Here is a 288,358-nt window from a genome sequence, read left to right as displayed (position 1 = left end):
AACGCGAAATAGAATAAGTAACCCGAGCACTTGGAAAAGAATTGAAAGGGTTGAGGCAACGAGATATGTCTAAGGGTGCACAAATCGCGTTGAAAAGAGAGACCGCACGAGGATATTCGGCGATGCTGGCTATCTCCCTCGAGAGACGCCAGGGAGCGCTCGCATCGCATCTCGCCGCACTCGAAATCGAACAAAGCACGCACCGCTGCCGCCCCGCCACGAAATCGTGTTTTCTCGGTCGTCGAGAAGAAAGAAACGCGCACATCGCCCGGCGGAATGAATGCGCTGGAAGTCTTTCGAGAACGACTCCCCCCCAGAACGGTAGTATCGCGAACACTTTATCAGTGGGGAGCTCGCATTCGTACAGCGTGTACTTTCAAAGCATGCAGAAAGCACCACGACGCGTCTGAGAACTATGGTACGCGAACAGGGGCGAAAAACATTTCCTAGCGCTGAAGACTTGCAGCCGCCTATGCCACGTCGGTGCTCTCCTACGAAGCAAGCAATGGCGATGTTGTGAATCTTTAAAAACTTTTATTTTATCCTTTGAAATGAGATCTGGAGACGGGGAGTTCAGAATTGAAGCGGCGAATTGCAGGAAATTGAGATCGCACGATAGCGGAAACAAGAACCATTTTTATCGGACATTGCTGGTGCCTTATAGCACCAGCTAAGAGGAAGTGAAGAGGTATCAAACCGCCGAAGAACCGCGCGCTAATCAAATAAGTTACCCTGTACAGATAAGCAAGTTGTTTAGCGTGAACTTTTCTTACAGATCTTGGGTTCGGTGGCCAGCGGTGGAGGCCGTGGAGGCCGCATTCTGATGCGGGACAAGTATGAAATGCTCGAGTCCTTAGGTTTAGGTGCATGACACCAGAATTTAACAGAATCGTTCAAATTGGTCACATTTATAGCCCGTGTGCGTGCAGCATCGTAACGTGAAATCCTATAATTGAATTTCTGAACATTTTTTTTTTTGCATCAAAAGTAGCGGACTTCGAATGGAGCCCTCTTCTCAGGAATACGAAATGTGGTGAATATTGTGTACGCTATTTCATTTCTGCATATAAGACGATCGCCCGGCCAATAATTGCATTTGCATTGTTTGCCTGTTTTTCTTTTTTTTTCATTATTTTATTTTATTTTTTTTTTTATTTTTTTGCTTTGCAGAACACAGTATGTACTTGGCGACAGCTCAAACCCTTCCTTATCTTTGATTCTGTCCTGGCAGTAGTAGTACTGTGGCGCCTTCGGAGGTGTACCAAGTGAATCTCTGAGAGCTGTGAAGTGGAGTGATACTCCAACATTGTTTCTTTCGTAAGATAGAAACTTGAGTACCGAAGCGCATTTATGAGCCAGTTTCCGAGATGAACAATGCGCTGGGATGTGTCGACGACCGGAAGTGAAATTTTCAAAAAAAAATTTTGGAGAAATTAATTTCTCCGGTTTGATATTGAAGCCCGGCGGGTTATTTATTTCGCTGTTATAAGCTCAGTTTAACCATCGGTCACGTGAGCTGATGCACGTAACTGTCAGCGTTATCACGGGAATTTAGAACTTGCAGTTTTGTAGGGTGCTAGGTAAAGGATGTAGCAGGCCAGGGATATCAAAAAAAAAAAAAAAAAAACACGAACAAAAAAGAAAACAAAATGAGGGAAATATTGCATAAACTGACTTTAATTGCTACGGCGGAAGGTTTTCGCAATTGTCCGGGCAGTCATGAAGAGGTAGTTGTGCGAGACTTGAGCAAGAAATTGAACAGTGGTATTTATTCACTGAGAACAATTTTCGCTTGCACTGTAGCCATTAGTGCATGTACGAAGATTTTATGTGTGTTGAGAATACAAAGGATCAATTAGGGACCAAGAAACGTCGTATTAGTCTCAATCATTAGTGTGGAGCTTTGATGCCTATCCGAACGGGCCCTTGCGTGACAATTAGCTTATGATAGTGTGGAGCTTTGATGCCTATCCGAACGGGCCCTTGCGTGACAATTAGCTTAATGAATGAAGTGACATTTTTTTTTTCTTTTTTGCCCAACTGCCGCAACTTGGTGTTGTGGATGTGATTACGAAATGGCGTCCGATTATGTGTAACAAGCGGAGAGCAAATGTCGCGTTAATATAACCTGATCCAATGGTGTCAAGTGCCAGAGAAGTCAATGGTCTACTGTGAACGCATGGACAGCATGCTTGCTAAGGTGATATATGTAGGGTTGTGCGTGTTTCATATACCGTTAGAAGAGTTAGAAGCCGGCGTGACACTTGAAATTCTCACAGCACCACGCAACAACATCCATATATCGATTAAAGCTGGCATTGAGGAAGCCACAGTGTATTACGCGTATAATAGTTTTAAGTAGTTCTTGGGTAAAACTCGAAGGCTGGACGCTATTGCTAAGAAGACCCAGCTTAGAAATGCAACCTACGGTTCAGCTCAAGTTCGAGGCCAATTTGTCTACGTGCACGCTGCACGATATATTCTCCTTGAGCCAGACACTCAGAAAATTGTGCGTTTTCGTACGCTGTCAAAGTGTATGTTGATAGGTTACAGATATGCTATAACGTATCAACGCAGAGTTTTTGGCCTCAAACTTGAGCTAAATCATTCGCTGTCTTTTTAAGCTGCGCCTTCTTATACAATGCGAACGGGTTACTAGTTTGGAGAACAAGAACTGCGAGAAACTATTACAGGCTTGCATTACTATACAAAAAAAGTACTACTGTCTCTTTAGAACTACTATAGGCGCCCAAAGGAGCTGCTTACCCCTCCTCTGTTTTATAGCGGCCTGAACACGTTTACATATGCAAGCTTCTAATTTACATTTTACAGAAACAGGTTACATCAACCTGGAGGACACGCGACAAAACGCTATGCTTTACGTAATCTGCATAATCAGATACTAATGGCAAAAACGACCTATAAAATCAACCTCATACCAAGTGTAAACGGTGTTAAACCGAGTGGGCGAGCATGTTAGTTTTGTTTTACCCACCAGCAAATGTAAGTCACGCGCCAGAGCTCTTTTACTGGAGGCGTATGCATCGCCTCTAAAATGTTCTATATACATGGATGACATAGAGCCGGGGTGCCCGCGCTGTGGCCACCCCAAATGTACCTTACAACACATGCTTTGGCAATGCCCTACGTTGCGCGTGATCAGCGAGTCTCCCTCTACTGAGGCGGACTGGAACTATCTTCTCACTAGTCAAGACAAAAGAGACCAGCTTAGGGCCCTCCAGAGGGCCCGCGACATGGCCGTGGAGTTTAACCTCCCTGTCCCATCGTGGGAATGGCCCACCGGTGTCACCCCCTAACGGGGGTCGAGCGCCGCTTCCAGATAATAATAAAGTTCTTTGCCTACCTGCCTGCCTGCCTGCCTGCCTGGTACGTTATTATACCTAATAATATGCCTAACGTAACTTTTCGTCGCTTGCTAAATCTGTACTTTATTAAAAATGGTTGTCGCATTACAGAAGTTGTGGCTTAACATTTCAACATCAATATACTTGCATTTTACTTGCTTTTTTTTGTCATGTCAGTAGACAGATAAAACCTTTGTTTTGTTATATCTTCCGTCACGTTTTGACGCAACATTTTATTGCGATAGCAATTATATGGACACTCCTAGTGGATTCCTGCCATTGGCGTCGCCGTCATCGTCACCGTCGTCGCCGTAAGGTTCCATATAAAGTCCAAGGGCGATAAAGTCGTCGCCGCGCGCCGTATGCTTTAAGCTTTCACAGAGAGCGAACGCACGGTGGAGAATAAACGCGACGTCTTCCGTCGTGCGAAGGGCCATGGGGGGATGAGAGGGAGGGAGGGGAGGCGACGTTTAGCTGCGGCACCAAATGCGTATCTTGTGACCGGGCGCAAGGGGAACTGGCGACTGAATGTGCACGCGAAAGGAGGAAAGCGGGAAGGCAGCGCGGGAGGGAGGGGGTGCGGCTTCTACTGTGCCAGCAACTGCGTACTTGTACTTTGCGCGGCTGTGGGCTGTCGCGCGCACCATATCTTGAAAGCGATCTCCACACGACTCTTTGTATGCGCTGTGCTTTCGCCGCTCAGCTTCCGTTGCAGCAATAGACCGCACGAACCTTCGCTCGCAGCTGCTGCATCACTTGCTCACGCCAACGTTTTGACAGTGGTTGTCTGCGGTCATCGAGTGGGATGACCAAGTTTATGCAGCCGACAAAACTACTATCCCTACTCAGTATAGCTCTCTACTAATTTGCTATCGCAATTGATGCTTCGCCTTTCGGGCGAAACTGCGACATTTTTTTTTATTTCTCCATGACGAATTTGCGTCTTGTTGCAATACATCAGAATAATTGTTTAGAATTGCGAAGTTCTTATATTCTCGTTGTAACCCTTTGTCAGGTCTTTCACCTTGAGCTCTACCTTCATTTTCTGCCCATTACGGAAAGAAAGTGCCTCTTCTTCTGCTGCTGTTTGATAAGTGATGAAAGTTTATGTACCGACAACTAGTTAGATAGCAATTAGCGTGGGTCCGCAGATGAAACGTTGCCAATTGAGGCACTTGACATTAAATTGTGGAGAGTCACTCGAAAAGTCGAAGCCCACTCGAATAAAAGAGTGCCACTCACAGCGGGCAACTAAAGAAGGCCACTCACAATTCCAGAGGACCTCATCAAGGAAACGTGTCACTAAAGACAGCCGTATAGCCGACCCGAAGATACGATGCCCACAGTAAGGGTGGCACCAAAGACACCGATCATGACGATGACGATGCCAGCCGACAGTTGCATGACATGGACAAGACGATGACGCTTACTGTTGGCCACACCGTCAGAATGAAGTGGCAAACACACCGTTGCATATCTCTAAAAGAACTTGTGTAGATGCACCAGCCAATTATGCTCGCTATTTTCTATGACGTCACAACAGAGGCGAACATTTTTTTATATCTGTATTTCGCGGAAACTATGTCTTGACGCGTCGAAGCACATAGGGAAATCGCAGCGCTCTTTTGAGGGCGGAACTCGTACTAAATTCTTACGCTGTCCCAGAGTATAAATAACGGCCCGACGCGGTCCTGTTACCGATTACTAGGTACGGACCAAATTTTGTTCTCTGGCGACTTCTTCTGCAGAGGAGACACGATGGTGATAACCTACCACAGACGCTACCAAATTTGTTGAAGTATTGTTAACAGCCGTAGATAAAGCATCGGGACCAAGCAAGTGAGGGACTTGATCGAAAGCGCCGGACAGACGCTTACTGAACACGCTCGACCAGGCGCCGCATTTGACCGAAAAGAACAGCAATGTCTTGTGTTGTCTTAATTATGATTTATTTTTCCCAGGAAAACAGAGGGAGGAGAGGGCGAAAGAAAAACGCTACTGTTTAAGAACCGAATGCAGCTTTAGTCTGCGCACCGTACCTAATTCTTTGCCTCGACTTTTCTCCCTGGAGGGGTAACTGCTGCGATTTGGTAAAGGGCGGGCAGGTCACAAATCTCCCACGTCTTTCGCAGAGTTGCAGAAACCGAAGACGTACAATCGGCGTTCGACGATTGATCGATTTCGTTCCCCGTTAACTCGCAGGGCAGCGGCCGGCCTTCTATCAGTACACGACGGTTTCGGGGAGCGCGCTTGCGGCTTCTGACATCCGACGGCCATTTTTTAGGGAGCTGAAAGCAGGAGGCTGGAGGGAATGCTGGGGGAATTTCTGGGAAGCGATTCCTGAAAGGAAAGCCCGCCCAGTCATCTGTGCCGCCTGGACAGAGCATTGTGGTGAGCGCCCACGTGTGCGTCGACAAGAATGGCCTTCGATAAACGACCGCAAAATCTGATTAACTTTGTTCTTTGAAGCTCGGATGCAGCTATAACAAAACATTTTGAAACATTTCATAGCCTTTTAGACAGTGATATGGCTCTTCTTATGACGTAAGTTGTATCTCAGTCACAAATAGCTCCTGTAATCCTATAATCATATAATGCGACTCTACCGCTAGCGTGTTGCAGATTCATACTCTTGAGTCGTTTACTTTGATTGCTATTGTAAACAAATATTAAAGTATATGGCTTAACGTGCTGAAATCGTACACCAAATTGCATGCAACGCGTAGTTGAAGAATCCGGATTAATTTTGTCCACTTGGAGTTCTTTAACGCCCCCGTATAAAGTACGGTACACGAAGCGTTCGTGCATTTCAGCCCCGATCGTAATTCGGCTGCCGCCGCCAGGAATCGAACCAGCGACTTCGTGCTCTGCAGGACAGCGAGAGTGAGAGAGAGCAAGGAGAGGAAAGACAGGGCGGTCAACCAGACGAGCGTCCAGTTTGCTACCCTACACTGACGGTAAGGCAAACGGGGAATAGAACGAGGAAAATAGGGAGAGAAGGAGCACTGAGTGCACGTGAGATAATGCACAGGGACCCCTATAAGGGCTCTTAAACCGGTGCACTCCAAGTACTGTACTAGTGCACCAGACGATCTTTAGGCCATTGACGGGTGTAGCCAAGGTCGGAGTATCTTTGACTCAAAGAACGGTCTCGAGTCCAGTCGGTTTAAAGTTGTGCTGTGAGAGGGGCGTTGTATGTCGTAGCGAGGACAGGTACGCAATAGGTGCTCGATGGTTTACTCGCACCTACAGGAGTCGCGGATCGGGCTCTCGGCCTTTCCCATACAAAAAATTTGAGGACGCTTAAGCTTCGCCTTTAAGAGTGGAACACGATAGCGTTATCGGGCCCCGTTCGGAATGCATTTTTCTTTATTCAGCTTCGTTCCGCTTCACTGCAACACCGAACGTGAAAATATAGGTCGTTTTACATTAAAATGTTAAGGCCCAAGGACCACTTTTTATTATTTTATTAATTGATTCATATTGCCCCGAGACGCACGCGCGTCCGAAACGCACTATAGGCAGGCTAAGTCCCAATTTGACCTGCCGAGGATGCGAGCGCCATCTGGATATTATTATTGCGATAGCAATTATATGGACACTCAAAAGCAGATTTCTGCCGTCGGCGTCGCCGTCGCCGTCGCCGTGAGGTTCCGTATGACGTCATTTGGAGATAAAATCGTCGCCGCGCGCCGAACGCTGTATGTGCGAGTGAAAGGGCGCGAGGGGCGCGTCTTTCACGGGGAGTGAACGCACGGCTGAGAACAAACGCGCGTTCTGCGCCGTGCTCGCTTAAGGCCTGCTGAAGTAGGCGTCTCTTTTCTCCTTTACAATCACCATATATGTAGAGCAAACGCGCCTTCTTCAGACGCGCGAGAGGCCGTGGGGGAGGGGGAGGGAAGGGAGGCGACGTTTAGCTGCGGCACCAAGTGCCTATTTATATCAGAGGCTCCGGCAACAGTCACCAACGCCGCACGCATTTTGAGCTAACGCGGGCAAAACGCCGATGGCGTCGACAACAGTTCTGCGTGTTGTTGCTACCAAAGCCGCTCACCTTACTTCGTATGACATTGCTGTGTTGCTATCGCATTCATTGCTTCGCCCTTAGGGCGAAACTGTGACATTTTTTTCGCAAGTACCCTACCTGAACGCGCCGACGCGGGTATTGTATAATTTGCTGGAAAAGGGGTTTGTGTTTGAGTTTCCTCGTAACATAATTGTGTTTTCTCGTACATTCAAATTACAATCTGATGCCACCATGTCTGTAGGTTGTGGTTAAGTCGGACTTTACCATTTTTCTGACGGATTTCACTGTGAGAAATTTAATTTTTGTTCACTAACACCTTGCGCCACGTGGAAGGCCTGCGCGGTCGGGGTGATTGGGGATGATTTTCTCCACCACGGACGCCGACACCAGCCGACGCCGGATTTTCTGCGACACGAGACCCTTAACGCTGTCGCGTTAATAGGAGTAAGCGTTTGCGAGCGCCACTCCCAACTACAATGGCACAACAAGGTTGTTTCACTACAGGAAAGGCTAGATGGCAGTGGTAGCCGTAGCAATGGGTCCAGCAAATCAAGCCACTTGAGCTCCAGGAAGCTTGTGACTTTTTGCGTGCAAGCATACGAAGATCCCTGGCAGTGTCCGTCTTCGACAAATGCATTGGACGGGTCTGGGTGTATTCGTGGGCCAACCGGGCAGCCGTGTAAGCAAAGCCGTTGCCGACGATGCCACAATGGGCAGAAATCAACTGAAAGATTGTCATACCCCGTTTCCAGAGCATGCTGGTGTATCTGCTCGTAAGTTCGGTGATGTAAGGCAGACTTGATATTGCGAAACGCTGCCTTATAGTCACGAAATATGTCCCATTTCTGTGCCGGCTCTTCGGTGACGTAGGTCACAGCTGCATGGAAGGCTGCAAGTTGTGGCGACGTAGATGTAGTCATATGTGACAATTTGAATTTAACTGTAACCTGCTTGGCTGGAACGACGAATGCGGCAGTTGAGCTGGTAGGTGAGGTCGAACCGTTGGTATATATATATATATATATATATATATATATATATATATATATATATATATATATATGTATGCAGTCATATGTCTGGTGCCGTAATAGGAGTGTCAGTTGCTTCAGAGCCGGCGACGGAGGATTGGCATTCTTGGTAATTCTGGAAATAGTAAAATTCACTTGAGGCTGTCGCACCACAAGGGAGATGAAGGCCTCGCCGCCGGCGTATAAGATGATGGTATACACTCTTGATGTGCGCTAATCACTTTTGAAAAGGTCGCTTGAGGTCTCTCGGCTGGTAGGGAAGCTAAGTGATGGTCGAGGTTCTTTGACAGATGGCGAATGTGTGCTCTGAGAGAGTCGACAGCTACGTGCGTATGGATCATATGGTCTCTCACGATGGCAATTGTTGCTGTTGTTGAGGTGCACCGAGGCAGCCCTAATTACGTGCGTAGGGCTTGACTTTATATGCTCTGAAGAGCGCGAATGTTGATCTTGCAAGTATTTGGCAAAACTGGCAGACTGTAACGCAGGAGTCCCAGGAACAGTACCCTGCATAAGATGGACTGGTGTAAGCCAGTTTTTCCCGCAGAAAAATTTGAAGACCTCAGCAATAGCAATTCGCTTCTTCAGATAGATGCAGTGAGGGCTCCACGAATGTTGCGGTCAATTATGACACTCAGAATGCGATGCAATAGCTACTGAGCCACCGAGGCCGTTAAGCTAAAGAAATAAACATAATCTTGCTGATTTGTTTTGGGCACTTGCCATAAAGGAATAACAATCGTAACTTCGAGATAAGAGCTGAGCGGCATCAAAAATGCGAAGCCACATATAGGCGCAGAAACAGAGCGGGAAGAGCTTGCACGAAGCAACTTAAATCTCGGTAAATCTACCGACTAGTAAATCGCTTCGCATATAAATGACAGTAAGTGGAGCCCAGTAAGTTGAAATTTTAATTACAGTATGGGGGTTTTGATGGCGAGACCATGATATGATTATGAGGCACGCCGTAGTGAGAGACTCCGGATTGTGACCACCTGGGGTTCTTTAACGTGCACCCCATACACGGTACACGAGCGATTTCGCAGTTCGCCCACATAAAAATGTGGCTGCCGTGGCTGGGATTCAACGCTGCGCCCTCGGCATTAGCAGCGCAACGCCGAAGCCAGTACACCACCCCGGCGGGTGCACAGTAAGTTGCCGAGTGAGCTTGAACTGGCGCGTAGCCTTTTTTTTTTTTTTGTACGAAAGCGTCAAATAGCCTATTGAGCAAAAATAAAGAAGTCGGCGTCTGTCGTCTGTAGCAGCGAAACAGCACATAAATTCCGATTGGCTACGACTGCACGTCGCGAGCGCGCCTCGATGGAGCAAAGATGGTAAGAGGGTGTTGCGTGGGGGGGAGGGCATTGCCGCGACGCCACGTCACCCTCACTCTCCGAAGCCGGAGCGTGGTCCATGTCTCTCTCACCCCCACTAGGCTTAGCTGCTGCGCGCGCCTGCCGGCCTCGGTGGCCACTGCTGTTTCCTCGGTCTCTCGTCCTCCAGGACGTCGGTGGCATGCGGCGTTGGCACAGTTCAGGCTGCTGCTGCTTGGTGGCTCAGGCAGCACGTACTGCTATGGCACATTACTCGCAGCGCAATAGTCAGAGGACCGCTCAGGGGCGTTCAATTGGACATTATTGCTTTCGCATTCACAACTCATAAGAAGCGCTTAGGTGCCTTCAGATTTTTTATACTGATGTAAATCGACATGTGTGTGCTTATATATCACTTTGACAGAGCTCTCGAATTTCGCGTGAATTTATCCACGTCTACAATTCTTTATGCGAGCGAGTACAAAAGGAGCACCGATTGTATCATGTGTAGCATTACGTCCCCGTAGACAGGGTTTTTTTATGACAAACTCAGGGAACTGTACGCCGGAAAAGATGTAAGATATTGTGAATAACCATCGATAAGCCGGATATTTGAAAAGGCATTGTCGGTACAGTTCTTATACTGTTCCGAACTTCATTACTGACACCATATTGTAGAAGAACGCAATACAGTGAAGCTTGAGAGAGATAAATATTTAAACTAAATGTGGTGATATTAGTCAACCGAAATGCCTGACATGCTGCTTCAGACGATTAGAATTTGGCATGAAATAAATAAGACAAACATACAAGGAAGAAAAGAAAAGAACGGCTAGAACGGCTAGAACTCAATGTCACAACAATTCACGAGTTCGCGGCATCGCTTGATACGGGAAATCAAACTGATGCTATATTCTTGGATTTTAGTAAGGCGCTCGACCTCGTCACGCACAGCAAACTAATTTTGAAATTACAAGAATAGGCCTACCTGTTAATTTGATTAAACGGATTCGCTCCTACCTTTCTGATCGTAAGCAATATGTACAAGTGAGTGACTGCGCGTCTATCGTTCTGCCTGTAACATCAGGTGTCCCTCAAGGTAGCGTTTTGGGACCTGTTCTTTTTTTATATACATACATGACATTTTTACCTCCATAGATACGTCAAAAATAAGTACAAAGCTTTTTGCAGATGGTTGCATACTTTTTAAAACCGTTATCACCCCAAGTGATCAACAATGCCTACAAATTAACCTCTGTGCCGTTTCAAAGTGGTGTAAGGATTGGTCTATGAAGCTAAAGAGCGATAAATCAGTCTTCATGCGCATTACACAGAAAAATGCCCTCTAAATTACATGCGTATTCTCTCAAATAATTGTCCTTTGACTGAGGTTGATGAGTATAAATATTTAGGTATTACGATTACAAACCCCCTAACATGGTCAAGTCATATCACTAAAACATGCTCATCCGCTTCTAAAAAGCTCGGCTGCTTGAGGCACAAACTAAAAACAGCTCCATCAGAAATAAAATTACTGGCCTACAATGCTTATATAAGACCTAAATTAGATTACACTAGTGTCGTTTGGGATCCATATCTCAAGAAAGATATTAGGAAAGATATTAGATATTAGGATGGTGCAACGAAAAGCTGTCCGTTTTATATTTAATGCTTACCAGAGAAATCACTCGCCGTCAACGCTCATGGCTAGTAATAATATCCGTGTTTTACAACACCGAAGAGCAATTGCTAGGCTGAAATTTCTCCACTCACTGTTTTTTGTTAAATTTAACGTTAAACGTGAAACTTACTTAACACACCGAATTTCTAGGCGAACTAGACATACACATGCTCATACTCTAGAACCCTACTTTGCGCGCACAAATGTTTTCATGTATTCTTTGTTTTCTCGGACCATAAATGAATGGAATGCGTTACCGTTGGAAGCATTTTGTGATGGAGATAATCCTGATATTAAGAGCTGTGTACCTTTCTGTTTGTGACCACCCGGTATAAACTGTGCTGTTTTTCATATTGCGTATTTGTTTGGTTGTGCATTGCACTTTTTCTCTATCCTGTTAACTTTTGATTATAATTATGTATTATACTGTGTTCTACCATTTCACTACGTTTTTTGTTTCATATTTTGTGTTCTTTGAACTTCTTTTGTCCACTGCTTTTGTTATGCCCCCCTGCCTGGTCTTTCAACCGCAGTATGTTGTAAATAAAAAATAAAAATAAAATAAACGGTAACGTTTAGTAGATTGACTCCGGCGTTTCGGTTACATTGTTTCAGCGACACTTGAGCATGGTTATTCTTTCTTTCTTTCTTTCTTTCTTTCTTTCTTTCTTTCTTTCTTTCTTTCTTTCTTTCTTTCTTTCTTTCTTTCTTTCTCCTGACACTGCATATCCGCATTCCCTTTCCGCGTTATTGCTTTTTTAAAAGCCTCTGTACCTTCAATCGAAAAGCGTTCGCTCTTTCCTCTGATAAGAGCAATAATTTTAGACGGCCTTTTCATTTAACCTATTTTTACAATATAAGAGGTGTAACTGAGAAGGAAAGGAACAGAAAGGGTGGAGCAAGAAAAATAATAATAAACGTGCACATTATTCTTTTATCATCTGGCTTCAAGAACAAACTCAGTGTGAACTTTGCTAAGTATAGTACAACTCAAGTCATAATAGGAAGGCCAAAGCTGTCTGAGCTGTCCGCGAAACAAGCAAATAGTCTGCACTGCATGAATGCCCGCCCACGGCATGCTACAACAAAAGTAACTGGGCGAACGGCAGGAAAATGAAATATTACCGAGACCACAGCAGGCCGCAGGGTGCCGAAGGGATCGAATTCCTTTCGGCTTTCAGGAAGAGAAATTGGAGCCCCCTCCGCTTGCACGAGACGACGTTGACACGGTCATTGGTAAAGAGGACAAAGAGGGGTGACTTCTCATCCTGGCGTTTAACCGAAGCGTGTTCCTTGCGCGCAGGGTTGTAGCACAGCCGGGAGATGAAGGATGTTGAGCGCATTCAGATGACTACTGCGTCCATAGAACTTCAGCGGGTCTAACTTCATTTATCTTCCAGCGCGCTGGGAACCACGCGCGCTTTAGCGTGTGAAGGAAGCATTGGCCGGATGTAGCTCTCGAGCCAGGACTTTGGCCAAGAAGAAAAATGAGTTTGTTCAATTTTGCAGCAGTCCTTTCGTGCGGCTTAAATCAAAAGTGTCTTGGAAGTTGTTTCCAAATGTTGCTAATTGGAGCCGCCTGTTTTTAGTTGTTTGTTAGCGCCGGTCAGCTTGCGCTGCGTGACCGGGAAAATCAGGCAACGAAAGAAAGAGCCACTGCGCCTCATAGGAAGAGAGGACAAGCACGAGCGATCTTTCAGCGTCGCCGTCTACAACTGACTGTTTCGGTCAGTTATTCGACAAGGCGCTACTTTACTAACAGCTGCCGGCCTAACAGTTATCGCCCCGTCGTATCGTGCTGCATGAGAGCAGGTGCTGCGCAACTTTTACGCTGTTGCCATAACAGGTGATAACTTGGGAACGAGGGAATGCATAACACGAACATTTCTATAACCTAAACAAGATCCATAAGTCTTTCAGGCACCATAACAAGTGAGATCTAGCGTAGAAAAGAGTATTCCTTTAAGCGGCAGCATGGTTAACGTTTAGTAGAACTCCTTGCGCATGTGTTGTGTACATTCGGTTTCCAGGACGCAAGCAACAAGTCGATTCAGTTAGCTTGCCTAACTGGCCAGGATGTTAAACGGTGAAACCTACTTTCCCCGTCAGCGCGTTGTCGCGTCATTATAAAAATAAAGACAGACTGTTGTTACAAGTCCGCATTTAAAATAGCCAACATTATGGCCGTTGAAGACGAGCAGCGCAGATTGTTTCAATAAAAAAACGTCCATCGAAAGTTTCAAATTTTTATTTAATAACGAACTCTGAAAAAAAAAATGTGTCACTGACGCTACGCGCCTATTTCACTTCACGTGCAGCGTATAGAAAGCAAACATGAATTGAACTTGCTTTGGCGCAATTGTAATTTAAGAACAGAGACACATGTTTACCCACATCAAACTGCCAGGTAACGTAATCATGCTCGAGAAACGACGTATACCTATACCAAAATGGGAGAGAGTTTACGAGCCTTTGATGTATTGGTATAGTGAGACTACGCCAGCCGAGGAACTGAAACGAATTGCTGCCTTTCACCAGCTATTGCCCAGCTGCCGCTTTTCGTGAACGTCACTATATTGGGATTGGTAATGCGTCCGTTGTTAGGCAGAGCACGATGTTTACTGCGCTATGTGTGAACGGGTCCAGCGTCGCGTTGAATAAGTTGAAGCAAAGGACGATAAAATGTTGCGTGCAGTGTGCTTTACGCAATGAGCGTTCTGCAGTGAGCGTCGTGCATTGACTAACCTTTGCTTCCCGTTCAATCAACACCGCGACTTTTGGTGTCGGCAAAGACACCCTCTTGCAGAAGTAGCTTTTATGTGGACATTACCACCATTGACGATAGCCTTAGTTCTGTCTTAAACTTTAAGCTTGCAACAGCGGACTAAAGAGTGTAAAGACAGGACAGAAACGATTTGGACGCAGACCATGCAGTGGACGCGCGAAATCAGCTAAAGCTTAGAGATTGCCTATTTCTGTAATTGCTGCCTTAAGGCACCTCGGTTCAACAGCGCATGCTGTCTTCTGAATACCTGCAATCAATCTTGGCATGACGGCATAGTCCCCGACGATTAGAAGTGTTGTCGACTGATGCCTCTACTGTAGCCTGGTAAGTCTCCGCTGGACCTTAGATCGTACCAGCCGATTGCACTTGCGAGTTGCGCCGGTAAGGTCACTGACACGTATGGAATGGTACCTCGAATACTAAACATTTACCCTGATGCTATGGCTAGGTTTCGACTGGAATGTTAGTGGAATGTTTTCAATTGACAGCGTCATTGATCTTGTGACCTCCGTGTAGCAACAAAAAGATATGAAGCGTCTTTCTGTGGCACTCTTCTAAAACGTAAAAGGTGCCTACGACAACGTAACCCACGAAGCCATTCTTCAAGCTTTTGAGCCAGCGGAACTTGGAAGCCACGTCTTTAGTTAGATTAGGAGCTATCTCTCTTGTTCTTACAGAAGATGACCCAACAAATAGATATATATCCAGTCGCGGTGTCCCACAAGGCGGAGTGTCTAGCCCTACTCTTTTGAATCTCGTTCTAGTGGGGCTAGCCCGAACGCTAACACAGACGGATAATGCATCGCTCCACGCCGATGATATTTGCATCTGGGCATCCGGCGTGACACGGAAACAAGTCCGCGCCGGAACAAAGAAAGCAGCAACCCTGACCGCGGCATACCTTCGCCGACAATGTCTGACAATATCCACAGAAAAATGTCCACTAGTGCCATATACACGAAAACGGACGTCTTTCTACCCGGTGTGTATCGAGGGCCAGTGAATTGCCTACAATAAAACACAGAGGTTCTTAGGCGCTATTGTGGATTTAGGCGTTATTGTGGACCTCACCTGGAGTCCCAATGTCTCCTACATGAAGAAAAAACTAATTTGTATTGAGAATATGTTTAAATAAATCATTTGTATGGAGAATATATTATTGCGATAGCAATTATATGGACACTTCAACCGGATTTCTGCCGTCGCCGTCGTCGTCGCCGTCGCCGTCGCCGTGAGGTTCCCTATAGATAAAATCTTCGCCGCGTGCCGTATGCCCGAGCGGAAGCGTATGGGGACGCGCGTTAGTAATAGTCGGGCCACATTTTCCAACGCACGCTACACATGTCATGCTGCCCGGATCGGCAGTGCAGCGCTACAGGTGTGTCCCTTCGCACGCGCTGCCCACGGGAAGCGCTTCTCATCAACACCACCGTTTCACACGCGCCTTCTAGTGGTCATCGAGTCTCTCTTCATGTCGGTCTACTTACGCCGCAGCACACCTGCTGACTTAATCAGCTCATGTTTACTACAATTCATAGTGCTACCAAAGCCGCTCACCTTACTTCGTATGACATTGCTGTGTTGCTATCGCATTCATTGCTTCGCCCTTAGGGCGAAACTGTGACATTTTTTTAAAATTCGTAGCTGCAAAATCCTAGCGACCATACGTGCTCTCCATGTTACAGCTATACACGGCATTTTTTCTCGAATTTTTGCGATGCAGTCTTCCTGTCTTGTCCAATCTACGCAAGACTAATCTCATCGCACTACAGAGCGTACAAGTCCAAGCACTTCGGACATATCTTGGGCTCCCGAGATGTTCATCGACAGCTGCATTGATTGTAATTGCACAGGAGCACCCGATCGCCACTCATATCGTCGGTGAGACGTTAAGAGCGCACATTCGACACCTTTCATGGCTATCATCCCCCATTTAACTGATATGCCAGTTCGGAGACCACAGGCTACATTCTGTCGAATCGTGACGAGACACCATGACTCCATACCACCTGGCTTCAAACCTGCGAAACGCCCAAGATCGGCATTGTGGTGTCTCTACCAAATTCACGTATGCCTCTCAGTTCCCGGGACTGCTAAGACGGCAGACTTGTCAGCGCTAGCCCTGAAGCAGCTGTATTTGCTCCTCCTCAACTCATCTTACTTTGACCACATACACATTTACACGGATGGTTCCACCAATTCCAACAGCTCTACCGGAGCAGAAGTTGTTCCGTCGGACGCCGTAGCCTTGCAATTTAATTATTCGCACAATATCACTTCTACAGCAGCAGAATTTGTGGCTCATCAAGATACACTAAATTACGTGTTCCAGCAGCCACCAAATCATTGGGCCATGTTCCGCGATTCGAGAGCAGCCCCACAAACTCTGCAGTTTACCCTACCTCATGGGTTACACGAGCAGCTAGCGGATGAAATAAGGCACGCTCATCACCACGCGATCGAGAGAGGACACGGCATTGTATTTCAGTGGTTGCCGAGCCACTGCTGAATTGTCGGCAACGACAGCGCAGACGAAGCTGCGCGATCGGCTCATCAAAAACATCAGCGGGTGTCTAACAACCTTCAAGAAGGGATGCTGCGCGGCAAGTTCAGTCAGCTTGCTCGCCACATCACGATTCTACGATGGAATTTACCTGGGTTTCCCTAACTCGCGCTTGCACTCTCTCGTCCCTAGGAGGAGGAGAAAGAAGAAAGGAAAGGCAAGGAGGTGAACCAGATGCACGTCCGGTTTGCTACCCTACACGGGGGAACGGGTTTTAAGGGATGAAAAGAAAGGAGAGAGAGGGAAGAAAGTACTCTCAGTATGAACACGTGCGGTTGTAACTTGCGGCTTCGCCTGCCACCTGGACCCTCCCGTCGCGAAATACCTTTATTTTGTCGCATGTCGTAGGGGGTCGCATTTATAAATGCCAATTCATTCCTAATAGTAATGGCCAACAGTGCGGCGTGCAATTTGTGCGTGTTCGACGAGACTCTAGAGCACCTTCTCAGTCACTGCCCATCCTTTGACGCTCAACGACGAGCTCTAAAAGCTAGACTCAACCTGTTATAGATAGTAGAGCGCTCTCGGAGGAAAAGATCCTGGGACCATGGCCTATGTATTCACGCCTGCAAAAGGCCACAAAAGTCCTTCTGCACTTCTTGAAGGCTATACTGGACTGTACGAGCGCTTGTGACAGCGGACATTCCTCTGCGAATGTGTTTACGATGACTGACTCTTTATTATTTTTCTTCTCCTTTTGTCTTATCTATTATTCCCCCCTTTTCCCTTCCCCAAGTGTAGGGTAGCCAACCGGGCACGTCCTTGGTTAACCCCCCTACCTTTCCCTCTTCGTTTCTCTATGATTCCATACCATTGCTGTCGGATGGCTTTATCGGCGCGGCAGAGACGATACTATCGGGCTACTGTTTTTTTTTTTTTTTTTTGTCACCCAAGTCTTTTGCTGTAATTATGAATCAACAACTTGCCCCTAACCTACGTCTTCTTTGTTCCTTTTTAAGGAAAATGATATTGCCGTTCTTACGTATCCTCGCATTGTTCTTTACTTAAAATATCCCCATTATCGCATGCGAGCTACAATTGTGTTTTTATTTTATTTTGTAGTGCATTCATGCTATGAAGGCATGGTATCAATTGCTTAGCACGATTTAAAATCACAATATACCCTTTGAACCTTTCTTACCCCTTCCATTGTCATGGTGAAAGCAACCGTCAAAATAAACGCACCACTTTTGTTTTTAGCTACTGACCAGGCAAGTTAAAATGCGTCTTCTGCTCGTAAACCCCCATGACTTCCCCAATGATGTTATGATAGTCGTAATTTAACCAATGGTTTTCCTTGAGGCAAGTCCTTTGATGCAAAGCAGCGTCTCAAGCAGCGTAGTAATGTCATTGTTAATTATGCAGTTCCGATCACTTTCTATCGGGGCACGAAGCTTTTAATTTATTTCGGGGAGAAGTCAGGTCCACGGTTTCTTGGTGTTTACTGGCTGCCTTTTTTTACGCTTCACCATCTTCGGGATCGTCCCACGAAAACGCCGAGATACAGGTCAGAAACTGGGTTGATTCTGAGAAGAGTGTTACGCAAAAAAAGAGAAAAAAAAAGAAAAAATTCGCCCAATCTAGCGGGTCCCTTAACATCATCTTAACAACCCTTAAATTGTCGGCCATTCCCCCATTTCTTCTTGACATTACGCTCCGCAGATTGTCGTAACTAGTAACGTTTTGACTAGCGCGCGTTACTGGTTGAATATCACGACTATCGCATGCGTTGCGGCGTTCACCAGCTCACCTCGCTAGAACCTTTTCAATTACAAAACGGGAGGATGACCGCTAAAGCGCTCGCCCTCGTTTCTCAGTGTCCGTCGCCTTGTTTCGGGCTATACACCACACATTCTTGGTGGAACGACAGCGGTGATGTAGTACTACACAAAAGTATTTTCAAGCCCCTTTCAACTTGATACACCAGGATTTGAATATATGCCACGTGTTCGTTAATGTCAACAAAAAGGTCCAGCAGTCGATTATGGAAAAGCTTGATATATGCGAGTGATACCGAGCAAACCTACGGTTGAACCTATAAGGACCGGTGCAGGTGCTCAGTGCAAGTGCTTGCTTACCTTTTTCTTTTTCTTCTTCTTTTTTGTCTTTTTTTTTTTGCAGAAGCTTCAGGCGCACCGTCGTCTCATGGCAGCCGAGTCTATTTATGGTAATCAACGCGAAAGCTTGCCACAACAGATAACACAAGTGAATTGACGTCAAGGCTACGTTCTCGCAATGAGTCCAATTTATGAACCGCTGGAAGATGAAGTGCATGCATAATGCGCACACAGACATGCGTACGCACGACAATATTTATCCGGATGTGTCAATAAATGATTCTTCATGACGAATGTGTCTGCATTCTGAACAAAATTTATTGCGCCGTTGATAGGTGTAAACAAACGCAGTTCTGTGCATCCGCGCTGTCTGCTCTCTCTCGATCTGTTTGTGGTCACGTGTTTTGTATTGATTGCCACAGCTACCAGCCAACAAAGAACAACAAAAACAAGCAGGAGAGCTCTACAATATTGCAGATGGCTCACGCGAACTGCTACTCAAACTTAACATTTAAAAAAGGCGATAAAACTTATTATTGAATTATAAAGCAGCCAAATAATTCGTTTCCTTTTTCACTTCCTGCGTAAGAAAAAACACCGCATATCCACGGGGTGAATGATGATGAGTGGGCGAAGCTCCGGAGGGAATCATCGGTAAACCGTGAATCTTCCGTGTAATTCGCCCAGTCTCGCCGCACTAAATCGAACGATTGGCTTCCACCAGTGACACGCGCCATATGTGACGTCATTCCTATTTTATAACAGCGCCCTTCTTTATAATTACACCATCTCCCGCTTAAGGGGACGCTAGCACAAACGCGTTAGAAACGTGCAGTACTCTCTAGTAAGGGGGAGAGGCCACGCAGCGTCTTACGCAGCCGTTTACACATGCCGGAACGTGCACCGCGTTTGCCGACGCCATCACATGACTGCTGAGAGAGTATAACCCCCGTATTCACAAACGCTCCTCGACTTGAACTTGACTTGCCACCGCCTTCAACGCGTTTCGAACGCGCTGCCCAAGGCGGTGGCAAGTCAAGTTCAAGTCGAGGAGCGTTTATGAATACGGGGGTAAGGCGGAGAGGCCACAGCTTCTTACACGGGCCGTAACGCGCTAGCACAAACGCGTTTGAAACGCGCAGTCTTTCGTTAATGTTGGGTATTTATTGTCATCGTGGTGCGTGTGTCCATGTGCGCTTCGTGGCGTAGTGGTTAGCGCCGCGCGTTCAGAAGCGAGGGGTCCCTGGTTCGATTCCGCGCTACGGACACAACTTTCGGAATTTGTTTTTTTTCATAAAAGTAGACGTGGCTACCTACTACTACTACATACTACAGAGGAGGGACAGACCCACACCCTAAGGAGCTTCGTCCCTAAAACGATACACATCTGGCGCGAATACCACACACATCCCGCGAACACGCGCAAAATTGCCGCTCGACTGGCCGCTCGAGGCACTTTGCGTGTATTCGCGGGCTTCTTTCACACTCGGGAAAACACTTCTATGTAGCACGTATTGAGCAGGAGAAACCTGTATCGGGAGTTTTTCATGTTGCTCTACGATTTTCTGATTGGCACTTTTCATCTAATTATAATATTTAAGAAGTCGATTAATTAATTAAGACTAATTATGTAATTAAGCGGAATGCAAAAAATAATTTCAGCAGCGACGGAAAGCAACATTACCTCGCGTTCCAGTTACTTTCTTAACAAGACGTCGTTTTATGTATTGAAGCACAAAAGCAAATGGAACGCCAATGCATTTCTCCGCCAACTTCGGGAATTAATATCTCGAAACTGGCGTCATCCTGAGAATTCGTCTCAAGTGGATCAGCCTAGAGAACTCCACAGCTAGAATTTGTAAATTGCAATATGGGCTATAAGATAATTAGTAACAAACATCATTATTGATTTTTTGTTAATTAGACGATTATGCATTGCAATTTCTTGTGCAATTAATGTCCACCTCTTCGAGTAGACCAGCTCATGAACTAGAATTGTGCATCTGCCACAGGCAACCCTTAAAGTTGTTTTAATGTGTTCGCTGAAACAACCGGTATATATATATATAAAAGTTGTCGCAGTTTCACCTGAAAGGTGAAGCATCAATTGCGATAGCAAATTTGTAGAGAGCTATACGGAGTAATGATGTTAGCTTTATCAGTTGTATAAACTTGGACATGCAGCAGCACCGGCAACGCGCAGAACTGTTGTCGACGCCGTCGGCGTTTTGCCCGCGTTCGCTCAAAATGCGTGCGGCGTTGGTGACTGTTGCCGGAGCCTCTGATATAAATAGGCACTTGGTGCCGCAGCTAAACGTCGCCTCCCTTCCCTCCCCCTTCCCCCCCTCCCCCACGGCCTCTCGCGCATCGGAAGAAGGCGCGTTTGCTCTACATATATGGTAATTGTAAAGGAGGAAAGAGACGCCTACTTCTGCAGCCCTTAAGGAAGCACGGCGCAGAACGCGCGTTTGTTCTCCGCCGTGCGTTCACTCCCCGTGAAAGAGCGCGTCCCTCGCTCCTTTTCACTCGCACATACAGCGTTCGGCGGCGCGCGGCCACGATTTCATCTCCACTGACGTCATACTCACGGCGACGGCGACGGCGACGCCGACGGCAGAAATCTGCTTTTGAGTGTCCATATAATTGCTATCGCAATAAAATGTTACGCTGGGAATTGCCGCCGTGGCCAAGTGGATAAGGTGCTGCACTGCTGAGCTCGAAGTCGGGGGTTCTATCCCGACCGTGGCAGCCGCATTTTGATGGTGGCGAAATACGAAAACACTCGTACACTTGGATGTAAGGGCATTTTCAAAAACTCCCGATACAGCTTTCTGTTGCTCAATACGTGCTACATAAATGTACGAATTAATACACGCAAATACAAGCAATACATGCGAATACACGCAAAGTGCCTCGAGCGGCCAGTCGCGCGGCAATTCTGCGTGTATTCGCGAGCTTCTTTCACATCCGGAAAACACATTTATGAAGCACGTATTGAGCAACAGAAAGCTGTATCGGCAGTTTTTCATGTTGCTCTACAACTTTCTCGTTGGCACTTTGATAATTAGGACAGTACTTCTCGAGTTAGATAATTCATTACAATTACCTAATTAAACATCAGTAACGAAAAAAATTACTGGCGGCTACTCCACTGTACTGGAAACAATACGCACTGGGTTTGCTTCGCGTAACGCCGTTCCACTTTTTTTAAATCGTGCTGCGTGATAGCTCGGACAACTTGTATGTATAATATATATATATATATATATATATATATATGTGTGTGTGTGTGTGTGTGTGTGTGTGTGTGTGTGTGTGTGTGTGTGTGTGTGTGTGTGTGTGTGTGTGTGTGTGTGTGTGTGTGTGCGCGTGTGCGTGTGTGTGTGTGCGTGCGCGTGTAGTCTGTAAAGGAGTACGTTTATCTAGGTCAATTACTGACAGGGGACCCTGATCATGAGAAAGAAATTTACAGAAGAATAAAATTGGGTTGAGTGCCTACGGAAGGCATTGCCAAATCATGATTGATGGCTTACCACTGTCGTTGAAAAAAAAAAGTGTACAATCATTGCATTCTACCGGTACTAACACATGGGGCAGAAACTTGGATGTTAACAAAAAAGAAACTCGAGAACAAGTTAAGGACCGCACAAAGAGCAATGGAATCAAAAACCTTAGGCCTAACGTTAAGAGACAGGAAGAGACCGGTGTGGATCAGAGAACACACGGGGATAGCCGATATTCCAGTTTACATTAAGCGGAAGAAATGGAGCTGGGCAGACCATGTAATGCGTAGGTTATATAACCGGTGGACTATTAGAGTTACAGAATGGATACCAAGAGAAGAGAAGCGCAGTCGAGGACGGCAGAAAACTAGGTGGGGTGATGAGGTTAGGAAATTTACAGGCACTCGCTGGAATCAGCTAGCGCAAGACAGGGGTAATTGGAGATCACAGGGAGAGGCGTTCGTCCTGCAGTGGACATAAATATAGGCTGATGATATATATATATATATATATATATATATATATATATGCGTGTGTGTGTGTGTGTGTGTGTGTGTGTGTGTGTGTGTGTGTGTGTGTGTGTGTGTGTGTGTGTGTGTGTGTGTGTGTGTGTGTGTGTGTGTGTGTGTGTGTGTGTGTGTGTGTGCTTGCGTGCGTGCGTGCGTGCGTGCGTGCTTGTTGGCGTGCTTGTGTGCGTGTGTGCGTTGTCTATGCCATCCGAGATTAGCGCGAAACTAAATGCCCTCAAGAAAGGAAAGAAAAATAAAATTCAATCCCAAATCATCTGGCACGCGCTGGTATTGCACTGATCCAACCGTCAATTTATGATATCGTAGAGTAGCCATTGCTGTGCTGCAGATGGTAAGCTATTAATCGATAAGAAATAGCTATCTTAAGCAGGGCCTTCTAGGTGGCTTCGCTATCTATTGCTGCGAAAATGAATATTATAGAATACCTCATATTGGTCTCTGAGAATTTCCTAAAAGTTTCCCAAATATATTGTTTCCTCAAGGAAATACACTGAAAAGGTTGTGAAATGTGATTTCGCCATGGCGCGGTACACTTGATTTATTAGACCTATGCATATCGACGAACCTAATATCCAAACGATAATATTCCTTTAAAAATGTTTTCCATGACTTGCTTATATATAATTGAAGATTAAAACGAAAAAAAAAAGACTTCGACCACGGCCTAATATAGAGATCTCATACATTTTTCTTAAGCATCATAGAAAAGAGGCACCTCTCATAAAACAAACCTAGGCTCATCGATCGCTATACGCTCAAAATACTATACGAAACAAAGGGATTGTAACAAACTCGCCCCAACGTACGAGACCTTCTGACGCAAAGCTTTTTTCGATGTGCCCAGCTCCAAACTGCCCTCTCCGAAACTCGAACGTGAGCTCTAGGGCACTTACATCGGCTGGCATCGAAGTAACGATTCAAACAACGACAGACAATCGGCCCACTGCGAGCGTCTGTTCTGGTGGGGACACACTGTGTTTTCTCATGAGGGTAAACGTCGTGCACTGGTGCTTTGATATCCGGTCTTTCCAAACACGGAGCCGACATGTCCGATAATGCTCGAACCCCTGTAGACATAAGCAATACACAAAAAAGAAACGACGGTTTCCGGTGATTGGGTTAAGAGCAAGTAATGTGCCATCGTAAGATGACGAAGGAGTCATTTAAGAAAGAGAAAGAGGAAGTAAAAAAAAAGGCGGAAAGAAGTTTAGAGTGCGACTCAAGAGAGAGAGAAAGGAAGGAACAAGGAAAAGTAGGCAGGTTACGCAGAGAAGTTCTTCAGGCTAGTTTTTATGTCATATTGGAACCTTAAGAAACGCTAAGGACAGAACAGTACGTACCTGGTTTGTTACCCTACAATGGGAAGAAAGAGCAGCAGACAGAAAAAAAAGGGAGAAGGAAATGGATAAGGAGTGTTAGGCACGCACACACAACCACGATCATCGCACTAGGTAAAGGTGGTCGCAGACCCCAGTAGTTTAATCCTGCAGCAGGGCTGAATAAAAAATAAAATTTGGGGTTTTACGTGCCAAAACCATGATCTGATTATGTAGAGGGGTACTCCAGTGGCTTTCTGTGCGGACTTCATAGTCCCAATATATTCTATTTTTATCGCGATAACAAATTTATGGACACTCCAAGCGCATTCCTGCCGTCGCCTTGTCGTGAGGTTCCGTATCAAGTCCAACGCCGATAAACTCGTCGCAGCGTGCCGAAAGCGCGCGAGAGAGCGAACGCACGGCGGAGAGCGAAGACGACGTCTCCGGTCGTGCGAAAGGTCGCGGGGGGATGGGAGGGAGGGAGGGAAGCCGAGGTTTAGCTGAGGCACTAAATGCGTATCTTGCGACCGGGCGCAAGGGGAACTGGTGACTCAATCTCCCACGCGAAAGGAGGAAAGCGGGAAGGCAGGCGCGGGAGGGATGGTGCACGGCTTCTACTCTGCCAGAAACTGCGTACTTTGCGCGGCTGAGGGCTGTCGCGCGCACCGTATCTTGAAAGCGATCTCCACACGGCTCTGATCTCTGTATGCACTGTGCTTTCGCCGCTCAGTTTCCGTTGAAGCGATAGACCACATGAACCTTCGGTCACTGCTCCCTACCGCGCTTGCTCACGCCAGCGTTTTGACAATGCTTGTCTGCGGTCATCGAGTGCGATCTATTCATGTTTGCTTGAGCGCGCTGACACCATGCTTGTTAATTCAGTTAGTAAGCGAATGTGTCCAAGTTTATGCAGCCCATAAAACTACTATCCTTACTCCGTATACTCTACTAGTAAATTTGCTATCGCAATTGATGCTTCGCCTTTCGGGCGAAACTGCGACTTTTGTTTCTGTGAAGACCCTGTCGTCAAGTGAGCTTAAAGCAGCACACGGAGTATGTCCTTCATCGTCAAAAGAAGGTCTTGTCTTAATGACAATGACAAACGTGCTATTCAAACCCCCCGAAACAATAATAGCACTTACCGCTGGAACTTGCAGAGATGTACGAGATAAAGTTCATTGGGCCAAAAGTGCCCTTTCGGAAGTCATTTTTTACGGCAGACATATATATTCTGAAGAATCGAACAATAAACATTACTAGATAGCCAGCTCTCTGTCTTGTTTAGTGCCCACTCCGATCTCCTGTCCTGTCTTAGTGTGAGAAATAACACCATAGCAACTTAAGAGAGAGCTTGAAAAAAATGTCGCAGTTTCACCCGAAAGGCGAAGCATCAATTGCGATAGCAAATTAGTAGAGAGCTATACGGAGCGAGGATAGTAGTTTTATCAGCTGTATAAACTTGGACCCTTGCGCCCGGTCGCAAGATAAGCATTTGGTGCCACAGCTAAACGTCGTCTCCCCTGCCTCCTTCCCATCCCCTCACGGCCTTTCACGCCACGGAAGACGTGGCGTTTGCTCTCCGCCATGCGTTCGCTCTCCGTGAAAGCGTGCGTCCCTCGCGTGCTTTCATGCGCACGTACAGCAGACAGCGCGCGGCGACGATTTTATCGCCCTTGTACTTTATACGGAACCTCACGGCGACGGCAGAAATCCGCTTGGAGTGTACATATAATTGCTATCCCAATAAAACGAATAAATTCTTTCGATCAACGTCTTCTTATTATTACCTCTTTCTCACCGAATGAAAGACGCCCACAACTGCAGCTCGAGAGTCTAGCTATTGACAACAAGGTCAAGAAAAAAGGAAGAAGACTCAGCTTGCAAAGGAATAAACTCCTATAGGTTGCGAGAGCCACTGATTTGAACCGAGTCGCTGCGCACAAGGGGTGATGACTTCCTTTACGCGATGCCCCTGCCCCATTCTGCCACTGGGGTGGACGTGCAGGAGATCCATTTTTTTTCCTCTCCTCGGTAGCGAGCAAGGCAAGAAAATGCAAGGGTGGCACACCCTCCCTACTTGCGCATTCAAGTCACGCCGTGGGACACGCACGGCTCTCCTCTAATCCCACCCGTCCAGCCGCCGAATCGAGCACGTTCTCGCAGCAGGTGGCGCAGGGAGAAAATGACTCCGTTGCCTGGACCCCAGGATAAATAATCGCGGGCGACGTGATGACATCAGCAATTTTTGTGCACGCCGGCAAGGATAAAAAAAATGTAACGGTAATGACCATTCCCGCGTGAGTATTCAACGTATTCGAAGTTCTGAGCTTCATGCGATAGCATTTGTTTGAGTGGCCCCAACTGACTTTCTTGAAACTGACCAGCTGTCCGTACTCGAAGCTGTGTTAACGTGAAATAAGGCATAAAACAAAAGAACCTCACGGCTGTGATGCTTGTGCTCTACCATTACGTCGACTCCACAATCGCATTGCGTCGCTCGCATCCCCTGTTAGTCGTAAGGTAGTCTGCTCGTTCTCATATAGTGTGACCCACGTTTCCCTAAAACGCAGGTCACATTAAAAAAATTCTATAAAATTTGCGCTTACTGCTGATTTTATTTATCTCAAATACCGCAGAGAGTTCACATTTTATGGTCCTGACTGTTCGATAAAACATTTCGCATTGTTACTTGTCTAGAGTGTCAAGAAAAAGAGAGAACTTGCCTACCTCTAAGCCCCAAATGAAGACCATAACGCCACCCTCCAGCGTGTAATTGAAACAATCCTCAAAGCGTGTGCTTTGCTGCGCTGCTGACACCGAAAGCAAACATGCGACGACATAGGCACCATTTTTTGGACATAGTTAATGGCTAGTGGAGCAAGAAAGGAAACTTGCTTTTTCCTTTTTCTTTTGCTTGAGAAACGAGGCAAGTTGCAGCGCAAACACTGGTACATCAGGGCCATAAATTTGCAATATTGTTGTGAAATATAAGATAAAAAACAAAGTAGTGCTAAGCGTGAAGCCCTTTTTCAAGGTCTTAAGATAAGAACTCAAGTAACTGTATGAAAATCGCCATGTGTATAGTATGGTCTATGACCACCGGAGGCGGTCATGGGCCGAAAGAAGGATATCGAACCTTTTTATACCGGGTGATGCGTCGTCAATCTGAATCGTGGCATCGTTACTTTGTGCACCTCACCAATGCACCTCACTAACGCACCTCACTAATGCACGTACTTCACGTATCCGAATGCATGATGCAAGTGCAATATGAGACTTTTCAATTATGTTGCAAGTTATACCATCCCAACGTTTTTTTTTTTTCATTTACGTACGCTGAAGGTATATGAGTGAATCTTCTAGTTTGAAATCTTTCACGCTGCTAACGGAAACTAGCCACACCCAGATTGTCACCCTGTTGTCAGCATAAGGTGCGATTGCTTCATTTATAAAGGACGATTCTGTTACAGTTTATATTTACAGTTACAAAAATTAACAACGATTCAGTTATTTGTTTATTTGACGACATTGGAAATTAGTAACACCAGAATTGGCATTGGCCGCGGTCGCGTCTCCAAAGAGAAGGTATACGCATTTAACGTCACCGTGCTCACTGCAAATGCGAGCGGCAGACAAGGAGGACTATCCCATATAAAAATACGTGGGCGCACAAGGAGGTCCACTATTTTATGAGTGCCTATAGTATAGTTTACCGTTAAAAAAGACAAATCCACGTTTTTGTCGTTCAATATATACAACTAAACTCGCTAAATCCTGCTTGACTGTACGAGTTATTGTCAGCCGCCTCCTCGTGTATTCGAGAGTCACAATTACTTGCGACACCTTGCAGAGTTTAAGGCGGTCATTAATGTCAAGTTTCCGGTTCGGAGCTCGTGTCTTTGTACTACACCACTTCGCGTCGCAGCGCAAGCGATTAAGCCGCCAAAAACTTCGCCATCACCGCGCAACCGCTATGCGCGTTTAACGGTTTCTCAGCTCCTTTATGGTACGGTCACACTTGGCGCGTCCCCCGGAGAGTGGAAACGCTTTGCGTGGAAAATTAACGGCCATTCACGTCTCCGCTTACCCGCGCTCAATTTCTCAGGGTATCTTTCTCTTCGCGGAGAACGCACATGCGTAACTGCTAGGCGTAAATGTTGATCGGTCATGATGAAACTGAGGCTCCTAATAAATTTCGCAGCTTCTCTGTTAGCTCCGGTGTTATTCCCTATATGTTCTTGCGCGCCCACATTATGCTGGGCACTTCCTGTACAAGAATGTGCATATGTATGTATGTATATATAACAGCTATTTCAATTTCACTGAAGAAGGGTGTTAAGTGTAAATATACGTATTCCTTTATTTTAGCATTTCATCATGTCATCAAGGTAAATTATATGTTTTTAATGCTACTTATAACGCATACGCACTCCTACTCATAAAAACCTGTTGATTTGTAGTTTAAATCCTTCGCCGTGTTTTGGTTGGTGACCTTTTACACAAATCGTAAGTGCTTAGAGCACTACCAAGATCACATTTCGGCCAAAATATTTTATACTTGAAGTACGTTGTTACGGAGGAGTTGTGCGCAAAGACGATGACGAAGTTGCCGCGGTGTTTTGCAAATCAATGAAGACAATGTTTCGAAGACGATAGTTATGTCCTTCAGCCGTATTTTTTTATACCTAACGACTGTATATACGACCACATATTTTTTATGTATTTTTTAAGCTCTCACATGGTATCACAGAACACGCTGGTTGTCCTCGCATTGCATCGATGACTTCACAGAACCTCGCACACCGTCACCAAAAGTGATCGTTATTTAATGAACACTTCGTAACGACAATAAAAGAACTCTTCAGTGACCCATCGGCCCAAGGAAACAAAGATTGTAGTGAATTAGAAAGCAAGTAATGATGTTGTTTATTGTGTTGCTAAACACAACGTTGGCCTAACATTCAGTGCCAACAATTGCTCCGCTGTCCGTTATCGTCCATGCGCAAATCGTCCATTAGTACAGAGTAACGTAAACATATGTGAGAAGAAGGCACCGGAACTTCCCCCTTTCGCATTGTACGTGCAGTATCCGGCGAACATTTCATTTTGCAATCATGCGTGAGAAAGCCTTCTGCTTCGCAGAGAGAGAGAGAGAGAGAGAGCTCTTTAATTAAATGCAGAAACATCTGCCGGCGTATATAGAGTAGTTATGCAAGGCAATCGATAGAACTAACGATGTTTTAGTCATTACCGAACTATCGAAAGTACGCAAAATATCGATCGTAACGTCGACTGAGTACTGTTCATAGCACTACCTAGCGCGTTATTAATGGTACTGTCGATAGTGCACTATGCATAATGTAAAATCGGCCAACGTACCACACGTAAACACTGCAACATAAACTTTGCAAAGATTCCCTGTTCCTGTGTAGGGCCTGTAGTGACATTGAACAGACACTACTACGCTGCCCGTAAACAGCATACGTATACCTAAATATATGCGGAGCCCCACGGTGACGTAGAGGCGGCGACGGCGGCGAAATTTCGCTTGCAGTGTCCATATAATTGCTATCGCAATAGAACTAGGTCAGTTGTGATGCCTCGACTGCTGCGCGCACGTGGGTGCGTCATGGGCGACCTTCCAAACTCTGATTTACCAGAGTGACGTTTGCATGCCTCGTATCATTTTTTTTGCGACTTCGTGCCCACTTTGGAGCAATCGGATACACTCGACACACCTCGGCTTTCTGTTATATACCTCCAAAGTCGAATTAAGTCTACTTAAAATGCTATAAAAGAGGCGTAAACGATGGTGGGAATGAACCACTTCTTCCTGCACGGCAGCCGCATGCTCTAACCTTTAGGCCACGATTGCACCCATGCTTCTCTCGTGGCAAAGTCGCTCTTTCAAACGTCTCGTGCACGCGTCACGAGCCAGTTTCTCGCATTATTCCCGCGTGAGGCTCTTAGACGCTATGTTAGACTGCGCATCCTTCGGGATCGGCCCACAGAACGGCGTGGGCCAATCTGTGGGCATTCTGGCCGATATGTACACATTTTAAAGACTAAAATGTCTCCGAGGTTGGCCCACATCAGACGGACATTTCAGTGGTGCGAGGTCCACCTATAATGCTATTGCATTAAAAGTGAAGGAACTACAGGGAGGTTAACTAGAGGATGCGTCCGATTGTCTACTGTGTACTGGTGAACGCGAAAAGCTAATCCATTCACACTTAAAAGCTCCTACTGCGAACATGCGATCGTGTGCTCTGGGGGAAGAAAACATTCAGTGGCGATTTAGCAGTAAATGTGAGGAGAAATGCGGTAGCATTACGTCGCACGTCTTTGAGGACCCGGATCCATGATTTAGAACGCGTTCACCACATTGCAAAGTGTTGTTCAGGAGCTCACTCGACACACGTCCTGGCTCTTCGAGGAGCGAAGTGCAACTCACGGTGGTCCGGAGTGGGCCTCCGTTTTTGCGCAGGTTTTTTTTTTTTTTCTTTTTAGGCTAGTCACAAACAAGCGGGTCGCTGTCGCATCCATAACGAATGCACTAACGAAGGCCGCGTGTCCTTGTTAGCAAACTCATCCCTCTTTCACTGCTCTATTAGCGTTAGGAATGGTGCAGCGGGGGAAGAGGGGCGTTACACGATTGCGTCCCCTATAGGGACTAGGATGGGCTCCGTGAAACGAGAGCATGCGTATACAAACATCCGCTCGTGACGAGCGTTCCAAGAAGTCGGCGCATACGTCGGTCATATCGTCCTACGGGAATAAGTGGGACGCCATTCCTACACCCTCCACTACATTGCCGTCTGGATGGAGAATAGTGTGTCTGGCATCTGTATACCTTCTCCTCAACCCTTGGACAGACAAAGCTCGGTTCGCGGACCGCGGTTTCCATTCAATCAGATCTCATTGACGATCCGGCACTCGCATCCTCTGCTCTCCGGCGTCCCGAAGGAGAAGCCCACCTCTTGCGACGAAAGGACAGATGACAGCCTAGAGCGTGGTAGCGGTAGTAGAGCTCTCTCGTAGCCCTCATATTTTGCGGACGACTCCTCGGGGGATTTTTCCCCTCTTGGGCGGGACCTATATCTTAGCAGCCGCTGGGCTGCGTTCTGACGCACAATAGCACCAATGAGGGGTATGACATCTTGTGTCCCAAAATGGGGGCGGGGCTAGTTCGTCGGAGCAATGACGAATCAAGTAAATTGCTTTTACTGAAATCAAGCGTGCATGTATGGAGTTTACATTTTTGTTTCACAGTGTTTCCGAGCTATGGGTAATCTAGCCTTCATGAGTACCTCAGTATATTTGGTAGGCGCAATTCAAATGACTTCTTATTAAACAAGCTACGTTATCACAAGGGTCGGTCAACAGAAATCAGTGAACTTCTTGCCTATTCTCCATGTAATTTACGTAGTAAAACAACGATGTCATTGCCAGAAGTCAATATAAGTTGTGTGGAGAATGACACTCGGAAACAGGAGGCAGATTGAAAGAACCAGGCACAACAAAGCATACAACTAACACCCATTGCATGATTGCGTGGTCGTTGTGCCATGAGTATATAAGCAGCCTACAAGCAATTAACTCAATGAGAGCTTGCATTTCGTTTCGTTTCATTTCATTTTTTTTCGTGTTTTTCCTTGTGCTGTTATTCTGCAATCATACTGTTTTGCTCGCTGGGTTGCAGCGGTTGTTTCGCGAATGCCTCACCCTGACAAAACGAAACTTGAGCTTTGTCGAGCATACTTCTTTTTTTTTGCGTTGAAAATATTAGGTTCATGCATGCGAACGTTTGGTGAAAGACAGTGAAGTGATAGAATCCCCCTAATGCTATCTCGTTACATCTCTTTCCAGTGATAATTGTACGAGTCCGTGGCCTACACTGAGCGCAGAGCAACTGACGACCGTTGTTTTATTTTTTCGCTTTTCTTGTTCTCTCAGCGCCTCGTTCCTGCCGTTCTATGAAAACGCACACACTGCACAGTGCAAGCCTGTGAACAACCTCCAGACAAGCATTTCTATACCTACTGCTGAAGTAATCATCTTTCTGTCGTGCTGCGCGCGGATGTTGTCGCCTTCGTATCCTCGCATTCTGTTCGCGGGCCCTCCTCGAGCCGAGAGTTGTCTCGTAGCATCGCGCAAGTATGCCGCCTTTCGGAAACGTCTTTCTCAGCGTGCGTCGCATACTCGAGTCCGCGGAGCCTCGCGGGAAGGCCTGCAAGTGACGCCAGCCCCCGAGGGCAGCTAGAAGACGGCGACCAGCGGGCGTACTCTCTTCTTTCGTGAGCGCGCTTTTCTGCATTGCCTGGCGTGGCAATTGCGGTCTCGGCGGGTGGTAGCTTTCTCGCTCACCCCTTTGACGTGCGACTCGGCGCTAGCCTATCTTTCTTTTGTCCGTCTCTCGCTTGCTTGCGACACACCGCGGACAAAAGCTATTGAAAACGTTGGGACAGACGCCCAGGCCTACATGTGTGCGGATCTGCCGCTCTCGTGTGCTGCGGGGTACTACTCCCTGATGAAGCTGGTACTGTGCTTCCATATCACGGGACGATATCTCCTCGCATTGCCTCTTTCTGTGGCCATCGTACAGGTCTCGCGTGGGGGGCCAAGCGGCACCTGTGGGTCGATGCGGCAGAATGAAAGGGGGACAACTTTTATTGCCACATCCGAGCCATAGGACAAAGCCCTTGTTTGTAGTTTTCGCAAGTACAAAAAAAAATGCTACCTATTTGTATTAGGGAAATAGAAAGCGGAACACTGACCAAACTTGCGCGGTTAGAAAGATTTTAGAATGCGTTACGAGAGAAAGAAAAAAAGTTGTCGCAGTTTCACCTGAAAGGCGAAGCATCAATTGCGATAGCAAATTTGTAGAGAGCTATACGGAGTGATGATAGTAGCTTTATCAGGTGTATACCTTTGGACATGCAGCAGCACCAGGCAACACGCAGAACTGTTGTCGACGCCGTCGGCGTTTTGCCCGCTTTCGCACAAAATGCGTACGGCGTTGGTGACTGTTGCCGGAGCCTCTGATATAAATAGGCATTTGATGCCGCAGCTAAACGTCGCCTCCCTTCCCTCCCCTCCCCGCCACGGCCTTTCGCGCGTCGGAAGAAGGCGCGTTTGTTCTACATATATGGTGATTGTAAAGGACGAAAGAGACGCCTACTTCTGCAGCCCTTAAGGGAGCACGGCGCAGAACGCGCGTTTTTTCTTCGCCGTGCGTTCACTCCCCGTGAAAGCGCGCGTCCCTCGCGCCCTTTCACTCGCACATACACCCTTCGGCGCGCGGCGACGATTTCATCTCCACTGACGTCATACGGAACCTCACGGCAACGGCGACGGCGACGACGGTGACGCCGACGGCAGAAATCTGCTTTGGAGTGTCCATATAATTGCTATCGCAATAAAAGGAAAGGCAGGAATGGCAACCACGTTCCACTTGGTTTGCTACCTTACACTGCGGGAGGAGCAAGCAGGGTGGAATAAAAAGGGGGAGAGAAAGGCCAGAAGAACACGTGATGTGTGCGCACGCCCATAAGCGTTCACCACGCAATCAAAGCCGGTTGGAGAGATCTATCGTCTTAGAAAAGTCGCAGTTTCGCCCGAAAGGCGAAGCATCGATTGCGATAGCAAACTAATAGACAGCTATATAAAGTAAGGATAGTAGTTTTATCGGCCATATAAACTTGCAATCGTTCGCTAGATCAACAAGCATGGTGTAAGCGCGCACAGACAAACACGAACACATCGCACTCGATGAGCGCGGATACTCGCTGTCAAAACGCTGGCGTGAGGAAGCGCGGCTGCAGCAGCGAATGAAGTGAACTTCGTGGTGTATATCACTTCAACGCAAACTGAGCGGCGAGAACGCAGCATGCACAAAAGTCCGTCGAAGTGCCTAGACTCTGCCCTCAACGCAGATCGCTTTCAAGATACGGTACGCGCGGTCATGGAATACGCTGTTGCTGCGGAAGTGTGACGCCGCCCCTCTCCTCCCCTCCCCTCTCCTCCCCTCCCCTGCAACCTAGCGTGCGACGGAAGACGGCGCGCTTCCTTTTTGCAAGTAGCCTACTCGAGCGCGCCGCTGTTGGTATACATATATGGTAGAAATGCTGGAAAAAGGGTTTGTGTATGAGTTTCTTCGTAACAGAGTTATGTTTTCTTGTACATTCAAATTACAATCCTACGCTATCATGTCCGTAGGTTGATATTAAAACCGTCTGATTAATGGCAGGATTAGAGAGTTAAGTTATCGCTTGATATATACATAATACGTTATAGTAATACGTGACATGTTAGGACCTTTGCGCATGAACCTCGCAAACCGTGAATTCAGCAGCCGCTGAGCAGATGACGCGGTTAGGGTGAACACATCCCGACGGGCATTCGGCGTTCCTATTGGCTAAGGTGGCCTGCAACTTCCACCGTGCTACAAACGACTTTTCAGACGGGGTAGAGGGAAGGAGACCCTTTGACCATGACCCTGTGCGTCGCTAGGGCGGAAAGTGACAGCGGAAAGCGATGTTGCCGTTGCACAACTCGACAGATCTCTGGGACCATTTGCACATTTTATGTGCTCAGACGTATACGCTTAAGGTTGCCAAAGCGGATCATCCGTAAGGCAGCACAGAATTACTTTTGGAGTGCCCCACGTAGAAGTAGCAGGCTAAATGTTCCATTGAAAATTACGTCTCCGCAACAGGGAGCAGGTACAGTCCCAGAAACCCAGGCGTGATGACGTCAAATGTGATACAAACCCGATGCGGAGCGTATGCCGCGGCCGGTTCTTATCGCCGGAAATGCAGCACTGACTTGGAGATGAGTTGGCTGAGCGAGATGAACCGGAACGATGCTAATGAGCCACCGGCGTCGTATCTCTAGTTTACAGCAGACTCGAAGCTTTCAGCCGGGCACTCACAGGTGGCAGAGAAGTGTCGTAAAGTGTTGAGCGGTTAGACGCCCAATATTGTTTGGTCGATAAGTGGGTGTAGTTCGTGTATCGGGACTATTGGTGCCAAAGTACTCAGATTGTGGAATGAGATCGATATCGCACAAAAACATAACTTGCTTGAAATATTAAACTGGAAACATTACTACTTATTGTTTCTTTTAAAGAAATTTAGGAAATGTTGCTAAAGCTGCAAAAGAAAGCTACAATAAGTCATGCAGATCGAACGCACATGTTGACATCAATATGAAGCGATGCGTTTGTGAAGCTGTTAAATAAATGTTGCGTAATTCAATCCGATGCGCACAGCTAGTACAACAACTAGTGCAACAAGTAATTTTGTGCAATGTTGATGTTTAAGCACAGCAAGAATCCCTACTTTATTGACATGCATTGTTTATGCACTACAGGGTTCACAAGCTATGTCGCGATGTGAACAGATGTTCATGCGGATGCACAATATGAGACGCCAACGCACAAATGTCTCGTGGGATGAAGGCGATGCTTGAAGTTTGTAAAAAAAAAATTGGGGGAGAAACGTTTAGGCAGGGAGAAGCGCAATGCATATGCAAATACATTTAAAACTTCTGTGCCACTTGCGTCACAGTGATATATACCCAGTGGTTCAAGAACAGGGGAGGCCAAATATAAGAAATTTTAACAAATATCAAAGAAGCCGTTAAAAACCATACGCTATTCTTTTAAGAAGTCTGCGTGCTCTATCCCTATGAGGCGGCATCGCATGCACATGTTGAATTTCGTGATTATAAGGCATTGTTTGATTACACAGAACAGAGCAGGGTGTATACATGCAGTACACTGTCGGCCGACATGCAGTGCTTATATGTATAATGCCGTTGTTCATATATCTGTATCTACAAACGCACCGCGCGAGATACTGAGACCAATTGACGGGCGCGTGGTGGGTTATGAACAACGAAAGCTTCTCTTTAAAAAGTTCCAACCACATCATCTTGCGGACGTGGCGAAGGTCCGCCAAGGAGCAACATGCGGCGATATGGTTGAGCCGTTATGGCGTCCTGCCCGCTGCTCAGTAAGAGGTCGCTGGTTCGACTCCCGACGGAAAAGGTTCACATTCTGCGCGGGCGGAATGCAAAAGTGCTCGAATACTGTGCTTTGCGTGCACTCTAAACAAGCCCAGGATAGCCGAAATTATTCGCATTATGAACGTAACGCCCCCTCCCGCCGGACTTAACAGCATCTCTAGTAGCTCGGGAGTTGCTTGGGGACGTTAAACAAAATAATAAAATTTTAATATCCATCATGGACAGAAAACAGTATATTTTCTCACAAATTGAGGTGACATTTTTGTAAAAAAGGCTGAGGGGGAGGCATTTTTTTTTATTTAGCAATTAGAAAATATCAAGCAAACAGAAAACAAAAATTATTGGTCTACATGTTCACTGAGAAAGCGATGATTATGCGCAGCAAAGGAAGACTGGTTGCCTTCGAATGAATCAAACTCCTCCGACAAAACAAAATCCTAGTGACAAAATACCTTTTAAGGCCAGCTCTTATTGTCAACAGATCTGTTACGTACCTAAAAAACTGCTTCCTGGATCAGAAGGCCGGGGCCCAAACTCACATAAGCACCTCCATGTATATTGACGAAGAGTTAATTTCTCAAGTCTGTTTGGATAGAAGCACCTGTTTTCGTCTTTTATTTTTCTTTTTTTGCCTAAACACAGACATACATTTAACACATGGTGATTGCTTGTGTTCGCTTTTTATTCTAGATTGCATCAGGTGGCATTTGAAATGAGCTATTAAACGTTAATACACGATGGTACGTTACACTTAACGTATCAATGTTCTGGAAAACCGATGGCTGATTACACGCCCGACATGCATGCACCTGCATTTAGCTTTAAGTTACTTAAGAGTATAATGGCTAAACATTTCACGTTTAATTTTGGACAGGATGAAAGTCGTTGCCCACTGGGGTCAGAAAGCGCATCTGAGAAGGTTAACAGCGGACATTCGAAGCGGTATTAAAAAATTACTTATCCATGTAGCCTCGATAAGCCGTTGTTTTCCCCTATTGAGGTAGTTTGTTAGCGCAGAAAGTTAATTCGTGTAGTGTAGATGTCTAGTACGACTAAGGTGGGACATAGAAAACAAAATAAACATCGAGTACGTAAATATTTTGCTGCTGCACAAATAATCTATTTGTTTGTTTCTAACGTGACAGTGGACGTTACAATTTTGAGCGCAGGTTGTAATTTATGTCTGTGTATATACACGCGCAACAGACGCCCGCTGCACAAATATCGGTGGCTTGTCCATTACTCAACCTGTCATGCCTCGGCCACACGCGATGCAAAGCAGGTAAGTCAAGCTTTGTTTTGATATTCGCTTCGTAATTGATCCGACGACAGCGTTTCGAGCTCACACCGCTTATCATAATGCCGGTGGTCGATAGCGCAAACAAAATCAGTGCTGGCACCGCCCTGCGATGTGAGCTGCTTCTGTGATGTCTAGTCGATGCGAAAATAACGCTACCTTTTAAGCCTGAGAGAACTCTCATCATTCATTTTCCACGAGCGACAGCTCTTGGATGCAAAACAAAGATTATGGCAAAGCGGGAAGGAAGAACAACAAAGTACAGCCTATAGCTAAATTTAGAGCACATTTAGGAGTCGAGAGGTTGTCAGCTTAGCTCCACGGACAAATATTCGGATGAAAAACAAAGTCACATGACCGGGAAAAAAACATCGTCCAGCAAGAATAGACCGCTACGCCTTGTGTCGGTACTTGAACAAATCTGGCGTATTGCAAGGAATAATTTCTCCCACGCATAAAAAAAAATTGTAGACGTTTTGTCGGAGTACAACTAACAAGTTATGCCTTGTCGCCCTCTTACCCGATTACAGTTGCAGATCGGCTGCATGCTAAGCTTGATATTCGCCGGCTCACATTTTCTTTTCTAACGCTATAGAAGAAACATTGCTTTAGAGCAAGTAACTCTAAAATAACCGAACTCTTACAAGCTCTAACTAAAACAAAAACATGACAGGAAGCGCATACCCAGTTTAGCGCTAGATTTGAAATTACATTAATCACCGCAAGATATCTTACCGTGAAACTTGGTCACATCGTAATAAATAATTCGGCAAATTTCGGCCCTTCGTGTCACGGAAGAATTCTCGGAAAAACAATCACATTTCTTTTCCAGGAAGTGTAATAACAGATGAAAGGTAAATGACTGAAGTGTACTGAACACCTTCTTTCCAGATTGATTTTTTTTTTCAAAGTCAGATTCCTATCTCGAAATATGCAACCTAAATAACAATATTCACAACATCAGCATTTGTATTGAAGGTGTTACTGAACTTGTCTAACACCTAGGTGCTAAAAAATGTGCCTGGTTCACAAAATATTTCTAACGTGTTCGCAAAATGATACTTGAACTTGTGGTTCGGCTTTAACTTCTTAGTAATCATATTCCAGAAGTCTATCGATTCCGCTTCGCTAGCTGATCACTTGAGTGTCGCAAGAAAGAGCAGCCCCTGTTTTTGAGAAGGACCAACCATTCCAGGTAAAAACTATCGTGCGATATTTATTACCTCAAGTTCCTGTAACATTCTTGAGTAGCTATATGCCATATATATATATATACGACCTCTTAGCGCATGAAAATATATCTAGATAATACTTTTTTATACCTCACATCATTGTTTTCGACTCGACTGCAACTCAGGTAATAACTCCAAATAACAAATTCGCTAAGATGCATGATGAAGGCAGCCAGATTGAAGTTATACTATTATATTTTTCTAAAACATTTGACCGGGTACAGCGCTCGAACTTGATATCGAAAATGAAGCAAATTGGTTTAGCTTCGAACATTATAAAATGGGTTATACCTATCTGTCTACCCGCCAGCTATAAGTTGACATGAATGGATCCTGCTGCTGGATACCAGGGTTCTGTTCGCGTACCAGTGGTATAAAATATACGCTATATTAACGTTATCGTGTAGTTGCGAAATCACCTGTTTCTTTGAAATCATTCGCTGATGACTGAATTACGTGTTCTTCAATCAGCGCTGTCGCTGAAAAAAATTGCTTTGAGTAAGAAGGCAAATAATCAGTCACTATGGTGCAACGGGTGGGGTATGGCAATTAACTATTGAAAGAATGTACGTACTTGTATTGATAATAAAGTTAACAGACTCCGTTTTATATAGCACACAAAAATAAAATTATATAAGAAGTACTGGATTACCAGTATTTAGGAATCAAGTATATCTTCACGTATTGACTGAACGACCCATTTAGATAACTTGTTATACAGCCCGGAAAAAAATGAGCTCTCTTAAAACACAAATTAGGTGACTTTTGTTATTCGCTGAGACTTATGTGTTATAAAACAATTTTCAGACTTTCGCTTGAGCACCGTACTATACTTTATTTTTTTTAATTTGGTGGTTATGTTAAATGGTTGAAAAGACACAACACATAACTTCGTTGTTTACTTTTGTCTTGTTTTTTTTAATTCCATTCACTTGGTCACCATATTGATCATTGCCTTATGGCGCTAAGGTAAATTGCAATTAGTTGCACATCAACTCTAGACACACTCTTGCTAAATGTGAGATCAATGCACGATCTGTTGTGTGTTGTTATTGGCACGTCCACTTCATTGCAACTTTTTAAGCCGAAACGTTCCAACATGAGCGATGAGATCCACCTTCCGTCAGGTCTGCTGATGTCAACGTTAAAGTCCCCCACGACGACGATGGATGTGTTGTTGTCGGGAGACACCCAACCGAACACGTCAGTCAGAAAGACTTCGTTCTCTCTCTTTGAGGTTGGTGGAGGTATGTATACCGCAGCAACTACTGTGCCATGTTCTAGCCTAACAGCACAAACGTCCGCGCAGTCCGAGGCGGGGGCATCATTAATGACTGGCATATCGTACGGGGTGGCACGCATGCAGTCGGTCGTCGCATAGACGGCGATTCCACCCACTCGGTACTCGACGCTCTTGTTGCACGCCAATCACGTGTGTCCATTCATCGACAAGGGTAGTTCCAGAGCGCGTAACAGGTCCCCTGAGCGCACAGAGGTACGTGCCATTGAGTTTGGACCTTTTCTGCCCTATCGCCAGGATCGGCCCACATGATTATTTGTTTTTGTCAACATCTCGGACACATTGTTTTCCAGGTCCTAGTCATAGACAGCTTCACTGTAAAAAGTCAGAGGTTAGCCGCTTTGTATATATTTAAATGGTTCCTACAAGATTTAGTAACGGCCACGTTGCAAGGGGCTGAACTGAAACCACTTGCCGAAAGAAGAACAACAACAATTCGTTGTTTACACTGCACATTGACATACTTAGAATACGACCTCGGGATTAACGGGACAAATACACCGGTTCAGCATCGCACGACAAATATGGTCACCACGTGAAACCTGTATTTTCAAGAACTTATTCAAATGCTCATTATCCACGGATATAATCACTGAGTGGAATTCATTACGCCGAACTTTCCCGCTGTTTAGTGCCACTGTATGTGTTACTCTTTCTATTTATGACGTGCTCTCATGTACAACCTCTTCTGCTTGGACCCGTTGTGCGCAGTTTTGCACAAAATAAAAAAAGAATAAGTAAATAAATAAAAACTGCTTCTTTCAACTTTCAGTAAAAAGAGCTAGAAGCTCACGCTTGTTTTGACTGTGCGAAAAACACTTTTTAGGCAACCTGATGGCAGCTGTCAACAAGTAAGTTGCTGCTTACAGCTCGGGAGTGTCGAACGTGTGCTAATGCGCAGTTAAGGGACACCGGGTGATCGAAGCACATGGGTGTAATAAAACATATGGATCTATTGAAAGGCTATGACTGTTTTGGTATTTCTCTGACACGTGAACTGATACGTGAACCCACGCCTCAAATCGCATCCTCAACAACGTTATCATCTGAAAAAAGCAAGAAATATTCACAACAGCACGTGGGCATTTTACAGTAGCCTCCAATTTTTATCCTGATTCAAAGCAGAGAGGAAGAAGTTGTTTTATCTTCGCGAACTTCGTACACTTGTTTATCGTAATGCTAATTGAGATGTAGCGCTTCATTGGTCGCGCTGAAGCTTTAGAAAAGGATATATTTCCTGGTGTTTTGCCTACGGAAATAAAAATAAAATACAAGAAAGCTGAATTAAGTTCAGCGTCAATGCCATTCTCCACTTTCTCAACAGTGTTGCCACTTGAACAATATATTACAGACATCCGGACACATACGGGGAGAATGAGGCTTCAACGTTCTGGGAGTTCGTTCGTCGCCCCAAGAACACTAAAGAAAACAACGAGGAAAGGTCGTCGAACAAGCCATAAGAGGCAACATACAAAAACACTAAACAGAGGTGGACAGTAAGGAAGAAAAAGCCTCTTGGTGACAGATGTGCCGCGACTACCTTCACGCATGCTTCCAAAGTTTCTTCCTAGGCGCAGCCTTCACAGTTGTATGTACAAGAAAACTAAGATAAGGAAACTGGAGAACAAAATTAACCCCGTTAGCCACACCACCCGTCATAAGGAGAAACACGTCACTGTTTTTTTTTTCCTTTCGTTGGAACGAAGCGGCAAGCGGTCGAAGCCCATTTGCATATCCCATTAATCTCGACGGCGGCTGTCCCACGCAGCAGTGATCGACAGCTTAAGGGACGCCTCCCAGTAGCGCCGATAATTTACGCACGAAGCCTTCCGTGTTGTGTAAATCTGCAGCATCTCTCGGGCAACACTTCTGGCTTCCACGAAAGGCTATAGCTGCGGCCCATATTGCAAAGCGATCGGTTTAACTCTTTGGCGTAGGATACGCGAAACTCAAGAAGAAACTGCCAGGTCATTTTCGCGCAATTTCCCCGACGAAGAAGCAACTTATCTTGCATACTGTAACTATTCATCGTGCCGGCGGCGTTATTGTTTCTTTCCATGTTTTCAGCTGAAAGGCGCAGGTGTTGCGGATGCATTTGCGAGCCGGGACATTTTGCGAGAAAAAAAAAAACAATCTGGTTCTTTTTCTTACAGTATGTGATGATCACCCGTCTGAACTTTGAGTTATACGTAAGTACACGTATGCCTGCTTTGTTGATATATTTAGCAAAATATTGACGCAACCCGACAATTTTGCCATCTGCCTCAGATGTCAAGCTTTGGTGTCAGCGTATGGGAAGTAGAAATCCGTGGCAATGCTGCTCCAAATTAAACAAGATGGCTGTTCCTTAAATCAATATAGGAATCGCGAGCCAGCTTTTCTTCGTGCAACAGTTTCTTCGTTTTCGAGGTTTCCAACCTGCGTGCGTCACGTTCGTTTCCGATTCTACCGTGTAGGTACCTATACAAGAATTTCCTCTTTAACACGCTCACACGTAAGAAACCCAGCCATTGCAATTACACTGAATAAATACTGCGAGACAAAAATATCAAGTAAGAATGTAAGCAACAGAGCAAGGGGAAATAGATTCCAGAACTTCAATGTAAGCGCAATAAAATTGTAGAACGTGCCTGTGGCACTGTTTCTACAAATTTGTATGCTCGTGATTTTGTTTCTTTTCGTTTTTTCACCTTTCATGCAAGTTGTTATTAGGCTTAATAGTTTTCATATTATAAGAGCAATTATAAGAGCAATTATAAGAGCATATTATTTGTGGGAAATAGACAGAAACGTTTTACCGTTATTTTGAATAAATGTCTGCATTTATATGAACAAAGAAAAGTGAACATCGTCACATCGCATGCCTGCGTGCTTTGTTTTTATTTTGAAGTAACAACCTGTACATTATGCTTTTATGCTACGCAAAAGTGTTTTCCCGAGCGCGAAAGAAGCCCACGAATACACGCAAGATTGCTCGTTCGAGGCACTTTGCCTGTATTCGCGGGCTTCTTTCACGCTCAGAAAAACACTTTTATGTAGCACGTATTGAGCAACAGAAAGCTGTATCAGAAGTTTTTCATGCTGCTCTACAATTTTCTCCTTGACACTTTTCATCTAATTATTATTTGATAATTTCATTAAATAATGTAGACAAATTAGATAATTATACGAAATCCAAAAGAAATATCTGAGTATCTTCAAGCGACGGCAAACAATATTACCTTGGTTCTATCCTCCTACGTGGCATTTGCATATTTTTAGATTTTCAGTGCGTGATATTTGGGACACCCTGTATAACCCAACACGTATCTGGCGAGAAACTGACCGACCGAGACTAAACAACAGAGAGGGGAGGGGGGGGAGAGAAATTTTCGCTTTGAAACTTTCGGCTTACGTGTTGTTCAAGGTAAAAAGTCATCGTAATTTTTTTGTATTGACACCGACATTATTCACTCTTTCATCTATTTAGAATAAGCGGTGAGAAACTTGAGTTATTCTATTTGCAGAGACGTGCAGGTAAGAAGGTGTAGTGGCCACAGCTAGGTGGTGGCTGAAGCTGAAGAACAAAAAAAAAAAAAAAAATCACCGCCCAGGCACTCCGTATACATGGTTAACCAGCGAAGCTGAAACGTGCGGCCCCGGTGTTTATGACTGGGTTAATCCTGACGGTTCATTCAAGTATTTCTCAATTATTGGTTACGTCTTTGTGTTTCTCAATGAGGTTACACACACGTTTGGTTGCGACGGAGAGAACGGTGTCACTGACGGTGCGCCCGTTGTCCGCCGTTGTGACTTGCGTTAGATGTGTCGAGCTTGCTCAGCGACGTGGTTCGCAGCATTCTCCCGCCATTCCCGCTTGCGATTCCTCTAAATTAAATTGCTTCAAAATTAATTAAATCTGTCGGTCACGTAAGACAATTAATGGCTCTACCCCCTTAAGCATTGGCTCATACCCCCGTAAACGCGGCCTCCCCATTACGACGACAGAAGAGAAGTAAAATTCTACGCTGGAATGATGAACGGCAACGCAGCCAGCTGTGGAAGAAGAAGACGACGAACGGGGGAGCGGAGCAGTAGCACGAGCGCGTGCCGTGCACGAGCACGAGCGCAACCCGAGGGTAGGCAACGAGCCAGCTGCGGAAGAAGACGACGACGCTCGAGCCAATGCTGATGATAGTTTTCTGTGGATAGGCGATGGACAGACGCTTTTTCGTTTCGCGCAGCCATATAAAGCTTCGCTTTAAAAAAGTGCACTGGCGTTAAACAATTTTTTACTGAAGCTCTGGATGAGCTCGTGCGCGCATTCTGCGCCATTGTAATTATTTTTTTTTTCAATATGAATACCAATAGCAATAAAATTCCTCTCCTTTCTAAAATAAGACATGTACGAAAATAAAATGAGTTATGGCTTCAGTGCTAATTGAAGTAGCAATCTGCGAGTTTACGTAATGAATCGATGGAAATTCACAAAGACCGGCACTGGATTGCATAACTCCCAAAGCATTGAAATAGAGGACGTCGAGCTGCGAAAAAAAATTATAATAAATAAAATAGACTGCCAGAACAGTTATCTCCAAGCGCTCGTCGACTGAATTGCATTTCGACGTGTAGAAAAAATATAGACGAAGAAACAGAAGAATATGTCATTGTAAGACGAGAAGAACTGCAGGGTGCCGTGGAGTAATTGAAAAGAAATGTAATTGACTTGTCCAAGTATGGAACAACGTGCCTGAAAAACAAAACGCGCACTACATAAAGTATAACCACACAGAGAAACCTTGTGAGACGACGGCACTTATTCACCACTGCTAGACTTTTCCCCACGCCCGGAGGCAAATTTTTCGTCGGCAAAACTCGTTAGGCATTGTGAAAGTTCCCTCGCGCTGTCGTTGACATTTATTACAGTTGTCACGCATAATCATGCCGATTCTTTCCTCTCCGGCGCCACGAGACGACTAATTAAATTTGGCTTCATTTTGCAATTTTTTTCCCTTGATTCTTTTTTTCCCGCAAAGCCGTTGTGTCGAAACACGAAATTAATGGCACTGTTACATGTCACGGGGGAAAAATAGGAAAAAAACTACCGCGAAGGCGACGTCCGTTTATTGAAATCTACCGGTGGTTAGTGCACTATTACCTTACCTGCATGCACCTCTGGCTTAGTATGTTGCTTTCTCTATTCTCGTACTCAAAAAATTATAATAAACAAGTACAAGTGCTGCTCATGCGCACTAAACATACATCGAAGCGCACGCTAGGGAAGACGTGCATCTCCTGGGACCCATCCGTTTTCATTTCCATCTCAAATTGCACTCACAGCGGAGTATAATTTTCAATTTTCCATAAACATCGCTCGAGTTATTCCGCAAGAATTCGAGCTCTCGTTTTATATTTCATACTCGGCGCTACTCTTATGCAAGTACACGGAAAAAATTAGGCCTTATGTTGAGGCCGAAGATATTTGGTCTCTTCATCCCTAAGGATTTCAGTTCTATGTTCGCTGTTTGAACTGAAGGAATAAGCTGCAGTTTAACCGGATGAAAAATCACAAATTATAACAAGAAACGGTTGTACAACTATAGACAAACGTAACAAACATATACGAAACGCCATCGGTTTATTTAAAATATTCAATCCGTCCAATGCGCAGCAGAAAATATCCGCGACATCTACCTACAAAATTTCGCTTCGTCATTTGCCTCGGCGCCGTTTGCCGTTTTCATTTTCGTCACATATTACACTCACAGCGGAGTACAATTTTTGATTTTCCATAAACATTACTCGTGTCATTCCGCAAGAATTCGAGATATCGTTTTATATTTCTTGCTCAGCGCTACTCTTATGCAAAGACTCGGGGAAAAATTAGGCCGTATATTGATGCCGAGAATCTTTGACATCTTCTTCACTAATTACTTTCAATTTTATGTGTGCTGTTTGAACTGAAGTAATAAGCTGCGATTTAATTGCAAGAAATATCACAAATTATAACAAGAAACGGTTGTACAGCTATAGACAAACATAAATGAAACGCAGCAGCTTATTTAAAATAATCACCCCGTGCAATGCACAAGAGAAAAGATCCGCTACATCTCCTTACAAAACTTCTCTGTGCTATTTGCCTCGGCGCTCGCCATGCTATACCGCTGATGCCTATCATGACGGCCGGACGCCCGAACGTTCGCCGGTAACAAAACACGCAAGATACGTAAGATAAGTTATTCTTATTACTGGCTCAAATGCGCTGAACAATGAAAGTGAGAATATAGGCAACTACAGCAGTACTGTATATATGATTCGTAATTCATATATTTGAGCTCGAGTCATCCCCGAAAGAGCATTATTTGGTTTTATATTCTACGCAAATGACTGTACACGCCTGGTGTCTGTAATGGGACTGACGACGTATCGACAATCCAAAGTTTCTGCTGTATTATTCTTCGTGAGTTCCGTATATCGCTCGGTATTAATAGAATCATTGAGCTCAGAGTCCCATTAAATCTGTGGTGAAACGATGAATAAGTGCGTAGCCTGGCAGGACTGGCTTCGAGAGCACGCTACCAACTGCGACAACTTTTTCTTTCGTGTAAGTCTTACATAAAAAAAGTTGTCGCAGTTTCACCTGAAAGGCGAAGCATCAATTGCGATAGCAAATTTGTAGAGAGCTATACGGAGTAATGATATTAGCTTTATCAGCTGTATAAACTTGGACATGCAGCAGCACCGGCAACACGCAGAACTGTTGTCGACGCCGTCGGCGTTTTGCCCGCGTTCGCTCAAAATGCGTGCGGCGTTGGTGACAGTTGCCGGAGCCTCTGATATAAATAGGCACTTGGTGCCGCAGCTAAACGTCGCCTCCCTTCCCTCCCCCTCCCCCCCTCCCCTACGGCCTCTCGCGCGTCGGAAGAAGGCGCGTTTGCTCTACATATATGGTGATTGTAAAGGAGAAAAGAGACGCCTACTTCTGCAGCCCTTAAGGGAGCACGGCGCAGAACGCGCGTTAGTTCTCCGCCGTGCGTTCACTCCCCGTGAAAGCGCGCGCCCCTCGCGCCCTTTTACTCGCATATACAGCGTTCGGCGGGCGCGCGGCGACGATTTCATCTCCATTGACGTCATACGGAACCTCACGGCGACGGCGACGGCGACGACGACGGTGACGCCGACGGCAGAAATCTGCTTTTGAGTGTCCATATAATTGCTATCGCAATAAAAAGTTTAGAGGATGAAATGTCGATGTTGTCGGTTTGGCAAAGCTCTTCTCTATGTTGGCGTATACGCCTGTACAAATCAGACCGTAAATAAAGCCTCGAAACAATTCATATGTGATGATGGTAAATATTTATTGAAGAAGAGGATCGCTAAAGCATTATCAAGAGCTTCGCTTCACTCTTAGCAGCCTGCAAAACTGTACAAACATACTAATGTCAAAACAAACAAGAAAATTCATGTGCGAGTTATCAGCTGTAATAGGTGACGTTACTCTACGATCTGTAGGTCTTCTCGATAACAGTTCAAGGCGCTACGGCTCTACGCGCACGCATTCAGCGAGTTCTTTGCATCCTGCACTGGTTAAGTATATTAGTAAAAGGACTCGTTAAAGTACTTGACTGGTTTGAGGGCGTCAGGTAAAAGGTGAGACGTTATTGCAGAACTCGCTCATCACGACCCATGTTGGCCCTTAGCGCACGAACTTTAATACACAAATTCTCGTTTTTCTTTTCAATTGTTTTTTGTCTTCTGCACGCACTTAAGAAGTCTGGTGTACTCTTAAAATGTGGTTACCCTTCGTACGGTTAGCCATGCTTGAAAATATGACACATTTGGTTAGTCTGTACGATGTATGCGGCCTGTATGGTATATGCTGTAAAAGAACAGGCTTTATTGTGCATGTTACTCCAAATAACCCCTTCAGACCTCTCTCTCTCCATATATATGGTAAGTAAGTGAGCACCTAGCCAAGAGACGCATGAATGCTAGAAAGAAACTCGTTGTTTTCAAAATTATCACACCGCACATATAACGAAAATAATCATTTAACCTCTGCTCAAGTCACGTCGCCAAACCCTGTATCACATGTAACGGTTATGGTCGCGTTTGCAAATGGTGATGACATATAACGCATTTCCGACGCACTTCCGGGACGACATAAATTTTTCGATTTCATTCTCCACTCAAAGATGAAATGATTTCCAAATTATTTCGATTTAACTGACATCAACATGGAACGCATTGAAAAATCTGATCGCAACACGAATGCTGCGCCGGAAATGCGTCAGAAATGCACGTTTTATGCGACTGCCTCTTAAATCATAGCCGAAGACCCGCAGCGCAGACCCTTCCGGGCAAGAAAATATTATTGAGTGTAAGCGAAAGGTACGCCTATTCGTTTATTTTTTCTAACGAATACACGATTTTACTTTTCCAGGGAGCCTTCTTCTGGGAAAAGTAAAGTAAATCAAATTTCTACATCTTGCGACAAGTGTATGCTTACATTTATTGTGGAGTTATGTTTCAATCTTGGCATAGGGCATAATTGAGGAGGGGCAAAAAAGCGAGAGGAAGAGTTGGCATGAGTATTGGTGAACGGCGCTCAAGCGTGTTTTTCTTGAGTATTATTTATGCCAATGAAAAGAAGTTAACCCCGAGAAATCCCGGAATCGCAGTATAGCACGTTTAGACCCAGACGAATTATAGAACAAAAACTACTGTATACGAGTATACTGTAGCATCGATGTTCGCGTGCATTCGGATGATGCCTTGTTAGAATTGACGGCAGCAATAATGAAGGATACGATGCCACGAGCGTGCCTCGCTCGACTGCCGTGCGTGTTAAGGCAGACAACACACTGAAATCGAGAGAGGCGAAACATCGCAAATAAATTTTCATATGCATGTTGTTGTTTTTTCTTCCCTGTCAGTTGCTTTAGCGTGAGTGTTCGAAGTTACGCTATATTTCATTTTGCTAACTCTCCCAGCATTGAACAAGAATCCACGTTCATCAGTGGTGGTGTATTCGAATCGGCCGTGCGTTCAACAGAAACTTCCTTGCAGAGGTGCCTTTAATTTGAAATGTTGGCACTCTGGTCCCAAGCAAAACACTCAATGCCAAAGCGACTCGGGTTGAGAGAGTGGCCCGGACAGTCAGCGCCACTAAAATATGGCCACGACATCGCACGTTCACGGACGCAGGCTATGTTGGCATGCATATTTGATTTCCTACGGGGCACGCACCGTCAAGCACAACGACCCGAGTGAGGCCTCAACGAAGTTGGCTCATCGATTCGCGTTCCCCAGTGCGACAACCGTCGTGAGGCAAACACGCCGGGCAGGTGGTTTTTCTGAAAGGAAATAAAACAATAAGAGTAGCAGGGACGTGAAAAAATTCCGCTACATGTTTTTGAGACGGAGCTAAAGGAATACCACAAGGAAGCTTGCTACGGATGGTTTATTTGGAATGTTGTTGCTTTTGTCACGTATTGAGGAAACTTTTCCTGTTCCTATATGCGACATTTGAACTTCGCACTTGTTGTATACTTCTTAGTTGAATATAAACTGTCCGCTATATCCCTGCCTGCTTTAAATATTTAGTAATTCGTTAAAAGTGCGCATATTCGCTTGCGTGCACACCTATAGTGATCTTTCTCTTGTGTTTCCTTCCCCCAAAGCAGGATAGCAAACCACACGTGGGTATAGTTAGCTTTTCTCCTTTTTCTCTCTCATTAAAGTGCTCTATGACTGAATCTACGCTACCTTGAAATTATACAAAGGTTACCATTGTGTCCACAAGTTTCTGCCAATCATTTAAATTAGCGGCTTCGCATTGCCGCAGTAATTTGGTTTGGACCCCTTGGGAGACCATTTCAACCCCTTCATTCATTGCCAGCTGCTTGGCTTGACAAGCACGCGAGTGCATTTACTTGTGTTTTTGTGTATTTTGTTTTACTGCTCTCAATAGTAGCAATGCCATACCAGCAAGCCTATAATACCTGCTCACGCTAGAAATGGGCAACGTATCTGTAAAATAATTCGATCATCCATATAAATAGCTGCCGCAATGCAGTCTTCAGGGCAGCGCGTACCATGTGTGCAACATCGCGAACAGCGTGCTACATTTATCATCGACTTCGCTGCCTCGTAGAGTATGATTCATTCGCCAATGTTCATTCGCCCCACCATCGGCACTGTTATGACTTTGCTCTGCCTTATGCTGTTTTTTGAACTTTGTAACCAAAGTTGCTTCCGTTATGTCGTTGCATTTCAATGTAAAAAAAGTTCATACCGAGCCATAATGAATCGTGGGTAGTCTCCCAGCTGCGGTATTACGAGTTACGAGCTCCACTGAGAACTTGGGTATAGCTGCGAGTGCTCGGAAACGTTCTTCACTGGGCTTGCTGCGGTTTCTTTTCACTCCGGGAGACGAAACAGCGTTCGAGAATGTATACCTCTACGCTGCTGCAATTTCAACGAAATCGCAAAACAAATTCCGTGATATAGATATCACAGAACTCTCACAAAAACGGCGGGCCTCCGAAGAGACCGGGATCTCCAGCAAACTGGGGCTACCGAGATCGCACAACAAACGATCGCACCTCGCTCGAACATCAGGGCGCAATGTGGGACCAGGTTGCAGGCAATACCGCCGCATCGACTATAGCCATTCGAATGCCACTCGTCGGGGCGCATAGCGTGCGCCTTTTCCATAACGATGCGCGTTGCGAACGAGGCAGCGGAGGCGCGCCGTTCCAGAAACGCGACTCCTAATGGCGTCTGCAGGCGCGGTCGTCATCGTGGTGCAAGCACACAACGCACGAGTGCGTGAAAACACGCCACATCCGCGTAGAGCAAACAGGCGCACGTGCTCAACACAAAACTCTGGCAGTGCGCTCAGCGGGGCTTGCCGGTGGCTGCGTGAGAAGTGTGCATTGTTTAATTATGAACGGCACACACGCACGCGCCGCATGAACTGGGCCGAGCGATTTGCGTGAGACGTTTACCGAAAGCTAACTTTGGAAACTTTCGACCGGCTCGGCCACGCGGAGTCGTTATTATTCTGTCGGTTCGTTTTGCGCCTCATTTGAGTCCATCTCGTTTGAAGTTGCGATGCCGGAAATAGTTTTCGATAGGTGATGTGGCACTATGGGGGTATAGAGACGGCGCGTAGCGTCCGTATTAGGGTGCAGGATTCGCCCAAAGGATGGGTCGTATGCACCGTATCAGCTATGCTCATAAAATAATGTTCGCGGTTAATATTTTAGGTTCAAGCATGACCGGAGGAGAAGATTGTTTCGCGACCTAAACAGGGAGCTTTATCGAGGATCATATATTCATTCATTATTTTAAGGCGCTAAAGTATTCTACTGTGCACATTTTGTACTATAGGCCCAAGTGTAGGATTCTTAAGAATAACTGTATTCCATGAACAGTGTTTCTATCTATCACATCCATCACAGAACCGATAATTACAGACGAAAACCCACATTTACGCGTACTTCAAAAGTTGCAAGAAATGTAGGGCAGTATAGGGATCGAAACGAGGCCTTACAGCCCATGGAACGTGTCGTGTGCTAGCCCCACAGGTAGACGACCGTCCAGAATAGAAAGCAAGAAAGAACTGCTTTTTATTTTCCTCGGGGAGGCCGAGCATGGCGCAGGATCGTGGCCAAGTGGGGCTGCAACCGAGGAAGACGAAGGAGCCACTGTATGGCTTCTGCTGAAATGAAGCATATAGGAAGCGCAAGATAACTTTTTTAAACGAACGCCAGTTTGAATATCGCTCGTACAAAAATTGCAAGCTCTTCGAGTTTTGTATTCGATTTTACTTTATGTTCGTAACTGCTAATCTCCAAACTACAGAGACTTTGAAGAAGCAGTACGAAGTCCCCCGGCGAGTTCACCGAACTTCAACTCGCCGTCGGGTGCACCCTGCATCCGGTGTCGTTACACTTTCTCATGTGTCTGCCGCCAAATGACACTCACGCCCAGTGACGTTCGCTTAAAGCAACGCTTGCAAGTTAGCCTGTGTGGCATTGGTATACGTTAATTTGGTTAGTTGTAGTCTGTAACAAACTAAGAATGAAATGGCCGTTAAACCAGCGTCTAACTCAAAGGGAAGTTGCAAAGGTGCCAGAGGCGATTACGAATGGGTTAACTCTGTGACGCTACGGCGCGGGAAAACCTTTGACTATCACCGTCTCTCGGGAACTATGTTTTGCACAGGCACTCTTGCGCCAAACACTCAAATAACAGGTAGTGTACTGTGTGGAAAATGCAACAAGAAGAACGGATGGACAGATAGCACAGGAGGCAGTTTCCATACTCTCTTTGCGTTGTTCTTGCTGCATTTTGAACCGGTATACATTACTTGTTCAGTATGAACAAACAAGCCCACAAAAGAGCACCTGTACTCAAAGAAACTCGCCGCCAACTTCGTTGTGCCAAACCACGTGGCTTCCTGCTCTGCATAACAACGCCCATCATCCCTGTACACGGTGCGAATGAAACTGACGCTGCCAACGGCCACGTTGTTGTCACTTCCCTATACGCTGCCATCAAAATGTATAATAAGGCCACCTGCCGGCCGACGCTTCTTGATATTCAAATGAGGCATCCACCAAGCCCATTGTTTGGTGAACGTGAGCGAGGAGCAGCGGAGTTTTGAGGAGGCGTGGGAGGTCATTTCGCGAGTATGAGATTTCGCCTACAAGCACCTCGCGTGTTTCCCTCCTTTGTCGCACCTTTGTCTCCTTTACATAATATTACTGTGTATTGGCAGCATGTGCTGTGAAGCTGTCCCCTCGCGTCTCTCAAAGGCACAAGACCACTGATTCCACTGGCTCTTTTCCCTGGCCCCAGATAGATAGATAGATAGATAGATAGATAGATAGATAGATAGATAGATAGATAGATAGATAGATAGATAGATAGATAGATAGATAGATAGATAGATAGATAGATAGATAGATAGATAGATAGATAGATAGATAGATAGATAGATAGATAGATAGATAGATAGATAGATAGATAGATAGATAGATAGATAGATAGATAGATAGATAGATAGATAAATAGATAGATAGATAGATAGATAGATAGATAGATAGATAGATAGATAGATAGATAGATAGATAGATAGATAGATAGATAGATAGATAGATAGATAGATAGATAGATAGATAGATAGATAGATAGATAGATAGATAGATAGATAGATAGATAGATAGATAGATAGATAGATAGATAGATAGATAGATAGATAGATAGATAGATAGATAGATAGATAGATAGATAGATAGATAGATAGATAGATAGATAGATAGATAGATAGATAGATAGATAGATAGATAGATAGATAGATAGATAGATAGATAGATAGATAGATAGATAGATAGATAGATAGATAGATAGATAGATAGATAGATAGATAGATAGATAGATAGATAGATAGATAGATAGATAGATAGATAGATAGATGATAGATAGATAGATAGATAGATAGATAGATAGATAGATAGATAGATAGATAGATAGATAGATAGATAGATAGATAGATAGATAGCAAAGTAAAATGATATTTTGAGAAAGGAAGCAGCACAAGAAAGTAATGAGAAGATAAAGGAAGAATAAAAGAATTACTGCAGGTAAGAAAGAGCATAAATACAGAAAAGTTGAAACACGAACAAAACGCGATACGATTGTAGACAAAGAAACAAAAGAAGTAGCACCAAAGCCGACTAGGGTAATGAAAGAACGAACGAATGAATAAAACAGCAAAGAAAAAGTGAAAGCTAAAGTAGAAAGCAATGCAAGAGGAAAGCATGCGAAAAATGAATAAACACAGAAAGGAAAGTCGAGGAAGCAGAAAGAAAGAAAGCAAGAAAGAAAAAGAAAAGAGCGGTTGACCCGTGTAAAAGTGCGAAGAGGCGAGCCCCTCTTGCTGAACAAAGGAACTGACAGTTCACATGCAAAATGCGAGAGATAAAAGCAGAGACAGGCAGAGAACGACATGCGAAATCTGCCTGCCGGAAAACGCTGCGGGGAACAAAAGGAAAGGACGGGATCGTCAGAAAGCAGTGCTATTACAGGCCTCGGAAAGCGGGAAAGCTAAGCAAGCCTTGAAGGAATTACAAAAAAAAAAAAAAAAAGATGTGCGCGCGCCCAAAAAAGTAAAGAAGGACGCGGGAGTAAAAGGGAACAGCGACGACTCTGGAATGTCAACGTCCCTGAAAGACAGAACGAAAAGCAGTTGCGGGGCCGGGAAAGCAGCGCGGGCGGCGCCTGGAATGCCGATGAATAAAAAGGACGGAGATCGAGAAGGACGAAAGAAAACCTAAACCGACTGGCGCGGAATGCTAAACAACGGTGCGAAATAACGGCTGCTCCGTTTCGGCCATCGATTTGTCCCTTAAATGTATGCACATATAAATCACGATGTCGCTGTGTTTCGTCGGCTCGACGAATATCATAGTGATATCCAACCCCTCCCCCCAACCCCCACTTTCTCTCTCTCTCTCTCTCTCTCTCTCTTTTTTTTTTTTTTTTTGTAACCTCGAAAGTCAGCGATGACTGTGGACGACCAGTTATACGGGGCAAAACAGCGCAAATATAGAAGTGAAATAAATGTCGAAATACCGAAATCAAGGCCGAATGGTGCCTATACGTATATACATTGAGGAGCATTGCTCCGAATTAAATAAACAGCAATGGAGGGACGCCTGCTCGGCAGCGGGCGGGAAAATGCGCAAAGGAGGTAAATGGAGCCTCTTTAAGCATCTCCTAGATGATGGACAATCCAAAGGTAATCAGAGACTAGCCATAGACCGACTTATTAATAAGGAGCTAATGGTGGGCATTTCAGAAGCCTCCATATTTAGGCAACTAGCCAAGAAATACCTTCCACTTGACCAAAGCTCAAGCTCTTCCCACCCTCGATATGAGGACGCGCCTGCCCTAGAGCTGCACGCTCCTTTATCGGAAGCTGAGATCAGGGAAGTGCTACATAATCTAAACGGAAGGTCTGCCCCAGGCACCGATGGAGTCACAAACCGGCTCTTAAGAAATTTGCACGACAAAGCCATCCATTCCTTAGTGAATGAGATAAACAGGGTATGGGAGGAGGGTATCGTACCGGACAGCTGGAAAAAGGCCACAGTGGTCCTAATCCCCAAGCCATGTAAATCACCCAGCTTAGAGAACCTCCGTCCTATCTCCCTTACTTCTTGCATTAGCAAAGTAGTGGAACATGCAGTGCATAACAGGATATGGAGACATATCAAGCGGAATGAGCTATTCCCGTACAATATGGTGGGTTTCAGGCCCTCGCTTTCCACGCAGGATGTCATGCTCCTGCTTAAAACACAGATCATAGACTCTCAAAGCAAAGATGTAGGAGGGGTACTCGCACTAGATCTAAGGCCTTCGATACAATTACACATGACTATATCCTTAAGGAGATATCGGCCTTGAACTTAGGAGTTAAATCCTTCTCCTTCGCTGAATCCTTCCTTAAGAGCAGGACGGCGGTCATAAAGTTGAGGCAATCATTGTCGTAGTCTTTCACACTCGGAAGAAGGGGTACTCCCCAAGGGGCAGTTATCTCACCACTTCTGTTCAACATAGCAATGCGCAAATTGTCGGAAAGCCTTGCAACAATTCCTTATGTTGGTCATGCATTATATGCTGACGACATTACAATCTGGTGTCCAGGAGGATCGGAGGCGACGGTCGAACAAGCTCTACAAGAGGCTCTAGACGTTACAGAGTCTTTCCTGGACGGTACGGGACTGGCACTCTCGCCTGGAAAGTCGGAACTCCTGCTGTACAGACAGGCAAGACGAGGTGCTAGGGGACTCAGCCCACTCGATCAGGTGCCCATTAGCGTTCGTACCAGGGATGAGTATACCATCCCTAGAGTAGCGTCTATCAAAATCCTAGGGCTTTTATTAGACTCGAAGGGCTGCAACGCAGAGTCTATAGCTCATCTCATCCCGAAAACGGAGAACATTCTCAGATTAATTATGAGAGTGTCCAACAAGAAAGGCGGCATAGGCGAGGATATACTCCTTAGGGCTCACCATGCTTTCCTCATGAGCCATGTCATTTACATAGTCGCGGCCCTCAATTGGACCAAAACAGAGAAAGATAAATTAGACACGCTCATGCGCAAAAGTGTCAAAAAGGTGCTCGGCGTTCCAATCACGGCTAGCACAGAGAAACTCATGAAGTTGGGAGTACACAACACCACTTCGAAGTTAATTGAAGCACAAAGATCAGCACAAATTATTAGATCATCAAACTCCAAAGCAGGCAGAAGACTGTTGGATGCGGCAGGCCTCCGTCCTAGTTTTAATCAAGGAGAGACCCCGCAACTTGATAATCAAACAATGAATTCCTTTATTGTAGACCCTTTTCCAAGAAACGTCCACCCGCAACACTATAAAGGTCGAAGACTGGCGAGGGCTAGGGCTTTCCTAAAGAACTCATCCGGAACGAAGACCTTTGTTGACACGGTGCGACACACCAGCTCCAACAAGTTTTACGTAGCTATAGTCAATGACAGGGGAGATCTCCTCTCGGCAGCTTCGCTAAAGACTTCATTGGTCGACGTGGCGGAACAGGCTGCTATAGCTCTCGCATTACTTGACACAACACGCACTACAGTGTACACAGACTCCCGAGCGGCAATTAGAGCGTTCGCATCGGGATTGATAGCCAAACAGGGAGCAAGGATTATCAACGGCAGACCCCCCTCAGACACTATTCATCACATAGTCTGGTTCCCAGCACACATGGGACCAGACGTATTACCTGGTCACCTGAACCCCAATGAGATAGCCCACGACCATGCGCGAGGTTTCATATGCCGCGACGGGACGGTGTCTCCGGTGAGTTCAGGAGAGCTCGTCCACAGTGATCCTCTAGTTACTTTTCACGAAATCACATCACATTACAGAGGGGATAGGCAGAATTTTCCCTCCCCCCATCATAAGCTCAACAGATCACAATCTAGCACGCTCCGCATGCTCCAGACGGGGTCGTACCTCTCTAGGGGCTTTCTGAACAAGCTTCACCCCGACATTGATCCATTCTGCCCCTATTGTGGTACTGAATTTTGCTCATTAAATCACATGCTCTGGCATTGCCCTGTGTTGCAGGATTTTAACCAAGAAGAAGACTGGACGAAGGCCATCACAGATCCCAGACAAGACGTCCAACTCCTGGCGGTCCAGAGGGCCCGTGAACGAGCGGAGAGGGACGGCCTCTCTGTTCCGACATGGGACTAGCCAACGGCTAGCAGGACCCCGTGCCTAGCTTCTCTGGACCTAAATAAAGTGTTTACTACTACTACTACGTATATACTGTTCTGCGCGGCTTAAGGTGCCCGAGAGCTTTCGTAAGAGGAATGCTGCAGCGAAAGACAGCGAAAACTAGTTCAAGAAAGAGCAGTCCTTAAGGTGGCGGTCCCACTCCGGCGGCACGAGCGCCCCATTTTCAGTACTTTTGAAGAAATCGTGGCGGCTCTTCTACTTAGGATATAAAGTTGTCGTAAATACCATAGAAAGCTTAATTCTTGTAGATTCCAACTTTGTAAAATAAGAAGAAATTGATTATTGTGATTTATAAATAAATGTTCAAGAACAAGCATGAGATACATGAGTTTTGCGAACTGTGTCTGAGTTGTGACCATATTTAGAAGAAACTACTGCGCGTACTGCACTGCGGCTTGCTCTGTAGCTTTAGGAAATATTTATCTAATTCCTAGACGCAGCAAAATAATTTTGAGCTTTTACTTTTTGGATAATTTACTTTTGAAGATTGCCAAATATCGCAAATATCTATGTCGTAAACATCCCGGCAACTACACACTCAAGGAAGCTAAATTTTGGATAAGTTAGATTTCAAAGAATTTTCATCTAGGACGCAAAATTTCATTCATGTACCTTTATTAGTTTTTCTAATAATGCGGCCGAAATTAAGCTATATTTAGAATTCTGGTTTTATTTTTGCCCATTTTTGCGGGAAGGTTCTAAAGCTACGATGCTGCGGTTTAAGACTAGTAAAGCTACATGAATGAAATTTGCGTCCTAGATGGACATTCCTTGAACTCTAACTTATCCAAAATTTTGCTTCCTTGAGCGTGTATTATGCCGGACTGTTAACAACAGAAGTTTGCGATATTTGGCAATCTTCAAAAGCAAATCATCCAAAAATTAAAAACTCAAAATTATTTTGCTGCGTCTAGGAATTAGATAAATATGTCCTAAAGCTACTGAGCAAGCCGCAATGCAGTAAATGCTGTAGTTTATTCTAAATATGGTCACAACTGAGACCCAGTTCGCAAAGCCCATGTATCTCATGCTTGTTCTTCAACATTTATTTCTAAATCACAATAATCAATTTCTTTTTATTTTAGATAGTTGTAATATACAAGGATTAAGCTTTTTTATGGTATATGCCACCACTTTATATCTTAACTAGAAGAGCCACCACGGTTGCTCCAAAAGTACTGAAAACGGGGGGCGCGTGCCGCCGGAGTGGGACCGCCACCTTAAGGGCCCATTCACACTTGCGACTAGGCGAGGTCGCGCGACCAATTGCGACTGGCGACCAGAAAACTACTCAAGACGAACGATGTTCACACTTACAAATGCGACCGACGAGTCGCGAAACCGAAATGTATCACGATATGCCGTTCACGTCTGCTTGAAATGTCATCGCCGCGTAAAATAAGCGGCAGCGTCTACGGACGTCCTGTTCCTTCGCATCTGATTGGTTCAGCTGTTCTGCGACGGCGGTCGCGCGACTGAAAAATCGAGCAGTGAGCGACTGGCCCGAAACGGTCGCATTTCGAGAAAAGCGACCATTTGCGACTACTTGCGACTGGTCGCTTTGCGACTAACTTGGTCGCGCGACCTCGCCTAGTCGCAAGTGTGAATGGGCCCTTACGAGGAAATGGTTTCGGTACCCTCTGTCTTCGACTTCCAAAGGGAAAATGAAAATAATAATAATAATAATAATAAAACAAAAAAAACAATAAATATAAAGATAAATAGTGCAGATGCAACGCACATGCAGTAATCTATGTGAAGCGAAGTTTGAGTCGTTAGATTAATTAAATGCGATGTACAATTAAACGCGATGCCTACAGTTGTGCTTACTTTAATCCAATGTAACGCGTACTGTCGTGCAATGTTCACGTTTATGCACTACACCGTTCACAAGCTTTGCCGAAAGGCAAACCCCGAATCAGGAGAATGCAGAGCGTAAGACATCGAGGTAATTGACCACCAACGACCTCCGCTTATCTCCAACAAGGAAGCAGGCAAAAAGATTGGTTTATGAAAACGCCGCGTGATAGCGCAGTGTACACCTGCTTTCATTTGCTAACCCTCGTCATAGCGAAGATTATTCCTTTCTTTCTTTCTTTCTTTCTTTCTTTCTTTCTTTCTTTCTTTCTTTCTTTCTTTCTTTCTTTCTTTCTTTCTTTCTTTCTTTCTTTCTTCTTTCTTTCTTTCTTTCTTTCTTTCTTTCTTTCTTGCATATGATGTGTTGTCGATTTGGGCTTCGAACTCGTCGCTTTCTGACGTACAAACGACTTCTGAAATCTTTGCTTTGAACAGTACGTTGCTTGCTGTAAAAATACGAATAACTAAGCAAAAACGCCCTTGTAAACTTAGCGATTGACTATTCGTTCAAAACGTGCTAATACCGAAATTTGAGAGTACATTTTCACTATGTGCCCCCCACTAAGCTAAACGATTGACTATACCGGATGTTCAAAATTAAGCTTTATAGAATTTTTAAAATCGCGTGTGGCAGGTAGTATAATTCCTATCTTTGAGCTGGGTTATTCGAAGAGGCGGACATTAGTAGCACGAGAAATCGAAACACATACTCAACTAATTATAAAAAATTTCCTAATTAACTTCTTAGTTGACTACTTTACGACACATATTACAATTTACGAATTGTAGCCGGTGAGTTTGCAAGACCAAATGAATTTCCAAGATGCCACCAGGTTCGAGATATTATTCCCCAAAGTGTGCGACGAAATACATGGGCAGTTACTTTTGTGCTACAATGAATAAAACAGCATTTTGGTTAAAAGTAAGTGGAACAACAGTGGATTTTTACGGCGAGTTTGATGGCGCATATCTTCAAACTGGTGTCTTTCTGGAAATTCATTCCAAGTGGATACGCCTGACAAGCCCACCGGCTACAATTCGTAAATTGCAATAGGTGTCGTAAAGTAGTAATTAACAAACAAGTTAATCGGAAATTTTTGTTAATTAGTTGAATATTTGTTTCGATTTATCGTGCAACTAATGTCCGCCTCATCGAATAACCCAGCTCAATCCATACGAATTATGCTACCTGCCACAGGTGATTTCTAAAAATTCCGTAAGACTTAAAAATGGACACCCAGTATAAAGAACAAATTGGAAGGGAACCCGGAAATATAAACTTAATCGATGAGGCTGTAGGAACTTGGTGGGAACGAGAAGTGTTGTGCTACCAATCGTCTGATCTTATATGGCACTTTGTCAGTTTCATTTAGTAGCATTGATCAGTTTGCGGGATTGCTTAGTATCTGTTGCTGTTCCCGTTCAGTAGATGGTGCATCCATTGGCATACCCATTTCCGCGATGTAGTCCCCCTGATCAAGCGAAAATGAGCCATCACTCAATTTTTTCTAGACGACGCATGCACACAGAATAATAAATATTTTAACCAACAACCATTTACTCATAATAACAGTCAAACGCTATCACATCCTCGGAACAGTGTACGCACGTTCTGAGTAACGCTAATCTCCTTCAACGCCGACTCGGGTGGGAAGAACAGTTTCGCTTAAATAAATGCACCTGCTCTGTCGCAGTCGACAATGTGTATTCCTCATAAACGGCATGGCGAAACTAAGTATGTTGAATTGTTTACTTCCTTTGAGAAAAAAACTTTTCTAAGCGTCTCATTGAATATACGATTTCGAATCGAAGCTTTCTCTGCCTGCCCTCCCGAGTTTGGCTTGTCTGCTGCTCGGTCTGTTTGTATCTCGGCGAATATATTTGTGCATATATGTATGTACAAAGTTATATGTGCGCCAATCGCAACTACCAGCAAACTAGTTTATAAAGCACCTGTATGCTAACGGACAAAGTACAAGTGCCGGAATAAGCGCACCTCCGTTCTACGTAGTAATAAAAATAAATTCCTGCATAAATCCTGACCATATGTGGATGTGCGCGCGCACGCGTATTCGTTTAGTCGTATCTGTAAACCCCAGCGTTTCGGTTCATTGCAAACAATAAAGCCAACACTCACCTTTCTTACTGAACTGAGAGGTAACGATTAGCGCGAACACAACTTGATAAGCTCACCTTCCCTAGATCTTTCGTGGTATTCATAGCTGTTTAGAGAGACACAAATGACAGTTATTATACCCAAAGGAAGTAAGGCCCTAGTCCGGGCCTCCTGGTAGGCCCATGCCTCCTGGCCCAGCACTGTTCTTGACGTGCTGCACCAGAAGCGGCCGCTACAGTTTTTCCAACTTTCGTCGAGGAGTGGTCCACTCCTTCTCGCTGCAAGGACGCTGGTTGGGTGGTAGTTTCGAAACTATTGTCTTTATGAAGACGGAGCTGGCGGGGCACTCCCACAATGTTTGTTTATTTGATGGATAGGCCCCGCAGTGTTTGCAAGTGGGGTGAACTGACAGGACAAGCACGGTTACAACTTGGAGTTGAAGCTTACTCCTTCTGGCTGCGCTCCCGAAGCTTCAACTCCTCTCCGCCAAGGTAGACATGCCGTGCGACGTCCACGTGTATGTTGCACAGAAGCAGTTGACCGTGCAGCAGATATCATCATCGCCTTATGCATACCACCTTCATCTTCATATACCCTGTCCCCGTCATTCCACAATACCTCTTCCTCCACGTAGAGTGGCAGGCTAGAGCCACACCACTAAGTACGAGCTCTCCACCTTTCTCTCATTGAGGTTTCTCTCTCTTCAGTAGGGTAGGAAACTTCGGCCGGTTGGTGTAGCATAGTTCGAATTCTGGAAGGCCAGCGCTTAGACGAAATACGCAAAGAACAACACACACATTGCATCGAATAGCAATCATATGAGTTTATTTCTTCTTGCTTCAAACCTTTTGTTTCTTGCTTCTCTCTCTCTCTCTCTCCTTCAACTCGCCTATTTTCCTGTCCTTTTGTTTTGAGTGTTATTTAGCTGCGGGTTGGAATGCTGTTGCTGCTTTACATTGTTTGTACTTGGGGGAACAAACACGATTTATTAGTAAATATATGATTTGTTCTGCCATGTTTCGAGCAGAGATTAGGAGTTATATAACACTTTAAAGCTTCCATTGAGAGAGAGAGAGAGAGAGCGTGAGTGAGAGAAGGAGCAAGTGTTACGATATCCGGAAAGGTTAGGTCGCAACATACTTGGCATGCTTCCGTACTCACTCATTCAATGATTATATGACTCAGTCCGATGAAGCATGGCCTTCTTGAGACGACCAGAAACGGTCCGTCAGATTTCGCGCATCCTTGTTTGCAATAAGGGCTGTTATAATTCCTAAGGTATCAGGTGCGCCCGGACATCCGGAAATCAGCGCTGAAGGAGCAGGTATATAGCACGCGAAAACAAAAGCGGTACCCGCACTATAGGAACGCGTACGCGCATCACAGAATCACGTAAACTTCAGCACTAACACTGCCAACGAGGAGCTTATTAGGTAAAATTCTGGCAGTTTTGCCTGAAGGGTGAAGCATTGACAGCGATAGCAAGTATTAGCCTTGCGCTTGAACGCTTCGGACGGTGTTGTAACTATACGCAGGTACGACATGGCTCGAAGCAGCATACAAGGCAGCTTCTGCTGGGCGCATAAGGAACAGCGCCCATGGCAGCTACCAGGCGTCTCAGAATGCTAGCGTCATGCAGCGCCGCCAGTGGGGTAGCGGAGCGCCGCCAGTGACGAGATAAGACCGACGGGGAACCGCCGGCATTCGTAAGTGCCCAGCGAAGTATGAGATCCGTAATGAGCACAGGCACCAGTACCAAAGAAACTGCATCACTTTGAGGTTGTAAGCCCAAGTATAGTTTCGCATTTTTTAATGGTTTAGGACAAAAAGCGTACACTGCGAATGAAATTTTTTTTCTGACTGTTCTTCGCGCTCTGCAATTACCGAAATTCTGATGAACAAATCGGTCATGACCACAAAACCTGGTCAAATCAACTTGGGTGTTTCATTTATATAACATCTATCTAGCATACGAAACAATTCATATACACCATCACAACAACGCCAACAACAACGCCGACGACAGTGACGCAAAATGCGAATATTCGCCAGGAGGGTTAATTTAATTGCGCAATAAAATAATATTCTTGCATACTTTCCTTGAGGTAGTGAAAGCCAGAGGTTACGCACGGCGCCACTGTGGATGATGAAGATCTAATGTGCATATTTGTTCAAAGTGAAACTGTTTTTAGTGTGTATTGTACAACTGTGTACAACTCAAGAATGTACCCAGCAATGAGGAATTTTCGGCATACTCCTTTTTCTAATTAAAACCCGCATATTGTAAACAAACGCCAGATACACTGACGCACACGAAAACGAGGTAGACAGCAACAAGTCACCAAAAAAAAAAATCCGAGGATACCTAAGCACTTCCTATGCGTTGTGAATGCGAAAGCATTAATGTCCGATCGACCGCCGCTGAGCGGTCCTTCGAGTTTTGCGTGGCGAGTAATGTACGATAGCGGTACGCGCTGCCCGAGTCGGCAAGCAGCAGCAGCAGCAGCAGCCTGCAGTGCCAACACCACACGCCACCGACGTACTGCGCGACGAGAGACCGAGGAAGCAGCAGCGGCTAGAGCACTGCACGGGCTCGGGCTTACCCAAAAGCCCGGGCCGGGCCGGGTAGGGCAGTTTTTTTGCGGGCTCGGGCTGGGCTCGGGCACGGCATGTGCTTTTTGACCCGGCCCGCGGGCCGGGCTCGGGTTTTCTGACGCGGGCCCGGGCCGGGCTCGGACTTTCTGGTGGTGTGATGTAACGTGCAACGAGTTATCCTCGCGCGTCTTGACCCTGAAAAACATGTCTTTTTCGGTCTCGGGGCGGATGCGGGCCGGTCTCGAGCCGGGCTCGGGCCAGGCTCGGGCCTAAGGTAAAGGGGTGGCGGGCCGGGCGGGTAACGTATATTTCTTTCGCCCGGGCCCGGGTTTTGCTATAAGACTTTTGGTCGGGCTCGGGCGGGCAGCCTAACGTAAAAACGGGCCCGGGCCGGGCCCGGGCTGACAAAATCGGCCCGTGCAGTGCTCTAGCAGCGGCCACCAAGGCCGGCAGGCGATAGCGGTGCGTGCTGCCCGAGCCAACAAGCAGCAGCAGCCTGCGGTACTGGCTCGGGCAACGCGCGCCGGATTCCGAGAGCTAGAGCGAGGGTTACGTGGCGTCGCGGCGATGCCCTCTTCCCTCGCGCAACACCTGGCGCGCGAATCGCGCTGCAGATGTCCCTTTCGCCCACAATGCTCCGTTGAGCAACAATGCTCGTTACGTGGCGTCGCAGCCAATGGCACTTTAGGTACCGCTTCGCTGCTACAGACTACAGACGCCGGCATTTCCGCTCAATGCGCCATTTTACGCTTTCGCAACAAAAAGTCAGTGGAGGTTTAGGGGTAAATGCGAGAGAAATCCGTCAGCATTATGTCGCACGTCTTTCAAGTCCCGGATCCATGATTTTAACCGCGTTAAGCACATCGCAAATGCTGTTCAGGAGTTCACTCGATGCACGTCCTGTCTATCAAGGAGTGAAGTCCAACGGATGGTAGATCATATACATATATATACAGGGTGTCCCAGCAACCGTGCAGCAAGATCTTAAAATATGCAAATGCCACATAGCCGCACAGCGCCAAGGTAATGTTGTTTGCCGTCTGCTCGGTGATACTCAGATTATTTTTTTACATTCCGGATAATTACATAATTACTCTTAATAAATTATTCAACTTCTCAATTATTATAATTAGATGAAAAATTTCGATGTGAAAATTGTAGAGAAACATGAAAAAAAAAAAAAAAAATAAAAATACGTTAAGCTCGATGCCTGTAAAGCGTGCACCTTTGCAGTAGTACAATCACTGTGGTAAAGCCGACACAAAAATTGTAGTGATACCGTTTCAGAAAGATAGGGTAGAAAGAACGCTAGGTAAGTAACGGATGCTAACCAGTAGCACGCCTTTTTTTTCTGTCCTTCACAAGAGAAAGGGAATAAAGTGGCGAAAAGGAAGAAAGAAGAACGGAGAAAAAGTTGTCGCAGTTTCACCTGAAAGGCGAAGCATCAATTGCGATAGCAAATTTGTAGAGAGCTATACGGAGTAATGATATTAGCTTTATCACCTGTATAAACTTGGACATGCAGCAGCACTGGCAACACGCAGAACTGTTGCCGACGCCGTCGGCGTTTTGCCCGCGTTCGCTCAAAATGCGTGCGGCGTTGGTGACTGTTGCCGGAGCCTCTGATATCAATAGGCACTTGGTGCCACAGCTAAACGTCGCCTCCCTTCCCTCCCCCTCCCCCCCTCCCCCTCCCCCACGGTCTCTCGCGCGTCGGAAGAAGGCGCGTTTGCTCTACATATATGGTGATTGTAAAGGAGGAAAGAGACGCCTACTTCTGCAGCCCTTAAGGGAGCACGGCGCAGAACGCGCGTTTGTTCTCCGCCGTGCGTTCACTCCCCGTGAAAGCGCGCGTCCCTCGCGCCCTTTCACTCGCACATACAGCGTTCGGCGGCGCGCGGCGACGATTTAATCTCCATTGACGTCATACGAAACCTCACGGCGACGGCGACGGCGACGGCAGAAATCTGCTTTTGAGTGTCCATATAATTGCTATCGCGGAGGCACTTGCGCTCGCAGAGACTTGTCGACCTCAGAAACTCCAATAACGCTTTCGTTGGCTTCTGCGCCAACTACGCACACGGCCATTGTCTAAAGGCCTTCGCCTCTGAAAGTGGTCTTGAGTGCAGCCGGCTGTTTCAAGAGGGGCGGCACTGGAAGACGCAATGGGAACAAAGCCACGGGAAGTACTTAATATTTTCATTCGTCCCTCAAAAGTCGCGCATAAGTGCGTCACCCCTTTTCATTATTGCAGTAGAAGAAGAGCAAAATAAATAAATATATAGGGACATGCAGTATGGAAGACAAAATAAAAAAAACCTAGCTAACCCTTTTCCTACAGGAAAATGGGGGTAAGCGAAGCTTGTCCTGGGTGCACCTAAACTAATCATGATGCGACGGCTGCGACGGAGAGAACGACGTCACTGACGGTATGCCGGCAGTCCGCAGTTGTCGCTTGCGTTCGATACCTCGAGTTTGCTCGGCGACGTGGTTAGCAGCATTCACCCGCCATTGCCACTTGCGATTCTTCGTAATTAAATTGCTTCAAAATTAAATCTGTTGGTTACGTAAGACAATGAATGGCTCATACCCTCGTAAACGCGGCTTCCCCATTACGGCGACAGAAGAGAATTGAAATTCTACGCTGGAATAATTAGCGGCAACGCAGCCAGCTGTGGACGCAGACGTCGACGACGACGAACGCGGGAGCCGTGGCACTAGCGCGTGCCGAGCACGAGCCAACGAGTCAGCTGCAGAAGACGACGACTACTCTCGAGTCAATGCTGATGATGATTGTTTTTTTGCGTACACGGACGCCACCAAAATCTGTACCTGATAACAAGCTTCATTTTAAAACTCTCCGATACAGCTTTCTGTTGCTCAATACGTACTGCATAAAAGTGTTTTTTTCGAGCGTGAAAGAAGCCGCGAATACACGCAAAGTTGCCGCGTGACTGGCCGCGCGAGGCACGTGTTTGTGTGTGTTCGTCTGTGTGTGATTACCACTGCCGCCGGGCGCCCACTGGTTCAAATGGGCACAAGTGTACCCCGGCCTCGCGCTCGGCTTCTTTCAGGGGTTATGCGCTTGGAAAAGGAGCCTGCGCCCTAAATTCCCTCGTAAGCAGAAAACCCTCGTGAGCAGAAAAAAAAAATAAAAGGAGTGTTGAGATGCTCCCATGGTGACCATTTCCCACGTTGCGTCCCATATGCACCTATTGAGGTGAGAACGCCTTCGGATTGGAGACAATTAAACACCTCTTTCCAAGCGTCGAGGTCCCATAATGACGGAGCACCAGGCCGTGAGCGCGCTTGTACCTATTTTAAAAACCCGTAGGTTCCTGGCACCAGCACTTGCCAGCCACAGCTGCACCGGACGCCCTTCAACAAGTACGTCTGGGGTTGGACAAGAGGCGCCCAGAGACAACTCGTGAAATCTCAATTGGGCCCCTTTCCGAGATGGGAACCCACACGACAGCTGAGCACCAGGCCAGGGAACATCTCTATCCATTTGGAAAAAAAACTTAATAAAAACTGTGGGTTTCCGGCGGCACTGGGATTTGGACTATGTACATCCCTCCCGCATACGAGGCGGATGCTCTACCGTTAGGCCACCACTGCAGTTGCCCATTCCCTCCCTACTTCTACCACGTGACAGGCTTCCCACACTTAACACATACACTTTTTCTCACTTTGACACTCCTAATGCTAACACATTAATAGCTCGCTCCAATCCACGGGTCAGCGAATATAAGCGGAGTGGAGTAACAGGCGCGACAAAATCCAAAATAGATATAGAGAGAAAGCAAGGAGAGAAAAGTATGGAGAGAAACCAGACAGTTGTTCGGTTTGCTACCCTGCAAAGGAGGTAAGGAAAAGAAGGAATAGAAAGTGAAAAAGAGGGTTAGAGAGAGCACTACGTGCACGCAGGAGGATGCACAGGATAACTGTAAACGGTCACTGAGACTGGTGCACTGCAGCAGCGCACGAATAGTGAAGGTAGTGTTTGGCTGAAAACAATTCATTTCTTTAGCTGGCGCAGTAGATGCACCAAACAGATCAGTACGGCTACTGACATGACATTTTCATCTTTCAAGCCCAAATATGGACTTTAGGCAACACAGCTTAGAAGGGACAGTTAAAAAAAAAACTTAAATTGTGGGGTTTTACGTGCCCGAAACCACCATCTGAATATGAGGCACGCCGTAGTGAGGGACTCCGGATTAATTTGAACTACCTGGCATGGTTACCATGCACCTGCATTTCGCGCCCCATCGATATGCGGCCGCCATGGCCGGGATTTGATCCCGCGACCTCGTGCTTAGCACCCCAACACCCTAACTACTAAGCAACCACGGTGGGTTAAGGGACAGGTAATCAGCCCGAGTGTCACGGCGCCACTTATGCTACGAAACACACAAAAATTAGATCTCTTTGATCACTGGTACGATCATTTGTACCCTTTCACTTTTATAAATGATTGATCATGACTTGTTACACTGACGTAGACGAGTCGCCTCGTTGAAGCGCTGGCCCCAGCCTGTGCAACATCTCTTGTTCAACCCCTGTTGAGCACTCCAAGTTTCCATCTTCCTACGAGCCGCTGTCTTATTTGGAAGGATCGCTGAGCGATACAGTCGTCGCACCAGAAGTCGGTCAAGACGCTTTTTACGTTCGAGTAGACTGATTCGCCCAGGCGTTCCCCATCCCATTTACGTTTCTTTTTCGCGCGTCTTTCTCCACTATTCCCTCTGTCTTTGCCCCCTTACCGACTATCCCAGTGTAGGGTAGCAAACCATAAGCTTCTCTTGCCTTTCGCATCTCATCTCTCTCTCTCTCTCCTTCTAGCAAGAAGACAATGACAAAAGTTTACCGAAATGTATAATTCGCGCCCAGGCATTCATGATCCCGCTTGCCTGCAAACACTCTCTCGAGAGAGCCCTCCTGCACAGGCAGAAAAACTTCGTTCGCCGGATTGGCAGTCGGGGCTCGGGTCGATAGATGGAGCCACCGCGCGTTGCCGCCAGCGCCAAAAGCGGGGGGTTCCGGCCGACCGAGTACCGGACCCGAACCACGAGGTCGAGCAGAACGCGCCTCTCGTAGTGGGAGTGCTCCGCGCCGACACAGGTGCGAAGAGGACGCCGGGAACACGCGTCGCGCATTCCAGCGAGCCGGCTTTCAAACGTCGCGGCTACGACATCGCCTACTCCTCCTCATTGGCTAGACCCGTGAGTAGGTTTGCTCGAGTGCTCTATGTAGTTTTCACGTGTCAGCCAACGTCCGCATTGCACGTGCGTAAACGTAGCGGGCGATTCAAATTCGAAGAGTCCGTCATCTCGTTGTACGTTTCGCTCACCACGATTTGCCGCGCATCGCCTTAGAATTGCGCGACTGTAACGTCACTACATTGACGGCTATGACAAAACAACGTAGTATACGCTAGAGAAGCCTATGAAACTGAAAAGAATAGACCTACGACATAACATGCGGAAAGAAATTCCTGTGTCCGCATCTAGTACTGCGAAAAATTATTCCGACGCCCTCCAATATAGTGAATCTCGTAGAAATGCAAAAGCATTGTGACGTCAAGCACAGTCGATGGCGCCGCCATTCAATTAGTAAGTAAGCCGCTATTTCTTCAAAGCTTAGTTTTGGTTATCGGCGTTAGAGTTTGCTATCATTTTTACCCTCTATCGTGATTGGCAAGGGCCTGTCTTGACGAACCATTCTTGCTTGAGAGTGCATTTCATTTCGAAGGTCGCCTCGGCGTCGTGACGGGAGCGAGTGTGCTTGGAATAATCAAACGCCACTTGTTGCGCTTTTCTGGCTGGTGGGGCACCTAATGGCTCTGGCCGTCGGTTACTCGTAAGATACTTATACTCTTACTGCGTGCTAGTGGCTACTTGGTAATTATATCAAAGAAGCCGCGCAGGACATCAATAATTATTGCGATACAACAAACATACACATACACGAATATAAAATATTAAGCATCACATCCGAGAGTAGAACGACACAATATTATCCGGCGCTCTCAGGGGACAACAGCGGCTGTTCGTTTCTTAGCAGGGTCACGTGTTAAGTCTTCATTGTGGGGCAGCGAGAAAAAAAAAGAAACTTTAATCCTCTGTTGTATTTTCATACCCCTAGCGAAGCAGTAGAGCAATACGTGGTACCAGGATTTACAGACGACATTTATGCGAATATTTTTTTTTCTAGAAATTTATTGGGAAATAATACGGGGGTGCTGCCTATGTCGTCATGTGAGCCATTACGTCAGCTCTTTGCGTGTCAACCCATAAAAAAGACAAGACAGAAAAGCGTTACATATCGTCTCTCGTGGCCAAACATAGACGAGTACGCAGTTATTCGTGAATAAGCTTAAATGACGTATCTCACAGTAACCAAGCTGCAATTTTTCGCTAGTCATCTGTTCATTTTAGGTAGTATTTGAAAGAAGATTGCACGTCAGTATATGCAATTTTCACTATCGCTTGTAAGTGAAATCTTTTACAAAATTATTCTTTCATTTTACTTTCTGAATGAGCGAATATATTATTGCACACCGCCACACAGTCTCACGTAGAGGCTTTTTTTTTTATTACCTGAAATTTTCGTACTCCACTGGAGTAACATTATTTAAGAAATAAAACCGGCTGCAGCATTCGAAGCAGCCTCCTGCCTCACGTTTCCGGAGAAAATATATTTATGAATGGGCTTACCAGTGCTTATTCTAATCCTTTTTTTTCTAATCCAGTCAAATTTTGAATCATATTTTAGGGTGGATTACGGTGCGTAATTCCTTCGTTCGACTCATGCCGAGTACAGTGCGCATACGCACTGCAGAAACAAACCATTGTTTCCGTTGTTCATGTCGCAATTGAGCGTTCTTCGAGCAGCAACTTGTCTCATCTCTCGCAGGACGGTGAGTGCCTGTCGACAGTCGCGGCAGTTCGTGCAAGTTCGCATTGAGCTAACGAATGTGTGATGAAGGCCCTGGCATAAAGCATGACACATTCCTCGCACCTTCGTTGCGTTTATTTACTTAACCGGACACAACGTGTATGAATGGGCTAGCAGGCATTTTCGCTTCTTAGAAAGTTTGGCAGAAATGATTCGTTAAACATGCCCGGTAACTTAACAGGTAAAAAAAAAACTGCCCGGTTAAAAAAAACCTGTACTTATGAGTCCTTGCTAGAGTCTGTTGGTAACTTGGAGGCGCGTGCCATTATAATCAACTTAACTCTATAGTGCCCACGACATTTTCTTACACACGCAAGGCATCCTACATAACATGGGCTAGGCTCGATTTACATGAAACTGCTATGTGAAAGCGAGCAAAAGAAAAATATATTTATCTTGACGAGAACTCGGTATACAGTACAATGCCAAAGTATGCAAAGCATCCCTATTCATCGGTGTAGTTGGGCACAACCTATCGCGAGATAGCGGGCCATTATGTACTGCCTATGCTTTTTCAAGCAGGCACCTTTCGTATAGTGCCTGCAGGCACTGCAACACATCCATTATTCGTGGGTACTATCGCAAGTTCCAGGAAGCCGACGGGCTTCGTCCCTTTGCACTCTCAGTGTACACGCCAATGCAAGAACTAAAAGATGGCTTTGGAAGTTTGTGACACCGAGATGACTTTCATTCTACAAGGCCGAGTGTACAGGATAGCGAGACGAACATCAGAGAAGTTTGAAAAGAAGCGCTTTCGGGAAGCGAAAGTTATCTGATAGATCCCCATGCTACACCTGAGGCACTGTGAAGCGATAAAGCAATCAGGATTGGCTAATCCTGCCTCTGCTTATTTGTTCACGTTACAAACTATATGGAAACACTAGCGAGGACATATACCATGCATTCGTGTCAGATTCGGCTTACTCCCACCGGTGAGGGCCAATAACACCACCACCGTGATTGCCCTCTTACCGTCGACACCAACTATGGAAATCTCTGAATGCCCTCCGCAGTGTGATTGCGCTAAAAATAATCCTCTAACAGTCAAAGGATGTTCCAGAGATGACGGCTGAGAATGGTGCATGGGTTGACAAAAATGGAGATTATTGGGGAAGAGCTCAACTGAGTAGCGATGAAAGTTTTCGACATCATAATAGAGATTCAGAAGTAATGGTTTGGTCCTGCAGGGCCAGGTATAGAGAGAAATTGATAACGTTACAGACGAGGAAGTTTGGCCAATTGGATAAACGATGAAGCACAATCAGCCTATCAAAAGCCGACAAGACCGCACCAAGAATGGCCTGAAAACAAGGTCCACAAGAAACGAAAAGATGAACATTACCACAAATTGAGAGTAGTTAAGTTAAAGAAAAGCAGCGACACAATGCGAGAAGGAGATATAGTTGTCATAATTGGTGCCAGGGCAGTTATCATTAAAGAATTCTATCAGGTACCTTCTAATCACACATATAGAAGAAGCCCCATAGACGTTAGTGACGAGCAGGGATTTATGTGTGAAATCAGTTAACACGTACTGCACATAAAAACTGAGGCATTTTCGAGGTCCATTAATTGTGACATCTGATACTGCAGGTGCGGGTATGATGACACTTCGCGCCTTTTTATTCTTCGCTGATGCGGTTTAAATAATACGAATGAATGACCTAGACAGAAACTGAAATGAATGCCGACCGGGCCATGGAGAGACATGAAAAAAAAATGAGACTATTTGATTTCTAAACCAAACTAGGTTACTGCAGAAGCTGCGGCCGCTGAGTGGCTGTAGGGAGAGTTAAACTATATGGCATTGAAAATTGTACTACACATGAAAGAAGAGTACATTTCGGTGCTTCTCTACAAGGGACGCATAGCGGACTGCGGTGACAAAGGGGCTCCACCACCGTCAGCTCAGGCGGATTAGAAACGCGACACAGCGCCACCATCGACCACAGTATGTTAACCTCCGCAGCCCTCAAATCTCTCGAGCGACAGTAGTTTCGTCCTGAAAGAGCGTTCACTCAGCTGCGCGAGAGCAAGTGCTTTTAGTCCCAGTATGAAAACAGGAGCAAGAATCATGCATCGCATTTCGTCCCGGCTTTGAACATCGCCGCGTATTCGTCTCCCATTGTGCATTCGCCAGATTGATGCTTTTGCATTTCGCATAGCATTTGTTGTGAGTTATGCAGTGCGTAACAGAACAATAGCGTGACAATAAAGTTGCGGCCTTTGTTGTGGTTAAACAAACGTTGCATGAGATTACACGTTGCAGAGCGTGAAAGCTTAAAAAAAAACAATGTACGCATCTCCGCTACGTGTAAAGTATTAAATCAACCGCCTCAGAACAGCTTCGCTTCAGGTAGACTGTAACATGTGCGTTGGGTCTGCATGCTTTTTTGTTGTTGGTGGTGCAGTGGGGATATTTTGGTATATTTCGTTGTTTCTCATTGCTTACTGCCGTAGAGAGCAGAGCCGGTGACCACCGCTCCTGAGGCGGGTTGTAATACTCCTCCGTAATGCGTCAAGTACCCTAAGAATGCTAATCGCTTTTTAAACCACTTCTATGGTAAAACATTGTTGCAAAAATCACCGAAATAGATAGAAGAAAGAAAGAAAGGCAGACACTTTAACCAAAATGAAACATTATCTCCTACCCATGCACTGGGGCGACGGGGGAGGTAGAGTTGTTAAAGCAAGCGAATAACGCATGCGGACGACAGAAATCAAATGAACACACTATCAAAGAACGTCTAAAAATGTTTGAGTGAGTGAGTGAGTGAGTGAGTGAGTGAGTGAGTGAGTGAGTGAGTGAGTGAGTGAGTGAGTGAGTGAGTGAGTGAGTGAGTGAGTGAGTGAGTGAGTGAGTGAGTGAGTGAGTGAGTGAGTGAGTGAGTGAGTGAGTGAGTGAGTGAGTGAGTGAGTGAGTGAGTGAGTGAGTGAGTGAGTGAGTGAGTGAGTGAGTGAGTGAGTGAGTGAGTGAGTGAGTGAGTGAGTGAGTGAGTGAGTGAGGTAACGTAAGGTAAGGTGAGGTGGGGTGAGGTGAGGTGAGCGAGCGAGCGAGCCAGCGCATACGCTTTCTTAGAGCATAGAAAATGAAACGTTATAACTACTTCTGCCTTCACAACGTGTGACATGATTTACTTGTAACGCAGGCTGACGTGAAGATTTACAGCACTGAGAAAAAAGGCATGCTTATAACGTCAGGTACAAAGAGGGCGTTTAGAGCAGCTCTTTCTCGGAATAAGCTACTTGCGCGCACTGACTCAATGTTCTACAGCTAATACATATTCTATTGTTTGCTATGCGCGACACCAATAATAATATTTTCTAAATTAGCTAAATTATTTTACTGTCAAAAGTATCAATACCTGCTGGTGACTCTTAGGGTGCAACGTAGTTGCCCTTTTTAGCTTCTAGCCGTCATTTTGTGTACTCTTTGTCACCCGAGTTATTTTAGGCAAGCGGCTTTTATGCTCCCTTTGGGGGCGGTTCCGAGCGTGTCACGAACTTTTTTTATTTCTTTGTTTGCTTGCTTGCTTGCTTGCTTTTCTCTTTGTAGCCATCTATTAGCATAAACCTTATTATTCGTAAGAGCAGTTCATTGATTATCGCTTCCGCATTTCCCATCAGTTCGTAGGTTAGCACAGCTTATTGAAAAGGGTAACGAGATATAACAGACGAACTACAGAAAGCCAATTTGCGTAAAAGCAGGCATACGCCAACCATGGCGGTTCGTAATCCTCTTAATTGATATTAAGCAGCTATAGAGGATGCATTCAGTTGTGAACGGCAAAGCGATCTGTTTGGAGCTAAAACAATGCAAAACAAATACAAGAAACACGTTTATATATAGTTCGTGCTTACGTGGAGCTTCGCCTTCGCATTGCGTGTAGGCGAAAGGCAAAATGCAATCAGGGGAAGTTAACATCGTAGTACTTGCGCGAAGCGTGACCGAACCAAAGTCAACAATGGCCATGGCAAAGTTGTTCGCAGTCCCGAGATTAATGGCTCAACGCAGCGGCGTGTTAGTAGGCGTCCGTGAAGCATTAACACGTTTAATGCTGGACCACTGATGAGGCCTGAAACATTAACTAGCTCGTCTTATAAAAGACCGAGTTTGTCTCCCTCCAAGCGAAACGTTATGGAGGCTACAGGAACTTGTGATGCTTGATTTCTTATTTATGTATACATGCGGGGCCGTTTGGTTCGCTGCATCAACACCCCCATGCTGTGCTTCAGGAGAGAGTGTGTTTTAGCTATTTATAGCAAAGGCCACGTTTTCTTATTTATTTATTTATTTATTTATTTATTTATTTATTTATTTATTTATTTATTTATTTATTTATTTATTTATTTATTTATTTATTTATTTATTTATTTATTTATTTATTTATTTATTTATTTATTTATTTATTTATTTATTTATTTATTTATTTATTTATTTATATACATTATTCTATGCGAAATGAGATATTGAAATTTTCGTCTACTCCGGATACTTCTACACCCCAAAAAAAAAAGAAGTAGGAAGATCGCTACAGCTATATTAAAGTGTGTGGCATGCAGAAAAAAAGAACAAATGAACATACTCATTTACTGCAACAAACTGTCGTCGTTGCCTCAAACATATGAGACGAATGCCTAAACGATATTCCCCGGGGTGTTTTAGTCGCTCGCGTCTCCGCTAGCGGTCCGCTGAGGGGTAATGCCTTGTAATTGGAACATCTTCGTGACGAATATTCCGAGCTTTAAGTCCACTTATTAAAATGACTAGCGAAATGGCGACACTGATAGACTCTCGTAGAATCCGAAAGTACAAACAGATTAGAAGAGTTGTTTTCATCAAATGTGAAAACCCGCGTCGCTCTTACGAATGCCAGGGTGAGTCGTCTCTATTGGGAACAGCCTATGACATTTCCTAAAGTTAATTTTGTGCCTACATGAAAACCTGCAGTGCTCGACATATTCTAGCCACAGGTTAAAATTTGCTGATTTTGAACACGAACGGGCCTTTTTTTGTCTCTTGCACCTCTTTTCGTGGTCGGTGGTTGAAACTTTACCGCCGATACAAACACAACGATACACAGGACGCGCGCACGCGCTCGCAGACGAGTTGAAAGAAAACTTATTGACCCGTGTTCACGGGGTGCGTTCTTTGTCGAGCGCAGACTATTATAGTTCTATAGAGACGTCCCTCTTTAGGCATCCTATAGAGACGTCATCACTATAGAGCCGCTACAGATGTGCTGGTTAACGGCTCCGTTCTCTGCGGAATTATAGGGAATTAAACAACAAGCGCTACGAATATCCCCACTACAACAAATATATGCGTTCAAGCTCAACGTTCCTTTAAAAAACCTAATAGCTTTGTTAAAGCGTTCGGCAATTTGCTAGACAATCATCGTCGATGGTTTATGGAAAAAATTTATTTTTTGAGGTGTTATACGAAGCGCGTGGAGGATTTACCCGATGCCTAGGAAAAATTAAGAGGGACGATGACTATATTTGGTGGAAGGGTATGGAAGGTTATGTTTGACACGCATGCAAAGCTAAATGCGTGCACGTAGGTTAATTACGACGTTGTGTAAGCGCTATACGCCCGTTTTCCCGGTGTCGTGACAAAAATAAACTTGAGACCAAGTTTCAATTTCTACGAAAAGGGGTCCATGTCACGAGTCATATGAGGCCGACGTTTGAAATCGTTTCGTTTCATTGCAAGCAAGCACAATTTACACGTTTAATTAAACACAGATTTAATACAGCTGCTCGAAAGACTTACTTTGGCTGGAAATTGGGTTGTTATTCGGCAAGTTTACACAACTCGGCGGTGTGTGTGCTTTTTTCTTTCTTTCTTAACAACAGCGTAAGGACAGTCTTCCTTTTTTTTTCATCTCACGTAACATTGAGTGATTCTTTGATGGGCTAGCAGGCCGCATTAGGTCTCTATTGCTCGAGTTACGTATCGAGTGTGTTAATTTCGCAGATAGCGTTCACAGACGAGGACTTGCATTGAAACCTTCGTGGCCGGCTTGTGGAAACTACAGCGAAACGCTTGAGCACTTGCTCTTAGAATGCTCAACTTTCCACAGTTGTCACTGTGTGCTGCTGAGCAAGATCAAGCAACCGACTTTCGCTCAAACTGCGCCTAATGATATCTTGCTTCCGAAAGATCGCGCTTCAATACTATATGAGGCTCACTGCGCTATTGTCAACCACGGGGCTAGAATGTCGCCTGCACTGTACAGTGCATGTGACTGCGTGATCTGTTCCTCTTCTTTTTCCTTTCGTTGTCCCCTTTCTCTTTCTCTTTTTTCCCGTACTCTTCGAGTGGATGGGCGTGCCGTCGGTCTTAGGGGACAGTTGCTAGCCTCGTTCATTTTCTCTCTTTCACTCTTGATCATGTTTAAATATGTTTCTATGATTTATATTCATAATATTAGCAGGCTATGAGAGGTGTCATGACGGAAGAGCAGACCGTGCGGGTAGTTTTGACCACCTGGGGCTCTAGTGTTCTAGCATATTTCTTTCTTTTTCTAGAAAGAGAAAAAAAAATTAATTATATCGGGAGAAGTTAGTTCAGCGACCGGTTTGGTATAATATTCCTGGTGAGATGGTCAGGGCTGAATGAAAGGGAGGGAGACAAAAACAAAAACAAAGCATCTAGCAGGCCAAAACGTATAGGTGCGCAAAATGCGCTAATGCAAAAGTTATTTACAATGTTTCATTGAGGCCAGCAGCTCACAGGAATGCCATACGCACTTTAATGGGTCGCAGTTGAGATCTTGGACATTTTCACGGTTCAAGAACTTAGAAGGGTGACTGGTCTGGGCTATTACATGAGGCTGTGTGGTGCAGCGCGAAGTAGGATGGGGGACACAGAGGAACGAGGACAAGCGCTTACTGCCAATTGCAATTTTTTATTGACTGATGCAAGGTTTTATATAGGGCGGTGATGGCACCTTTCTTTCTGCTGTTTTTTTTTTTTCATATAGAACCTTACGTCAGTCAATAAAAAATTTCAGTTGGCAGTAAACATTTGCCCTCGTTTCTCTGTGTCCCTCGTGCTGCTTCGCGCTGCACCACACAGGTTCAAGAACGTTCCGGGGCTGAAGTCGCGTGTCGTGGTGAAGGCTTAAAGTGTTCTTGAAAACAAGCAGCGCATTCACAAAGCACATTGTATGCTGAAATGATTAGAAAAGAAAACCACAGGGCGATTATTATCGCTTACCTATTATTCGATAATTCCAGATAAGAGAGAATACGGGGTAGGATTTCTAATCCATACGGACCTCACGGGCAACATTGATGAATTCTACAGCATTAATGAAAGGGTAGCAGTCGTCGTAATAAAGCTGAACATCAGGTATAGAATAAAGGTAGTACAAGCCTACGCCCCAACCTCCAGTCACGATGATGAAGAAATAGAACAGCTTTATGAAGATGTTGAATTAGCAATGAGAAAGGTGCAAACGCAGTATACTGTAGTCATGGGCGACTTCAATGCAAAAGTGAGGGAAAAGCAGGCTAGTGAGCAAGCAATTGGCTACTAGGACATCGATTCTAGGAACACTAGAGGAGAGATGTTGGTAGAATTGGCTGAAAGGAATGGGCTCCGAATAATGAATACCTTCTTCAGGAAGCGTAGCAACCTGAAGTGGACCTGGAAAAGCCCTAATGGAGAAACAAGACACGAAAAAGATTTCATACTCTCGGCCGATCCTAGCATAGTGCAGGAAGTAGAAGCGTTAGGTAAGGTAAAGTGCAGTGACCATAGGTTAGTGAGGTCTAGGATTTCTCTCAATTTGAAGAGAGAAAGAATAAAGTTAGTCAAGATGAAACAGGCCAACCTAGAAGCAGTAAGGGTAAAAGCAGACCAATTCAGGCTGGTGCTCGCAAACAGATATGCAACTTTAGAACAGAAAGATGAAGACAACATAGAAGCAATGAATGAAACCGTAACTAGACTGATCTCAGAAGAAGAAATTGAAGTGGGAAGTAAGGCAGCAAGGCCACCAGTAGGTAAGCTGTCCCAAATAACGAAGGACCTAACAAAGAAACGAGAAAGCATGAAAGCGTCTAACTCAAGAGATCAGATTGAATTCGCTGAACTGTCAAAATTAATCAATAAGAAGAAAGTAAGGGATATTCGAATTATAACATGGAAAGGATTGAGGAAGCCGTAAAATATGGACGCATTATGAAATAAGCGAGAAGAAAACTTGGCATAGGACAAGGCAGATGTATGCACTGAAAGATAAGCATGGTAATATCATCAGCAATTTCGGTTTTATAGTAAAAGCAGCAGAAGAATTCTATACTGACCTGCACAGTACCCAGAGCAGCCCCACTACCTTCAGTCGAAGTAGGTTGAACAGGATACAGATGCTCCTTCCATAAAGAGCGATGAATTTAGAAGAGCCTTGAAAGACGTGACCCGGGAAAAAGCGACAGGAGAAGATAGAATAACAGTAGATTTAATCAAAGATGGAGGAGATATCATGCTAGAAAAGCTTGCGGCCCTTTATACACAATGCCTCACGACTTCAAGTCTGCCAGAGAGCTGGGAGAATGACAACATTATACTAATCCATAAGAAGGGAGACGTTAAAGAATTGAAGAATTATAGACACATTAGCTTGCTTTCAGTATTGTATAAAATATTCACCAAGGTAATTTCAAATAGAATCAGGGCAACACTTGACTTCAGTCAACCAAGAGAACAGGCTGACTTGAGGAAGGGATATTCTACGGTGGATCATATCCATGTCATCAATCAGGTAATCGAGAAATCTTCGGAGTACAACAAACCTCTCTAGATGGCTTTCATAGATTGTGAAAAGGCATTTGATTCAGTAGGGATACCAGCAGACATTAAGGCATTGCGTAATCAAGGAGTACAGGAGGCATACGTGAATATCTTGGGAAATATCTACAAAGATCGCACAGCTACATTGGTTCTCCACAAGAAAAGTTAAAAGTTAACTATCAAGAAAGGTGTCAGGCAAGGAGACACATTCTTTCCAATACTATTCACTGCATGCTTAGAAGATGTATTCAAGCTCTTAGACTGGGGAGGCTTAGGAGTGAGGATCAACGACGAATATCTCAGCAACTTTCGGTTCGCAGATGACATTGTCCTCTTCAGCAACACTGGGGAAGAATTACAACAATGATTGAGTACGTTAACCAAGAAAGTGTAAGAGTGGGGTTGAATATTAATATGCAGTAGAAAAAGATAATATTTAATAGCCTGACAAGGGAACAAGAAATCACGACCACCAGTCAACCTCAAGAGTCTGTACAGGAGTAGGTTTATCTAAGTCAATTACTCACAGGGGACCCTGAGCAAGAGAAGGAAATTTACAGAAGAATAAAAATGGGTTGGAGTGTGTACGGCCGGCATTACCAAATCCTGACTGGTAGCTTACCACTGTCGTTGAAATAAAAAGTGTACAATCATTACGTTTTGCCGGTCCTGACATTTGGGTAGAAATTTTGAGGTTAACAAAGAAGCTCGAAAACAAGTTAAAGACCACGCAAAAAGCGATGCAACAAGAAATGTTAGGCGTAACGTTAAGAGACAGGAAGAGAGCGGTGTGGATCAGAGAGCAGACAGGGATAACAATATTCTAGCTGACATTAGGAGAAAAAAATGGAGCTGGACAGGTCATGCAATGCGTAGGGTAGATAACCGGTGGATCATTAGAGTTACAGAATGGGCGCCGAGGGAAGAGAAGCGTAGTCGAGGGCGACAGGAAACTGGGTGGGGTGATGAAATTAGGAAATTTGCAGGTGGAAGTTGGAATCAGCTAGCGCGCAAGACGAAGGTAATTGGAGATCGCTGGGAGAGATATTCGTCATGCAGTGGACATAAAAATAGACTGATGATGATGATGATGATGATGATTATGATGATGACGATGATGATGATGAAATATTATTAGCAAAGGAGGTCTGATAACGACAAATGCACTTACGAAAGAAAAAAAAAGCTTTTGAGATTTCAGCCTCCGTTTGGCCACCTCGCGCAGAGCTATGCACGACGTTAAGTCGAATCTTGAAACAGAACGCGCAGACTCCCTTCGCATGTCGCATGCGCTACCATAACGGCACCATAAAGTAAAATATTAAGTCCAGCTATATTGCAATATTTAGGCTTCTGTAGTAACGAATTTGCCATTCGTACCGAAGATAGAGCAGAGCTTTCGCGAGCGAGCAAATTACGCAAATAGAAAATCAGAGTGGAGCCACCTGTTGTGCACTGTGGTAATTCTCCTATGTGACATCAGCTGCCCGATTCGCAAACAGCGGCTGCTTTGTCCTGGAAATGCGAGCCGCATCGCTTTCTGTGTTAGCAGTCAAAGGCCGCAACCGGGGACCCCACGCCCTCTAGCCACCGAGAGTTATGTGAGCGTATCCAGTATCCTGAACCGAAGCAGAGCCGCAGAACGACTCTCGCAAGCAAACACCTGCAACAGCCAAGCAGTCAATTTCATCATAGAGCTAAATAAAGATTTTGTATGAAATATAACAGCGGTAAAGAGGGGAACTCCTCAGTTCTGGCGCGGGTGGTTCAAACCGAGAAGTAGCAGCGAGATCTTCGGCGGCGATTTCCAACGCAAAAAAAAAAGTGATATAGTGGCCCACAGAAAGAGATGATAGACTTCTAGACGAACACTCAATCAACCTAGTCCTACATAAATTTTCTTTAGTGTTCCTTGGAGCTACACAAAAGTTTTAAAATTTTTCCTACTAGCAACGCTTTCTTGTGATGAGCGCTGGCAGTTTCAACCGGAAATCGTTTACAGAGGCGGCAAATCCTGTGTTTAAAAGGAGCGAAGCTCATTTGAAGCAGGCAAATATGAAAGCATACCGCTCCTCCTCAGAGGTCCACATCTATGTCTTTTATGCGCAGGGCGTCTATGTTGGGCACCAACGTTCGGCCAAAGCGGCCGGAACGCCCGTAACAACGGCGCCAGTGGCAGTTGGAATATTGGCAACACCGGTGACAGGCGCAGCAGCAGTGAGTGAGGCGGCGGATTGTGTGTGCCTATGGATGTGACTGACAAACCGGCGAGTGCCGCATTGGACAGAAGACGTACGCCATGCTCTCCGTACCATACCTGCTCTCTTTCGCCGGTGAGTATACCGTGTTTTGAATAACTTCGCCCCGGAGGCCTACTCAGTGGTTGCACGCTTTGGTTCAGAGCTTCAGGGCCCGTATTCACACAAAGCTCTCGCGCTAGACTCGTACGCACTACAAGAGAAAAATTTCAGCCAATCATGATGCTGGGCATGTTATTATCGAAGGAACCGGCCAATGGCAAAGCGCACTTTCGAACGAAGAACTTTGTGAATGCCCCAAAACGATATTTCATACAATCTGTCGTGATCTTTCATTCTAAAGGTTGTTGCTAATCTCCTTAAAATGCACGAAGGCCCGTCATGACAGCAGAACAGTCAGCGCTGAGGCAGGGAAGCAGTTCACATTTCCTGAAGATAGCGTACGAAAAGGATCAAAAGGTATGAGTTGCGTTAACAAAAGAGCTCTGGTTGTAAAGAGTTGTAAAGAGATGAAAAAAAAAAGACAGATAACTACTTCAAACAAAGAATACGCTTATATAGGCGCAGTAAGTATATCGGAGACAGAATGGCAGAATGTTGCGCTACTATAGCGTAAGTGAGAATGCATCCAGAAGTTTCGCCCCCACTTCCGGTGCCTGTTCACGTGAACAACAAAAGAAATCAATTCGTGGTCAAGTTTTGTCAATAAAGGTCATATTTCTCTCCGCGTTATATAAACACCCGCCTCTGAAGGAGAAGGAGAGGAAAACAAGCGATGAAAGGCAGAGCGGTTAACCAGGTTAAGTGTCCGGTTGGCTACTCTGCACAGGGGGATAGGGTAAGGGCAGAAAGAAATAAGAGAACAAGATTAGATTTAAAAAAAAAGAAAAAAAGAAACTCATCCGTTCGCACATTCTATAGTTTTTCAATTAGTCCTTTTTCTTTTAAAAACATCACATACTAGTGAACCACAGGTCATAGTCCATACTGCAGCATGCTGGGAAGTAAATCAATGGTTTCGTTGGTATTTCAGTGGTCTGTGCGATGACAAGAATTGCCGGCCCCGGATTAAACACGCATACAACCTCACATGTATCGCGGGATGCTCTAATACTACACGCACACATGGCACAATAGACACTGTACCAACAAACTACAATGAACACAAAATACAATCACGCGCAAAGATGACAGCACCCGCCACGGTGACTTAGCGGCTATGATGTTGCGCTGCTAAGCACGAGGTCGCGGGATCGAATCCCGGCCGCGCGGCCGCATTTCAATGGGGGCGAAATGCGAGAAACGCCCTTGTCCCGTGCATCGGGGACACGTTAAAGATTCCCTGGTGGTCAAAATTAATCCGGAGTCCCCCGCTACGAAGTGCCTCATAATCAAATCGTGATTCTGGCACGTAAAACCCCGAAATTGAATTCAAATATTAAAGTACAATGACGGTATGCACGCGCAAACACGCACGCACAATGCAAGCACACGCGATATGAACAGACTAATACACTCACGTGTGCACAAACACAAAGACCCTCAAACGAACATGCTAACACTCTCACGCAGACACAGCCTAGCAACAGCTCTATAGTCAGCCGCCGCCGTTGTGATAAGAAGCAACTTACAGTCGGCCACAAATCAAACCTATAGATGACAGCGCGCATGTTGCAACTCAGTAGAACATACATTACTGTGTAACTCCGCGGCAAGAAATCGACGCGTACGCAGTAAAATTGGATCATGTGCGCAGAGAGAGCTTGCGAAATAACTTGAACCATGCCACTCACTTCAGCTGTAGTCCAGAAATAACGCTTGTGACGGGGCTAGTTGCAAGTGGTTTCGACCGAGTTTATGCCCCACTGAGAGCGCATGTTGCTGGTCATTGAGAAATTCTAGATTGAATCTTCCGTATGGGTGTTTTCCCTACGTTGCTGCGCCTTCCATTGATTCTTGCCCTCTCAACTGAGGGCCCCTTGTCGCTCAATAAAGTTTCGTGACTAGAGAACTAATATATTTCTGGATGCCCCATCGCACTTTGTCTACGCAGCGCGCCAGAACGAAACTTCTGAAAAACGTACAGTTGACTCGTGTGTACTTTCTATATCATTTGTCTTGGAACAAAGGAATAATGTCAATGCCGTCAGGCTTTTTTCGTCTATTTTGTCGTTGCACCTGAAGCCCGAAATACTTCATGATGAAGTAGATGAGAACGCCACGCCAACTAGATATTTGTCTACGGTTTCTTTCTGCACGCGAGTATTTTCCCCTTGCGCAGCTTCAAGATGTAGCTAACGTAGATTACCGGAGAGATAATGGATATAGAACAAGACGGAAAAGTGACTTTTGAAAACGACATCGCCTGCCTGTTTTTAGCAACACCAGATACGTACTTCACTAATCGTGTGTTCCTGACGCTACGTCCTTGGTGCTGGCAAAAGACAGGCCTCAGTAAATATATAGAAATTGCTCTTCCATTGAATAACGAATCACGGTACGCTACCTTTCACGTAAAAGTTCAAGCAGGACAACAAAACTTGTAACAAATGAACGCAAATAAATAAATAAAGACATACAAACAGAAGTGACATTCTCTCTCACTTCTTTGTGTATGTGTGTACTCGTGTGTTTGTGTTTGTATGTGTGCATGTGCGTGCGTGGCGTGCTTGCATGCGTGCACATGTACAGTCTGTTTCACACTTAGACGAAATCTCGGAGCGCATTTCATCGCGATGCGGCGAGCGCTGGAGTCGGGTGCCGGAAGCAGCTCGCGCAGGCGCAGACGCTCGAGGCGCGTTATCTTGCGTCGAGCTATCGACGCGGTTCAAGATAACGCGCCTCGAGCGTCTGCGCCTGCGCGAGCTGCTTCCGGCGCCAGACTCCAGCGCTCGCCGCATCGCGATGCAATGCGCTCCGAGATTTCGTCCTAAGCGTGAAACAGACTGTACGTGCCCTTTGACTTCCGTGTTGTAAACCATAAGTCCTAAAACCATGATGAACCATGTGTTTCCATGGCAATAACGACGGGTACAAATATGAAGCTTTGTATCAGCAGCATCATGTTTACCGCATATATAGGTGTTACATCAACTACGTGAGGATGATAACTTCTGCTCTATAGCATAGACGAAAATTTATTTTAAGAGCCATAGAAGCCAGAACTATTAAACTTAGAGAGGTTGCTCGGCATATCAAGTGTAGTGTGTGCAGAAAGGAAGGACGGTGTGGAATAAATGCGTGTTTTGCAGACAATTAGTGCGCTTCCGTGAATTGCTCTAGAGAAATTATGTTGGGTACTCAATACCTTGTAAATTAAGAACTACCGGGAGTTTTTTGTTGGCACTTGTTGGTACTGGTTATGAAGATCAAACAAAATATATCCCTGATAAATTTCTGATTTCGAGGCGCTTTCACGGACTGAAGAACATTATCAAATTTCTGCTATTTGAGTTTTCTTGTAGATGCTTGCCGCTTACCGCACATGCATGGAAGAACATCTACATTTATATTGTCAACCGCTAGATGTACCTCGAAATGGTAATTCCAGAGCGTTAATTGTAAGCAGTAGCGCGCTTAACGCTTCTCGTGTCGGCTTACAAGCTGTGGCTAGGGAGACGATCAGACTAGGATTGGGCTCCACAGGAACCGCATACGACTTCCTGACAACAGCAACGAAATTTATATAAAAGATACAGAAGGAATAGTATTTCTTTGGGGGGTTGAGCTGCAACATCAGTTTGCTTGTATTCTGTCGTTATTTTCACAGTAAAGATAGCCACCGTCACACGAGGTCAGATTTATTGTTTCTTCCACCAGTGACTGAAATTTTGATTGCCATAAAACGTCGTGTTTTAAAATACTCAAATAAGTACTGTTGTAAAAACGAATTACAGACACTCAAGGTGTTCACGAAAAAAAAATTTGGAGGACGCTTAAGCTTCGCCTTTAAGAGTGGAACGCGATAGCGTTATCGGGCTCTGTTCGCATCACATTTTTCTTTATGAGTAGCCTTCACTGCAACACCTAACATGGGAAAGCCAGCTTACAAAGACCAAGCTTACACTGATCCCTAATGTGGGCTTCATTTTTAAACACAAATGCATTACTGGGAAGACATTTTTACAGACGAAATTTAAGCCGTCTTATATCAAAATGTGAAGGCCCTAGGACATTTTTTTATTATCTTATTAATCGTTTGCTGTGGCCGCGAGGCGCGCGCGTGTCTAAAATTTATAATGGCTCGGTTTTGAGAGAGAAGAGAATAAACATCTTTAATGTGTAAGTGCAGCTTTGGAGAGGCGTCCTCATTCCAGAATGCCTTGAGCTCGGGCCGCGTCCTGGTCCCTCGCAATCAGCCGTTGCTGATCTTCGAGGTCGGAGCTGGCCAAGGCTCTCTCCCAAAGCGCGTTCGTGTTGTAAGTGTTCGGAGGATTGAGCGGTGCCTCTCTGCAACCCCCTACTATTCTCTGCAACCCCCTACTATGAACATTCCCCTCAATGTTTAATAGAACCAAAGTACAGCGAAACACTATCATATTTGGAGAACGCCTTAATTTCGCCTTTAAGAGTGGAACGCGATAGCATTAAAAGATCCCTGGCTGCTTATCAGGCTTTTTTCTCGTATATTCAAATTACAATCCGACGCTATCATGTCTGTAGGTTGTGTTTGAGTAGTACTACAATTTTTTGACGAATTTTACTTTGAGAAATGAAATTTTTGTTCACTAACGCCTTGCGCCACGCGGAGGGCCTGTGTGGCCGGAGTGGTTCAGGATGATGTGGTTCGGCATGATTATTTCCGCCAGACGCCGATGCTTAACGCCGACGCCGTAATTTCTGCGACATGGGGCCCTTAACGCTGTCGCGTTAATATCGACTGCGCTATAGAAAATCTTAAATGAACCTAAACAGCCTAGGTAGATGTGAGGCATGGGGATAAACTGTGCACAAATACTTAATAAATGGTGGGCTTTTTAGCTTTCTTATATTTGTTTCAGTGTAACGAGGTAAATATAAATCTTAATACTTGAGCTCCAGCTTCGTGCACACAGGAGACGCGAGCGCAATAATGTACCGTTCGCACTACCTATTGTAGCGACAGCAATATGGTTGACATTGGGGACTGCATTTTGTCGAAAGTTCCTGTCGCACTACTTTCACCCATCCAGGGTTCTCTCTTTCCGTAAACAGCTCTTCAATCAGCGGGCCGGTAAGATAACGAAAAAGAATAACGAAAAAAAATTAAAATGGTTCTTCGCTATCGCAAGTATACGCGCACCTTGTTTCAATTTCCTCCCGGGCAGAAAAACGACAATCATGCGAGCTTTCATTACGCGCACGGGGACCCGGCAAGCACTGGACAAAAGGCGCGTCACGCGAGCGAGCGAAGTCTTCCTGGTTAGGGAACGATAGTCCCTTTCACATCTGCGTGCGCGGGAACACATATGCCCACACACCGATACCGCAAAATGTTGGAGAGGCTTGTGCAAACAAGGAGAAGCCGGCGCTTGGGAGTCGCTCGTGTAGGATAAGAAGAGGAACGCGAGGGAGTTAAAGCACACAAATCAGGAGGATGAAACGAAGGCGCCACTTCCTTTCCACGCACGCAGTGTTCCACCTTGCCCCGATGATCACCGGCCACAGAGGTGGAATACGCGACGTACTACAAGTATACGCGAGTGTATGCGGAACCCGCAAGCACGAAGCTGGAAACAGAAGAATAGCCGGGTTCCTTTGATGCGCGGCCATGCAAACAGAGCGAGCCCTTGGAATGATGGGGGCTTCCTCGTGAGATGGTGAACGCGAGGAGCAGTGCGAGAGATGGTTGGAGTTCATCGCTCGAGCTTGGAAAAACACGCACCCGCCTGAGATGCCCGCGAAATAGCCAGCGGCGGCACTGTGTTGCACCAAATCATCTCACCGCGCAATGGTTTTTTCTCCACTCTTTTTCCTCGGCCGCGCGCCTCTGAAAATCACGACGTCATTGCCCAGACCGAGAGGATTCTCGCTCACGTGTTTCTCCCCGTTCCCCCCTCCGCTGCCCCCATAACCACGGTGTAGTTGCCATGACAACGCCCTGACCGACAGTATATATTTTCGCTAGCCGCGGTTAGCCACCATACGGGCTGTGCAAAGCATGTTCACGAGGCTGCCTGCTTGGCAGCGACGTGGTGCTTTTGCTGCTTTCACCGCACAACACGCGGCCGTGCGGGGACGGTGATTGAAAGGAGGCGGAAATACAGCGCGGCAGACTCGAGTCAGGTGGAGCGCAGAATTTCATCTGTTATAAATGTGCATAAACCGAGAGTGTATGCACATGCTGTTTCCATAAGCGTGCATGTACACACACGAATTATTTGTGCTTGCGCGTGACGAACAGAATGTAAATAGTTGATCTGATCGATGCATTTAGGGCCACCGGGCTCACCGCACCACCATCAAATACCCGCATTCATCGTCATGCTACCCAAATATTGCCTGGATTGTAGATGTTTAACTGCGCTGTTTAACAACACAAGCTTGAAACAGGACACTGAGTACAGTACGAAATCGCAACTGTATCTTTATAAAAGGTCGATCATACATTTACATACATTTACATGCGCATGCAGATCACAGTCGAATCCTTCCACAGACATCACACATGCGTATCACTTTCACTTCTTTTCTCTTTTCTTTCCCTTGTTTTCCTTTTTTTCTTTTTCTTTTTTCTCTCTTCAGTCCGCTGCATTACCTATATTGCCTTCTGGGCTAGCGCGATAAACGGTACGATTACGGATCATAAAGAAACAGTTGTTTGTTCCCTCTCAAGTCAGTGTTCTGTTTCACGTTTTGTGCTCAAAACAGCGTGAGTAAACATCTACAATGTTCTACCAGTTAGCGCCATTATAGACCACAGACAGCGATTGACCACTCTTCATCTGATGAGACGTCGGAGAGAAACGGACATAATCGCGTGCAATAGCGGTAAAACGCGGCCTGAATAATAGCCTATAGGTAACGATGTGCGTACTTTAAACACTAAATACCAACCTGAAAATAGGGCTGTTTGTCTCCGGTCTACAACTGATGATATATGAATAAAGCCGACTTTTTCTCTCACAGCTTTTGCTTTTGGAGCAGTTAATCTCGCTTGAACGCTTTAGGCGAGCCGCGCGAGAAAAAGACAATACGAAGGCAAGGAAGATGGACATAACGTTGCCCGTGAATGGAGGCTGCTCTCAAGAATGGAATACAAAGTGGCCCAGCACACCATCCATTTGAACGCTTAGAAGAGAAAAGCTTAAGGCTCATTGTGATCCGTCTCTTCCATGGAACAGAGTGCTTTGAGGAAGTCACGTAGAATGCCTCAGTTGTTACAGTGATGAACAATCGATAGTGTGGAAGTTTGGACGCCGCGTATTTCGCGGCCTTCAATCGGCCCCTTGAAAGAAAACACGAATCATTCTTCTTTAATTAGGCACTGCGTTGTGGATAGTGTTGTTTTCGTGCAGTTCTCGCTATACGGGTTTCAATGTAAACGCTCAGCATGTGCATGATTGAATTGAGGAATTGATATATTCAGAGGCCATGCAACGTCCCAGTGCGCACATGTTGATTGCATCACCCACATCAAGTGTCTGGCATGATAAAGTGCCGTTGACGACATCTCAATTAAAAAAAAATAAAAAATAAGCGCAGGATATTTTCTGTTGCTTACTTCCGCATACTATGTTTTCTTCCTAGCTTGCTTTCTACGCAAGCATTTTGCCAAAGAAGCGCCAGGGCAAAGGAGCGCAATTTGAAGCTTAAAGCTTGCGAATTTACGTGTTGAGAGTGCTGCAAGTGTTAGTACGTCCTTTTTATTGTGCGTATGTGTAGAACGAGAGGGGGAGGGGGAGGGAGGGAAGGAAGGAATAAAAGAGACAAGAAGGTTAAATAGACTTAGTCCTGTTTGCTAGCGTATACACCTGAGCAGGAATCTGAAGGAGCGAAATAGAAAATAACGCTACGGCTGCCTGGTATCTCGCATTCCAAATAAATCGCTGTCGGCGATTTTTTTTCCCTCTCTTACTTGAAAAAATTCGCGCCGTCAAAGTATTTACTCGCAGCTCCATGCTTCGGGACGAAGCGTAAATACTGAGAAAACATAATTTACCATCAACTCTCTTACGGTAACATCGCATATCTATACATGCCTATCCACGTAGCTGTTATGTACAAGAAACGATGGTCAACAGAATATGACTTCGCGCAAGTGTCATCCCTCTCAAAACAGCGGATACTATACTAGCCCGCAAAAGCGCAACACCCGCGCGTGTAAATCACTTACCGTAGGAGGAGGAACCGGCGATTTATGAAGACAACGGCGCGAAGGGCGCCTATATAAACGTTGCGCAGACAAATGACTGCCAGCAGCCGCCGTCGTGTGGCGGCTGCGCCTCGCGACGGTTCGGCATCAATCACAATTTCCCGCTGAGCCTGTAGTTCTGACAGGGTCCTTGACAGGGCGAAAACGTGTTCCGAAGCCTTGTCTGCCGTCATTCACGTGTGCGCGGCATAGGAAAAAGCGTTCGCACCAGCTGTATCCGCGTGTCATGTTCTCATAGGGAAGTGCACGTGGAATATGAAATAGGTACGGTGAGGGTAGCAGATGCCGTAATATTACGTAGAATGCTACGTCACCTGCTTTGCAGTGCGACTAAACTTCGGACACGAATTTGTATGCTGTACTCGCGTTCTATACACTACCTGTATTTGTTGTCCTTCATTGTAATCCTCATTTTATCCTATTCGCATTGCCTTATGAGTTGGATTAAGAGGCTACAGCAATTCCCCATCAGGCGGGATCCTCTGTCTTTCTTCAAACAAATGACCTGCTTATATACATGGAGTCCCAGTTAACATTAGAAAAGCTTAAAAATAATAGAGTGCACTATAAAGGAGGGCGCTAACATTCTTTATGAGACTTTTAGCCTAAAAACTATCAAGTTAGCCTAAACACATCAATAGTAACTTGGGTGAAAAAATAAAACCAAAACATTTATGTGTCTTGATAATTTCATAGGCTGCAAACTATATATGGCTCCGAATTCCATATAGTATATATGGCCATCTGCGGCAGCAGAGAGCCATATATAGTATAGTAAGTCTCGGCGCAGAGCCGACGACGACCTGCGGGCCGAGTTCCGGCGGCTAGATAACCACCATCTTCCCACCGTCACCAAAGCGTGTGCGCCTAGACTTGCCGAACCGCAATACACCTTCTCGCTGCTGACTCTCAACGTCAGGTCACTGCGTCTACACGCGTGAGACGTGGTCCAGGACGCCCTAAACTCAGACGGTATCCCTCTTGTGTCCCTCCGAGACGTGGTTCGATTCCTTCGTTCAAGTCGACGGCTGCACCGGCGTCGCGTGCCACTGTTGAGTCAAGTCTCGAGCGGGTGGAGTTGCCATACACGTGAGGAACGACGTAGTCGCCGCCGTCGCGCCGTACGACGTTCCGTGCACCACCAAAGAACCAGAAAGCGCGGTGTGTTGTGTGTGCGCCGTAAAAACTGCCGACGGGATGGTGGTTGCCACCGTGTACGTTCGACGTGCCTCTTCCACGCGCGACGTAGAGGACTTCATGAACGACCACTTTGGATGGCTGCTCGATCCGGCCGACGACTATCAAACTCTAGTCCTGGTCGTTGGCGACTTCAATGTGGACGTGCCGCGGCCAGATGGAAATTGGCTACCCTCGTTTACGCTCGAACGGTTAGGGCTACAGTGCTACACCGATCCCAAGGTGCCAACGACCACGAAGCGCTCGTGTTTGGACTTAACTTCGCCAAGAACCTGTCCATCGTCGTCACCGAACCCTTGGCCGTCTACCATAGCGACCACAAAGCAATAGTAACTTGCTTGAAAAAATAAGCAACACCAAAACATTTATGTATCTATGTGTAGTACATTTAGATATACCATATATACATGGTTAAAACACGTTGGTGGGCTAGTTGCTTAGAATCTATGATAGAATGTGCAAGCGTGACTGAACGAGGACGTAGAAAGATAGACACACAGAGACAGCGCTTAAGCGCTGTGTCTGTGTGTCTGTTTCTTTCTATGTCCTCGTTCAGTGGCGCTTACACATTCTACCATATATACAGCTTCGCTGGTCTTCTACCTTCACAGAGTGCAATGGCTCGTGAATATTTTTTCTCTTTAATCTCCTTCGGTGGGCTAGTTGCTTAGAATCTATGATAGAATGTGCAAGCGTGACTGAACGAGGACGTAGAAAGATAGACACACAGAGACAGCGCTTAAGCGCTTTGTCTGTGTGTCTGTTTCTTTCTATGTCCTCGTTCAGTGGCGCTTACACATTCTACCATATATACAGCTTCGCTGGTCTTCTACCTTCACAGAGTGCAATGGCTCGTGAATATTTTTTCTCTTTAATCTCCTTCGGTGTAGTGCGATGAGAAAAACCGGCAACGGTGTTACACGGGTCCAAACTCGATGGCGCATGCGATGAGATGAACGGAAAACTGCCGGCGTTTGTTAGCGTCAAACGAAAGGATTAGATAGATTTAGCTTGACAGTTACTGTCCGTTCCGCTTATACCAGTGTATGCACCACGGTGTGTGGCATGCACACAGCTGCTTAGCAGCAGGAACGCATATTATCGTGTTCCTACCGCTCTTCTGTGTGCGCTGTGTTTTCCGCTTATGAGGGCCGCCCTGTGTGCGTCAATAACACTCGTGCGCTAGTGAACAAGCAAAAAAAAATGTTTTGTTGTGTGTATGTGAGCTTTGCAACTGTTGTCATTATATTCTTTTCTATATTCTTTGTCTTACACTTTATTTTTGAGCTCAGCTATAAATTACGAAGAGTATATAGCCGGTGCCGTCTAACAGGCACCAATATCTCCTTGCGTACAGTTAATAATAATAATAATAATAATAATAATAATAATAATAATAATAATAATAATAATAATAATAATAATAATAATAATAATAATAATTTTCAGGAAAAGCTAATATTTGCACCGACAACAGTCAGTCCAGCAAGTGGACCGCTGCCCGGGATGCGTTGAAAGGCCACTTGACCGGAGTGCGCGTTTATTAATAGCCTATCAAAATAAAATAAAGGAAAATAAAATAAAACGGTAACACAGTTCTGCATACTTCTCCTATTAAGACGTCAAAAGCGGGCAAAATTGACATTATGTGGAGCACCGTGTTATATATCATTGTCGGAGCAGGACCTTTCCAAAGCTCTCGTAAACAATGAGCAATTTTGCTTAAGCAGCAAACTTATATCACAAGTGTCGAATTCAAATTCTCTAAAAAGCTCAATTTGTCGAGCTGCGATATCTATTATTGCGATAGCAATCATGTGGTCACTCCAGGCGAGCTTCTGCCATCGGCGTTAGCGTTGACGTCGGCGTCGCCGTGAGGTTCTGGATAGACTCCAAGTGCGGCAACATCGCGGCCGCGCGCCATAAGCTGTAGGTGCGAGGGGAAGCTTGCGAGGGTGAGCCTTGAAGAATGGTGGCTTGATGCGGCGGCGTCTTCGCGCGCGCGCATTGGAGGAAGGCGGCGAGGTGGCGCAGCCTTTTCGGGTGCGCAAAGTTGGGGAGGTGGGGGGGGAGACGTTAGAGTGGGGAGATGTGTGTGCGCTAGGAGGGAGGGGGTGGTAAGTTAGAGGCGGCAGGTTAGTGCACGCATCTCTTTCACTCCTGCTGAGGCGGCAGAGCGGTGCCACCCGCGCCCTATCTCGGAGGCCATATTCGATGGGTTCGAAGGCTAGGAGACGCGAGAGGGCTGACGGCTTTGTGTGCGCTGTGTTATCGCGCGCATAGTTCGCATTGAAGTGAGTGGCAGCACGAAAGCCGCTACTGCCGCTTTTCGTCACGCCAGCGTTCTGACAGCGTGTGTCCGCGGTCATCGAGTGAAATGTGTTCGCGTTTGCCTGTGCGTGCATGACAGCGTGCTTGTTAATTTAGTTAGTAAGCGATTGTTTCCAGCAGTTTATGCACCTGAAAAAAAAACTATTTACCTTGCTTTGCATAGCTATCTAATAATTCGCTATTGCAGTGAATGCTAGCTTCGCCTTTCGGGAGAATTAAACTGCGACTTTCTTTTTTTTTTTGATACTGAGTTATGGATTTGTAAACTTTGTGCTACCACTTCATAATTTTTTCTTGTCACCATTTTATAGCATTTTTCTTGTAAAGTATAAGGCACTAAGCCAAAATCTTGCTTCATACAGTCTGTATTATTCAAAATGTTTTTCTTAAGTGCAACCAACTATATTTGTCTAATGAACGAATTTATACACTTCAAAGGATTAGAACGGGATATCCGAGTAAATCCGGAAATGTGAAAGCTTCCTCTTAAGACAGAAAAAGAAAAAGAAAATGGAGGCTCGGTAGACGGACAAATGCTGCAGCGCAAGTCCACCGAGAGGAAGAAATTACGATGCTCTTTTGTGCGTGTAGACTGACTTCGATTCAACCAAATCAGTGAGTTTGACTAAGAAACATTGCAGTGTCAAAAAAATACAAAAAAACGATACAGAATGAAAGAACTGAGATTTGAAACAAGTATTACTATTCAAACACCGAACCGGAAGCGGCGTCTCTTAATGCAAGAAACCAGGGCGCACAGGCTTCGTTCGAACACGCAAACATTTATGTTCCCATGTTCGCCTATTCGCCTTAATCAAAGGGCAGACTATTTCACTCTGAACTCTAGGTTCCCATAAGGCAGGGCGGAGAGAGTGAATTAACGACTGTCGTCTCTGGTGTCCCCGACGATATCATACCAGGTCGTGTATGAGGGTTCAATTGAGCGCGCTTTATTTTTAATTAGCTCGTGGCAGTGCGTTGGCTTCAGCAAAAAAAAAAAAAAAATCTCACTGCAAAATACCTGCCACACTTATGTCTTTCTCGATCAATGGAGTCCGACGGAAACGAACGAGTTTACGAATGGAAAGTATTTCCGCTCATTATCTGCATCGCTAATGATGTTCAGCATAGCGGAATAGGTTGGATTTATCCCCATTTGTTTAGTCTTACAAGTGATAAGGTTCAGTGCAGTTTACGCAAACGTATTTGAGAGGAAATAGACGAAGCAATAGTTCATCTGGCATGGGAATTATTGGATGTACGGATTTCAGCTTTGCATACGTCGACTAACGCAGTGCACTACGCTTACAATTTTCGGCCTCGGTGGATTTTAGCTCCATCTGCTGAATTCACTTCCGCCATATATTAACTGCTCAATAAATAATTTTAGTCTCTCTCTCTCTCTCTCTCTATTTACAGATCGCTTTTTTTTTTCATTGCTAAATAGCCGCGTACTGTTTCAACGAAGCTGTCATGCAGGGGTTTTGTCGCTACCATCAGTAGCGACCCCTACTGTGCGAGCCGACGATATAATTTTACGAGTTAAACTTCACAACCTAGTAATTTCGCTTTGCTTTACGACGCTTGCTATGCTCTTGGTGGCAGAGAGCCGCGCTACACGTTTCAATGCTTCCTGGTTGCCCTCTCGCCCTTCTTTCTTTCACAATACCGCGGGGCGCGCATGTTATGGGGCGCTGTAATGCGCTCGACGTTACTAAGCTCACCGCAGGCTTCTTAACTCTTGTTTGTTCGGCTTTGAAGTGCACATGGTGTACATACGGTGAGCGTCTAGTAATTACGGGAGGAATGACTCACGCGGTTCCACTGCCTTTCACTCCCCCTGGAAGCTTTCAGCGAAAATTCTGGAGCCTTCTCGCCCAGCCCATAATAAGGACCCTTGATCAAGAATTAAATATAGAATCCTAGACACCACCAATCTAGACTCGGGACATGAAGCAAAATATATGTTTACCTTTCTCTCTACATGGTGAGCTTATGTACGACTTCAGTGTACCGTTGGCTAAAGAGTAAGCTCTCTGCTTCAGTGGCAATGCCGGCATGTGGTACAAAGGCCTAATGCTTGAAATATTGACACTGATGTCAGCGCACCGTGCAAACGTTAGCGGCAAAAGTGCGCTTTAGAGGAGAGTATTGCTTGATTGATTTGTGTACAGTTTGACTTTTTCTTTCGAGCACTTACTTTTCTTGCGGCTCTGTGCCTTTGATAACCTTCAGCCAAAGAGGTTTGATAGCGGGGTGTCCGTGCGATATGCCAGGTTTGTAGACGGGTGCGAAGCCAGAGTAAAGCTTCCTTAATCGCTCCCTGTGTGATTATGCAGGCACCTTGCTTCTGCAGAAAAGTAGCAAGAACTACACACATTCTGGAACTCATCATCTAAATCTAAGTGATCGGGGCAAATTAAGAACGACCCGCAAGTGACTGAAGTGTTGCGGGGTTTTTTTTTTTGTCTTTGTTTTCTGTGTTCCTTTTTTTCTTTCAGACGTTTCTTCATCGCTAGAGTTCTCTCTCTTTTTTTCTCTCTTTTTATTTGACGACCAGGATAGCCACTATTTCAGATTTTCACTGGCTCATATACTTCACGGTATCTCATTTCTTTCATAAAGAAAACTTATAATCTTCTGGCGACAGCACCTGCTTCGAACATATCACTGGTTTTCTCAATCAGTGGACGTCCTGTGGACTGCTAATCAATAATTCAGTCAGTCAGTCAGTCAACTGGGCAACCAATGAGTGAATCAATCAGTAGAAAGGAAATTATGTAACAAAACTGGGGCCTCAGCGTGCGCTTCCACTATCGTCACTGTCGTCACCGTGTGAACAGAACATCGCTCGGACGGTGCTTTACCCGAAGTCGACAGAATTGACACTTAAGGTGTTCTATTTTCTCGTCGTGAATTGCACTGCCTCTGGTCTCCGAGGATGATCAAGTATCAGTCTGCACCAAATCAGTTCAGGCACTTTAAGCTTTAGCGTAGAGAAACAGTGAATCACGAATGACTTGATAGGCCGAATAGAAAACACACAAAGCAGCTCCACATTGAGAAGGAAGGCGAGATTTTGAACACGTCTGCAATTATCAAAGCAACGGGCTTGCGAAGACGGAGAAGAGATAAATTCAGAGCTTTCCTCAATTGCTCGAGAAAGCCTCCGAAACTGATGAAGCTGTCCTACAAAGATTTTTTTTAATGCAATCCTATCTCAAAACTTGTTGCGACATCTTCAGGCTTTATTATCATTGTTTATGACTAATTCTACGTGATGGTATTCGTTCTGTTAGGACTTCACCTGCGGGCGGGCGTGACCCCCCCCCTTTCCACCTTTCCAGTGACGATCATAGTGCCTTCTCCCGCTCGAAAAGTATAAAGACAGACTGAATGTGCTGATTACGCTTAATTCCGCTTGTGTCATAAGCACAAGCTACTCGCTCCCTTTGTCACATGTGGGAATCATGAAACGTTTTATGAGGGCGTCTCAAAAGGTAAAATTGAAAATTCGCAGCCTACTCCCTTTAACAGGTCAATGTCAAAATTATAGTTCAAAGGTGCATTGCAACAAAGAAAATGATGGTGGGCACAAAAATGTTGCGCTTCACAACTGAGCGCTGATAAAGAAAACCTTCGAGAAAGAAAGCGCTGGGCTGTTACAGGGAAGTAGAACAGTAAAGCGCTCATAGAAATAACGCGCAAGTGCTAACTCAACGTGAACCTTCGTAGCTAAATGAAGTGAAAACTGGCGCCAGAACTGAAGACCAGAACTGCAGTCTGGCCAGTAAGTTTCGAGAGTATGAAAAGGCTCAAGCTGTAACTACTTTGCTTCACGTATACCTATACATCGGATGAATATTAATGTTCAGACGTCTTACATATACGCAGCGCTGTGCATTCGTGTGATTATGTAAAGCTAAAGATGATTTGCGCATGCTCCGTGAAAACTTCACTGCACTACAAGGGTTAAAAGTTTTCCGTTCTGCATTGCCACAGGGACGTAATCTCGTACGAGTTCCAGCATCCTACTCGGTTTTAACCCAGGATCGATAATCGAGATTTCGCTGTAATTAGCCAGTACATCATCACCGAGCCTCTCTTTCCAAGAACAGCAAGTGAAGAAAGACGAAGCAGCAAGAACCGACATCGGCTACTCTCAGCGGGACCATTAGCGGAGTGCGTAACTGCTGCGATAGCACGGACAACCGACAGGGCACTAAGGAGAGGCGCTGGACAACGAAACAACGACACAAGCCGAAACGAACCGCAAGCAGCCCGACACAGGCTTCTTCTAAAGGCCGCCGTCACCACGCTACTTTTCCTTGAGCGTCGCACAGTTGTTTGACTAGAGAAATGAGCGGTAAGAAAAGGAAAGAGATACAGAGCGGTAAGTGTGGCAGAAGGCAACACAAGGCGTCGCTGCTGCGTTAATGACCACGAGAGTTGGCTCTGAGTAGACCGTTCTGGCAAGTCGCCGCAGCTGGTCCAGCCAACGGTGTGCTCGGAACTGACCGTGCGAGATTTATACTCTTGATTACACTGCGCCTACGCCGATACACTGACTCCCCACTCCGGTTTTTTCTACGACGCCTCCTCATGCATCGTCGTGATAATTACACTGCGCAGTACTAGGAGCCCGGTGGTCAACAACATCTGGAACGATACCGCTTCTGTCATTGGGATACTTTAGCTAGCGTTCCTACCACAACGCTCCGTTTACTAGTTACGCAGTCTTGCGCGCATACTCCGTGAGAAGCCGCGAAGCTTTACCGTTTTACTTAACGGTTAGCCTCAGCAGCACATGCTTACACGAGAGAAAGAGAAATGAGAGGATGCAGAATGCGGCTAGTGAGACTGCGACATTGTAGAGACCAGAGGTAACATTGCAGTAGGATATTTATTGAGCGAGAATGAGATAAACGGAACTTAACCAGAACTGAAGCCAGTTGGTTATTCTACCCTGGGGGGAGAGAAATGTAAAAAAGAAAGAAACAACCTAAAGCGTAACAAGTAGGACAGAGGTTAGGCATACTGGAGACTTGGACGAACCAAGGATGTTAAGCACCGCTTCATAGACAGTCGACTCAGGTTGGTTGGCTTCAGAAGCCACAACCGCAGCCACGCTTTTGAGACTTTCTGCTGCTGGGTTGCGCGATACCATGGTCCCAAGATCTTCCTCGCAGAAAAAGGTATTCTATCTATCTGGCTAAAGTTGCGCGTATGCGTCAAGACGTTGGTCTTCAAAGGAAGCGTAGTGAACGTAGGTGTAGTATGATTTCTTCACAATCATAGGTATAGTGATCAGCGCTGTCAGCCATTCAAATAAATTATGAGTAAACGTTCGTGAACGCAGCTTCCAGGCGTATGCGGCAGATTAGGGTTGATTCACATTGGGGAATGCCAGGAGCAGTTCCATAGGAAGGCAGGTTGAATTAGCACAAGCGATTATGGGTTAAATGCGGCGAACGCCATTGCTGCAAATTCATATAATGAAAAAGCTTGGTAAAGTGCCTTGCTGCGTTCTTTGTGGAAAGCGTAATGGAAACAATATTGGTTCCTTCATGTGCTTGTGCGAGCAGGTCTGTCGGTAAATTCATTGCAGGAAGTAGTGCAATTAGCACGGTATACTGAAATCTGACGTTGTACCTGTGTTGATAGCTTGATGGTGCGTTTCTTGTATCTCCGACAAATGTTCTTCATAGGACCTCCGACAAATATCTCACCAAAAATAACTCCTAGGCTGCCTATGAGTCCCAAAAGATGGCGTACAAATTATCTGCTTTTTGATTAACATGATCAGTTTTCACGCAGTTTAACAAGTTCAGAACCAGTTGATGTCAAGGCATGACAAAGTTTGTTTAAGGACACTTTGATAATGAATGCACTAATATCAATCATTGCACACTGCTTTGTTGTCCCGAAGAACGGTTGAAATACATCGACTTTCTCGTTTATATATATATATATATATATATATATATATATATATATATATTGCATAAGTTTATTCGTTGTTATAACACTTCACTGATTCAATGCACTGCAGTTCGATGCAAGAGTTCTGATCAGAACGCCTGTCATGTGTCTTCCATATACGTTTGACAGATTCTTGGTGCACTACAATAAAAAAATTAACAAGAACAACAAAAGTGTTCTTAAAAATACAAGTATGCATTGTATCTTTTACGTTTATTTTTTTTATGACAACAGCCATGAGTGCTTTCGTAAGGGCAACACAAAACTATTCGAAGTAGTATAATATAACCCACACACTAATCTCAATAATAGCAGGCAGCAGTCATTTGTATCTTAAGTTCCATGCATGCATACTGGCAGTTAGATTACAACTCCGCACTGTAGCTATCACAGCAACAGTTCTTAAAGCAAGCTCCATATACTCCAGAGGGCAATTTGTATTTCTCGAACTACCGGGAAAGAGCAAACAATTTCCTTTATTAGCGAGGAACGTTGCGCCAGGTTCTTCTTTTACGAGGCACTTAAAACACAATTTAACCTCTTTTTTTTTTTCGTTTTACTACCGGACATTAACGCCCCCCTTTCCCCCTCCTTCCATCTTTTTATGTTTTCCTGTGGGCATTGTGCTGTTTCGGTGTGTTAAACGTTCGGAACGTTTATTTCGAATTGTTGCCCCGGCAAGACTATGAGTGCGGGCTTTCACAATCGAGATGGCCTCGAAAAGTGTCATGTAAAAGCAGGAAAGCGATGGCAAGAATGATGACAATTACATGCGCTGAAAGTTAACTTTATGTTCAAACATAGTAGAACTAGTTGGTCTCCACTTCAGAATATAATAGATGCCAGTAACTGAGAAGTCAGCGCCATGCCATCGCTCTCGAAGAAAATGCTGACGACAAGACTCATCCAGAAACCTACACACCAACCACATATTTATGAGACCCCTAATATAGTGGGGCTTCACAGAGCGCTCGGTGCTACATGGAATGACACAGATGTCTCGTAACTCTGCTGACTAACTATCTGAGCCCATCTTTATGAAGAATAAATACTGTCAAATGTGTGCTTGGCAATTGAACCTTTCTGAGACGTCACTTTCACAGTGCTTGGATTGGCTAAACCATTGCAAGGCGCGCATCACCAAAGGCGTTTGTGAGTGGACACACTTTCCTTGTTTCCGCGTTGCCATACCAAAGGGCAAACCGCTCAGACGCGTCAATACTATGCATGAAGGCAAATTTGCAACAACGTTCATGCGATTAAGCTTTCTCTCTGGTAACGCCTGGATGGAGAAGGTTCAACTCATATTGGTTGTGGCTTGGCCTATAACGAAGTCACTACTGCGCTTATTTTAATAACTTCTTGATCCCAGTGTTTATTTGGGGACGTTAAACTCAATCAATCAATCAATCATTCAATCCATCAGTTTAAAGTAGGGGCGTGCGAATATTCGAAACTGTCAAATAGCGAATCGAATATTGCCTCATGCCTCTCGGCATTCCAATTGAACAGTCACTATTCGTAAATTTGAATAGTTCAAATCACCCAACTTTTCCATAAATTCCATCGTAGTTTGTTTTCTACTAATGCTCCATTGTAGCTTTTAATGACGTGAAGTTTCTTGACGTGCTTCTTGATACGCTTCTTGACATGCAGTTTTTTCACAGAAACTTGCTAACGTTGTCAATGAACTAGGATGCCCCATCGATGGTGACACTGAATATCATCACTCAAAATATATTCGGAAAGTATTCAATATTCGATTCGATTCGGTTTAGAAAATTACTATTCGCCCACCCATGTTTCATATAATTAGGCCTGCGGAAGTCTTGCATCTCCCGAAAGAAACCTTGCATTATAAAGAGTAAACGAAGAAAACAAAAAAGTGTGTATACCACCGACACTGGTGCAAACTGAGCAGAAACCTCCTCGTTATTTCTCTAAATTTAGCGACCTCAAATGGGTACCGTAACAAATGCCATAAATACGTACTCTAGAGCATATATCTTTTAATAATAATTTGCTTCTACTAATAAAGCAAAGATAGCATCCCTCAAGTTGTTTTAGTATAGACGAAGCTATCGTGACACATTCAACAACAGATGGTGAGACGCGTCGTCAAGATGTCCTGGATCTCCGAGAAAGATGTCAATCCTACGAGCATAGCTTCACTGCTTGCAGCTGTTAGCTGTCGGCGTCAGGAAGAGAAAGGCGACTTATTATGCTGGTCGAGGGAACAACGTTGATGAGAGGTGTGTGTGCACATAGAATTGCGAGACACGCTTATCTACATACATTTGTGGTTCATACCCCTTGCGTTAGCATGGCATATCTATTCTGGAGGGTTGGCCAACAATGGATACATAACCACCGGCACATATCCAGTTGCACATAGGTCTGAAGTTGTCGGCTCGGGAATGTACACAGCACGTGACAAATGCCCAGTGCCCCAAGTTGTCTACTAGGCTAGGCAGTAGCCAGTAGCAGGTTTTCTATCCCGGTACAGACCAAGTAACCCAACTTGTCAACTCGGCAAAACAACAGCCTGCACTTACCCAGCGGCCCAACTTGTCTATATATTACCACAAATATATCCAGCGAGAAATGAACGCCAAACCCCAGGGAATAGGAAAAGAAAGCTTCCCTTGAAAACATCACTGCGGGTCGCAACGTTCAAGGTTTTTATTTAAAAATACAAAGTAAATGAACACAACAGCGCCACAGCACCTTTTTCCCCTAAGATAACTGCATGGAGGAAACTACGCGCGAAAAGCAGCAGACACGTCCTAACGTGCCAACGCATGCTGGTCACAACAGCCAGCTATCGGGAGTTCGAAACAGTGCTTGAAAGTTGTAGTTCCGGAACTAATCGATCAAGTATGCGGCCGTTGCATGAAATCCTTTTTAAGTCCATCGCATGAAAGCGCTTTCACGAACGATGCACCTGCCATAGATATACGAGGTGCCGTTTTTCTTGCGTGGCGGAGATAATTTATGTTTGACTATCGAATTTAAAGCATTAAGGCTTATCTGACAACGTGCGGCGTCAGAAAACGTGGCATGTGTTAGGCGTATCATATTACCCCTTCATATCTTTCTCTCTTTAGTATTTACTTTTTCGCCCGCCTGTCCTCCACGGTAAGGATTGGTTGGAAAGTTGGTGGCGCAAAAGAAGGAAAAACAAGCATTGAAGCGATGTTGCACTTTTAAATAAGGTAGCTTACTCCATAAACGCATTTATATATTAGCTACACAAGGAAGGATAAAAAATGAACTTGGTGGTATGTTCCGGGACCCAGTTTCAAATGGGACGCTCATATCATCATCAATATAATCATCGTGTTGGTCATCATCATGACAAAATATTATTTATGCTGTCCCTTGCTGCAAACAGCTTATAACTGAGCTGCCCTAAAGAGAGCAAGTTGTCGCCTACGTCAGTGCTATAGCAAATTCAGCACATCGAGAACCGGCACAAATTCCAGTCGATCATGGAAGACTTATGCCAAGGTACGACCCTCACCCAAGCAACACACCCCTGAAAAGCCGTCCTGGCCGAGGAGATGCGGGTACCCTTCTTATAAGCCGGTGGGTGTCCGACGGTGGGTTTCAAACTACAAACCTCCCGCAGCCGAGCCGGCCATCCTACCGACTGGGCTACAACTGCGGTGCTCTTCGAAATTGGCGGTATTCGACATAGAATTAGAGCTACTTCGTGCAATCCGGCGACGTGCCGAACGTACAGACCGACGCCCGAAGTCAATGGACTATCTATAGACTGCTAGACGGATACAAAAGAAGATCCAGCGCCGGTTAGATAAGTTGGATTCGCAACGCTCGACTGCTTTCTGTGAATCGCTAGACCCTCGCAAGCCCTTGTCGCAATTATGGAGGACGGTACGAGGTCTCAATACATCCCCCGTACAGCGGTGTCCAGATATTGATGCCACGGAGGATTTCTGCGCCAGATTATCCCGACAACTAACAGCTCACAACAGTTATCACATTCCATCAGCTTCCCGCCACTACGTACCCCCGCATGGATCTATTAATTTTCCTCCATTAACTCAAGGTCGCGCTAAATTTGTGCACACGTACGGCATCTCCAGGACCTGACATGATTTCTTACTGAGCCCTGAGTCATCTGGGTGAGCGGGCAAGGAGTGTTCTGCTAGATATGTATAATGAATCCCGGCGAGATGGCATACTTCCCACAGGCTGGAGGACTAGTCGCGTAGTTCCGTTACTGAATCCTGGCAAGTCGCCGTTGAAGCTTTCATTGTATGGTCCAATCACATTGGCGAGCTTTGTGGGCAAAGTGATGGAGCGGATGACCCTCGGACGCCTGGAGTGGTACCTGGAATACCACAATGTGTACCCATATGCCATGGCAGGATTCCAACGTGCACGCTCGTCGATTGAGAATGTCGTCGACCTGGTTACCTACATTCAGCACCAGGAACGATGTAAACGCCTCTGCGCTTCTTTGTTCCTGACGTCAAAAGGCCGTGCGACAACGTTACATATGAAGCCATCCTCACTGTTCTCGAAGAGGTAAGCCTCGGCGGTCGGATGTTTCAATGGATATGAATGCGATCTTTTTTCGTAAGCACCGAGGACAGGTACACTTCTTTGCATTAAACCTACCGTGGCGTCCCGCAGGGCGGCGTACTGAACCCTACGTTGTTCAACCTCACGCTAATTGGGCTCCTTGATTACCTTCCAAGTACAGTTATATTATCAATGTACGCGGATGACATTTGCATTTAGACGTCTGGAGTGACACGCCTACGGATGAGCGCAAGACTTCAAAAGCTGTAATTCAGAACTTACTTTAGTTCCACAATCAAGGCGTGGAAATTTCATTGCGCCTGGTCGCTAGATGCGCAATTCGTGCCACAGCACAACGTCTGCCCCCTCCCTCCCATCCCGCCACGGCCATTCACGCGAGGGAAGATGTCACGTTTGCTCTCCGTGAAAGCGCGCGTCCCTCGCCCACTTTCACTCGCACATACAGCATACGGCGCGCGGCGACGATTTTACAGCCCTTGGACTTTACACGGAACCTCACGGCGACGGCGACGACAGCAGAAATCCACTTGGAGTGTCCATATAATTGCTATCGCAATAAAACGCTGGAAAGACCTGACGAATGTCCACAAGCGCTATCCTGCAACTATGAAGATTACATTTTATTGGCTTTTTGTGATATCACATGCCCGCATTAACCAACGCAAATAAATTAAGCCCACGCACTATACAAAGTGTTGAGGCCCAGACGCTCCGTCTTTGTCTAGGTGTTCCTCGAAATGCGTCAACGATGGCAACTATTGCAATTGCTAGAGACCACCTCATCAAGACCCACATCGCAGTTGAAGCGCTAACGGTGCACGTAAGGCACCTTGCCCGGACTCCTCGACACCATATAGCCTCTCTACCCACGGAGAGACCAGGTGCCCCGTTCTGCCGAACAGCCTCCGAACATCGTGAAACTATACCACCTTGCTTCACACTTGCCACGAGACCTTCGACTCATCCTTGGAGCTTTATTCATCCAAAGCTCAACCTGACCATGCCTGACGTCCGAAAAAAAAAAAGCAGATATGTTATCGCCGGCTCTTAGACAGCTTACCTTACTCCTATTACCTGAGAAGTACCGGAGTTACATACACATATAAACCACATCCGTCCTGCCAAACAGCTCTACAACAGTTGTCGTGGTTCCAGCAGAAGCCACCCTTATCAAGTTCAAAACGTCTCACTTGACAACGCGACGGTAGCCGAACTCGCAGCGCTTCGAGTCGCACTACACTTTATTAATGACGAACCAACACACAAAGTGATCATTTTCTGCAATTCGAAGACAGACAGCAGTGCAGTGTTTACTGTCAGCCTTACTGGGTGGTCTGCATGGAAAGTTGGTGCTCGAAATTGGAGAGGCCATGCACCGCCTGACTAAGAAAGTCACTGTGGCACTATCGGCAATGAACGTGCCCATGATTAAGCTGCTCGTTTAGCTCATGTAGAAGAGCGCAACCTATAAATGCCGCTGTCTAGGACACACGCGGCAAGGATACTTCGCATACTTGCAGACGAATGCACCACGTTGGAGTGGAATTATTCCCATTTAATGCATGCCCGATTATACACCTTTGATCCAACCTTAAGTCTTCGACTTAAACCAAGACTACCCAGAAGAGACGCGACCCTTTTGTGTAGTCTATGGTTGAGCGTCGGATTTACCAATGCCAATACGCGCTCCAAGTATGGAACGTGGTATGGATACCAAGAGAAGGGAAGCGCAGTCGAGGATGGCAGAAAACTAGGTGGGTTGATGAAGTTACGAAATTTGCAGGCGCAAGTTGGAATCAGCTACGGCAAGACAGGGGTAATTGGAGATCACAGGGAGAGGCCTTCCTCCTGCCGTGGACATAAATATAGGCTGATGATGATGATGCTGATACGCGTTCCGCATAGGAATGGCCGACACCGCATCCTGTGGCTATAGTGGCGAGTAAGGAAACAACCCTTCATGTTCTGTGCCAGTACCCACAGTGCAGTGTGCAGAGACAATCGCTTTCCGTCTTGCTCAACCGGTTGAACGACCGGCCGCTGTCCGAAGAAATAATTTTACAACATCGACGGGACTTAACATCGCACCAGAAGGCCGTGCAAGTGCTATTGCGCTTCCTGACATCCTCCGGCCTGTGTGAAAGCCTCTAATAGAAACGCCCTTCCTGTTACCTGTTTCTGTTCTCTTTTTTTAAGCGAATTGCTTTGTAGGCTCACAAGTGTCGGCGGTGGTGGTGGTGTTGGTGGTGGCGGCGGCGGTGTGACGCTGGAAACTGGGCCGATCCTGGCGATAGTGAAGAAAGGGTGCAAGCTCAATGGCACATACCAGGGACAAAAAAGAAGGAGAGAAAGAGAGGAAGAAAGAGAAAGAGATGAAAAGAAAGAAAGAGTAAGACAGAGACAGATAGATAGAAATAGAGAGAGAAGGAGGAGGAGAGAGAGGAAGAAAGAGAGAGAAGCAAAGAAACAGAAAAAGAGAGAGAGAACAAGAGAAGGAAAGAGAGAGAAAGATATATATATATATATATATATATATAGAAAGAGAGAGAGAGAGAGAGAGAGAAACAAAGAAAGAAAACGATCACGGAGGTCAGATACACACACGGCAAGCTTCGCTTACCCCCATTTTCTCGACAGGGGAAGGGCTGCGATTTTTTCTCTTTCTCTCTTTGCCCTTTTTCCAACCCCTATTTCCTCCACCTCACTGCAGGGTAGCAAACCGGAAGCTCGCATCTAGCTAACCTCCCTGCATTTCCTCTCTTTCTCTCTCTTTCTCAGAGCATTGAGTTCACCTTTCATGGGTTGCATAAAAAATCTGAACGAATTAATAATTAATTATTTTGACTCATGCAAATACGTACGGCCCTAACCATCGGGTTGGTATAGGGAAACGTTATTTTAAACCTCTTGGCCTTAGCCTCACATGAGCAACAAGGCAGCGACGCTGACGGAGCGTGAGTCAAAATAAATGATGGCCGGATTGACTATGAAATGTGGCCTTCCTAACCAAAGTTGAAATGCGCCGATGCGGAGCGCGGCCTTCTATGGCGAATGGGACTTGCGAAAGTAAGCGAAACGGAAAAGTGGGAACGCTACACGACTGCACGCGCGGTGCGATTTTGAATCGATTCGGCCGCGCTGTGTAATGGGGTCGATTAGCCGATCGATTCCGGAAGAAAGTGCAGGGGAAGAGGGAAGTACTCGGCCGTTCTTGGCTGTGGGCGGAAAGCCGACCGGAAGTGCTCGGTAAGAAGTTAGGAAGCGGTGTTCTTCGACGAGATTGCGGTGCCTGTTTCCTGCCCTGCCCACACACGATAAGAGCTGCGCGGGCTGAAACTCCGTCATTGATCCCCATCGCCGTTCATAGCATCTCCTTTTCTGTCCACTGCCTCCTGTCCTTCGGAAGTTTTTCTGGATTATTATATTTCCAAACGCACTGATACCACGTTGAACTGGCCATTCAATTCCACTGCCTCCTGTCCTTCGGAAGTTTTTCTGGATTATTATATTTCCAAACGCACTGATACCACGTTGAACTGGCCATTCAATTAATGTCGTTACGTAAAATAGCGAATGTGTTAGAAATAGAGCTGACAGATAACTTGCGGTGTCATTTTAGCGGCTTGCATTCGTCGAGAAGTTCTAAAAAGAGCACTTGTGAAGTCACTATAGTATAAGCAGCGCTTCTTTTGGGAACTTTCTCAGTTCACCTAAAGCGCTGCTTCCCACTTCTTTGGCAATAGGCCACTGGCGAAATTTTGAGCATCACGTTTTTATCATGTAGCACATTTAAATGTTCGGCCACTACTTTATTCCGTCGCTGCCGTTCACCCAATTTGTGAGCTGAAAGGAAGCTCTCGTTGAAATAAGCAGTTGGTGCAGCTGAACTGCGCACGCAAAATGAAATTGGGCACAAGGCATCGGAAACTGTTACGAATCAAGAGAATTCAAAATGGTTGTCGAAAAAGCTTACCTGCGGAATACAGAAGAAACCAGTGCGCTGCAGCAGCGCTGACTTCAATGGAATTGAGAAGTTCCCGTCAGAACTGCGGCACCGTTAACGTACCGCTGATAACACGGCTATAAAACACGAAAGTTGTGCGCAGCACTGCGGCATTGTTCCTGTGCGCTAAGGCACAACAAGGAGACCGAGCAGGGAATTTTACACGCAGAAGGTATCTGGTGGCATTTACAAGGAAACGTTCCCGCAGGATATAAAAACTCCTTCGTGTTTCTTTAGAAAACGTCGCTCGAAGAAGCACCAGGTGCGCTTGCTAAGTTCTCGCGTCAGGGATTTCTACCGAAATCCCTGCGCTATCCAAGCAGAGAAGAAATGTTTGCATCTATTTGAAGAAAGCGACCCGCCACTCAGAGCGGGGTGTGCAGAAAAAATAGCGTACGTGCAAATCACCTTGCCGCCATAAAAGCCACTAATGCCGAATAAACCTCGGCCGGGACCGTGACCCGAAGGAGCAGACTTTATAGCCTGCCGACCCCCCGGCTCGCAAACCACGCAGCAAGAGGGCTGATGGTCCCTGCTCATAGACAAGGAGCTAGAAGGGAAATCAAACCGATAAAGGAGGGCAATACGTACCGTAAGCTCGCGCGCACGGTACGCAGAATCATCGCAACGAGTGCTTGAAGGGAAAAACATAACCTGAACGGCCACGCAGCAAAGAAAACCAAAAGAAAACAACGAGAAAAAACGGACAAGCACAGTGGGGAGAACAGCTCACAGAGGGAGGGGGCACAGCCAAATATAGGTAGCGTGTGCAGCGGAGGAGAAAAGCGAGAAACCGCCGCGTACATAAAGGGAGTTGGGGGGGAAGAAGCGACGATGGAAGTGGTAATTGCGAGACGCCACGCCGGTTTGCTCCGGTGTTCGGCCACCGGGCTGGCCCGAGCGCGCCGAGCGGACGAGAATCTCGCGAAGCAATGAAGCGAGCGCAGGAGGGGCTATATCCCCCCCGTAATCCGCAAAACTGGGGCTTCTGGGAGAGCAGAGGGCATCGGGAAGAGGTGGGAGGCTGCGTGCGCCCGAGAGGAGACACAGAAAAAAAAAAAGATGTAGGGAGAAGAGCCAGACACGGAGAGGCCAGAGGAGAGCAAATGCTTCGCCGCACGGCTCGGCACGTCGTCGTATCGCCGGAGCCGGCAGGTTGCGCCCGAGCGTGAAAGGCGCGCCGAGACGTGCTCACGAGCGGCCGTCGGTTTTCTGTGGCAGCATTGCGTGGCGCGGGTGAATGAGTTCACCTGCTCCTTTTCTGCATCGCTTGCAGGGGGAGGCCCGGATGGCCGTGGTGGCTCTTCCCCGACCGTATCCCTGTACAGTTTGCTGCAGATGATGATGGGAGGCGTCGGGGAAGATGATCGTTGCTTGTGGTTTATGAAATGCCAGTGCAATGAAGAGCGTTGCCGGGTTCCAAACTCCAAATTCCCAAGAGTAGCTTAAAAAAAAATACCAGCAAGCATAGGTGAAAGGGAGAAAAGTAAACGCACTCTGGCTCAGTTGTCACCAAAGAAACACGCACATCGCGCTAGCCAATGCGGATGTCAGACATGTCCTCGAATTATTACTCGACATAGCATCATATCCTCACAGGTGACAAAGACATGAAGTGCAGCTTAGCGCATGACGTGTCCATAGGAAACAAATACGATGCAAAGTCAAATAATTACCTTCATTTTTTAACCGTATAGTAGTCTATCTGTTACGTATTCGTTCAAGGGAAGTCAAGCAGTGCAGGAGATAAAACTTTTGTCTTTAACAATTCCCGTAAGTCGCCATTCTGGCGCAGAGCATCCAAACTTGGCAACCACGCAATGACTACCGATCTTCCAATATAGCAATGTTTGTGAAATGGGCTGGTATTCAAGACCTAATCTCATCGGGACCAGCGTCTTGAGGGTGAATTAACGGGTACGGTAAATGAGGTAAATGAGGCAAATCGAGAGAGAAGAATATTTAATGAGAGGGAAAGCGGAGAGGCTGGCCGCGGGCGCGTGTCTCTGGCCTGCTACTCCAGACGGGGCCGTTAATATAGATAATAGAGAAAACGTGAATGAATCTGCGGTGGAGAATAGTAAAAGACGCTTGCATCCCTTGTGACGCAACGAATGAAAACACGTTAATAAAGGTAGGTTACACACGGAACAAAAAGGCATTTTTTGTTTTTTTGTCTGAAGGTACGTGAACACGAACCACGGATCTTAAAGTCCAATAATAAATGCAGAAAAATGGTGAAATATAAAGAGCTTCGCATAACATCAGCGTCTCCAAAGAGAGACTCATAAGATCCATCTATCCATCAATCTATCTCATTCCATCTTATTCTAACCCCCCCCCCCCCCCCTGTCTTCCCGTTGCGTCCATCCATCAGTCCATCTATCCATCCATCCATGCATTGATCTATCCAGCTAAAGCAAGCCGCCTGCCGGATGTAAGAGCCGAATATATACAACAAAGAATAAGTACGCAGGCATTTAAAATACAATGGCAAAATAAATAAAGGAGGTTAATGAAATCCAGAGCGGTTTCATCAAAGTGGCGTGTTTTGATTACGCTCGCGGAGGAAACCGCTGTAAAGAAACCCGCACGACTATCACACTGTCTCCATTCCCATTTGAAACTTTGGGAAACAATTTTCTGCCACGCGGCTATATGCACCCTCGCGTACCTTATCTTTTGCGTGGCAGTTGCCTCCGTTCGCGCGGCTCTAGCGATAGGACGAAGCAAGACTTGTTTTTCACTTATCAGCCAAACGCGACAGCGTGCTGTGTTGAGAGAAAAAAAAAACGCCCGCTCTGTCGGTGCCTGGTCGTGACAGCTGCTGCACGGCAAACAGCGCATTCCAATTAAGCAGCGGGCTCGGTCCATGTGGGAAAAAAAAAGAACCAAACGACGTCTCAGAGAAGGCAAAATTATGCACGGCGTCTTCCTGCGCACCCAGCTGTCACCGAGTCCGGCTAGGATAATGCTATTTCACCGCTGCCTCTGTGTTGCGTTCTTCGTGGGGCAACAAATTTCTCCTTGCATTTTACCAAACATTATTGGACGCCGAAGCGACACGAACCATGTCGCCTCCCTTGTAAACAAATAAAACGTTGAACAGCTATGCAATGGAAGCAGAAACACTGGTTAATTATGCAAACAGTGAGAGAAATGTAATGTTATTGCTAAATTTTGTCTCATTCTTTTTTCTTTCTTTCCCGGTGTATACGGATAGTTTCGTGTGTCAGGCAAGATATGTTTCTTTTTCTTTTCTTTCTTTTTTGTGCAAGAGGTAGGGAAGTTTGCACGCGAGCATTATTTTTAGAAATAAGAAATTTAATCGTCGCTGTCAAGAAACAGCAACGAACGCAGCACAGGCAAAACGTATCACGGATCATTCCAAGACACGGCGACCACCAACAACAGAAGGTTCCCAAGAATGCGGCTGGCGTTTGCGGGCGAATCGCAGAAATACTTTGCCAATTCTGCAACCACCCTTACTGAAATGTCCAACCCTCGAGCAAACAGGTGATAGATTGCACTCACACACCGAGGCGCGGTAGCAAACCCGTTTGAGGACGTGTCGAGAAGAGACGTCAACTTGAGTCCGTAGGTGTCCTTCAACCCACGTGATATAGGGTCACCACTAAAGGGAACACCTCACTAATGTTCAAGCCAGTGTAACTTCATAATTTATCTTGCGTTATGCGGGAAATGTGCTCCATTCGATGCCGCAGGCCGTTTATTTCCATGCGTACGTTGGTCATTTTTTTTTTTGCCAGTATTTTTTTGTGCCAGTATTTTGTACCGTATTATCACTGTTACCAAGCTATCATTCGGCGCATGACGTGCCTACTGTCCCAAATTTGCTTAATGCTGTCGCCGATTCTATGGCGAACGAATCTTATCCAATCAGATTCATTTTTATTTAGAACATATACTGCAGCCCATAGACCATGCAGGGGTTGCATAATACAAAGAAAACTAACAAATCACTTGAAACAATGTACAAAAAATCAGTAGCCCCTCGCCTGTCGAAGAAATGGGGGTGAGCGAAGCTTGTTGTATGTTTCTTCAGTGTTCCTCCGAAGGAATTGCACTGTCGAGTACAACGTTGTGCTCGAACTACAACTGGTCACACGCACTGCAGCTGGCTCCGAAGTTCCGGTTGAGAAACTCGCGTTGAAACCTGGCCGTCGCACCGGGAAAGTTGGCGCTAGCGTTGCCGAGGCTTGCACCACCGTTGTCGAGTTCCTGGAAGGCTAAATGACGCTGACGTTTGGCAACAACATAGCGCTCCCTCAACTCGATGTCCGCGGCTCTTCGCTGATGTTTCGCCTGGGCTTCGGAAGCCCTCGCGCTATAATCGGCACGTCGACGACGAGCCCTTTCCCGAGCGCGTTCATTCTGGTTGGATTTCCGCGAAATTTCTTCAAGATTAAATCTGTACATTACGTAAGACAACGAATAGCTCATACCCCCTTAAGCAATGGCTCATCACCCCGCAAACGTGGCCTGCCCATTACGACGACAGAAGAGAAGTGAAATTCTACGCTGGAATGATTAGCGGCAACGCAGCCAGCTGTAGGAGCATACGACGACGACGAACGTGGGAGCAGTGGCACGAGCGCGAAGCACGAGCCACCTGTGCAGCATCTGAGAGCCGTTGGTTCTTTAGCGTTACATCGCCGGCGCAGGCCAGCGTATACAAGCTTCGCTTGAAAATAGAAGTAGTGAAAACATGGTTCAATAGTAGAGCACACCATAATAACTATATACATTGAAACGTCATACAACACAGCAAAGCACTATAGTTACAGATGGCGCGCGCGACGCGTGTAGTGTTGTACGCTTACCAATGTGCGTGAGGAACAGCAATTACTCTGGCATGTACGATGATACATGTATAAATACCCGACGCATCTCGGCCCGGAGATCAGACTTCGACTACCAACGACTGCGCTGTGATTTGAATGTCGCTTGGTTTCCTGCGCGTAAGTTAGCTAAATAAATAGTTAGATTATTAACTCACAGTTGTGGCAGTGTTTGATATTCACCGTCACCACAACGTGACCTCTATTGATGAAAGATTAATCTGCAGGATGTCGTCCTTAACTGAAGCTGCTATGAGCTCTTTAGTATACTGATGAGTTGTTTCCCCCATAACACCGGCCGACCTGTACAACAACGACAGTGGCTGGTTTTCAGCGGATTCAGTAGATCGACGACTAAGGCCACACACCTATGCAATAGGTGTCTGGGCCTAAAGATATGAGATCTGGTCAGAAGCCAATCATCTTAAGATATCAAATGCTAGACTTTAATAACCTGAAGTCATACTTATTAATTCTACCAGGTGGTCAACATTGCACTTTATTAACATCACGATCACTTCTAGATACGGGTATAGCATTTAGAAAGGCGAGGAGCAAATGTGTTAAGGTATGAACTGCAAGTTTTCAAGGACATGAGGCAATCCTCGTTGGTGTAAATAATAGCCAGAGAGGTAGTAATTAAAGACGTGATAAACACAAAGCTCGTGCAGAAGCAAGCAGATAGTTGACTAGCGACCTCGTTTGAGCCTTTCGTAAGCGCGAGGGTAATGGCGATGTCGTGAAGAAGCACTGAGAAAAAAGTTGTCGCAGTTTCACCCGAAAGGCGAAGCCTCAATTGCGATAGCAAATTTGTAGAGAGCTATACGGAGTAATTATAGTAGCTTTATCAGCTGTATAAACTTGGACATGCAGCAGCACCGGCAACACGCAGAACTGTTGTCGACGCCGTCGGCGTTTTGCCCGCGTTCGCACAAAACGCGTGCGGCGTTGGTGACTGTTGCCGGAGCCTCTGGGGGGCGGCTCGGTTTTCGACGACATCAGAACGGGACACTCGTCGAGCTGCGTCGGAAGTCTTTACCACCTTCTCGCCTCACAACATTTTATATAAAGACGCACGTGGTGCCGCAGCTAAACGTCGCCTCCCCCCCCCCCCCCCCCCTTACGGCTTTTCGCGCGTCGGAAGACGGCGCGCTTGTTCTACATATATGGTGATTGTAAAGGAGGAAAGAGACGCCTACTTCTGCAGCCCTTAAGGGAGCACGGCGCAGAACGCGCATTTGTTCTCCGCCGTGGGTTCATGATGATGATGATAAGTGGTGGGTTCATTCCCCGTGAAAGCGCGTGTCCCTCGCGTCCTTTCACTCGCACATACAGCGTTCGGTGCGCGGCGACGATTTCATCTCCATTGACGTCATATGGAACCTCACGGCGACGACAACGGCAGAAATCTGCTTTGGAGTGTCCTAATAATTGCTATCGCAATAAAATGGAGCAAGGAAAACATCTTCACTCTATTTCGCTATCTGTCCGGCATTCCTTTAATGCTTTTACTTATGATGGTTAACATGGCTCCGTAGCGATGATGTGATCTCATTACAACTGAGTACTCATGGACGAGCATTGTAAAGAATAGCATACAAGAAACAACATATGCTACAGCCTCCTTCCTCACGTCTTCAAAGGCCTCTCGCTCGTCGGAAGAAGGCGCGTTTGCTCTACATACATGGTGATTGTGAAGGAGAACAGAGACGCCTACAGCCCTTAAGCGAGCAAGAACGCGCGTTTGTTCTCCGCCGTGCGTTCATGAAAGACGCGCCCCTCGCGCCCTTTCACTCGCACATACAGCGTTCGGCGCGCGGCGATGGTGGTAAGTGGTTCTTGAGGAAAGGGAAAGGTTGGCGCTGCAGCCCTTGAGGGAGCACGGCTCAGCGACGACTTCTTCTCCCTCATACGGAACCTCACGGCGACGGCGACGGCGACGGCGACGCCGACGGCATCTGCTTTTGAGTGTGCTATCGCAAAAAGTGAATTTTTTGACCTCACTCGCCATCAACATTTAAGTTATGAGTTGACCATCCTCCAATACGTACTGCAAGTTTACTTACCACCGTAAGATGACGCGTCCTAATATGTAAGTAAGTGCGTTAAGTTGCACGTGTCTCTCTCTGCTTTTTTCTTCGGATGAGTGCTGCTTTCATGGCTCCTGAATTGATTCTGCCAGCAATAAAATCTAAATGAACCTGTCTTCGTATTTACGAAACATTTTTAGCTGACGATAACAGCGACCATTATGTAAACAGAAATCACGCGACGCAAGTAACGCGCGGTAAAAATAGGCCTGTGAAACGAGAAACAGGTAGCTAGGTCATGTACCCAGGCGCGCGGTTTAACACACACGGCAAAGGGCAAAGAGTGAGGCCTTTGAGGAAAACGTATATCCTATAGCCCATGGAGATTGACGATGAAGTAGATAATGTAACGCTATTTTTGGTGACTGAAAAATATCCCTATGGCAAAAAAAGAAAAAAAAAGTTTCTAAACTTCCGCAGACGTATTTCCACGAACAGACGTATCCTCCAAGACTTCTGCCCGCAAAAAAAAAAAAAAAAAAACAACGAGAAAAATATATTGTAGTTCCTCTGAGATCACCGCCAATTGTAGCACTAAGGGAACGATAACAAAACAACGCCGCGAATGAAAGAAAAAAAATGGAGGAGTAGAAAACAAGAATCAGAATTATGAGGTGGAGACGAGAGGAGGGCTCAGAAACAAGGAGCTACACTGTTGCGGCAAAAAGATTTGCGACAAAGCGCGCGGGAGACATCCCGAGAGAGAGGACCGCATATAAGAACTCGTGGAAAAGAGAAGAGAATTGAGTGCGCAAATAGAAAGCTCCGTGCAAGAGGCCAATCTATACGTCGTCCGAACAAACCGGCCGGCAAACGGGTCGAAAAAAGAAAGCATCGTCAAGACGCGGCCGATTGCACGAGCCAACCAAACAAGCAAAGTGCAGGAAACGAAAGGCTATACGTTCCATCTAACTCACCAATTCGGTGCAGTAGAACGAAGGCTACAGCGCTTGCGTCAGCCAATCTGTAAAGACCGCCAGCTGCGTGTTCCAGCAAAATGGCAAGGGCTCGCCCGTTGTGCACTATACTAATACGTCCGTGATAAGCCTCCATTCGGTTGGCGTCACGCACCAAGGACGACGAGAGGTGGACAATGGAGGAGTGCTTCTTCTGACTGGCTGACTTGGCCCTTAGCATTCGCCGCATTTCAACGATTTGCTGAGACTTAGTAATACAGAGGGGACGTCCCAAACACGAAAGCATGGGAGTTAGATCATCCCAGCGTATACAGAAAAGGGCAACAAACGACCCTACGCACCAGAGGCCAATAATAACTACTATTGGACTCCCTCCTTCCCCTTGTTTTGACCCCCTAACCGCGGTTTAGAGAAACTCGCAGCTTTATTGTTTGCCTCCATTCGCGGCGTCCACTGAACAGTAAGAGCGGCACAAACAATAGGGATCCGGCGCCGTTTTTAAGAGGAACGGCACACAAGCGACGGCATGCGTGGAGGGTTGCAGCGCTTAGGTTGTAACTAACAAGTTCTGAGCCGAAACGAAAAGAAAAAAAAGAAGACGTGAAAGGAGGATGTATAAGACGCTTAACGAATGGGTCAGAAATGAAATATCACCCCGCGACCGGTCTCGTGTGTGCCTTAAGGGCAGCCGTCGGGAAGGCAAACCAAATCCTCTCTTCCGGCTTCGGAAGAGAAATTCGAGGCACGGACCGCACACACACACACACACTGGGCTTCACGTTATCCCGGCAGCGGCGTTTGGAAGAAGAAATAAAGCAGAATGAAGCCGCGTATACTGGGCGTGATGTGCCGTGTCCCCGGGCATCATTCGCACGAAGCCGATCAAAGCCGTCGGCGCACACGGTGGAGGAAGAGGTCGGAAACGGGGTTGGGTGAGACATGGTGAACACATTTGGAGGCGGCCGCCGAGGGAGGCTTAGCCCTGGCCGCTTCATTTATCTTCTGCGAAGGAAGGCAGACACCCAAAACTGCGGGGATATCGCGCGTGTTCTTGCTTCGAGAAACCGAGTGTGAGCCAGCGCTATACGCGAGGCCGTCGCCACAGGGCCTTCTTATACAACTGCAAGCCCGTTCCGTCGTCCAAGCTGCTCGATCCTCTGCGTATCAGAAGTAACGGTGGACGTTTGTCAGCTTTTTGATGCCTTAACTCACCGCTGCGTGACATGATTCTAAGACTTGCTTCCTAGCAGACAAGAAGCATTCAGTACTAATATATATCTTCGTTTTATTGAAGCTTTTTTTTTTACCGCGGCAGTGGTTTTCTTTAGACGTCTCCTGCAGACTTTCTCACGGAAACTACGTCATCGCCCAACAGGTAGTCACAAACGGAGGCGCGTGTATCCGCCTTGGTATTAAATGGGGACGACGCATGGAACATAGGAGAAACATTATCGGATTATTTAGGTAACACAAACAGCCGCTATATATAGGACTCCAGAAAAGGTACGTAAAGTTTACTGGTAATCTGAGTAAGAATTCGCTGTAATTAACGGCTTCCTCGCCGAGTTAGCAACACTTCTGCAGAGTTAATGCTGCGAAAGTGTTCGTCTCTGTTGGAAAAGCAGCAGCAGGCCTGGATTATTTGTCGAAGTCCATCGTAAACACTAACGTGCTTCTTCCTGCCTTTCAAAAAAAAGGTGCTAATATATCTAAATTTATTCGCAAATTTCACGTTACCTTTAGTCGGGCTTCATGCGAAGAAATCACAGCCTCATAGTACGTCTACGTATACACAAGGGGCCCAAAAGTGTCCCAGGCAATACGGGCTACGTCATGCACTTTCAAACACCAACAGGGACTTATTTCGTGGCGTTTTCCTTCGAATGACGCTCAGAAATCACGACTCGGAATTTATGCTGAAACAGTAATATTCTTTTTCACTTTCAGCGTTTTCTCTCAGTGTCCTTTATCATCCGAATTACCACCGCTAAGCTTGTATTGTCTCACTCATGTCGGCATCGGTGTTGATGCTGGCGTACGAGAAAACTCAAGCCACTAAAAACCACGAAAAAACCCAAGCAAATAAGAAATCCTCGTCGGGCTGTGGATTAGAACCACCGACCTCCGGGTTGCGAGACCACCACGCTAACCGATTCAGCCACAGTCGGTTCGTCATACGCGCCCTGGGGTTTTATATGCATGAAGAAGTAGACCCTCGAGCGTCGTCGTCTTCTTCCGCAGCTGGCTCGTTGGCGCCCCTCGGGTTGCGCTCGTGCTCGTGCTCGGCACGCACTTGTGCCACTGCTCCCGCGTTCGTCGTCGTCGTCGTCTGCTTCCACTGCTGGCTGCGTTTCCGCTAATCATTCCAGCGTAGAATTTCAATTCTCTTCTGTCGTCGTAACGGGGAGGCCAGGTTTACGGGGGTATGAGCATCTCCTATTGCTTAAGGGGGTATGAGCCATTCGTTGTCATATGTAACGGACATATTTAACTTTGAAGGTGCGACGGCCAGGTTTCAACGCAAGTTTCTCTAACCAAAACTTCGGAGCCAGCAGCAATGCGTGTGACCGGTTATGGTTGGAGCACAATGGGGTACTCGTTAGTGCAATTCGTTGGGAGTAACATTGAATAAACACACGACAAGCTTCGCTTACCCCCATTTCCTCGACAGGAGAGAGGTACAGATTTTTTTTTGTCTTCCATACTGCGTGTCCCTATATATTTATTTATTTTGCTCTTCTCTCTACTGTAATATTGGGGCGGGGTGACGCACTTATGCGCGACTCTTGCGGGACGAATGGAAATATTAAGTACTTCCCGTGGCTTTGTTCCCGTTGCGTCTTCCAGCGCCGCCCTCTAGAAACAGCCGGCTGCACTCAAGGCCACTTTCAGAGACGAACGCCCTTGGACAATGGCTGTGTGCGTAGTTGGCGCAGAAGCCAACGAAAGCGTTAATGGAGTTTCTGAGGTCGACAAGACTCTGCAACCGCTGATATACTCGACTTGCACCTTCACCGGTGCCCACCGCTAGTGCTTTTTCTCATTTCTTCTTTCTTTCTTTCCACCACTTTATTTCCCTTCCCTAGTGAAGGACAGAAAAAAGGACGTGCTCCAAATTAGCGTCCATAGCTTTCCTTGCATTCTTTCTCCCTATATGTCTAAGAGGGTGTCACTACAATTTTGTGTCGGCTTCACCACAGTATACGTATTACTGCAAAGGTGCACGCTTTACAGGCTTTTTTTTTTTTTTTTTTAATAATGAGAAATTTTTTATGGCTCACGAGGCGGAAAATCCGGCGTATGGCGTGACCACACGATGGTCCAAAAAGGCTACGAACCCTCGAGCTGTGGTGGGAGACGAAACCACGACCATTATTGGAAGTCGTAGCAACAACATTTTGTGTTAATTAAGGCGAACTTAATTAATATGGAGTTAAGGCACTCGAGTCCACGACATTTGGTGGGAGTCGAACCACGACCTTTGGTGTAAATGAAGACGAAGTTAATAAAAGCACTCGAACCAACAACCTTTGATGGGAGTCGAACACTGAACCTTTGGTGGGAGTACTACCCAATCAATCGGTTGACCAAGGGTATGATTGACTGATTGATTGATTGATTGAGATTAGAAACGCTGACAACACATGTGTCCTTGGCCTATACACAATGACGAAATTCTGAGAGAATAATGCGCGTTATTGCATTGCGTATCCCATCATTTGGGCCTGCAAAACGATTGTGTTTCTTCTCTCCCTCTATTTTTCTAGCTGCCGCACTCTGCGTGCTGGCGAGCCAACCCGACACCGCACACGGAGCCTCCGGGCCTCGCTGGCTGAACGAGCTTCCCGCGCGGCTCCTGTTCTCAAACTGGACGGGCGCCACGGTGCGCTGCTCGGCCGACGGGGACCCGCGCCCTCACGTGTGGTGGGTGAGCGCGGCGGATGGGCTCAACGCCAGCGCCCTGCCGGTGGCCTCCCGAGCGCAGTTGATCACACTCCACGAGGGCACGCTCACCTTCCTGCCCTTCCGCGAGCACCAGTTCCGGGCGGAGTTACACCGCGGATCCTTCCGCTGCCGCGCGCACAACTCCAGAGGCACCGTGCTCAGCACCGTAGTGCACGTCAATGCGGGTGAGCGACACTCATGTACATGTGCCTTGACTCCTTGCGTTCTCAATAGACTTACAGAATGTGTGCCAAGAGAAGGGAAGCGCAGTCGAGGACGGCAGAAAAGTAGGTGGTGTGATGAAATTAGGAAATGTGCAGGTGGAAATTGGAATCTGCTAGCGCAAGACAGGGGTAATTGGAGATCGCAGGGAGAGAGAGGCCTTAGTCCCGCAGTGTACATAAACATAGGCTGATTATGATGATGAAAACTTGGAGAAAGAGCGAGGAAAAGGTCACCAGACTAGCAGCGAATACTCCACTCCGTCTGTGAATTCATTCAGAGCGGCAGGCTCTCACAGCTTTCACAGGAGCCGACGAGATGTATTAGCGATATCGGAGAACTCACGTTACCTCTGATAAATGTGTTCATACAAGCACTTCGCGTAGCGTTTATGTCATTTACAATGTGTTTGCAACATGTTACGACGTGTGCGGATACCTCATACATTGACATTCCCTCTAACGAGTGTTCCTGGTTTATTGTCATCGCAGGAGCTATGTAAGTGCACACAATGAAATCTGCCTTTTTCACTGTTGCGGACGTTATTTCAATGCTTGCTATGACGGCCTCTTCGTCTTGTCTTGGCAAAAGAGGGCGTCTAATTGCCTCGCCACGTGTCCGTCGATAATATACTCGCAATACAGCGAAACGCCTTTAAACGGAAGTGCTTGGGAGATCCACAATTCTTCGCTATACAAGTAACTTCAATGTAAAGATGCGCACCGTACCGCTCACAATAGAGTGGGCTAAGCAGGTTCAACAAAATAAAACTTTTATTCATCCTGAATTCAAGAGAACTATTGAAATAAGCCGCCAATTTTTCGTTCACTCTTCGTCTGACGGAGTGTCCGAGTGCACCGACCTTATTGCTCCAAGTTTCACGGCATGCTTTGTGGCGAAACTCAGGTAAAGGTGTAGATTGTCGAAGACGACAGTCACCTCTGTTGCCGTCAAAATTCTTAGTTAAGTTACAGGCTCTCCCTCAATGTTGCCGTCGTTGAGATTCTCGTCCTTTCGTCCATAGATGGCTTTGAACAAGACGTCGGTTCGTCAGTTACTGTTACATGCTCACGTCGTCATTAACTGCAATGTATTCGTCAGCCATCGCACCCGCTTGTCGGTGTATACAACAAGCAGCGTGTGACTTGAGTGATTCCTGGAGTAGTGCAGCAGGACTGTAACGCTCGCTGGCATCGGGCAAGCTCGTCAAGTGCGTTGCTAGCGCTGCCGTTACCGTAGCGCAGAGCGCAGGTCAGTGGCATCTGCTGACATGCAGTGACGGCCCCACTGCGTGGCGTTCGTTGTAAAGCAACAAATCAGCCGTCGGGGACCACCAAATTCCTGCGTTGCACAGGTAAATTTGTTGTAGTGGTCTTTGTTGTAGAGGCGTTCACAATACATATATAAGATAGGAATTTGGCCGGGACATAATCAATCCTTCGTTATACCGGCCACTATGTGAGTTCGACTGTATTACGTTACGTCAACATAACTGCCCTGATGTTGTGGTTGGGGCACTTTGCTCGCAAGCAAAAATAGATGAGTTGGAACAGTGGTGTAGCCAGAAATTTTTTGCCGGGGTCGGGGTGGGTGAGGAGGGGGAGGGCGAGGAGGCCCCGGGGTCCATTCTTATGTGGCTGGGCAGGCCACATAACAGCACAAATATTTCAAGTAGGGTGGTGCAGGTTCGTCCCCCTCTTCCTGGCTACACCATTGAGTTGGAACCTATATCGGAAACAAATATTTGTTTTCTGCTCAGTGGTGTGTATCCGACACATACAAACAGAAACAAAGCAGGCTAGCAGTTGTCTTCTGAAAGAAACACCACGCCTATCCACTTGAAAAAGGCAGAAAAAGGGGAAAGAAAATGGAGAGAGAAGAGGAAGGCATACCACAACACGTTACATCATACACAGAGTAATAGCACTACAGGCTAAAGTCGAGACCTGTGGTCGAACAAAGCAGCCGCAGCGCTCATTAGCACACTTTAAGCTCATATTTGCAATCTCATGTTAAAATCAGGCATCTTTCCGGACCTCATAATGGTAGCACGCGTCATTATTATTCATAAAGAAGAGGCACAGAATGATCCAAATAATTATCATCCAATCTTTTTACTATTACCCTTTTTTTAAGCAACTGAATACGTTATAAATAGGAGAACATCAGGTTTTTTGTTGAAGCATAACGTTATCAATGATAACCAGTTTGGTTTTCAGAAATTTAGATCGACAGAAGATGCCCTTTTGAATGCGAGAGAAACTTTTGCAACATAGACAAACTGCTTGTAACAGCCGGGACATTTCTAGACTTTAAAAAGGCTTATGATTCGATCAAACATAATATAATAATGAGAAAATTGGAAAAATATGCGACAAGATGTATAGCGTTACAGTTTATCAAAAATTACTTGCGTGATCGCAAGCACGATCCCGCAAGATCACGCAACTGAAGTACAAAAAATCGTTCAGATCTGGGTACTTATTGTGAGATATGGTGTGCCCCGGGGTTCATCCTGGTACAGCTCTTATTTTTACGATTTCACTAACATCCCTCTTGCACATAATGCAGTGTTATATGCAGACGACACTAACGTGTTTTGTCAAGTCGAAACAGTTATAATCTAAAAACAAAATGCAATGTTTGGTTAGAGCACCTACCTCAGTGGGTTCAATTTTAACTAAATGTTCGGAACACAAAGTGTATCATATTTACTGCACGTAATAAGCACATTCCTGAGTGATACAGTCTTAGGTACGAAAACAGTGAAATAGAACGAATAAAATATTTGATGAACACCTTCGCTGGGATGCACAGATGTCGTCTCTAACGTCTTCTTTATTTAATTCAATAGGAATTATACGTAACACAAACACAAAATATTTATTGCCTCCGTGTCTTAAAATACTACTATACCGCCGTCTTGTAGAATCCCTACTCCAGTACTGTCTTCTTGCGTGGTTATCATGTTCACAACGTAGTCCTGACGCCTTAAACATATTACAAAAGCAGGCTTATTCACGCAATATATTGTTCCCCACCTTTCATTTCCCCTCATCCCGCTCCCATGTGTAGGGTAGTAAACCGGTTGTACTGAACTGGTTAACCTACATGCCTTTCCTTCTCCACTCTTTCCTTCCTTACCTAGACGAACACACTCTACCACATTTTATTGAAGCGAGGTTACTTCGTTTAGAAGAACTAACTCAGCTAAAAATATATGTTTTTGTACATAAACAATTTCGCTCTGACCTAGGCTCTATTGCAGCCCACTAAAAAGCATAGTCCGAATTACTTCAGCAATTTATAGCTCCTCGAACTAGAACAAGCTATGGCACGCAAACGTGCCTCTATGTGACAGCAAGCTATCTTAATCGTTTTCCTTTTGTGTATAACTTAATCAGTAGATACAAAAGCAAGTGCCGAATTTAAGAACAGGTTCAAATTATACTTATCAGCACGCATGTAATAATTTATGTAAACTTTTTGTTATGTTCCTTTCCATGTGTTTTACTATGACGATAGAATTGTTGTTCTTTTAACCAATGCCATGCCAGAAATATTGTAAGACCCTTTTCTTTTCTGTAAATCATGTAAACTGTTCTCCCTTGTTTGGCGCCATGCTGAGTGCGTCACAGGGGCCCAGGACCTGGTCAGAAATTTGGGCTGCCTTAAGTCCCGGAGCTCCTGGACGTTTGTTACGTCCAAATAAAACCTGAAGTTGAAAAAAAAATTCTAGCATAGTTTTGTGACTCTTGTACCGAGCCTCGCTCGAGTTTTCACAAATAAGGTAGGACAAGCGAACAGACCGACAGACACGCTCAGCGAGAAGAGCGTTGTTGGTCTGATCAAGTGCGCTCATAAAATTATAGAGAAAATAGAATTCCCGAAAGGTTTCTGGTGGGCTGGCTAAAATAAATTGTTTTGCTCCTCAGTAGGCATCGCAGCAAGCTACCGTAGATAACCTTTTTATAGTCAGGGGTCACTCGACGAAGATTCGACTCAAGCTGAAAGACAAATCGCATTCAATAAAGCGCTCCTAACCTCATGGCTCCGGAACCATCGTGTAGTCCAGGGAAAGGTAAAATAATTTTCTTCTCCCTAAAGCCAACCTCATATTGATGAGCTTCGTATTGTTTATTTCGTCGGGTCGATTTCTGTACGTTGCTAGAATTGCAGTGAATTCTATTCTGCATGCTTTTTAGTTCCCTAAGCCGCCTTCTCGATATTTATTCTGGCTAACTTATAACCCAATAATCAATCACCAACCGTTTAAGGTCGAACATAAGGTCAGGCATTGAAGCATAGCTTAGGAAGCTAAAAAGCATGCAGAATAGAATTTACAGGAATTCTAACGGTGAACCGGAATCGGTCTAACAGTATAAACAATACGAAGCTCATCAATATGAGGTTGGCTTTGGAGAGAAGAACCCTCTTTCACGTTTCCGTAGACTATACGTGGGCTGGTTCCAGTGCCACGAGTACCGTAGCCTTTTATTGAATGCGATTTGTCTTTCAGCGCAAGTGGAATCTTCGTCGCGATGCAGCGCCATTTCTCAGAATCGTCCTGCCAAAGATTGCTGATCCCATTTATAGGCGCAATTGTCAAAAGCGGCGCCACTATACGTCTGGCTATCGGGTTCCTTGATTTATGCGAGCGGCGTCGAAAACGGCAATTGCGGATTTCCGAGGGTGAAATAGGCACTCGCAGCACCGACGAGCTCACTTATCGGTCGGTACCTTTCTTTATTTCTCTTTCTCCTTTTTAGGTGCGCTCAACAGTGATATGTGTACTTTTTTTTTAATCCAGCAGCTCTACCGTACCGCTCGACGTACGAATGCCTTCGACGATGTAAGGCAATTTAACAGAAGACCCGCGTAATCTACATTCGAGGGAAGAATTTTCGCTCGTTCGTACCTGCACATTCGTTTCGCCGGTTTTATAGTTGAGCTACCCTAGATTTAGTTGCCTTGAACCGCGAATGAAAAGAAGAAAAAAATGAAAGAAAGGGCGAATTTAATGCACGTACAAATGGGCAATGACATATACTGGAGAACTTTTCCGTGAATCTAAATGGACGGGCACGTTTTTAAGCCCCTAAAAGCCTCAAATGGGGAAGTATTATCCCGCAAAGTTGAGGTGTTTAACGATTGAACGAAAGTGAAAACGACGCTAGTATTCACCGAAAAAAAAAAACTTGATACGCAAAGATATTTTCGTTTATGCGAAAAAAAGTCTGAAACTTCAACGCCGCTTGTTTGCACCCGTCAGCGTGAGCAGAATTAAGCGATTTCTAAATTGCAGTGTCTATTATTTTCATCTCCTTGTTGTTCCGCACCTACCTTCACTTTATCATTATCCGTACCAACTGGGCCAGTTGTCACCCTTATTATAGTATATTTCTAAATTATGTTTCAAAGTATAGCGCGCTTGATAGCACTGTCTCATTGTGTGAGTAAGGTTAAGGATGTTAGAATGATTAAAAACAGAGAAAAGCCACAAAAATGTCGTCAGGTGTAGCTCGCAACCGTATTCAAAGACACAAAGTAATGGTAGAGCAGCGGCAGCGGTAGGATCTTCGTTTAAATTCATCTGCAGTCTGCATCGTTCCGTAACCAATATCCCCACTTTCGGTGGCCCTGCTTGCTGGAATGGGAAGAGTCGAGCGATATTAGATTATTGATTCTTTTAATACGTGGATTCTCGCTTCAAGTGAGCTAACTCCCTGCGTCGAGAAACGCTACGGCGAACTTTTGTCGTGCATCCTCCTCCGCTATAAGCGCGGACGAAGAACGCGATGCCAATCTATCGATGAAGAGGCCACCTGGCTCCTCAGCATCCCAGAAGTACACACCTAATTTTGTCGCACGTATACGTTCCACTAAGTAAGTGGAACATTTTGCAAACCTGTTCTTTATTGCAAAGTGGTATCTACCTGGAACAAGTGTCCGTTAGCGTCGGTTTTTCCTTTGGTCCAGCTTGCGATTGTTACTGTATGTCACTCTTAATATCGTTCCACTTAAGTTTCACTAAAGTATGAGTGAAGTATCTTTATCCTGTTTACCATAGGTTCCAGCAGTTAAGCCGAACATATTAGCAAAATGTGCCTCTTATAGTAGAACTTATCGAAAACGTTAAAAAGAGTGTGGGGCTGCAAAGCGTTCGAGATCCCAAGGGCCTACAGATCATTGATGTTCTGTGGCGGAGCGACCTTCTCTTCAAGAACAGATCTAGCACTGCTCTTCCGAGCCCAGGTGGCTGCGTTCCGCACGCTTGGTAAGAGTGGGCAAACCACAACAGGGGATGTATTGTACCCAGCTCTGATGGGTACCGGGGACTCCCGTGGCATGGAGTACTAGGAGTCGAACTTGCAAAGGTTTTCGCTCGTAAGCTCCTTGCAATGAGCCGCCTTCGCTAATAAGTCAGGCATCACGATTGGTTGGCATACTCTCTTACGAACAATTCTAGCGTGAGAGCTGCTTTTCTTGCGAATATGGGCCCAGGTCCTTGTGGTGGCAGAGTCACCGCCATGCCAAAATTGAGAAGGGCAGCCCAAGCCCGCGAGCCGAAGTGCAGCCTTGTGCCTTGGGAAGTTCGCCTGGGGACGCGTGTACTTCAAGTGGACTTTCATTAGAGTGCTGAGGTACGATGTGGTCAATTATCCCTCTTTTTTTAATAATTTAGCATCAACTACACGGTGAAGCATAGCAGCCGACTATACGGAGGGTGGCTCCGGGGCCCTAGCCCCCTCCGAATTTTTCCGGTGCGCCCCCCCCCCCCCCCCCTATCGTGTCATTACCAGAGTTCTGTTATCCACATTATTTCAGATTTCTTTTGAGTTGCCTCTACCTTCGCTCTTAAAATTTATTGTGGCTAAAAGCTTACTGGATTATTGTTGGCGCGGACGTGCACGGTGTTTAATTCATACTTTCGCTTTACTTCTGCAAATCCTGACAATAGAAGGACAAGCGCATTAGAAGCACCAGCGGCGGCTACCTCATCCATATTTTTTCCCTTGAACATTTTTTTTTAATTTCCGCTGTGAACACCATGCACCGACACAATATGTTTAAATATGTACAGAGGGCAAAGTGTATCATTATTTTTTTTTAAAAAAGGAGGTACCCAGCTAATAATTATTTCTAGTAGTATGGATAGTCTATGCCTAGAAGACGAATGTGTTGCTGTACGTTCACCGAGCTTCAAATTACTTTGTGTGCTGTTGGGCACTGAAATAAATACCTGCAGACTACAGTGACCCCTTCGGCAGAGTATTTTATCAACGGCGTGTGAAATGCACGTGAATTTGTGTAGTATTGCTAGTCTTGCCAGTAGGTAATGCTAACGACTCATGAAAAAAAATATCTTATAATTTACAACATCTATTAGAGATGGAAACATCGCCATTTGCATGCGGAGGTCATAGATATATATAATTCCTCCCCACCCCCCGGAAATATGAATACTTTCAGCCTAAGTGATGAAGGAGTTGCCGATGGTCGCGTTGTGTTCCGTCGCGTACTTGCCACCAGCATATGATTGAAGCGCTTTAAAAGGGGCTTGTTTTTATAGCCTTAGCTTTGAGTTCCGTTACCGCCGCAGGTAATGAGTTGCTTTCGTTTCTGTCATTGCCACAATCCACGGCTCGGACGCCAAATGCGCCACGTACTACAAGCTTAGTTCTATGTAGTTATCCAATACCAGGCTATCTTGTCGCTGAAAGGGTTTGGTCTTTCTGCTGACGGTTTTACATACTTATGCGGCCACTTATTCGGGAAGCTCTTCTTACATATAGGTGGTGGTTGTGGTGTAGCATCTTCTTCTTCTTTCTGAGGTTTTACGTGCCAGAACCAGTTCTGATTATGGGGCACGCCATAGTGCAGGGCTCCGGATTAATTTTGACCACCTGGGGTTCTTTAACGTGCACTACAACGCAAGCACACGGGCGTTTTTATATTTCGCCTCCGTCGAAATGCGACCGCAGCGGCCGGGATTCGATCCGGCAATGTCGTGTAGCAGCCGACGGGTTTAGCCTGGCGTGCTTAGATGGCAAATGTTCCGCCAGAGCATCGTATGCATTTTTTTAGTTAGGGTGTGCCACCAGACTTTGCCCAACTCCGTTTCTCGAAGAAAGGGAAGCAACGCCTTCTTCCTAATCACTGTGGGCCCTTCAGGGAACACTAAATCTTTACAGCTCGCATGTGTAAGACCTTTCTTTGCAGACTGTGAAGCAACGCGTTTCTTTCCTCGTCGGCCCTTCACCACGTAGACTGTCTCATCACGACACCGATCGCTTAGAGAGTGGCGGGTGCCGGAACACCAGTTGCCAATGAGAAAGCGCCATTGCATAACAGAAGTGTTGCGTATGCGGGCCCTGAAGGCAGGAAAGGTATTTGTCAAGAACGTCGAAGCGCTGTGCGGAGTGAAAAATATAGAGAAGCAGAAGTGCACAAAACACGGTACAGGAACGAAATGGCACCAAAGAACAGAAGAATATTCATGAACGTCGAGACTCAGAGGGAGAAAAAGATGCCGGGTTTGATTTTAGATTAAACATATTAGCTTTTCTGATTGCCCGGCAATCTTCTACAGGTGCTGAATGATAATTATGGTATACACAGTGATCAGATAAACACACAAGACACTCCCACTCACACTCACAGACATGCACATACACAATAGATTTCAAAGTTGATCAAGCTATTGCTGTCACTACTTCGCTATTTCAGCGACGCTCTGCTTTATTTTTTCCTCAGATTTACATTTCTTCTCATATTTATGGATTCTGTGTTTTGGGTTCTTAAATATAAGCAGAGGAGCCCACAAGAACGTGTCTTGTGTGTGTATATAGAACTCAAGGAAAGCATCAATACCCGTTTTTTTTTTTTTTTTTTGCCATTCATTGGTTTAGAGTGATGCTACTTGGGGGCAAAATATTCACGCAGTGCACCGGGCCACATGGAGCTGAAATTCGATACCTGCAGCCACCATAAAATTGTTAAGGTATTTTTCTTACTGCTTCTTAAAGCACGTCGTGTGACGTGGTTCCTTACGCCGGGCCCAATTTCACATTACTTTAAAACGCGCAAATTTTCAGCCACACAGCTATAGCTGTAAGGTTTTCCTTTGGAAAAAAGGGGCACGCACGAAAGAGTTAGAAACATCTGCGCAACTTCCGCAGGAACGCAGCAACGCACTCGCCGATCGGCTCGGTCGCTCAATACCGACATCGTCCCGGCGCCGTAAATCCCACTTTTCGTCCCACCCGTTGAATAAAACCTGAGCGATAGAATCCACAGCTTCTCAAGTTCTTGTTGCTCAAACTGAGTGGCTTTCCGTTTTCTCTGTTTTCTTCTTTCTTTTTTATTCTCCCGCTCCGTCTTTCTACTGTCAACCGCCTCTCGAGGCTGAGTCGTTAAGCCATTAAAAGCAGCCTTACGCAAAGAAAAATAAACAGCGGCCGTCGGCTTCGCGTTTCCCGTCTTTTCAACTTGCCTTCACTCCGTGTTGCTTTCGTAGCTAGGCTTATACACCAAATCCCCGAGCGCAGCAGTGAACGTAAGAAAAATAGGAAGACTCGGAGAACAGCAAAGGGATAGGGGCATATAAAACAGCGAGCAAGGTGAATCCTCTCACTCAGCTCACGTCCCATGTATATACCACGGTGCTGAAGCTGAGCAAATTCATATTTTTCGCGCGTCGGAGTATAGAAGAGCCTACAGACGACAACAGGACGTCTTCGAGCATCCCTGACACGTCTGCGGAAACAGCGGTCACAGTCAAACACAGCAATACAAATCCGCAAGAATAGCAAACACACACACACGCGCGCCGATGCTCCAATCCCAGCGCAAACATGCTTACTGCTGCCTTCCGCGTGTTTTCGGCAACGAAGGCTTTTCCTGCCTGTTGGTGATGTGGTCTGCTGCACGGACGACCCGGTGCAAACTTTGCTGCGAGTAATACATTTCTGCTTGCGCTGCATGGTGGCTCAGTGGCTATGGAGTTCCGGTGCTGAACATGAGATTGTGATTTTGATTACCGACCACGGCATCCCAGCGGCAATTATATAAAAGCAAAAGCGTCCTTGTGCTGAGGTTAATGTGCACGTTAAAGAACGAAACCAATTTGGTCCAGACTGTTGTCGATCCATTCACTACATCGTCTCCAGCAGCCGTGTATATTTGGAACGTTAACATCAATCAAAAACATAAGGTTACAGTGGCAAGTATATATGTAGAACATGTAGGTGTTATTGTGATGCAAAGAACAAATTGGCACAGCATCACTGCGTTCGGGTAAAGCCGCACAGTTAGAAGTGAATGTACTTAAGTATCACATGGCACAGGAAACTAGTCAACTGAACTTAACTGTTCTGTCTTTAGATTCATAAAGAAATCGTAATGGAAAAATATGCTTACCACCAGAAAAATTTTTGGAAAACTGCTCACGCGTCGTTGTGCAGCGTGAACTATGAATTGTAATAATCCGGCTGTGTGCTATACTTGCACTAGCGGTGATTACGCATTCCGTAGCGATTATTACGCACGGAACTATCACCTTTCGGTGGCATGACCATCGTGGCTGTCTAGAGTGTATAGGAGCTCCATGCAGTAAGAACCGAGTGAGGCCCACTCCCGATTTCGACACGAATTCAGGTAACTGTATAGCTTGCGAGGAAAGCATTGACTACACGTAACTATGCTAGATGCAGAACAGCTGCTTCGCTTCTTGTACGAGATTTTTGGTACTAAGGCTTGAGTTTGCGTGGTTAGAACGAAGCAGACTTTTTAGCCGCTTGGCTTCGAGGACTACACTGACTTTCGTTTACAATGACTAACGGCTGCTCGCCACCTGTAGAACGACTCATCTTCAGCGTCACACGTTCTCCTCCCTGCGCGCACCGCCCCTCTCTTGCACGAGACAATTCCAATTTCGTTGTTGTAAGGAACATACATTCTGCGTTCAACACAACTTTGCAATTTTCCTTTCGCGAAGTTATATTTCGCGCGATTGTGCTTTCTGAGCACCAACTCGGAGCAACGCGCAGACATGCACCATTTTTCAGCCCGAAGACAGTCCCTAAAGCTTTGCCCCCCCTCGGCACCCTGGCGTATTTCGCACTGGGACAGCGATAAAGTCATTCTGGTTGCGAGGACTTCTGCCGTACGCGCGCTACTCTAGCTGTCAGACAGGCTAGGAGTAAACCCAGCAACGCAACTAATGGTTCCTCTTGCGCCATTCTGGCGCGTATACATGCATGCGTGTGTTGTGTTTCGCAGCGTCTGCAAAGCACTTAACTCGAGTTTTGAGCTAATTTGCCCCTGGCAACAACTTCAGCGAGGAACCAGTGAATGCTTGGATGGCGTCCGGTTTGGTTCTTAATTTCGCTAATGAGCAGCCATGTTGCTCACCCATCGAAGTGAGAGAGAAAAACAGCCACACGCAAGTCGCCTTGTCCCGGAAGCAGAAACGACTCATTCCTAGTGTACTGGAAGTTGACTTAAACAAAAGCTGGGGGGCAAACGTTCGTGTCTAACGACTTAACTCGAGCGCAATTAGCAGTCAGAAGGACGAGAGGAAAGCCGTGTTCTACTTTGGCACGCCTTGTTGCTCTGCCCGCTCCTTCTCGGAATTAAACGCGCCACACCTAATGGCCTCTACAAAGGAGGCATTTGTGCGTTCGGGTGTAACGCAATCTTAGAAATAATGGCTCTTCAGTTGTGCAGCAGTCACGTGTGCCAGCACAATACGGTCATTTGCGGCGGCAATCTCAAGCACATCAGGGTGTGTGTCACAGGGTTTGCGAGCGCTCATATTTCAGCAATTGTCTAGGAATCGGCAAGCACTGATATGAAGTTTTGAAGCCCGGCAAGGCGACTACATTTTCAGTGATTCACAATCATCGATTGATCGGTTGATTGATTGATTGATTGATTGATTGATTGATTGATTTATTGATTGATTGATTGATTTTATAATGTGAGAACTGTCCCAGCTTTCACTAGAGTGCTAACCAATTCAGGTTTCTTACAACAAGCCCGTTCAGTATATATATGAAGTAAATGTGTTTCGACAACTTCAGCCTCTCCGCGATCTCCCCAGCAATGTCTGGCATAGTATATATATTTGAACAATTACTGTTGTACACGTGGTCACATTTTCTGCTGAAAAAAATCTGAATTCGCGGGCAATGGAAGAGTGCACTCGAGTGAGACACATGTGACCTCGTAAATTTTGCAAATGGTTTTATGGCACTTGGTCGATGAACGCTAGACTTAGCGAAGAGTCGATCGAGCGAAAAACTGTCCCTATGACGGCAGGTGCTATACTACCTGTTGTTTTTGTTAATCACCAGCGGCAGCAGCTCTTGAAACTCGCTACAGTAAATCTCTCAACGTGATGTCCCTTCTCTCTATGCGCAAGGCCAAATATTCGATTCGTGATCGCCGGGCGCAAACTTGAATTTCAGTGGAATGCAATGATATCGGTGTATTGATATTTCGGCACGCGTCGGAGTGGCCGTAAGCGAAGAAATCTTTATTTGGAGGTGTGTGTAACAGTGTGGTGTCTCTTATTACTTATGCTTTAGCCAATCGTGAGGAGGCTAAAATAAACCTAATTACTTTCGTGGCTATGCACATCTAGCCAAATATCACTCACCCAAGATTGTATCCAAATGCCGGTCAGGGTTGTTAAGAAGCTATTCTGTTGTGCTGTTGAACCTGAGGTCGTGGGTTCGCTTTCCAACTCCGGCGGCCGCATTCTGTTGGGAGCAGAATGCAAAGCACGGTAGTGTTACCTAATATTTGGGTGCCACTTAAAGAAAGCCACGTGGTCAAAACTTCATCTGAACCCTCTCACAATCGTGAGTCTCACAGGCACGATGTTTCTGTGGGACATAAGACCCCATAAAAATTTGGAGGACGTTTAAGCTTCGCCTTAAAGAGGGGAACGCGATAGCATTCAAAGATCCCTGAATGCTTGTCAGGCTTCCCCCGGCAACTGCAGCTTTCTTTCTTCTCCACCTTCGCTAACTGCGCGCCGCTGCCGTTTTACGCTGCCGAAGAGGCGAGCGCCATCTGGATGGGGTTTTCGCAAGTAACCTACCTTAGTGCGCCTCTGTCGTTATGGTAGAAATGCTGTAAAATGGGGTTGTGTCTGATTTTCCTCGTAACGGAATTATGTTTTTTCGTACATTCAAATTACAATCCGATGCTATCCATGTCTGTAGGTTGTAGTTAAGTCATACTTTACGATTTTTCTGACGGAATTTGCTTTGAGAAATTCAATTTTTGTTCACTAACTCCTTGCGCTACGTAGAGGGCCTGTGTGGTCGGGGTGGTTCGCGATAAATTCCTCCGCCACGGATGCCACGGCGGCCGATCGTTACGCCGAAGCCAGATTTTTTGTGACACGGGGCCCTTAATCGCGGTGAAATGACTCTTTAACAGCGGAGCTGTTTAAGGTCGCGGTTGATCCCTAGGAAGCGATGGTGTTCGCAATTTCTAGTGAAGTGAAGAGAGTGTGAAATGAGGAGAGGAGGTGCAGAGAGAGAGAGAAAGAAAGAGAGCGAGAGAAATAAAGAAAATAAAATAAACTTTCTTGGCGAAGCGGAATTCGAGCCCGGGTACCCACTAGCCGAAGGTGAGCGTCATAACCATTACGCTATACACCACGCTTGCAGAACATGCATTTATGGGAACCATATGATTGCATTGGACCGCCGATCGTAACACAACTTGCTATGGGCGAAAGAAAGAGAAATGAGAGAGAGAGAGAGAAAACGAAAGAGAGAAAGAAAGAGAAACACAGATAGGGAGAAAGAGAGAGAAAGAAAGAAAGACAGAGAGGCGGGATTTGAACCCGGGTACTCACGGTCCGAAGGCGAGCGTCATAACCAACACGCTATAGACCTCTACATGCTTGCAAAGCTCCGTTGTTTCATCAGATTGCACAAGCGTGGAGCTCGCTTAATTTTTTTTAATTTTTTGCCGATTCATGTCACCACATAATCGATACCGCGTAAGTGCTGCGACGTGGTAGGTGCACAAAGACGCAGTGCGCCCTTCACTCCTTCCGTTACAAAACAGAAAATATGCCCAGACAGATACCGTGGAAGAGCACAAGACCACCGCCAGTGGTAATATGAAGACGATGTGCGTTGCTTCCGTCATAGCCACCAAAACGAAGAAAAAAATATATATGTACTGTACAGTATATAATAGTAAGGCTTTTTTCTCTTCAACGTAGCCTGAAGAGTTCCTTCTCCAAGACGAGCGCCATTTGCGGCGCTGAGCATTGAAAGCGGCCCCGCAGCCGTGGATGCTTCCCGATTCATCACAATTAGGGAGACAGCCCGCGCGAGAATCCCTGCATCCGAGCACAGACTGGGGTGAAACGAAAAGACGAGCTTTGAGGACATTTGCGGCACTTATCCCTGCTTGCCCCGCAAAAGAAATTCGATACCGAGGCAGGCAGAGAACCGCGCGAGCACGGAAGAGGAGAACAGATGGAAATGGAACAATGGAACTTTCTTCTTAAGAGAGGGGAGGCCGGGGATGAAGTGGATCCCCGGCGGGAAGCGTGAGCAAAAACAACGAGCGGTGTGTAGTCAAAACGAAAAGCCGCAACGACACTTTTTATTTTCCTCCCCCCCCCCCCCCTATCTCGTCTTTTACGTTATCTTTCTACCACATTCCGTACGGCGAGAGCCGGAAGAATAATTCGCCGCCAGGAAACAAAATCCTCAAATTTCTGCTACATCTCCGCGCGAGTCGTTCCCGATTTTTCCGGGCAAGAAAGTGGGAAAGCGTGCAGGATCCGCAGGAAACAGTCTCTCGCCACTCTCACATACAGAACCTTTCTCTCCCCCTTTTGACGGTCCTGACTTGGTCACACCCCCCCCCCCCCCCACCACCACCACCCACCCCTCCCTCTTTCCCATTCTGAACCACTTCCTATGCTCGCATTGCTCGGAGTGCCAGGAACGACTGAGTGTGGAGACGGAGATACGCACCACCACCAAGTATTATCGTGCACTGCCCAAAAAAAGAGAGTTTCGTCTGTATAGGTCGTGTGCGCCTTATCCAGACAGCGGTCCGGCCGGAGATGTGTCCTCCACCGCCCCCCCCCCTCCTCCCCTGCCTCCCTAATTGCAGCTTTTAAGGAATCAATGCCCCTCCTGTCCCAACCTCTCGCGCCTCTTCAACGCCGTATCTGCGACGTCGAGCGGCGAGAATTTCTACCCGTCTTCCGGTCCTGCAGGGCTGATCCGCTGCAGAGCAGCTCATTAGCGAATGACCGATGGTTTCTCCCTCAATGCCCCGTGCGGGCCAACCGGCTAAGTACGCTCAAAAGCGCGCCCGTTTCTCAGTGAAATCGTACTGCTGTTTTTTTTTTTTTTTTTTTTTTTTTTTTTTTTTTTTTTTTTGCTGTCGTTGCGCCGATCACTGCGAACAAGCGCCCAGCATTCCTTTTGTCTATTTTTTTCTTCACGCTACGTGCAGAAGCACAAGGAATGGGCTCGCTTAATCTCCGTCGACAGTCAGACCTGCCCTGCTGGACGCCTTCTATAATGTGCGGATGCCTGCCATTGCTTAAATGGCGTCGATAAGTGGTCGTTTACGAGAAACCGATTCGAACGCTAATTGCTTCGTGCTTGTTTCGTTTCTATCATGATGCCACCTGGCCCATGTGATGTCGTGAGCCTTTCATTTTGTTCGTTCCTTTATTGTGTTTTGTTTTCGTTCTTAAGCATCAACATTGAGACTTTTGCTGGAGTATTACGTTACAAAACTAGCATTACCCATCTTTTCTAAACGTGAGCCTCTTTTTTTGCTTCTGTGTGTGCTTGTCTGCAGAAAATTATTTACGAATGGCCAGTTCGTGCTCTTATGACGTCGTAAATAATAATTACCGACGTATACAAACAATGTGAGGACCTGGGGATAACTGCGTGTGTGTCATGGCCTATACGAACCGCCTAAGAGAACAATTTATTTTGAGAAAAAGCATCGATCGGGAGCTCACGCCGTATGATTTACTGAAAACATAAAAAACATAATAGCATATACCTCAGCCTGCCATAATTACCCGCCATGCATGCAGTGTTCCCAGAAGTTCAGCTTCCCCGTGCACATTAGGCAATACTGCGCGAGGTGGTAATCTTGCAAAACCTGATTGGGTGCGTAAATTTTTCTGCCTCTGGAGTTTGTCTGCGGGGCACTTACAAGTTTGTACTACCTAATGTTTACCTCGAGAGTCCAACTACCACATAAAGCCAGCAAACAACAAAATCAAGGAAAATATTGCGGGAAATTAACGACAATATATATATATATATATATATATATATATATATATATATATATATATATATTGGCAACAGCGGCTAAATAATTTTTCGCCGTCGCGATCATCCGCGATAATCTTCTGCCGTTGTCGTAGCCGATTTGGTAAAACAACGAAGGCATGTGTTCTGTGTTCAACATCGACTGGAGGCACTGTTGTTTTTTCTTGCAGTTTAAATTATATTTGCCGTTAATTAAACATGTGAAGACTATTTGAAACCTAACCCCAGCCTGAATTTCAAAAATACAGTCCTAAACGATATGTTCCGTCATGTATATAATCATCCAAGATGTCTTTTGGCTTCATAGCGTTGTTACTAGACCAAATGTCGAACCCGTCTCTTTCCCACTTTATTCTCGCACAACGCAGTACTTTATACAGAGATCAAGTAAAGGCAATAACTGCTTTACATGTTTGACACCGCAAGAATCTTCGAATTCGATTTTGGTATTGACCTTCCCCAAATACTTGCTATTTCGTCGGTACCACATCCCAAAGCTTTATGAGCTCATTATTTTTTTTTCATTTTCTAATGATAGTGACGTGACTTAATACCGGTTAAGTGAGAGTCGATGCACAGTCTGCGAGCCTGTGGCCTTTCGATTGAGTAGTTTTTGTTAATAAAATGCGAGTTGCTAGTCAGCGCTTGGTTTAATCGTCTTTGTATACTTATTTTCACTTGCTCCTTTGCACTGTACCACTTAACACCTTTACCTCCCTTTTGTGTTGTAAATGTATATAAAAAAAAACCAGCCCTTCCCCGGTCTTGAAAAGGGGGGCAAGCGAAACTTGTTGTGTGTGTATCTGATCTTCGTGGTGATTTTCTTTCTTTCTCTCTCTCTTTCTCTTTCTATCTTTTCTTTCCCTGGTATGTGCCATTGAGCTTGGACACTTTCTGCACTATCACGAGGATCGGCCCCCTTTTCAGTGGGACACCACCACCATCACCACCACCGCCGAAACTTGTGAGCCTATAAAGCTTCGCTTAAAAATAAGACTATTTGATTGTTGAACCAAGCTAGATTACTGTTGAGGCGGCAGTGCCATGAGAACAAGGCCTTAGGACGACCAGATGCCTCCATGTCAAGCCACGACACAATTTGCGCAACATCCGCGGCAACGGAAGTTTGCGTGAGACCTCGACAAAAACCGCTTCTATGGTAAAAACAAAAACACAAGAAATACGCAGAACAAGTCCCTACATAGGTAGCGGTAAACTAGGTCAACGGGAACGCAAGGTATTAGGTGAGGTAGCGGTTTTATTCTTGCAATGGCGGCTCCAGGCATTTTATGCTTCCACGAACCGCAATGGACGGCTAGCACACCACCGTCGAATATTGGTGGAAGAGCCAATTACTAGAGATGAAAAGCATAAAAAACAAAATAACGTCGCTTAAAGGTTTCGTGAGGGCGCAAACCGAAACTCGACTGTCGTCCCGCATCTGCATAATTCAGCGACACAACTACTGTCATGAGCGCCTACATGCAGTGTCATTACGTTCCTATAGTACGATCGATGGCCCATTTGGCTTCGAGGTTGTATTGACCTATACAACAACGGATTTCAACAAGCTACACCTGAAGCTTGCCACGTGTCTATCCGGCCAGGTCAGGGTCGCTTTTGGCAGTTGGGCAAATGATGGAGCAGTATGCATTAAAAGACAGCGCGGGGGAAAGCTCATAATCCCGATTCTGCTTAAATGCTGGCTAATGTGTGTTGGACCCAGATCATCGAGCTCTTATCTCATTCAGAGTGCAATGGTCCATTATAAACATCTGCGTGTGACCCATTTTCCGGGCATTTATTATGTAAACTCGTCGTTGGCAACGAGCGTACCCAGAAACATACCCTTCCGTCAAATCGAGCGGTGCCTTATAAATAAAGCTTGACTGCACTGTCTGCCAAGTAATCAGGCATTAGGAACACCAACAACCACGCCTAGTTTCTATAGAAAAGCGCTGTTCTTGGTGAATAACATGCACAAATAGTAAATGCACAGACTAATATTTAAAAAAAGTAACAGACGGCAGGTCCCACGCGCTGTGGGAATCGATGTAAGCGAAGCTTTGATAAGACGACAAGGCAAAACAACCCACCGCGATAGAAAATCCGCATTGGTTTTAGGCGATGGACGGCTCCGTAACTCGGCCGCAGTCAGGCAAGTTGTATTCGGGGGCAATAACTTCATCTTCGAGAGATTTCGCGTGTCTTTACACCGCACCTGTTGAAATGGACGGATGGAAGCGTTTGTGGCGCATAGCCAGACACGTTGTCAGCTAGAACCACACGTTGGGTTTGTCGCGAGCGAGAGCGGCAAGCGCACGAGTGGAAGCGAGAATGCATGTGTTGCTTGTAAGCGGACCCCTCGCGCGCAAGGCGCGCCTCGGCGGCTGGCCTTGCAGTCCACACTGCTTTATTGTCAGGCCCCTCGTCGGGAGCGAAGAGTGAGTGGGGAGAAGAGCGGGGAAACGTCGACGCCCGAAGCGTTACGCAACCCGTGATGCGTAGTGATGCGTAGGGTCCCCAGATAAAACATCTAGCGGCCTTAGTGAAGCGCAGAGGGCAACACCATCTAGTGGTGTGGCAGGCAACCTTGCTTCGCGTGACTTGACTCTCTTCCACTGGTGGTAGCGCGCGTGCGCTTCCACCACTAGCTTCTATTCGCTGAGACAATGACAACGACGACATGTCAAATCGCGCAGAAGCTCACAAAAAGAAAGAGAGAAAGAAAGAAAGAAAAACTAAAAACGTCGCTTTGGATTTTCCGGAAGGAATAGACTCTACAAGCTTAGCTCAACCCTACGTATGAGCGGCATTCTTTTTCGCAACTGAAAAGCCGTTCGAACTTACTTTAGATGTTTGGCGTACGGGACTTTATGGAGACCGTCGATATTTGGAGGATTCATCGGCCCAAAGCAACTCTGGAATTATGAGAGACGCCGTATGGAGCGCTACAGCATAATTTTGAACACCGGGGGCTCTTCAACATACGGGCTAAAATCTATGGAAACAAGCGTTTTTTCTGGATTCCGCCCCCATCGAAATGCGCCCGCCACAACCTCACGCTTCTGCAGCCGAGTGAAGGCGCATTTCCTCAGCGAAAATCAATTAGCAATGAAACTACAGTGTCAATTGGAATATTGCAGGCTTCCTTTTTTACAAACTGTAGATTCTCTCTGCAGCTTTTCAGCTCGTCGTAACAGCCAAGTTTAAAAACCACCCAAAAGTTGTTACAAAATGTCTATTTTGATAAGAGTCACGAAATTAAGCGCAGAACGATCGATAGAGGTCTGCATGGCTGGCAAGCCATGGTAGGGCCGTGGCAGAGACAGGTAGGGCCGTGGCAGAGAACATTCAGCGAACGAATTTGTTGACAACATGAACACGTGCTCACTGGTTCGATTCCGGCGCGTGTTTTCTTCGCCTTGAAAAAGTGGCTCGGTGCAGGCCATTGTTTGGACCGCAGAGTTTCCTACAATAACTACTACAGGGAACTCTGGGCGCTGTGATCTTTGAGCTACCATGGGAATGACGATTAGTAGTACACGGATTTGTCTGATCTTCGCACTTGTGGCTTCATACGTTCTCTTGTGGCTTCGTTTATTGGCTTTATCTGCTTTCACCTAAATCGCAAAGCAATATACACTTTTAAATGCGAAGCATTTCTTGCCGGCGGCTCTGTCTGTTGTGCTGTACGTCCTTGCTTGCCTCATCGCGAGAATTTCGGGCATTAAAGTTCATAGGATGCTGTGTAGTGGTGCAGCAGCCAAGGTCTGTCTTACTAACCATAATTTCTAGTTACGATGGTATTGTCAATTTAACCAACACAGGCCGACGAATCAGATTCGTTACACCCAGCTGCACTTAGTGCAAAATATACATGCCTCTAGAATTATTCCAACGCTGTTTAAGAAAGTATAACCTGTCTAAACGGCCGTGAAATTATCCCTTAAACAATATTTAGCCGTTAACTTCTGTAGCCAATAATCATTTTCATAAAAGAGGCAACGCTACGAAGGTTATACAGACACTTCTCTCTCTGGTCGCATTCGTGACCAGAAAATAGTGCGTCACATAATATAAAGATATAGGCATGCTTCACGTAGTAACATTAAGTGTCATACTTTAATGTCGTAAAACCTGACGTATTTGTTACATCGAAGGCGTCACAGCTGTGGACCAATTTACCACCTAAGGAGTGGCGTGACACGTTTCTGCGATCAGCAGCAACAGCGCGCACCACCCACTCTCACGATAAAGAAGAAGAAAAAAAGAAGAAAAAAAGCATGTCGAATGCACTGGAAGCACAAAGCTGTACAAATAATACAAAAGTTTACGTATACAAAACGGAGTACAGCAATATTGCCATTGTCCAATGTGTTATTCGATTGCAGTTCGCCTGCAATACACCACCCTGTTCACTCACGTACACAGTAATTTGTGTGTATACGTGTGTGTGTGGGGTGTAATTGACACGAGCCAATGCACCTTCGCCTAGTTAAAGATTGCGTTTTTCTATCAACGCTTCACACGGAAATCCACGGTACATGCAGTTTCGGGAAACCCACGCGCCCATCAGGGCAGGTCGCAAAGCGGGAAGACTCGAGTGTTCGCAATTTACCGCCTTTAAACGCATTAAGGGACGAGCTCACTCGGAGCGCAATGGCTTGGCAGGTGTACGTGCTGCTGCCCAGCGCGGGTCCCGAAGACGCTTGCCCCGCCCGAGTGGCCGCTCGTCAAGACCGCGCACACAGCGGCTGCTATAGTGAAACCCATTTACGCGTAATGCCCACCCGCAGCTTAAGCGTCACTGGCGATGAAATCGCAGCGGTCTCGCCGTGGCCGAGGATTGCGAAATTTCTCCGAGGAATTCTCCATTACGGGCCTAGCGCCCGGACCTGCCACGGCACTTTTCAGGGTTATTTCGCCCTCTATGAGGCGCAAAACGCAATATTGGCATTTTAAACAATTAGACGAGTCCTGCAGGAGTTTCCAATTGTGTTCAGAGCACAAGCTGCCGGAGCCTCTCTTATGCTGTATACCATCGCGTATCTAGGCACGTAGCTAGAGGAGCGATTCCCTACTCATTATCTACTCTAGCGGAAAAACAGCCTGCATGTTGGTGACCCTATTAGGGCTTGCTTCCGCGCTCTCCGCAAACAATGCCTAGCTTTATATCGGCGTGCGCTGGTTTACGCTCCAGAACAGCCGTCTCCTGTTTACGAACGCCAACAACAGCGTACGTAGTTTCCGATGCATGCGGCGTCCCCCCGTGTTTGCGCACAGCACACATCGTGTGTGCGTGTACTGCGTGGAAGTCAATCTCACCACCGCTTGCGCCTCGTTCTTCTCGAGTACTTCAGTATAAGCTCGTAATCGGAGTTAGTTGGTGAGGCAACATATTTGGTCATTGGAGAAAAGAAAATCAGATAGAACTGTCAACAAATAGCACTGTGTGCGGGCGCAGTAGCTCGAAGTGTTGCTTGTAGCTGCAAGAACAGCGAATCAATTGGTGCTAATAAACTAGGTTAGAAGTCAACATAATGATGATCATGATGATTATGTTGATTTACATCTGTATCTTCATTGAAACGAAGCGGCGACAAATACTTATTCAGCCTGATTGAGCATATCAGGTCTTACTAGATCTATTGCAGCTTAGCATTATGCGTCTCCTTGATATTTTCTCTCTTGATTAAGACCTCAATTTCTGTATTGTACTTACACCTTTAATGACCCCGGCTCTATTCATACCTTCCGTTTCTTTTTTTTTCATCCACTAATACTTTAAACACCACTTGATTATTTCGACCACTGACCAGTTAATTCTTTCATTCGCTACAGATCTCACCGCTTCAATCCCACATAACAAAATTTATGTGAACGGAGCTAGTCTAGGTTTGCAGCAACGCGTCCTTTCAGAACTTTCAGGCGTAACTGTGTTCTCTTTCGTTAAATATAGATGCTGTGGAGACCCTGAGAAGAATAGTAATCTATTGCTCCATTCACCACTGCTTTGCAACAACAAATAAAAATAACAATAAATAAGTGAAAACTAGATAATTAAAATATTTAATATGAACATAATGATAATGCAACGGCGTATTATGCCCCGAGGCGTATCAAGATCGCGCTTGGTGACAATATTGTTGTATGAAGAACCTGCTAAAGAAATTTCACAGTTGAAGGTAGTTTGGGAATGCCTTACGAAATCATCAAACTTGCCCTGATTCGGGTTCTTCTCATTGTTTGCAGGAAGAATAATACGTTTGCCGTTCGTGAATTACTAGGCGTATCAGGATATTAAGAAAAATGTGTTGCACGTTGGCCGGGAACGAACATTCTGCGCCATGGTAATGCATATCCGCTTCTGAAGCGTGCAATAACACGTCAGTGTAACCTGCAATCTGCCTACTATTAGATGTTCATGTAACAGTGCTGCACTTTCGCCAACACACAATAACGCAACAACGTAGAGCAGCGAAGGCAATGCATCAGCAGCTACCGAGTATGCCACTTAATACGACACGTTTATGTCGTTGTGCGTCTATTCGCTTTTTCAGAAAGCGCGCACAGCAATCGGACTGGATGGCACAGCGTTACGCCGCCGACACTCTCCTCGGAGCAGTGCCCAGACGTGGCCTATAGACCATATTATCCGATAGCGTCACAAACGAAAAAAAAAATCGATATCACCTTCCCACAGCTGCGCCGGATTTGTGTCTATAAACTTAGGTCGTAATCTTAGCTCCGCATTTCTTCCTTTTTTTTTTTTTTGTCATGACACCTAATACTCTTCATCTTCTTCTTCCTGGGGATTTTACATGCCAAAACCAGTTCTGATTACGAGGCACGCCGTATTGGAGGGCTCCGGAGAAATTTTAACCACCTGGGGTTCTTTAACGTGCACTACAACGAATACTTTCTTTTCTATTATTGCTACATATAAGTAAGCTTACACGAGTAAACATCAAGCAACCGTGTATATACACTCGCAAACGCTAACGCACGGTTTGCTACACGGTGCAATAGTAGCTGATTTTCTAAATGTTTTTTTTTTTCAACAAGGTCGCCTCAAAAGGGACTGTTTCTCATCGGAAGAATATAGCAACAGACGCTGTTGGTAGCAGGCTGCTTTGGCGAAAGGAAAAGATATACATCACCGACGTCGGGAATGAAGCTTTTACTTGCCGTGGGATTTACGGGCCTTTTACGTTCCACCTGGAACGTAAACGCGGAACGTAAAAGGCGACGCTCAACTTCAACTTCCGTTCCGACCTTTGTCTCCCTTTTTCTCAAATCCGCCTTAATGGTCGTAGACTTAATAAGCTGTAGCGAGCGGTTATTTCTAAACTCTACGCCTTGGATAAGTCTTTTCAACCAGTAACGACTTCAGTGCCGATCGTTAGTACAGTTCATTGACATCAGACGTTTCTCTCCGAGGCAACCGTCGAAGTGCCTTCGAATGTACTTGTATTCACCGGGCACGGCGGCCTCAGGTGCGGGAAAGTATATTTCTGACGCAAGTACAGTTAAAAGCTTTGTGAGAACACTGTCTGAAAGATGGATATACTACAGGCGTCAAGAAAGTACGGTTTATTTTGCGAAGTGTTTCCCAAGCAAGCTTTATCCTGCAGCGAAGCTGTCCTTGTACATGGATTCAGTAGAGAACGTCCGCTTGAACGTCAGAATGTCGACAAAAATTATTTAAAAGAAACGTGGAAGCTAGCTCGTTTTTATTCGGAGGGGATGTTGGTCATTTAAAAGGTGATATGGGCGAGAAGTTTATATGCGGAGTGATTCTGGACATTGCGAGTAATTGCAGAAGTTCGTTTATTTGCGCTTTGGAGCTATCTAGGCGGCTTTCGGCAGTGTATTGTTTTAGAATTATTGAGCGTACTAATATTGAACTTGATAGGAATTACAGGTGCGGTGGGAGTGACGTTCTAGAGAAATTGCTAATGTTAGCCTACATTGGGGGCATTGTAGTTTCTAAATGATCAAGCTTGTGCTATTCGGAGTTCTTCTCATGGTTTTCCGGAGCACTGTGCCCATTTCGTTGCTTCATGTTAGGTTGCATCGCAACCCTCTTTCTAACGCATTGCTCCCATCCCAGTGCAGGGTAGTAAACTGGTAACTCTCAACTGGTTAACCTTCCATTTTCTTACTCTCCTTATTGCAAATCCGGGTACTAGCGGGCTCTGGTCACTTAGCGGACCATTGCCATGAAACCCCCTTTGTTTTATAATCAATAATCTAAAATGTATAACTAAAATAATACTAGTTTCTTCAGCTCCTCTTCTCACCCTTCGAAAATGGACCGACAGGGGAGGTTGTCTCGCTCACCGGGTTTTCTTGCCACCATTTATGTTTGAGGCAAAGAGATTCTTGCTAGCCATTGGTCATTCAACACCGATAGGAGCCATCAATGAAGCACATCGACAAAACGGAAGGACCAATAAATTTCGCTCTGGTGCGCATTATCGCAGGATGCACTCAAATATGCTTCACATTCCACAACCAATCGCGTTCTTCCTCGTCCACCATCACAGGACATTCCCGTTCAACTCATAACGACTGTACTAGCTATTAACACATTCGCTACTTGCAGGTGTAACTACCGAGACCGAAATTGTCCAGTCTTCCGGGTTTACGAGTAAGTGGCCCTACGCGGACGCTCTGAGGGAAGACGAGAGGTCGTTTGCAGACCGGCGCCCGTCACTGGAAGTGAACGCGTCTACTCCGCGGCCCGATACGCGGCCCAGTCTTCGCACTTAGCTGCCACGGACGGGGCTGCGCAGGCGCGGCGTTTTTACGGCCCTCTTAGGCCCCCACGAGGTTTTACGGCCGGTGGACAGTATAGCACCATCAATGACGTCAGCAGCATCCTCCGTCGAAGACATCGAAGAAGCAAGAATAACCAAAAGAATCACCGCAGGCGTTTTCCCTGCCCCCACAGGGCCCTTTTATACGCCGTTTTTCGGGAGCCTCGTTGCGTTGACGAAGCAAAGTGCGAGCGAGTGGCAACTATAAATATATACGCAAAGAAGAACTAAACAAGGCGCCAGGCACCAGCCGTTCTTACCAGCGCTAGCAACGTGCCTGCTTCAGGGCATGCCTTTCCAGGGCGGCAATTCAATCAGCATTTTTTTGACTGGACATATACAGGGGGTGCGGGTCTAGAGCGTGCTTGCTCTCGGACGAGATGGACGCAGTAGTGGCGGCAGAAAGCTGGAGCGGTGGATAGCGCTGGAGTAAGCACTGCACGTGCGACACTCATCAACCGAGCGTTGGCGAGGCGAGTGAAGAGCGTCAGAAGCCCAGAAAAGACGGTCCCCCGGGGAGGCGTAACTGGTGCGGAGACGCCCTTGCTTGCATCTGAAGCGGCATCCCCTTTCTGGGAGTCTTCTCGGGGCCGTTTCGCATTCTGCTTAACCCCTGTCCTTCGCATAGATATTTCTTCTTCCACGGCAGTTCTTCTTAGCTGCAGCTCAGACACAACGCTTGCGTAGAGCAGTATGAGGCTCTTACTCTTAGTCGGACGTAGTACTTGCTCGCCTGTTGAGCTTCGTCGCAGTTTGCGTCGGCTTGTCTGCGCTACTTGCGAGCACTGAAGGCAGACCCGCGCCTTCCCGCTTTGAGCGTTTATGAAGGCGTTTATTTATAATTTGCTCTCCAGGGCGCGGAAAAAGAAAGATAGCGCGAGAGGTCTTCTTTAACTGCGAGCGACCAGCCGCGCAAGTTTACCGAGATTGCTCTCCAGGGAGACGGCTATAACATCACGGTCTTTCCCTTCGTTCTTTTCCTTCTTTCTTTTATGACAGCTACCAACTCCTAAGGTGGTTCCGCCGAATTATTTCTGCCTCTTCTGTGGTCTGAACTCCCGCCTATAAGAAAATTTGCATGAAAGAGGTTACCAGATGGCTCCCAGTCGCACGTCGACAAATAAAAATGGCGACGAATTAAGGATTTCATCTTCAGAATAAAGTTGGGGAGTTTGACGAAGGTGGTGGATTTCTGTTTCGTTGGGAGAAAAATGGCGTGACATCTATAGAGACACATATTAAGCTACGCTCGCAGGTTTTTACGTTAGCATAAACGCCAATAACTCAGGAGCCGAATTCGCAAAGCTTTTCGTTCGAAGGGCTCTTCACTGTCAAATAATTTACAGCCTTAAAGGTAAGTAAGCGAGTAAATGTGTCTGTAATTCACACCCTTGCACCCTTTTTGAAAGTAAGGGTGTGAGCTATAAGATTTATTCACACCCTTATTAACTATAAATGTGTAAATGTTTTACAGTGTTGGCCGTTGGCTGGCCGCTTTCACTAATAATATATTCAGCATGAAGATAGGCTGGAATTTTCTCTTGCGAACAATATTATCGTAACATCTTTTTGTGAATACGACTTTAGTCTTCCGGCACGTTTTTAACACGCTCAAACCGGAAATAATTCTGTTAGTATATCTAATTGATGTCAGATTTAAATGTATTTTGAACTCCATATTGGCTTGGTATATAGTGTATGAAAAAGCACAGATGTACTGATCGTCATTTATTCTATACAACCGAAAAATATATAGTATAATTATTTTCAGGCTGCTGTTGAGCACCTTTCACTAAAATTTCGAAGAGCGATGAGTTGGGATAGTTGGCGTGCATTGATTGTCCTCGCGCTGTCTACTGGAAGACACCAATTAAAGAACGATTTGCACAAGGAAGGCCCTCACGTTTCTGAAAAACAAAAATCTCAAGCTTCTACTATCGGACAAAACATTCGCTTTCGTAATAAAGAACACCGACGATTATAACACTTTGGGAAAGCAAGCAATCTTGAAGAACTTCGACAAGGGAAAAGTAGAACAAAAGAAAGTAGTGCAGCTAAAGAAAAAGACGGAGAAGGAATTCCATAATATGGGACTCAGAAAACTATAAAATAACCTGACATTGTTGACAGACAATGACATTTCGGTCATTCTCTTCACTCAAGACCCATAAGCAGGGCCACCCGTTCAGAATAGTTGAAGACAAAAAAAAAAGCTGGCAAAGGTCCCTCGCCAAATATGTCCAAGCCTGCCTTTAGGTCCTACCGGTCGACGATCCGTTCCAAATAATTAACTCGGAGCATGTCGTCGACTTCCTCAATATGTCTCCGCCAATCGAATGTTTTTCCTTCGACGTTAGAGACCTGTAATACAACATCCCCAAAGAAATTGGAAGACGGTTGAAGAGTGTGCCGACTTATACGGATGGCCAAAGTTTCAACACGTTTGCAAAGTTCTGTGGGCAATTTTTGTACCTACTGAGAACGTACCTAAACTCTGCGTTTGTTGAATATGAAGGGATATTTTCATTCAGAAAGAAGGCATTGACACAGGACCATGCTTAGCAGCGGCGCCATCGGATTTATATCTTGCGGCTGGAGACGGGAGATTGGCAGAAATGCTCAAGGTTACAAGTGTAATTTGTTGTTTCCGATATGTTTGTGGTTATCTTGCAAGCGCCGAATATAGCAAACTTAGTGATATCAGCACCAAGCCTTTGTTGAACATGTTCCAGGAGGCACACTGTGGCCTCGCTTTTACGCACGGTCTCCCAGAATATTCGACAATATAATTCATGGACCTAAAGATAAGTCTAGGACATGGCCACACATGTTGGTCACATAAAACGAGAGGAGAAAAACAAATCTTCTGCTACGACTCGAGCCATTCTAAAGATAAAAAAGAGGAATAGCAATATCGGTTATCGAACAGGCAATTAAGAAATCCTACAATTAAGAAAGCCTGAACAAACGGATTGATACACTAAAAAAAGGTGGATACACTGATAACATGATTATGCAAATCGGCCAGCAAATGATTCCGCAAAGCATAGGGCCGAAAACCTTTGACAAAAAGAAACATAAGCGAGCTGTGATTGTGCCATACGTTCACAACATATCACACCGTCTAAAAAAGGTGGCAGAAAGACACGACGTACCAGTGCACTTTTCTGCGCCTATCAAGCGAAGAGAACTGTGCAAGGAAGTGAATTCAGATAAGGAGCGCGCGCAGGAAACATGTGGCGTAACATATGTGCAAAAGTACATAGCCTGTGAATGTAATGTGGTATGCTAGATTCCGCTTACACGCGGCAAGATATACGTGGGCCAAACGGGACGCTGTCTCAACGACAGGCTTAGGCAACACCGTTACACATGCCAGCAGATAGCCGTATCCAGCGATCCGGCCATGCATTGTAGGACACGTAAACGCACGCTTAACATTGGCAAGACGACATTTGTAGCTAAATAAAAACAAAAAAATGACCAGGAAAACCTCACAGGCCTTAGAAATAGAAGAATAAAAATACAACTGCGAGAACACGCTTTCCGTCACGTTTAGTAATGCTGAAATTACTTACGCAAGGGACGCACGCACACGCAGAACACATTAATACAAAATAGCGAGCAGAAATGTGAGAACGTGATCTGAGAGGATCTCATAACCGTAGTTAACGCAGTCACAGTGCGCCGTTGTGTTCTTTTAAAAATGTGATTCGACTATAAACCAGTCGGCAGTTTGCACTCCCCCGCGTTCCCTTCGTGTCCTCTTTATAACCAGTGTTCGTTTTATCCCTGTTAGTGTCTTTCAGTACACAAAGCGCAAGAAAATTAATTCACTATACATGTCGCTTCTCTGACGTACGCCAAGTTCTACTACAAATATAACGCATCCTTTCAACTTAGAAATCGCAGTGAGTCTCACGAACGAGACAGAATCCCTGTTTCTCGCTGACATTTCGCAAACATGGGCGATAAGCTTCAAAGCCAATAAACGACGACAAGACGACGCCATCGCCAACATGGTGCGGGTTGTCTGTCAAACCTTACTCGACCACTCGGACTTCGAAGCATAAGTTGGTAGACGAGCACGAGGATAATAAAAGCATACAACGACTGTACATATGTGCGCAGCTCGCGAAAGACGGCCGCATGCAGAAAGTCAACACGCAGGAAGTAGCAGTGGACACATGTTAGCGTGACAAGTGTACCAAGTGGGTCGGGATCTATACGCCGGCTACATTACCCAAGGGGTAAAGCCGAAGCACGCCATGTCGTATTGCGCACGGATATGCCGGCAGTGGGCCCAGGCTCTTGATTCATATTTCTCTGCTATCGACAGTCAGTGCGGGCTGAAGTCCGACAGCGAGCAACAACTGCGACAATGCCCCAGGGCCCTATAGGACAGATCTCTTAGCGCAAAGGCCGCAGCGCGGACCATCTTGTCAGCGACAGTTCGGAGACTTTTGTGCCTGTCTCTTAAGATTGCAGCCGAAACTTGTCTCGTGCTGGACGCCTTGGACAGGACGGACGCGTACATTGCGGTGAGCCCGCACTGAGTTTCAGTTGCAGTTGAGTGAGCGGAAGTTTCTGTGCCTCCTCACTTCGCCCCACATACTTGCATACACAAGGACACAAACAGAAACTTACCCGATAGTCCGCATCTACCAGCACCTAACCCATGGGCAAAATTACACCGACCACAGGGTCGCCCAGAAACGTGAATTTGACCGTAAATAACAAGCATCAACTGAAATGGACAAGTGCACTGGAAAGTTTGCAATGCCAAGTTTGGGCTACAGTCCTCGATTTCCAATCAGCTCTGAGGCAAATTAGATAATCAGCTTTACGGTACGATCCCAGACCCGCATACTGTTGCTTACGGATACGTCGGCGCACTGTTGCCGTTCTTCCTTTTCTCGTTGTCTCTGGGTCAAAGCTAATTGTTCACGACTGCGCGTTTTCGACCTAACTAGCTTCAACAAGGCGTCAGGAGGGGCTTTTTTTCCAAGAGGTTGTCTTGGTTTAGTGTCAACACGAAGCGCAGTCTAAGACGCGTCGAAGGAACGCACGGCCGTGTACTGTTGTCGCTTCTCGCAATTTACTTAATGCCACCAGAGCGGCTTGGTCAAGTAAAGCGGCTTAACTAAAGCCTGTCTAATTTTAATGCCCCCCATTGTCACGTCGATATATTCAGTACTTCTCGATGTCATTGTTTCCGATACTTGTAAATAATTTATCAGTCTTTCTGCTTTATTGTTAACGGATTCCGCATGCGTTTTTACCTGCTTTTCGCAACTGCAAAAACTATGTTACCCACGTAGCTTGAGGCAAGGAGAATGACAATGCAGTGCTTTCAACACCAATCTCTCGTTCACTCACGTCCTTGACAATGGCACTTGAAGTCTCAAGAATTCGCCGGTTCATGCTGATCAGCACTTGAGGCATATCAACCGGCACCTCCATAATATCGTAAACTGTGCGCAAAAGACGAATACCTGCGCATAGTAATTGGTCATTCTAATAAATGTACTATATTCAATCAACATTTAGGTTACTTGAATCTCCTACAGTAAGCGCATCGTAATTGTGGTATTCTACGAGCACGCGTCTTTCTGTCAATTCGCAGTTTGAGGAGTCACTAGTTAGTAGACAGAAAAATGCTCGGAAATTCTTTCTGACAGCGAGTGTGTTTATTAACATTCCAGTAATATACATCTTTGTCCGCCTTTTACCGAATGTGCTAAACAAGTGGATTCTCCGACTTACAGCAGTAAATTTCCAGACGTTAGTTACTATAAGTTAGAGGGGGTTTTCAAGCTAATTTTACAGTGACAGAAGTTAAAAGCTCGAAAGTGGTTTTGCTGTGTGCTTCCGTCCTTTCCGTTACCTCCGCGACCGTTCTGAACTCAGCCTTCGTTAAGCAGACCTCCTCACGCTTAACTTAACTCTCGCCATGGGGTGATGGAAAACAAAACCTCATCCAACACCGTTCTAATGAAAACTCATGCGCCTGCGGCAATATGAACTTGAGAGCTGTACGCGCCAACCATTACACTATGGAGCAGAGCACGTGAGGCTGCCGCGGTGGAGCTGCAAATGAAAAACCCAACAAGTAAAATAGCGAAAAGCAAATTGTTCTGAAAACAACGTATGAGGAGCTGTATAAATAAATTGTTTGTTCGGTTTAAGTATATCGGTTTACTTAATACTGAATCTGAAGAAAAATAGTTCCCCATAATCGTTGTCAAAACATCGGAACTATTTTTGGGGCGAACGCAGCTACTGAAAAGAGTATCTATAGGTTCCACAGCGTTGCGCACGATGTATGAACGGATTATAAGCACACACACACAGAACTCAGGCAAGCACATACAAGAGGTGAATGAGAAATTACAACCCGGCGGTTGTTCGTGAGCAACATACACCTTGCGTACACAAGCAGCATAGTCCTGAAAGAACGCTCAAGAATAGATGATGTAGACATCACTCCTTACACAATTCGATTATACTGTTTGGCAATCTCTTTGACCCATCAAAATACTTATGCTACTTGGCCTGTAAAGTCTTTGGCGCAATTTAATGTGTGATCGACATGCTTCATCACCACGAAGCATTTGGTGTTCCCTCGCGCCACGTGATTATTTGTGCGGCATTTTACGGCCCACATAGAGCTTTGACAGGTGTGGTGTATGTGCATGTATTTCAGGGTGCCCATAGAAGGCAGTGCTGTAGGAGACGTTGTGTTCATTGCATAGATGTTCTTGAGAAGATGGCGGTGCTCACTGCATGTGACAGCCTGCTGTTGTCGCATGCAGTAAATGAGGTTATAACCGGAGTAATCACCGAAGTCCTCTGATATTGAATCGAACCTTTCCTTCGGCAGGCATGTTTCTTGCGATTCCAATTTCCCGAACTTAAAGTGTCCAGTGGCGACTATCGGCCTTCCCGGCGAATGATGCGATGACGCTTTCTGAACGTTAGGCGAATGCTAGCGTTTCAAGCTGGAAATTGCGTCTCCACGAAGCGCTGCCTGTGAACTGGCTTTGCAAAGAAGGCAAGCATTTTTCCTATCACGTCTTCATCGATACGTAAGCGTCGCAGACATTGCGGAGAAGCTTCTAAATAACAAACCGAGACCGGGTTGTCATAGTAGGGAAGCAAGAGGAGAGCTCTAGCCTACATCGGCAAGAAGGCAACGGCAGACCAAAGTTCGGAGAGTGGCAAGGCACACAGGTGCAAGCAGCATTGTATTCCTTGGAGAGTGGTTGCCGGAGGAAGAGGCGCTATTTTCTGCAACCCTTAATGGAGCATGGCCCAGCGCCTGTATTCCTAGGAGGCCACTGATTGTTGAGGATGGAGGTGTACCGGCTCCTCCTCAAGTTTTTTTTTTCCTTAATTAAGACTATAAGAGCGAATGCTGAGTCATGTGGAGGCTGCCGGGTTGATTAAAACTCAGCGTGACTGGGATGAAGACAAGAAACACAGGAACACATTACGAGTGCTGTTTCTTTGTTGTCTTCGTCCCCAGTCACGCTGCGTTTTAACCAAGTATGAACCAACTCGCGCAAGGTTTTACCGCCGGGGTGAGTTCGCACTCATGGATCGCGCACGAACTTAGCTACTGCAGCTCTGTTCTAACCTGTCCTCTCCATCGGCGTTGTCTGTCACATCTCGGGATGTGCTTTAGACACAGTTAAGGGCCGCGTACACCTAGCTTTCACGTTCTACGAGTACTCATTAACTAACATGTTAGACATGTGTCGTTAGGGCTGAGCAGTTGCCGTTAGTGAGTGTAAGGCTAGGTTCGCGAGCAAACAACGCCTCACATTTTCCCCTAGGGGCGAGGCGAACTGAAGCTGCTCTGCGACGCTTCAAACATACGGCGTGATCGTTTTTAGGTTTTACGAAATATTTATACATCGCCTGCAGCGGATAGCGTAATGCTTGTCCTTGAACTCAATTATTCGAAGAGGCGGACATCATTATCACGAGAAATCGAAATACATATTTAACTAATTAACGAAAATTCATTATTTACTTTTTGTTTAATTACTTTACGGCAGATACTGCAATTTACGAATTGTAGCCGGTGAGGCCGCATGACGTATCCACTTGAAATAAATTTCCAGGATCACACCAGTTTCGAGGTATTATTTCCCAAAGTGTGGGACGAAATACATGGGCTTTCCAGTTACTTTTGTGCTTCAATGCTTAAAAAGATTGTTTTGTTAAAAAAATGGCACAACAGTGCATTTTTACGGTGAGTTCGATGGCGCATATCTCCAAACTGTTGTCATTCTGGAAATTCATTCCAAGTAGATGCGCCTTCCAAGCTTACCGGCTACAATTTGTAATTTGCCATATGTGCCGTAAAGTAATTATTGAAGAAGTTATTTAGTGCATTTTTTAATTATTTGAATATGTGTTGCAATTTCTCATGCGAGTAATGTCCGCCTCTCTGAATACTCCAGCTCAAGGACTAATATTTTGTTATCTGCAAACGGCAATTTTTTTTAAATTTCGTAGAACTTAAATGATCACCCCGTAAATCGTCGAAGTTGGAATGCCACTGTGTTCGCGTTCGAACTTTATATTATTTTTATCAACCCCGCGCTCAAGTGCGACATTACGTAATTGGCCCTTTGTTGGTTTTTCATTTGTTGCATGTTATGCAGCAAGATTTAGTTGGTTGCATCACTTGTTGCACATTACTATATATAAAGAAGTAAAATGGAGTAGCAGAAAGCACATGATTCTAATCTATGCACCTGATTTCTTAGCTAGTTCTATTTCTCAATATTATCCTGAAATATTTTCAGACGCGGAGAAAGGTAAGGTAATACATCCACTATCAGAAAGAAAACTTTATTCATTGAAGCTTCCACGCTACCTGTACAAAGAAAACAGCCGTCGTTACCATACGCGTTGACATTCGCTGATGAAATGGTCGCTGTATTTCTAGTCTCCACACGAGGCCTCCAGCACCCGGCCCTCGTTCTTTTTGTAGCTGTTATCTTTTCGTCTGCGCTACCTTGTACAATGCTAGAACTCCGCATGTCATGTTTAGGACTTCCATCTTCATAAGTGCACCGCATCGTACGAGTCTGCATTTGCATTGATCAATATTGAGCTATATCATGTCTTTAAAAAAACTTGCTTAGAGTAGCATAGAGCACCAAAAACGTTTTTTTTTTCCAATTTGTTAAGTCATGATGAAAACTGTGCATCGAGACCTCCTTTCAAAGGTCAAATCAAAGGTGACTTTGCGTTTCCTCGAAAACAGTACTTGCGGTGTTCAGCCTGCATATAGTTTGTATGTTTGCTTCTGAGTTAAAAAATCACTATTGTGGTTGCTAATAGTGCGGCGAGATACATGCATTTTGTCTGGTTGCATAATTTAAGGAACACGGTCAATTTCAGGTAACCGTATTGTAACCACAGTGGCCTTGTCCTGTCCGGTTCTAATAACCAGATATGGTATCAGCTTTAGACCTTTTACTATACAGGTCAAAAAGGTAAAAGAGCGCACTGCGCGTTTTCTTGCTGTTGCGTAAGTTCGTCTGTTCTCATTACTGAAGTAAACCAGTACATCTAAACGGCATTAGGATTTCAGTTTGTTTCTTTATTGATGAGCTCGAACAAACGATTAGGTCGCGTTCTGCAAATCAAGAATAGGAAAAACATTACACGTGGTTAGTCAAACATGGTAACCAAGCCTATCAATTAGGAGCAGCAAATTTACTAAAATAGGCTGCGTGCCGCACTTAGCCAATGAGAAAGAAGCCGTCCATGCTGATATTCTATCCCTACAAATAGGCGGAGACGACCACGTTGCAACATACTAAGCAGTAATACAAAAAAATGCTCGCACCATGACTATACTTGATGACTTTCTGGCCACGAATACTATCATGGTACCAAATAAGCCCTCTCCTTATCATGGACCATGACATAAACACAGGCGAAGGCACAAGAATTCCGCAAATACCGGAGGGCTTATCAAAGCACCCTGGGACGTATGAATGTCCGTAAAATCTACAAACCACGGCAACATTTACCAGAGCGCAAAATCAAACGAAGATAAATATGGCAAAAGTACAGCAAATTTGAATTAAGTTGTCTGATGCCGAATAGCAAGCAAACGTGTGGAGACCATGGCATCAGCAAACAAATTACAATTCTCCACACACAGCCACTTCTCCCACCCCCTTTGACGCACGCACACAACGTGAAATAGCTTCAATTTCAATACATTTCACTGATCGAACAACCGCACGTACGCAATACGACTTAATTTCAGCCGGCATGCTCCGGCTGCGAATAATTATTATTTTTTTCCGACACCATTGGTCTCCAGATTTTTACTCGCAATAGTCCATATGTAACCACACTTCTTGCCAGTTTTCATAGGAGAAAAAGCCACTCACATGTAGGTCGCTTTTCAAGTTGGCGAAATTTACGCTGAAGTATTTAACCCAATTCAATATATGTGTATGTGAAGGGATCGACATTCCTTCTAAGGAGCAGTAATATATACTATGCCGTCTGGGGTGGATGCGCCAAGTGCGAGTGAGTTAAAACTGAACAAGGGACATCAATCTTGTATTTTTAAAAACGTTTTCGAAGCGATGATCACAATGACGCCACCGTAAAAGACAAACGGGTAACGTTACGCATAGCGCCAAATGCTCCATGCTCAATTGCATCCACCGCCTTACTTCAGCCTACAACATATTGGCCCACGCTAAAGCAGGCGTACAGTGCACCAGTATTAGCGTCTACTTCCAAGCATTAAAGCGAATCGATGCTATTACATTAAAGCAGGCGCCCGTTGCGAAACATCTGAAACGGCTGTAGTATAACAAAAATAATTGCAAGCCAGAGGCCCTCTCTTTTTCTTTCTTTTTTTTAAATAAAGAAAGATTATTTATTCACTCACTCATTCAGACATACAAATGGTTTTTTACACGGGTGTTGTGTGGGAAAGAGGGGCAAAAGGGCAAGTTGGTAGTGGTCGTGGTGCTGTTGCAGCAGGCGGGGTTATGTTGGCACCCATAGCCGGCAATTTGTTCCGCCTTCGCAAAAAGGCAACTAAATGCCTGACAACGTGTCTAAACCCGCCCTAAGTACCAAATTTAGCTTCGTTTCTATTGTACCGTGCACACGTCAGCTCATACTCGTCTCAATCATCCTTCATTCACTATAGCATATCTCCAGCCAGCGCTGTGTCACCTGTGGCATATGTCGACACACTTCCCTAGGCCTCAAAGGTAGCGAAGCAGACTCGCTGGTCGATACGTAATGCGCCTTTTTGCAATCCAATACGTGGGTGTCGTTGAAATGCTTGCGAGCCAGATGGAAGTGTAGCCGCGAAGCGTGGCGAAATGAGGGAGTCTCCTTTTTCACTGTCTGCTCGTCATAGACAGGGCACTTGCCTCCCTCTTTCCTGCTTCTTTGAGGACTTCAGCATCGTCTGTTGGTGAGCAAGCGGGCAAGCTAGGACAGGAAGGACGTAAGAAGAGGTGCTTATCTCAAACTTCCACGCAAAATCCCCTCGGTGACCCAAAACCCTTTCGGATATCGATGCGTCCAACGCCCCGGAAAACAGAAAAAGCCTTCCACTTTGAAGAGCCGCGAGTCGCCTGCTAGCACGGATCGTTGCAGACCGCCCTCGCTTCCAGCTATCCTCGTTGCTTTCGGTCGGCTCTTGTGCCTCTTTCGACCGCCATGACTGCCGTGCATCAGAGAAGTCGCCGAGGCAGAATGAAGTGTTGCAGTGGTATAGCAGAGATGGGAGGAGAGAGGAGACCCAGAGGATCGTCGGTCGCCCGAAGCACCATGCGCCGCGTCTTCGCTATTGGAGAAAGCAGCGTTTCCTGCTGCGCGGTTCCCTAGAGAATCAGTGCTTCTGTCGGCGGCTGATCCACCGCAGTGGAGCTGCAGGATACACTCTTCAAACTCCCGTACTACGGGTTTCTTCTCTACTTGAAGACGTGTCGTGGATGCCGGAGAACAAGTGACCGTTACGAGGCCCTCTCGTCAGTGCAGAAAACCTTTCGATGCGGAGCGGTGGAACGAGTGCGCGGATCTTTCGGAAGGATTCTCCTCAGCTTCGCGAGTGCTTACACTGTTTTGTTCTTTTTTGTTCATTCCTTGGACGAACGACGTTTGAAGTGTGCAAACCGTTCCCGTTTATAAATCTATGTACCGAAGCGATGTTCGTGTTCGTGAAGATGTGAGGCACGTCCGTATCCAGAGCGGCGAGATATTCTTTGAAGTGTGACGGTTCTGTTAGAGGACACCATTATCGATGTATGCGAAGGGACTCCGCAATATGAAAGCATCAAGGCACGGCGACTGCTTGTAGCGCTTGGGTGAAATTCAGTGACCGTTTCGCGTGTACCTCGCAATCTAGATTGTAACATCAGTATCTCTAACCTAGTGTTAGTGGCACATGATGAAAGCGTTCGAGTCCCACAGTGGCGACGTACATTCACGGGACATTGACCGCCCCCAGCCGCAGCGTCAGTTGGCGCAATCGGAATAAAAAAACGCACCAGCCGCTATCATGTGCTGATCGGGTGGCTTCGTCGGCCTATTAATTCCGGCTGCGACTTCAGTGTGTTGAAACCCATTGAAAAAGTATGTCACGTCCCTTGTGATGGCTGTGATAATAACTCGGTCGAATCTCCGAGACCAGTTGTCCCCAGATCTACAGCTACATCTATCGGTACCATGTTGTACCATCGGTACAACATGGTCAGTATGACGTGAATAGACCATGTTGTAATGTTCATGGATCAATATCACATTTACTAACTCCTAGGCGTTCCTCATTGGAATGGGCGAACGCTACAAATGCGACACATACACACATTATCTGTGTCTGCCGTCACTACAGTGCCGAGAGGCAAGTGATTCTTGCACAATGCTGGATAGACTGGTAATTGTTTACAATCAGAACAACAAGTTCTAGGCCTGTACACCCAAAGTATCTCAGAGCAGAAGGATTTATTCGCACTACTCAAGTGTCTGAGGTCTACGGGTCTTCATGACGTACTTTGAGAGAACCGCGTGCCACTGGTGTACGCGGTGTACGTGGTTACACTGTTTGTGCTAGCCTCTCATACTCTCTCTATTTCTATCGCTTTTTCCTTACGCTCTCTTTATATTTTTATCCCCCTACTTCTTCCCCCCGTGCACGGTAGCAAACCAGAAGTACTTCTGGTTAATTTGCCTTTCTATGCATCCTTTCTCTGTCTCTAACGTCGCATGTCTTAATTGGGACGGCCTTCAACAATAGTTGTAAAGTACGTGCTCTTAAAAGAAACCTTGAAACACATTTTCGTTACTGTGCCGTCCGCACCGGCCAAAGCCAACTGGACGGCCGAGATCAAGGTCTGCCGAGCATGGCCTGACACATTGCGCTACAAAAAGTCACAAGAGAGAACGAAGTGATAAGGCAAACGAAGAGAGGTTAACCAGGCTGAGCCCGCTTCGCTACCCTGCACTGGGGAAGGGGAAAATGAGACTGAACGATGAGAAGGCGACAAGAAAATTTCACAGTATGAACGCACACACATGCACAAGCGTTCATTCTTCAGTAAGTCACAAGCGGGCATATAGCCTGGTGCTTCTCAAGAATTGCAGCTGTGCTTTTGCAGCTTTGAACGTCGCAGGCTCACGAGGCCACGGACCCAGAATTTTCTCTCCAGTAAACGACCTAAGTGCTATAAAGCTGTCTGAAGTGCAAGTCTCTGATTCTTCGTATGGTGAGCAGTCACACAGGATGTGTTTTAAGGTTTATTCTATACGCCACGCTTGTTGTAATTGGTATTGTCCGCCGTTCCAATTAGGCAATATTGGGTGTTCGTAAAAGCAAAATCCAACCGCAGGTGACACAGCAGGCATCTTCCCGTCGACTAAGGCCGGGTAAGAATTGTACTTTCACATATATCTACAGTGTGTGTAGGCGCCTGTTAGTGAACTTCGGTGAATCCGACTTGCTTAATGCGATGATACGATCAAGAATGCATAGGGGCCACGCTTCGTCCGTTCTGAACAATGGAATCGAAGTGCTTTTGGCTTCTACATCTGGCCCTTAGTCGACAATTTTATTGCTGATGATACTGCAGTTCCCCGGTAACTACTGATGTATTATGATGTAGCCTCTTTCAACCGCATGTGGGAATGATATTCTGATCTCTGACACCGGCTGATGTGCACCCCGAAAAGGTACAAGTGTACCGCTGCGACTATTGAAGCCAAACAGGAAGAATGCACTGCCTGTGACGTAACTTCGAATGTTGCAGTTAATCTGCTGCTCCATAGCACACGGAATGCTCAAGTCATGTCTCTAACTTTATATGTTCGACTTTCCTAAATGTAGGGTAGCCAACCTGGCTCAGTCCTGGTTAACATGGCCTGCCTTGCATTTATCTGCACTCTCTCACTATCTCTCTCTTTGACTGTGTCTAGTTCTCATATCAACCCAGAAAATAGCAAAACAGCAGGGAAGTGAGAACTTGTACGGAAAGTACACATCACCCTGCACTTAGTATTGTGCCTTGGCAACATGGTTATACTTCGTGTACTGCGCCCGCACCAAAGAACATTTGATTCGGCATTCATGGCATCACTCTAAACTTGTGCAGAGCCTTTGCGCTACGACGTTCCAAACGAGGAACAACCTTTAGGAGCGAATGAAAATGAGCGGCTAAATTTTCGTTCATCCCAACATAAATATTGGTTCGATAGCATTTGTGGCACGGGTTTCGGTGCTCAGTGAGGTATTGCGTAGAACCTTTAGTGATATAACGGTAACACTCTCCCAAGCGAAAACACAAGGCATGTATGTATATATATTATGATGTAGCCTCTTTTTAGCACTGCATTTCCACCAAGAACTGTTGACTAACTCGCTAAGCTTTCGATTCTAAAGCAGAACCAAGTATTAATGTCGAGTGACTCTCGCAACGAATCAGGATAACTCCCCTGCCGAAACTTCGTCGACTCCACTTGGCCCATTTCGCTACAAAGGCAATATACCTGCTACCCCTCTTCACGTTTGGGTGAAAAACGTGACAATTATTTCTTAAACAGCCATCAAGACATAGCAAAATAATCTACAGTCAACCATACCTTTTCTAAGGTATATCTATGGCGGAATAGCACTAACAATATTAATAATGTACGTAAATATTGTTAAATTTCAATTTCATTCATTTCTGATCATACGTCTCGTCGAGTGGCCATTTCTAGCGATAGCGGGGGCATGACTTCGTGCGAACCAATCACAAAGGCCAAAAATAATATAAAATAAAAAGAACCACTATAAAATGCCACTCATGGGTGTTCCCTAGAAGAAACGGTCACACTGCGGATCGCTGAACCGAGTGCCTCGTAAACACCTCTGCAAGTGGCCAATGTCTACAGATTCACACTGCCTTCCGGTGATCTTCCGCCATCAGGTGTCTGCCCAACGAGCGAGCAGCCAAATTCGCCTTGAGAGAATAACAACGGAAAAGGATCCGATAAGATCTCTTCTTCTTCTTCTTTACCGGGCCGCACGACCTTTCTTCCCGATAGCCTCCTTCACACTTTTTCCATGTCCGTATCGATGTTCGAGCGGCGCGGAGAAGGCTTGTCAGACAAGGTGCCCCCCCCCCCCCCTCCCCCATGGCACCGCATGGGTGGAGCCCCAATCAGGCCGATCGCACGGAAGGAACCCGGGCCGAGCTGCGATATCGATTTCATTCGTGTTCCCCCTACCCGGGTACACCCCTCACGGCGAAAAAGCAGACAAAAATAAATAAATAAATAAATGAGGTACCTGCTGGGAAAGAACTGAGCGGAAAATGAGAAGAAGGGAACGGGTGTGAAATGAGACAGAATGAAAATAGGCTGAGGAAAAAATGGGCGTAAAGGGGGTATAAAATAGGAACAAAAAGGGCAACTAAAAGGAAGAGCTGCATCCAGTCGACCTCCTCCCCACGCTGCGCGCGCCATTGTTCTTTAGTTTTGCTCTTTTTCTTTTTCGTCTCTTTGCGGACGGGAGAAGATAGGTAGAACTCTCTGCTCGTCTTCCTTACTTTCCCTGTTTTCTTTTTTTCTGAGCGATGTTGCCGAGTGGATTGCAAGCAAAGGGATAGGAAAATACAGGCCTGGTAAAAAGGAAGAAACAGTGAATCGCCTAGGCGTGAAAGCTAATCTTAAGCACACTCCCGTAAACTAAGGAACGTGAAGCGCTGTTCTGAATTGAATTGAAAGAAGAGGAGTACAACGCTCCTTTAGACACACTAACAATCAACGAGAAAATTTGAAACCTGCAAGAGAGAATTTCGGAACTTCTTTTTTTTTTTTCCTCAGTGCTCTTTCGCTTAGCCTTTGCGTTAGGTCAGCAGGAAAAGTTTTGAATTCGACTATCGAATAGCTACTTATATTGCACACATTGCTCGGTCTGATTTTCTTCTTGTGTCTGTATTTGCTTGCATGCCTGCGATGATTCAAACGCGGTTCTTGTGGTATGGAGATCGTCCGGCACGCAGCCTACGAGTACATGCATTCATAGACAAACAGATTCACACATTCAATAAATTTATTATTGCGATAGCAATTACATGGACACTTCAGGCGCATTTTTGGCGTCGTCGTCGCAGTGGTGTTCCGTATGAAGTCCAAGGATGATAACACCGTCGCCACGCACCGCATGCTGTAGGTGCGAGTGAAAGAGCGCGAGGGGAGCCGACGATGTCGGCTCAATCCCGGGCGCACAAGGGACGGAAGCGGAAAAGGAAGCGCGCCGTCTTACGTCGCGCGAAAGGCCCCGGAGGGAGGTGGGACGGGGGACGTTGTACTCCGGCAGCGACGGCGCAATACGCAGTCCAGCACCATCTGCGCAAGCAGATGGTGCTGGACAGATCGTACGCGTCGAAGCGTGGTGCGAGCACAAACATCTTCACTACACAAATATCGGTGCTCTGGCTGCCTCATAAAAATGTGGGCAGCTTGCACTAGTGGTGCAAGGCTGGAGTAAACAGTGGAGCTGGTGATCGACCTAGCTTCTTCCAGGTTTTACTACGCTTGGCTAAGTTTCGCTAGGAAATGTTAAGTGCTGCTAGGCACGGTATTGCGAATCGGCTCACCACCGACGAGCAGATTCTCGCTTGGCCGCGCGACGCGCTTCAAGATGAGCGGCTTCTTCTTCGGGTGTCCGGATCTTCCTTGGTCGTCCGATGTCAAGGCTACATGTACTCGCCACAGAGTCAACTCGCCACAATCTCTCCGGTGACGTCACTACCAAGTTGCGCCTCTACACTTGCCGGGGCGTGGCTGGTCGAAACCTGCCGAGCCGACGCCAGAGGTGCCTGCTGCAGTGACGGACACCTCGCGCGTTTCGCGCGAACGCGGGTCAACGGGGAAACACGGACGGAGTCGGCAGCAGCTCTGCGCGTTGCCTTGTTGTTGCCACTACAATTTCTTTCTCTCTCTCTCATTTTCTCTTTGTCTCTCCCGAGCATAGCACGCGCTGCGCATATGCTCTCCTTCCCTCTCCTTAACATCCCATGTCAAGGCAACATGTGCATGGCACGGAGAGGAGGCGAAGAACACGCCGCTGCTCGAGGTGGTTGCTGGGCAACGCGCGGTAACGTCATCGCCAGGCGCAGAAAACGCGCGTTCTGCGCCGTGCTCCCTTAAGGGCTGCAGAAGTAGGCGTCTCTTTCCTCCTTTACAATCACCATATATGTAGAGCAAACGCACTTTCTTCCGACGCGCGAGAGGCCGTGGGGGAGGGGGGGTGGAGTGGGAGGGAAGGGAGGCGACGTTTAGCTGCGGCACCAAGTGCCTATTTATATCAGAGGCTCCGGCAACAGTCACCAACGCCGCATGCATTTTGAGCGAACGCGGGCAAAACGCCGACGGCGTCGACAACAGTTCTGCGTGTTGCCGGTGCTGCTGCATGTCCAAGTTTATACAGCTGATAAAGCTAATATCATTACTGCGTACAGCTCTCTACAAATTTGCTATCGCAATTGATGCTTCGCCTTTCAGGTGAAACTGCGACAACTTTTTTTTGTTCGTACTATATTACGCGGCGCGACCAAGAGCTTAAACAGCTCCGCTGTTAAAATACGAAACGATGCCTACCAAGGCGAAAATAGTGAGCTAAGTGGGCGCGCGCTGGCGCACGTCTTGTAGTTTCAAACCGTCATTCCTCGCAAGGCGCTTCAAACGCAAGGCGCGCGGGCGCGAGCTATCGCGCGCCGCCAAGCGTGTGTAGTTTGGCATTTAATGCCAGCTTGTGAATGCGCGCACAATGCGCACTCACGAGCGTTCACTACAGAGTAATTATAGGCGGTCGAAGATTCTGGTATAAACATCGGGAAGGGCACTGAAGCATTCCTTCAGCTTTATTGCGTACTATTCTCGCCGATAAGTACTTGTAGCAGTAGCACGTTAATTTCACAAGCAGATCAGTAGCCCCGGAAAAAAAAAGGGATGTGAGCTACATACGCGACGCTTCTGGCGTGCTTTATTGTGGCCTGCTTTTATGGAAACATGTCGCAGTGGGTCAGTGGTTATGCACCTTTCTCTCGCTCACGGAATCGCCACTTCGACTGCCGGTTGCTGCGGCTGCATTCTGAAAGGGCTGAGTGCTGTTTAATTCCTGCTGCAAAATTTTTTGTACTTGGGAGGTGATTGCGTTGTGGCTACAAGAGCAAAATTCTTATTCCGTTAGCATGCATTGTGCAGCGTAGACATGAAATGGTCGTGCTTTGGGAAATTGCCATTCGTTTTTACACTGCTTTATACGAAGTTAACACTCTCAAAACAGTTAGCATCCCTTTGGGGCCTATCTTTGTCCCACAAAAATAATCGTAATATGTCTTGTTTGCGTTTCCTTTCTTGAAAACTCTGCGCTCGTTACTTTACTGTCAATAAGGCTATGTCCCACTTATAACGCTCATGCCGTTCGTGACATTAAAGTACGGGGCGCGCAGCGGTAAACAAAGAAAAGACATGCGAGATAGATGACGATTATTGTTGTGGGACAAAGATACGCCCCAAAGGATGTGAACTATTTTTAGGGTGAAGTTTTTTGTGATCCTTGAGCTCAGCCGTTAGGTCATCTGTCACGGTATCACGGTAACTTTCATTCGCGTAGTTGTCCGCCAGTGGTCATCCCTGTGGTAATCGTCTCTATGTAGCGCCGTTAATTATCATATGTGTGGTGAATGCCCCTATTCCGGACGGTAGGAAATTGGTATTACAGGAGAAAAGTTTTGGGAATACGGGCCTTGATTTTTGAAGCCTCTCAGCTCGGCTTCAAGCAGTAAACTGCCCCGATGTTAGGTGGCGTTCTGTACCAGTACAGTTAAGAAGTGTTGTTGTAACGTCATCAGTTTGCTTGTATCACCACTGCTATTGCATGTATGTTATTTTGATATATACAGACTAAAGTTATAAAATACTTAGGCAGATTACCCATGCTTAAACTTACGGAACTATAGATAATACGATGGACACTATAATGTGTTCTTATTACGCGTTCCCTTTATCTTCACTGAGTGTGCCTATTCCATCGAGTATTTACGTTTGACAGTTCTTTTGAAAACGCAAGTTTGTCAATGCCTTCTAATCCTAGTAGCCTCCGCAGCAACTTTCTGGTAAACTTCCGCCTGTGGCTTAGTGTGGCATTTGGAACGCGCATTCTCTCCGTCTTGGAATGTCCGATACACCAATGTGTGCGACACCCGTGATTCTGAAGAAACCATCAAACACCTGTTGTGCACTTGCCCTCAACACGACGTCCAGGGCAGATCTTTACAGACTACACTAAGCCGACTGGACTGTAGCAGAACATTTCCTGAAGCAAAAATTATTGGACCCTGGCCACATCCGTCGATGGCGCATCCGCCGATATTCGTGCGTTACTGCAGTTTTTGAGGAACGCCGGCCTCAATGACCGACTGTAGGACTGTTGTACGTCCTCATTGTCTCTGTCTGTCCCTCTTTCCCTTTTTCTATTCCTCCGTTTTCTTAACCCCAGTTTAGGGTAGCAAACCGGACGCTCGTCTGGTTGACCTCCCTGCCTTTCCTTTCTTTGTTCCCTCTCTCCTCTGCTAATATTCGCCGAATCCTTGGAAATAAAGAAACCTCGGCCAAATTCTAGAACTCACAATCTTCCCAGCCTCCCGTTGTCTTCGGCACCTTAATAGCATGCATCTTCTTCCTATATAGATGCACTTTCAAACACGGCGTCTTAAGCTTAAGGCGTTAACCACAAACAGATTCTTGCAACCACGGAGCAAATGCTCAGGAGACACATATAAACGAGAGGGCTCAAAAAGAAGTGAGTCACCCAGAACACCGCGCGAAGAATGTTTTCAAGCAAACCTCCGGTGCCAAAATAAGGCGGTCGATCAAAGCAGATGTCTGTCGCTTCGATGAAGACACACATAGAAAAATAAATACGGCGAAAAAAGTTTGGCGGTGTTAGAAGCTCACCCTTTTTTTTTATGTTCACGCCACTGAGTTGTCCGTAGAAAAACATAAAAGATAAAAGAGGAGTAGCAAGAACGTGGCGACGAAGCGAGTCACAGCAATGTGGCGACACTCCACAATGCGGATGGTGTCAAACTTTTTTTTTTTCTGCTCCCAGCCACGAAGAGGCGTGTGCGGGCGCGGTCATTTGCATATTCCATTAATCTGGGCGACGGCCGTCGAGCGCAGCCGTGATCGACAGCTAGGGGGCGCCTGCGGCGTAGAGCCACGATACCGGCGGCAATTTACGTTCGGCAGGCTCCCACCAGCAACGCTGTGTAATCTGCCGCCACATCGCCCGCTGAAAAAAAATTCTCCACCCGCTTGCTCTCAATTCGGGGAAACCTCACGCGCCCGAGCCCGGACTCGCTCTTTTGAGCAGTGTATAATAGTGTAACGCTATACGCGCGAAGGATCGGCATCCTTGATGGCACCTTTGAAGTGCATTGAGCGAGAGAGCAAGCCAGCGCGCGAGCGTTTAGTCCATTTATCACGCAACTGAAGCCTCGCCTGTCGGCAGCTCGGCGCGGTAAGCCGACGCCGCTTTGCAACCTGCGCGTGCTAACGCATTCCTATTTTATTTTATGGACTGAATGAAAAAACGTGCTCCAGTAAGACGCACTTCATTTTATTTGTACGAACTTCTTGCATAGGAAGTCGTTTTGCATTTAGTTCTACTCGTGAGAAAGCGTTGCCGAACACAACAAAAATTGCGCATATTAATGGAAGAATTACAAACAGATACGCCACTTCTTTTTGCATTTTAATGTACAGCATGGTCAGAAAGGAAACAGGTGCTTGTAAAAAGCTTTGCCCTTTTAGGCTTGAGCGAACGCACCGAATTCAGCTCCATGCGGTATAAAATATTCCATGCTCTTTGTCATTAAGACTTCATGGTAATGTACGGCATTGTTATGAAGGTGAACATAAAAATTTCAGGAATTGACACAATATTTTCTCTTTATGTTTCGTGGGTAGGAAATTTCAGCGCGTTCTATTTTTCTACTTCATATCTCTTTTAGAACTGAGAAATATTTTTTGTTCTTTCTCTTGTAGTCGTGTGCCTGACATAGAATCATAGCTTTTGTGTGCGTGCGTGCGTGTGCGTGTGCGTGTGCGTGTGCGTGTGCGTGTGTGTGTGTGTGTGTGTGTGTGTGTGTGTGTGTGTGTGTGTGTGTGTGTGTGTGTGTGTTCGTCAGTTCGTGAAGATGAAAGCATTGATTTCGATGGTATGACTATATTTCTGTAGCTGCGTTAGCAAGCAACCTGGTGTTCATGTAAACAAAAAATTTAGAACAGGTAGGCAGGAGCTCCAAAATGATTGTTGAACAAAACTTTTTTTTTTTTGTAAGCACAATGCAATTGTCACTGCTGCATAAAACAGTAAAAACTCAGTAGCTACATGAATCGCTTAACCATGCAAACAAAGTACGTAAGGGAGAACTTAAGAGCTTAAACTAGCTGCAAAAGTCATTCCAATCGCGTACACCAGAAAGGCATTTGATGCTACTTCGTTTAGCGGACATCAGCCCTCTTCTTCAGCAGATATGGAGAACCTGATCGCTCAAGAAAGCTCTTATCATTTCTTTTTCTCTTCACTTATTTCACTTACGTCACGTATGGGGTTATTACATTTCAGTAGAAACGCTGCTGTGACTTAGGCATCTTTTTTATTATTGTTATTTTTTTCCCGCAGTGGTAGCACAAGACTGGGAGCTGCGCATGTGGTCCGCTCCGGGTTCGGTGCCACGTGGCGGCGCTTTATTGGTGCGCTGCCCGATACCGAGTCACGTGAGCCACCACGTGATCGTCACGGCCTGGGAGGAGGAGCACCACAGTCCGGCACTTATCACGCCCCGATCACCGACCGGTGAGTGGTTTCCCGAGCATACTCACTGTGAGACTCGGCCTTTTCAATGCGAAGAATTTCAGCGGCATCCGTTAGATAACTGTATTCATACAACCTGTAGAAAGTTTATTGACGTGTTTCTGTTAAGTCTACAGATTGCCTATAGATAGCCTGCGACATTGTATTGCTGAATTCTGTTTTCTTTTATTTTATTGCGATATCAATTATATGAGCACTCGAGGCTCATTTCCGCCGTCGCCGTGGTGTTCCGTATAAAGTCCAAGCGCGATAACATCGTCGCCGCGTGCCGTATGCTGTAGGGACGAGTTTAAGCACGCGACGATGAGCTGATGACGGTGGCTCAATCTCGCGCGTGCCAGGGATGAAAGCTCCGGAGTTAGCACTCCGTCTTACATCGCGCGCAAAGCACCGGGAGGGGTAGGGGGGGGGGGGGGGGGGGCGTGGCGTTATACTAAGGTAGTGGCTGTGTATGGCGCGGCCGTGCAGGCCCTATCTTGAAAGCGATCTGCGATGGGGACAGAGTGTGCGGAGTGCTGATAGCTTCGTGTGCGCTGTGTTCTCGCCGCTTAGTTCGCGTTGAAGCGAGCACGAAGGTCAATTCGCTCGCTGCTGCAGCCGCGCTTCCTCACTCCAGCGTTTTGACAGCGAGTGTAAGCGGTCATCGAGGCATATGCGTTCATGTTGGCTTGCTGCGCGCGTGACACCATGCTTGTTAATTTAGTTAGTAAGCGAATGTCTACAAGCATATAGGGCCGATAAAACTACTATCCTTACTTTGTATAGCTCTACTAATTTGCTATTGCAATCGATGCTTCGCCTATTGAGCAAAACTGCGTCTTTTTTTTTGAACACTAATATTTACTTGCTTTTTGCAAATGCCCCGTTGGCTTCGTTCAAACGTCCGTGGTCTGCAATAGACAAAAGGAAGCTGAATTCTTGAAGATTTAACAACCAGTTGCCCCCCACCACCTTGCAATCAGTGTCAATAACGATGATTACACTAGCAGCACTCAGTATTCCACTTGTGATGAGATATTGTCTTTCCTAATCGTGTGTGCCTCTATACCCTGTAGGTTTAGCTGTTCCAAACTACATATGATATAGTTGACAAATTTTTATAAAAGTATCAGTATATAGTAACTGACCATGTTGAGCGTGCATGTGTTGAGAAACCACAAAAGGACCGAGTTCTGTAGAAAATCATTCAATAAGCAGTCAATGAAGTTTGAAGAAGTTTGAATGAAGTTTGAGGAGGCGAAGCTAAGGTTTTCGTAGTTATTGTAGCTTGTTGCTCATTGAGTGGGGACAAAATAGGACGTTTCAGTACCGAAAAGCCTGCTACACGAGAATCATAGTCTGACCTCTCGAAAGACGCAACTTACGTGTGTGAGTGCAACATTGTATCAACACTCCTTCGGAATCGCAGGGCTCAAACCGCAGCTTTTGTCAGTGGTAGTGCAAAGCAATGGCGACAGAGGGCAGGTACCTGGCCGAGAGAACGACACCGTTGCACTAACGTGCGTGGAATTGTTGCCGAACCAGTGCAGCTTGTGGCCAAACACTGCCGTTCATTCGATAAGGTCGAAATGTTTAAACTCTTCATGAGTTGATCGGGGAGATATGATCTCCAAGTGGTATTGCACCGAGGTAACACTGCCTGACAGAAATGTAAGCAGCTGAGGGCAAAAGCCCATGTCAGTTCAATTATCGACGAACTATACGAATAAATAAAAACGGGCAGCCGTCTGTACGGTCCTTTTAATGAAAAGTGTACATTTCTTGGTGAGCACATGGGTAAAAAAGTTTAAAAAAAATGACAGGATGGTGTGCATGGTGAAGATTAGGATCTTTACTATTGCTGAAACTGCGTCATACAAGCAAGTACCCTTCGTTAAATATCTCTGCCATTGCCTGCCACCCCTAAGGATGTTCCTAAAATATAAAGGTACGAACGATAAAACATGGCAGCGTCACTCCTCGCTACTTGCGGATGTCTGTCCGATCGCCGAAGGCGTATTTCTTATCGGCGCTGGGTCGCTAAATGCTGCCGTCGCACGTCGGCGAGTCGGGTAATTGAATCTTCGCCAGCCTCTCGACCGATCGTTACTGACAACGAGTGTTGTCGCGCCATCGTCTCCGTACTGGACCTTCTTTGCCTGGCCGTGTCGTTTTTATCTGTCCGTTCGCAGAATTCCAAAGCACAACGGAGGTTTCTGTCTGTTCGCTGTATTGAACCAGTAACTGAAGCTATAGTTATTCGCCCATCTCTTCCCATCTGAGAACAGAAAAGCGAAAGAAATCGCACATAACCGCGTACGTACTTATTGAGTTAGGACTAGTTTACGCAGCCAACACAAACAACACCCAAAAGAAAAAGCACATAAACACGGACACAGAAGTAGCCGCTACGAATCTCGTGCACTTTTTTGATTCTAGGTTATCTCTTTTTTTATTTCTATATAAATTAAAGGAGATGTTGGTGCCTTTAGGTGGTACCAGCTGCTGCTTGTCACATAGCGGACAAACGAGAAACGCGCGGAATGTAGTGCAACAAGCGCAAACAAGTACAGTTCTGCGACGAAGTGGAGCCAGTACAGATTTAACAGTTCTGTATAAGCGCGCTTCTCGCTTGAAGCAGTGAGAATATCATTTCTTTAAGGCCGTGAAGCAGGAAACAATAATGTTTATTTTTCGTTTGCGCGTATAAGCGGCGGCGGGCATCGCAAAATGTCCTGATTGTCAACGATTATTTATAATATCACCATTATATTTGCTAATGAGCCCTATGAAAATGATGCCCGCAGTTCGTGTTCTCGGCATGTCAACTTAGTATATAGGAGTCCCGATACTATCAGGTGTTTTAAGATAATTGTCCTAGGGGCATGCCACAAGATACTGCGGCCCTATGGAACATTATGGCTGACCACCGAGCGAGCCGGAGCGAGTGCCAAAACGTCGCGATGTCCTGCTCCCACGTGACCACCTTTGCGTCATGACGTCGTTACAAATACAACTCCTGAGAAACGAAACTGTTTCTGAATAGTAGAAAACCTATTAGAGTTAATTATTTAGGGCGCTTCGAGAGTTGCCAGTATATTTTTTAATCATTCGAGGTGCAGAACCTACATTTAGCGCAAGAAATGGAAAGTAAAAAAAAATCTCATCGTGAAAGAATAGCGCGAAATGCCCAACACTTCTTTTTAGGCCTCTTCTAGCGGTATGGGTTGGTATGTTTGCTTTGCTCGCTGACCTGAATAATTTTTTTTTATAATAGAAACATTTCCAGATACGGTCACTTCCTTCTGCATGAAATAAGAACTGCGTCGAAAATCGCCTCCGCCTAATTGTAAGTTTTCGATTACGCCTTTGTATGTATAGCTACGTGTTCAAAGAACACCCAAACAATAATGCCACCTCTTCCACTATTTCTGTCGTATCAAACTGCATTTCCTTCTTTCTTGCTTACGTTGTCTTAGCGTTTTGACGTCAGACACTTGCAAAACTACTACGTAATGTCACACTAATAACCATCGTTTCCTGATCACGCGGCTCTGGAGCGCATCTTCTCCGCGACGTCTCGAGTGGCCAATAGTGCTCGAAGCGGCGGGTTTCCTAAAGCTTTCATAAAAAGGCCGCAGGCCATGGAGGCGTCTGCCAAACTCGCCGGCGCCAGCTCCATTAGACGGCGCACGCGGCTGCGTATAGGTGTTCGTGTGGTGTCGAGTATGTCCTCCGTTTTTAGCTATCGTTGAGCAACGCTCCATCTACGGTGTCACCAGCTCCGGTCTGGTTTCTCGGGTATTTCCTATCTGCTTCCTAAGAGATCTCCCGGCTTTATTACGGCTAGTTGGCACGGCCGTCGAGCCTGGAGCACAGGCTATGTGACGTGAAAAACAAAAAGCACACACAGGCGGTGAGGGATCGTCTCGTCATACCCTGCGGGCATTAGTGAGTGACGCTCCTAACGGACGCCTGCACTCAGAACTACGGAGGTTCTCCTTCACTTGTTCTGTTCATCAGTTTCGAGCAGTAGGTTGCAATAGCGCCCCCTCCCCTCCTCCATAGTTTGGGTGAGCGCTTTACGTTTTTCTGGCTTCCAGTTTTTCGTTTCGAAACACTTCTTTCTTTTGAGCTCTCAACAGCGTAACCAACCGAAACCATATTAGGTTAGTCTGTCTATACTTAACTCAGGCAAACATTCTTGAACCGTGACCACATCCACCGCTGGCGCAGCGAGCTCTTTGTGCGAAACGGCTGTTTTTTGAAATGCACCGGCTTCAGCGACCACTTGTAGACATGCTGGAAGTCCCTATAGTGGGCACACAAAGCTCTCACTCTGCCTCTATTGAGCGTTTACCTAGTTCTCCCTTTTTCTTAACTCCAGTGCAGGGTAGCGAACCAAACGCTCGTCTGGTTGACCAGCCTGCCTTGCCTCTCCTTACTCTCTCTCTCTCTCTCTCTTGAGTTCTTCCCACTTCCACCTTTCCTCATTTCAAACCCTTCTTTTTTTTACTCTGATAAGCGCAACCAAACTAAACTATGTCTGGTTAACCTAACTGCCTTCCTTGTGTTATCTTTTCTCTCCTGATTACTGCGAGTGCAGTCGCGAGAAAGGGTCTGGGAACGACAGCTGGCCGTGAAAATGTTTCTTTTTTTATTTGAAGCCTAGGCATGAAGGCTGTAATCAAGTAGTATAGCCTGCGTGCGCCTGCTCGACCAATGTCTTACATTAAGACAATTCCATCTTGCACTACTAGAAGAAATTTCCCTTTTCTACTGAAGCCGTGTCTCAGACCTTTTCTCTGGACTGTACATCTAGTTCCGCATTGGTCACTTCCGTAATCCTTATATCCATGAATAATAAAATATAGTATTTGATAAAGTCTTATAAGTTCTAAAAGTTTCGTATTTCTAATTACATAATATATAAATCATCTCGTCCATCCGTAAGCAGTAGAACAATGCTCTGCGTTTGAAATGATTTGCCCTGTCACCTTATTCAAACAAGCAGTCCGGATTTTCCTGAATATGTAGCCTGCGAAGTATATCTCGCTAAAATATGTGGAACAATCGCAAGCATATACCTGCAAGCATCGAGACGTATTACGACTGATAATTTTGGTAAATAGTGTCAGCACCACTATATCAAATATCATCATATGTGGAGACCTTAACGCACACAACGTAACATGGGGGAGTAATCACTGTGATGCCCGTGGGAATATCGTTCAGTGCGCCACGGAAATATGCAATCTGTGAGTATTGAATGATGAATCTGTGACATTTATGTGTGGATATAAGTATGCCAGTTTTATAGACGTAACACTGTGCTCTAATGATCTTGTTACCGATGCTGGATGGACAACAGACGCAGAAACACGTGGAAGTGATCACTTCCCAATCCTTGAATCACATCCACGATTAAAAAGTACTTAGAAACGAAAATGCGTGGATATAACAAACTGGCAACTCTTTCGCCGGCACTTGTCCGGTCGAGTGGATTGTGAAACTGACGTAGAGAAACTCACATCAGTGATACAAGAAACAATGAAAATGTGTACGAAACAAGTGCCCATTCCTGATGAGTACACATCAGTTGATGGAGAATATGAACATTTGAGAGCTGTAAGAAGAAGAGCAGAAAGAGCTTACTGCCACAGTGGAAATATAGAAGCGTATAGAAATTCGCAGCCAGTCCACTCAGTCATGCGAAGACGACTGCAAAAATTAGGGGAAAAAAGATGGCGTGAATATTGCAATACGTTGTCTCCTCTGACGCCAGTTCCTCGAGTATAGATGACTATTCGTGCACTAGGCGGCTCTGTTGTTCAAACACAACTATTTCATGCTCTCGCAAGCACGAAATGGTTGTGCTTGCGAGAGCACAACATATTTTAGCGGGATGCGGTGATTACCAAGCCAAGGATACTTCAGAATTAGTGATTGCTGAAGAATTCTGCAAGATTATAACTAGAACAAGCGTTCCTATTACTTGTGCTAAGTTTAAATATTCAGTTGAAATGGCAAAACAAACAAAAAATTACGGGCAGCTTCACACTAGTGGTGCGAAGACTGGGCAAAAGCGAAGCTGGCGACCCCCCCTAGCTTTATCTCGGTTCAGCCAAGTTTTTGCGAGGTTATGCTCCAAGACTCGGCCACGTTTTGCGCAAGATCACCCCGGAATCATCGACAGCCCAAGGAGCAACGAACGCTCGGTTATTAAAGTATCTGGACGCTTCTGGAGGCTCAAACGCTTTTGCTCGGTTTCGCGGTCTCGTAACTACGGATCTTCTGCGAATCGCCTACGTTTCACCGCCGCTCCGGCGGCGCGATACTCGGGATTGGACCGAAGTCGTCTCACTTGCTCTCGAGTAACGGCGCGGCGGCTATCGCGCCGCGCTTCCGCTTCTTTGGGAGTAACGCTCTTCTTCGGCCGCCCCATCTTCGCGGTGATGTGCTCAGCGCGGAGACGGCAGGGCTTTTGGGTCGCCGTGGTGGCGACGCGGAGCTATAGATCCCGTGGGTCGGCGCAGTGACATCACGGCTTAGCTGCGCCTCTGCGCAGCCACGGCAACCACTCCTTACGGCGCGGTGACGTCATGGCTCGGCAAAGCTAAGGCGAAGCGATGCGGTGCGCGCGATGACGTCACGGCTCACGCAGCTGTGGCGAGGCTCGGCGCGGTCGGCGCAGCTGGGGCGAAGCGTTGCTAGGTTGGTGACGTCATTGCCCGGCGGAGGTTTTGCGGCGTACACTCGACGGACCATCCTCGAGCTTAAACAGCTTCGCTAGTTCACAGGGGTATGTGCCATTGCGCTTGGACCCTTTCTGCTCTACCACCAGGATCGGCCCACATTTCGGCGTCACACCTGACGGCAAACGCCCTGGTTCAACAGCTTCGCTCTTAAAAGTTCTAGCGTGTTTTCAGTCTCAGCATGTACAATTGTACCTCGAATTCTCTATGATTGAACTAAAATGTACACTTGCATCTTGTAAGACTGCTGCAGGTCCAGATTCCATTACACACAGTATGTTGCAAAACATGGGACCAAATGGTCGATTAGCACTTTTGGAGTTACTCAATGACTTGTGGAAAAAGGAGTATGTCCCTGACTCTTGGAAAGCAGCACGTGGGATATCTACATTCAAGCCTGGTAAAACGCCTCTCTCTCTCTTGAGTCTTTTCGTCCTGTGAGCCTGACGAGCTGTTTATGCAAGGTCATGGAGAAAATGATTGACACTAGGCTGCAGTGGTGGTGTGAGCAAACAGAAGCACTTCCCGATCACGTGACAAGATTTCTAAGGCAGCGATGCACCATGGATGCAATTTTGGATATCGTTACCTATGTTTAACATAAACGAGCTAGAGGGAATGTCACAATAGCGGTTTCTTTAGGCATTAGGCGAGCCTTCGACACAGTCAGCCATGCGGCGGACTGCGTTCGGGTTCGGAGGTAAAGTCAAGCGAGGATTTCGTGCCAATGTCGTCAATGAAGCTCCGCCTCCAGAAGCTGCTCTGTCTAGTTTTACGGTCGGGGGTGCTGCGATTAGGTCGGAGAAGGAGCACGGCGTGACGGGGGCGAACGAGAGTGACGGCGGGAGGGAGAAGGTGAGCGGGAGTAGCGGGGTCGTGTCAGAGGTGTCGCAGGGTCAGATGATGGGTCGGGCATAGAAGCAGCGAATGAAAAAGACGAACTAGAGGGACGAGGGTGGTAGCCAGAAGAATAGCGGGTCAGAGAAGTCTAGCGGCTGCGGCAGTGGCGAGCGATATGGTCAATGCGTCGGCAGTTAAAACAGATCGGCATGTCGTCCACGGTACGGTTCAGTGGACGTCTGGGTACATACCGCCAGTTGTTTTTTGGCGGCAAGCTGTCGACCAAACGGGTTGCCGAAAAGGTCGCGGAGCTGTTGCTTGAACGTGTCCCAGCTGGTCAAATTGTCCTCGCGGGTCCGAAGCCAGACGCGACGGGTTCCGCCGAGGTAAAATATGACGTTGGCCAGCATTATAGTTGGATCCCAGCCATTCTGTTTACTGACACGCTCGTACATACTGAGCCACTCATCCACGTCAACGCTGTTTGCCCGGGAAAAGGTCCCGGGATCGCGGGGCTGTGGGAGGGTGATAAACTGGGTAGTGGTCGCAGGCGTATCTGGCGGCGACGTGTCATCACCTGGCGGCATGGCGGTAGATTTGAGGTGGCGTCCGCTTCGAAGCTCCGTCGTCAGAAGAACCGAGCACCTCCACCAAATAAATGTTACTTGGAAGCACATCAGGGAAACTCTTCGCAAGGTTCACATGGTGTATTTGTAAGGAGTGACAAGCACAGGACAACATGGAAGCCAGCCGACATCAAAACAAGGCACGTCGTCGTCCCCAGATCAGCCAGAGGCCGACTTTGCGTTCGTCCCACTACATCGAAGTGTCAACATCAGCATCTTGCAACAGCACGTATCAATATTGTGTGGTCTGCGAGAAGTGGGAGTCCCTGGAAGGGCGCTATGGTGGATATCCAACTTCTTGAATGCAGATCAATATTTATTCAAACAAGCGAAGAAAAAAGTACCTCTCACAATCTTATTCAAGGAGTTCCACAAGGCAGTGTCTTAAGCCCGTTTCTCTTTAATTGTGTAATGGCGGATTTACCACGGAGACTTCCACCTGCACTACACTAGTCTATATATGCGGATGATGTTTGTATTTGGGCCTCTGGTTCATGTACTAGCCTTGTTCAATCAACTTTGCAAGAAGGCCTAAACATTGTGGACAAATTCTTAAAAGAAAGAGGAATGGAGCTGTCTTACAGTAAGACGGCTGTGCTACCCTTTACCAGAGGATGCCTAAAAGACTTTCATCTGTGCCTTAAGGGGCAACGTTTAGACATAGTAAAACAACACAAATTTCTGGGGGTTATACTATACAGACAACTTTCTTGAAATGCGCACATTAAAGCACTCGAAGAACAAGTAAACTGAACAATAAATGTTCTTCGCCACGAAGCAGGCACGACATGGGGAGGGTCGGTTTCTTCTCTACTGAAAGTGCATAATGCACTTATAAAGCAAAAAATAGCTTATTCTTCGCCTGTTCTGCATGGAATCTCCCGTTCATCTGAAGAGCGACTTCAACGGTTAATAGCTAGGAGCCTTAGAGTATGCTTAGGTGTTCCCCGAGCAACCTCAAGTTCATTAGTAATTGCAGAGGCACGTCATCCTCCATTCCCAATTATGAGGACGGTTGAAACCTGTCGATACTACTTTCGCGTTTCAGTGGAGCACAAAAGGCACCCACTAGCAATTACAATTGAGAGAGATAGGGCAAACATCAATACTGTGATTCAGGTGCACAAAAATTTACTGCCACATCACGAAGTTTGGATCTCAGATATTTCCTACCCTCCATGGTGACTTGTCGCCCTAAAAATTGAACTTTCGGTTGACGGAATTATTCGAAAACGAAACATGTTTAGGCTAGCAGCACAACAATTAGCGTTATAGCAAATATACTTTCGGTACCGCTATATTCAAGCGTATGCAGATGGTTCTTATCAAATAAATTCTTCTACAGCTACCTTTGTCATTCCAGAATGAAACCGAATAGCGACGTTTAAGCTACCTCACACGACATCATCAACTACAGCAGAGCTTTTTGCAATATTGTCTTTGTTACGGTGCATAAATACAATGCAAAAAGTGAACGATTTGGTCATTCTTTGTGACTCGCAGGCAGTTTTCTTGTCGCTTCATGGGGACATCAGCAATTCACCAAACATGGTGTTAGTTTACGAGTCACTAAAAGAACTCACAAAATCAAGTGAAGAGAATCGCACAATAATGTACCAGTGGATACCTGGCACTGCAATATCCCTAGGAATATTGCAGCAGACGAGGCCGCTGGACAAGCGCATATTAATTACGACACATATGGTCTCCATCTAACGCAAGGCAAATTACGGCACATACTAAAACGGATCTCATTCCGGAGTTGCGAAGCGACATGGTTTGATCAGAACTCGAAATCTTCAGATTTACTTCACATTGACTCTGCGCTTCAATTTAAAATCCCGTCCACATTGGAAAAAGCCAGAGCCTTTGAAACGCTCATTCACCGTCTGCAGCTCCGTGCCGCATACACAAAATATTTTCAACAAGAAAATTCAAGAGCTGATAGTCCGGAATGTACTAGTGGCCACGCGTATGACGATGTACAGCTTCTTCTGTTAGAATGCCCGCGACACGACACACATAGACAACATTTACACGTGATTTCGTGGCATTAGACCGCAGGCCCTTCAGCCTCAGGCAGATAGTAGGTCCTTGGCCAACATATGCATTGCAAAGGCGAGCTTTAATGACCCTCCAAAGATTTCTAGAAGCGAGCAATATTCGCGGAAGCTATTGAAAAGAGTGTTTATCAGTGATAAGCTCACTCTATGGGATTTTTTTATTTTACCTGATTTTCGCCAATTCAACGCCTGGGTTCATGTAACTTCATTTCAATGTATTCCGAGCTATCTTATGTGCTCTGATTTTAATGCAGTTACGTGACCGAACTTTGTGTTTCCTTTAGTGCACCGATGGGACTGAACTTTGTGTTGCTGTGTTTCCGAGTCCAACCTCATTCTTAACTGCAGAAGTGGTAGCGATTGATGTTGCTCTGAAGTACGTACACGAAGAATTAAACGCTTTGAAGGTCGTCATTCTTACCGACTCCCGTGCTGCTCTTAGCAGAATGAGACAATCTGCCGATAGCCCAATTTTATGCAGTATCCTTGAATCTGCCGGCAAAATTAGTTCGTATGGAGTGTCCCTCAATGCCCAGTGGATACCCTAGCACGTGGGCATCGCTGGAATTGTAGTGGCTGATTGCCTTGTACTAAGTTGTGCCCACCACGAATGTGACTGCCCTGACATTTCCTGTATGTTTGAAAATAAACGCTCGTCTTCTGATACGCCGACACCTCCTAATACAGCACCCAGCTAGACCAGCGTGTTGCAAATGGATTGTTCCCTCCCCGTGTTCGTGTTTGAGGCTTGCCCCGTCGTGCTAGAGCACTATTTTACAAGTTAAGGGTTGGGTCTGTGTTGGTGCGCGAACGCCCGTACCGACAAGGACGTGTGGACAGCCCGTCGTGTACGTTTTGTGGCTCCTGTGAGACACTTGAACATCTCGTTTTAGAGTGTCCCGCATTCGTTGCGCAGCGGGCATTGCTAATTAAGGAGTATAGACTGATTGGACGGCAACGTGCGACCCTTGACGATTGCCTGTTTCCAAGGGGGTGTGCTGCTCGACGTGACCAGGCCCATCGAGCCCTGCTAACACTTCTGAAGGATACTGACTTGGCCTCCCGTTTATAGACATTATTTATGTTTTGTTTTGTTCTGTCTGTGTCTCCGTCATTTCTTTATTTCCTCTCATTTATTCTCATATTTTCATTTCCTCTATTCCCTCCTCCTGAAAGAGTAGGCAGGTATTGTGCCCCTCCCTGCGGTAGTTTTTTTTTTTTCTATTTTCTCTGTCTTTCGTGTCCATGTGTGTATATGTGTACATGCCAAACAATAATAATTTCTGAGTTGACTTTCAGTTTTAGTGCGGCATTAGTGTACTTATGTGACTGGATTTTGTCTTTACTTTAGTGCGCCTTTGTGACTGAACTTTGTGTTGCTGTGTTTCTGAGTTAACTTTCAGTTTTAGTAGTGGCATTAGTGTACTTATGTGACTGTACTTTGTGTTATTGTGATTTGGAGTCAACTTTTAGTTTTAATGCGTGTAGGTTCATTCTTTTTTTTTTTCATATCTCTATGTGAAAAGGAGTAGCCGGCGCCAAATAAAGCCGACATCTCCTAAATACCACTTAATGAAAAAAAAATATCACCAGCCCTTCCCCTGTCTGGAAAATGGGGGTAAGCGAAGCTTGTGGCAAGACGACACTATCGCAGGCGTTCCGCTTCATTTGCCCTGTACACTCAGGGTCGGCGGCTCTTCGCTGACTTTTGGCCTCAACATGGCGCTCCCGCAACTCGGGGTCCGCGGCTCTTCGCTGACGTTTCGCCAGGGCTTCGGAAGCCCTCACGCTAGAATCGGATGACAAGCTTCTATTAATCCCCTAATCTCGACAGGGGAAGGGCTGGTGATTTTGTCTCTTTGGGTCGCACATGTGACAAGCGTATAGTTCAAGGGCGCGTTATAGGTCCCCGCGCCCACAGGGGTGTGTGCCATTGAGCTTGAACCCTTTCTGCACTATCGCCAGGATCGGCCCACTTTTCAGCGTGATACCACCGCCACCACAACCACCACCATCGAAACTTGTGAGCGTATAAAGCTTCGCTTAAAAAAGGCTGCACGTTTAGTTACGTAAGAAGATTTAGTTGAGCAACTTGGCGGCATATAGTACCATGAAGTTACTGTCAACTTCACGTGCACATAGCAATGTTGAATGGGCTATTTCTTCATAGCATTACGAAGGAAGTCACCACATGACTAAGAAATCACCGCCTCCATTTCTAAGAAACATAAGAGAAATCTCCTCAAGCGTGTACCCAGTGTGAAGCACAAAATAAAGCCATATAGCTTGAAGTTGCTTCTATAGGTTTCCAGGGTAAACGACGTCATCAAAAAAATGTACAGAGAGAGAGAGAGAGAGAGAGATGGAGAGAGATACATTAGTTATAACACACTTCGTTCTAGCAAGCTTTTCAGTGAAATTGACAAAACGATCACACTACCGGAGGCATGACTTGTCATGCGTACGAAAAAGCATCTATCACGCAACGCTTTAAATGTAAAACCGTTTTTTTAAAGCTCTTAATCAAGCTCGTAAACACAGGAACTGTTCCTACGCCTTTTTTTTTTTCCTTTTTTTCTTTTTCTTTTTTTCTTTCGCATCCGCTTAGCAACGTTCCAGTTTTTATACGCTTCCTTCACGCTGGACTTCTCCACATCAATTTCCCGGCCTTCAGACTCGTTTCTAAAACTTTGGCAGCGCGTACAGAAACACCCACACTAGACTAGCTGTCGAGTAATTAATCCTCGAAAGTGCAATCTTGCTCCGCGTTCAGCCTCGTAGTGTTATTAGGGGCACACCTCCGGAACCCCGCTTCCCAGAAACATAACGTTTAACCATCACGCTTTGCAGTAAGCTTGACGCCAGAGCTAGCACTCATTACGAGGCCTTTTGTGCTCTTTTCTGCTCTTTTAAAGCCTTGCTTTCTCGGTGAATATTTACAAACTGTGGTGCTTTTTCCCGCTGTTGCCCTCCTGACTGAACGCTCCACTGGTCGAGATACATGGCAAGCTTAAAGAAACAAGACAGATGGTGGAACATGAAACGAAGCTAGTTTATGCGCTCAACTTGTTGCTTCAGCAATAAAACACCTATCGCGTGAAATAGAACCTTTAAAAAAAAGGCAACATAATAGGACCTTCGCGAGTTAACTAGCTATACCTCGCTGCTTTTCTTCTTCGTCTTTGCTAGCAGCACACGTGAATTAGGAGGAACGTTTCTGTCCGTTCTGCCAAGCTTATGCAAATGATCCTATCTCCCTTCTCTGCCATTGTCCTGTCTCAGCGCATATTCAAATTTGGAATTTATCTTTACCCGTTACGGCGACTCAGTCAATAGAGAAAAGAAAGCCGCAGTATCTCAATAGCTTTAGCCTTCTACTCCGAAACGCGAGGTCATGGTGTCAGTTTCCGGCGCCAAAAGCATGTTTAGAACTCCACTCGGTCAAGACTGCGCAGAAGGTTTAGGCCCATCCTCCGCGCCTACGCCCCTCACGGCGGCTCTCGTGTTCTCTTACAGAGAAGCTGTAGATGGCTACCCCAGCAAATTTTCTGTGTCCGTGGGTGTACACCGTCGCGTCGACAAAGAAAACTTTTCGTCTCCAGAGCAAATGTAATTTTGAGTTTCCGCGTAAGAGAATTATGTTTTCCCGTGTGTTCAAATTACAATCTCACACTATCATGTCTGCAGGTTGTGTGTTAGTCGTACTTTACAAATTTTCTGACAAACTTTACTTTGAGAAATTTAATTAGTTCAATAACGCACTTGCGCCAGGCGGAGCGCTTCCTAGAATGAGTGTATATGCTGCACTCCGCCACACCTGCGTGCACGCGTGACGAACGTGTGCACACGTGTACGAACAAGCGTGCGTTGACTGGATCATTCTGAACGAAGACCAGTTTCTGCGCAAATGGTCGACAAGATTCATGAAGCCCCGTAATGGGCGCATTACTGCGCAGTTGTTACCATACTAGCCCATTAATGTCTGGCAGGTCAGAACACCTGCCATATTCATATACCACCTTAGTGTGTTCCTTTTGTTTTCATAATGTGCCGTTTTGATTGTATGTGCCATTGCCGCTAGTATTTGTCTGTTTTCGTGTACATTAACCCGAGTGCACATGTATTTTCATGAATGCCTGTTATAAATAAACTTCTCTTTATCTGACCTTGATTGGTGGCCGCTCTGTCCGTTGCATCGGTCGCGCTGAGTGTGTTAATTGCTACCGTAATTCGTGAACGCGGGTTACGCGCAAACGCATGGACGCCGCGAACGTGCACCGCGGCGTCGAAGCACCATCGGAAAGGGCCCGAACGAGGTCGTGGACGCTGCATTGATGTCGACGGTGCGACGCCTTTTTGTGGTAGTGGTGCTTGTGTAACGTCGGCTACACCTTCGCTGTACATCAACTTTCACAGGGTGAAATGGGGGCGGAATTTTACTTATTTTCCTGCGGCACGTTAACCCAATCTATCGATCAATCAATATATCAATCTATTATAATATAATTATGTAAAATATATTTTCGTACTGAGGCATTGTTTATTTTTTGTCTGTTCCTGTGTCTCCAGCGGGATGCGATGCCACCTATACATGTCTCGAAAACATTCTCCGAAGATACGGCGGTCGCATTAAACTCGAGAACACGCAACTGCATTTTGTGTTCTCGATCTTCCATTTCCCCCATTCGGCAGCTGTGCCTTTTTTGAAAATCGAAAACTGTTTTCGTCCGTGTTGTTGCGATGTAGCTTCTTATACTTCTCCGTTCGGCAGGATCACAACAGGGAAGAAAATGCAGGGGGAAAGAACGGGAAGCAGTTAAAGCTGTAACTGTGTAGTATAAAGGGAAAAAAATATTAAAACAGCCTTGAATACAAGGCACTGAACCGGAACTATCTGCGGGAGTACGAAGGAATATGGCGGAAATGTTCGGGCCCTCCTGGCCCTCCTGCCACTGCCACGTCGCGTGGTCTAAATGGGACGAAGACACGGCAGAGCTGAATCTATAGGGAAATATACGAGAGGAGCCTGATGTAAAAAGGACGGAAAGAAGCGACTAACTCAAGACTCCGATTTCACGCTATCTCGAGAACTAAAATAAAGAAAGAAAAGAAAACGCGCGTACGGATGGCAGAATGTGTAGGCCAGTATAGGGCATGAATAAAAGGGAGGCACGAGCGGGACATCTTAAAGATAAAGGGAAAGGAAAACGTTGCCTAAATGTTTTCCCATTGGTGGAGAGGAACAGGGAAGTGCTTCCATGTCTACACGCGCCAGATCGGGCAGTGCCTGCCTCGCTATCCACGTTTCTCGAGGCACAAAAACAAACGCGCGCTGGCAATGTGGTATCACGCGACCGCTGCCAGCTGGTGCAGTGAACGAATTTCGGCTTGCTTCCGAAAGCGTACGGACGCGAATGCGTTCGTCCGTATGTATATCCAAGAAATACAATTCACATATCGCGGTGCATCGCTTATCAAATCATCGATCAGCCGCTTTCATATTACAAACTTTCGCTTTGCGCGAACGTACTTTTGTTCATACCAGAATGCTTACTATCGCCTGCTTCACGCAGAAATCAAATCATTGCGCAAGGAGAGCTAATGTCTGGGAAACTTGCAGGGAATAAAATATTAAATGTCGCCAAGTGAATGGCAAGGAGAAGGAGTGTGTAGTTATTGCGGACGAGCATCGTAACAAGATACGTGATTTTCAGCTCAGTTTTCTGCGCTTATGGAGACGTACGACTAACTTATGACGGACATTTAGGATACAGGCAAATGGATCAGTAGGGCACACGATCGCAAATCTCCGGAAAACTGTTAACAGTGTGTCTAGGATGATAAACAGAGTAGCAAGAAACAGAAAAAGGCTTCAAGGAGGAAGAGACGATAAGGCTCGTGCAGGCATTTCTCATAAGCCGTATAGCCTTCGGTCTTCCTTTCCAAAATGTATCAAACTCAGAGGAAACTAAAATAAACGCCCTGATACGCACAGCTTATAAGGCGCCGCTTGGTCTACCGATCTGCACTAGCGCGACCCTTTTTGAGGCAATGGGGGTATTAGCAACACTTTTGAGGAACTCGTGGCTGCAACACTGATCGCGCACAACGAGAAAGGCTCAGTGCCACGCTGCAAGGCTGAACACTTCTCCGTCGATTAAGGTCAGACCGTCACATTGTAACGACCAAACGGAACTCCTCCCACCGGACATACGAGCTCAGATATCTGTGTCCCCAATCTCTAAAAGCATGAGCGAGAAATACCACAGGCAACGGCGCCTTGCACGGGCCAGGACACTCGAACGCAGGTTCGGTGGAAATCCGGAGGTTTATTACACGGATGCGTGCAAACACGATAGCAAAACTTTTTCACTGTGGTAGCCACAAACGCACAAACTACTATTTCCGCAACAGTTAGAACAGAGTCAGTGGCGACAGCAGAGGCTACCGTGGTGGCTCTGGCTATACGTAACGCTGAAAATAGAGCACGTTCAGCTTTAATACTAACCGACTCGCAGTCAGCATGTCGCCTTTTCATTACAGGCACCCTGTCCTAACTCGCAATGAAAATCCTAGGAAGAAATCTCATGGAACACCACGCCGGAGTGACGGGTAACGAGAGGGCGGACCGTCTCGCTCGAGAATATAGCATCCGAGCGACGGAACGCAATCTCGTATAATCTCCGATCACAATAAAATATATCTTGGAGGCACAGAGACGAGGAAGGCAACGGCTTTCAAGACCCATCCTTGGACTCAGCGCAAATGCGGGACCAGAGCGCACTACAAACCCGTACATACCCACACTTACTCCTACTACACCACATACACCCCACTCGGTGCCCCAAAACTTGCCCTTGGTGCGGGGGTCGGCCATCTCTTGACCATATCACATGGTCATGCCAGAGTCGGCCACAAGAAATCCAATCACCCCTTTAGGGGCAAAGCTCCAACAGTAGGCCGGCAGTGGGAGATGTGGCTAGCCAGCACGGTGCGGGAGGACCAATGGGCCCTTCTCGACCAAGCCCGGCGTGCCGCTATCGCCAGTGGGGCCGTGGACTGAGGGGCCCACCCACTGGACCTAGATGTAATTTTTAATAGAAGTTTATACTACTACTACTACTACTACTACTACTACTACTACTACTACTACTACTACTACTACTACTACTACTACTACTAGCCCGCCACTCCATTTAGCTGCACCGACGCCAAAATATAGGTTATAACTATTATTTTTATTATTATTTTCTTTTTTCAATCTATAATTTCTACCGCAAGATATTCTTCGAAGCAGTGGCATGAATCCCGGATATAATCGCACCTTATACACATAGCCGTATCATAACGACATAGTCATAGCAAACACTTTTCTCACTCCGCATTGGCACTGACACTGAAAGTCATCTACACCCTGGAAATTTCACTCGGTTTTGCACAACTCGCGCCGAGAATGTGCGTGGCTGTTGGCTCGGAGCCAAAAATATCACCAGTCACCCAATCCCCGTGGTACACTCACCGTAAAAGTGGTTCTGCGCGTTGGCTCAGGTTCCAGTGGCGCTTTGCAAGTGCACATGAACAGCTTGTCTAAAGCCGAAGCTGCGAACAGGTCGTTAAAGAAGGCATGTAAATGCAGTGTTGGTGGTTGTACAGAGGGGGTCCACTATTGAAGGCAACACTTCTGTCCAGAGCATGTTCGAATTTTTCTTTCTCGCAAGAGTACAATCGCCTAGATTTGCAGCCGATAACTTGTGGCTGGAAGCACTGACTTCTTTCGACACACTTAAATGTGCAGTGCTTCCGCCGCTAGTTGCCGTTAGGGCGCCAGCAAAGTGAGAGGCTTATGAGAGGCGTACATATGAGTGTTCCCTTTAACAACGGACCGCACTGTACATCGGAGCATGGTAATCTAAATCAGTTCTACAGTGACGACCAGATAGCGCCGACGGAATCAAGAAAAACGCATGGTTATCCATCAAGCGGGGCGTAGGTATCAGCGAGGGATCGTATACTATATCATTCAGGCGACTGTTATAAACCCCAGATTTCAATGGGGTTTACCGATCTCACCGATTCGTTGCACTAATTATAACCAACTCTTCCTCAGTGATCTGTAGACCAATTTCGAATGAATACCACTTGTTTCTATAACATATCAATAACTCCGTTCGGGTCATCAAAGTCGTAATCAGAAATTAGAGGCCCCCGATTTCGGTGTAGAAGATGCTAGGCACATCGGACGGTAATCTTCACCCATTCTGTGAGACCGCGCTACATCCTATCTTCGCAAGACATTCGAAAACATTGAATTACAACTACCACTTGACTTATTTCGGCACACACATTTCATCGTCCGCTTGCATCAGTGGTTTACCAAGATGAAAGCGAGGAAGAGAATAATTCTAGTGAAGTAAGAGTTTATCATTGAGATCATGGGCAACTCATCTCATCATAGTTTTAGAACGAAGTCGCATACCACGCTTACCGTTGTTAGAGTATTTTAGACCGTAGCGAAAGTAGCCTTGTAGCTCTCTTCCACGGTTACAGCGTCGTAGCTCTGGAAAACAAAACATAAACGTTATATATATCAAGTAAGATCGACGACAAACGGAGATGGTTAGCGAGTCTATTTAGTTTAAAAAATGGAACGGAGGGGAGTTTCTGTTTTCAATCCATATAAAAAAAACGTGGTGGAAGACTATTTCTCTGGCCACACTACCGGTAACAAACGATCAGTTTTTATATAGTGTGTCCTAGGTGCGGCATACACTTTCATCAATCGGTACGTGCAGTAATACTAAAAGATATAAAAAAATAAAAAACGAACATTTTACGAAACGATTGGAGAAATTTGTGCCGATGTCCCAAAAAGTAACATTAAAACTCGACTGATGATTAAACTGCTCTCTAAATTCGCCTTTTTTTATTTTGCCCGTGTTTTCTAAAATGAAACGCTGAGAACCACTACATTTCCTTGTTCTTTTCCGGCGGCACTGTATGTAAGTTGAATTTGGCTAGGTTGCATCTGGATAGGTTAGGTTAGATTAGGTTAGGTAAGGTAGCGTTTGATGTGTTATACCGTACAGCGATAAAAAAAATAAACGGTTAAATCTCTTTTCGATAAGCAGCTGACGCACGGTTCGAACTGGTAAAAGCCCGAGCTAATCACTTTTTCTTGAAGAAAAGAAGAAATATTTAAGCCTGTTGAACGTGTGGTCAAGCAGGCTTGGTAAAAGGCTGGCGCAAACTTGTAAAGCACTGCTAACGTTTTACAGCGCTATATGAAGGTTTGGTGTTTAACGCGCAATCTCAGTGCGATTATCAACCCAGTTCTTGAACTTTTTTGTGCACTAATATCTTTCAGAAATTTGTCAGTGTCCGAAGCAAAAAAGAAAGAACTATATATGCGTTGCGGCAAATCCCCTTAATTAAAAGAAGGTACGAATTTCGCTGCACAAGAACTTGCTTAGTCTGACTTAGAGCTGCGCTTAATTGTTGCACGTACATTGCGGGCATACAACTATGCCGAATTGTCTTCTTGAAGGATATGTAACGTTGATAACCATGTCGAGTGTTCTTCCTGCATTTAAATGTTCTTCGTTCAACTAAATTTATGCGCCGGAACCTCGACCGAAAACCAACTCTTCTCACGGCAGAATTTGTCGATGGATGTCCGTCCTACTCCTACGATTTTGGAGTAGAAGTAGATTCGCTGAACTGTCGAAACTGATCAACAAGAAGAAAGTAAGGGATATCCGAAATTATAACGTGGAAAAGATTAAGGAAGCAGTAAAATATGGACGCAGAATGAAATCAGTGAGAAGAAAACTAGGCATAGGACAAGGCAAAATGTATGCACTGAAAGATAAGCAGGGTAATATCATCAGCAATTTCGATCGCATAGTAAAAGCAGCGGCAGAATTCTATATTGACCTGTACAGTGCCCAGATCAACCAAGCTACTTGCACTCGAAGTAGCGATGACGTCGCTATAACTAGCGATGACGTCAGAAGGGCCTTGAAGACATGACCAGGGGAAGAGCTGCTGGAGAAGATGGAATAACAGTCGATTTAATCAAGGATGGGGGAGATATCATACTTGAAAAGCTTGCGGCCCTTTATACGCAATGCCTCACGACTTCAAGTGTACCAGAAAGCTGGAAGAACGCAACATTACACTCATCCATAAGAAGGGAGACGCTAAAGAATTGAAGAATTATAGACCCATTAGCTTGCTTTCAGCATTGTATAAAATAATCGCCAAGGTAATTTCAAATAGAATCAGGGCAACACTTGACTTCAGCCAACCAAGAGAACAGGCTGGTTTCAGGATGGGATATTCTACGATGGAACATATCCATGTCATCAACCAGGTAATAGAGAAATCTTCGGAGCACAATCAATCTCTCTATATGGCTTTCATAGATTACAAAAAAATCATTTGATTCAGTAGAGATACCAGCAGTCATATAGGCATTACGCAACCAAGGAGTACAGGATGCATACGTAAATATATTGGCAATTACCTACAAGTATTGCACAGCAACCTTGGTTCTCCACAAGAAAAGTAGAAAGTTACCTATCAAGAAAGGGGTCAGGCAAGGAGACACCATCTCTCCAATGCTATTCACTGCATGCTTAGAAGAAGTATTCAAGTTCTTAGACTGAGAAAGCTTAGGAGTGAGAATCAACGGCGAATATGTCAGCAACCTTCGGTTTGCAGATGACATTGTGCTATTCAGCAACAATGGGGATGAATTACAGCAAATTATTGAGGACCTTAACCAAGAAAGTGTAAGAATGGGGTGGAAAATTTGTATGCAGAAGACAAAGATAATGTTCAATAGCCTGGCAAGGGAGCAAGAATTCAGGATGGCCAGTCAGCCTCCATAGAGTCTGTAAGGGAGCACGTTTATTTAGGTCAGTTACTCACAGAGGACCCTGATCATGAGAAAGAAAATGATAGAAGAATAAAATTGGGCTGGAGTGCATACGGCAGGCATTACCAAATCCTGACTGGGAGATTACCACTGTCCTTGAAAAGAAAAGTGTGCGATCATTACATTATACCGGTGCTAATATATGGGCCAGAAATTTGGAGGTTAACAAAGAAGCTCGAGAACAAGTTAAGGACCGCACAAAGAGCGATGTAGCGAAAAATGTTAGGCCTAACGTTAAGAGACAGGAAGAGAGCGGTGTGGATCAGAGAACAAATGGAGACAGCCGATATTCTAGTTTATATTAAGCGGAAAAAGTGGGAAGGCCATGTAATGCGTAGGATGGATAACCGGTGGACCATTAGGGTTACAGAATAGATATCAAGAGAAGGGAAGCGCAGTCGAGGACGGCAGAAAACTAAGGGGAGTGGTGAAGTTAGGAAATTCGCAGGCGCAAGTTGGAATCGGCTAGCGCAAGAGAACGGTAATTGGAGATCGCAGGGAGAGGCCTTCGTCCTGCAGTGGACATAAATACAGGCTGATGATGATGATAATGAGACGTTGATCAAGAAGCTACCTCAAAAAAGTAATACCCTTTTAACACGCCGCCACATAAAAGCTTTCGTAGGTCACCATACATAATTCTCTATACAGTGAAAGAGAAGCAAAGCCTCCGAGCTACCTGATCATCTCTGTTCACTTTTGTCTGTCTGTCTGCATGTATGTATGTATGTATGTATGTATGTATGTATGTATGTATGTATGTATGTATGTATGTATGTATGTATGTATGTATGTATGTATGTATGTATGTATGTATGTATGTATGTATGTATGTATGTATGTATGTATGTATGTATGTATGTATGTATGTATGTATGTATGTATGTATGTATGTATGTATGTATGTATGCATGCATGTATGTATGTATTTATGTATGAGTTTTTCTGCTTTCTTTTTCTAACCGCACAGAACAATTTGGAATTCGTTCATGTAGTACTGCACAACACACCTAGACAGCCTTTTTCAACCAGAATCGCTCTCTCTCTCTCTCTCTCTCTCTCTCTCTACATCCGTCGCAGACCGGTACGTGATGACGTCATCAGGCGATCTGTACGTGCGGAGTCTGACGCAAGCTGCCCGCTTCCGGTGCCACACGGAGGACGTGCTTACACGCCGAAACAGGACCAGCACCACCTATGCGCACTACCACGCTACGGGTACGTAGATGCCCCACTTCTACAGCTACAGCACTATAGAGGGGCGCCTAGTGGAAATTGCTGGGGCATGTTGCGAATGTGAGAAAACAGTCTAAGGACAGGACTAACGTTTGTTTTACGTTGATTTCGCGCGTTGAATCATCTGACACCTTAGTGAAGCTAATTCACGCTAACCTTACTGTTGTCGCAGGCGCCTGACAGAAATTGAATGTCAGCTAGGTGCCTCGCTACAATTCAAAGAGACGATTACTCGCAATCGGGATAGCCCGCTTTGACCAAAGACCTTTAACTGAGGAAACAATTTTAGAATGCCGACATCACAAGCCATCGCAATGGAGGACGAAGAGCGCACTGCTGCAGTTCTTAAGAACACCAGACTTGGACAAGCGGCTGTAGCCTGCACAGATGTGTATAGTGCTGCAAGTGCTACTGTACCATGCGGTGATATGGGGGGACAGTGACCAACTGTGATTGTGTATTTGTGCTCCCTTTCTTTCTCACTCTCTCTACCTGTCACTTTACCTCCCCCTCCCCTCTCACCAGCGTATTGTAGCAAACCGGATTTCCCCTCTGGTTAACATCCCTACCTTTCCCCTTTCTTCTCTCTCTCTCTTGAATGCCAGCAGACAATGCTACAAACGGGGATAGTTGCTCCACGAATACGACTGAGGGACGCGGGTACACGTAAACTGTGAACCGCGTTTCATCCGTGTGTTCTTTACGTTCACTATGCATGGGTCCGAGTCCCTCAATGCCGCAAACAGCACACGTTTCCATGACGAATGTACGCGGGTTCGCACCGCACAATGTCTGCAGGACCAGGAGGGGTGTTTCTCGGTGCAGGTGGACCTACCAGGCTCGCAAGTAATGCCGGCAACTGCTCCGCCATAGTGCCACTTGATATATCTGTTAACCACAGAGAATTATATGTACATTAAAATTCCAATCAGTTGAGTGAGAACGAACCGCTCCTATTCCAAACGCACTTCACAAAACTAACGCTCAAAGATGGAACTTGGTAGGGCACACATTCAGACTCAGCTCCCTGACTTCGAGCTCAGCTCCCTGAGCTCGAAGTCTGAAAAACTGCACCTTGTACTACTGAACGTCAATTAAACGCCAATTCGAATGACTCGCGCTTCAGCCAATGTTTTGCCTTTAGTCGAGTGAAGAACAGCTAACTTTGTAGCGTGCCGCGGCACGCCTACGGTCTCGGTCTGCATGCTTGCGCGTACATAACACCTCCGCGAGAAGCAACCGGTTCCTCAGAATGTGTGAAATGAGGCAGGCTAACTACAAATTTTAGGGGCCAATATCACACAGCGATTATTTTAATCAGTAACTAGTCCCGAATGCAAGTTGCATGTGAATGCACGTTGTACATATTTCATTTTTCATCATATCCATCTCGAGTAGGATGTCAGGCATGCATCCAAGCAAGCAACTCCACGATTCATTAAAGAGCATCTCTACCTTTCTCTCGCTGGTGCATGTAAATACATGTTCCTTTTGAAAAGCATTTGCCGCTGCATTTTTGAGCAATTAGCTGCGCCTTTGTGAAACCTATTCCTGCACATTGCCCAAGCCGCGCCACGCATTACAGCTGCCCAGCACTAGCATAGTTTGCCCACCTTGAATGACGATTCTTTAATTAAAATATTTCAAAGCCCAGAGACAGTAAACACGGGTCCCTTTGATGCCATCTAACGAAGCTAACGAGTGAGTTAGCAATTTTCTGCAAACATCTCTTACAGCCTATTGGCCTAGGATCACTTTGGAAGAGACTTGTTCCGGCGTGAATAATTCGCTCATTGAACTTGATCACACAGCCTGACTTGTATATTTACTTCTTTTTTTTCTGGAGTAACATTGTCGGTGCGTCAACTGGTTAGCCGTAGTTATCCTTCTTCGACCTTTATTTACTTCTTTTTCCCTCCAATTTTCGGTCTGAGTTAACACTTCGACGATCGCTTCGCGACTAACCAGTCGTCTGCAGTTTAACGAGAACGGTGTTTCCGATTGCCCTGGTTTTGTGCAATAGTTGCACGCTTTTCTCGTTTTTTTTTTCTCTTTCTATTTCAATAACAACAATCACTAATTAAACGTAATCGTTCGAGCGCGTTAATGAACCCTAAAGTAAGAGTAAATCTCCCTTCTGAAAGCAATCCTAGAACTGGCGCGTTACATGGCGTGACAGCACTGCCTTTTAGGGATTCTATTTTTTTACCTTCATCTTCTTTTACTTAAACGTTCATGACTCCCCGAAATTTTTGCATAAAAAAATTTTTACCATCTTGCCGGCTATTATTCTTGCTGTTCGCGTGATTTGAGGCGTGTATAATCTATCGCAATCTCTTAATTAGAGTCTCACATTTTTGTTTTCTTTTGTCGGACTTGAATAAGATTTTACACGCTTGGGCAAAATCTGTCAGCACGTTGTTCGTTTTTCCTTGCTTCTTTTTTTTTTTGCTGCACTCTGTTACGCTAGTCGAGGGAAAATGGCGCGCAATAATTAGCTAACTAATTTATCAAAATTCATTACAATACGCAAGTGTTTATTTTTGCTTCTTGTTCAGCCCATGATTGATATACTTTTTGTTCCTCCTGACAGCGTCGAAATGAACTTCGCGTTTAAGGGGAAAATGTAGAGCTTTAAAAAAATGTAATAATAATAAGGAAGCACTAGAATTGACGGGATCGATTTTTTTACAAGTACAAAATACAAAAGTAAGAAAGAAATTATTAGCGGCATGTCAAGAGCAGCCTACAGCACCAGCCTCAGTCCGAATTACGGTGACCGCATACGTGAATAAGTCCTCCCAGGTTGTTTTTGTATATGGTTCGCTATCTTATTCCATCAAATTGTTTGTGTGATGTGCACTATTCATCTAACGAATCTGTAAAATGTATTCGAATTTCGTGCGTTCTTGTTTTCTCTTTCGTGACATCGACTTGCCTGCGATATCTCCTACATATTGTTTCGCTGAAGTATGGCTTTGTCGTAGCATAAAGTAGTCACAGAAACGCTTGCAACTACGCTCAACCTTTACCGAAAGCCATTTTTATTTCCTCCATTCGATTAGCTTGCAATTAGGGTGTCTCGAGAAACCGAAGCTTGTCGCTCCACTTAGGGGTCAAATGCGATTGTAATCAGTGGCAACGATTCATTATAGTGTAAAGAGCAAAATGAGACGCCGAGACTCGTTATTGCATTATTCCTCCAACGCACCTGGCTGTGATCTTATCGCGCAACCTTTAATAGTTGAAAGACTCGATCACTCCCGCATTATTTTTATGGGTGTGCATTGCCGGTTTCTATCTATCTATCTATCTATCTATCTATCTATCTATCTATCTATCTATCTATCTATCTATCTATCTATCTATCTATCTATCTGTGCGTTTACTTTTATTTTTCATCTTCCTGCCTCTCCTTACTCCTTCCCCAGTGCAGATCACCTAACTGAATGCTTATCTTCCTGTTTCTTTTATTTTATTTATCTCCCCTTCTTTCTTTCACCTTACTTGCAGAAACAACCGGAAGCCAGACGCCGTCTATCACATTCCACTCGGGTCACGTGACGGTGGAACAAGGTCGCCCGGCTGACCTGGTCTGTTTGGCCCAAGGCTGGCCCCCACCGAAGTTCAAGTGAGCCTCGCCAACGCCTATTAGACGATGATTCCCAGTTTTTCCTACTTAGCGAGCAGAAAACTGCGTCTTGATAAACAAACTATGCATTCTGTAGCTTCTAGTTTTCTCTTTCGCATCTTGCTTATTAGATATAGTGGTGCTTAGGGTGAAGTTCCGTGCACTGCCTCATCTTGCAGGGAACAAGGGAGAAAATGAGGCAGAAGTTATAGCAATTGCACATTCAATAGACGTGTAGCGTATGCAGCAGGTGGTGTATGCACACTTCTTCATCCGAGGCATCTGTTGTTTCGGGCATTCAAAAGCAGACCTACACTTTCTCAAGTTCACTCCTTCCTCATTGACATGCTGTGAGGCAAAGGGCGCCAATATAATATATATATATATATATATATATATATATATATATATATATATATATAAGAACGAGAAGAAATGGAACGGAGGATAGGATAGGAATAAACTTTATTTGTCCAACGGTTATGGCTGTTGGTGCCCGGGGCTATAGGCTGCCAGGGGCCCGATTATTGCTTGTCTTTGTTTGTTGTCTTATGATATATATATATATATATATGTATATATATATACATATACATATACATATCTCTATACTGTCGTTGAAAAGAAAAGCGTACAATCATTGCATCCTACCGGTACTAACATATGGAGCAGAAACTTTTGAATTTAACAAAGAAGCTCGAGAACAAGTTAAGGACCGCACAAAGAGCGATGGAGCGAAAAATGTTAGGCCTAACGTTAAGAGACAGGAAGAGAGTGGTGTGGATCAGACAGCAAACGGGGATAGCCGATATTCTAGTTCATATTAAGAGGAAAAAAATGGAGCTGGGCAGGTAATGTAATGCATTGGGTGGATAACCGGTGGACTATTAGAATTACAGAATGGATACCAAGAGAAGGGAAGCGCGGTTGAGGACGGCAGAGAACTAGGTGGGGTGATGAAGTTAGGGAATTTGCAGGCGCAAGTTGGAATCAGCTAACGCAAGACAGGGGTAATGGAGATCAGAGGGAGAGGCCTTCGTCCTACAGTGGACATAAATATAGTCTCATGATGATGATCATGATGATGATATAGAAGGGCAGAAACTTAGTAATGGAGATGATGATGACAAAGAAGCTTGCGAACAAGCCAAGGATTGCCCAGTGAGTGATGCAACTAAGTATAGCCGTTAGCCGTAACGTTAAGATACAAAAAGAAAGCGGTGGTCATTAGAAATAACACGGGGGCACCCGATATTTCAGCTGACATTGAAAGGAAGAAACGGAGTTGAGCAATTGTTGCGATGCTGAGAACATAAAACCGGTGTTACTAAAGTAACAAAATGAGTGCGAACAAAAAAAAAACGCATTAGATTACGACAGAACTTTACATTGTGCATGGAAACTAGCAAATTTTCAGGCACAAAATGGAGTCAGCGGACGCCAGACAGGGGCAGTAGGAGATCACTGGGAGAGGCCTTCGTCCTCCAGTGGACAAAAATATAGGCTGATGGTGATGAACCGTGCCACTGTACATTGCGCGGTACGATCTCGACTTCCCCCGTGCTCTTTCCAACCCAACTAAGTCACCAGCGTTTAACCTTCTCTTCACAGGTGGTACCGCAAGCAAGGACAGAGACTCGCGCCGGTCTCGCCCTCGCCTGCGCCGACGGTGCTCGACGGAGTCCTGCACTGGAGCGGAGGCGTGCAGAGCGAAGACGAAGGGCCGTACGTGTGCGTGGCCTCCAACACCTTGGGAGAAGCCAGGGCAACACTACAGCTTTCAGTCATCGGTGAGCGCGTGTTTCTTTCGTGCACTGCATCGTCGTTCTAAATATCGTATTTACGAGTCTAGAACAGTTTTCTGGGCGGTACAAATAATAGACGCAAAAAAGGTTGCTCCCAAGTATTCCCCTGAGCCACCGTGGCGAGTCCTCACGTATCCCATCCTACGAACAAGAAATCAGGCTCGTGTGTGCTGCTTTCGCTTTATCTTCATTTTTCTCCCTCATACGCCGTTCGGCAAATCCCTCGAATTCGACATGAGAGTAACGGCAAAACGGACTCGAGTGCCGAGCGGTGAGCGGTGAGCATACGTTTCGTGCTCACGTGTTTTGTCCAAGCCTATACCCGCCTTTTGTCTTAACAGTTGGTAGTGGTGATGGCGAATCGGGCAGGGTTCTAAGTTCAGAATGCGAGTTACAAATCACCGCACGGGCAACGTTTGCCTACTATACACCCAGCTGCGCGCAAGCGGCGCAAGTAATTTTGGACGAGAAAAGGAGTAGTAGGGCAGCACAGTGATGACAATTAAGCGAACCAGCACAGCGCGCTGGTTACACGCGCCTCCCTCCCTCCCTCTCTCTCTCTCTCTCTCTCTCTCTCTCTCTCTCTCTCTCAACCCCCACTCTCCTACCCACTTGCTATTATACGTCGGCCGCGATAGCACGGCCGAAATATACTTCGCGTACCGCAGTAGCCGAGGCATTCCGTCGTTCCGCGGTCGAAGGGAGCGACCACGTTTTGTGTGCAAGCGGCACGCGTGCCGAACCATATCGATCCTCGCAACGAGGAAACTGCGGGCGGCACGAAAATCGCTTCCGCGGCATAGATTTTTAGGCCTCTCTCATTGCTGGGCCCAAAACGCGTGATGCTCAGGAGCCGGCGCGCCCCTTGAGAATGGTTCGCCGAGGTAGACGATGGGAAAGCAAAGCTCGCACAGCCGTATAGACAGGCGGGTCCAGAAAAGACGAAAGCCCCCGTTGTCGGCGGTGTATAGAAAAAGTTCCGGTAACGGTAAAAGATCGCGCACAGTCGTTGTAGTCATCATCGTCGTCGTCGATTTTCATAATGATGATGCAATAAGGCGTACCCAATTGGAGTGCGAAAATAAAGCGTCACTCAAAGTTGTCCACGAAAAGAAGACGGTATAGGTTTTAGAACAATCTATTTCAAAGGTTCAAGACAGCTGATGGAATTTCTTTCCTATCTTTTTTTTTTCCTTGACACAGCTTGCATTTTCTTGCAATTAACTGTGAGGAAGCCCGAGGAATTTCATGAGATGGAGCACTCTTGGGAAAATTCAGAACCTTATGTGCAGTTCCCTTGCCTTCGTTCACTGAATAACGCCCACCATGTAATATCCGGATTTTTCTCTGGACTGCCATCACCTTGCGGCCTTATTTGCCTCAAATGACAAATCTGATCTATCTCTTGCGGCTTTGCTAATCTCTGCTGTTTATCATGAGTGCCATAAGCGAGCAGTTCATTTCATGAATCACGTCTGGCTACTCTTTTTTTGCTGGTCCTTGCACCTGGACTGTAACTCACCAGCTCAGCGCAGTGCAACGAGAGTTACACAACGCGTCATGCAGAGAAGAACGAGGAGAATTGCTCACCTACTTATGTTACTAATCCTTCCATGCGCGACATCGATCGAATGATATAAACGCGGGTGGATTAGCGGGGCACAATGAGCAAAAATCTTTCTCTGAGACACAAAGTCATTCCTCTCACCAAGCCTCTATCCTTTGCAGTACTGAACATGATTCGTGAGTTGGCGTGTACTGGTAGAGAAATTCTACGTGGATTGTATTGCAGTCTCTGCGGTCCATGTCATCATCACCATCATCATCAGCCTATTTTTATGTCCACTGCAGGACGAAGGCTCGCCAGTCGCAAGCCAGTCCCTGCGATCTCCGATTACCCCTGTCTTGCGCTAGCTGATTCCAACTTGCGCCTGAAAATTTCCCAACTTCATCACCCCACCTAGTTTTCTGCCGTCCTTGACTGCGCTTCGCTTCTCTTGGTACCCATTCTGTGACACTAATGGTCCACCGTTTATCCACCCTACGCATTACATGGCCTGCCTAGCTTCACTTTTTTTTAATGTATCGATGAGAATATCGGCTATACCAGTTTTCTCTCTGATCCACACCGCCCTCTTCCTGTTTCTTAACGTTAGGCCTAACATTTTTCGTTCCATCGCTCTTTGTGGGGTCCTTAACTTGTTCCGAGCTTCTTTGTTAATCTCCAAGTTTCTGCTCCATGTGTTACCACCGGTAGAATGCAATGATTGCACACTTTTATTTTCAGTGACAGTGGTAAGCTCCCAGTCAGGATCTGTTAATGCCTGCTGTATGGCCTCCAACTCATTTTTATTCTTCTGTAAATTTTCTTCTCATGCTCGGGGTGCCCTGTGAGTCACTGACCTAAGTAAATGCACTCCTTTACATACTCATGTAGGAGGTGCATGTAGGAGGCCTAAAAACAAATGATTGTGTCATACTAAAGCACTGGGCCGGGCGTTAAAGGAATTTCTACCTTTCAAGCAGTACCACATACTCTAGATGTCGTCGCTCTCAGCTAAGACCACCTGCGTGCATCAATGAGTTCTTTTGTTCGCAACAGCAGAGCTCTCATGAAGAATCAAATAAAAGAGGCAAAATAAAGAGAGCAACCACGGGAAAGTTAAAGAAGCTTTAAGCGTTGCCTCGCTTTCATTCAGGTCTCTCGCAAGCTCCCACCTGGTTATCTCGCCATGTTCGCTTGCCTAGATCCTCGGCAGTTCATTGTCCTCTTTTCACTCTCTGCACGTTTGATCCGTAAAATAAACAAGGCGCGGGCCTCCTGCGGCTGTAGCGAAGGCAAGCTATTGTGCTCGCCGCACAATGTTTGGGAGCCGGTTGGTGCCAGTGCCAATTATCGGCTCCCCGTTGCCAGCGAAAAAGGTCAAGTTGTTATCCGTTTTCTCTTGGCTCCAGGTCTCTGCTGACGCATTTCCCCGTGCGCAGGCCTTGCCTATAGCACAGCAAAGAAGGGAAACTAAGCCAGGATTTCTTTCTGCGAGACAGGTATCATATTGGTCCCAGCGCTGCGTTAGACTACTCGTTCACGGGGACCGGATAATTGAGTGCTGCGACTTCCTGTGGTGGTATTACTGCTAGTACACCGAAAACGCGCAGTGCTTCCTGCTTACTTGTCTTTAGATGTTAAAAGTATAATGTAAAGCATATTCCGGAAATTACAGAGAGAAATTAAGTACATTTATTCGTTCTTATGTATCACCATTAGTTTTTCCATTGACGGCATGCGCCGCGCTCCGACAGCGACCATTACAGAATGATTACAAATCATAATGACAATCATTGTCTCATCAATTTGCTCTGAGATCTGTCATTTCATAACTATAAGACACGTTTCTGACTTTTCTTTCTCCAAAAATAAAAGGAGGTGGGGGAAATAGAAATTGTTAAAAAGACATCATGAGAGCTAACATCAAAGCACGAATAATCAATATCTCCTCACCTAACCACGCCTTAAAGACACTAAGCACTTCAGTATAGTTAGGCATAGCCCCGTTACAAGTGAAACAATTACCTATGGTTACGCGAGGCTGCGGCGTGTCACTCGTTCTTGTAGAGGAGTTTAATGGATAAGCGAATGCTGGTAAAGAGTCAATTCGCTGTTTGAAGATTATTTGAAACTGGTTTTACAGCTTTCAAACGAGTGCCGGTATAATTCAACGATTCTATTACGATGTTGTTCCATTTCACGTTTCGCCAGCGGTCCGAGCGGCTCTCCGCCCACGTTATCACCGGAATGGGCATGCCGTGCCCGGTGGATGATAAGAAAGGAGTGAAATTAAAAGAAAGGAATCCTTGCATTACCCTCTAAAAGAAAGTTTGGGTGCAAGATGAACTCGAAAGAGTGCAAACAATAACCATTATCTATTTTGCATGTATTTCCTTTCTGTAACCCTGCGCGTCCGATACCTCCAAGTCAGGAACGGCAAGCGCGTTATTAGCATGACACAAAATTCTTGACAGGAAAGAAGCAAGCGCGAAGTTTTCAAAAAAGCAAACGCAAGCAAGACTGAAGAGCAATATTCTTTGGGGACACGCCCCGAAGGGTGTAAACTTATAGAAAAATCCAGAAAAAAAATTAAATTATGGGGTTTTACGTGCCAAAACCAGTTCTGATTATGAGGCACGCCGTAGTGGGGACTCCGGAAATTTAGACCACCTGGGGTTCTTTAACGTGCACCTAAATCTAAGTACACGGGTGTTTTCGCATTTCGCCCCCATCTAAACGCGGCCGCCGTGGCCGGGATTCGATCGTGCATGATCAAAACATACATCAAAAATCCAGAATTTTACGTGCTAAAACAAAGATATGATTTTGAGAAACGCCGCAGTAGGGGACTCGGGGTTAAATTTGAACACCTGGGTTTCTTTAACATGCATCTAAATCTAAGTACACGAGCGTTTTCGCATTTGGCCTCCATCGAAGTGCGGCCGCCGCGACCGGGATCGAACCTGCCATAGCCACTAAGCTACCGCCGCAGGTCCGCTAACCTTTTATTGCGATGGCAATTATACGGACACTCCAAGCGGATTTCTGCGGTCGCCGTCGCCATCGCCGTGAGGTTCCGTATAAAGTCCAAGGGTGATAAAATCGTCGCCGCGCGCCGTATGCTGTATATGCGAGGGACGCACATACAGCGCGCAGAGGACGCGCGCTTTCACGGAGAGCGAATGCACGGCGGAGAGCAAACGCGACGTCTTCGTAGCGCGAAAAGCCGTGGGGGGGATGGAAGCAATGGAGGGGGCGCCGTTGTGCTCCGGAACCAACTGCGCATTTAGCGACCCGGTGCAAGGGCAACTGGAGATTCAATCTCGCGTGCCAAAGGATGAAAGTGGGAAGGTAGCGTGGGAGGGAGGGGTGCGGCTTCTACTCTGCCAACAACTGCGCACTTGTATTTGCGCTGCTGCGAGCGGTCGCGCGCACCGTATCTTGAAAGCGATCTGCACACAGCTTCTACCTTTGCATGCGCTGTGTTTTCGCCGCTGAGTTTCCGTTGAAGCGATAGACGGCACGAACCATCGCTCGCTGCTGCAGCCTCGCTTGCTCATGCCAGCGTTTTGACAGCGGTTGTCTGCGGTCATCGAGTGCGATCTATGCATGTTTGCTTGCGCGCGCTGACACCACACTTGTTATTTCAGTTATAAGCGAATGTGTCCAAGTTGACACCGCCGATAAAACTGCTATCCTTACTACGTATAGCTCTCTACTAATTTTCCATCGCAATTTATGCTTCGCCTTTCGGGCGAAACTGCGACTTTTTTTAAAGAGTGTAGACCGACCTAGATTTCTGCGGTATGCAACGTAGGCTGTCGCGCATCTGCGTTACATCCACAGGGGACTTGTCGGCGAGCATCCGTCCGCGGCTGGTTCGTGCCGAGGCCGGCGACTCGGTGTCGTTCCAGTGCAACGCGAGCAGCGCCGAAGCGTCGCTCGAGTGGCGTCTGAACGGGTCGCCGCTTCCACTGGGATTCCAGCGGCTCGAGCGTGGGTTCGTGCGGATCGAAGCAGTGGCCCGGCACCAGGGCGGCATGCTGCAGTGCTTCGCTGCTTCCAGAGACGGACGCAGGGCAGCGCAGGCCACGGCGGAGCTCGTAGTTGGAGGTAAGTATGACCCTGGATTCTTTACTGCGAAGACATTCTGTCGCCAAGTTGTAACCCCCCCCCCCCTCCCTACAACCCCTCTCACTTTCGAACTATAGACTTCACCTATCAGTAGTAGATAGTTCCTGAAAAGTTATAGCCAGGTGCCATACTTGCGGAAATGATGGATGTGCGTATACGTGTTGGCTAATAAGCAAGACAAGGGTGTTCGCTAGGTCATTATGTATAAAACGACATTTAATGTGCACAAAAAAGAGAGAGAGAGAGAGAGAGTTGTGACTCGCACTTCGAGTCGTCAGTGTCAGATCATTGGCTTTTGAACCATACCTGTGTAGCAAGCATGGCAATCGCGTGCTTAGGCCGCATCTGACGAGAGCAAAACGTACACAGCGCTAAAAGCTATAGGCGCTTAGGCGGATCAATTTACACGGTGGGAAGGATGTGGGTATCTTTTTTGTTCGTCGTACCATGTTGTAGCAAATATAGAATAAACTTGTGTTATTATGTATTGTATTGAATGTAATCAAGTCCAATGTTCACCCACGTCTCTGCTTGGGCGAAATATACTAACAATACAGGCAAATGTTATCATGGTAATCTCATGATATGTCAGTACTTTTGTTCGTATGATGATAATTATTATTATTATAAAATTCCAATATGGTGCGAGGAAATTGCTTTCCTCGTTTAAACCGATCCGCACAATGCTTACCGACGAGTGCTCTTTTGAGCCACACGATGCGCTGGTAAGAAGGAAGGAAGGAAAGAGTGGAAAAGGAAAGGCAGGGAGGTTAACCACTTCAGCACAACCGGTTTGCTACCCTACACATGGCAGCGGGAAGGGGTTAGAAACCATGTAGGGTTACGTAGGGTCGGCTATAGGCGCGCCTTGACTCGCATTCGTTACACCTTTGCAGAGCGGGCCCCTAGAATGGAACGAACCTTCGGAACCTCGGGTGGCCTGAACCCCAAGTCTCCCGCGAGCCTAGGGTGCCGGGCGTCCGGTGACCCGGCGCCCTCGATCACTTGGACACTGGACGGTGCGTGGCCCGTGTCTGGAGGTGGCCCACGGTTGCGTCTCTGGTCGACCAGCGACTCGGCCACGGGCGATGCTGTGAGCTTCCTCAACTGGACGTCGGTGGAGACGTCCGACTCGGGACACTACCAGTGTGTGGCGAGCAATGCCGCGGGCAGAGCGGTGCACGACTTCCGGCTGGACGTGCGAGGCCCGATTTTCACGCGGCCAGCGTACAACGCCACGGCTCTCGACGGACACCGCCTGGTTCTGCAGTGTCCATTCGGCGGATACCCGTACGACAAGGTCACCTGGTTCAAAGGTGCGTGTACGGAGATATGTTAACGCAGCTTAATAAAGAACAACGACAACAGTGCGAAAGAGTGACCTGATTTGACTAATCGGTGATTAGTGTTCCAGATCAACACGTGGTTCATTATAGACGACGCAGTTGGGGTTTCCGGATTATTCTGACAGTGTAGATCGGCCGCGCAAATCCAAATTTGCGAAGCATTTCTGATGACATTGAAATGGGAGGAGCACAGCACGGCCGGCGCTAAATTTCCTTGCGAAGGTACTATGCCAGAAGCGTGGGAGGAAATTCAGAGGCGATTTGGCGGTAAATGCGAGAGAAATGCGTTAGCATGGCACGTGTGATGATGTATTCGTTGCTTGTCGTGCGCTGTTTGAACGGCAGTATTATCTATCCCTAATCGTGCGAATTTCAGCTTTCCTGCAGTTTAAAACTCACCGGTGTCATGACCACGTCACCTTAATAGTTCACGTAATTAGGGGCCATATTACTAAACATTGTGTGGTGCTATACTTCTTGCTACCCGATCCACAAGAAGCGAGAGAGGCCACATCGCCTTGTTCACAACACACTTTGCAGACGGGAGTGAACTGCCGGTGAACCAGAGGCAGACCGTGTTCCCCAACGGCACGCTGCTGCTGGAGACTCTGACGAAGGCCAAGGATCCCGGAGAGTACACCTGCTCTGTAGAGAGTCCCGCAGGTCCTGCTGTGCAACAGGGCGTCCGAGTCATCGTCAGAAGTAAGACCTCAACTGCTGCCTTCCACGCTAGCTTACAGTAGCAAATTATAGGGAATAAGTAAAAGGCACTAAGGAAAAAGTTGCAGAAATTATGAGAATTGTCTACTAATGCGTAAGCACTGTTAAGCTCTGCTGTGACTTCGCTTTTGCTTACTTTTGCTTACTTTCTCTTCCTAGCTTTTGCTAGCTTATGCACGTCTACACATGGCCTTCCCGGTGGCAAAGAATACTTAGGCTTTAGTAAACAATTGTCAGATTTTCTCGCCGCATCCGGCCTCTTCAAAGCGATAGTGCCAATTGAGCCGGAATGCCGGGCACGAGCGCGCCTCGACGAAGCAGAGCGGTCGAAAGGAAACACCAGCTGCCACAGTAGCACGTGAGGAGTTGCGTGAGTGGAGAGAGCATCGCCGCGACATCACCCCTGCTGTCGGTCTCGCAAGGCTGTGCTATGCACGCGTTCCTTGTCCGCGCTAAGCTCTCGCCTTCGTTCTGACTGCGCCTCGGTAAGGCCCGATGAAAAATTGGAGGCCGCTTAAGCTTCGCTTTTAAGAGTAGAACGCGATAGCGTTATCGGGACCTTTTAATCTTTTTATAGTTTTAAACGGAGGTGCATTGCTGGGAAGACGTTTTTCCAGAGGCAATATAAGCCGTCTGATATTAAAATGTGAAGGCCCTAGGACCATTTTTTATTATTTTATTAATTTTTGCTACTGCCCCTGATGCGCGCGCGTGTCCAAAACTGCATTTTGCCAAGTTGACCCGCCCTAGGCTCCCTAACCCAGCCAGGATGCCAGCACCATCTGGATAAGATTTTTGCAAGTAGGCTACCCGAGTGTGCCGGTGTTTTAACGCGATAGCGTTGAGGGCCCCGTGTCGCAGAAAATCCGACGTCGGCAACCGGCGTGTGATCGCGGGTGGTGGAGAAAATCATCCAACCTACATCCACCGTGCAGGCACTCCACGTGGTGCAAGGTTTTGGTGAACAAAAATTTAATTTCTCACAGTGAAATTCGTCATAAAAATGGTAAAGTACGAATTTACCATCCGGCGTCTGATTCGCCGTCGATTGTAATTTTAATTTACGAGAAAGCCTAATTCTGCTACGAGGAAACTCAAACACAAACCCTTTTTACAGCATTTCTACCAGACCTGCGCGCGTCGGGGCAATAGCAAACAATTAATAAAATAATGAAAGACGTGCTAGGGCCTTAACATTTTAATATAAGACCACTTATATTGCCCCTGGAATAACGTCTTTCCAGCAATGCATTTGCGGTTAAAAGTGAAGCCGATTTTAAGGGGATCGGTGTAAGCTTGGTCTTTGTAAGCTGGCTTTCCCACGTTCAGTGTTGCAGTGTATGAAGCCTACTTGCCGTATGCGAACGATGCGATGCGAACGGGTCCCGATAACGCTATCAGCGTTCTACTCTTAAATGAGAAGCTGAAGCGTCCTCCAGTTTTTATGATAGAAATGTTGGCAAAATAGGGTGGCGTTTAAGTTTCCTCGTAACAGAATTATGTTTTCTCGTATATTGAAATAACAGTCCGACGCCACCATGCCTGTAGGTTGTGCTTAAGTTGTACTTTTCCATTTTCCTGACGGATTTCTTGCAAAAAATTCAATTTTTGTTAACTAACACCTTGCACCACAACGAAGGGCTTACGTGGTCGGGGTGATTCGAAATGATTTTCCCCTGCAGTAACACTTTGTGGATGCGGTGGTTGTGGATTATTTTTTCCGCCACGGACGCCGTCACCGACACCGGATTTTCTGCGACACGTAAACTTTAACGCGCCAAGCGTCTCAACGCAAGTGGAGATTGGGTCACACCAAAATGTCGAGTTAGCCCACCCCCAAATTCCAAGTTGGCCCAATCCAAAATTCAAGTTTGTCACCCCGAGATTTCAAGTTGGCGACCACCACATTTATGTTGGTACACCCCTAAATTTCAGTTGGCCCACCCCCAATTTAAGTTGCTACTGCCAAATTTCAAGTTGCCCCATCCCTAAATTTCATATGGCCAACCTTCAAATTCCTAGTTGACCCAGCCCCAAATTTCTAGTTGGCCCACCCCAAAAGTTCAGCTGTCCCACCTCAGTTTAAGCTTCTCCTGCATTTTCTAGGGAGCTCTATGTATTCTCTATCGGTATTCTCTCAAGATTTTTTTTTTGGTCGAATTGCTCCTTATCACTTAAAAAACTACCACATCGGCATTTACACTATTATAATGATGAAATGTCTTAATTCCGCAAATTCGCAGATACAAGGCATTACACTTATCACGTGACGGGGCTGGGATACTCGCCAAAGAATGCTTACCCATTAAAAATAATACATGTGATCTTGTGCGATGCATTTGCCGTGACTGGAACACCAACAATGGAACGAGTGTAATGGCCAGCCAGCGGGTCACGCTTCGTTCGGGCTAATTCTGTATTTGTGCACTGCATGATTTCTTCCTGAACCGAATGGCACTTCCGAAGCAACGTTTTTGAACGGGACATGTTCTCTTCGGCCCTTCTGTGTACACTGATTGCATTTTGAAACAGCGTACTATGGTGTCGACCATTCGTTCCTATCAGAAGTGTGCATTACGACCACATTGCTCCGCGCTCATTTATCCGCGACCGTTCGGCGTTCCTCCACAGCCGGCCCGCAGATCACGCCGTTCCGGTGGCTGGACGAACTGCAGGAAGGAATGCGCGCGGGTCTGAGCTGCTTCGTGCACGCCGGCGAGCCGCCCATCGTCATCGAGTGGCTCAAGGACGGCGCGCCTTTCACCAAAGCAGTGCGCCAAGACGGATTCATGTCCACGATATCGATGGATGCCCTGACACCGCAGGACAACGGCAACTACACCTGCCGCGCCTCCAACGCCTGGGCCACAGCCAGCCACAGCACCGTGCTCAGGGTCAAAGGTCTGTCACCTGCGTTTTGTTGACCAACCAGAGGAGTGCTGTGCGAATGCTGCCCTTAGCTGTCAGAGTTTGGTCGGAATATAAGAGTGCGCGGCGGCGCAAACTGAATGCATGTATGAGTGCTTGGCGTTTCAAACATGTTTCGTTTTTCGTTCATTCTCGGAGGTCGATTAGTACAACCCGGGTGCGAACGGTTCACTCGGGGCCAGCTTGGCTTAGCAACGTCGATGATTGTCATGCTCGTGCCGCTTCGCAGTGGCCCCCAGCTGGAGGTCAGAGCCCAAGGATGTCGTGGCAGTTACCGGTCACTCGGTGGTCGTTGACTGTCCAGGCTGAAGGGGAGCCACCGCCGCACATACGCTGGAAGACAGCGTCAGGTAAGCAGCAGAACTGAAATAACTCACTCACTTCTTGGTCCCCTCTTCAAAAGGCACAAACGCTTGTCCTGCGTTGCGTATTTGCAAGCATGTACACACATCGCATGCTTAATGTTAAACATCATGACCACCGCGGTCATCTTCCAAATGGTCAATGTCGATGCGTGGCAAAATCTCGGCAGAGGAGTGGGATCTTTCGAGCGATAGTCAACGCTGAATTTAAGGAAATGACGCAAACTGACTGAACCACATAAGATGTGGTTCCAACCGGCAACCTGTCGCTATTAGCAGACGCTCTCTTAAGAGGATGCGTCAAAGTGAGCGCATTCTAATTTACGCTGCACCGGGTGCCGCAGTTTGGCCACACTCGTGCGTCCATCTCTCGGATAGTTACATTTCGTGCCTCACAAACCAAACGTGGCTAGAAGAAACACATTCACCACAGGCGCAAAAAAAGATACTTTAGAAAAAAAATGTGGTTGATCCCTCTTATATAGGAATCGGTATAGAACACGAAAGTGAAACGTGTCTTCACAGAAGTAGTGTAATGTTTATTGCACATTGATATATAATGTCTATTGGTGTTTTGTGGCTAAAGCGCCCTTAGGCGTTGATGCACCCACGCTGACGCCTGGTGGCACGTCTCCTCCATCACGACTACCAACGTCGATGACCATGAGCAACCGTCGTGCATATGGAAGCTGCACTACGCTGCACACGCTAGCACAACGCGAAAGACGAAGCACGTAACTGACACACTAATACAACGCGCAAGACAAAGCACGTAACTGAATCGTCACCGAGTCAAATCAGCGCGTACAGCGCGTCGTAATTGCAGCCTCCGCGATCAACTTCAGAAACATTTTCAGAGCTAATTGCGGAGGCCACGCTCCGCTGTGCTGAGTACGGTGAACGCCACCTAGCGTTGGTAGTGCTTCTTGATGCCAGCGTCCCTTCGAATGCTGGCATCGAGGCGTCGTAGTGCTGAGACCACCGAAGCGTTCACTGTCGGTGCGCGTTAGTGTCATAATGCAGTACTTCTCTTTTCTGCTCGTAGGCGGCGGCACCGCCCCGAGCAAGAGCGCGGGTACACGGAGGAGTGTTAGATATATAAGGCGCGTCTGTGTAGCTCTCTGCAAATGCGTTTGTGGCGCAATGGGTTAAACGCTCGGCGATCTATCGTCGCGGACCGAGAGGTCGTGGGTTCGACCTCCAAATTTTGCATGTTTGTGGAACTTTTTCTTCTGGTTTCTTTCTTTGTATTATGTTCTATGACGTATTTCCGTGACGGAAATACGTCAGTGAAGTCTTGGTGGACCCCGGCATAAAACACTTTCGTGTTAAAAGAGAAAAGTGTGAAGAGGGAACTGACAATCACCTTTCATTTCCGTGCAAAAGCACTGCTCAAGCAGTAGCTCTCTTCGGTGCTTGACAAACAACTCCTTCGATGCTTCCTTTACACGCTGGACCAACGTGTCTTGTCTTGTTGCCGATGTTTCCATTTCTTAAATACATCGCTAAACATAGCAACGACGACGACGAATTGCAGCTTGGGCGCCTTTATTCTCGGCTGTCTCAAGCACAGTGCCCACATGCCGGTAACATCCACCACCAGGCGTGGTGTGGCTCAAAAAGAAGCAAGCATGCTCCTCCGAGATTTCCGATGTAGAGCCACAAGCCTCTCAGCATGTTTCGGGGGTGATGCCTCAATGTCATATGCCAATTTCTTATGGGCTTTACTAGTCGCGCGCAATTTTCATTCTTCTCGAATATCCACATTATAGAATGCTCGACTCCCACGCAGCAGAACAAGATTTCATTTTCAAGCGGGTGTGAGGATCCTTTTTTTTTTTTCATCAGGCTACGTGAAGTATCATGCACATTGCCATTTTTCAGTGGGCTAAAAAGAAAACGGGTAATGGCGCTTTTAAACAGCCCTCCCCTCTAAAGCGCCTAATAATGGCCAAATGCCCGTTGGTCGGGCCGTATACTGGGGTTTTGTTACAGTGATCCTAGAATTCTTTCATTTTATGGCTCACTTGATCTCTGCTCTTTACATCAATCTCGTGACCAGGTTGCCATTGCTTTGTTATATTATACAGAGCCCAGATAATGCAAGAAATCTATTTCAACTCTCTCTTTTCTCGCGCTTCTTCAGTGGTTTCGTCAGCGCTTTCTCATGCTTCGTCAGTTCTTTGGCAAGGCTATAGGTCTGCCTACAGCTAACAACAGCCCTCTCTCCCGCCTTCCTCAGTTCGTCGGGTTTCATTAAGGCACTTACACAAATGACGAAATGGGTCTCACAAACATTACATACTATTAGAAAAGGTGCTGCCTTACAAAGATAAGTGTTTCAAGGTTTTTTTTTGACACCGCGTACTTCATATGCAACAGTTTTAAGCGTATAAGTCATCTGGTTAATAAGCATGGTTAGTTCGCAATAAAGCCCGCGCACAAGTGGGCCGGAATTTTGATCGAGGTGAATGGTTAAAGCTCGCTTTGAAAAACCGTACTTGGCGTGCTCGTCCGTATCTGCGACCAACTTCGCAAGACTCATGCGCATGTTACGCTGCGAAAATCTGAATCAGAGCCAAGTTTATTAATTTCATAGCAAAAGACAACGCACAGTTAATAATACAGGAGGAGGTCCGAGAGTACTAGACTGTAGGGGGGCCTCCTGTTCAAGGTTACAAACAAGTGTAGGGGCTAAACTAAAACAGCATTATAACAGTAGCAAAACTTAGTTGAATTAGAGCAGGAAATCAAACGCAGTTTGTTTTCGATAGGTAATACAATAGTTAATGTGATTATGAATAAAGGTATAGCATAGTGTAATTAAGGTAGGAGTGTTAAAATTATGGCGTGCTCCGATTAAGATTGTAATGCCACAAGCTTGTTTTCTTCGTAAGTGCGCAACGTGGTTAGCGTATTTTAGGTTGACACCAAAAAAAAAAAACGGAAGGAGCGCTCATTAACGGGAAAAATGAGCATGTCATAAAGTTTGATCGTAGGGTAATGTAAAGGGACCTTGTGATTTGAATGGAAAATCATGAACTTGGTCTTTGAAGGATTAATACTGAGAGAATTACATCGGCACCAGCTTAAAATGTTATTTAGATCGGTGTTTAGTTTTAGAGTCAAAGAGTGCACGGGTTACTCAGAAGCAAGTCTATAAGTATCATCTGCATAAAGAAAAGGTTCAGAGTTATTAACAATCTTAAGATCGTTTATATAAATCAAAAATAAAAGTGGGCCAATTATTGATCTATTAGGGAAATCATTATAAAGTAGAAAACGAAACATGCGACAAAAATCCTATCATTAGAACCAAGATGAGACATGTCAAGAATGTCAAGTCCTGTGTCCGTGCACTCGTGGCTTATCGTTTGCACAACGAAGCGCTTGCAAACCGTTGCAAACAAAAAAAAATGCGCAACTGAGCGAGCTAATGACATTCGAGACTGTTTTTCGTGCTGTTATGCCAGTGTGACCTTGGTAGAAGTGTTTCAAGGTCTTTCAAACATCGACTACCTCATATGTAACAGTTTTAAGCGTATGAATGATGGGTCCTCAGTGGTTAATAAGCTTGGTTAGTTGGTGATAAAGCAGGCCCACAGGTGGACCGGGATTGCGACCGAAGTGAATGGTTAAACTTCGCTTTGAAAAACCCGTGCGTGCACGGGGGGCTCGTCCGTATCTCCGACCAGCCGTCACAAGACTCATGCGCATGTTCCGCTGCGAGAGAAATCATTATAAAGTAGAAAAGGAAGCATCCAACGAAAATCCTATCATTAGAACCAAGATGAGACATGTCAAGTCCTGTGTCCGTGCGCTCGTGGTTTATCGTTTGCACAACGGTGCGCTTGGAAACCATTGCAAACGCAAACACAAATTGCGCAACTGGGAGAGCTAATGACATTCTAGACTGTTTGTCATGGCTTAGCAGTACCAGTGTGACCTTTGTAGAAGCGCGCAAATCAGGCCACACTAACTGGTACGCGGTTAGCAATGCTTGGTATAAATATATGTGGCTTCTTTTTCCTTGGAGCTGGTACAGACGAGAAGGTTCCGAAAACTAGGAAGAGAATACACGGTTGCGTTGTACCGCGCTCATGTAACAGCCACTACGTCTCGCCTGGAAATGAGAACTTCAAAATATATTTTCATATTCGAAGTTTGAAGTTGCAGCTTCGTTGGCGTTTCCTTTGTCACAGAAAGAGGGGCAAGAGCTAACGGCCATAAAAAGCTTGCAGCCACAGTGGCCACAGTGCCCTTTCTGGGCATCGTCGGTAATGACCTTGCCGATGATGCCACCCGGTCAGACTACAAAGAAACCCTGACAGTCTGCACCCTTGTCAAGTACAGACACTGCGAGGGGTCTTCGCTCAGTTGCTGAAACCAAGGCTCAAACTTCGTGGAACACCCCCAATTTCTCGATCTGTCGATTCCACCGCCTTGAACCTACATTGAAGCTGCAGATTCTATCGCACTTCACTCGCCGTGATGCAACCTTACTGTGCTGCCTCTGGTTAGGGGTGACTTCTACGAAAGCCTACTCATTCCTTATTGGAATGTCCGACACACCTATCTGCGACTCACGCAACTGCGAAGAGACGATCGAGCACATGTTGTGTTTTTGTAATCTTTATGACATCGAACACAACGTTCTTCGGAGTGCGTTGAACCGATTAGACAGCAGACCATTTTCAGAGACAAGGATTCCTGGACCATGGCCCCATGCGTCGCAGGCTTGCAAAGCGACGCGAGCATTGCTACGATTCATGAAATTGACTGGCCTCAGTGACCGACTGTAGGCGTGAAGTGATGGATAATCGCACGTGTCCACACTGAGAGTACCTTCTTCGCTCCCTCTCCTTTCTTTATTTTCATCCATTAACCCCCTTACCCCCGTGGAGGGTAGCAAACTGGACGTGCGTCTGGTTGACATCCTTACCTTTCCTTCCTTCTTTTCCTCCTCCCTCCTTCAATAACAAAAAAAAACAAATTTATCCGAAGCTGTGCAAAATCGAACCCACGTAATATATTCAGACAAGCGCCACGCGCCAACTTCGCGGTGGCGGCGCTAGAAGGTGATAGCGTGTCCAGAAGCAAACGCGAGAGAAAAGGCCGGCTGCATTACGCACCTCAGTTATGACGCCTCTCGGCAGTGGTAATACGGTTTGTCGCTACCTTGCTTCAATGCAAATCACAGTAGCATCGACAGTCATCCTGAGATCGTTTCTGCCGGAATTTTTTTACGTAAATATTAGCTCATACCTAAAATAGGGGATTACTTTCTTCCCTCTCTCTCCTTTCTTTCTTTTCATCCATTTAAACCACTTCTTCCGTGTAGGGTAGCAAACCGGACGTGCGTCTGGTTGACCTCCCTGCCTTTCCTTTCTTCTTTTTCCTACTTCTCCTCCTAGCGAAGAATGGCGCGGTTGCGAGAAATGAACAAATACGAAGTGAATTATCGCTGTCTGAACGCTGCCGCGCGCGCACGCGCATACACACATGATCTGCGTTCTCCTGGCTAGTATGCTATAGCCGTAAACAGCGCGCAAAGTGGCCGTCATGCGAATCATCGTAACATTATCAAAATAAGGTCACATTGCGCATCGACTGCTGGCTTAACTCTTAGACCGGACTTACCTTCTATTTGCTAAGAAGTTCTTCAGAAGTCAAAATGACTTAACGAAACGCTCTCTTCTACGAAACGGAAACCACGTCACGCGAAGGCGCAAGAGCGGTGTGAAGCAGTCAGAACGTATGTGCTATAGTATTGTTCGGTTTTCCTTTCCAAGTCGAACAGACACACACACACAAATGGCTGAGGAACTCCAACAAGAGCAGCATCTGCCTTGAAGCGCAATCAAAAGCGCCTCGGGAGTCACCATAGATTGTTCCCCCAACGTATAGGGAAAATCGAAGCAGCAGCACGGCGGCCGGGTGCCAGCCAGTGATACCGCTGAATCGACGATGCCACGTTTTCTCGAATCACCGAGTCCCCCGCGCCCCCGTCGTCGCAAACAAATGGGCCACCTGCTCCCGCTTATTATTATTCAAACGGCAGCGACGAGCCAGCGCAGGTCGTTTCGTAAGACGCGCCGCCTCGGAAGTTTTCGTATCGCGTTACTCCTCATGCCTTTTCTCTCTTCACCGTTCGTTCCCAACTCGTCGGAATCACCTCGCTCTCTTTCTCTCTCTCACTGATTCATTCTAACAGTGTATATATATATATATATATATATATATATATATATATATATATATACTTTTTTTATTTTTGTACTTGCACTTCCATAGCACTCCCTGATTTCCGAAATGCTCTCCCGCCACCCTTCCCAAGGCCCGATGAGGTCGTACGATCTCGCTGCGCGCAAAAAGACGGAGACACGTTTTCCTCATCCAGCGCTCTCTCGTCACCCGTAAGCGCAAACAAGCACTGGAGATAAAAATAAAAATATATCTCCGTGTTGTGTCAGGTGAGGCACCGCAGGAAGCGAGGCAATGGCTGAACGTGCAAATTTGTACGTTTGTTCGTCTACGTGCGTGTGTGCGCGTGCGCGTGCGTGTGTACGTGCGTGCGTGCGTTTCTTTCTCTCTCTCCACTTGCGTGCCTTGCTATACTGCGTGTGTTTATCTCTGATCCTGTGTGCGTGTGTGCGTGTGTTTGTATTTCACCTTATGTTTTGTTTATGTGTTTTTGTGGCTCTTTCTTTACTGCTCTTGTGCGTCTGTGTTGCCACGCGCGTGCTCCCACGTGCCACCCGAAACGCGCTAAGCGCACAACGGCCAAGAGTCGAAACAATGTAGAAAACAAAAAAAAAGGGGGGGGAGAGGGGTGTTCTGTCAGGCGCAGTGGATACTGCGGACTGCAGCAGCAAGACCGAGGCGGCATAAAACTGAAGCCAAAAGCTGCTGCTGCAGCAGCAGCGCCTTTATACAAGAAACCGGTGGCACGAAACAAAACGGAGAAAGCCGCGCAAGGCACGAACTTTTTTATTCTATTTCTCTGGTTTTTAGAAAGCAAGGACGTACGACCGAGGGTGAGGATTCCCGATGAGGCAGCCGAAGACGGTTTCGGAATGCAAGCGGCCGAGCTCGCGCAAACAGAAGCAGAAGCAGCGTCGCCGCGCGGCGTTTGCCATGACTATACACGGCGGGAAGGGTGGAGAGGACGAGAATGACCCGGAGTGAGAGATTCACGAATGTCGAGCCTCAGCGCGAAATAACGGGTGCCGCTACCCTCGGGCCATCGATTTGTTTTCCGTTCTTTCGTTTTCTCTATCTTTCGTTATTTCTTGTATCCGGTTTAAGATATGCGCATATATATCAAGACGTCGCGCGTCTGTTCGCGCCGTGCGCGCCGAATATCATTTTGGAATCTGGTCGCAGCGGAAGAACCGAGGAGAAGGAGATGGCAAGAAAAGAACAGAAGCGGAAGGGAGAAGGAAATAAGAGGGGTAAGGTGGGGGTGAGTGGTGGAGGAAGGGAAACGCGCACGGGCGCATACCGTGAGGCCCAGCTGGGTCCAGCAATTTAACAAGCGAGAAGAAGGATAGGGACAAGCTATCTAGGGCGCTAACCGACAATTGATTCTGAGGCAAAACTTCCAAAAGGAAGGTTGAATAGAATTTTTGTTCCCTTTCGTTGAGTCCTGCATCGCAATCGCTAAAGGAATTAGTCTCGGGTTCTGAACGAATGGAGGAAAGAAGCAGCTACGGAAGATGTGCTCGTGCATTTCCGTAAAAAAAGATAGATGAGTTACTTTGGGTGTTTTAATGAATCAAGAAACAAAAATATGTTCACGGAATTCGCGAGGATTTCAGCTCATAAGAGTTGTGATTGGCCGACAGCGTTCGCTAGTAATATATCCAACAAGTAGCCAGAACGCGTCGCTGTATTGCAGGTAACAAATTTGTGAACAAGCGCTCTGCTGCTTGGCACTCATCACAAGCCTACATAACGTCACACATGTATACAGGGTAGTAGAAACATACTTATTAAGGATATGCTGACAGTTTGTTTGACATGATTACGTATGTTTTATGCAGCGTGTATGAACAACTGACGAAGGAAGAGAAGAAGGCATGACAAGCGTGCTCAACAAGCAATCTTGATATCAAGAAAGCCGCGTCCATCAGGTCTTCCATCCGACGCACCTCCTTGAATTTGCGCGATCACAGGTTGGGATCGCGGCATTACTAGCCGGCACATTAAAAGAAGCGCATTATTTGCAGCCGAAATACAACAGCCGTTTATCCTGAGAGCTCTAACACTGCACCAACTCTTAAGAAGCGTTTTCTTGTCAGCATCGTCTGCCAGCCTCTTGTCTCAAGAAGTCACAGTATTTCCCAACTGTCGCTGATTCCTGCCACGACAGTTGAAAAAATATTGTGCATATTAAAAAGAAAAAAAAAGTTATTGGGAGAGAACGTTCTCGGAACCTGTCAATGTGTGTCGTAGTGGGAAGTCGTTTTCACTGTGGCCGTCACGTCCACAAGAATTGGATCGTGATGAACGTAGTGCTTGAAGAGCCACGCCAGAACGTCGCTGGCATGGGTAATCATGGTAATATAGCACAGGCAAATGACAATGTTCAGAACTGGTCGAGAGCACACATTGCAGCTCGCAAATTACAATGCGTGCCCTAAATTGATAACTCATAATCTTAATGCATTGCCATTGCTCGTCAAAACCACCTCGTGGTACTAACTTCACTACACCTCTTCGACTTATTGATGAGTAACATTGTGCTGTTTCCCACAAGCAATTTTTCAAAACTATCTTAAGAGTAATAACATACCTTATTATAATGCATATAGACGCGAATATTACAGCCGTTGAAAGTAACCGCTTTGTCTATTACTTGCTTCATCACTCATCGTCTTGTAATTTTTTTTTGATTGATTGATATTCATCGTCATCACGAGAAAGCCCGCGTCGCTCAGATCTCCCATCCAACGACTCTACATGAACCCTGCGTGATCGCAGGCTGGGATGGCGGCCCGTACCGCGCCCTGGTGAGCACCTCCCGGGTGCACGTGCTGGTCAATGGCTCTCTGAGCATGCGCAGTCTGGAGGCGGGCGACGCGGGCCTCTACCTGTGCGAGGCCTCCAATGGCGTCGGCGCCGAGCTCTCCAAGGTGGTCCGCCTCACCGTGCGCAGTGAGTGGAAGTGAACAACAGAAAGCGGTGTTTTCTTACCCCACTGTTACTTAGTGATTAGTTTCGGGGCACTTGCCGTTTTCCCATATTTACATGCGCTAGACTCAATCATTCTCATATGCCGCCAAACATGTATTCCAGAGTCTCGGTAAGAGATACGCTAAAAAAAAAAGACGGGTTTTGAAATGGAAGCGAGGTGCATGTCCGGGTGTGTTGGAGTACGTTATGATATTCTGGACACAGATAGGTTTAACGCACGCGAAATGAGCCAAGCTAGCTAGAGAAATTGGCTTAAGTTTATTTTAAGAAAGCTGCTATGTCGGTCAAGTTGTTAAGTGTCAGGAACCAAGCGGCAACAAATTATGGCGCATAAGATGTCGGGCACTGAGACAGCGCGTTTGCATGTCTGCCTTCTCCGAATCTGTCTGTTGGAGCTTTCTTCCCAAAATAAGTTTGGGGAGATAGCGCTACCTAAGGGTACTGATTATTATGCAGTAATTTTGATGTTACAAAAAGGCAGAAATATATTGCCAGTGATGCAGTTTCCGGTTCGTATTAATTTTATATCTAGTTAACAGAAGCCTCATTTTCGGAGCAGCTCAGTTTTCGAGCCCAAACCGTGCACAGACACTCGAAATCTCACTGAATAAGAGGAAGCCGATATTAATTATATGCCTTAAGCTATTTCTGCGTCACTCATCTTCAATCTTAACTATGGAAACTGGAATAAGAAACTTACGCTTCCTATCGAGTTCCCTGATAATGCCCTGCGCTTGCATGTGCGTTTGTTTTGTATGCCTCGAATACCGACCGCTCATTATAACGGACTCGCGCAAAGGACATAGGCAAAAAACGCAAGCTGTGAAACTCTGAAAGCATCCTGCTGTTTGCCACGGCGCAGGCAGCCCCCGGCTCTCGCCAAAGGAATCCACAACATCGGCAAAGCGGGGAAGCACCGTACACCTCCAGTGCGAGCCAGAGGCTGGAGACACGCCCATGCGGCTCTGGTGGCTCAAGGACGGGGTGCCAATTGCAGCGCTCGGTGACCACAGGTATCGTATATACGAAGTCGTTTTAACTATTTAAGGGGGCACTGAAGCATTTCGAACGTGGTAAGCAAATTTGCTGAGTCACTATAGCACTCATGTTGTGAAAAGATATGTTTCTCATTTCCTCTTTAACTCCGCCTCTCCTGTTTCCCAGCGAAAGGTTAGCAATTCAGATTTTAGTTGCGGTTGACCAGCCTGCCTTTGTTGTTGTTGTTTTTTCGACTCCCTTATCTCTCTTTCGCTCCTCTTTCATTCAAAAGACCACCTGCTCTTTTGTTCTTTCAACTTTCGGAAGATAATTCCAGCCATATTCTGTGCGTATTTCTGTGCGCTTTGGAACACGATGACAATTGGACAACCTATTTCGATCATTATGTCAGTGTTGTGACAGCGAGTGTTCGTGGTCATCGAGCGAGACCTGGTCATGCTTGCCTGTGTAAGCGGGACATCATACTTGTTAATTTAATTAGTATGCGAGCATTTCTTGCAGTTTATACGACCAATAAAACTGCCAACCTTAGTTCGTGTAGTGGTCTTCGTTGTAGTTAATGTCATACGTTGAATTTTATCGAGCATGTATAGAGAAGGTGCCTCGGCTTGCCTGAGTTATCTGTTAACCTTACTCCCATGCGTTACTTTGGCGGGCCTTTCAGGCGCACACGCATGTGTCTTTAACTATTCATTTGGATCAAGCTTTAGGCATGATAAGTCAAGATAACTGGTGAAACGTTCGTCTTATATCTTAGGTACAAGTAGATTCAGAGTATTCCTGTATTCACGTGTTACCGATATTTACAAGTAACAAGTGAAGTCTGAGAGTTTTCTCCCTTTCAAGAGCTTTCTTTACAACTATATTGGAGATGTAGGTAATAGCAGAGCTCCGATCACAGTTTACTGACGACAACATTATTGCGACAAAGTGGTAACTCTTCATTGCTATTTACTAATGTCTTTCTTTTTGTTTAGCGTGAGTACAGAAGAAGGTAATGGCCCAAGTTTACACGCTATCACTATTCTATCATCCCTGCTGAATTTATTATCGTTGAAAGAAGAGCGCAACATACTTGCCCACATTTTTAACTCCGCGAGAGTTAGGCAACTAAATCGCATTTAAGCCGTGCACTGTGCCTCTAATTGCTGAAATAGGAAACAGCAAAGGAGATATAAACTTTCAAATACCATTTCGTTGCACCCTACGTGACTACTATGTATTTTTGAACCAGATACTCACAAGCGGAACACACTGACGTCAAGACACCGAAGTCAACGCTGACCATCACGAACGTCCAGAAGTCTGATGACGCCGTGTTCACGTGTCACGCTTCCAACGACTACGGAGAGGACACCAATAACGTCCAGCTAATCGTGCAAGGTATGAGCTTCCCCTGTACAGGTCAGCCCTTAAACACTCTCGTTATGCGCCAAAATTGCGCGCTAATAGAAAAATTTATATCACGATGGCCCAAAATGAAAATTTACACTACGCCTGTATAAACTCAAACGTGGAGGCTCATTAGGCCTAATGGATTTGCGATGCAGCTTATGCTACGCGTCGTCCGACATTTATTTATATATACTTACTCCATGTACAATAAAACTTCCCCGTGTAATTTCTTTCTCGTTAAGATACACTAAACGCTAGGGTCGCCTTTCTTTCAAACCTATGTTGAGGTCAAGCTTGCTTTGTTCCAAAACAAGCAATTTTTTTTCTTTCCTTGCCAGACGTGCCCGGCGTTCCCGACAGCCTCCAAGTGAACGAGGCATCCAGCAGGTATGTGCGGCTCACCTGGACGGAGCCTTTTAATGGGAACCTGCCTATATCACAGTACCTGCTGCGATGGACGAATAAGGAAGGTTCGTCAGTTCCGTGTCTATATTGAGAATGTCCTTTCAGAGAAATATGCGGGGTGATCATTTAAAAGTGTTGTGGAATTTTTTTTAAAATCGCCTGCTGCAAATACCACAATTCTAGTCCTTAAGCTAAATTATTCTGAGAGGCGGACATTGCTACCCCAAGAAATCGAAACACATATTCAGCTAATTAACACACATTCACTAATTAACTTCTTAGTTAATTACTTTACCACACATATTGCAATTTATGAATTGTAGCCGGTGAGATTGTCAGACGTGTATATTTGCAATGAAATTCCAGAATGACTCCAGTTTCGATATATGAGCCATCAAACTAGCCGTAAAATGCACTGTTGGTCCCCTGAAGTTTTTATCAAAACGCTATTTTATGCATTGAAGCACAAAAATAACTGGAACGCCAATGTATTCCGTCTCACACTTTGGAAAGTAATATCTCGCGACTGGTGCAATCCTATAAATTTATTTCAAGTGGATGCGTCTTGCAAGCTCACAGGCTACAATTCGTAAATTGGAATATGTGCCGTAAAGTATTTAATTATGAAGTTAATTAGTCACATCTACCTATTAATTTTGATGTTTGTTTCGATTTCCCGTGCGATTAATGTCCGCCCCTTCGAATAATCCAGCTCAACGACAACAATTATCCTATCTGCCGAAGGCGACTTTTTAAAATACCGCAAGACTTGAAATGATCCCCTTGTATACAGGGTGTTTCACTTAACTTGGGCCAAACTTAAAAAATATGCTAATGCTACGTAGCTGGACAGAACCAACATTAATAATTAATGTTGTTTGCAGTCGCTTGGAGATACTTAGATTAATTTCTGCATTCCGCCTATAGATATTTAGTCTTAAGGTACCTTTAATTATTCAACTTCTCAAGTTGATTAATTAAAGCGTGAAAGAAGCCCGCTAGTACACACAAAACTGCCTCGCGATTGACCGCTCGAGGCAGTTTACGTGCATTCGCGGGCTTCTTTCACGCTCAGAAAAACACTTTTATGTAGCACATACTGAGCAACAGAAAGCTGTATTGATAGTTTCTCATGTTGCTCTACAGTTTCCTCACTGACAATTTTCATCTAACTTTATTATTTCAGAGGTACATTAATAAGGCTAGCCATATAATTAGGAGGAATGCAAAAAATAATCTGAGTATCTCCAAGCGACGGCAAACAACGTTACCTTGGTTCTGTCCAGCTACGTAGCATTTGCATATTGTTAAAGTTTGGCCGACGTTAAGTGAAACACCCTGTATCGCATTGCTTCCGCTGATTTCACTTGTTTATTCATATGTGTCCGCTATAGTATAGGACATAATGGTGATGAAATTACGGTAATATCGTTGGAAAAAAAAACGAAAAAAAAAGCACACTAACGCTTGCGTCGCATCGGAGCCGAAGTAGACCCTCGGAAATATGGTAAAACACCGTCTATGATTTATTTGGTACTTTTTGTAAGAGCCTTGAACTGAACAATCATGCATCATCTTGGCTCCGGCACTCACTAACGCAAACTGCCGCGTACTGCGACTGGGCAGGGCCACCACATGGCCAGGCTACCAAGTCACGCGGCTTATTTTATTAGGCTAACGTTGTCTTTTGAGCAAGATGGTGGCCTATGCTTAGAGTTGCGCATGCCACAGTTGCCACTTGTCCCTTCTTCGCCTCCACTGTTATTCGTCACGCCATTTAACATTATTCTTAACGCTGCTTACGTGCCATACTCCGCCCCCCCCCCCCCCCTTCAGAGCTGCCCACTTTGACCCAGATGTTCATTCAGTCCCATGTTTGCCTTCACAGCAGTCAACGATATACTGCACCACTACTATCACCACCCCCCCACCACCACCCCAATAACGCGCGAGTTGCCGCTAGGGGAGCCCCTGTCTGCGCGCCCTCGTGCAACCGAGATTAACTCGCCAGCCTGAATGTGCCTTCTGCGCAGGCACGTGGGAGGACAGTGTGGCGGTGTCCGGCACCGAAACAAAGGTGACCGTGCGAGGATTGGTGCCGTCCGCCTCGTACCTGTTCACCGTGCGAGCGGAGAACGCCCTGGGTCCCGGTGGCTACACCTCGCCTCTGGAGGTGCACACTGACGACGAACGTGAGTTGGAGAACTACCAGATTAGGCGACCTGGCTGTTTAGCGCACCTTTTCCTCGTCCTCTAAACGTGTTTTACGCGGTGATATAAAGGAATAATAATGTCTCTCCAGATATGATTATGGAAGCGTTAGTGACGTTGACGCCTGTTATGATAATTTCGAGCATGATGATGATGGTCCTGTGGTTCCCATGATGATGGCGACGATGGGTGTTCGGGCGAGTTTTCATCCAAACGCTATCACACAGACACTGGCAGCCACGATAAATAAGGTTCTACAGGAACCTTTTTTTTTTATCACCGCTGTTTCACAAAACACGGTAAAGGAAAATGCCAGAATCAGGAAAATAGATGAAATTCTCGGTATAACAATGCAGTAAGATGACAGCAAAACGTATCTTGAAAGATAACGAAGGAACGCTAAAAACATGCAAGTGATCGCTACATGCACAGAGTGAAGTACGACGACACTGTTTTTTTTGCGTTTCGAGGCACCACCATTGGGCTTCGGTAAATTATCTTCTGCGTCCTGCGACGTAGGAGTGTCAACCACTTGGCGCTCTCTAACGTTTAACGATGGTTCTCCTAGCGCTACAGCTGCTTATATTGCTTTGATGCAGCCCATTTCCTTGTGCCGATCAGGCGCACCCACAGTACCAGCAGCAAAGTCAATGCCAAACTTCTGTCACGTCCTCGGTGTATGGCTTTTATCCCTGCCTAATAAAGTTAGGGATTAAACTATGCTTTGGCAGTGCCGTCCACTGTGTGCAAGAAAAAGTAGAAAAAAAGAACAGCAGCAATTTTTTTTTTGCGCCCGCTTTCTTCAATTCTTTGCATCAACCGTTGCAGCCCCTCGCAATGCACCGACGAGTGTTCACCTGACGCCGATCGACTCCAGGAGCATCGCGATAAAATTTGAGGTAAGCACTACGCCATTCTACAGGTAATACGAACACAATGTTATTCCTAATGATATTGGCACAGGGCCTTGGTTATTCTGTTGCATTAAGTACACCTTCAACAAATACAAGTTACAATAGGTACTAAGGAGCTGTCAACATGGACTAACAAACAGCATTAACACGATTTGCAAGAATATTGTCATCGCAAATAATGGCGCACAGCAATATTCTTTGTATATCAGACACATTGCATGTTAGTGCATTCGCATACCTATTTATTTATTACACTGTCGATTTATATTTTCCTTTTGTTGTAATGTATATATGACAAATTGTATTGAACTGCATTGTTTTCCTGTAAATGAGCGCTTGTTAAGTTTGCTTTTTAGCTGCTTCGTTTTTGTTTTATTTTAAGCGAAGTTTGCCTTAAGTTGTGTAAAGCTTGCCTTTTCTTCTCGCGCCCTTCGCGTGGAAATTCATTCATTCATTCATTCATTCATTCATTCATTCATTCATTCATTCATTCATTCATTCATTCATTCATTGAAACGCTGTCGTTGCTCTACGTCGCCAGGACGTCTTGTCCTCCCCCGGCCAATCGGGGACCGGCGGTAGCGGCCGTGTAGACGGTTACTACGTGGCCTACAGGCGCGAGGGATCGCCAGAGCCCCTCCGCTACCAGACATTGCACGAGCGAGAGGGCGTTCTCTCCGGCCTGGACAGGGACACCCGCTACGAGGTGCTCGTGCAGGCATACAACTCCAAGGGACCAGGGCCTCCGTCCAGGACGCACTCCGTGCGCACGCTAGCAGCTGGTGAGGACAGTGGACAAGCGACGAAATCGGTTGCTAAAAAACATACGCACTAAGCTGTTGTCACGTATTTTTCATTCTGATGTATAGAACGTGGTCGCATCGGAGAATTCAACACCATGCGCGACCAGTTATCGATGAAATTACAGGGTTCTGTCTTTAATGGAACCCTGAAAGAGGAATGCTAAGTTAAAGCTATGTTTGGAAATTACACTTCCGGAACACTGATAACGTCGTTCTTACCGCGCGTGAATAATTGATAAGCCAGGAAAAGCAGATAAACGAATTATAGATGCCGCTCCCGCACTAGCTGCCCGTGACGTCATCGATGGGAATAGCGTCTGCTCAGGAATAACTAACATTTCGTCAATAAAAAAAGGGTTAGCGATATTTGAGAACTTTTGCTATAGAAAAACAGGCGTAATAGGCGAATATAGTTGGAAATTAGTGACACAATGCTGATGTGCCCGAGCTTCTGTCTGCGCATGAAGCCAAAGAAAGAAGTAAGTCTTTAAGGAATACTTGAAAATATTTTAAGCCGATTTAGAGCTGCGCATTAGTGTCCCTTTAATCCCGTTGCCTACTCTCGCACACTGAGACAACAATGTCCTGGCAAGTTAATTTTGTGTCTTATGTGGTTTGTTGTGTTCAAACTTGGCGAGACAAATTGGGGGCGTTCATTATTTGCATATTCGCAACCACATATTTTCAAGAAATCGTAGCTGTCTAATGCTCATCAAATGTTCTGCCCATCATTCACAAGAAGGCAACGATGTTTTTAAGTGATTATCTTTGTATTTTCTGCCTACGCTGTGAATAATTATGTACTTGTAAGCAGTCATGATAACTTTATGCTAGTTTAATGTAGCGTTCATCGCGCAATTATTGTAGATTCGATGTTATGAAAATGGCTGCTATGGCTGCCATTCTACGAAACACGCAGGGGGGAGGAGGGTTACCCTCGAGCCAGCCTTATGTAAATTTTTCTGGTCACGCTCCTTGCATCTTTAACATTGTGTGGAGGTAATCTTTAATTATGTGGAGGTAAATCTCAATCATGCAAGGACGTTTCTCGATTGATACACATTCAAATTGTAGATGAAAACAATAAGCGAATAAATATTGTGAGGCTAAGATAGAAGATAATAAAAAACAATTGCAGCGATGAAAGGCAACATATGAACGACAAGCAGTGCACTTATTTTTCGCTTCAGTTCGTCTACACGTGAGTAAGACATTTGACACTGCAGCCAGCTGTTCTCTGTCACGCACAAAAGTAAAAATATTCAGTATTATTATGGTGGATAACTTTCACAGCACACGTACGGGTTATTTCATTTCCAAGAGGTCAACAGCTGGGACGTCGAAGTTTATCTAAACGCCAGCAGCATTACTGAGCACTCCCGTCAATGTTCCCAAGTGATCTGCGCAGCGAGGGCGTGAGATCGCCAGCTTGGGAGAATTCTCCAGTGTGACTTCAGAAATATTGATTTCGTGCGCTTTCCTGGCAAAATAAGTAGTAGTAGTGACAAAATAAATCTGACGCCCACACATACGCCGCAGGCAAACAGTAACATATCATGCAAAAGGCGTCGAACTTCGTTAGAATCCTTTGGCACTCGATTGCTTCTGTACGATAGCTTCTTTAGAGACAACGCTGCTTGATCGAGTCTCATAAGTTAAATATTCACTGACGCACCAATGACAACGAGGAAATCGTTTGGTCAGCGGTCCGTATACTTGGGCCACCGGTGTAGCTGTCAGCAGACCGCTGGCTACAACGACAACGATTTCGTCATCAGACATGCAAGCCACTTGCCTGCAATAAGGCCCCTTTTCCCCTCTTGTCATTACCGAACAAGCGACCTAAACGAGTGCCCGCGGTTTCTCCCGCCTAAAGCACGTTGCGACGACGCCTAATGCGTTGCGCTCCTTAAATGTTGCAACGTCGGCGCTGAGCAGCTAGCGTCAAGCGCCGTCATATATAGAGAGCCACGGCTTATCGTGCGTCTTACATGTTGCAGATCCTCCTCCACCGCCGACGTACCGGGTGGTCGGCACCTCAGCTCGGACCATCTCGTTGGCCTGGGAGAGGCCGGTCATCGCTTTCGATGATCCCCCCATCAGAAGTAAGCCCGTGCGCGCTGCATTATTGACGGCGCAGACCGTTCGGCCGCATAGAGCACTGACCGTGTATAGGCGCTTCGAGCGGTTGTACGTTGTCAGATGCCACCTTCTTAATCGCTTGTACGTGCATGCTTGTGCGCGCGAATGCGTCTGAGTGTTTATGAGTTTTCTCTACGGCGTAGGCAGCGGGGTTATTGATTCACGAGCAAATGCAGTTTGACGCATGACAGCGCGTCTCACATTTGCGCATACATGATTCATTCTTGCGCATAAATGATTAGTTCTTCCGCCATCCACACTGCGATATGTGAACCACCGTCGATAAAATAACACATCATATAGGGGCTAAAAGTGTTAGAATCAAATGACATTGGCAGGTTTTGGAATTTAAATGCATTGTAAGAAACGTTGTCCCTTATGTTCAATTTGATACAAGAATGCAAAGAAAGAAAATCGATTTACATCAAGTTCAGAGCTAGCACACAGTTTGCTAGTGAGCAGAAATAAGGATAGACGCATGCACAATTCCTTTGAACGTGTGGCTAGTATGCGATAGAACGGAAAGTACGTAAACCCGGGGCTTATCCGCAAATCAGTGAAGAAATGTACGCGGTGCGTCAAATCCATACAGACTGTAATCTTTCGGAGCTCCTCACAACTGCATTAGCCACATTCTCTATATGTTACTGCGTGACACTTTGTTAAAATTTTTATTGCCCGCACAATCATCGCAGCGTACTACGTGTCGTGGCGGGTGGAAGGTGACGAGCATCCATGGCGAGAGCAGTCGGTTGGCGGCGACCGGACCAACTTCGCTCTTTCGGGCCTCGCATGCGGTACAAGGCACCAACTGCGCATGCGCTCCGCTAGCGATGTGGGACGAGGACCCGAAGGGAACGTAGTCACTGCCTCCACTGAAGGAAACCGTGAGTTGTTTCATCAGAGAGATCCCAAGGAATAGTGATGGTTGAGATAGGAGCACAAGGATAAAACTGGAAAATGTTCGGTTCATATCATGGCGGATTTTTCACCGCATGTATGTGTCCGAAACCGTCTTCTCAAGAAAATTTCAACGCCAGTCTGTACTAAAACAGACTGGCGTTGGAAAAAAAAAGCATATTGCACGTGAGAGGGCGCAAATACAACAATTATTGTTTTTAACAATTTTGCGCCGTATAGCAGTGTTCACAACAGCGAATCACTTTAATAGGAAGGAAACAGCACGTTATATAACTTCATATCTTGAGCGCAAATTTCATTTTCTCCTTGCACATACAATCTCTCTTTAGAAATAAATTCTAGGACGTTCACTAAGAAGGGCAAATCAGGACGTCATTAACATCTGAGGCGTCTTCTGTAGCTTCCTTGCTGATGAAGCCACCAAGCAGTGCGCAGTTAGGAATATATCGAAAGCCTAAATAGCAATGACAATGAACGCGTCACTCGCCTTCACAATCACGCTGTCGGGAAGTTAAAATTTATACCTCTGCGCTCGGTGTCGTTGAAGGGTATTCCTGAGCCACACGAGCATACGACAGGCGTCATTTAGGTCAAGCCAAGCGCGGGCTTCAAGTTGAGATGCATTTGTGAATACAGAGATTAGTCCTATCTGCTATTTTTAAAAACCAACAATTTTCGCAACCCGTTACCCCTTCGGGGTAGGAAACCGAAAGTGAGTCTGGTTAACTTGCCGGCCTTTTCTTCCCTCTCTCTCTCTCTTTGGCGAACCCTCCCAGACTTTGCTTACTTACCCTGGCTGGCTGCTGCAGTCTTGCGGAATAGCGTGTAGCCATCTGTACAAACCCTATAAAGGTGCCAGTCACCGACTCTGTTATCTATGTAATTACGCAGTGATACAACAAGCGCTACCTAAATATTCTAATTAGAACAAATATACGCCTTCAGGCGCAGCATTCCTTTAATAAACCTAATTGCTTTTTTAATTCAATTCAATTTTTATTTCGAACAACCACTGTCCAAGTGCCTGGAACTATTGACCTGCCTAACGTGGTCCCAGACACCTGTCGACATTCATGTAATACAGAGCAACAGTGAAAGTGACATGCATCAGCAATCAGCAGCGACATACACCGCAATGGCGTAGCTATACAAACAACCCGTTTTTTTTTTTCAAGAGTCACGTAATTACAAAGGCAAAGACACATAAATATGAGCATAAGAACAGTACCACTAGAATACATTTTTATGTTTGCACACCTACCAGTAAGTACATTCTCAAAACTTTTTTTTAACTTGCTTTCTGTTTTTTTTTTTTTTTCATTAGCCCAAACTCTTTCTCCAGCTTCTTAATTGTTCTTTTTTTTATTTTTTTTTATTCTCACAGGCCCCGTGCTGCAGCAGGCGGACCGCCTTGTCGACAGTAACTCCACATCCGCCTGGCTACGAGCCGAGGCGTGGTGGCACGGCGGATGCCCCATCAGCCACTTCACCGTCCACTACCGGCGCAGCACCGAAGCAGACTGGACGCTGGCGTCCAGTCACCTGCCGTACCGGCTCAACGATGAGCCGCTGGTGCTCAATGATCTCGAGCCGGGATCCTGGTACGTGCTGCTCATGGTGGCCCACAACGACGCCGGCAGCACCACCGCGCAAGTCAACTTCGCCACACTCACGCTGGACGGAGGTGCGTTGGCGTATACGGATAAACGCGGGAGCAGCACTGCCACCTTACACACCCCAACCACGGCTGGCACTCTTCTTTAATTATTCCTTTGACTATTCCCTTTTCCTGTATTCTTAGTGTAGGGTAGTAAATAAGACGCTCGCCTGGTTGACTTCCCCGCCTTTCCTCTCCTTGCTTTCTCTCTCTCCGTCTTCTTCACGATACGTGCATCAACATTCACTACTGCGAGACTCCAGGTGTAGAAACAGCGTTAATGCCTAGAGCAGTCTACGATCGAGACGAGTCTCCGAGCAGAACTTTTGTTCAGTAGAAACATTAAACGACAGTCCTTTGGCATGGGCTAGCAGTTATATACGGTTCACCTACAAAGCCTTTGAGCTCAGTCCTGCTCATTCACCACCGCTGCCCTGAAATTCATACTCTGAAGAGATTATAATTCCGTGGTTTTACGTGTCGACACAAGGACCTGAATATGAGGCACTGCCGTAGTTGGGGACTCCGGATTACTTTTGACCCCCCTGGGGTTCTTTAACGCGCTCCTAAGTATTAAGTACACGAGTGTGTTTGCATTTCGCCCTCATCGAAATGCGGCCACCTGGCGGCTGCAATCGAACCCACGACCTCGAACTGAGCGGCCCAACGCCATAGCCACTGCGCTAGCGCGGCGGGCATTCATATACTTTGGTGAACTACGGGACCCCGAATTGAGTCCCTTTCCCCCGTGTTACGCAGACGTGCCTTCCCAGAAGCCTCACCTTCTGGACGCCAAGATGGCGTCTTTCTATCGGCACCTGACCGTGACGCTGCCCATCGGCAGCTCGGTGCTGGTGCTCGTCGTGGTGCTCGCCGTGCTGTGGTGCGTTCTACGCCGGCACGCGGACGACGCAGCAGTTGCGCACGGCACGCCGCAAGGTCAGTGCACTTAAACGTACCGCGCAGTATTAAACCTGGGACATTGCCCTACAAGTATTACGAATTACGAGGTTTCGCTGATGCTATACCAGCACGGACCATCGGTCACCTGACACGCGCGGTACCGTGGTTTCCTTCCGCCGCGCCCCCGCCTCTTTGCAGGAAGCGTGTCAGGCGAGCGGTACAAGAGCGAGGTGCTGAGCTCCACGGAGCCCACGTACTGCGGCGGCAACGGCGGCTCGTCGCGCGGATCTTCCGCATACGCCGTGCCGCACAGGGTCTACGACGTGCCTTACGCCCACAAGAGGCCAGGTACTGCGGTTCAGCTCTCTGTGGTTTTGTCCCTTCCGTGCGTTCCTCATGGTTGGGCGACTTTCGTGTCGGTTCTGCTGTTCAGTGGGCGTCAGTGAATCGCCACTAACGCATGCTGCCCTTACAAAAGCCTATATTATGAAGTATTCAAGCAGACTGATTTGCTTCAGTAATCGAAAGCATATGGAATGCCTATAGAGAAATGTCGAAGACTATAAGTCCACCAGTTATATCGGGGCCCGTAGACATCCAGACCAGTTCTAAGGAAGTCTGTGGACAATACTCGCCAAAAGGTGTAAGGAAATAAGTCAATAGGCTTTTCACTCTGGCATTCGTTTCGCTTTATAGTAGAACACCGGATGGCTTTCTACAAACTGCCGAAACCAACTTTTGCAAAAGCACAGAGTGAATGTGCATGCGCAGTTGGCTTGACGCCGAAGCGCATTGCAGAAGCATGTGGACGGAAGAGCTGTGCTAGAATTTTCCTATAATGCACGACTGCGTGATCTTTGTGCACGTGTAATTGTCTTAAAACTAATTGAATAGCTCGTTATTTAAAAACAAAGCATTTCTAGCGTCATTTTTTTTTCATACCACCGCGCTTTCATCCGGATCCGAAAGTACACGCCTTTAGCCACGTTACTGCATTCGATCGCGCCCTAGTCTTGCGGTGTGATGCCGAGCAATGTAACAAAAGCAATATAACAAAAGCAGGTAGAAAATATCTCTCTCATTGAGCTCATCTTCTGGAACCTCTAAAAACTAAATAATTCACTGCAAGACATTTTCATCGGAGAATTGAAACGCTCTATTTAATAGCGACCTCTGTAGTGGTAACGGAAGTTGGGGGCAAATGGTCGTGGTCTTACAAGCAGCTTTCCCTTTGTCCATCGCTACCACATTTTTCCTTAGCCTGTAGACTTTAGGAATGTGAGCTAATGCAGACACTCTGGCAACACATCTCATTGGTTGTTCAGTAACAGCTCCCCTACTTCTTTATTTCATTATTATTGCGGCATATACCACTTATACTTTCAGCTGCGCTATGACTGAGGAGTGCTGCCTACCAATGTTTACTATACTATCAGGTCGCTGCCGCGTCAGCGTTCGCGGTGATCTTATTTTTCTTGAGGAGGAAAGTGCGTTGCGCAGTAATTTAGCGAGGATACAAGGAAATCGCAACTCATTACATTATCCCTAGCATCTTCTATACACCACTTAGTTCTCAAGGATATTTCTTTTCTTTTTCATTTATCTTTTCAGGTGAACACATAGCCATACAATCGAGAAAGTCGCAAACTGCCACAGGCTTGTAAGTGACCATTCAGCTGTGGCATATGCTACGATATATATGCATGCACAAGATTTCCAACTTACTCACTGAAATTACTATAAGTAAAAGCGCATGCTCATGCAATGTAACTTGCACGTTTCGACCTGCCTTCCATTGCAGAAGCCGAGACGGTTCAGAGCTTTTCTACGTTTCCAGCAAATGCAAAGTGTTCGACGAGGACGACATGCACAGGTTATGACGCGTGGTAAGTCTTTGAAAACATGGCTCCCGTGCTATACCACGCAATGAAGAATGTTTACATACAGTCGGGGTGTGTAATTATTTGCAGATTCGCACTTCTCTGCGACTTTCGAAGACGCGCGAGCAGCGAGCTTGCTGAAGGATAATCAACAAAGGTGTTGTGATTCTGTAAGCACTGAAATTCTATTCGTTGCTTCCTACATACAAGTTTGTGCTTGAATAGCCAAAAAATTATTGAAGGAAGAATACCAGAAAGAGACAGAAGAAAAAGATTCCTGCCTGAAAAATGTCACATTGAGCCTTGACATAATTAGCGCGCAATTAGTTTCCTCGATTGCAGCCTAATGCATGGCATCGTCTCATGACAAGTAGATGCATTACATCGTTGCTTGACCAGTCAAATATGTCTTCTCCAAATTTCGTGAGTGTAAAGTCAGCTATTTCTTTCTTTCTTTTTTTTCAGCTAAGCTGCGCCGTGAGGAACGCGCATGACGACCACCTCAGCTCTGCATCAGACGTTTCTACAAAGTTCAAACGCACTGAGAGTGACAACAAACTACACTTGTTTTTCGGACAGATTTCGCTGTAGGGCACCTAAGCTCATAAGCTGCTTCGCGCTCGGCCACTTGAGACAAGGCCACATCAACCACAACAACAAAAATAACACCGTATAAGCCGAACTAATCACTACGTCGCAAAAATGCATTGATGCTGCCATAGCACTCCTGGTTGTAAGAAACCGTGGTGCTAGCTGCCAGTGCGATGAAGTATACTTATCTTTCCCGGCAGGCGTCGCCCTATCGACAATTATCAGCCAGAGCACTGAGGGCATTACATACGCGTGGCGCGCCTATACATGATTGGAGATGAAGAAACGAGCAAACCGTGGTCTTACCTTTAACTATCAGCGTCGCACCTTGACAACCTACCTAGACCACGATTAAACTCGTGCTGGTTATACCTAAAAGCAGTTTCTCACTGCCACACGTTGACTATTCATTCAATCATACTTTGCCACAGATAGTTTAAACTATCTGAGGCACATTTTTTTTTCAGCAGCACATTTTTTTTTCAGTAATGTCGCAAAGCTGGAACATCTTTCCCAAGTGACAGTTTCTGTTGACAATTCCTCATAAAAAGGGCACCGCAGCTTTTTTTGTGTGTGTGTGTTTTGAAGCAGAGATAGCATTCCGTCGGAATTGAACAGCTCTTTCTCTGAAGCCTACATCCAACACAATCAAATATGTGCTTTAAAGCAAGCAACTCACGCTCGCCATTTCCCACGCTCACACGCGTATAAGGTGCAGCCGTCCAAGGCAACAAACAATCAAACAAGCTGCATCGTAACATACAAAGGGACCCAGGTCTGACGCGCGCGTACATCATTTTTTACCATAATTTGGGTTTGTTTGTTTTGTTTTTTTACCTTCGAAACTTTGTCTGATACCCCAGGCAATGAAACTAGCAACTGTCCGCAGCTTAGGAGAGACCACAGCGCAGGAGAGTAGCAGCTGCTTGATTGATAGTGTACGTGTACATAAATTGAGAAGGAAACTGTTTAATAAATTATTTTGCAAGAACATCGTTGTCTTTACTCAACCTCGAAAGCACGACACCACAATAAACACAATAGTTACCGAGAAAATAAGCAGAAAGTGAAGAAGAGGCGAAAAATGCATGTAAGCCTCTGCCTTGCGATTTTTTTTATATAGGGTGTTTCAGCAAACACTTTCAAAAATTCTTAAAGGTTTCCTGTGGCAGATAACACAATTCCAGTTCATGAGCTGGTCTACTCGAAGAGGCGGACATTGCTTGCACAATAAATTGAAATGCAGAATCAAATAATTAACCGAAATTCACTAATTAAGTTTTTAACTAATTACCTGATGGCCCATATTGCAATTTACATATTGTAGCCGTGGAGTTCGCAAGGCGGATCCACTTGGAACGAATTCTCGGGATGACACCAGTTTCGAGATATTAATTCCCGAACTTTGCGGAGAAATGCATTGGCGTTCCAGTTAGTTTCTTAACAAAACGTCGCTTAATGCATTGAAGCACAAACTTAAATAGAACGCCAATGCATTTCTGCGCAAAGTTAGGGAATCAGTATCTCGAAACTGGTGTCATCCCGAGAATTAATTCTACATGGATCCGCCTTGCAAACTCCACGACTACAATTTGTCAATTGCAATATGGGCCATCCGATAATTAGTAAGAAACTTAATTAGTGAATTTTTGTTATTTTTCGATTATGCATTTCAATTTTCTGTGCAAGTAATGTCCGCCTCTTCGAGTAGACCACCTCATTAGCTAGAATTGGGCTATCTGCCACAGGCAACATTAAATAAATTTTGAAAGTGTTCGCTGAAACACCCTGTATATATATTCTTCTCCCACAGCATCATTGGCATTTTTTTTTCACCATTCTTTCTAATATGTTTTTTTCACTGATCGCGCGGGCGTAGCGTACGCTAAGAGCGAAACCGCAGACAATATGTTTACGCAAGCATGTGGCGCTCATTTGCGATGCGTAAATGTCAAGCAACTCATTAGCATAGCGCCAGGTTTCCAGTTTGTAGGAGCTTCTCGTAAACTTTGCCTAAGCATCTCCTCATTGTTTACCTGACTCACTTGTTACACTTTCAAAGACTGTTTGCAGCACATGGCCCCTGGAAGCGGACGAATGCTGCAATGCAAACAAGAAAGTGAACGAAAAAAAAAAGCGAATATATAGAAAGAAACACACTTAGCAAAGAGCGACAGACTGGTCGACTCCCAGCTTTCTTTGTCTCGGAAGATCTTTTTTTTTTCTTATTGTTTCAGTGCTCACCCCGTCAGTTTCTAATGCACGCAAATGTGCTCTTTCACCCTTTTGTCGACTGTGAACGACCTGCTTAACAAACGCGAATATAACGTGCAGACGACCTAAGGCATGTCGGGATGCCGCAGCGTGCGAAGCGGCTGTACGCAAAATAGAAAGCCGACCTGCACCAGCTGCTTGAGAAAATTCTTTGGGCAGGGGGCACAAAATATTTGGGTCAGGAGCCTTCGTAGATTTAGTTAAATAACCAATTATACTCTATACCAAAGTTGACTGCGGAGCTGCACTACTACGATGCCGACAACATACGGCGACGCTTCGAATGAAACTACAATGCTCTTAAATAGCTATTACGGCAAGAAAAACTGAATCAGTGCGGAATCACACTTGCAAGTTCAACTATTTTCAATCGAACTTATATGTTTCTCCCCTAACAAGTGCACGGAGAAGAATTCCAGGCGATCACCCAGGCTTACATCTCCTACTCCTGATTAAAGTATGTATCTCTTTCTATCTCTATCTCTCTTTATAATACGACTTTACCTCAGCACTCACCACGCATTTCATGTAACGTAATTTTTACGGTTGATCGCCGGATACTAGGGACAGTTATGACACGTAAAAAGCTATCATAACTATCTCCACCTCATTGCTTATTACAGTAAGTACATGCCCTCGTGGAAATCATTGAATGAACTGTCAGTGGATCGACTCACTTGTAACAAATAATACATTCAACCGCTGCTTTAACCTTATACATAACTATGTCACAATTTCAAAGAATAGCCTACATCTCTACTATAAAATGTCACTGCAGTTTTGATGGCATCTCATTTTGGTCTGCCGTAGTTAGGCGTGCTGTGTTTTCTGAGAAATTTCTGAAGAAATTCGCCGATGAACTACACTTTGCATGTGTGTGAGTTTTACGGGTGTCTAACCAAGAATTCATTTTGTTACCCTTCGAGCTCTTCGGATCGTTAACCTTCGGACAATGCTATCGTTGGCAATGTTTCCAGTAAAGTACAGCTGAATTTGTACATTGATTTCTTTACTCTCCATTGTGCTAATGACGTCTCTTCGCAATGGTCCATAATGAAGCTACCAGAAGACTGTGCCCTCGCCTTCCTGCTCTATTTGGAAGCCAGCTCATTTTACGGCGATTAACTTCAGTTTTTACAACTGGGTGTGAGAATATATTCCTTATTTTTTTCACCATATTGCAACCAAAAAGAAATCGGGAGCGGGTTATCTAGGAGCCCGTGCGACCAAAAAAAATGTTTCTTGTTCTTTCTTACTTCTCTATTTCCTAAAGAAATAGCTAACACCAAACAACAAAGAAAGAACTGTAGAGTGACGTTAATAGGGTATTACGACAGCAATGCATTGAGCTTTCGGCACACATAATTGTGTCCGAACAGAAGGCGCTGCCTGTCGCTGACAGTGATGCATGGGTGCTGAGATAAAGCTTCAGTGATTCATTGCTCCCATTCGGCACGACCGTTGATGGCCTAGTGACGAAACACGGAGTGCGCTGCCGAGGTGATGGTCCGTCGCACATGCCATTTCTTAACCTCTGTTTATGCGCGCGTGTGCGTGTGTGCGTGTGTGTGCGCGTGTGTGTGCGCGCGCACATGCGTGCGTGCGTGCGCGCGTACGTGCGTGCGTGTGCGTGTGTGTGTGTGCGCGTGTGTGTGTGTGCGCGTGTGCGTGTGTGCGCGTGTGCGTGTGTATGTGTGTGTGTGCGCGTGTATGTGTGTGTGTGCGCGCGTGTGCATGTGTGTGTGTGCGCGCGTGTGCGTGTGCGCGTGTGTGCGTGTGCGTGTGCGCCTGCGCGTGTGTGTGTGTGTAAAATGATTATACCAGTGAGAAAGTTATCAAGTTTCGTTCAAGTGTGCCACGATTTGCCGCAAGCTTGTACTTTGCATCTAATCTATTAGGCTAACGTTAAGATCGAAGAATCCAGTGTATTACTCATTATTATAGATAACTCTCAAATAACACACAGACGACATCCGTATGCTAAAGGTAGCATAATCTGATGAAGAAATTTCTCAGACTGAGTGAGCGACAATCGGTCTGGGTCATTTTGTACGCAGGGTCGACGAGCAGTGTCCGCTAACTACGCGTTCGTGCAGTTAAAGAAACTCATACAGAACGTTTCCGGCTACTCTATTCCGGCATTGTTACCATGAACAAGAACACTACCAGGGTAGAGTACCGTTATCGATTTAGAAGTACGTTCGCATTCTCGTTTCGTAACATTTTGTTCCTTTTTATTGTTTGTTGCTCCTTGACACCCGCCCTATTTGTTCCACGAGTAATCCCCTAAACGAATAGCAACTCTACTGACAGCTTTGGCAAACAAAATGTAGGCGGTCTGAGGCTTATTCGGCGCAAAATAAAGCAACAATCCCAAGGGTTCATTATGCACACCGAACTAGTGCGAACTCAGGGTACAGACGTGTCACGCCACGCCTTTCTGGTCAGAAACGAATCCCTTTCAAATCCGTGTGCGACTAAACAATTGCCCACATACTGATCCCACGAGATAGCGGTGCCCGCAGAGACAAGAGAAGCGGCACAGCGAGCTGGCCTTTCTCTTCTAGAGAAATAGAAGAAAGAAAGAAAGAAAGAAAGAAAGAAAGAAAGAAAGAAAGAAAGAAAGAAAGAAAGAAAGAAAGAAAGAAAGAAAGAAAGAAAGAAAGAAAGAAAGAAAGAAAGAAAGAAAGAAGAAACAGAGCAGAGCTAGTGTGCGAGGACATAGGATGGCGAATGGAACGTCACCTTCGCCCGCATATCGCTCGGCCTTCTCTCACACAGAAAATGCAAGAACACCAAGAAACTGAAGCACGTGGTGTTGAAAGTACACACCAGTCTTCTTTGATGTGCAACCAGGCGTACACAGAACCAGACCTCGGAATGACGCGGTTTTTCCGGGCCTCGACGCAGACGGGAAGTGTGCACGAACAAGAGGGGAGCGAAACGCCAGCGGGGATATAGCTTGAAGATCCAGCATCCACTGAGTCGCTCGTGAATAGCAGGAAGCAGTACACAAGAATTCCTCCTCCGCAGCTCGTTTTGACGCCCACACCGGTACATACTCTCCTCCCCTCCGCTTTCATCTCGCTATCCCCAAAATCGCAGCGTCGTCGTTCGTCGCCTTCATCGACGTCGCTGCCTTCATTTATGTGCCTCTTGCTTACGCCTCGCGGAACCTCAGCAGCCGAAACAGCGCGGCTATGACAAACATATCCGTGCAGTGCCGTGGAAGCCGTGTGTCTCATTAGCCAATCAAAAAGAAGCGCACTTCTATCGTGTGCGGCTAAGTGCCATGTGCGCGACGTCGACTGCATCGAACTTTCGCAGAAGCATAAGCGGTGCACAATGGGCGAGACGCACTTCCTTCTCCGAAACAGGCAGCTGGCTCTCTCCGTATACTGATTGACTTACGAGAGCGCTAGCATTCCTAGCACTGCACGCCGCTCGTATTCGCGGTTGCCATGGCAACGACCCCCCCCCCCCCCCTCCTTCACATCCTTGTTCCCCACCGGGCCCCACCGCCACCGGTGTATATATTTGTCCAACCTCGGTCAGCCATCGCCGCACGCTCTCCCGGGCATGTTAGTGAAAGAGGATGGCGTGTGTTCCGTGGCGTCGGGCACGGCCTTTCCCTCTTGCAACGCTGATCCCGTCAAAAGCGCTTTTGCGGAGGTGATTTAGAAGAGGAGAGGGCTTCGCGGTTAATGCAGTCGTGCGTCGAAGCTTTGCCGAATGACAGGCGTCGGGATCGAACGTTTCTTGCCGGTGCAAGGGCTGACAAAGTGCACTTCAGCGCGCGCGCGCGCGCGCGGGATTGCCGAGGACGTATAGCCCGAATAGAGGGCTGCCGCGTGTATACCACCATGCCTAGCTGTTCGTATGCAAGGATTACGGATGCGTCATTTACGAAACTTTGATGCCTTAATGGCCGCTTTTCAAAAAACGCTCTTTGTGCGCCTGTTGGGGCGCTCGGTTCGGCAATCGATTCGTCGTGGTTTGCATGCTAAAGAGTGACAGCATCACCCCCTTTTTCTTTTGTTTAGATTTCTTCTGTTCAACTTCGTTGTCAATGCAGACGTATCTGAATCAGACTCACCGCGCTCATTACAGACGATAGATGAAAAGGGGGCCAGACGGCACGAGCGTTCACGTTGTTGCGAAAGAATGTAAGTCATTGATCTGAAGAAGAAAAAAAGAAGAAAAAGAAAGTTGTGAATGTAACATAACGTTTCTACACAGAAAGCTTAGCTTATTTTTATGTGAGAATTATTGAAGTGATGGAAGCTTAGGAAGAAACAAGGGCCGATTTACCTTCACTATATCTTCGTACAGTTACTTCGCTTGCGTGTTTCACTCTGGTCATATACGAATAGCAAGAGAGAGAGGAATAAACTTTTATTTTCTGAAACGGCAATCCGAGTCAGGACCCGCTTCGCCCTAGGTGGGAGGATTCCTTATTCCAGGAACCCTCTGGCTCGGGCTGCCTCCTTGGCCCGAGCGACAAGACTGCGTTGGTCGTCCAGGTCGTCAGAGGAAAGCTTCGCCTCCCACGTTTCAGTGGTGGTATTGAAGTGCACTGAGTTGGGGTGCTCTTCAGCTTCTATAGGGCGTCGTTGTTTGGAGTCATCTTGTTGAGCTGGGGTCTGGGGATGTGTCACGCAGAGGGCAATCCTGGACCATGTGTTGCAGGGTGTCTGGGACGTCACAGTGGGTGCATGTGTATACGAGTACTGCGTAGGATAGAGTCTGTGCAGGATTATTCTGTGTACATAGCAGGGGCCAACGAGACGGAGGCCCCATGTCATTCCCATTCCTCCCAATTGTTGACGTCTGTGCGCGTTTCATTTCTAAGATATTCCAGACGAACGCATCGCAGACACCACTGTGGTAAGGAAAAACTTTTATGTGGCCCCATATTCTCAATTAACTGTCATAAATAGCTGTATTTGCACGGAACGCTAGGTGGCGCCAGTTCTGGCAACCATATATGCCTACAAACCTTAGAGAACATTTTGCCTTCTCTTATAGGTCACGCCTACGTTTGGAAGCGATCACAGGGACACCGAATTACTTTTGAACAAATTATATTCTTGATGTGCAGTCGAAGATAGCATATTACCATAGCGCCAGGTAGCTTGGCGGCTGAACATTTCCAGCCGAGCAAAACTTTCACGTTCAGCCTATATTTTGAGTCGCTTTATCCTTTTTGACACACTATTTCGTATTCCCTTCTAAATTTCTCAGACGCTGACTCTCTCAGCCAAAATTCGTGACAGTGAATTGCCTCTAGATAATTGACGGTCACGCATTTTACAGTGATCCTATTTCTTCCACGATCCTTACATGTAACTATTAAATGAGAAGCACTGCTCGAAATACACAGTGCCTCAGTAGAAATAAACAGCGACACAGTCGCAAGTAAGCGCATAGTGTATTCAGGGAAACCTCTGGCTCGGGCTGCCTCCTTGGCCCGAGCGACAAGACTTCGTTGGTCGTCCAGGTCGTCAGAGGAAAGCTTCGCCTCCCACGTTTCAGCTCGGGTTTAAATAACTCGCCGGAGGAGGCCGCGATTTATGTCGACACACAGTGGGAGTAGTACATTCTGTATAAACGTCGAGTATAGACGGATGACTGCCGCTATCGTAAAGCGTGCGTCCCACGGCGGTGTCCATCAATCGTGATGTTCAGAAAGGACGGTGATTTCGACACAATACACACGTGCTTCAGCCAATCATTCTCTATGCTCGCGCATATGTGTGGTTGCGCTCGGCAATGCACACGCATGTCCATAGTGGTCTACGTGACAGCCCCTCACAAACAACATATGCGGAAACGTGGTTAGATTGTTTTTGTTTTTTTTAATGCGCGAGCGTATTTTCTGGGCATAAAAGTAACATAGTGCCAACCTTCAAGCTCCAGCCGACTCTTGCTATCAGAGTGCGGAAATAAAAGAGAGAGAGGGAGGGAGATAGAAAGAGGGAGAGAAAAAAGATACGATTATACTACACTGCGATTGACATAGAAGCGTGGAGAGAAATACGAAAAAGGGGCAGCTGTGTTTTAGCGATTTGTAACATTACGTCTTTTTAAGCGTCCCTTAAATTGGCTTCAGGTGGATCTTGCCTTAGCCGCGGGGAACTGCTTTGTTTAAATTTTTCTTCCAATTCATAGGCATTTTCTTTTCAAGCTATTGAGTAAATAACTACGCACGCACACTGCACACACGCGTGTCAATTAAAAAAATACAGCAAGAGCCATTTGAGGCAGCTGTTATTCCAGATATATTAATACAGGAACTAACTAATGCGAAAGAGAAAGAAAAAAACAGAAGGAGCAATGAACGAAGAATGGTTGCAGCTGCAGGGTTATCCAGTGCGAGCTGAAGGCGTGCTACATCAAGATTTCTTACAAGTCATGAGTCTATATCAAGAAGTCGGTGTGCTATATCAAGACGAGCCTGTGAGAAGACAAAGAGTAAAGTAAGCACTGGCGAAGGCAAACAATATACCTATATAGCACAGGTGTAATCGGCTCATATATCGTAGAAAGTGATGTCAAGAACCAGCCGGCGGCGATTTTGACGGGAAGCAAAAGCTTGTTGCGCCGATGGTTGACTATGTGGTGCGGACAAAGGAGATGTGTTTCTTTCCACCGCGGCTTTAATTGAAATCACACAACTCGAGGAGCTAACGCTATCGATCCGTGAAAACACCGTTTGTGTTGAAAAATAAGTACTATGAGCTAGGAAATATCAATGCTTATTAGCTCCACTGATAAGCTTTCTTTGTTAGCCATTATGACTATAGTGTCGGGCTCATATTTCCCAACTGTACCTTTGGTAGCAGCATAAAAATAAAGTGAAGCTATACATTGCTAGTAACATTAAAAAGTCGCTAACTTAAACAGTAAAATATATTTTAGGTATACAGACAACAGATTCAGTGAAAACGTCTTATATGAGACAAGAAAGTTGTTGGCAACTATGCGATCATGCGGAATGGAATTCCATACGATTGCTCCATTACACTCCAGAAATCTCTTTCTGTATGTACTACTGCAAATAGGCAAATTAAATAGCATTGTCGGCTGCGGCTCTAGTGTTACGTGTGGGTACTGCAAATATGTAAAGTGGAAGCAGATCAATTTGAGTTATTATTTTATGGACAGTTTGATCCGTCTTTATTTCTGCAAGGCTTCAAGAGACAACACTTGAAGCGATCGGAATAAATACTAACTGTGATTTGTAATCCTTCAGAAAGCAATAATTCTTATGCGTGTTTTTGACTGTAAACGATAATTTCTATGGTATTACGTGCCAAAGCCACGATCAGGTTATGAGGCACGCCGCATAGTGGAGAGTCCGGCAATATTGTGACCACGCGAGGTTCTTTAACGTGCACTTAAATATGTGCACGAGCTTTCTTGCATTTTGCCTATTCGAAATGCGGCCGCCGCGGCCGGGGTCGGACCCGTGACGTGAAGCTGACTAGCGCAACGCCATGGCGCCACTAAGCTAGCGCGGCGGATCGATTGTGAATTCGAAGTAATGGCTGTAAATAGGCAGGATATGTGATGCACCATGATTCTATCATGGTTGAGGACCTTAACCGAGAACGTGTAAGAGTGGGGTTGAAGATTAATATACAGAAGACAAAGATAATGTTCAATAGCCTGGCAAGGAAAACAAGAATTCAGGATCGCCAGTCAGCCTCTAGAGTCTGCAGAGGAGTACGTTTATCTAGGTTAGTTACTCACAGGGGACACTGATCAGGAGAAAGAAATTTACAGAAGAATAAAATTAGGGTGGAGTGCATACGGCAGGCATTACCATATCCTGACTGGGAGCTTACCACTGTCGTTAAAAAGAAAAGTGTACAATCATTGCATTCTACCGGTGCTAACATATGGGGGCAGAAACTTGCAGGTTAACAAGGAAGCTCGAGAACAAGTTAAGGACCGCACAAAGAGCGATGGAACCAAAAATATTAGGCCTAACGTTAAGAGACAGGAAGAGGGCTGGTGCGGATCAGAGAGCAAAGGGGGATAGCTGATATTCTGATTGACATTAAGAGAAAAAAATGGCGCTGGGGAGGCCATGTAATGCGTAGGATGAATAACCGGTGCACCATTAGAGTTACAGAATGGATACCATGAGAAGGGAAGAGCAGTCGAGGACGGCAGAAAACTAGGTGGGGGATGAAGTTAGGAAATTTGCAAGCGCAAGACAGCGGTAATTGGAGATCGCAGGGAGAGGCCATCGTCCTGCAGTGGACATAAATATAAGCTGATGATGATTATTATTCTATAAAATATGTTAAATGTGTGTCAACAAATGCTAAATCCAATGTACGCAAAATAAATGTAGGAAAATATTCTCGCTCCTTCATTAGAATGCGAAATCGACCTGCTATGTTTGCGCAGATGCTAAAAATATGTATTTTCCAATGCCTATCACTTTCGAAGGCCACTCCTTGAATCTTCCAGGGAACCAACGTGCTACAAATCAATATTATCACTCCGAAGGGCAGGATTCTGATCGTCCGCCACCTTTTGTCAGGAGTGCAATACAATTCATTTGTTTTTTTTTTTTTTTTTTTTTTGCTTATTCCAATAAATCTCTGTCGACAGCCCTCTCACATTCTACGAGAACGCCACGTCAATTTGAGCACAGCCCTATATTCTATTCCCCTCCACCGATGCAAAAATATAAACAAAGCGGCGAGTCCTATCATCAACCGAGAAACCACACCGTCATTACAACCACGTTTTACGTCACGATATCACTACCCCCCCCCCCCCCCCCCCTTACTTTTCTAAATCCCATCAGCTGCACTCTCGGGATCGACGTTCGGTCTGGAAATACACGAGCTATCTCCTTCTCTGACGCAGAGGAGAGAAAATTCCCTTTTGAATAAAAGATGGAAAACATGAAGGCTTAACGCGAAAATGGACGCCGCTGAAAAATATACGACGTCTTGTCTTCCGTTTTTGATACCGCTCGTTGCCTGCCTCCATCTTCCTTTCTTCCCATGGTCTCTATACATCAGCTTTTATTCAGAAACAAAAGATCTTCCTGCACGTGTACCGCGCTCATATATTATAGAGCGAAAAAAAAATTTGGTATGAGTAAGCAAGTACATTACGTTATTTCTACGGATACCAAGCAAAAAACAAAAAAAAAGGCGAGATCCACTGCTTTTCGAATATACATTTGCGACTTCAGATGAGATTATCTACGTACATACCTGGCCTCGCGTATCTTTTTTCAGGGCATAACTCTGAGAGCCTTCCCTAAACAGTTTTCGTTTCCTTCTTTCCTTTTTTTTTTCATAACACATCGTATACATCCTTATAAGAAACGAGCGCGAAAACACGCATGCGAAAAGAAGGAAACGCGCACGCGCCGCGAGCACTTTTACTTATTTATGCATTTGTGTCATTTCCTCGTTAGTGTATTTCTCTCCCGACGTTTCACTGTGCTTTTCCAGTTCTTCCTTCCTTTCTTTTCCTCTTCCTTTGTTCCCACCTCCGTACGTTCATTTTGCAGCTTGTTGTTTACAACCGTGAGCGAGGAACCAATCCCAGTTCTCTTTAGGTGCTCTCTTCTTTCAGTGATCGATTCATCTCTTCATTTTTATTGTTTTATTTCTTTCATTGCTCTACCCACCCCTGGCGACTCTGTGTTTATGGCGTTCTGCTGCTAACCACGAGGTCGCCCGTGCGACCCTTCACCACGGCGACCACATTCCGACGGGGGCGGAATGTAAAAATGCTCGTGTACCATGTGTTGGGTCCAGATGGCCGAATTAAATCCGTATCACTTCAACATGGCGTTTCTTGTAGCTCCTTGAGCTGCTTTGGGTGATTAAACCATACAACTTAATTAATCCTTCCATTAATTCACTCACCGGTTCATTCATTCTTTCTTTATTCGCTCACTCACTCCATCACACCTTATTTCATTCACTCCTTCATTCATTCATTCATTCGTTCATTCACTCCCTCCGGCGTTTATTGCTTCCTTCATTAATCCACTCACTCAGTCATTTTTTTCCTTTATACTCACTCACCCATTCATTCGAACCATTCATTCATTCATTCATTCATTAGTTAATTCCTTCCTCCCTTCCTTTTTTTTCCACCCCATCATTCGTACTTTGTCTATATCTTCTCTCTTTCAGGGCTTCTTCCTTTTCTCTGAACGAACCTCAGTGAGCGTCTTCCGGAGTAAGCAATTCACTCCGCCCGGCGGAAAGACGTCGCGCGCTCTATGCCGGCCCACGAAACGATGCGGTTCGCTGTAGGCACAGGCACGTACGCAACACAAAGCAACGAGTCGCTAAGCATTTACCCTTTAAGTTCCAGGATGTGCGTGTATATTTCGCGGTCGGACGCTCATGCGTGTGCGCGTGGTTTGAGCGGTGAGCCGTGCTATCAGTGGGAGCGGAAATTTGCGGGTGCGAGAAACAGAAAGGAAAGAAACAAAATGAAGGGACAGAGACGAGTGAAATTTCTTTACGCTGACGGTGTTCATTAAGGCACATGGCAGGAGAAAAAAAGTTTAGACTCTTCCTGTTCGCAGCAGACTTGGCATGAAATCTAAAGGATGTCTTTTGAGTCTTTTGAGGAATTCTGTCTCATACGCACGCGCAGGAAAAGCATCTCATGGGTGAGCGGGTGGACGTGTGCGCGGCGCAAGTTAGGCTTTGTTCATTGCCGCCCACTGCACGTGTAACGTTTAAGACACGCGCAGTAAAATAATGAGCAAGGGGGGCCAGTTGAACTGCAAGGATCGATCTTTAGCAACAACCAATTGATGCTAATAAGCAATGAAGCAAAGAAAACCATAGGGAGGGAATAACGAGAGAGAGAGGAAAAAATTATTTACAGAAATGCAAAGAGGTCGGCCTGAGCTATAGCTTGCTCTGGCCTGCTACTCTGAACTGTGGAAAAGAGGCGGGGAAGAAAAGAACTGATGACTGATGATGATAATGATGATAGGAGAAGGAGGTGAGTATATCCAAGTCCCAGTGACTTGTAGAAAGGCTATAGCTGCAATGGTAATCAAGGCTGCGCTGTTCGCTGATGGCCAAGGACCGAAAATAAACTCGTCTGATAGCGGCCTCTTATCAACGTGTGCGACGAAAGGGACCATTTTCTGTCTTTCTCGCCCGTACGCGGGACAAATGCAAAATGTGTGAGCAAGCGTTTGTGACATCTGACAGTGTTCACAATTTGGGCTAGTGTCACTGCAACTTGGGAAATGTACATAACGCCTTGTAATTGCGACACCAAGACGAATCCGATGCACGAAACATGTTCGGTTTATTTTCAGCTTGTGAGGCATACTGAATTTTATTTCTGGGTCCCACTTATGCAATCACCTGTGTCGTCGATCTGCGGGGGGTTCTAGTACTCTGACCTACAGTCGCGTATTACGCAACGAAGCAGGGCATTTGTGTATCTTCGCGAGAACGCAATGCGCACTTCAGAGGCATTATTTACAGCTGTTCTTGCTTCACCGTATGTCTGTTCATTCTCGATCACGCCACAGTGTGCAGGTATCCACTGAAACGTGATATTGTGGCCATTTATATTAGGAAGCTCGAGAAGCTCTGTGATTTCTAACGCTGAGAAATAATACAGGCCGCGTCTCAGGACGTCATCAATGGTTTGAAAAGCTGGCTTAGCATCGCAGAATATCATCCATGTGCGAGGAGGCTCTTCGGAGAGAAGTCTGAGTGCCTCCCGGATTGCAATAAGCTCTGCAACATTGATGTCGACTTACGGTTTAGTTTAGACTGTCAAGCGTTTATCACTTGTGCGACGACGAAAGCTGTAATCGGAACACACGTACACACGGAGGTACAAGAACGTGTGTACTCATCGGTACACACGTTCTTGTACTTCCGTGCACTGCATAAATGTAAAACAGGGTAAGTTGCCTGAGGCCCATGGATATAACGGGTGACTTTTTGAAATGCCAGGGATCTGCAGTCTATAGCCAAATGTTTAGGCAGGACCCAGGGAGGTGTTCTCGGAAAGCTGGTGAGAAAGTATCTTGACGGTAGAATACTCTGATGGCGCGACATAGTCCTTGAAAAGTTGCAGCTTGGGTGGGCGGGTGGCAGGAAGTGATGACAAGGGATGGCACCTGTGTCGGTTCAACAGGCGAAGGTACACTCAAAGAGGCTTGCAGAAGATGTATGCACCGATAGTACAAGCACGAGATTCCGATATTGTTCCATTGGTTGACTCGCAGCGTGGTAGCGCAATGCTTGAGTTTGAAGGCTCTCCAGCGTGTGCACACAGCTAATTGTTTCTATTCAACCGTATAACTGAGTCATTCGTTTCTTTGTTTACTCTTCCATTCCGTCATAATTGCCGTTGTACTATCGTTTTTGCCAGTTTGAAATGCTAAGGTAGTGAAGTCGACACTATCATCGCAACAGAGGTACTAAGACGGGCGCAGAGAAGGAGGGGGGGGGGGGGGGGGGGGGGAGAGAGAAAAGGGAGTAGGCGGGAACGCTAACCAGAAAAGCGTCTGGTTGACTATCCTATACGCTGGAAGAAGAGAAAATTGGAATACAAGGATGACACGGAGCGAGGGGAAGTAAGAACGCGGCAAATTCGCGCACGCACGCGGACGGCACCGCTATACTTCATCTTAGAATTCGTTTGCAGAACTATGGAAGCTGCAGGACTCCTTAGCCAATAGGAGGGACGAATGCCCCTCAAGATGTGTTCATCCGCGTCGTGATGTCTGCTCACCGCCACAGTAACTTGCGGTATACAGCGTGGATACGCAAATGTCCTTGCATGTCATTTATCGCGGTAAAGTATCGTGTATTGAGCCAAAATAAAAGTATCTAATGCCGGACAACAGGCGGACTCCCAGGAACTCAAGAGGGATGAACTTCAAGAAGCGGTGGATAGTACAGAAAACTACCTCAAGGCTTGCGGGCCCGTGTGCGCGCCAGAAAAATCGGAGCTTCTCATACTAAAAGCGCGAACCAGGGTAACACCACCAAAAGATGAAATCCCAGAACCAGAACTTCGTCTGAATGGAGTGCAATTCCCTAAAGTAGAGTCGCTCAGAATCCTCGGCCTGGATATACACAAGGGCGGGTCGGGCGCCGCCACCCTAACCAAACTGCAAGAAACCGTCACGCAAGTAGCACACTTGGAACGGCGGGTAGCAAACAGAAGACACACTGCAAAAAAACAAGATGCAGTCTGAATCATCCACGCCATAATCATCAGCAGAATCACCTCCGGCACCCCTTACTTACACCTCAAGAATGAAGAAATCGAAAAACTGAACATCCTCATTCGGAAGGCCATCAAAATTGCCATAAGTATCTTTGAATGTGCCTCCACAAATCGACTACTCCGCTTAGGTCTCCACAACACATGGGAGGAGCTATTTGAAGCCCACAGTTAAAAAAACTCGAACGTCTCAAACTTACTGAAACAGGTAGGGCAACACTCAGAACATTAGGATATACTGAATCAATGCAACTGCGCGACGAGAAAAGGATAATCCCCGAGACAATTCGAGAGTACATCTCTTTAGCCCCTATTCCAATAAATATGCATCTAAATCCACCACGAAGAAAAAAAAAGCCAGAATAGAGACACTCCGAAAGACCTACGGCCGAAATCCGGACACACGATACGCCCATGCGAAATATTCGGAACTCTAGCCCATGCTATCAGCGTTGTCGACAGCAAGTGAAAATAGAAAACGGCAGCTAGCATCTTAACAAGAAACATATACAGGGCAGAAGAAACAGCAGAAGTCCTGGCCAGCTTAACCTGTTGGGAGGGAGCAATAATACTCACTGATTCCCAATTGCAGCTTGCCGTAATTTTCAGAAATGGAGAATCTCCCCAGACAAGCCCTACAATTTCCCAGAGAAACAGCATAGGAGCACCTACCAGATATATACATCGTTTGGACTACGGGGCACGAGTCCCTGCTGGAGAATGAGGCAGCCGATGCCTCCGCCCGAGCTCACGTTCAACGGACTTTCTGACAGGACCTGCCAAGGAGGATGGATGGAGTCCCCAAAAAGTACACCGACATTCTACAACCCTACAGACAGACAGAAGAACTTATCCGCCACCTCAACCACGCCTAACTAGGGAAGAGGCAGTAACCGTCAGGATATTGCAAGCCAACAACTATTTCCACGGTCTCCTATTGAACCGAATCTCACCAACTGAACATTCATACATCTGCGCTTACCGTGATGTCCCAGACACAATGCCATATGGTATGGGGATGTGTACGAAAACATGGCACCGTAGACTCCCAAATACTAACCGAAGAGCAGTGGCAGACCAAGCTATCAGATCCGGACCCGAAGAGACAGCGCAGCCTGATCGAATGGGTACGGGAGATGGCCATGGCCGGTGGCTACCTGGAATAAGGAGGCCGCCCGCCTAAGGCGCTGACTGCGTTTGCTCAGAATAAAAGATTATACTCTCTCTCTGATGCCGCCACTAACCAAACACTTATGCCCACAACAATATTCCGCTGCGATATGTCACTATTCCGCTGCCTGAGTTATTCCTCGGACCTACGCCAGTACTGCAACGACTTGTGAGCTGGAGTTTAAGTCAAAGGCATTCAGACATGTCCTAGAATCACCCTCTAGAAATACAAAAGTGCCTTCACAGCCTTGTCGGCCGACGAGCGATGGGAACGGTGTTCGAGTAGCGCCTGCAAGAGACAGCGGATGGTCATCCAGTCATTGCAATGCGTTCGAAGGTGTTTGTCTTCGTGATTGAAAAACAAGAGAATATGTCATCTAAAAGCAGCAGATTCGATAAGCTCCGAGAATGAAGTTCTCAATGGAGAAGAACACTTACGTTAATTTGCCCAGAACTCTTCATGAACAAAGTTCTTAAGCTCATTTGAACACAGCTTTCCAAGATTTATCTGTTTCCTCCTAAACATTCAAGCAACGGGACTTCGCATCAGACGGCCGTGCAAGCGCTACTGCGCTTCTTGAGATCGACCGGCCTTTGTGAATGCCTGTAATCGGAACGCCTTTTCTGTTACCTGTTCTTGGTCTTTTGTTTTCCTTCTTTTTTTCTCTCTCTCTTTGCCCTTTTTTCATTGCCTACATCTCCCCCCTCAGTAAAGGGTAGCAAACCGGAAACTCGACTCGGGTTAACTACCCTGCTTTTTTTCTCTCTCTCTCACGAAAAGCGCGTTTTGCTAGACATTACAAGCGCACGAAAGTAGGCACAACTTACGATGTAAAACCCAACGTAAAAAAAGAAAAGATAGGAAAACGAACATTGCCACCGTAACGAGCATTAAACTCGAATATGTTTCGGCCAACTATGAGCTCCTGGCAGGAACCACTATATTGCTGGCAGAAGCGGAGCAAAGAAAGCATTCTCGAATCATGAAGCACGTTCCTGCAAGCGCTTTTTATGCGAAAGAGAGAGAGAGAGAGAAATTATTCCAGGACAAGAGAGGGGAAAAAAAAAGAACAGTGCGTCCCGGAAGTAAGAAACGGGTACCGCAGTACGTTTAACAGCGAGACTTGCGGAATAGACCCTGTCTGGACACCAAGCTGTAGCGAAAGCCGAGAGGAATGCACGAGGGGCTCAAATTTAGTGAAAGGTGCGGAAAAAGCGTTCTCGGAGGTCGCAAACGCATCGAAGAAAGAGGGAAAAGGCGAGGCCCACTCGTATAATTCGGCGGCAGCGACGACGGGGTCGGTAATTGAGAGTCGCCGCGCCGGTTTGGCACCGGTGTTCTCGCTAGCGTCGTCGTAAGCGGCCGCCGTCCGAACCGCGCACCAGCAGACCGAGCGGAGAATCTCGCGAGCAATGGAGCGGGCACCGAAGGGGCTATTTCCTCTCTAATCCGCGGAACCGGGAGCGGGAGCGGGCAGGAAAACGTACAGGGAAGAAGTATACAGCCTGCGGGTTTCTCTCGGGGGATGAAGGAAGGAGAGGAAAGGTGGATGGGGGCGGGGGGCTTCTACGCACGGCTCGGCACGTTCGCCCGAGCGGAGAGCCGGCGGCAGGTTTCGCTGGAGCGTAAAAGGTGCCCACGACGTGCGCCGCGCGGCTGCCGAAGTAGTTTTCTGCTGCGCGATTGCTTCCTACAGTGTGGTGCGAGGCCATTCGGTTCAGTCCCTTTCCTTCTCGGTCGCTTGTATTATACGCCTACACGTGGATGGCTGAAGCAGCCCGTGCCGCCGCACATTTCTAGATCAGCCTCGGAGGCGATAGGCGTCGCCTAATGCGCGTGACACTAAGGCTCGAAGGAGCCGCGCGTGTATGGGATCCCGCCCGAATCGGCTTTGATTCCAAATCACAGTCTGCGGACGACGTGGTACGTCGCTCGCGTTTCTCGACTTCTCCTTCCTCGCCACCGGGTCGTGGCGCGAGATCATTTTCGCAATCCTTTAAGGGCGGCCGTTGGCACTATCAGAACTACTTCACCCTGCAGGTTGTTGTGGTAAGGAAATATTTTTCGAGCGGTCCACACTGTCCGGAGAAAGAAAAGATAAAAGTGGCGCCGGATTCACACGCAAGAGGTAGTCGGAGGAATGGGCGTTGGACAACATCAAGAAGAGTGCTTGTACGAATCGAAGCGTCTGTGAATCCCGGCCCAGCTTTTTTTTTTTTTTTTTTCATTTTACGGTTCATAAAGCACAACACATTCTTTGTATTGAGGGTGAATCACTGTACGAAACGCCTATTGTCATTCTTTTTTTTTCTTTTTTACGTAACGAATTAGACTCAGCGCATAGACACTCTTAAATATGCTTCAAAAGATGTAATATCCATTGTAATATCCATTCTAATAGCCATGGTAATAGCCATTGTAATATCAGCTACGACACTATCGACGTCTATAATCAAACGTCTTCCGGGGTGCAGTTCCTCTTTATTGTTCATGATCTATTAGTGCAACAACTAGACAAGGACCAAAAAGAAAAGACGATCGCAGGTGCTGTCTATCTACTGAAACTTTAATGGCAACCCCGTGGTCCATGTACACAAAGCGGATTGCACCAAAGTGAAAAAACAATAACTAAAAACAGCACCTTGTACAACAGCACCACATACATCACGCACGATTATACCTGGTTTCAAAAGTTAAATTCATATTGTCTTAGAGGGATGGAGGGCATAACTTACGCATTCCTGCGCATGCTTAAGGACGCGAAAAGCCTCAGCTATCTCACGCGTCCACTGCTCTTTGTGCCTCATACCGATAGCGGTACTTTCGAAAAGCGGTACGCAACCACAAGTGCGACAGTGGCTGGATAAATGAGAGCTGGCTGTTCCATGGAGCACAATGCCAGGGGTGGAATTCATTAAGCGAACTTAAGAACAAATTTTGGCGTAAGAAAAATCTTACGAAAAAAGCGTATTCACAAAGCTAAAGCTGTTCGCACGATCAGCAAGCTTGCGATGCCCGCCTTTGCAAAGACGAACGCCGTAGTCGAAAAAAAATGCGTATATGTAAGGGTAGCACAGACGCGAACTTCAGTACTTCCGCCAATAGTAAGCGTAAGTCGATGCACAAAACCTAAACAGCTGTCGCAGATGACGACTTAAGAATAAATGTCTCGATAGGGGTGTAGCAGTCTTACGGACATCACTATGTTATCTGGCGCCTCTTTTTCTTCATATCGTGCTAGGCGCTTGACTTCGTCTTCTTTGTATCCTTTTCACCGTATTTATTCTAGAGCACCTGAACCTGTGTCATTTTCACATCGAGCGATAGTCGGTCGTCGCGATGCAAGTGCGTGGGATGTCCACTTTACTCGGTGACCACACTCTCCCGCCGAAATTCTAACGATGACATTGCGCAGCCTAAAATGAACGCTGGGCGACGCCATGCCGAAAATACACCCGTAATATGCTCCATATGAATTCAAAGGAGATCAAAGAGCAACACCACGCCAGTCTCGAATAGTAAGGTTTTGGAGCTCTTTCTTCGTTTATTTGGTGGGAAACACATAAATTACTGAAGATATTAAAAAAGATCATGAGCAGCTGCATCAATTGCAAAGGTGCTTCTAACATATCTCTATTCCGTTACAAAAGTGGAAGACCATGTTTATCGCGTTGGAGTTAAGTGTAGGCGCATGTAAGATGTGCATACACGAACTGAAGAAAGTATCACACAGTAGATTCGGTAATTTTCACGACTGGAAGATGTAGATGCGCTAAGCTGAAGTCCTGTGGAAATTTGGAGTCCTGCGGTCTCCAGTTCCCCTGTACTGGCAGAAGAAATACATGCAGAGAAAAAGACGACTGAAAGGCTGCAGTCCAGGATGCAAACAACTCAGAGCGGTCCGTCCTTGAAGATGTCCGAGTCGCATAGTGACAGCTCGGCGGCAGTTACGGAGGTCGACCACTCTTCGTCGGAGCACAGTGCGTTGTAGTAGTCGCTCACGTCGCGGCCGTCATCAGCCGTCTTCCTCGCGAGCCACAGCGCGTGGATCCACGATGCCAGCTTGTTGATGCAGCCAAGGGCTATGGTATAGACGCTTCGCCTTCCGCTCTTCCTGATTACGCAACGCGACCGGAGCGGACTGTGTGTGCGAAAAATAATGCGGAGCAGTGCGGTGCTCTTGGAGGCCAGCCGGGCTGACTCGCCGAGCGGTGCACCTCCCTTGGGTGGCGGCTCACCTCGGCTCATCTGCTCGCCTTGTTGGAGTACAGCTGGAGACGAAGATCTTCCACGCAGCTCCACATATTTCACGTCTGGCGATCTGGTGCCCATGTCCGATTGCCGAGGAGTAGCAGTCGCCAGGATTAATCGGCAGTCGCCGCCATGGACTGATGATGATGACGATGATGACCTTATCTGCCGGTGACGATGCCTAAGGCTTCTTCTTCTTCTGTCCAAACACTGGCTCATAGTCATTACGGGGGATTGGCTTCACATATGTTTTATTGCGATAGCAATTAAGTGGACACTCTAGACGAATTTCTACCGTCGTCGTCGCCGTCGTCGCCGTGAGGTTCCGTATAAAGTTCAAGGGCGATAACACCGTCGCCGCGCGCCCCACACTCTATGTGCGAGTGAAACCGTGCGAGGGGAACCGACGATCACGGCCCAATTTCACTCGCGCGAAAGAGAGGAAAGCAGGCAGGAAGTGTGCCGTCTTTCGGCGTGCGCGAGGCACCCAACGTTGCGAGGCACCAGAGTGTGGGGGAGAGGCGTTCTGCTCCGGCTGCAACTGCATGTGTGGCGCCTGCGCGCGGTCGCGCGGCCGTATCTTGAGAGCGATCTGCATTGCGGGCACAGTCTAGGTGCGCCGCGGCTCGTAGCTTTGTGCATGCTGAGTGTTATCGGTGCTCAGTGTGCGTTGAAGCGATAGACAACGGCACAAAGTTCACTTCGCTCGCTGCTGCCGCCGCGTTTCCTCACGCCAGCGTTTTGACAGTGAATGTCCGCGGTCATCGAGTGTGATACGTTCATGTTTGTTGTGCGCGCTGACACTATGCTTGTTAATTTAGTTAGCAAGCCAACGTTTACAAGTCGATACGGTTGATAAAAGTATTATCCTTACTTCGTATAACTCTAGACCAATTTGCTATCGCAATCGATGCTTCGCCTTTCGGGCGAAATTGCGACTTTTTTGAAAGGATAAAGAAACTGACAAAGGAACAAATTACCAAATGGCCCTATCGAACTAGTATGGTTTGAAGATTACATTAAGAGAAAAAGACTAAAAAATCAAGTAAGGAACTAAGAGAACAGATAGAAAGCCTGGTGACAAGGGAGAAGGAAAGAACGGAACAAGGATGCAAAACAGGGAGGGGGTACAGTCAGAACGAAAGAAACGGACATAAGGCATGAAAAGATATATGAGTACTCTGGCCATGGGCCTAAAATAAGGTTCTCAGAAAGTGTACAGTTGTCAATATGTGCCGAATATCCTGCCATTAATTGTCTTTCTCGCAAAGTACAGTTCGAAAGGAAGAATAGCCTAAGGGAAGCAAATCTAACAAAAAGCGAGGGCGGGGCGCGTTCCACCATACCCGCTGCCACTTATTTAATTGCGTCCGAGACGAGACAGATGTAAAGGATATTCGGAACTGTTGCTTCCTGGCCTGATATGCAGCGTTGGAAAACAATTACCAGCAAGAAAGAAAAAAAAAAAGGGGGGGGGGGGGGGGGGCACTTGGAGAATGCTTCATTTTGGCGATGGAGCCACGTGTGTGCGACTCTTTGCCATGAGCCGAGCTGAGCCGTGTTTGTCTTGGCAGCCACTGGCGCCAGCCGGAGATATTGGAAAAGATGCGCGATGTCGGAGCCTGGCCGTGACAGCTGCTGCGCTGCAAACAGCGAATTCCAATTAGGGAACGACGCGGGAAAGAAGCGAGAAACAAAATATGCACGAATGTCTTCGTGCAACCAATTCACTCGCCGTCGAACACTCGCCATGACTTTATTTTTCGAAGTCATTCTTATCATTGTATACTTCCAAACAATGCAGAACTTTGCAGGACGATGGAGGTTTGAAATAATGAAGAGTGGTAGAACAAGAAACATCGCTAGCGCGAAGGTTTCGACGCGGGGAACTTGTCTTCGCGAAGGGAGCAACTGCTTTCCTAAACAGGGTTTATGTCTCCGCAGCTCACTCTTCCTTACCCTTAAGGGGAGAGGAGGAGTGGAAAGATGGTACGTGGAGTCGGATAAGGGTTCAAAACAAAAAAAAGAAAAAGAAGGGCGGGGGGGGGGGGGGGGGGCGTTCTTTAGGTGTGACAGCGAGGAAACAGGTAAGAGTACGGTTGCTGGTTTCCAAGAAGCAGGGATGACAAAACGGGAAGGGATCTACACGTTTAAGTAGGCGTCGTCAATCCAGTGCACCTAGTAGTTTTCCCAGAAAACAGTAACTAAGAAGATATACGATTTAGTCAAATGTCAGCACAGCTAGTTGTGCTAGTTGTATGAGCATAATGAGCGCCTAATTATGCTTAACAAACGCGTACAACATAACTGAAGGACTAAGCGTACGTGCTTCATATGTGTGCTCTGTGTATTCATAAATATGTATGTGTACTTCCTATCGATACGTATGTGTACTATCGGGTTCTCCTGGAGTGCAACCTGACAGCGCCTGCGCTCAGTCGAGATGTATCTCAGTTAATCCTTGTTAAGTTATTGCGCTTTTGAATGCAGAGTTGTGTGAACAGAAACAACGCAGATAAGTATAACTAATGCTGAGCACTCACCAATGCCTTATCTGAACTGCGAGACTTACGTGTAACTTGAGGCCGAGGCTCGCGCGTTGCAGAGCGTACAAAACGCGACAGTAAATATTCGCCGTTAGATAGAAACACAAGTGTATAGCCACACATATGGAATACTTTCGCGCTGAATAAAGCCAAAATGACAAAATATCCGCTCAAATGCCCCATAGGAATCTACATTGCTGATTATGCAATGCCATTAATGACCTGGGGCTTGACCAATAAAGTAAAAACGCGATGTTTGTCATCACTAGGACGTAACCTAAACGGTATACACAATCTTCTTCCACTTTGCAGAAATTTCTACAAGCAACGTATCCTACCGGGTAGCTTAATTTACCCAACTGTAGAAAATATCTGGCCAGCATAGTTGGGCCGCAAAATTGAGCACACCGGAAGGAGTCTACAGGTGCAGTAATTGGAGTTTCCATTTTAGCCCGTTTGCGTGCCGGTTGATTTAGGGACAATGCATTGATATTTTATGCTAAATGGGACCTGCCGGCCTGGGCACTATTTATTTATTCATTTATCATTATTTCATTTATTTATTCATTCATCATTAATTTATTTATTTATTATTTATTAATTAATTTATTTATTTATTTATTTATTTATTTATTTATTTATTTATTTATTTATTTATTTATTTATTTATTACTACTGCAGACCTACGTGTGTAGAAGCAGGATGTCTTCTATTACTTCATAGAACACGTTGTGACAAAAAATTGTGATAACAACGATGATGCTTGTTGTGAGACAAATTATTGGGCCATGTACAAGATACACGTATTTCCAGCCATAAGATGACACCAACGCAATGGCAATAGAAAAACACCTCCGGGTCTCAATGTGCGCGACAGTGAGCTAGAAAATAAAGGGAGAGTGACCACAAGAGTAACACAGCGTCTTATGTAACCGCTCAAAAAAAAACAAAAAACCTGTTCGCGCACGAGAACTGAGTAGACAAGAAAGTCAATAGTCAATGTCATCGGCCCTGCTCACAATAAAAGCAAAATAACTAACGCACGCAGGTTGAATGCACCCGGTGATAGTGACAAGTTGACGAGGCAGAAACAAAACCGCAATCGCAAAAGTAGAAAACAGCTAGCAAAAAAAGATCTAGCAGGAGTACAATGATTGCGAGAAATATGAGGTGCGGACGAAATACACCCCGCAAGAGCTCAACTGGCTCGGGAAAAAGACTCGCGGCTAAACTGAACAAGACAAACTAGCGGCCGAAGGTAACAAAAAAAAAAAAACTACAGCGAAAAGGACGTGCCTGAGCGCAGGAGAACCGACCGTTGCAAACGAAGTTAAGCAAGACACGAAGTGAGACAAACCAGGGGACAAAAAAGAAAGGCGTCGGGACATCGCGCGAAAGCAAGCACTATAGTAAAAGATGCGCGACGAGTGCCCCCTGGCGCTGGAACTCGAAGGAGGAGAAACAAACGCAGGATGTGGCGAGAAGAGAACACGACATTGGCGACAAGCAAGCGTGTCGCATTCGAGCGAAGAGGCGAGGACAACAAACGACCTACGCGGCCCCGTGGACGACGAAGAGAGGCATCGTGCCTCCGTGTTCTCCTTCGTATTTTCTGCTTCCTTTGCCATCGCCTGCCGGGACTTGTCACTTCATTGTTTCCTCCGTACGGGTGTACAACTAGGAGTGAGGTGGGCACAAACAAATGGCAATCCTTCTACGCCCAAGTAAGGCACCTGACACGTGCACGCGCACGCACACACAAACACAAACACACGTACACACAAGGCACAATACACGCTCACACAGACAACACACACACATTCACGCACAAACACGCAGATAAACACACACAGACACGTACACAATCACGCACAAGCCCACACGCACACACACATGCGCACTCGAGTACGCAAACACAAGCCCCCTCCCCGTACATACAGTACACACACAGGTAGATAAACGCACGCAAACAAATAAACACAAAACGCAGAATCCGCTATGAAGAACAGCTTGCGAAGAGGCGGCGATGGTTTCGACATAACCAGCTAGCAGCCCGGAACGACGAAAGCCAAGCTGCAACGTAACATAGAGAGTAAAACGAACGGAAAGCAAAGGCCTACTACCAGTGGGCAAGAAATGAAATATCACCGACTTCGCGAGTGTGCCTCCAGGGCAGTGGCGAAAAGGCCACCGAATCCCCCCTTTTGGCTTCGCCAGAGAAATTCGAGGTTCGGACCGCGCGCACGCGCACTCTTCGCATTGACGCCGTTGCAGTGGCTTCCGAGAGGATATAAAAATAAAGAAATGTAAAGAAAGAAAGATGACACTTGGTTTATGGGAGACGCGAAACGTCCGCTGGCTCAGAGACCGCGGCCGCGCACCCCGCAGTGGTCCAGAAGCGTGGGTGGATGAGAGATGTTGAACGCATTTAGAAGCTACCGCTGGAGGGAAGCTTAGCGGCTCCCACTCCATTTATCTTCCCAAGCGCAACGCACAGAAGTACACGACGAGCGAGTCCTATCGCGCGCGTTCTCCGTTCGCGAAAGCCGGCGTGAGCACCGAGTCCCCGCAGAACTCACACCAGCTCCAGGGGCACACGATACTACAGAGAGGACGCAGACAAAGAGCGAGATTGGCCAATTTTAGTTCGCGAGAATTTGCTGACGCCTCTCGACGCTCTACTATAGCTGCCTTGTGGAACTCGCAGACACGCAATTGTTTCCCCGATTGTTGCATTTCCGGCCAAGCTTCGTGAGTTACCGAGTTTTGTTGATTGGTGAGGTTTACACCTCCCGCAAGAAATACCTATAAACCGCAGAAAGGCAGTTACGCGCTTCTTTAGACACACTGGAATCAATGAAAGAAGGGTAACCGAGGGACTCGATTTTGTTAACCATGACCACATAAAGCCAACAAACAATGAAGCCAAGGAAAGCATCGGGGAAATTAAGTGTGGTTGAAATTGGAATGTAGAAAATAATGAAGAACAGGGAAAATGAAAGTGGGCGAAAAGATAACTTGTCGCCGGCTGGAGCCGAACCCACAACCTCCGCATTACGCGTGCGTTGCACTACCGATTGTGCGACGGCGACGGCGAGGGTCTCGAATCTGGCAGCCTTGATGTCATTAGGCAGCATGCGAGGGTTTATTAGCCACATGCCTGTTCTCCCAAGATCACGTGTTACGTGACGCCATCGGACTAAAAAGGATGTTCGCCATCCGTCCACCATGGTTTTGAGTGGCGCTGGCTAACTCACCTAGGGCTAGATCTAGTAAACATAAATACCCAAGTTAGTGGGCGAATTGATGGCCGTCGCCATAGCTGAATCGGTAACCACACAATCGGCAACCACACTTAATTTCTCCGTTTCTCCGATGCTGTCCTTGGCTTCATTGTCTGTTGGCTTTATGTGGTTATGGTCTCAATGAAACACTTACATGGAGAGTTGAGTGCTGTGTCTTTTGTATGTTGTACATCTGTGTTGCGAACTGTGCGCATCATTTCATTTTTAATCCTATCCATCTGGAGTAGCATGCGTCCAGGCGAACCTCTCCAGGATTCATTGGAGACCCTCTCTCTCTGTCTGTCTTTGAGTCCACTTTAGAGCACCCTGGGATTATTCAATGTGCACTTCCAATCTATGGAAGAGAAATAAAAGCTGTTGTATTTCAGCTCCTGTCTCCTTCCATCACATTTCATTCACCTTACCCCCTAACCACAGCACAGTGTAGCCAGCCGATACACTGGCTAACCTTCCTCTCTTTCCCTCTATTCTTCCCCCTCCTCCGGAAATCTAAGTACGCCAACGTCTTCTGCATGCGACATGCCGCGGCCAGAAATCGAACCCGAAACATGATTACCACCAGCAGAATGCCACAAATGATGATAATGATGATTATGATGATCGCGATTATCATCATCACGATTATCGTCATTACCATGATTATGATTATGACGGTGACGACGACACCTTCAAAAATAGCGCAAAGCAAAACATCCACTTAACCGCGGTGGTGGGTCGGTCTTACTCATCTTTTCAAAAACTAGAAGTCGCTTCTGCACAGTAAAATTAATTTTTTATTTTATTTTTAGGCGCCACAACCCCGATCTGATTATGAGGCACGCCGTAATGAGGCACGCTTCTGGATTAATTTTTACCAACTGTGATTCTTTAGCCCGCCTCTAAATCTAAGTACACGAGTGTCCTTAAAATTTTGTCCCCATTGAAATGCCCCACCGCGGCCGGGATACAACCAGCCAACTCGAGCTCAGAAGCGCGACGTCGTAGCCACTAAGCACCACGGCGGGCCGAGCACAGTGAAGGCTTCCCATGCTTGTTTGCTTGGCCTTTTTACATTGCCTGGCGTTGCCTTGCTGGCAAGGCGACAGGCTCCTTCCTTTGCCTTGCTCTTGCTTTGTTTTTGCATTGCCTTTGCATTGCTTTTTCATTGCCTTTGCATTGCTTTTTCATTGCCTTTGCATTGCTTTTTCATTGCCATTGCATTGCTTTTGCATTGCTTTGCATTTTTTGCGTTGTTTTGCTTTGCTTTTTCTTTCCTTTTGCTTTGCGTTTGCTTCGCTTTTGCCTTGCCTTTGCTTTGGATTGCATTGCGATTCATAGCGTTGTTTTGCTTTGCATTGCTTACTTGCATTTTTTCTTCTTATTCTGTCTTAGTTTCTTTTCAGAGTTATCTGAATGCAAAGGGAATCCTCACCAGAACCATGGCGTGCCTCTCGGTCAGCCATGCGCATCTCATCGTCCTTGGCTGGACGCCTTTTCACGTTCCTGGGTCACCTGATAGCTGGACAGTCCCACGGCTTCCATCATCGTCTTCACTGCCACGCGTTTCGCCACACACTGCATCAGATCCGAGTCAGCGCACTGACACCCCACAAGCTGTAGTGCGCCTCTGTAGTGTGTCGTCGCGTCTGCCTTTCCGCAGCTTTATTTTCTTGTTGCTGTTTTATTTATTTCTTGTGTTCTTGCATTTTTTCTCTTCTTTTCTTTAGTAGAAACGCGTCGAGGGACAAAAATAAGCTTGCTTAGGTTCTAGGAGACGGATACTCGTACAGTTGGCCGAGTTCCCAGTCAAGCGTATGCGTTGCAGTTGGCTACTATTCATCTTTTTCTTCTTCTTCACCTTCCCCTTAGCCGCCCAGTGCTCCTCATTTCACTGTTATCATTCCCTCCGAGCTGGACACTTCCAGCCAAGTTTATTCCTTGCAGCACTTTTTTTTCTAGACTTTCGAAATACACTGAGTGCGAGGTCTTTTCAAAGACCAAAGTTTTCTGAGAGCATAAAAAAGAGAAACCAGTGTGACTGAGCCGCAGAACGAGAAGAGCGTAAAAGGAACTACATAAGTGGCCGGCAAGTGGGCGTTAAAGGTCACGTTGTAGATAAAATTGCAAATTTTTAAAATAAGAACGAAAACACACATATTTAAAGACAGAGACGAAAAATGGTATCCCTATAGGAGCCCGCAGAACATCTCACTCGGAATTCCGAGGTCGTAAGTTTCATCCTGACTTTGAGCGTAATGAGTTCTTTTTCGGCTCTCTTCCCAAACAAGCTCACAATTTCGAAATTGAATTTGAAATTTTTTTACGACCCTAAATATCAGCTTTTTTTACTTTTTACTTTTTTTTCAGCTCTTCATACCGCGCCTCAGTCGCAGAAAACCCGTATTGATTGGACAAATGCCCTGAGGTGGCCTCGTCTGCGATGTGGCACAAATTTTTTTTTCTACTTCTTATTCAGAGAACAATTCTTTTGGGGGGATAGAATTCTGGAACTTCCCTTCTATTTCTCGCGTACTCCTTCGAGTGAAAGGCAGCAAAAGAAAAAAACCCGCCTTAATACACAAACGCTCGACCAGCAATAATTCCAGGTTCTACACCAGTTCTTGCTGCTGGGGCCAGAAATAACACGTGTGCCTCGCGATGTGAAAAAACGTACTTCGTCAGTGTACAGGAACCGTCTCTCTTCTGATCTGACGATTATATTAAGGAAACAAAGCAAACGAATAGGATAGAGTATGACAACAAAGTATGGCGATCGCAATTAAAGACCTATAGCAGAGGCTCCACGCGAAGCTAGGGGAAATATGATATGGACATCTACGTGGAACGCTCATGTGTTCGATGCGATGAAGGGTCCAATCATGCACTCCCGGGTGCCGGAAATGTTGGCTCCGTAGAACTTTTATCTCCGCCGTGCTGTGCAAACATTATAACCATTCATCGTGATCAAGAGTTTTCTTCTTAAAACTTTGTCGGCAATCGCGCCAAATTTTCGTACGTGCAGTCGGCTAAATAAACGGAGAAAGAGTAAGATTGAATTAGACTCACTTTTGCTCGACAGTTCCTTTCCGGCTGTTAATCTTATACATTACAATATTGGTAATTGTTTACCTTCTCTTGCGCGAAAGGGTTGCGTTGCGACGAATACACAACGGAGAATTACGTACGGTGCTCAGCGATTCAAGCGTGATATTCGGAGCACAAGGCGGCCGGTGCTTTATTGCGCCACCATTGGGCGCTGGGAACACGGAGCTGATGCACTGCGGTATGCGATGAAAGCGAGAGTCTTTTTGACGATCTGTGGTTGCATTTTCCCCCCCTGTCGCCTTCCCAGCGACAACACAGCGCTCGGCTGGGGCGTAAAAAAGCGCCGCCCGCCATGCGGTTGGATTACCGCGTTTTAAAAGCTGAGCACTGCACATGTCCTCACGTAAGCATTCAATGTCACTACTTTCTTGATACTATGCAAAAACGCCCGTGTGCTTGCGTTGTAGTGCACGTTAAAGAACCCCAGGTGGTCAAAATTATTCCGGAGCCCTCCACTACGGCGTTTGAATAGCGAAGAAAGAATTGACATTATGAGAAATATTCAGTTATTGCAGGCAAAAGTAAGTATCTAAAATTAAGAATGGTTTTGCGGAGCGCACACAGTTCTCATCAGAAAAGATTGACCCATTGCTCTGTTTGTAAAACGCATTTTCCGTATAACCTCACTTGCAACAAAGAGCTTTACTTAGAACACATCCGGTTCTTTTAAAGAGAAAACAATCAAGCCATTGCGCCACTTGCAAAGGGCATACTTTTCTGTAGTCCCATCCTCACTTGCGAATTTTTTAAATTAAAGCTTACCCTTACCTACGATCTGTATTATGCGCGGGCGCCGCACACAACAAAACCGGGCATCGACAATTGCAGCAGCCTGCCTTTTTCGTTGCACTGCTTCGCTAAAGAGCTGAGTAATTTTAAAAACACGTGTGCAGCAAGGCGCTACAGAGGTAAAATCGTTCAGCGTCTTTGAGCACCAAACTTCATAGCTGAAGAAATTAACGAACAGTAACTCAATATTAACTACGCTATCGTTTATGACACTACACTATAGTAAACCTATGATTGCTTCGTTCCTCGTTTTCGTTTTTCTTTTTTTTTAGAGCGAAAACTCTACTACGCCATGTCTCGCAAGGTCATTCATCGCGTCGCAATGACCTTGAGCCACCGGAGCGCGAGCCGCCGGAGCGCAAGTCTGGCAGGTGTGACGTCACGCCACGTAATCCGATGCGGAGAGGCGTCGCAGCTGCACTCGCTCGGCGCCTCGCCGCTGCGGTACCACGTGACTAGGCGAGGGTTTAATGGCTGCTTCGCCGGCGCTTGGTCGCTCAGTCTCGCCATGGACGGCGCGCCGGCTGGGCCGTCTGTGCGTGCGCATCAGTGCAAGTGACAGGCTGAATCCAATTATCCAGTAGATATAACTAGACGGCAGGCTGCGAAATCTCAAGCAAAGGCAAAGTTGGCTGCTAAAACACAGGAGCAAAGGGAGGCCAGATTAGCACGTTATAAAGAAGCTTACCAAGCGCGGAAGCGTGCATTAATGAAACACTGTGTGATAGCCTTTGCAAAACCAAGCCAAAGAGGCCTTTCGCTCGTGATAACTAGGTTTGCAAGAGTTAAACCTCAGCCATCTTTTTTTTTTCTTATTCCTTACCCACCTTTTAAGACGGACGCAATAAGATACAGTAAGTGGCTGCAACTGGATAAGCATCTATTTCGTGTAACAAACTAAGACAAGTAGCTGGAGGATATGCACCGTGAAATACGATTTTTTTCCTCGCTTCTTCGATAATGTAACATTCATAGCACATCCACTGAAGCGCAGCCCCATGGACACCTCATTTATTTTCCTGTAATGCAGTTCACTTTTCTTGCGCTTCTCTCTATTGTAGAGCGTTTTATGCTATCCTTCGTAAGTTCAGCACAACTAACACTATTATTGAGGGTAGCGTTAAAAAAAAAGGGTATCCCAGAGCTTACGACAGGATATAAACTGCTTTTTTTAATTTAATTTCACCAAGACGGCATAAATACGATAGCTTCCTTTGTTTCTGGTATTTCCTCCTTGGGCTCAGACAGACTACCCAACGCTCATATAACAAGTGAAATTCTGCAGTGGGCCTAGTTGATGAAACATAATGCACATGGGTCATACTAGATGTTTTTGGGCAAAAATAACGATAAGCAACTGAAGCGAGCATAGACACACATGTTTTTCACTTGGTGTCCTGTTGTGTCCTGTGTGTGTGTACTCAATTGAGTCTGTCCATTCGTTATCCTTGCGCAAGAACTTTAATAAGCTCCACAACTAATTCTTGAGAAAAACACAGTCAAGTTCTAAATTTAAACTCCTCGGTTCTATAGCGGTCGATTATTAACAAAAGAAAGCAAATTTCCGAAAAGAAACATCTCACCAGAGCCGTTGTTCATTTAGACTACTTAGTAATCTTCTTCTTTCTGGGGTTTTACGTGCCAAAACCAGTTCTGACTATGAGGCACGCCGTAGTGGAGGGCTCCGGATTAATTAAGACCACCTGGGGTTCTTTAACTACTTAGTAATATTGATGCCTCCAACGTGTGACATCACTTATGGGTGCTGTGTACAATGTGTCTATATTATTATAGCAATTAACTCGTACGTCATAATAATTCAGCCCACTCCGCATATATTTTTTTTGCCTGAAAGAACTGATATATTGATTCTTGTGCTATCAGTCGGTGTACCATGCGGTCCTATCTTCTCCACAACTCTATTTGTGACACATATTTTTCTGACAACGAAATATTTGTTTTTCTAGGCGCCAGAACACGAGATGGCGGGAGTGTTTTCTCTCTGTCAACTTCGACTTCTACCCCCTTAAACCACGCCCTTGGAATTGGTTTGCAGCTTTCCCGCACAATGAGTTATGCTGCTAGACTGCACTCTTTACAGCTATTCAATAATAACGTTTTCAGACACCGCTGAGGCTTTGCAAAGCGCGAAATGGCCCTAAAAAGGCAGGAGATATTTTGAACGAAAAAAAAGCATCACATAAAGCGCGCACTCGTAATCTCTTTCTTAGCCCTGTAATTCCCAACGCGTCACATACGCTGCGCTGAGTTAGATGCGCCAAAATGCTCATATAATTACTCACCCTGTATAATTGAATTTGCAGAGCTTCCTTATGCTGCCTAAAAGGAGTATTATACAAAAAGGTCAGCCTACAAAACCCACCGTGGTTGCTCAGTGGCTATGGTGTTGGGCTGCTGAGCACGAGGTCGCGGGATGGAATCCCGGCCACGGCGGCCGCATTTTGATGGGGGCGAAATAGGAAAACACCCATGTACTGAGATTTAGCTGCACGTTAAAGAACCGCAGGTGGTCGAAATTATTCCGCTGTCCCCCACGACAGCATGCTTCATAATCATATTGTCGTTTTGGCACCGTAAAACCCCATAATATCATTTTTTTCAGCCTACCAAAAAAATCTGATTCGGATGTTTCTCATACCCTTTATGGCTTCCTATTGGACACCCCACTCATCAGGTGATTAAACTAAGATTAGATAACTTTGCTCCAACATTTGCGAAACCTGGCACAGAAAAAGAAGACTGCTGACATAGGTCAGCAGAAGCCATGTACCGTTTGTCCCACAATTACGCAAACCCTTCAATGGCTCTTTTATTTTTCAGCTATGGCGATATCTTGCTGGGGACAACCGGTGCACCATTCTGCCTACTCATGTGATGAAGAGCTGTCTATGTATTGCGCTTTCTGCGTTGGTCAGCGGTGGTTTCGAGGTACTGGCAGTGCAATTCGGACTTGTAGTAATAACTAGTCCGCTCCCTTGGAAATAGCAGCATTCAAGACAGTCAACAGTGTCGACCCTTGCACATCTCTGCCAACCTCGTAAAACCTGAAGCAGCAAGTTCCTTTCTGGCAGATATATATCCTGTTGCTCCCTTCCTGGTGTTGTACAGCACACACATACTGACAGTATGTGCCTCGTATTTATGAACCCTTGCCGAAGAGGCTTTTTCTCAGCGCAGTTATGAGGAACCAGGCAAACGGCATTAGCCTGTGAACCCCCTCAGTGAATCTCATGAAAGCAAGTGGACGCGAAATACGAGAAAGGGTTGACGAGAAGGTTACCAGCAGCACTCGTTTTCACTCTGCGCACGTCTCACGTTCCACTGGGTCTCCCGCCCAGGGAATCCATATTTTTCAGTGCCGCAGAGAACAAACGAACAAGTAAAGCAATAGACAAAAAATAGGAAGATGGGGTGAAGCAGAGAAAACAAAGCACCCTATTCTAGTTACCCATTCCGGACACGCCGACGAAAAACACACAGCAATACTTTAATCCCACAGAGGGACTGTCGGCCGCCTACAGCGCTTTGTCGGTAGGCGACCGTTTCTGTCGGGTCGCATTGTCGTCTGCTGCGTACGCGAGGTGGAGCAGACGTAATTGCGCGTTCGACGTGTGTTCGCGCGTCCTTTCGCGTCCTGTGGTTCACGAAGCGATGAAGCACCATCTCTTAGCAACATCGGCGGGACGGCAAATAGAAAAAGCAATTACATTCTCGTATATATATATATATATATATATATATATAGAAAGAGAGAGAGATATTGACGTGCGAATTAAAGCAATTTCGTGCGCGCACGTGCCTTCCAGTGCAAAATTGATCTGCACACGTGTGTTTTCACACCATGTCCATGGTGTTTTCTGAACATCAGCACGTTCACGTATTATGCCACCGGTATTTCTTTGTTGTTGTCATACGGCTATTTCCTTTCGCTCTTCCCTGGTGAGAATATACTATTAGTCGAAATAAAACATTGTAACTTGTCTGAGTAAACGAGAGTTATTGGCAAATGTTTTTCCTCCGAACGAGTATTAAGTAAATCGGAACGTTTCGAACTTCGCTGCCTCCGACTCTGAGTGAAGTTATACGGTAGCGTACAGTGTGGCATCCAACGCATATCAAGCGTATTGTGCAAAACACTTGAGACTATCAGTTTAGCAGTACAGAATTCAACACGTTGGGCATGGATGGGGCAACGCAAAGAATAAGGCGGACAAGAGTGGTCCTTCATGCTGGGTACGTTGGTGTCTTATTCACGCCCAACATGTTCTATTCTGAAGATCACAAAGTAGCTGAATGCCATGTCATTTTGGAATAGCAGTACAGAGGTGGTGAAATAGCATGACTTTAGGCCAACTAGCGTAGTTTTCGTACCGCATTCATGATTTCTGATCCTCATCATTTTACCAATATCCGGTGATGTTTCTTTTCAGTTTTTAAGTAATGCATACCTCATTTCATCATCTACTAAGATTTAACATTGGTATTCAACCACTGTGACCAATGCTACCCCATTGCTTACCAATCAAGAATGTTTACACTGCAATCAAGAGTAAGCAAGAACTAAACATGGAAACTTTCGGAAATTCGCGCTTGGGAAAACCGCCATAATACTTGGAAACACAGCGAAATGTTGATTTCGGACAGGCGTCATCGATGCTGTGGTGCGGGCGAATAGAAATTGAAGAAGGAATAGTTTAACCATCAGTTTTTTTTTCGCACATAATGAACTTCTTTCTCGACAAGGAATTACAAAAAGAGTGTTTGGAAGGATTCTCCGCCACTCTCAAGTGCACGATTGTCTCAAGCTATAGTTTCACATTGAGTAACCTTTTCATTAACCTTAAGAGCATGCACCTTAGCAGCCAATAGCGTCACTTCATTTTTTTTTATATCTTTTAGGCTCAAAACTTTTTCAAGCAAGAAAAGGAAGAAAGCCTCAAGGATTCGGCAGCCAGCGATGTCGACATCTCGAAATGTTTTTTCTCCGTGAGACACACAGGCATGTCTGTGCCCTCCACAGGGATTTCGCGCTTGTAGCTTATTGCACGCTATTGTCTGTGTGCGGTACCACCCCAAATACGGCGTCACGACAGTCAATTTTTCAGCCAGAAAAGACATTCGTAAAGCTCCCACGCACTCGAGTTTCTTCTTCGCAATGCAACAACGATAAAGTCATTCCCCTGCTGCGAATACGTTCGTCCCACCACCAGCGCACGTCAGACAGCGGTGCAACTAATGGTTTGCTCCGCGCACGTTCGGCTGCCTGCATGTTCACGCGAGCGTTGCCGCATCAGTGAAGCACTTAAGCCGAGCTGTGTGTTAATTTGTTCCACCGACTTCGACGAGAACCGGTCTGTGCTTGTAAACCTCGCTACAGCGTCTCACTAATTGCGTGCAGCGCAGTCAAAAAGTATGGTTCGCGTCAGCGCCAAAAAAGAGACGAAGTCAGCTTAAGAGCTTGTCCATTATCAGTCACTAATCCTTCCTTGCGCGACGGCGGTTCAATTGAATGATTACGCAAGGATTAGCGCTACCCAAAGGGTGAGAGCTCCTTCTTTGTTTGAGAGATTCGGCCAGTCCTCGTTCTGACTGGAACCAACGCTTAATACCGAGGGCTGATCTGCGAAATCTTGGCACGGGGTGCGCAGATTTCGCCTCAGTGCACGGTATTGGCAAGACGGAATATAGGCCCCATTTTTAAGTTCAGTAATGAGCAGCCATGTTGCGTGTGCGCCGAAAGAAAAAGGAAAGGAAGGACCACGGATGAAACTGAAGCAGAAAAAAAAGAAGAGCGGCCAATTCACAGAGCGGCGGAAGCTGAGTTAAACAAAATTGAACGTAAACGCTTGCGTCTCACGACTTAACTCGAGTGCAATTAGCGATGGAAGGACGAGGCGAGAACCGTGTACGCTGCTTGGAGCGTCTGGTGCCATCGGTCGCATCCTTGAGCTGTACACGCCTTGTGTAATGTCTTCTCCCTCCTATAAGCGCTCTCCGGTCGCTGAGTATAGCGCGCACCATCGCAAGGCAATAAACCTGGCATGTACTTCACTTTTGTGTCTGTAGTGTAACATACGTGTACTAGAATTTCATATATGTCTTTCAGAAAGCGAGTGCCTCCAATGAGGCAAACAGACGGCTGCCACCACTGGTTACACTTGTTGGGTTGTGGTGTGCACTGTGCTACATCGTCGCCTGTGGTAAAACAGCGAAACTGTTGCTCGTTCAAGCTTCCGGAAACAAGGCGCTGTTTTGCGTTGTATATGCTTTTTTACGGCAACTTCGGCTTCTGTCTACTTAGAAATATTTTGTAGCTTTCTTGCACAACAACTGGTGCTGCAGCGGTGCACCCTTTACAGGAAAAAAAAAGATTTTGGCATTTTCGAACACAACTCGGGGCATTCCAAATCTGAAAGAGACCCTGGACATGCTTAATTATTTGCACAGCGTATAGAACACGGTATCGTCTTGCCGAACAACATTATAAGGCAGCGATCCGCTATATTATTTGTCATGGTTAGTGCAGAGATGTGCCCGAAGGTTTAAAAAGACAAGTAGAAAATAGAAATCGCTGCTAACGTCATTTGAGCATACTTAGCCCTTCATGTGCTTTAGAAAAAAAGTTATGCTAAGGTGGAGAGAACAGAAAATTTGACGAGAACTGCGCCTGGGGCATTAAACAAAAAAACTAAAAACTACAAACTGTACGGCAAACCACAGGCAGTGCCAGAAGCAATGAACAAAGCACACACCAAAAAAAAAAACCTAGAAAAAAAGAAACCAATGTTAAACTAAGAAGTGATAGCGGAAACCGTCTAGTTGGTTGGGCTCCATTTCTATTCATTACAGCCAGTGCGGTGGCTGAGTGGTTATGCCGTCATGAGCTCAAGGTCGCGGGTTTGATTTTTGGCTCGGGTGGTCTTAAAGCAACTAAAGGGCTATAAGAGGCGCCATATTTGGGACTCCGGGTTCATTTAGACCACTTGGTGTTCTGTAACGCCTACGCAAAGCACCGTACAGTGGCGTCGTTGCACTCCGCTCGCTCCCATCAGTGCGGCTTCGATTTGGCTCAGAATCGCAGCAGAACACCATGACCACTGATCCGCTGCGGTGAGGTTTCGTGCATGATCTGTGCCGGTTTCACGCGTGCAGCAGTGAAACGTTAGTTGCTCCATTACGAAAGAACTTGTATTACTTTTTGTTTATTTTTTTCGCACTAGCCTTATATACCATGCCTTATGCTTATGCGTATAGTTTACTTATTCTATACTATATACTTATACCTTACTTATGCGTCTATACTACTACTTAATATACTTTAAGCGTCTACTTGTACTACTTAATATATATACTTTATGCGTCTACTTGTACTACGAGTTATTCGTGTGTCTAATACGCAAGCTTTTAGAAATGTTGTTGTTGTTTTCGTTGTTGTTTTCGTCGTCGTTGTTGTCATCGTCGATGTTAATCAGTATTAGGACCACTCCTTTCTTTACTTTTATTATTGACGTTCTTTCTGCTACTCGGAACTCTGCCTTCCTTCTATATGTCGGTGGCACAAAGATATTTAAGAAAATTCACACTGTTGATGACTGTCGCACCCTGCAGTATCACCTTTCTTTTTTTTTTAATGGTGCAAGGATAATAACCTGACCTTAAATGCTGCTAAGACCAAGGTCATTACTCTCACACAAAAAACAGCAAGTATTTTTTTTTTCTTATTCTGCAGATGCTGTACCGTTGTGTAAGGACTGCGAGATCAAGGATTTCGGTGTAGCTTTTGATGCAACCTTAAACTTCTCTCCTCACACTAAACGCGTTGCAATGCGGGGTATGCGCTCTCATGGCTTTGTCTGCAGACTATCGAGGAAATTCAAGTCTCCTACACCGATCCGCAAGTTGTACACAACAATCTGTCTTCCTCAACTCGAATATGCATCGTTCGTCTGGAATGGCTCTTCCAGAGCCAACAGTGACATTATAGATCGGGTCCAGAAAAAGATCGTCAGCCCTTCCACTCCGCGAAGATGGTTAACCAGCGAAGCTGAAACCTGCGACCCCGGTGTTTATCACTGAGTTAATCCCGAGGGTTCATTAAAGTATTTCTCAATTGTGAGGTTACACACATGTTCGGCTGCGATGGAGAGAATGACGTCACCGACGCTATGCCTGCAGTCCGCCGTTGTCGCTTGCGTGAGATATCTCGAGTTTCTCGGAAGCGTGGTTAGCAGCATTCGCTAGCCATTGCAGCTTGGGATTCTTCGAAATTAAATTGCTTCAAAGGTAAATCTGTCCGTTAATCTGACCCTCTTAAGCAATGGTTCATACCCCCGTAAACGCGGCCTCCCCATGACGACGTTTTTGTTTCTGGTTTCTGTTTCTGGTTACAATGTTTTGATTTCTAGTTACGATGTTTTGGTTTCTGGTTTTTAATGTATGCGTGTGCCAGTACTAAGACCTTAGGGTTGTTCCTGGGCACACTAAATAAACATGATTGATTGATTGATTCATTCATTCATTGATTCATTCATTATTATTATTGTTGTTATTATTATTCAAGTGAACATATCCACAAACATCACAAAGAGAATGAAAAGCGGGCTAGGAATTGGCTCAGCAAAAAAAAAAAAAAAGACACCACGCCGACCCGCTTGCCGAGGATAGAAAAAAAAAGAGATAGAGAAGAAGGAGATAAAGGAAAAAGAAAAAGTTAGAGGAATAAAGAACACATCAGACAGTTACACGCAGAGTAACAGCGTTACAGACAAGATTCTAGTCCCGTGGTTGATAAAAATTCCAGTATACAGCTTTGTGAGCTTCATATCGAGTCAACGCGCGACCCTTCGAAAACAATATATCATACAGTGCAATTCGTGCAAGATTAAATTATCGAAACTTGCTCAGCAGCGTACAGCGCCCACTGCGGAAAGTTGGGCATTCTAACAGCAAATGCTCAAGCACTTCGCTGTAATGCCCATGAGAAATGCACGAAAAGCTCAGCGAACATCCTTGTCGGTGAATGTCTGCGACATTTACACACTCGATGCGTAACTTGAGCAATAGAGACCTACCGCGGCGAGTGAAAACGAGGCAAGTGAATGGTGTAGGGTACGATCCCTTGGCAACACGTTCATACGAGTGTAAAAGCTGTATAAGCAGTCTAGAATCATCGGACTTTTAAAACTATTGTCAGCTGTGAAATCAAGGTCGTGTGCTGATGCCACCAAAGCATCAGTGGCCTCGTTTCCCGAGATAACAATGTGTCACGGTATCCACTGAAACATCACTGCTCTTCTCTCTGATGTTCTTTGATAGGTCATCTTGAATACTTCGCGTAGATGAGGTGAATTTGGAACTGGACAGCCGACTGACAGTTCCGCGGGAGTCACCTAAAATAGCAGCCGTTGTTAATTTTGATATGTTTCTTATAAGTAGCCACATCAGAATCACGCAAAATAAGATGTCGGCTATGTCTGCCTCTAGGCAATGCTTTCATCCAAGGAAAGTCTAAAGAAAAACGAGTGCCTGTAGCGAATAGAGCCGGCTATTCAGAAACTACCGCCCCTTTTCAATCTGAGGGCTCCTTCCAGCTATTTCCTTGGGCTTTCCTTTCTAAAAGTGACGACGATGTGCAGCGGAATAGATAACGCGGAGTATCGCGCACTTCTCAAAGGAGCCTCGCAGGCCGTGGACGTAATATACAGAAAGCCTCTCCACCAAAGATCCGGGCCCCCTAATTGCAGCTTTTAAGGAATCGATGTCCCGCGGGTCCCGACCGACCGACCGCCTCTTTAAAGCCGTATCCGCGCCGCCCAAGTTGAGCAGCGAAAATTCCTCTACGATCTCGAGCGCATGAGACTTGGATCCCTACAGGGGCAGCTCATTAACGAATGACCCATGGTCCTCTTTTCTAGCGCCATTAGGTCGTCGTAAAAATACGCTGAAAGCAAGAGACGTCGTTGGATAAAGCCGAACGTCTCTACCTTATTGCCATGTTCGCTTATATATAGATATAGCTGCGACTGAGCTGTCTACAATGCCATGGCTATATTTACTTATCTTGCACGTGAAGTAGAAGAAATGAAAAGGGTAAGCTGGATTCAGTCGGAGGTCATCAGTCTTTCCCTTAGAACGGGTACAAGAACGGGGGATGGCACAATGCTTTCATGCAACTAATGAAAGCCACTTGCTAAAATAAGCTGCTGAAAACTGGCATTGAACTACCTCGGTGTCTTTTCTGAATACACATGTTGGCATGTACCAACTCCTGGGCGCCAATGAGATATGAACTGAGCACTGTTTTCACCACTTCCAGACACGATTACACGCTTGAAGAGGGAGTGTAATCGGGGAGTTATAGACTACTTTTCTTTCACGGAGATTTTTTTTTTCGGTTTAATGTGCTCAAACTATTTACATCCTCTGGGAAAACGATACGAAACGTAAAACGCTTTTTATCGCAAAGCACAGTTTTGTTGTTGGCTTTCATATTGCTTCAGATGCCAGACATTCAGCGAGCTCATGGGGAAAAAATAATAATAATGACTGTGTCTATACCAGCACTGCTGTTACAGCATTTCTGTGTTATCTCCTTTCTGTCTTCCTCAGTCGTCGTTCTACACGCTTCAACGCTTTTTATAAATATTGGCAAAATATTCGTACCAACAAGACAACAGTCAGCATCGTTGCAGCGTATGCTCTGCCTATGCAACAAGCCCATCCACGCTTCCAACGCACTTCGCCTCAAGACAGGCTTCAGATTGAATCGAAAAGAACCAAATGTTTTCGTTTTTTTTTTTCTTGGCATGGCACAGAAATATGCCTGTATTTTTAGCAACGTGTACGCACTTTTAACATGCACGCAGAAACCATCGCAAGTTACAACCTGCTGTTCTCTACAAGGAGCAGATTTCCTTACGTCTTATTTTATACGTGCATGACAACGAATAACAAAGTTATTCATACAAGACTCGCTTTTGAAACTTGTCCTTAGTCGCTGTATATAAAAAAAAACAGATACGACCAAGGATGTATATGAAAAAAAATCTAAGCGTGCTCCCGTGCACTGGATCAATGTTTGCCGTGCTGGCAAGACCCAGTGAACACTCCCTCCCATCTAAGAGCGTATGGCGATGAGTCTCATCAATCAGCTCTGGTTGCGGCACCAATGCCTGCGTGGTCGCAATTATCCGCTCTGAGCATAACCCCTACAGGAAGCGTACACGGTGGAGCCGCGAGAACGCTCTGTCGCAACCGCCGCTGCCGCATGGCCGCGCAAGAGTGCCTGCACCTGAGTGCTTGCTCATCAGCGCCGCGCAACGCAATCGTGAGAGCGGCGGCGCGATTACGCGTAATTCCCCGCGCGTGCAGCGAACGAAGCCGATGGCGGTGGCCTCCCTCCGCAGGGATTCGAGCTCCTCTGAAGAACTTCCCATTGCGAGCCAAGCTATAGCAGGCTCACAGCGCTTGCTTTGCCCACGGCGAACGAAAGCTAGGCTTTGTGGCTTCCGAACGAAATCTCTGTTTTGTTGCATCAACAAATTCAGTGGCAAGTCAGACTGGGATCCTTTCCGTCCACAGAAGAACCCCTTCCTCTGCAACTTGGCAACTAACTTTTCCTAATTACCTGCTCTAGGCCCAAAACGGAAAGGGGTGAGGGGGCGTCGCGAGGGGGAGGGGGATTGGGCGATGATACCGCATTACGGTTTCTTTCCGCACCATCTTTAAAACACTCACCTTTTATCGGCTCACGTTGTATATTTCACCGCGGTGGACTATTTTCGAGAAGAAGCAGCGTGGCTTCTTACGATCTGCATATACAGCATGACCACGTGTTTGCGCAATGCACCCTATTTCTGCTCTGCGTGCAATCAGCTTCGGCGCTGATTGCTGCCTCCGCCGTCTTGTTTGTGTTCTATTGTTCCCTGTCGCCGGAGGTGAAGACGTAGTGTAGCGAACGTCCTCATGCAAACGACCAGCTTGATTTCGTAACGCCGGCTTCGTCCTCTCGAACGCGAGTACCAATGCGTGCTGTATAATATATGTAGAGGCGTTCACGCTCTCTCTACCGTACTAAGCCTGTCGGGCGATAGGCCTCCGTAGGAAGAGATAATTTTGCAACCTTGAAGTGACCCGTCATCACCATACCAGAAGGTCGCGCAAGCATTAGTGTCCTTATTGTGATCCGCCAGGATGTGTGAAGCTCCTATAAACGTTTGTCTTTATCTCGGTCTCTCTCTTAAGCCTTTCTACCAGATTCTGACACATCGCTCACGTCCCCGACTTTCCTATCAGTAGTTTCTTTCTTTCTCGGAAAACACTGCAGCGCATAGGACGAAGACGTAGAGGCAAAGAACACAACAAGGTGTTTCTTAGTTTGCGCCCCACAAGAACAATACGACGAGGTGAACAGTGAAACCTGATTCCACAAATAGCGCCGAACCGTCATATGTCAGTAACAAAAAAAATTAGCAGTGGCTTAGCTCAGCTATGCCAGGATATACGTAGCGTTTGGTCACATCGTTCAGCACCGGTAGACCTGGTGGCACGGGCGGCTAACGATACCCATTAGTAACGCTAAAGAGTGGAATCTTCTGCTTAACGAGAAAGTTCTTGCACGTTGTACAAACCCGCGCCACGGTTTCACCTCACTCAGGCGGCACAGCTTAACTCAACGTTTCACGCATGGCACTACTTACCCCGGCGTCAAGTTTTTCCTATGCCACAGTCTTTCACACACGTCGCACACATATCCAAACGGATTGTTTACGAAGTCCGTCTCGAAGGTCCGAGTCGCACTGGCGCTTTCGCTAAGTTTCACCGTATAGTCAGTCAATCGGCGAGCCTTGACGTCATCGACGGCGTCTTGTTGTTGCTGCTGTTGAGATGGTCAAGCACGTCACTCAGCCTCCTGGCGACGCCGCTTTGCTAGATGGGAGCGGATGGGAGCGAAATGCAAAAACGCCCGTGTCCCGTGCATTAGAGGCACGGTAAAGATCCCCTGGTGGTCAAAATTATTACGGAGTCCCCCCACTACCACGTGCCTCATGATCAAATCATAGTTTCGGCACGTAAAACCCCAGAATTCAATTCATACGGATTTGTTCTGAAAGAAAGGTTAACCCAGTTCACGGGAAATTCGCCCTGGTCAAGGGATCGAACCAAGCACCACCGCCTTTCCGAAACAGCTGCGTTTTCTACCAGCTGCGTTTTTCGGGCGGATACATTTTGTTTTTCCTTTCGTGAGATCAGCACACTTCATTTGAATACAAAAGAGTGCCCCTGTGAGCAGCAGCCGATTTGTCATTCTTTCAATATGTGTGTATGTCCCATCTTCTCGTGCTGGTTTTGTGTTACCGATGTAGCGACTGCCCTTCCTAAACTGGATATATTCTTTATACAGCACTCATAAATCTTTGCGTGCCCTGGAAAAGGTCACTAGCCAACATCTGCGCATAAATAAAACACTCGCATTCACAACGGAATCATTCGCACAGTCTGAGCTTTATAAAAAAGCGCGAAAAGTGTCGCAGACTTGTTTTTTTTTTTTCATCACAATGTCGCAACGTTACGGGTTTCTTAAAATTCCTTTGTCCGTTCGCCATGAGCGAAAACTATGTAGGCCTTGTACTAAAGCTAGATGGCCAGTCCCGAGCGTTTTCCTCCAATATTTTCAGCCTGAAATTTCACAGGCGATCTTCTACTACTTGGTTGGTTGCGTCATCGCAGCGTCATAACAATGCTCTGTTTTCCATCATGAAAAGCATCCAGCGTAAAATATCATACCATTGCTCGCACATTTTAGCGTGTGCCCGGAGAATGTATGAACACAGACACAAAAAAAAATGTTTTAGCGTCTTGCTGCTGCTGACACGCTCTCACTTACATTTTGTGCCGGACGTTTTTCCTTCTGAATTACTTCGTTTCGTGTGTGACTCACAAATACTGCGTCACGTAATCTGGCTGGATGCCTAAACGTTCTGTCGATGACACTGTCGTGGGCTCACTGCGCATAGCGACATATACGTATACCGCCATGTCGCAAGATGTTTCTGGGTCTGTGAAATGTTGTGCTATCATTTGCGCGCGGGCGCTCCATTTTTCCCAACTACAAACTCTGCTGTACGAAAGAAAATTCTAAACTCCTGGGTTTGAAAAATGCGGCATTTCTTATGTTGAAAATATAAACGAATCTATAAACGACCCAACCGCGAGCCAACTGCACCCTCGCAAGAAATTTAAAGCATTGTTTCTTGCGTGGCACAGTGTAGTATGTTGCAAATCGTGCCTCTCCGGACTGTCGCCTCGGAGACAGAGTGTTCTTGTTAGAACAATACACAAGTAACTACTTGGGTTTAAGGCGTACAGCCTCGGCTAAAGAAAAGGTCGTCAGAACAGAAGCTTCTTTCTCTTGCTGCGGGGTCTAATGGTCCTTTGAGTTTCCAGACAAAAGCGGCGGCGTGGAACACTATTTCGCCGTCTCCAGCGCCTTGATGTTCCATGTTCTCTAGCCCTTTTCGAGGTCGGTGACGTTAAAGCTTCGGCGAACATTAACGTCTTGTTACTATTTTTTCTTCGGTGGAGTTAAACTTCTCTGGCGGGTAACCACGCGTCATCTATTGCCCTTCACGTTCACGCTTCCCCACGAGCGTTTTGTGCCAAGGAACTGTTTACAAAAGAACGATCTCGGACGCGTCGTTGCATTTCGCGTGCACCATGCAACAGTAATACATCTTAATATACAGATATACTAATAATAATACAGAAACTGTCATGTTGTCCCAACTCGTCAGGTAGAGTGAGCGTCCAGCAGTGCCTCGTACGGAGATGGAAGTTCTTTTTCGAACTTAGTGCGTCGTGGGAATGAACGTGGGTACTCAGGACTCCGGCCCGTCTTCAGGCTGAGTATAGCAGCGAGGGTGACAGGCGCGGTCTTTTTGCGGCCATCTTAAGCCCCACAGTGGTCAGCGGATGTTGGTAGAAAGTAGAGCAAGAAACTAGCACCGTCAATTGCGTCAGTATCGGTAGCATATCAAGAAGCAGCGCCAGCAGCTAAACACAAAAGGTCCTCTCCCTCGTTCATTCTTCAGCCCCGAGGTAAGACACGAAAGAAAAGAGGGAGGAAGAAAGATGAAAAAATAAGAAAGAAAAAAAGGAAATGAAAAAATAAAGGAAAGCGGGAAAAGGAGGAAAGTAAATACGAAAGAAGGAATGGAGAAAAGAAAGAAAGAAAGAACAAGAAAGAAAGAAAGAAAAGAAAGAAAGAAAGAAAGAAAGAAAGAAAGAAAGAAAGAAAGAAAGAAAGAAAGAAAGAAAGAAGGTGCCATACCCGAAAGATTTTATGCGCCATTTGTCGAGGGCTGACTGCTTGGAGATCAAACCGGCCAACAACCAGGCAGCATCCCAATCACTTTCCTTCGTCCACTTGCCCATCATCCCACTCGAGAGCGCACCTCTTCGTCCCAGAAATTCAATAAGCTTGTGACTGCATACTCCAAGCATACAGAAAGACCCGTGGCCCCCGCTCCCAGCATATAGAATGGATGTAGTAGTAGTAGCAGCAGCAGCAGGCAGGCTATAAACTGAAGGAGCGATGCTCATCCTTGGAGCGCTGGCGGCTGGAGTGCGCCGAGAAAGCCTGCGACGCCAATGGGTCGCTTGGGGACCCGTAACTCTCAGCGACGCAGTGCGTTTGACGACAGCCTATTCGCGAACTTTTCCGTGTGCGTCACGTTATGCTTAGCCGTTCTTAAGCTGTCTTCTTTTTCTACGGTATACTACCGTGTACATCAAATCAAATCAAATCAAAATTTATTCCAACATACAGCAGATGTTGAGGACCGTGGACAAAAAGCCAGCAAGGCTTGACGTGGTCCATGGCCCCGTTTTAAAGGCAGCAACAAAACAACAAAGGATAAACACAGTCCAACAGCAAGAAAATTGAAAAGGTGAATGTCCACACTAATAACTGTGAAGCCATTATCAGTATTACCATGAGGAAATAAAGCACATAAAGCAAATCATATGACATACATATTGAGTAATTTTTTTTAGAAGTACAGCTAGTACTTGCAAAATACATCAGAAAAACAATAAACAGAAACTTAACAACAGTCAAAAACATGCAACACTATATACACAAGCTTTATACAAAACCTTTATAAAAGCTTTTATGGGACACAATGTATGTAATAGTTTATACAGCTTTATATAAAAAGGTCGTGATACACATAGTACAAAGGCAAAACAAAAATAATTATTATACAGGAAATACACCGCATCAAAGAAAGAACGTTTGCATACACACTTGCATTTAGATACATCTTTATACTAGCATTAAAAAAATAATAAATAAAGCATTATGTTATGTTTGCCTTGTTTAAATGGTAAGATAGTCGAAAACGAAGCATTTGATAGGTGTAATTTAGTTCTAGGCCTCGGTAATTCCCACATTTCCGAGCTCCTTGTATTGACCGTTTTATGTTTTGGTACCAAGTTAGATATACGTTTTAGGGTGTCGTTGCTTTTTTTTAATACTGGTTGTATAGCTTCGTATTAACATGTTTTCGTAAATGTTGGGCGTAGGTAGCAAACTCAGCTTTTCAAATAGAGCACTAGTTGGCGTTAAGTAAGGAACGTCTAGGATACAACGTACGGCCTTTTTCTGCATTCTATGCAGTGTATCAATATTAGAAAGCGTTGTAGTGCCCCAGACAAGATTGCAATAGTTTATGTATGATAAGACACAGTGATTTGTACAGAAAAAGTTTAATACTTTCTGGAAGGAAAAAACGCAATTTGCATAGTATTCCAGTCACCCGAGAGAGCTTACCCAGTAGCATTTCCACGTGAGCATTCCACGACAAATGTTGCTCAAATACGACGCCAAGACACTTAAAAGAAGGAACAATTGGCAAAATGGAGTTATTAAGCTGTAGAGTGGTACGAGTATCAATGTTTCGATTTTTTGGCCTAAAAAGTACAGCCTTTGTTTTATTAACATTTATTCTTAACGAGTTCGCGATATTCCAAGAGGATAATTTTAACAGAACCTTGTTGGCTTTAATCATGGTATGTTCAGCAACTTTTGCGGTTACTAGAATTGTAGTGTCGTCTGCATATACAATAAATTTTATCACTACGTCCCCCCCCCCTCCTTTTCTACCAGCCTTAAATTTTGTTTTATCTTTCAACTTTTCTCGCCTGTTGATGGTCATTGAAGGACACCTAGTACAGCCTATTACATTTACGAGGAAACTAAGTATCGCTAATTTCTAGCTCTTTAGCGTTTACCTGTAGCCTCCGTACACATATTAATAAATTATTTCGCTCAGAAGGGTCACCCACAGTCACTTAAGTCAGTATCTCCGCTTACGGCCGATAACTTGCGCATGCACCCCTAACATAGCTCCCCAATGTGTATGTTACTTATTTTTTTATACTACAAAGCCACTCGGGAGCATTCTCCATTCCCTGCCAGTTTAACTGCCTTCTTCAAGAAGCCCACCTGAACTACTCGAAGGCAAAAAAGAAAAAGAAGTGATCAACGCTCCAAGGTTGTCTCCCTCCCTAGGAAGACATAGCCTAACCTAAACTAGTTCCATTTTGTTTGTTTACCTTCGGTGACCTGCAGAGAAACGGTGTACTGAGAACTTGTTTAGTATAAGGCTTCGGTTTAAATAGTGGACGCGCCGCGGTATCCCAGTGGATATACCGCTGCTCTGCTGAGCACGAGGACGCCGGTTCGATCCCGAACACGGCCGCCGCACTTTCTTTGAGACAGAATGCAAAATCACTCGTGTATCTCACTTAGGGTGCATGTTAAAGAACTCCATGTACTCAAAATTAATCCGAAGTCCTCCACTAAATGCGTGCTTCATAATCAGACCTTGGTTCTGTCACGCAAACCCGCTCAGTCAAAATAATTAGTTTAATTAGTGTGCCAAGAGACGGCACAATTATCTCAGCGCGGACAAAGCGCTTGCATATTGATTGTCCCCGGCGAAGCACATGTATAGTGTATAACACGCGGCGTGTGTACTACAGGGAGCAGTATGAAAGGTAAGATGGGAGTGCTTGTCTCAAACCCAAGCTTGGGGCAATGCGTAGTGGTTGTCGCCAAAAACGAAGAAGAAAGGGAGGAGCTGTAAATTTCACCGATGCCACTCCCGCCCTACGCTTAGTTTGTGTATGCAATGCAGGTAGCATCATGTCGGCAATTGATACAAAGCAAAAATTCACCGCGCGCTCCACCAATCGAAACAGACACCGCACTCCCAGCGTGGTCTTTTGCAGTAGGAATAATTATTTGATGACATTGGGGGGTCTCAACTAAGTGTTTCGTGGATATTCAAGGAATAGCGCGAAACTAGACGAAGACTATGGAAGACACACACGCACACACACACGCACACACACACACCAAGTTCCTTCTATTAAAAAAAAAACCTTTCTCAGTCCTCGTTTCACTTGAGATATGGTTTCCGCTCCCGCCTGCGGCCAAGGCATCTTTTTGACCACTTTCCATTTCCCTTTACTTTATTATTTCTTAATTTCAAATAAACACGACTCACGCTTTGTTTCCCATTCCTTAGGATTACTAACTCATTTAACCTTCTGCAGGCCTAACTTAAATACGCAAGCTCTGTTTGGGACACGCACCAATCTACTCTTTTTAACACTCTATATATAGAAGCAATTCCAAACCACACAGATTGTTTTAGTCGTTCCGATTATTCTTATCACAACAGTGTCTCTCAATTAAAAGCAGGCATTCCTAAACTAGGTGTAAAGCGTTATGATTTTAGACAGCGTCTTTAACACATGTTATCATTGTTGGTGGACGTAGTGCTACAAGTGATACTATTCTGTGATAGTATGCGGTAATAGCGACTGGCTGCAATTGTGTGCCTGTGTTCCATCTAATGTTTTATCTTTCTGATTCACCCTACTCCGTTCCACAGTGTAAGGTAGCAAACCGAATTTTCCCCTCTGGTTAACCTCCCTGTCTTTCCCCTTTCTTCTGTTCTTTCATGATCTTCTTCCGAATACCTCAGCCATTGTTTCCGCGCATACCGTATATATTGCCGTATAAGCCAAGAACAAGGCTGCATATCCGCCCCCCGAATCAAACTATGGCTCTTCTTCATTAATTTTTCGTGAAAGGTGCCCGGCACTGGAATGGCTTTTCCACCAACACTGTTCTCCACTCAAATCTACGTCGTTTCAAAGGTTAGCTGCCCTAGAATGCGCACTTTACTGAATTAACCACCCAGCCCTCATGTATTACCCTATACACCCGGGGTCTTTCAGGCCAGCAACTAAGTATTAATAGATAAATATTACGTAATAATAAAAGATAATTAATCGATCGCGTATATGCTTCCGGCTTCATTGTATGTATATGTATATATGCCCGCTTCACTACTATGAAAAAGAAAAAAGTTAGCACAAAACAGGTCATCGTCTTCCTTCTGGCTGTCTTTTGTCTCTAACTGGGTTTATTTCTTGTCTTTCTTACAGTTTATAAGCATGTCCTAACTCGACCAACAACCTACTTTGCTAAAAGCCTACTTCACAGAGCCTTTCAATCGTTGGAGTCGTTTGCCATCGGCCTGCCGAAATTGCTAATGACATGCTCAATATTATAATTTGCTAATGTCTGCTCGTACTAACAATTTAGCGTAAGAAAGTTTTTGTGAATTGGTGTGCCCGGATGATGATCGGCAACTTAAGCTAAGTGTGGATCTATTCGTCTCCGAAAATGCAACGCATAATTTTGTGCGCTACTGTGCTGTGCGGTAATAGTATATGCGGTGACAGGGACCGACTGCGATTGTATATATGTGCTCCCTTTCGTTCTAGATCTCTACTTTCCTATCACTTTACGTCCCCCTCCCCTCTTGCCCCAGCGTAGGGTAGCAAACCTGACCTTCCCCTCTGGTTAACCTCCCTGCCTTTCACCTTTCTTCTCTCTCTCTCTCTATCGCACGACAACTCGAGAATCGGCTGCTCGGTGTAGGCCACGCGTTTCCAGCAACGGACACTCCTAATGAACGGCGCTATTCGTATACGTGTCCCAGCTTACACGGGAAAGTTTAGCCAGGGTCAAAACGTGCTATAGCTAGACAATAGACTGGCCACGTATATAGTCGGCAAGTCATAGCATATAACTCCTCCAGTTCGACCGAGGAAAGAGGCCTTATCAATATACCAGCGCCTGCCTTCCGACTCCTCTTTCTTCATCTGTTTCTGTTCGAGCTATCTGCACTATCTGGCCCACATTTCTGCTCTAGCTATACCTATCAGTCTCGCCCATTTTCTCGTTAATGTTCTCCACGCTCTTCGCAAATATCTGTACTTGCAAACGAAGGTAGGCTTTATCGCAACACAGCTTCTACTGGTTCTTTAGATTCTTCTTTCCCAATGTTATTTCGTCTATGGCTGCCAAAAAAAAAAGAATCAATGATTTTTGTTTTGTTGTTGTTGAAATAAGAAAAAAGATTCCGAAGCGAACCAAAAAAGAAAGACGTTTTCAGGTTAGCGCCATAACAGCTCATGCGTAAGCACTACGCTGCGCCGGCTGTTGCGTAATAATGTTCGACGGTGGTCGAAAGCAACGCACACAGAATTATTTCGGTTGATTTCACACTAGCAGCTGCTTTCTCTTCAAGCGCGAGAGAAGTTCCTCTGCCAAAAAAAAATTGAAGCGGAAAATGCTGATAAAGTCCGTTGAGTCCGTCTATGTCGCGCAGCACAATTCCTTCCGACAACCTCCTTCCCACTCGATTTTCCTTATTCTTTCTGTATATCTTTCTGTTGTGAATGGTTCAACGGCCCTGCGAACGCTTGTCAGACAAGGTGGGCTCCTAACATCGCATTGGTGGAGCCTTAATCAGGCCGAACGCAGCCCAAAAGAGAGAGCCCCGCGGGCGAGCTGTGATATCGATTTCATTCGTTTTCTATACCGCCGCGCGAATGCACTTCCTACCAAAAAAAAAAAAAGGGAGAGCATGATAGAAAAATTCTGTCATGACGATTTGAACAAAAAAAAAAGAAACAATTGCAAGTTCGGTGAAAGGCGTGAACGTAAGGTACAATAAAATTCAAGGCAGGAACAATAACCATGAGAAAAAGAGAGAGAGAGAGAGAAGCTGACAACCGTCGATCTCTTCAGTGCACCGCTATAAGATTGTTCTCATCTTTTATTTGCTTTATTCCTGCACGACCGGAAACCAGTTGAGTAGACGTTGCGTTCCGCACCTTCTAGCTATTATTTCAATTTTTTTTTCTCCTTCTTGGAGTGAAGCCTAAAGTAATAGACGAAGGCTAAGATGAGAAACGGTTGGCTACAAGAGCAGGAAAAGAAAGCTCAGTTGGAATTGCAAAGACGTGAAAAACTAATTCAAGTGCGCGTTCCGTCACGCCAAACTCCAACCAGCGTTTCGATTTGAAAAGGAGAGAAACGCACGGCATTTTTTTTTCTCGCAAGAAAGACAAAGGATTGAAGAGAAGAGACTATAGATTGTGCGCAACGCATTCTCGAATTATTGCTTCTTGCCGCGCTACTCCATTTTCTCATTTGACTGAGCAGTCACGAAAGGCTTCGATAAAACTCTCGCGGTTACTTTCTTCACCGCTTGCTGGCTAACCTTCTTTTCTTGTTCGTCTACGAAGTCCACTTTTTCGGCGTGCTTGCATTAGTCGGAATAACGTTCTGCAGTGTAGTCGTTCTACCTAAACTCGAGAACAAGAACTCACACGCATCAGCAAGAATCTAAAAAAAAAAAAAAGAGTGGCAACGCCATACCCTAATCTTCGGATTTGCTGAGTTTCACAGTTGGCAACGCATTCCAAGCCCGCGGAAGCGGTGGTACATGTATTCCGTGTACCCTTCGACGAATGTCCTAAGGAGAGCGCTCCGAGCTCGAATTGCTCACCATGATTGCAGCAATCAATCTCGAACGAGTATAGCAACGGTAATGGGATCTCTTGTATAGCCTCGACCGATAGGAGCCGTTACAGGCAATCCCATCCCATCGTCGTTTAAGTTTGGTCGCGTGTGTCGATGCCCGAGGGAAGGGATGCGATTTATTTTACACGACGAAAGAGGCAAAAGAACGCGAGTTTAATTTTTTTTTCTTTGTCGCGAAAAGATATTTTGTTCAGTGGACACAATTTTAAATTCTAAGCCATAATATGAGCCATAAATTTCCTTCAATACATGCACGACTATCTGAAAGCCCGTTACACTGAGCAGCTTTAAAATGTGAAAAAAAAAAGTGAAAGGCAACCACAGTTCCTAATAGTCTGAAAACGATTACCTAATGCGATGGTGTGGGCCACGTGCATGGGCATTTTCCATGGCAAGACAGGCCATGGAAAGACAATAATCGTGGTCACCCCATACATCCAATAGTCAGCCAATAGTCAGCCATATAATAGTACGATCTTCAAAGAAGCAAATTTACTAAATTCGTATTTAATTTTTTTTCATCTATTGACATACACCTGATCAACATAAAATCATAAGATGGACACACACAACAAGCAACTAATCGTCTCCCTCGCATAGCAAGTGCTATTGCAGTCTCTCCGAGAAAGGACAATACTGACACTAAGGGGTTAATTCAGACCAGCGACTTGCAGAGGTCGCGCGACCAAGTTCATCGCAAAACAAGTGTTTTGGATCAGTCACTCGGTGCTCTATTTTTCAGTGGCGTGACAGCACTCGCAAGACAGATGAACCAATCAACGGCGCTCATATTAAGTGGCGATGGCGGGGCATGAATGACGAGAACGTCACCAATCGCGAGACATTTCGGTGTGGCAATTGGCAGGTCGCGCTAGCCGGTGTGAACATCGGTCGCCGTGAGTGGTTCCTTGGTGGCCTGCCTCGGTCGTTTGCGCTACCTCTGCCAGTCGCCGGTGTTAACATTGCGTTAAGTACGTGGACAAACGTTTGGAGAGTCGTGCGTTATAACGAAGGCAAGGTCCTCCATCAGAGACAAAACTGAATCCCACAAACAACGAGCTGGACGTGGTTGGGTCGCGTGTAAATGACGACATAAAGTGAAGAATACGCCGTAGTGCATCGGATAACCAACGTTGAAGTTTCAGGGGACTGTTGTTCTCGCAAAAGAAAACAAAAAGGCATCCAACGTGCGACAACGCGAAAAAGTATAGAAGGCAAAGGCAGAGCACGAAGGACAAATGGGGGGGTCTTTTGTACTCCTGTTTAGGCTCAGCCTACGAACCCAAGTTCTTCCGTTAAGGATGTGTAATAGGGTCTGCCGCAGTAAAACATGAATATATATATATATATATATATATATATATATATATATATATATCTCTTTGTTTGACCTAATGTTACGCAAGCACAAATACCACTAAAGAAAGAAAAATGTACCGGATGAGGTTCAAGGTCTCAAAACCCGCATATTTTATTGATTACAAAAGAACAACAGCAAACGTAAAGAAAAAAATTACTCCATCTCCCGCTAAAGGGAACCATGTGTGGATGCGAAGCAGCGGGGAGATGGATAGCTTGAGCGGGAGATGGTTTCGCGGCAGCGGCCTGAGAGCTCATCGCGGCGCTGCACAGGAGAGGGAATAGAGAGGTTGAGCTTGTCCGGTAATCGGGTAATCGTGTTGGCGGAACCATAAACGTGAGCGGCCTGTATGGTGCTGCCACCTGGTGGCGCAGAGCTCAAACAGACAAAAACAGCTAATATTGCAGTAACCAAGTGTATTTTACTTCGCTGCTGGTGTAAATTTTCGGCAGCAACACGATTACGCCACTGCCAAAAATTTACGCCAGCAGCGAAGTAAATACACTTGGTTACTGCAATATTAGCTGTTTTTTTTTCTGTTTGAGCTCTGCGCTATCAGGTGGCAGCAGCATACAGCCCGCTCACGTTTACGGTTCCGCCAACACGCCCCAACGCCCCGTCCGCCCGCGTTTACCCGATTACCGGACAAGCTAAACCTCTCTAATAAGGCGCGCGCGCTCCGTCATTTTCATACCGCGGAACTGCGGAACTACCTTGGCGCCCCCGGGGTAGGGTACCCAACCGGACGTTATTCTGGTTAAACTCCCTGCCTTCTGCCTTTCTCTTGCTTCCTTCCTTCCTTCCAGCGGAGTATGCAGCTGTCGCACCACTTGTGCGCGCCGCTCCGGATTCCTAGAGAGAAAGGGGGGAGCGTAGGAGAGAAGAGAGAGAGGGAGGGGACGCGCATGCGCTGTGGGGGTGTGGGACGCCGCGGGAGGGACGGACAGAGCCGCCGGCAAGAAATTCATCGCATTTAAAAATAACAGAAATAACGAAGAAAAAAAAGACAGCAGACAAGTGATTCCTGCGGCGTGGAACTCATTTACAGCGACAGCGGCGTTATCCCACAGTGGAAATCGTATTTTTTTTTAATTTTGGTTGCCTGCTTCGTCCTCAAATAATTGCGTTCATCCGCTACGGGGATCTGGGCAAGAACGCAGTGATTTAGGGCCGTTTAGAGTGTTTTGTTAGGGGGAGGGATGCGGTCATATAAAATAGAAACAAGTTCAAGTAAGAATTAAATATATTTATGATTATATTTTAAAGGTAACTATAATCGTGTGATTGTACAGAAATATTAGTGTGGATTAGATCAGTTATTTTTTTTTGTTATGTACGCAACTTTCTTTCTGCATCACCTTTCAGCGTTTTGTTACTTTTGAGTCCATGTTGACTGTCGTAATGAAAGTAGCTTCAGTGTTTCTTTGTAATAACAATACTTAGCCTTTAGTTGATTATGCTGTTTCTTATGCAGTTGTATGTTTGATCTAGTCCTTGCTGCACAATGCCATATTTGATTATGTGTTTTTGATGATGCTGTTCACATGCCGAAGGTAATGTATTCAGGGAAGGCGGGAGCTCGTCAAGGCAGCTTGTTCAGCGCGCTTGACTCCCGAATTTGCGTTTCCGAACGAGGACGTGATATAATCTTTCAGAGGCTCCCGGGACACTGTGGCATCGTTGCTAATCACCTCGCCGATGACGCTGCCCGACGTGCCCAGGCTGGAGCACCGACACCCCTCATATACCTTTATCGAGAGTAGACGCTGCAAGAGAGCTTCGCAATCTCGCGCATACCACCACGTTGAGTTACTGGCGTACTCCGCCGAACTCTAACCGTCGATTATACAGCCTCGACCCATCACTGAAACTGAAGTTGCCAAAAAAACCTTTCACGACGTGACGCAACACTGCTGCGCTGGCTATGGGTAGGAGTAGCCTTCACTGATTCATACAACCACCGTATTGGAATGGCAGACTCACCCATGTGAGCCAAGTTCAAGTGTGAAGAGACCATCGAACATCTTCTGCGCCACGGTTCTCGCTTCAAGAAACAAAGCCAGACTCTCCAGTATGCCTTGAGCAGTCTGGACGATGGGCCATTTACAGAAACAAAGGTCTTGAGAGCCTAGGCCTCACGGCTCATCAGCCCAGAAAGCCATTGGAGCTCTTCTTCAGTACCTGAAGGCGACAGACTTGTGTGCCTGACTGTAGACATACTGCATCTAGCTTAGTGTATGTGAAAGTGCCATCAAGACTCGTGTCTTCTCTCTCTCTTTCTTTCTTTCTTTCGCTCCCCCATCCTTCTGTCGCTTACCCCATCTGTCGAGGTAAACAAAATAAATTCGAGCAACACGAGTATGAAAATAACATAACCATGAAATGAGTTGTTCCAATATATGTATATCCAGCCACTCTGAAGAATAAGTCTTATCAAATATCCACATTTCCAACACAGACGCAAGCGCACAAAATTCTTTATCCAATGAGTTTTGGTGCATTGTTTGAATACTGAGAAAGACATCCTATATCATCGTGAGTTACTCGATTCCGTGAGGAAATAGGCGCGATCCTTTTTCTTCTGACTTTCGCTCGGGCAATGGTAGGTTGAGAAGGAATGGGTACCGATATTTATTAAATCGATGCCTTTCAAAAGAAAACGAGGAAGGCGTATAAAAAGGAAGCAGAGAAAAATACAAATTACAGTTCCTTCACGTAGCTACCGAACCCCGTCGCATCGCCGGCGGCGTATTTCTTATCGGAAAAGCAATGTCAGAAAGGGGTTCAAGACCGCGCTAGCTCCTGTTCGCTGTCGTAGACTTCGTGTGGTAGTTAATTAAATTGTCCCCTCCGCGCGCTGCGCCCTTCAAGCTTTCCCGTTTCGCCTTTTCAATAGTGCACCACTGCTTGCTTGTCATCTTTCTTTCTTTCTTTTTCAATCAAGGCGCTACAGAAGACATTTTTTCGTTCGCTGTTTGGTATAGTTCATAGTTGAGGCGTCATTCTTAAGATAAACAGTTACGATGGCCCAACAACGGACGGAAACAACTATTGATAAAAGCACCTGCGAGGTTGCCGGCCCGGGCTCAGGCCACCCGGGCATTATGTGCGGTGAGCCTTTCCACCGCTGCCCGGGCCCACTGGATGGCCTATAGTTGGTCGTGTATATCCGAGCTAGTCAGAGCGCTTAGCCATCACTCCTCGAGACGGCTGTCCTCTCTGTATATTGCACTGATCTCTGTGCATTTCCATAAGACGTGTGCCATGCCTGCGTGTTCAAGCTTGCAGAGCTTGCAGCTCGCTTATGAGTATTGTCTGGAATTTACTCTGTTTAAGTGTACGACAAGCAACGACTGA

At 46.0% G+C, this 288,358-nt stretch overlaps 1 protein-coding gene across 1 annotated transcript; it reads left to right on the top strand.

The window, feature by feature from the left end:
- Nucleotides 1-81,800: 81,800 nt before the first annotated feature.
- On the top strand, nt 81,801-231,943 carry LOC119448578 (Down syndrome cell adhesion molecule-like). The gene is made up of 26 exons (XM_037711811.2): nt 81,801-82,018; nt 120,018-120,380; nt 167,838-168,011; nt 190,312-190,449; nt 193,981-194,098; nt 195,710-195,888; nt 201,296-201,562; nt 202,480-202,899; nt 203,470-203,631; nt 206,281-206,550; nt 215,925-216,098; nt 217,000-217,150; nt 218,371-218,519; nt 218,870-219,001; nt 220,970-221,128; nt 221,976-222,046; nt 222,603-222,843; nt 224,865-224,969; nt 225,702-225,893; nt 227,312-227,611; nt 228,344-228,523; nt 228,686-228,835; nt 230,099-230,147; nt 230,289-230,373; nt 230,458-230,537; nt 230,833-231,943. Exons 1-24 carry the CDS (start codon nt 81,985-81,987, stop codon nt 230,365-230,367), a joined length of 4,257 nt encoding a protein of 1,418 aa, XP_037567739.1. The 5' UTR covers nt 81,801-81,984; the 3' UTR covers nt 230,368-230,373; nt 230,458-230,537; nt 230,833-231,943.
- The last annotated feature ends 56,415 nt before the right edge of the window (nt 231,944-288,358 follow it).

This window comes from Dermacentor silvarum, chromosome 4, assembly GCF_013339745.2.
Source record: "Dermacentor silvarum isolate Dsil-2018 chromosome 4, BIME_Dsil_1.4, whole genome shotgun sequence".
NCBI classification, from domain to species: domain Eukaryota; kingdom Metazoa; phylum Arthropoda; class Arachnida; order Ixodida; family Ixodidae; genus Dermacentor; species Dermacentor silvarum.
This window is presented reverse-complemented; position numbering and strand designations above follow the sequence as displayed.

Excerpts from the sequence above, each read along its gene's own strand:
- LOC119448578 (XM_037711811.2), top strand. The coding sequence starts at position 81,985 with ATGCTCTCCGTACCATACCTGCTCTCTTTCGCCG. Across the intron at positions 225,894-227,311 it reads TGCCTCCACTGAAGGAAACC|GCCCCGTGCTGCAGCAGGCG; the intron begins GTGAGTTGTTTC and ends TTATTCTCACAG. Across the intron at positions 228,836-230,098 it reads TTACGCCCACAAGAGGCCAG|GTGAACACATAGCCATACAA; the intron begins GTACTGCGGTTC and ends TTATCTTTTCAG.